General features: G+C 40.3%; 7 protein-coding genes across 17 annotated transcripts; 2 read left to right on the top strand and 5 right to left on the bottom strand.

The window, feature by feature from the left end:
- Positions 1 to 108,580: 108,580 nt before the first annotated feature.
- CARTPT (CART prepropeptide) lies at positions 108,581 to 110,033 on the bottom strand. Its single transcript, XM_072859546.1, is given in 4 exon segments — positions 108,581 to 109,583; positions 109,696 to 109,779; positions 109,861 to 109,920; positions 109,923 to 110,033. Coding segments are annotated over 4 exon segments (363 nt in total). The 3' UTR covers positions 108,581 to 109,475.
- A 6,577-nt stretch (positions 110,034 to 116,610) lies between these two features.
- MCCC2 (methylcrotonyl-CoA carboxylase subunit 2) lies at positions 116,611 to 156,078 on the bottom strand. 2 transcript variants are annotated; one of them, XM_072860508.1, is made up of 17 exons: positions 155,888 to 156,078; positions 151,224 to 151,290; positions 148,101 to 148,185; positions 147,729 to 147,830; positions 147,017 to 147,144; positions 144,344 to 144,456; positions 139,496 to 139,609; positions 132,808 to 132,872; positions 131,773 to 131,872; positions 130,739 to 130,834; positions 129,400 to 129,472; positions 129,115 to 129,191; positions 126,984 to 127,050; positions 126,555 to 126,711; positions 125,484 to 125,598; positions 124,144 to 124,229; positions 116,611 to 117,045 (listed from the first exon to the last, which is right to left on the bottom strand). In XM_072860508.1, exons 1-17 carry the CDS (start codon positions 156,026 to 156,028, stop codon positions 116,928 to 116,930), a joined length of 1,704 nt encoding a protein of 567 aa, XP_072716609.1. In that variant the 5' UTR covers positions 156,029 to 156,078; the 3' UTR covers positions 116,611 to 116,927. The 2 variants fall into 2 exon arrangements, with proteins under 2 accessions (XP_072716609.1, XP_072716610.1); XM_072860509.1 differs by lacking the exon at positions 155,888 to 156,078 and adding an exon at positions 155,391 to 155,860.
- A 616-nt stretch (positions 156,079 to 156,694) lies between these two features.
- Positions 156,695 to 217,292, bottom strand: BDP1 (BDP1 general transcription factor IIIB subunit). 4 transcript variants are annotated; one of them, XM_072860500.1, is made up of 43 exons: positions 217,009 to 217,292; positions 210,524 to 211,538; positions 205,042 to 205,603; positions 204,285 to 204,388; positions 203,185 to 203,244; positions 202,687 to 202,830; positions 201,655 to 201,788; positions 200,554 to 200,648; positions 199,893 to 199,947; positions 199,062 to 199,205; positions 197,129 to 197,413; positions 196,627 to 196,804; positions 195,460 to 195,619; positions 192,704 to 192,780; positions 191,113 to 191,257; positions 190,869 to 190,945; positions 190,116 to 190,275; positions 189,603 to 189,685; positions 188,224 to 188,455; positions 187,559 to 187,746; positions 186,614 to 186,830; positions 185,933 to 186,120; positions 185,162 to 185,372; positions 183,513 to 183,628; positions 182,594 to 182,813; positions 181,869 to 182,056; positions 179,231 to 179,447; positions 177,967 to 178,184; positions 176,581 to 176,977; positions 173,966 to 174,064; positions 173,622 to 173,658; positions 171,713 to 171,796; positions 170,835 to 171,066; positions 169,687 to 169,844; positions 168,880 to 169,021; positions 168,116 to 168,296; positions 166,848 to 166,908; positions 165,100 to 165,289; positions 163,430 to 163,646; positions 162,495 to 162,537; positions 161,315 to 161,609; positions 159,755 to 159,995; positions 156,696 to 159,368 (listed from the first exon to the last, which is right to left on the bottom strand). In XM_072860500.1, the coding sequence occupies exons 3-43, from the start codon at positions 205,546 to 205,548 to the stop codon at positions 159,240 to 159,242; spliced, it is 6,909 nt and encodes a 2,302-aa protein (XP_072716601.1). In that variant the 5' UTR covers positions 205,549 to 205,603; positions 210,524 to 211,538; positions 217,009 to 217,292; the 3' UTR covers positions 156,696 to 159,239. The 4 variants fall into 4 exon arrangements, with proteins under 4 accessions (XP_072716599.1, XP_072716601.1, XP_072716600.1 ...); XM_072860498.1 differs by lacking the exons at positions 210,524 to 211,538; positions 217,009 to 217,292 and adding an exon at positions 209,770 to 210,079 and having other exon boundaries at positions 156,695 to 159,368; positions 196,627 to 196,801; XM_072860499.1 differs by lacking the exon at positions 217,009 to 217,292 and having other exon boundaries at positions 210,524 to 211,606.
- LOC140651251 (small EDRK-rich factor 1-like) lies at positions 211,042 to 216,435 on the top strand. Of its 6 annotated transcripts, none has more exons than XM_072860506.1 (6): positions 211,162 to 211,179; positions 212,619 to 212,728; positions 212,839 to 212,960; positions 213,324 to 213,628; positions 215,283 to 215,391; positions 215,919 to 216,435. In XM_072860506.1, the coding sequence occupies exons 4-6, from the start codon at positions 213,556 to 213,558 to the stop codon at positions 215,989 to 215,991; spliced, it is 255 nt and encodes an 84-aa protein (XP_072716607.1). In that variant the 5' UTR covers positions 211,162 to 211,179; positions 212,619 to 212,728; positions 212,839 to 212,960; positions 213,324 to 213,555; the 3' UTR covers positions 215,992 to 216,435. The 6 variants fall into 6 exon arrangements, with proteins under 6 accessions (XP_072716606.1, XP_072716604.1, XP_072716602.1 ...); XM_072860504.1 differs by having other exon boundaries at positions 212,839 to 213,020; XM_072860505.1 differs by lacking the exon at positions 212,619 to 212,728 and having other exon boundaries at positions 211,042 to 211,179.
- A 59-nt stretch (positions 217,293 to 217,351) lies between the features above and the next one.
- Positions 217,352 to 222,896, top strand: SMN1 (survival of motor neuron 1, telomeric). Of its 2 annotated transcripts, none has more exons than XM_072860492.1 (9): positions 217,352 to 217,450; positions 217,554 to 217,625; positions 217,713 to 217,850; positions 218,120 to 218,293; positions 218,720 to 218,863; positions 219,876 to 219,947; positions 220,485 to 220,595; positions 221,507 to 221,592; positions 222,319 to 222,896. In XM_072860492.1, the coding sequence occupies exons 1-8, from the start codon at positions 217,412 to 217,414 to the stop codon at positions 221,561 to 221,563; spliced, it is 807 nt and encodes a 268-aa protein (XP_072716593.1). In that variant the 5' UTR covers positions 217,352 to 217,411; the 3' UTR covers positions 221,564 to 221,592; positions 222,319 to 222,896. The 2 variants fall into 2 exon arrangements, with proteins under 2 accessions (XP_072716593.1, XP_072716595.1); XM_072860494.1 differs by having other exon boundaries at positions 217,713 to 217,838; positions 222,319 to 222,894.
- Positions 222,897 to 231,909: 9,013 nt separating this feature from the next.
- On the bottom strand, positions 231,910 to 243,791 carry GTF2H2 (general transcription factor IIH subunit 2). Its single transcript, XM_072860489.1, has 15 exons — positions 243,469 to 243,791; positions 243,303 to 243,380; positions 242,563 to 242,599; positions 241,857 to 241,943; positions 240,957 to 241,007; positions 240,430 to 240,484; positions 239,500 to 239,605; positions 238,332 to 238,422; positions 238,079 to 238,166; positions 237,414 to 237,521; positions 236,149 to 236,212; positions 235,166 to 235,269; positions 233,104 to 233,206; positions 232,761 to 232,800; positions 231,910 to 232,337 (listed from the first exon to the last, which is right to left on the bottom strand). The coding sequence occupies exons 1-15, from the start codon at positions 243,522 to 243,524 to the stop codon at positions 232,218 to 232,220; spliced, it is 1,188 nt and encodes a 395-aa protein (XP_072716590.1). The 5' UTR covers positions 243,525 to 243,791; the 3' UTR covers positions 231,910 to 232,217.
- A 5,858-nt stretch (positions 243,792 to 249,649) lies between these two features.
- MARVELD2 (MARVEL domain containing 2) lies at positions 249,650 to 257,888 on the bottom strand. The gene is made up of 6 exons (XM_072860488.1): positions 256,318 to 257,888; positions 254,711 to 254,740; positions 253,431 to 253,567; positions 252,388 to 252,559; positions 251,919 to 251,969; positions 249,650 to 250,957 (listed from the first exon to the last, which is right to left on the bottom strand). The coding sequence occupies exons 1-6, from the start codon at positions 257,434 to 257,436 to the stop codon at positions 250,841 to 250,843; spliced, it is 1,626 nt and encodes a 541-aa protein (XP_072716589.1). The 5' UTR covers positions 257,437 to 257,888; the 3' UTR covers positions 249,650 to 250,840.
- Between the last annotated feature and the right edge of the window lie 30,470 nt (positions 257,889 to 288,358).

Here is a 288,358-nt window from a genome sequence, read left to right as displayed (position 1 = left end):
AACTTCTCTCCAGACTAGAGAAATAGGGTTAATAACCCTGGCCTAACGTAGTTGTGATGGGTAGGTGCTGAATGTCTCTGAGTTGTGGGGCAGGGTGTGAAAATAAACACAGCACCCAAACAGCTGAAAGGCTGAGGATCTGTCAGCCTTGAACCCCTGCAGCCCATAGCAGTATTGCCTCTGAAAAACTCTTCTGAAAACTGGAAAATCTGCAGAAACCCCCTCACACAGAATTGAAATCCCACTGCTGGGAAAAGGTTAACTCACTAAAGTCTCCATGGAAAAGGTGGGCTCTTAAGCATTTCAAGCACTTACTCTAGACCTTGTTTGTTTGGTTTTTAATTCAGATTACATAATACCCCATAAAAAAGAAGCCAACGTTTCTTCACAAGTATTTATAAAAATAAAGACTGCTCATTGAGGAGCATGCTACCAACGGGAAGCTAAATAAATACAACTGAATTGCTAGTCACATTTCTAGGGATGTGTTAAACTCAAATTGTGGCTACCTAGGCAATTTCTGAAAACCCAGAGTGTACAAGGAGTTGATCACAAATCAGACAAAGGAACTACAAAGACAAAGCACTAAAGCAAAGAGAAAGTTTCTGGGAAAGTACAGAAACTGTATAGTCTCTGTGCCACTTGTTCTTAGCTTTTCCGTTTGCTAACTGGGAAACAGGATGGTAGGAACCAACAGACAGCAAACTGGTTTGCATTTGGACATGTAAAAAATTTCTGTAATAAAAATTCAACTTTAGTTCAAATGTGAGCCCCATCATTGTTTTTTTTCCTCTTCTCATTAATACCCCAGTGGTGTCACATAAGATCTGTCAGAATTATTTATTTTCTGTAATGATAATAATGCTAGAAACCTGCAAAAAATTGCAACAGTCAAACAGAAAAACAGTGAATTATACCTGGGACACATACTTTTTAAGCAAGAAATCCAGCTCTGTTCTTAAGTAAACTAGAAAGCCTGAGAGAAACCCCTTAAAAACTGTTCTAAAAATAGGATTATGGTTTTTTTACAAGAATGTATGTTTCCAGTTTATCATTTTCCTTATTATTAAAAATTATGTGCTGCACTCAGCCTAATTTGCAGCCTTGAATACTTTAGAAGGAGTTTTGATATTGGTTCTTATCATGTGGTCATACCTCACATGGAAATCAGTATACTACCTGGAAAATCAGGACAATGCTGGAAGGTGATTTAAAATCTAACATTGTCCAAAGAAAATTCTATATTTGTAACTGAAAAGATATTTAATATATTCAGCATTTTTTAACCTATCAAGTTATCATCTAACCTTTTGATGATGGAGCTTCTCAAAGATAGACAGCAGCCACCTCCATTCACACCAGCACCCAATATGAAATAATATTTCATTCTTGACATGGTTGCAGAAATTATCTACATCAGGAAGGAACAAGGAAGAAGTCTATGTATGCTGAGTTTTTGCTAATTTTTAAGGCATTAATTTTGCACCTAGAAACAAGGAGGGAAGGAGAGGAAAACAAAGAAAAAATTAGTTGTGCAAAATTACAGAAATACGTCCTTCAAGTAGAATATGTGCTTCTTTCCTTTGATGAACAAGGACAGAAATAAGGGTGCACTTAAGTGCTTTGCCATACTTTACCTAAAGACCAGCTTGCTCCTGAGAGATGCTCGCAAATGCACAACTTCAAGCACACCCAATTTAAATATATTCCAAATTCAAAGCCTTTCTTGGTTTTAGTCCATTTCTTTTTAAGACTGTAAAGAAAAAGATGTTATCAACATCCTAACTGAAAAGATAGTTTAAAAAAGTAATAAAAAGAAAGTACATTCTCAATTCTCATGGAAATTTCCATGATTTCTTAGAGAAGAGCACAACACTAAGCAATTAAGTGCCTGAAACATTGATTCAGATCTCATGATTTAATTAGCAAATTACATCTTTGTAGAACTTTTCACAGAATGATAGAGGAAAAGAAAGTAGGTCTTTAATTAGTCATTCTAAATTATCTCCATATCAGAATTGTTATTTAATTAACACCTCTGATTAAGTTTGTTTCATTAAATTATGAGATCTGAATCATACTATGAGACCTGTATAGACTTATGAATTTTAAGGGTGAAGGAAGTTAGTCCAATATGTGTCAGCCTGACGCCTAAATTATTCATCTTTTTGCTAATGTGCTTATGAGTTGTTAATTTTTTTGTTTTAATAATAACCATACCATTGTATGGCTGCACTCCTGTGGTCTTTGTCTTTAGCCTGGCTTTATGAAATAACAATTAATACATAGGACCCTAATTTTTAATCCCTTAGATGTATTAACAATACTAACAACCCTTAAGACCAAGGGATTTTCACAAAAAAGGGTTTGAAATATTTTCTTTGTTTTGGTCCACATGGTGGTTTTTTGCTGATTGTATCCGTTTTGATTAAAGCTGCAAGTTATAGAAAAACTGAAAAATAAATTTAAATATTTACACAGTAAGAATCTTTACTGTGGTGAAAATCATAATGAGATAAGATGGGTTTTGCCTTTCATTAGCAGAGGAGCTGTGGCCATCTAAGCACCTTTATCTCAGTGGAATTCCGATTACAGTCATATTGCTTTATCTTTTCCATTAAGTGTTTAGACACCTTAGAAGTTCTTTAAAGATCACCATTAGGCCATTTATGTCCCACGAATGAAATGAGAAATGTTGCCGCACAGAAAATTCAGGATCTATTGCATAGCACTGTAAGGCTAAAGATTAGAGTTGTGAAGCTGAGGCATTCATAATAAAAATGCACCTTGAAAAGCAATAAAAAAAAGGGCCTTGATTCATTACATCCTGGTAATTTTTCCTTTATTCATGCTGAGTAACAGTTTTCAATCTGCTTTCCATTCAGGAACTTCCATAGTAATGCATGTACAAAATAAGTAAGGGTGAAGGAAGGAGTTCTTACTGATGAAGTTATTCAGGGAAATAAATAGGTTTTGCTTTTTCTTTCTTGGAAAGATTTAAAATTTAGCTTAGATTTAGATTTAGATTTAAATTTAAATTTAGCTTTAAATTTAGCTCCGACTGCAATAGACATTTCTTAGAATTACTAGAATTTACACCATTGTGTCATTAGAGTTACTAGAATAACTAGGATTTACTAGAATTCCTAGAATTTACAGCATTGTCACTAAAATATGCTCCAATGAGAGGATAAGGAATCTCTTCATTTACAAAATAAAACGCCTACAGTATTCCAAGTTCGTTTCAAGAAGTGCAAGCTTGGAAAAAACTGCGAACATTAGAAAAAACTTCCTGAATTTCACTTCTTTAATTTAAAAATAATTTTCCTACCCATACAAAAATATATCCCTAAACACAAGCGAATCAGATGATTCTCCATTCATAACAACACACCGAATAGGTTTGTTCATAAGGCGAGTTTATTGTCAGTGTCGTCACTGTCAGCTACTGCCAGAACAATATCCCAAATTTTCTGTCAAGTTTGGTCCTGTATGGGTAATTAGACTTGTGTTCTAAATGCCTTTGAGTCACTCTCATGCAACATTTAATAGGGCCAGCTTTAAGCATAGACAAAGAAGTTACAGTGACAAAGAAGCAATTTCTTAAACCCAAGTTACCAGAGAAAACTGCTTCCTGTTTAAATTATTAGCTTAATTCATGTTGTGTTTTATAGAGAAATTTTAATGGGCAGAAAGGTGAAGTGTCTCCTATCCCCCCTTGAAAATAGTCTGGTTCTGGTCTAAATTGTATTCATAAAAGGTTTCCTGACATATTGTGTATTATATAAGCCGTTTGGATTTGCTATTCACTGTTCACAGCGGTTGCATGTTTTCGCCTCTTCCTGAACATTTTGGTTTAAAAGAAAAAAAAGGACTTAATGTCTAGTTCTAGACAAAATTAATAATAAAGTCAATAGGGAAATATTCAAGTTTAATATCTATTCTATTAAAGAGTAATCCATAAGAAGATTACAATTTTATAACAGAAAAACTGAAACAAAAAATTTCTTCAGGATTGTATTGCCCCACGCACATGGTTTACTAGAGCTCACTGTATCTCCCAATACACAAAGTCCATAGTTTGCAGCAGCGACCTGCTACACCAAACACTCAGCACTGGTTTTATCCTTTGATTAAGCAGCAATGTAAGAGGAATTAGCTGCAGTGCTGCAGCACCTCAACACCTCAGTAGCAATCAAACTCCCTGCTTCCAGGCACAGCCCTGGTATGCTGGAGAGGGCACCACGCCAGCCTCTGCAGATCAGGCTCATGCAACCCACTGCAAGCTGGAGCGGCAAAAAAGCAGTTTCATTATCCTGGTTTACATATAAGAAACCAAAGATCCAGGAAAATAAGGAAAATTATATGTGGGGTCTTTGGCAGAGAGAGGATCTGAACTGGGATCACCCAAATTTGGCTAGCATTGGGATACAACTGTCCATGCCTCCCTTTTATTACGGAACAAAAGTAACTACCTTGTTATGACAGTGAACAACTGTCATTTGTACTGGACTGTAGGGCAGCCCCAGGTCCAAATATGAGCTGCCACAATCCAACGTGCAGTCAAAGTTTTCCTTCTGCTAATCTGAAATTTAAAACTTCTGGGTAATGCCTCCCAAACTACACAGCACGGGGTTATAATGGAAATTTCCCCCAGTTTTCACTATGGAGTTATTATTGTAGCTCCACAACATGGAGCTAAATGACCCAAAGGTGTGTTAATGCTGCCATAGGACACATTAAAGTAATACAACAGCATTTTCCCTGAGTGGGTGTATTCAGCTCATTTAATAAAGATTGTGAGTGACTGCACCCCTTTTTTGGCTATGACACAACTCAAGGATAGAGAAGTTTAATAGCATATTAGTCATCTGCCCAGAGGTGAAGTATTTCATAATGAACTGAAAAGCCAGAAAATTGTGTATATGTGTGTGTTTTAATATTACTCTGTTCCTACTAATGAAATTTATGCAAAGCACCACAAAAACTGATGAGTATACATCCATAATGTGACTGAAAGACGTTGCAGGTTGTGTTAGGGTGAGGTGTTAAATTATTTATTACATGTCAAGTTTGGTTTTTTTCTTTTAATTGCTTTCCTGGTATTTTGAAATTATTCCTGCCGGTTAGTATGAAGCTATTAGCATAAAGGTCAAGAAAAAGGTCACACGTTTTTGTTTCTGCTGTACTGTGTGCCTTGCCCAATGAAGAGGGCAAAGGCAGGGTTATACAAGGAATATCCCAAAACATCTGTAGGCAGCAAACTTTGATTTTTTTTTTAATCTTTTAAAAAACATCATGCAAGCTAGGTGTGCGTACAAGTGAGGGGGAAGCAGGGAAGGACATGGTGATTCAGAAGACTGGCAGTGGAATAAACAATACATGGAAAATGAGTTTTGCTTTCAGGCGTAAGGATGAGCGATGGCAAGGCTGTATTGCCTGCTCACCTGTTGAGCGCTGCCTGATACACCCGCTGCCCTGCGGTTTGCTCCACGTACCTCTCGGGTGTTTGGCTTGGCTGTGGGTGATACAGGGGCACCATGACCACTGCTGACCCTGCCCCTGACTGTACACCTTGTGCACGGACCACCAAGGTGACATTGCTGGCGAGCACCAGAAAGCTGGTTTTCCCACCATCTTGGACTTAGCATAGCTGTCTACACTTCTCTGCTGCTGACCTGATGCTGAGGAGAAATGGGAACATGCCTTTTACACCCAGCTGGGACTTGAAATCAGCTCAGCATCCAGCAAGCCAAGAGGGGCCAGCAGACCCGCAGTCCTGGTTCCTTCACCCAAGAGAAATTCCTCCCATCCTACCTAAGTGTATGTGGTACCACTGCTCCTCAAAAACCTTCAGAAGAACCAGTCTCAAGAGCCCCATGTGCCTGGTGAGCCCCTAATTCTTCCCATGGAAACTCATTTTGGGTTTGCTTGGGGCCCGAGGGACGAGAGACGGCTCCCTTCAGCTGGAATGCGTCCCCCACCAGAGGATTACTCACAGAGCCCCGGTGCCAGCCAGGAGCTGGATGGCAGGGTGCTGCCTTGCAGGTCTAGCGCTCCTCCTGCAAGTACGGATCTGCGAAAGCTGGCATATTCCCTGCTGCTACAAACAGCAACCCCCAAGTTGGGTTGCCAAGCATGCTGGAGACCAAAAATGTCTACCGCTTCACCTGGCCATCAGCTGAAGGCATCTGATGCACAGCCAGGGACAGGCTCACATGATGTCTCTTGTGGCCATCAGTTCCCTGTGACCAGGGAGAGAGAAAAAGAGGGAAAAGAAAAAAAGAGTCTTCCATTTTTGGCTAAAAGTTTTTTAAAACTCATTGTGAGCACCTTGGGCACTAGACACTAAAGTGATGTCTTTAGATTTCATTTGTCTGGATTTCTATTTAATAGTTTTTAATAGGATTTTTACCAGTAGGTGTATTGTTACCTGAGAACCTAGTGACTATTGAGCATTTTAAAACCTACAGTGATTACCAGGTTTTCCTCCAACCATCTTCATGGCAAACTTTGTTCTTGTGGGCAGTGTGCAAATAAGAAGAGGGTAAGACTTAGCCTGGAGTAGCCTCTTGTCTGCATTAGCGCACAATGCTTTGTGATAAGCAGCTACAAATTGTTTTAAGGAAAGAACAGTAAAAGCTACAGATCCAACCAAATGTGCAAGTTTGTACTGCATGCAGCTCTGCACATGCTAAGAGCAAGGATGTGCTTAAATGCATTACTGGACTGAGATATGATGGTACAAATTATCTCCCTACTACCAAATCTGAGATTGTTAAATCAGCTTAAGTCATATGTTTGATGTCTTAAGCACAATACTATCGTAATTTATCAAAATGGGTCATACACAAACAAAAAATACTCTCGCTTTCAATCACCCCCACAGTATATATGTCTATTTTTTAATTGTCCAGAATGCACATTTTGGCAGAACCAGGCTTGGTAAATAAGAAAACCTTTTTTAGGTGATTCTGAAATTTTTCAAAACCAGCTCTCCCCATCTTTATATGCTTTTGAGTCATGCTTAACGCTAATGATCTTGGAAGGTTGAATGCAAACTTTTTGCTTTTTTCAGGTTTTGAGGTTTACATAAAACCTCTTTGCAAAAATGATACTCTTGGTCCTGGAAATGTCTCATGCATAAAATTTCAGAGTACTTGAAGTTTTGTTGTCCCTAGTGAGGGCAAAGCAACTTCACTCATGAAGAAGAAAATATTATTTGGCTTGTTGAAAATCACCTTTCTGAATGCATGCCTGGGCAGATGTATGCTATAAATTGCTTTTTGCAGAAACCAGTGGAAAAATCTGTAACAGTATAAGAAGAAATTATTTCTTTTTCATGTTAGCATGATATTTACGGAATTCTAACCCACCTGTTGCTGTTTTAGAACAAGTATATACAGTACATTTTACCTAACTGGAGGGAAGTTTGCTATTCTGAATTTTAATTATTGTTATGTAGAAACAGTCTCAAAGACAAACCTGTGCAGCATCAAAGCTCCATGCTACAAAGGGCCTGATCCTGTTATGTATTGACTAACATCAGAGATAAATCTTACTGACTTCAAGCAGGATTGATATTAGCCTGTGCTTCTCTAACTAGTGCTTACTAATAAAGCATTGTTTATACATTATGCACTCCTACTTACATAAACCACTTTCACTTCTTGTTATTGATTCTTTCGCAAATCTCTCAGCTGAAGCCAACAGGGAAGTTGGCTGGCAGGATACTATTAGGAAGCTCAGAGGTGAAGTACAAGCCTCTAAATGTTTTTCTTCAGAAATTAAAGAGTTATTTCCCTTACATTCCCTAAAACAAAAGTGTGGTTCCTGGGGCTTACACTTTGCATGTCAAAACTCAGCTTTCTGTAACATTCCTCCTGATTTATACTTTTAGGACTGATTCAGATATATTTTTTTTTTTTTTCAAGCAGACATACAAGTATGTGGTTAACAATTTTTTCAATCTTGTATTTTTTAATTTGTATCATGTTGTTTTTATTCTGTCCCAAAATAGGTCATAATCACAAGGCAGTCAAAATGCCCTCCTTCCTTTTTTAAAAAATTATTTCAATGCCTAAGAAAAAATGTAATCACTGAGAAAGAAGAACTAATCCATTGGCATAGAAGTCTTCAAAAGCCACACAAGATAACAATCATACATGACAAAAACAATTTATTAAAGAAAGCATATTGCAATTTCAAACTTCCATAGAATTCCAGTGAAAAATTAAGTAAAATGGTGATGTCATGGGGGCTATATAAACACCATGATGTGTGCAGGGCATGTTATATTCACGCACACAGAGTAATGGGAAAGTGTGAACAAGCTCCCCAAGAAAGGCCAAAGATTTTGCAGGAACTTTTGCATCTTATCCCACCAACAATTTATAAACAGGAGGGAAGAAAAAGACCTAAGCAAGTTGTGTAACCCAGATCTATGACAGTCCCAGACATTACATACCATGACTTCTTTCATAAAGGATCCCACAGCAACTTAAGTTACTTCTGAAATTTCTGTTAATATTGCTTAAAATTTAAGTTAAATTTCATGTCAGGTTTTTTAAGCATTAGTAAGCTCTCGTGAGTCATTCTTACTCATCCAAGCAACCTGTTTTTAGTGTAAAAGGGTGGTAGACTCATGCACTGCAATTGTACCTATTTTGATTTTTTTTAAAATGAAATTACTAGCTCACTTACCATGTACCTACTTGTTAGGTGAGAGGGAATATGCCTTAAAATGTTATAAATTAGAGCAGGAATATGAAGTTCAATCACAGTATTGCATAGCCTTATGGACAATTATGGGAGATCTATCAAACCAAACAATATCCAGTGATTGCTCAGCAGACCACCTTTACTCCTACACAGGAACACTCTCTTTCATTACAACAAAGGATGTAAAATAATAAATGCTATACTTCCTATGATATCAGAAAATAGGGAAATAAGGGAGACCTAGTGTGCAAATGAAAAAACATGCTAAATATGTCAGGAAAGAAGAAGATGCAATTATTTTTGCAAAGCCTTTGACCTCCCCTATAAGTGCATTCACACGTTTGCATTGCTGTGTGTAAGTGTAAGTCTGAATAACCTATACAGACAAAGAAAGCAGTAAATAAAGAAAAAAATCCAACAAAACCACCATCTAAACAAAGTTCTTCCAGGATCCAGTGTCCTGAACTCGGGATAAGAAGTGGGAAGAACAGAATCATCTGCTTCAAATGTATCAAATTTATAAGGACACTGGCATACATGGAAGAAGCAAAAGAGGATCAGCTGTGACACTTCAGAGAAAACACAGCCAACAAATTCACACCACAACCTATTATTGGGCAAACAACACAGGCTCCATCCTACAGGTCTTTGGGACACAAAATGTGGACCAGAATCAGGAAAAAGTCTGGGAGCAGAACTAGACTTCCAAAGACTGGCAGGAACAATTTAATCTTGGATACCACTCCTCTAAACCCGACAGCCTGTGGTGGCTCTGAGGCATGCCGAGCTGTAACTTTACACACACAGCTGCAGGCTACGTGTACAAGCTGGGAACGGTCATTTCTGTACCAGACACCAGCGAGGAGGGTCCGATGGAGCCACAGCCTGTCCCTGAAGAACAGCCTACACCACTCTGCTCACACTGTGGTTCCCTTTGCCACTCCAAACTCTATCCGTTTGAAGCTTTATATACTGCATTTTCCTTTGCAAAGTGCCTCTGAGCACTGCATAAGACCAGAGAAGAAATGGGAAGGAAAAGAAGTGAAATGAATCTTTCAAAGCTTCAGACAGTACTACATGGGAGGAATCCAAAATGACAGAAAGTTGTTTTGCAGCCCACAAAGTCCATTAAGTCTGTCTCACTTCAAGGAAAAGACACACTTGTTTTTCATAGTCATCAAAATTTTATTGAGCTTTATAGGCCAGCCTTCACTTTTGCTATTTTATGTATGCTTATATATAAATTTATATATTTGCATGTACATATTTCTGTGTTTGGTACATACACAGAAGCACAGAAACATATAGGCTCCTCCTCTTTCCCTATTCACACAAATGCTGATATAATAGCTTATAAAGAAGCCTCTTATCATAAGTCTATTTTTAGTGCTTTTATTTAAATTGGTATCTAGAAATAAGGTGGACAGCCAGTACTATATATGCATCCTGAGAAACCTCTGCAGGGACCTCTGGCCTAAAATCAATTCAGTTCCCTCTAAAAATGGCCAAATACAAAGGAGCAGAGACTGCAGTGACAAATACACTGAAATCAAGAAAATTTGTATGAAATTTTTATCCGTGTGAAACAGGCTCTCAGCATTACTTCAGCATTGAATTAGCATGCTAGTTTCTTAGTTTTTAAATGCTCATTGAGCCCAGGGAATGTGTGAGACTTTTAATGTTAGGGAAATCTTCAAGCCTGGTTTTGCTACATTTATGCTTGAGGGGCTGTGTTAATCAGGTAAAACCCTATGTAATGTTAAGTAGGCAATTCTAGAGTTCAGACTGTGGTTGCACAAATGTTTCTGTCCCAGCTTTATGGTCTCTCCCTGCCATATCTGAATTTTGTGTAATGTCAATATATAATTTATACATATATATACATACACGTGCATGCATGTGTGCATGTGCTTATATAAAGGAGAGAGAACATTGTCATCCTCATGATTCCCTGCTCAAGAGGATATTAAACCTAGGAACAATGGTCAGCACATGCGCTCTACTTATTTCCAAAACATTAATATCTGTTTTGGTGACTTACATGAGTCTTAGATGATCACATATTTTTACTGCACTTCTGTCCACCATAACCAACAAGCAAAGTGAAAATTCTTGTGATTAGTTGTGACACTGCACATGTGCAAGACCTAGTTTTCAGCACTGGGTACCTCTGTCAGTTCACATCCTCCCAATTTCCTTCTCAATGTAGACAGGATGTGCAATGATGCCTGCTTTCAAAATGACCTTTTCAGACCAATGCCCGTTCTTTTAAAAGCAACAGGAGTTTTGCCTTTGACAATGTAATATGCTTCAAATTGATCTCTGACATTAAAAAGAACATGAAAAGTACAGCTATTTTCCCACCACACCAAGCAATTAATATAACCAAATGGTCTGTTTCAAGTCATACAAAAAAAAAAAAAATTCTATTGCTCTTCAACTGATTTCTTGCCTTCCAGTATTTAGGGAAAAGCTTTAATTTTCTACAACACAGCTAATAAAAAAACAAATAAACATTCTGTTATAATTCCAAAATTAAGCCATGAATAGAACAGCTGTGCACCTTTTGTCTACTCTGGCATATTTTATAAGCACTGTAAATGCAAATATTGCAGCTGTATACAGCATTTGCACATGCTAATATTTACAGTTGGAATTCGTCATATTTATCTTACTACAGTTTCTCTGAATTATGAGTACAGCATCAGATTGGTAAGAGTGGAAAAGGAAGAAGAGTATAGGTAGCAAGAATCAGCAGTTAATTCGTATCAAGCCTAAACAACTAAACAGTGATATTATTGCAATAGTTGACTTTTGTCTACTTCATAGTCTTTTTTGCTGTTAAACTTGAATTATCCCTACTCTTTTGGAAGTATCGAGTTCTGCAGGCCGAAATTCTCTATCCAAACAACATGTTCCTCCCAGGCAACAGAATAAAACTTCTTTCACCAGCATGCCAAGTGCACGGGTAACCTTGGAGTTAAAGGGGATCATTGTAACAGTAGTGAGAATATCGTCAGTCTCTTTCCCTGCTCAGTTTGTTCCACTCCTCAGAGCAACAGGAGTCTCGTCAGACTGACCTAATCTATTCATATTAGAGAAGAGTTTTTATACAGTAAACATAGCTTTTGGGCTGAGTAAGGAATGGTGTATGTTAAATATTTCAGTACGAACTTTGTAAAAGCACAGTCAAAGTAAATTCAGGCTGCTGAAAGAATGTCTGGGCATCCCCCAGGAATAAGTACGGTGGAGTGAGGGTATAGGAAGACAATTTTTTGCAATATTTTTCTTTTCTGTCCTATAGTGTACAGTAACTAACACTTCCCAGCAAGTGCATCTAAATGCTGCATTTCAGTAACTCATGTAATTCCCCCAAACGTTTTTTTTCTTTTGAGAGTATATTATTTGAATTGCAAATTGCACTTAGGAAGAGGACATAAAACACCAGGCAGCACAGTAGTATAATTGAAGGAAATCATATAGGAATTACAGTGGATGACAATCTGAAAATTAGCCAGGAGGTCAAAGCTTTTGACAACGAACAAACAAACCCACCAATCAACCAACCCACAAGCAAAACAAATGAAAACAAACAAAAATCCCCTCCAAATCTCTCAATAGTGGAACTAATGAAATGTGAAATTGCATTTATTCTTTTCTAAACCAACAGCTGCAGCTACTCCCTCCCGAGTTGCATCTCCTCCCCAAAACACTTGCAGTACACTCCCACATTTTTCAAATCCCCCTCTTTATGCTCCCTTTTCTGCCTCGCATGCCTAGGCAATAGGAAGCCAGATGTGAATTGTGACAGAGTGGACAGGACATACATGCCAACCCTCCAACCAGTCAGGTATCTCTAGGAGGGTAGCTGAGCTCTCTGTTACCTGCCCAGCCATTGATTTTCACAAAACTAATAAGAACTATGGATCCTCATGCATTCATCCGTCAAATTTGGTTGAAATAGACCAATATATTAAGCATTTGTTCAGGAAAACTGGCCAATATAGAATGAGATAGGGCACAGCATAAGCTCCTTAGAAAGAATCAGGAAAAGGAACTTATCCTGGGATGTTATTCAGAGGAGTGGTATATAGCAGATTTGGGAGCTAATTATTCTTACATTCATTACAGTTTAAGTGCTGTATCCTTTCTTGGATCTGATTTTTTAAGACAGATAATTGCAAAGCACTCAGAAAACAAGAATGATAACAGTCTGGGGAAACACAATCTATAGAGTCCGAAGTGAGATGAGTGGATATGTTTAACTTGGATATAAAAAGACAGAGATGGGAGGTTATGTAAAAAAGATTTTAATGAAGTGATCAATTGCTCTTCATGCCCAGGAAAGAAGAGATTGACTTAATTAGCAGCAAAAAAATCTGGATGAAACATAATTTTAAAAAAAAATGTGCTGGTAGAAACAACAGGCCTTCCAAGGCAGTGCACAATCACCTACCATAGAGGTTTTTAACAGCAATTTACACAAGCAGAATCTCTTATAGGGACTTTACACTTCTGTCATTGCATCTTAATCTTTTTTCTTTGGGAAGATTCTGGGGACGCGCTGAGGACCACTGCAGTTACAGCAGCACAACCTGGGCTCCATTTGCATAATTTGCTAGATTTCTACAATGCAAATCTGTGCTCCAGTGATAAATCTGAGAAAAATCCAGTCAAGAAAATGTGAATCTTGCCATAGGCTTCAGTTAATTTAAGCGCAGAATATGAATGCATGAAGACAGTATACTTGTGCATTTTAGCATCTAACAGGGAGAAGTGCTCTTTGTTCATGCTCTTTGTTTTACCAAACCAGTGAAACAAAATCAATTCAAACAAAGTAAAAAGGAAATATTTCTAAAGCTTTCCCCTTCTGAGGATTCCAGTCTAAGGATTAAAGCAATGAAAATTAAGCTGTGGGTCCAAAGTTATGTAATAATTTCCCAGTAAAGATTAATAAACAGCTTTGTTTTGTGGTTATTTCTGTCTTCACCCTCTCCCAAAATACTTTTTTTAAAACTAGTTAATGACTGTAGAGACACCTCTTCATTTACGGAGAAGTTATTTTAGCCAGTCCTTCCATATAGGGAAAACTGGTCTCAGTTTTGTTTTGTTTTTCAACTGAGACACAGTAAAGTTTCAGTCCTACAATCTGTACATCTGTGGACAATCCTCAGTCACCTAAGGGCTTACTAATTTCAAGTGGGACTTCTGCATGAGACCCATGAACAAACATTTTCAAAGATCAGGACCTAGAACTACATTCTGAATATAAGAATTGAAAGGCAGATTCTTTCTTGCTTGTTATACCACAAGGGATTTTACTACAAAGAACTTTATAATATTTTAAAAATGCAGAAGCTGGAATACAGATGATATTATTCTAAAAAATTGGATTGCAATAAAAGTCATGTATAATTAGTTTATAAATACTGTATTTCATTCATGCTAATTCATCCATTCATTTTAATACATAAATGTCCATGAAATTTGTTTTTTAAGTTTTTGGAAAAAAAACCTACCAGAATTATGCCGCCTCTTACATATACACTTCATATCTAAATAACACATCATTTTCTTGTCCTTAATACATTAGGTCTGACAATAAGTAATTTATGACTACAGTCCTGCAAACCAAGCTACTAAATGAGCAATCTTTCCAAACTTTGACACATGAGGAACTCAAAATTGCCGGATATATGGGACAAAGACATATGCACTTGCTGAAACAGCAAAGGAATAGATAGGAGATTTCACACATTTGTACTCAGCATAAATTTTATTTAACATGGCAATTGAAAGGTGGATCAAAGGATCAACCAGAATGCATAATATCCCAATTGTCTGGTGAAGTCTGCCCACATTATTCTCTTAATACTCTGTTTAATTTTCAGGGAAGAAATGTCTCTAAATCCAGTGCTTTGAAAATCACAACTAATGGTACATCAGTCACATTGCTTGGCAGCTTTCAAGTTGTTCTAATTGTTAATGTAATGTAGCTATCTTAGGATGAGGATTTCAGGTCTCAGGGACTCAAAGCCCTTACCACATGCATTTTTCTAAGCATGTGAGTAGTCCAATGGGAGCAAAATACAGTAACTCCCATGCAAAATGTGTGGCTGGATCTGGGGCCAAGAATTACATTTATAAGAGAGGAAAGAGAGGAAATTCCACAATAATGACTGGAGCACAGTCAGAAGAAGGATAGAGGTGCCAAGGCAGCAGCCACTTCCTGAACCACAGCCCTGAGATGCACCATTTAAAGTTATCATGTTTGGTCCCAAGTCCATTACATGTAGGATGAAGGGCTGAAGAAAAACACCTCCAAGACAGTGCCCAATTTGCACCATCACAGCAAGCCAAGGCTATGTTTGGCTCCAAAAATTAATGCATTGCTTGCATGTTCAAAAGATTTCAAAATCAGCGAATGTCTCTGCTAAAAATTCCAGTGCCAGAAGCGATACGATTGACTCAAAGCAAAAAGCATTTCAAGTGACTCACACGTCCAGGCAAGCCCAAACAGGACACTGTTAAGTATCAATTGGCCATCATAATGGTTATCTCTCTTTAGGAACTTCAGTGTCAACAAAACCCCTGGCAAACACAGACCAATCTCACATGCCAGGCCCAGACCTGTACTCTTTCCCGTGGTAAAATTCCCACAGGTAGCAGTGGAAATTCTACCTTAAGATCTGCACAGCTCTGCCATTTGAGTGAAGGTCAGAGCTGAGTCTTCTATAGAGAACAAATAGCCACACATATCTTCATACTGCTCTGCGTTGTGTCCTAGCTAGAGAGCCTCCAATGGAGTATCTGGGGAACAGAGGGTGAAGGAAGAGGAAAAACATGGTCTCCCTCCCCTGACGCAGTTTATGCATCAGCTTATCGACGTTCCTTCCTAACCACCCCTCTACACCCATGGTCAAGTCACTCAACAGAAGTTTTGTACAATGCTCAACATTTATTTTCTGTCATTCTTAAATGCAAGTGGGTAATTTACAAAAATACATCAGGAATAATGCACTGCTCAGCTCTTAGAGTTGGAGACGATGGTTCTATGGCCAACACAGTGAGGATGAGCTCTCTGATCTACAATAAGCCAAAACTGACAGACAGCTTGGGCTAGTGCTCCTATAGCTAAGCATCAGCAATTCAGGCTTATGGGAATGTATCAGATGGCCATCCCTCTCCAGTTATTAACTAAAACTCTATCCAATTCTCCAATGAGGCAGGCTGTTCCACTAAATTCAGCCATAGGCTCCCTTCAAATGGAAGTCAGCTGATGATGAGGTGGTTTCAGGAGCAATACTAGAAAAACTTAACTGGTAACTGTGGTGTGGAAAACATCTAAAGTTAGCTGAAACTGAGGAGGAGGAATTTTATCTGTTTGAATGTTTTTTCTGTAGTTCCAACCACTGGGTTTCTAATATCATATTCAATCCAGAAAGCTAGGTAGCCTCCACCTGCAGGATTGTCATGCTACTTCAACCAGAACTGAGATATTTCTCTTCTAACTCTGTTTAACTGCCCACTTGGAGGCAGCTGTCCTCACTGAAGGCAGGTGTCTATGGTGGGACAATGCTTTGTACATTTGCTATAAACTGCATAGCATGAATTATAAGACTTACCCATAAAAACTTCAGAGATCATCAGGTGGCATATAAAAGCAAAATCTTGCTTACAAGTAATCATTAAAAGCCTTGCAGCTTTTCTTCCAAAGAGGAGGTGTCTCTCTTATTTCATTGGCCCAACTGTCCTGCATTTATTGTCAACTGAAAACATTGCTTTGTACTCCTCCTAAAAATTACCACACGATTGCTTTGGTGCCAAAAACCTCCCATTTTCCACCCCACAGAGAGTTGCAGCAGATAGATGTAGCAATGGCAAAATGCTGCCTTACTTCTATGAAATTATGTGGATAATGGGATTGTTTTCCATGAAGCTCTTTGGGACATTCATTGCAGAAGCTGCTGTCAAAAATCAACAGAAGGAACTCAGACTATTAATGAAAGTGGTCCAATTTAATCAGTGCATAACCTCTATTTTAATATTTATTAACATTTAAATTCAGTCATAAAATAAAAATAAAATGCATGTTAGCATTTTAAATTAAGAAATAATCAATAACTAAAACACAAGATCTTCCATGGCATGGAAAGTAGAGTTTTAGGATTGTCGTGGTTTAGCCCCAGCTGGCAACTAAGCACCATGCAGCCGCTCGCTCACTCCCCCCTGGTGGGATGGGGGAGAGAATCGGAAGAGCAAAAGTAAGAAAACTCAAGGGTTGAGATAAAAACAGTTTAATAGGTAAAGCAAAAGCCGCGCATGCAAGCAAAGCAAAGCAAGGAATTCCTTCACTACTTCCCATGGGCAGGCAGGTGTTCAGCCATCTCCAGGAAAGCAGGGCTCCATCACGCGTAGTGGGTACTTGGGAAGACAAAATGCCATCACTCCGAACATCCCCCCCTTCCGTCTTCTTCCCCAGCTTTATATGCTGAGCATGACATCATATGGTATGGAATAGCCTTTTGGTCAGTTTGGGTCAGCTGTCCCAGCCGTGTCCCCTCCCAACTTCTTGTGCACCTGGCAGAGCATGGGAAGCTGAAAAGTCCTTGACCAGTGCAGCATCAACTAAAACATCTCTGTATTATCAACACTGTTTTCAGCACAAATCCAAAACATAGCCCCATACCAGCTACTATAAAGAAAATTAACTCTATCTCAGCTGAAACCAGGACAAGGATGAAATAGCCATTGCACCACAAGCATGAACAAAGCCAAGCCCAGTCATGGTGGGTCATCAAACTATCAGAAGAACTCTCTTGCTATGATCAAGTAATGATCAGGTTTCATCTTGGGCTTCAGTGATTAGCCAATATGCTGGCTTTTGTAGAGTTACTTCATTTAGGAAGGTAAGCTGACAATATGAATAATTTTCAGTTTTCTGGATATTTTTTAAAAGAAAAATATAGATATATACAAGGTTGGTTTTCCTGGAATCTAACAGAAATTGACAACAGCAGTAAATTTCAGTCAACAGTGTGCTCAGAGGGCTCTGCATTTGAGAGGACCATACCCACAATTGCTTCTTTTGCTGGCTTAGTTGACAAACATTTCCCCCCTCCCTGTGTTTTTGCAGCTAGCACCAGTTAAATCCCTGAAACTACACAATTTATCCCTGCCGTAACTTTCCAGCCACTGCTACTCAAGGCTGCATTTAATTAGTCCTTCCACTCAGCCTGGCAGAAAGGATGCCAAACATAGCTATTGGCCCAAACCAAGTCTCCAGCTGTCTCTAGTTCACCTTCTGATGGCTGGCAGGCATTGACACTCTCCAGAGTAACAATTCCATCCCTACAACTGCCTTTTCTTCCACTGAATCTGGCAAAACATCACTAGGTCTAACACTAGAAGTGTAGACATTCAAAACAGGTTCAGGCAGCTACATTTTATAGACTGGGATGAAAAGGAAAACAATCAGAAGGTATGATATAATTACAGGGTAATAAAACTATAAACATTGTTAATACATTAATTTAATATTTGGCTTTCTCATCTGGGTGTACAAATCCACAGATGTCCAATTATTTCCATTTTAGGTTGGAAAAAAGTAATTTTTTGACTGATGCCCATCAGTAGATACATAATTTTTTCATCAGCAACACAGAATAAAAGGTATCAGAAATATTACCAAAAGAAGCTCACTTCCCCACAAAATAAGCAAAAGTATAAAATAAAAACTCCCATCATATTATAAAGATTTAATTTGTCTGGGTGTCAAAAAACCTCTACTGGAGGAAAAATGTTTATATAAAAGTAGGGAGGGCAAAATGTTACTGCCATAAAAATGTTGCTACCATTAAAAATGTCCCCAACATTCAACTTTGTGGCTCCTTTCTGAACATCTGTGCTGAAATTCTGGAACCCTTGGAAAATACATTGTTTTCGACGAGGCCCATAAAAGCATGATTGTCACAATTGTCCTGGATAAAACCTTCTCATGCCGAAAGCAAGGTCTCCATAGACAACAGAGGGAAGATCATTCTAGCCTTAATTTCCAGAGGAGCAAGAAAGTCGGCTAATGACAATGTGGCTAGTGAGCAGAGATTTGCTTTTGTCCCTCCTGAAGAGTTGATGCTTGCAGGAAGGGACAGCGTGACACAGAAGATCTGTAACTCATGGCAGGAAGAGTTGGGTGGGAGGGAACAGAGTTGAAGGGAGAGGAGTGGGTGGGATACAGGATTTGTTCCAGGGAAGGACTGAAGATGAGGACAAGAGGGAGACTGCAGGAAGCAAGGATGGTTATGTAATTTGCAGAGGCATCAGATGATCATTCACCAAATTCAGAGCTGGACCAAACCTTACTGCCAACAGAAAACTTGCAGACATTTGCCAGTTGCTGGTTTAAATAAAGTGAGCAAACATAATCCTCTGAGAATACCAGCCATTTTTATATCCAGCCTGTGAAACGTGTTTTGATTTGCTTAATTTAAGCCACCTCTCCAAAGAAGAAGCTCTGAGACTCCTTGGGAACTGGACACTCTATTGTTCTTAATTTACTTTTTTTTGTACTTGAAAAAGTAGAAGAAAAAAATGCTTTGGGTGAAGAAAGAAACACCAATAGCATTTAAACAGTTGATCTTGGGAGTCAAAGAGAGAGCTTATGTGCCTTTTTCTTGTTACAACAAATGCAAAGCTGCCACAAAGCACTCCACCCCTTATTTAAAGTGAGAGTTTCTGAATATGAAAATCACCAGACCAAATGCTGTTTATGCTGCCTACAGAAGACTGAGATGTTCCAAGTATGCTCCATATCACTTATCAACAATAATATGCCTGCAATTAACTCATGGTTCTGCTGAAGTCTGAAAAGTCTGTTGCAGTTTTTCGGAAAAAAAACCTAACCAACAAACCTCCTGCAAAATGATATTAAAACAATTGCATACATAGACAGTACTGTAGGGAATTCTGCATATGCCTATTACAAATAATTCTGAATCACTGATAGGTAGGGCAGAAGCCTCTGAATGACAACAAGTAAGATAAAAGGAAGTAAGTTAAAAAAAGGTAGCCATTAGAGCAGTGATGTTTAGGGATTACCCTGTGAGGTTTAGGGAGGTAATCCCATTTTGTCCATGTGGGATGGAATGAATGTGCCCTACTGTGGATCTCATTGTGTCCTCCAAAGTCTTTGTGTTACTTTTCTGCATAATTGCTGGTGTTGTACAAGTTGAGAACAAAGCACTATATTTTTCAGATGATCATATGTCCCTTTGCAGATTATCACTTTGAAAACTCATTATTTAAGAACAGGTCTGATCAGAGGACACGTCCTAAATCCCTTCAATGCAGGCAGCAATCTTCTCACAAGCTGTTTTACCCCAGATTTCCTTTGAAGAGGACACAGTGCTTGCTTAATTTTCTAACAAGAGTATAATGTCAGCTTTGGGCAATATTTGAAAAGAATATGAAAAACTGGAAAAAAATGAAACTGTTGAAAAATTGCAATTTCTTAGGTAATGGCTATAAAATTCTATCTTGTCAGCTATGCACTTCCACATGTTACTATGAACAGGATCACAGTGCCCTTTGCTAAAATGAATTACCTGAAAAAAGATTGTCACAGTCACTTATAAGGATCACAATACTTTTGTACCATCCCACCTTAAAAGAAAAAGTAAACTAATTTTTAAAAATTCTACAGAGAACTCAAGTCAACAGCATATTTTTATAGAAATTTCTCTGGATAGATATAAAAAATATATATACACATAGAGATATAAATTTATATATATAAAAAATAAACCCCAGCCTTACCTACAGTGAAAATCTTGGAGTCATGCAAGAATGAGGTGAGATGAAGCCCTTACTCATAATGAGAATCAGATCATAAGAGGAAAGAAGGTGAAATCTGGAAACTAGTTCCTACTCGAAAAACCACGGCAGTGAGGAAGGCTGTAAGTTTCTCTATGAATCAGCCAAACATCTGATCTCTGGGGATAATTAACTGCCTGAAAATAAATGCATATGGAATCTTTTTGTGGAATAGGAGGTGAGAAAAAAATAGAAGCAACATAAATAACAAAGCTCAGGAGCTTTTGGTAGATAATTGTGGTAAACGATTTCACAATTCCTTGGTAAAAATCAGTGACTATTGAACACAAAGCAAAGAAAGTAAAAATTTCAGCAGCAGACAGTACTTTCTGATGCACACAAGTAAAGGAAAAAGAAATTGCAGAATTACTGAAATAGCGGTATCACATTTTTTAAAATGGAAATGCTGCAAATTAAAAAGTTTATATGCTTTTTTAGCACAGGCATAATGACCAGGTGGAGTGCAGGCTTCCTGCAATACATAGATAACACGGATGTTTCTTCACAAACTGACAAACAACAGGAAATACAAATCAAAGCCGAGACACCATTTCTAACTTGCACAAATGCAGCAAAAATATAAAGCCCAGTCAAATTTCCCTAGGCAAATTTGGTGGTCTTGTTCTCCATGTGCTCTGTAAATACAGTCTAAATTATGATGACTGTGACACTTATATGCAAAAGCAATAGGAAATATAGTCTGAATGAGATGTTTACTTGCCCTGCTATATATACTGTAATACGTGTTTATGTATTATAGCTTTATCTTCTATAGAGTATTTAAAATTGCTGCAATTAACTCAAAATATGAGAAATACTTGTAGATGTTTAGATATTTTAACATCTTTCTGATACACCTTGCAGGCAGAGGTTAAAAGTACCCATAGAAGGAAATAGTCCTTTTATTTCAAGTTATTTAATTACTTCAAACTAAATGTAAGGGCCAGAGCTGCACCATCCCAATGATGCATTTTCCTCTAAAATCAAAAGCTTGCAGAACCGGGCTGTTTTATTTGCCCACTCCAGTCTACAATGCGGATATTCAAATGCTGCTCTCAAACTGGGATGACATTTGCATCCTTTAGAAAAATCAGATTCCTGGCTGTGAAGTGGCTATTCTTTGACTTTGGAACATTCACTGCTGTCTTAAGATACAAAAACCAACTGATACCTGCAATTGCCATATTCTTATTTTTCCTTTAATCAGCAAGTCCCTTCAAAAAGCATTAAAGAAATACAAAAAAGGATTACAAGGTACTGAATTGTAAACAGTACTTTATATGATTCTATAAAAAGAAAATTAAAATCAGTTCTGACCTGCTGAGAATGTGAATGCTATGTTCTGGGGTTTGCTCCTACTGCTAATAGATTTTAAGGAAAAGGCAGTGCCAAACACGGAGCAGCTACATGTCCTTATCATAGAAACATATTACAGCAGACAGCAATCACACAGAAACAGAGCATAAACAAAGATGTCACAGTTTCCGAAAAAACATTACAACAGATGAATCTAAGAAGAAAGAATGCAAAAAGTACTATGCAGAGGGTAAAAGTACACATGAAGAAAATCAGACTCTTCCAAGAGGAGATCATGAACCTTTGTCCGGGTGGTAACATAACAACATTTGTTTCTCATCTCCTCCACCTTTGCATCTCCCACTGGTTTCAGCCCTGATGAATGCATGGATGGACGTAAACCCCTAGTTGTGTGCATGGCATTACACAAAGACTTTCCTTGGGGTGCAGGTGAACTTTAAACCATTTTCAATTCCCAGCCATAGGACATCAGTAGAAGAAGCTCTGCAGGAGGACGTTTTGCTACGGCACCCCTGAGCACTGGAAGTCTCTCTGAAGTAGACTGAGTGCAGAGTAGTTATGGGATGCTACAATGGGTTGCTACAACTCAGGGGTGCCTGAACCACCATCAGGACAGAGGTTTGAGGTTAGCGTGTCCTGTGGGACAAGGAGGGTTAAGTTTCACAACCTAGCACCTCCACAACAGCATGGAAGGAGGAGAAGGCAGCACAGAGCTCTGCAGTGGGAGAAAATTATTTCAACAGGAAGAGGGTGAAAGCTAGTGCAAAGGTTTTAGTGCACCAAAAAAGTGATGAAATTTAACCTGAGAAAGCAAACCTGAGGGAAACATGCTAAGCTTGCAGCCAGGCTAAAATAAATTTATTTGGCATTTTTCTCTTGTGCAGCAAAGCTGGAGACTGGTCCCACTCCGAGAACAGCTGGCCTTGGGCAGTGGTGTGGGGTGGTAGGGGGATTATAGATTTGTGTGCAGACAAGGCAGTCATGGCTCCTTTCCTGGCCTCCTTATGGGCAGTGCCACCTCCTGAATGTGGTCCTGCCCTTGAGGCATAATCCAGTCCACTTTTCATTCATGAAAAATTGATTTTCTTTCAGCTCTTATTTAGATCTTTCTTAGATCAAGTAGATGCTTGTTCTCTCCTACTGTAATACTTCAATCTACAGCTGAGATCCATTGATGTCTCTGACATTTTGATTACTAGCCTATTAGCTAGATTATAGGACCAGTAGAGTTGTCTGTTAAGATATGAAATAAAACCTTCCAATCAACATCTCCTACTGCAGGACTTCAGTCTGAACACGCAGAGACCCAGGCTCAACTGGATGCAAATGAACTCAGAGTATAACATACCTTCGCACACAGAGTCCTCAGGCAGAGCCATCAGTTGGAGGGGGCAATCCTTAAGGGATGGGAGTGGGGAATAAGCCTTCCCTGCTACAAATGATTAAAATTAAGGCCGTCCATCAGAGCAGGGCTGCCAACCATAGACCTTTCCATTCAAACGTACAGAGCAGAAGTGCTGGTTATCGGGGAACATCTTCCTGTGTTTCAGTCCCTCAGCAGCACACAACTTGAGAAAAGCCTCCCTTGGCCCCTCTACTGCATACTCTGAGCAGCCTACCTGTTCCTCAGGTACCCCTCGTGTCACTGCAGCTCAGTGCTCTGCTGACTGTTACAGGTCCTGCATTGGTGAGGAGGTTTGCTCTAACCACACCCTATTTCAATTACAGCTATATTGTGTTTTTATTCCTCATCAAAATGATGATATGTAGGTGGATTTTGAAAGGCCCTGGGTTCCTTTCTGCTTTGAACAAACTCTACTGCTGTACACCGGTGCTCAGAGGTTCTCCTGATGGCAAAGCCAAAGCCAGTGCACAGCGATGGGACCCTCTACACATGTTCCTGGCAGAAGAGCTGGGTTTTATTTGTGCTTTATCAATAACTCCTTGCACATCTCCTCCCCCCTCCCTTTTTGACCGTTTATGTCTTCTATGGGCTGGGATTCCTTTCTACGTCTGCATAGACCCTGGGAAAACCAACTGGGGCTTCCACGTATTTCTACAAAAGAGAGTAATATACACTTTTCTGCTGGATTTTTTAGAGCTAACTTACCACTTTTGTACTTACTGTCTCCTAATTTACATGCCATCACATCTATTTGCTTATACAGATGCAAATATCACTGGCAGCAGGAAGTCTGCATGTGGACCATCATTTCATCTAATTTATGAATTTTCTCTCTTATGGTCTCTTCAGTCCTTAGTACCATGATGATTTCCTTTCCTTCCTTTACAAAGTTTTTATTGATGAGGAGACAAAAATGTTATCATTCTTGTGGCAGGGAAAACCAGACATCTGTTCCATTGGGCCTCCTCTTTTAATTTCCCTTAAAATTGCACTGTCTTTGCTGCCTCATATTATCTCCACCCTTTTTTTGCCATAAGGCCCAGCCATTACTAAATAATGGCAGTGAGCCAAGTCTGAATATGCTTTATATTAATTTTTATTCCCCTCATCTCATTAGCAGCCATTCTAGGAAGAAAGCAAGGAGGAAATTTTGCACATGCTGTAATTTTCAGAAGTGTATTTACTGTATGTAATGACTTTTGGAGATTTCTGATTTAACCGAAGACAGAATTATCTCCTTACATCCAGGGGTACTGGAAATACTGCGTCTCTGATAATCTGCTTTTTAAAAAGAAGTACATGTTATATATATCAATATATACACACACAAAACCACAGATGGGATAGATTCCACTCCAAAAGACTCATGATTCAACCCAAAGAACACCATGGCATGTATCCATCATTCTGGAGGTGCTCCCACGTACCTGAAGCCACATCTCATGTAAAGAGACAAGCCAGTGCACAGAGCTGACATTAGGTGTTTCATAGGGTCAGAGTCTCAGGGATTCCTTATGTCACCAAGACTCCCCAGCCTATTCTTTCTGAGTCATAAGTACCAAAATCAACCATGTGTAGCTCCCCAGCTGCGAAGGAGCAGCACAAATGCTAATTTGGACCTTGTGAATATGTATGGCCTGTCTCCTCAAGAGTGCTCCAAGGCTACTCCTTGGAGGCCCAGATCAGCTACCTATGCAGACAGCAAACCTGTCACTGCAGCCCCAAATCCAGCCAAGAACTGCTTTCCTTGAGTATGTCTGGTACGTGACAGATAGTCTTGTGCTGTCTGGAGGCCATCAGGTTCACTTAGGTAGGCTGTCCACAAGTTGCCTTCAAAACCGCTATGTGGGGAGGAAGATCTGAAAGACTTGCTTGTCCCCAGGCCTCTCTGAGTCACCTGAGCGTACCATAATGGCAAAAACTCGTATTTGGCTGCTCCATCTCTCTTGTAGCAAATATTCTGGATGCTCCTTGTTCTCAGGCAGGAAAGTCAGAAAACTCTATTTGTAAAAAGCCTAGCAAGCCAGAAATAGGCCCTTGACATCCCTTAAATATCTCTGTCAACAGCCGTTAGCAAACAACATTGAGTAGATGCTGGGGCTTTCTATAAGATTACTTCTGTTATTCTCGGCTTTCTCTTCAATACTTTCTGGCTGTCACATGACTTCTTCATTGTAAAATGAGACTGTTCTGCTCTTCCTACCACATCCCAGTACAACTCCACTGATAACTAAATGCTAGCTAGAGACAGAAATGTTCCTGACATGACTCATTTTTCAATGGCACGGAGTTAACAAACCCATTACCTTTCCACCACTGATATGCAACTGATGGGGCAGTTATTGACTGACAACATGCAACATATCAACTGCTCCAGTGCAATTGTCTGTGTCCTCTGACAGTCTCAGAAGAGAGAATTTATATAAAAAGAAGAAACAACCCCCTCTCAACTGTGATTACTAGGAATAAATAAATGAGTTTGTCCAAGATGAGAGGATCAGCATGATTACCAGTCTGTAATCTAAATCCAAAGAGCTGGATGTGCTTCAAGCCTTCTCATTCTGTCCCAGGCCACGTACTCATTGCTGATAAGTCACAGACCCAGTAACGGCAAGGTTTTCTGGTGACTCATACCCATGAAAATTCCTGGCATGCAACATCTAATGAGTAAATCCTCAAATGAGCTTGGTTATGGTGTCACCAAGGGCGAGAGCTGAGTCCTGCAGAACTGTGCGTAAGAGACAAGAAGGTCATAGGTAGCAGCATGTGGACATGGGAAAGTAGGTGAGATTTTACTCTATTCCTTCCATAGGACATAGGAAAAGCTATATCTTTTCTTGATTTTGTTAGCTAGACCAGCTGTGTGAGGAAAAGCAGTCTAGTGGGAAGCCAGAATCCTGCTGGAGGGTGGGTAGGAAAATCAGCACCTTTACAAAAGAGGGGAAGGCTCATAGAAATGGTCCAGGTATGATAAGCAGCAGACTTATAAGGTGTTATGGGATGATATCATGATATCTCCAGGGGAGAGGTGTCACGATATGGATGCAATAGCTAGATGGCTATTGACTGCAGGAAGGGGAATCTGGAGTTCCAGGCGATTAAAGAATGGCTTCAAAAAACATACACCTTACACATATTTGTAAAGCAGGTTGATCAGGAAGGGACCAAGCTGGGAATTTTTCAAGATGCTGTTTTTTTCATCAGAAAATGACAGTTCATTGAAAACATATATTTGCCAGGAAAAGGGCAAGTTTGAGGACTGTCTGTTCACACAATTTTCACTCAGCTTTCCAAAACATTTGGTTTAAAAGGTTGTAAGTAAAAATATTTTATTTAACTTGGAGAAAAACCTATATTGTAAGTAAAACTAAACTGAATTTCTTTAAATTTAATTTATTTAAATTTAAAAATCTTTTATGTGTAAGTGGTCAAAACCTATATGAAGAGTTTCAGTGCTATCAAAACATCTCAAATGATACAAACCATTATTGATTTTCAATGTTTATTAGTAAAATAAATCTATATGTTTAATTTTTGGGAGGAATTAAGTGCTATTTAGCTCATTTGCCAGCTGTACTCCTGATGCTCTGGTTAGAAAATGTTACAGGGGGAAGGTAGGTCTGTCTCTTAAAGGACAAAGACACAATATAACTTTTGTATTATTGCAAGTGACACTACCAGGTTGAAGATCTTCTAAAAGAGAAGCCAGGCCCAAGTCATTTAATATCATCACTGCATGTCCACCCCACTTGACAGCCAATATGCCTTTAGACCAATATGCTCAGCAAAAAATAAATAAAAAATAAAGAACAAGCTCATGTAGATTTTGTGGATGAAGTGGAGTTTGAAATGGCCCAATGCAGGTAATTAGGGCTTGCTAAAGAAATAAAAATATGGAGCACAACTTTTTTTGAAGAGATGGAGGGGGGAGGAGGAGAAAAAGCCTAACTTTAAGAAGCATTATCTGAGTCATCATGTAATTAAAGTCTGTGGGCTGAGTTTGGGTCTGTTCCACCTGCTTTGTATCAGTTCCAGTGGTGTTATACAGTTCCAAACCTACCTCAGCTGCCCATCAAATGATGCCTTTGGTGTAAGGAAATCCCCAGGAGTCAATGTTGAAACATTCCCTCCTGGGCTTTTGTGTAAGGGGCAGGGCCAGTGAAAGGGAATGTGATTTGGGACATCCACAGGGTCCAGCTAGTCTTTTGCTTCTGGGGTGGTCCCTTGGGGCCATAGGCAGTGGGCATTAAATTCACTACCCATGGCTACTTTAATTTACACTGGCAACTGTTACCAGGTAGCACCAAAATATGGCACATAAATATTATGAACCAGAGACCAAACACAGGAAGAAAGCAAGCTGCACTTTGTGCCTGCAGGTAAGATAAGTTCACTGTTTATGAATGCAAAACTAATAGACCGATTCTTTTAAAACAAGTCTCTTCCTTAGATTGCAAGGAGATATACAAAAGGAGCTGACTTTTGACTGAATCCACTTAACTCATGCCCAGTTACGCAAGAGCAACCCTCGGGGAAGGGATGTGAAAGACCAGAGGAGACAGAAAACAAAAAGGACGAGGTTGATTCAACACAATCTTTCTTAAAAATAAAGTGATGCTATGCAAAGGCTGGGATGGGTCTTGTTTCTGCAAAAAGTTCGCAACAGCATGAGTGAGCAATAAAAGGAAAAGAAACAAGCAGGCAGTTCTGCCTGGCCACCTTGAGGGCTTTCTTGCAAACCCAGATTAGCATCCTATCAAAAGCCTTGAAAGATGTGTCAGAAGCTGCACAATAGCATACGGTATTGTGAAGGTACCACAAAAACCTGAAGTCCATAGGACATCTTAGAAAGATTGCCAGTAAGCCAGAACACTCCCTTAAGCCCAAATTTTGCCTAGAGAAAGACCTTCCATTGCTCTCCCCCGCCCACCAACAGGTACAGCACAATACAGAGTGCAAAAATTCCCAAAGCCCCACACTCCACTGACAGCAACTACTGAGCCGTGCCTTTTAGAAGGGAAACAAAGGACCTTGCTCCTAGTATTGAAGGTTTTATCCAAATAATAACTAAGAAATATTATCTGAAAAAAAAAGAAGTTCTATAATGAAAGCTGTTATTCCAGTTTGCAGCTTTTGAGGTAGTATAATACATAGGAGCCTGCAATTTAACGATCATGCCTGCAATCAGTCAATTTTGCCCATTTCTCACCAGATATCCCGATTAATTGATAATTCCTCGTTCTAAAATGTTAGTCACCACATAAACTGTTTGACACATATCAGTAATCACTCTGAAACTGCATGCTTTTTTCAACTGCTCAATTTACCCTGTTGGTGGTGTGAATATCTGCACCAGTTAGCTTAGGCAAGTAAATACTAAAAATCTTAACTTATTGGTAGGATAAATGTGTGTGCATGTGTATATATAATATTTTAATGTATATATTCGTACATGCACAGACACATACCTGAAAATACTTCACTGAAGTGTAGTGAGTTTTGAAGAGAACTTGGCACTACTGAAAGATTCATATAAACAAACCTGAAAACTGGTTGTCATACAATGCAAACCAAGGCAAAGAACACCATATACTATATTAAATACTTTGAGCTTACTGGGTTGCCTGCTTGGACTTGCAGGAGAAACCTGAAAACTGAGATATATAGTCAGTATGAAACAGCACTTAGGAGTATGTGCTTTGCCTCCTACTCCTGCATATTTTATCATTTATGTTAATTACGACTTTTAATGATGGGTAATCTTCAAAGAGGTATAGGAAGATCTCTGAGAGAGAGACCGAATACAAGGAATAGACTGGCTACAGTCACAAATCAAGGGGTGGAGTGAGGAAATAACCTTGGATCTGTGGGACAAACACTCAACGGCATGAGGGGGCTAAACATGGCAGTGAGTCAGAGACAAGGCAGATTTTCTCCTAGGGGAAAGGGAGGGGAAGATCAAGGACTCTGGTGCAGGGAGGCAATCTGGAAAGAAGAGTTTGTCTGACATGGAGAAGAAGAAAGACTTAGGAGATCTGTGGGTGGCAGAGCAGGGATGTAAAGCCGTTGTTGAATGACTGAAAATTCAGATTTTGAACCTGGAAGGCTAAGTCATCCTCTGGAGGCTTGCATCCCTCACTGTTGACTGTAGGTAGTGTCTTAGCCAACGCCTACTTCAAAGTTTCAGTTAGGACCCCAGAGACAACTTGAAAAAACTGAGTTTCCAGCAAATCAACATATAAAACATATCGAGGAAAAATGGAAAAATCCTCCTGGACTTCATTGGTACAGTGTGTTCTAGGCCCAACCACTACTGTCTTAAAAGAAAGGAAAAGAAAAATGCCATCACAAGTCATTACACAAAGACAAGGCCCTGATGTTTTATAAACTTATACTCTCAGTAAGTAGTATAAGAACTGTCCTCTCCTAGTTTCCAATAAACAGGTGAGAATGAACTGGAGAAGTAATAAAGATCTTGTAATCAAAAGGAAAAAACATTGGCTGTTTACATCCATTTATAGTTTGGTTAAAGAGCAGAACAACACTAGATCCTCTTAAAGGACAGATTGCAACTGGCCGTATGTCGAAATACAAGAGACTGCAAAGCAAACTCCTTGTCTGAACATGTATCAGTCTTCCGAAATTATCACAGTGTGTGACGATTATGGCACAGCCCCGCTGCATTAGCTGATGAAGTTGCACTGCAACAGAAGGAGGACAGAGAAAGAAACCTGAGCCCCTGCATCTCCTTTGCTCTTAGAAGTGCTGCTTATAGCCTGAGCATGTGGGAGTTCTTGTTAGGTATCACCTCCTGCTTCTCCTGCTAAATGTATGAATACTAAGGAGGTGGATGTGAACCAGAAACACTAGACGAATTCCTTTCTCACACTTTGGAATCACAATCTGAGATAACCCCAACTTGCTTTAAAGAACCTAACTCAGAGATGAATTTTATTGAATACTTGGGTTTGAATATTCTTCATCTGTTAAAATGAGGTATATTACTGTTTTTAATTTATGTATTCAAGCACTATTAGATTACTCATTTGATGAATAATAGCATCAAATAGTTCACTTAAGCTTTAGTTCTTCCTGACTTCCAATGCTCTTATTGTTTTCCATCAATATCAGAAAACCTTCTATCATGTGGAAATGCTATCTTTCTATATCCAGGAAATTTGGGGTTCAGAGTGAGAGACACAATAAACCATCACTGCTGTGATTCATCTTATTTAGTATAATCAAGAACCCACTCCTGCAAGTTCCTAAGCAAAGGAGTCCTGGGGGTTTTCCATGGGAAGGACACCACACCCATGAGGCTTCCCTGTGAAGAACACTGGACAACCATCATGTCCCTGCTTTGAACTGGCACCACCCCTCAGTTGATTCCTGAGGTTTCTAAAATTAATTACTGATGATTTGGAGTAGCTAGGGCAACCTCTGAAACTAAGTCCTTTGAACTGGTACATTCCAAAGTGCAGAAAATAGTACAGTTGTGCAACAGTCTGGATTATCATGTGAATACATTTAGAGGTAACCACTTTCTGTTAAATACAACCCTGAAAAAAGGAAGAATCTCCACTTTGCTTCTTGAAGAACAGGCACAGAAAAAAAGAAATTGCACATTAACAGCCCTTGAAGTTCCTTCATACTCTCATTTACCTCATGGAAATGTATTAATCCTGTTATGACTAAAATAAAATGGCTGAGGAGGACTAGGGAATTGAAGTCAAATGCATAGAACCATAGCTTTCCTTGAGCAGTTTATGTGGCATTTGGGAACTGGGATCTCTATTATGATAAGGAATGCTACTACTACATTTACTTGGCAAGAACATGCAGCAAAATAGCATAGAAAAAATTTCTGTCTGGTCACAAAAAAATTGGCTTTAGACAAAAGAAGAAATAATTCTGCTGAAGAAAGAGAAGAATTGAGATAGGGCTCAGTGAAAGTGACCACTTCAACCCATTTGAAGTTAAGAAGTCTTTTAATTGCACATTCAATTCTGAGCTGTTGTGTTTTCTTGGCACAAATATTCAAGAAAAGCAAATATTAAACTCCAGTGCTGGAATATAACTATGAGTAAAATACAAGCCTGAGCAGGGTCCCGCATTTCATTTATGCAATATTTGCACTTCCACATATACCTTCAACAAGCAGAATAACATATTAAGTAGGCCTGCTCTGCACAAGGGCAAACTTCAAAGAAAATACTTAATTCTGTAGTCCATATGAATATTGTTACCTCAAGGTCCAACTCTCTCCTTCCTTTTGCAATTTGCACAACAGCAGTTTACCACGTAAGTCTTTGAGTCAGCAAGGAGAAATAACATCACAGCAAGACGGTGCCCGTTCTGCTTGCAGGCTGCTTGTATGGAAAAAAAATATTCTTGACTATGTTTTAGTAAAGAACACAAATGTTCTGCAAACCAAATAAGCAAATCACCTCAGTAGGAGATAATAGTCTGCATAGCACAAGCAGCTCGTGTTAGATGTTGCACTGACTAGTTTCTATTTAAGTCTTAGCTTAGCATGGGATGAATACAAACGGCTTTCAAGCAATGGATATCTGCCTTGGCACTAGGTGCCAGGTGCCTATTTTTATGGGAAGAGAACAGTCACAAGATGGCTTTATCGTTGTCAAGTTATTAACACTATTAGGCATGGATAAGTAGCACTAAACAACAAAATCACAAGTAAAACCAATCTTACTTGTATTTTTTGAAAGCACTGCACAACACACATATTAAAGCTTCATAGGTCAGCCTAAGTTTAAACATAAAGGAGATACCATTAAGATTGTTTTACAACATTATTTTCAGTGAGATTTGTCATGTGCTTAAAGGAAGGGGATATATCAATCTGCAGGTTCTCTGTGACAACCTACTAATTTTTCACTCCAGAGAGTAATTCCGACAATGGTTCCCTACGTTGGTGAAGCCCAGAGTCCAGTGAACCCAGCAGCAGTTTTGTCCTTGACTTTGGTGAGGTCATAGTTTCTCACATATGCTCAAAATTTAGAGCAAGAATATGAAAACATATAGTGGCTTTCACCATAAAAGTATATTTGTACCTCATGAATTATGTTCACAAATTCTACCAACTTATCCTTTTTATATGTATTTCACATGCATTTCAGTAGAAATTTCTCCCTTCTAATTTGTTAAAAATTATTTTTTCTTACATTCTTGTGGTTTTCTTCCTTCGAGATAGCAAAAAAAAAAAAACAAAAAAAAAACCCCAAACCAACATGCTCTGTTTCTGTGATCCTTGAACTAGGACAATTGGTTAAGATTTTGTATAAAACTGACAGCTAATATACACAAATTTCACAATGCCTAAGACAAGTAAAAATCTGTTTGTGGTTTAAAGCAGAATCTGATTTAAAAGCAAATATTCTCTCAGAGCATTTACAATTCAAATATTGCCACAAATGCATAAAAAACAATGAAGTCAGTAATCTAGAAACTGTAGATAAAAGTTTAGGCTGGGGTCTAGGTAGTTAAATATCCAAGCTGAGAGAAGCAGAAAGTAAGGAATTAACTAGAAGCAGCTCTATTATTTGTAATAGTTAGAAAGGAATATTTCTAACAAAAGGGAGGAGAAACCCAAACCTAGGAACAGAAATGCTCATAAAAAAGGATTAATAAAAAAAGAAAGACAAATCACTCAGGTCTAAGGCTGCTACAGCATACTTGTGTATTCAAGGATGGGGAAGAGATTTCTATATTCATGCTAAGAAATAACATTTTATTTCTACTTTGTGTGAAAAGAGAACATGTGTAAGAAGGAAGAAAAAATGTAGACTGCCATCTAGAAAAGAGTACTGCCTACTCCAAAAAGTTCATGCCTGTGGTGTGGCTTATTTAACATAATCATAGTAGAGCTATTTTTCATACACAGTGCTATCAACATTAGTAGGCTGAGAGCTGAAAGAACTGAAAATTATTCTAAAATTAGGCTCTGATCCAGCAAAGCACTTAAATGTCTGCATGACTCTAGGGACAACAGCAGTCCAATTCACCACAGCAGCAATATGCAGAGTTATGGACATGCTTAAGGGCTCTGCTGGACACATTTCAGTTGCACACTGAAAAACTCACACCAACAAAGAAAATGACTATGCCATTTATTTCTTTATACAATCCCCCTATGCAGAGACTCTTTGTCAAGAAAAAAAGTAACAATTACAAATAGAAACCAAATCAACCCCTATTTAAAAAGTCAGTAGGGACCATTTTTAAACCCCAAAGCACTGTGACTTGTGGAGGGAACAGGATACTACTACCTTTTTGCTTTCTCCCAGCCAAGCACTATGTTTATACACTGTCCTGAAAACTCTGCTCATTTTTGAGGTGGTCAGTCCTCAGTGAGGTCCTGCTGCTGCACTGCCAAGGCTGCTGGCAGCAGGACCTGCTTCAAAGAAATACCTGCCAGGAAGGAAGAACAAGGAAGAACAGCAATCCCAGTTAGTGCATGATATGGCTCTTCATTTGGTCAGAAAGATCTGAGAAGAGTTAGTCTGATTTCATCTAGAACAGTATCTACCAGATGCTTCTACAGTTACTGCCAGCTTGGGTCACATGTCAACCAGTGATCCAGCATGGACACTATTCCAGTCCAGTGAATGCTCCCAGGCCTTCCTCACCTGCTTCTTTCCAACATGTTAAGATAGGTCACAAATACAAATCAAAGTACAGTGATGGGATTTTGCTTTAAAAAAAATCACTAAGTGGAGCATGTTGTTTCTTTTGATCTCAACAAAGAAGTATAAGGAAAACACAAAGGTACACCATGTGGGTAAAAATGTGTTTTAGAGCACACACACATATTGCTTTTGGCACTAAGCATAATGTATAAAATTAAGACAAATGTTTACAATTTAAATATGAGTTTAATTTATGCTATTTGCTTTCTTTTGGATGTCATCTTCAACAGTAAAATTATATCAGTCACGTAAGTTGTCATCTTTTTAATGCTAACATGTATTTAGTTTTCATTTGATAACAATGAACAGGAGTTCTAAAGTATTTACATTTCACTGGTATGAAAACATATATTAATATTACAGTCATAAATGAAAACCTACATGGCTATTTCACAGACATTCCTTTTCTCTCTCTCTTTCCCAGCAGAGCACCATAGTTCTGCTAAATATAGTCAGATGAGAAATTTTGGTTACAAAAACAATGTCAAAGATATCCATTAATAAATAAAGTTTATGTTTAAAAGCACAACTACAACTCAAATGAAGACAACCAACCAGAAAAAGCAACCACTCTACAAAACTTCGGCATTGTATCTCTTCAGCGTTGTACCTTTCAAAGGTTTGAGCTTCAGTAAATGACTTGTACTGTATATAAAACTAAAATAAACCATAAGGACACAGACCATACTATAAGTATAATGAAGTCTATTTTTAATGCTTTACTGCCTTGATCTTTCAAACTTTAATTTACCAATGCAGTTCTGCAAGTTTTTTTAACTCCTCACACATACAGACATTTCACAGAAGCCAATGAAATTGCTGCCAGGAGGGCGACTCAGATAATCACAGACTGCAGAACTTGCTTATGTGTTAGGATTTACAAAACTGCGTACATATCACCACATACGCACAATCCTGTGTATATACTGCATTGAGCTTCTGCTGTTCTCTTCATTATAGTTTTGTAACTAACGCAACCTGTTACTAAATGTCCAAACTTTGCATTTTAAGGAGATGTAGAATTTCTGTTTTGTAGAGAAGTAAAGAAGAAAAAAGGAGAAGTAGGCAGTTTTTCTTAACAGGTATCTTGATCTCCTTTATCATGATGGCCCAGTGCCAGCATCTAACAGATCATACACCAGGACAAAGAGAAGTTAATTACTGTGTGTAAACCTAGTTCTTTTTATGACTCATTTGTTCTCAGTGAGGTCTTCCTTATGCCAACTGTTAAAACAGTACAGTCATTGCATTTTTTACAATTAATACAAATTCCAGAGCTCTGCTGCCATCAAAAATGACAACACCCGTCTAATGTTAAAACTTGAATACTTTTTTCCAGTTGTCAGAAGATACAGTTACAGTACATTCGGTGCTTGATCCTGCAGTCTTTATGCATACGAGTGTTTTATCTGATTAACGATTTTGACACAGATGCCCTTGAGTCAAAACTGTTGCAATGTAATTGCTTTCTTCAGGGTGACAGGGAGCAGGGATTCCCAAGCACGACCCGCACAACTTTTGCACGCAGCTCGGAAAGGTACTTTATAAATCTTCACCATCCCAAGTCACACAGCAGATACATTTTGCTGCCTACTTCCTAGCGTGATGTCCCATTCCCTACCTGGCCCTCCCTGAATACAGTTTTGAAACCTCTGCTTTAGGATTGTCCCTGTAATATGAGGAAGACATTCTGAACATTGTAAACCCTTCATACAAAAGCTACGCAGTGAAACGAGGTAACATGTGAAGGACAGAAAGGAACCATTGTGCTCTCACTATATCCAGTGGCAATCTCCCAAATCCCACCCCCAAAAACAAACCCAAGGACAACAGCGCCTACAGAAAACCCATATACCCTGGGATGGTTGGACTTTTTTTACAAAGAAACAGATCTGCGGTTTTCCAGCAGGGAGAGTTCCTATTTCATTTTGCCGTGGCACTATCTGCTATGGGTGTCTCAGAGGAGATATCACACAGGTATCACTTGTCAGAGACTCTCTGGCGCTTCTGATAGAGGAAATGTGGCATCCATTGCCAACTTTGTCTGTTTTCCCTTCATGACACTAATTTTCTGTTTACTTCTCTTTTTTTTCTGCTCTCACGCCATTTGCACTGAAAATATTTAAAGGTTTGAAGACGTGGAGGAGGAATCATGAAAGTAACTGGAAATAATTTATTTCTCACAACTATTTATTTAGTATAAGATGACCAGCTTGCATACCTTTACATATCCCATTACTTTACTCCTGTCCTTAAGTTATTATTAAGTGCTTCAAGGACTATAATTTACATAATTTCCATGTTGCATTTTCTCTAGCTCTGGTGAAAGACCACGAGGAAGGGAGCAAAGACAATGAGTTTATGAGATCCCGTATTTGTAAGATTTTATGCTATTACTGTAAAATTGTAAGATTTGTAAGGTTTTCTACTACTTTTGATAGTCTAGACAGCAGCCTGTAAAGCATCTACAGATGTAACTTGTTATTTTGTGTATTAAGTAACTATACATGGAGAATAAGCAATCATCAAAATAACATACAAATAATTAAAGTATTTTTCCAGAGAAGGTCAGGACACTGTAACTGTCCCAGAAATTAAAGGGACTAAAAAATTCATACACAACAAGCCTAGAGTCATACCAAGAAGAAAACAAAGAAACAAAAAATGGTAGTGGAGCTATCTTATGGCTTAGAAAACACACTTTACCACCAAGGAATCCCTCTATGATGCAGGGCAAGTCACTCATCAAGAACACGTTACAGACTGAGTTGCCAAGGTTGCCGTTGCATGTTTTAGAAGACTATTTGCAACCCAGTTCATTTCACTCACTGGCATAGAGCACACTACTCACAAGTTACTGAGGGTGGTAATCTGATGAAAAACTTTAAACCAGATTTATCACCAAGAAACCATAGTGTGGAATCTCACCCTAATGTGCAGTGCTAATGCAGCCTTTTAAGAAATGTTGCTGGACAAAAATTTGAAAACATTCCCTTGCTTTTCATTTACAAAGATCTCAGGTAGGGTTAATGAACATGAATGATGATCTCATGATCCTTCATGATGAAGGAAAACCATTTCTCTCATTTTCCAAACATGAAGGATGGATACAAAGAGAGATTAAAAGCATTGCACCCGTTTTCAGTGCAGTCTGTGGTAAAACTAGAGCACTAAGAAAACCAGGAGGAAGTTGAATATTGGAAGAGGGCCAAAGGGCTGAACGGGTCTGACTCCCCTGACAAACTACACTTGAATCAGTGGGCCAAATTAAACCAAATGGGACAGAAGAACAGAGGCCTCAGAAATACTACATTCCCACAGTTTTCATAATAGGCAGCCAAGGACAGGAGAAAAAAAATCTATTTGTGCCTTTCCGGGCTGGAGCTTAATCTTTAAAAGACTCAAGTTTGTACCTTGAGGTACAAACTCACGAGAAAACAGGATTCCTGATTTCTGCTGTTCCCACAACTGTCTGATTATTCTGTGGCCACGGCACATTTTGGCAGGGAACTCCCAAAAATCTTTATGCTTTGAAAGGACATGATCTACAGCTGAACTTGTCAGATCCAGGTCTTCCCACATCATGAGTAGCAATGGTGATGTCAGGCTCTGAGGATCACTGTATTTAGTGTTGAGCACTCATCTCGTTGAGGATGTATTATATCTCTGCTGGTCCTGACTCCCCAGATCTCACATGCCCTATTGAAAATAACCTTTCAGGACCATGATTTCGCTAGGACCAGAACATTGCTGCAGAAACAACAGTGTCCCAAATGGTCTTTTTATTGATGAATACAAGGAGAACATGACCCAAATGTAAAATCAGTTCTATAATACCTGCAATAATAAATATGGACTCTTTCAAAATGAGAAAAAAAATATTTGTAGAATGAAAGCAAAAATACCCCAATACAATATGGAAGCTGACTGAAAAGTATCAATGCTTCTTCAAAAGTTAGAATTGCAATTGTCCCACTAATCCATAGTGAATGAGCACAGACAGCCTCTTCCAGAGCGCAATTCAGATACCTTACAAGGAGTTTCTTACAAGGAGTCAGTCACCCTCACTGACTACATACAAATATTCTCCACACAGCAGTCCATGAATGAAAACTCATCTGCAAGTCACGGCCATGTAACACACTGTCTGAGAGTAGAAATAAAGAGGTTCATTAAGACATTGAACCCAAAAGGCAAGCAGTTCTTCCATGGGAGGAAACAGACCCCAATTGCATGTCAGCCCTCACATGGATAATGCAACTCTATTTCCACCCTGGTTGCTGAGAGACATCATCCCTCACTGAATAACTAATTCCTGAATTCCAATTCTACCTTAACCCAAAGAGCCTTTAATCCAGGCAGAGCTGAGTTTTAAGCCTTGTCTTTAACTGCTCCTTTCAGATCTAGCACTAGCACAACTGGCACACACTTGTCAGGCAAGACCTCTGCTGAGGGCAATACCTCCTGAGCACAGCTCACCTGCACTCACAGCGGGACATCTGACTAAGGGGTGATTAACACCCTCAGAAAGTGATAGGCTTCCACTTGAATGTAGCAGGGCTTTAAGGCAAACACTTAAGGGCAGTGACAATATCAGAGTAACCACCTGTATTAATGCATGTTAACTAGTATATTTCACAACGCTAAATCACAGGAGATAACACTTTCCCCAGGAACTGCTGACTAAATGAGGTGTAAAGGGGTGGGAAATTAATTTCAATTAATTACCTCGAGAGGAGAAGACAAATGTTCAGTATACAAAGTGAATCCATGCCTTTCTGGCTTTGCACCACTTCCTTTGGCAGCATTCTTGCTCATTTCATACACCTTGATATGGAGTAACTCTGATTCACACTCAACTTTCCAACTCAACTTTCCTAGGAAAATTCCAACTCAACTTTCCTAGGAAATCCAGTGCATTTCTATTTGTTGCACATCTCAGTCAGTTTCCAGGCCTGTCTTTCCAGATCCAGTTTGAACCCTATAATCATCAAATAAGAAAAAGTGTCAAGATTGTCAGAAACAGAGCCATGCAAATTATCCCACGGTAAAAAGGACAAGTAGATTGGATGACTCTCTTATGATATGGTCATCCTTTTGGTTGGCTCTGAGGACACTGACGTGCCCTATGCATAAGACTGTGACTGAGGAAGCAAAGTCTAATTTCTCTGTTATTCTTTCCCTATTGTTAGATATACCATTTAGAACCTTAATTTTTGCAGAAAAATGTATGGTATCTCAGGCTTTGCTTCACCATTTTCTCATCTGCTCTGAAGCAGTTAAAACGTCATAATTTCACTATAAGTTTCTACGCTTGAAGCTATTTGCTTCTCAGGTCACTACATGTTTTCCATCTGGCAACACCAAGAACAAATCCATCCTTTTACCTTGGCTTGCAAGGTTAGATGTATGGCTTTCTTTGTAAAGGTGTAAATAAAGGTATAAGTAATAAAGCAGCAGAAATATTTACAGTCAGAAGTCTCGTTGTGTCCCTTACATGAGACTACAGTTTTCTATTTTTGTATACAGCTATATTTAATAATATATTTATATTTATTTATAAAATCATTTCAGAGGGATGAACAACTCAGCCTCAACTTCTTTTAGACAGGAAAAGCTGTAGAGAGTCTGTGAGGACAGCTTAAAAGATAAAGTTTTGAGCATCTACCGAAGAAAAAAAGTTCAAAATGGAAGGGCTCGGAATGATGTCTTCTTCAGTCCCGGTATTGTATTTTCCTGTTTCCCCCCTCCTGCCTCCTAGACTGAAGTCCAACATCCTCATACAAGCTATGTCATTCAACTCCCTCCCTTCATTCACTCCTGGTTTCACAATGGTGCCCACACATACACCACCACCACATTATCTACCGGGCTTGGGAATATAGTGTTCAAAGCCACATTCAATAATCACTGATTTTTAGACAGAATCTTCAATCTACCTCTCACTGAACGGATTCTTAGTGGCCCAAAGAAGTTGAATATCATACTATTGAAGCCACTGCCTGCAGGTGCTTTTCTACCCAGGCAAAGGCCAAAATGGTAACAAATTTTACTTTAAGAAAATTTGTTCTTGCTGTGTTGGTTTTGGGAAGACAGACACCTTGCTCATATTACTCTGCATTTGGAATATGCAAAATAGCATACAATCATATAAGGCACACCAGCAGTTCTCAGGGTCCTTCAAAGAGCTGAAAAACAGAAAAGGCTTTTCTTATGCAGAAAATGCTCTTCAGCTTTAAGGAGAGTAGATCTACTTCTCTGAGATACTGCAACCCATAAAACGTTTCTTCTTGATAGAAACTAAATGTTAAAAAATGGCTTCTTCTCCTTGCCCAGTTAGAATACTACCTTTAAAAACCACAGCTTTTGCTAATTTCTTTCCATTTATATCTTGCAAAATGAGAAACTTTATAAAGGAGTTATAAATACAGGAAATTACATAAAACCTTCACAGGATGCAAAAGAGCTTTTGTAAGCAGTGTAGTAAGTCTGTAAAGCATAAAGACTGTGGAGGTGGACTCACTGTAAGAACTATGATAAACTACGTACCTAGGGTTTCTCCTGCCACATGAAAAACACTGTAGCCACATGTGGCAAAGTGCTGATCTAGTATATAAGTCATTTTGCTGGTTCAAATTAGTTCAGAAAATTTTGAAGCTTTAATTTTGTATGAAAGGCTGCAGTAAAGATCAAGTGGAGTCAATCTGCACAATTCTAATTTTATATGGGGTCAAGTATCATCAAATCATGCATAAAGCTGCTGTACTCACTGTATGCCACAGAAATGCAGTTGTGTGCCCAAGAATATTTGGATCAGCTCTAGAATGATTATAGGACTACATCCAAAGACCTTGGAACAGGGAGAAAGGCTCATGAGTACTTACAAAGGCATCGGGCTTGTTTCTGTTTGATTGTGTTTCAACTGGACCTAATGACACATTGACATGAAAACACCTCTGCTTCCTTGACAGTAGGTTCAGAATTTGTCATTCTTAAGATCAGATTTAGATGTAGGTGTAAAAAAATACAACAGTGAGGTGTGCCTGGCAAACCCAGGATATGAGTCATTTTAGCTGATATTTGCAATATTTTCTTCCTACGTAGTAATTACATGAAAGAGAGGAAAAAAAGAAAGGGTAACAGAAAAGGGTGGAAATATATTCCCTTAAGGTTGGGTTTTCCCTTTGTCCATAAACACTCAGCCTAATATCCCTCATCAATTAATTAGAGGAATCACAAAAAGGATTAGTGAGAAAGATCACAGTAAATCAATCACCAGTGAGAGGACAATTTGTTGACTAAGAATTACGTGTCTCCAAAGACCATGGCTCAAAAGTTCTCCCTGTGGATGGCAGGACTCATTCTGCTCAATTTCAAGCCTACCTGAACAGATCTATCTGTGATTCGTATTTGTCTGGTCAGCCAAAATGTGAGCACGAAAGAGAAACAAAGCTGAGGAATGTGTGTATTGCATGTTTTAGGGACTACCAGCGTTAATAATGCCATCATCTTGAAAGACATTCAGATGCCAGGCACTAGAAGGTAAGGGCAACATTTCAGTGAATTTTTTTCTTTTTTTTTCCCAGCTGGAGCACTGATGGGCATTCTGTGCAACTTTAAAATATTGCTATTGATATCATATGTATTTGCATGTGGGCATTACTGTTGTCTTTATGAAAGTATGTTTGTTGATTAAAAGATTCAGAGATTACAGCCATGTTAGGACAAACTGGTTTTTACTTGAGCAAAATTTGATATACATCATGGTATCGCTTTCAAATCTTCTATGTCATGGGAAAACACATATACTTTGAATTAATTTCTAATTATCCATTCATTTGTCTACCCTTCCAAGCCTTTTGTGGTGGGTTTTTCTAAAACAGTACTATAGGCCAGTCCACTCTCACTTTATCCTCCTGTAACATCCTAGGTTACTGGCCAATGGGTCCTTATAAACTTCAGACAGGTCAACTAAACAGCAGAGATTTAAAAAAATAACAACAGGTTGATGTGAAAATTGGTATCACTTGAGCAGACAGCAAATACTCTTGGTCCTGAATATTTTTTAAAGGATGATAGCAACTTCCTCCCCTTCCCCATCCATGCCAACTACGGGATGTAAGATCTATCGCCTTTACCTCTTAAACCAGGTTTACATCCAGAGGCCAGGATGCCACCCAGAAAACATCAGATTTGTAAACACATTCAGAATGATTAAATATATTTTTTCACCTGTCATTTCACCCCCTCCCTTTATTTAGGCAGGATATTAGCTTTTGTGATGTGGTCCAATTATACAGTTAACTTGTAATCTCACTTCTAACACAAGGCCCCCCAGATGTAGAAAACTTCGTCAGGGATACTCCGTGTTTCGGATATAATGCGATTCTGGTTACAAATTAAGATAGATGCTCTTAAGGCACTGTTTACTACTGTTGGCCACCTAGGATAAATCCTACTGAATTTAACAATACAAATGATTCACTTGGGCAAATAAATGCCTGTGTGTCTTGTGACGTATACTTCATGCTCGTTCAGCTCCAGCTCCGTTTGCCTTCGTATCACTGACTGTGACTCTGTATATGCACCAGCAGAGACTTTTACAATTTTACTGCTGGCTTTGGAAATTACTCTGGCATTTACCTTTGAAGTAACGCCAATTTGTACATTTAAGCCCACTATGGATCCTTTGAATCCTTTTTCTGAAAAGAATTAAGTGCTTTACATTAAGCATGAACATTGTTCCATGGCAGCTGGAGTATTCACATGTATGAAGTTAACACTTGCAGAAGTCCTTCCGTGGTCAAAGCCTGCTTAATAAAAGGGGAAAACTCCCCTTGTTTTTAAATGAAACTTCAAAATAAACGAACATTAAGAGTCCAGGATAAACTATCTGTAACACCTGAAGAATGAAAAATTTACTCCAAAAAAGCGACACTCTTTTCTCTGCATTGAGCAACACATGCAGTACAAAAGTTTTCAATCCAGCAGTTGATTCCTTTTCTGGATAAAAAAGAATATGAAAAGAAAAACTGCACAACTGCTCATGTGTTGCATTTTTATAAATTTTTACCTTTAAGTTTGTAACAGACTCTTTAGTACACAAGGAAATAAATGTTGCAGTATACCACATGTTCTGAAAATTATAACTTCACACCAGTCTTTAGAAAAGCTACTAACACTCTAAGTATATGAAAGATTGCATTTTTTTCTACCAAAATAACACAGAAATAATAATACAAAATAATGCAAACATTTTAAGAAGTTGCAAAGCTGTTTTAAAACTTCAGTAAGTAAAATAGCAAAATTTATTTATCTGCTAATGCAGTGCTTTTACTTGAGCTAAGTTACACCCCAATTCATCAGTTTAGCAAATGGTATTTTTCAAAATACTCCAGAAAACTTGACAAATATTCTTATTCAACATTTTAGATGTAAGTAACCTAATTATAGTAAGTGGTAGTACTGTAGACCTCTGCTTTACCTTTGAATTTCAGGACACTATCACCTTCTTCTATTAAGCCTGAGTTTATACAATTGCTCATACAGCATCTGCACAGTATATCTAGGAGTATAATGCAAGCTTTTATTTTCTTTTTGTAATGGATGCACAAACATGCCACCTGATCTCTTCTGTCAGGCTTTACCAGTGAAACAGCAGATAGGTTGGGTCACTGTCATTATGCTCCACATAGTAATAATGAGAAAATCAGCAGAGATGTAATAAAAGATATACTTAGTGACTCTACATGGCCTATAGTCACCTCCAGTCTTAAGGGGACTTTTCTTATGACAGTCATGTAGATAATAACATCAAGTCAATGCAATAAGTCTTAAGTCAGTTGGAACAGGGGCACCTCACTATTCTTCATGCCTTTAAAAACACCCTGCAGCTGCCTTGCTTGCCTTGATAAATTTAGTCTTACAGAATGGGCAGATATTGGAAGTAGGTGACAGCTGAATCGATTACAATCAATTTTACAAGAAATGTAGAAATCACAGCAGATATCTGCAACAGAAAGCTGCAACAAGTAGCTGTTCAAAGCAGGCTTAAAACTGGAACTGAGCAATGTATGTTAACTACAGTATTCAGATTTTAAAAATAGATAAATAGGCCAATCTAGTATGCATCTATCAGCAGAAGATTTTTTAGGACATTTTTTTTTAGCAGTCCAGGTGCTCAACCCTAGGGTAACTCACCGTGGTAATTGCTATTCCAGCATGTGTGTCAATCATTCTGCAGCTGAAGCTGGGAGAAAACCCCTGTCGTCTTGTACAGCCCCACCAAGAACGTGGTACTTTCCAAATTGCCTCCAAAAGCAGAATCTTAAAATATTAATAGTAAGAAAAATCTACCTTGAGGACACCACTGGCTCTAAAGTGCTTTAGAGAGCTTTTCTGCTGCTGCAGGGTGAAAGGAGAAGCATCCATACCATAAAGATTATTGCCTATCTAGCACAGAGGGACTTATCAAAGGGAAATGAATAAAATACAAAAGAAAGAAAAGCAGGAGGAGTTGACATCTGCCTTGCAGCAATAGAGTTAAAGCCAGATGGGACTTTCATCAGAAGTATTTTGAGAAAGTGTACTGGTAAATTTAGAGAGCAGGCTACACCAGAAACCTTGCTTCCTCCACCGCTAAAGCAAGAAAATGTTAATCAGATTACTTGCAGGCAATATATAGCTTAATCCAGTGCTTGCTGCTGAGAATAACAAGAAACAAAGCAGATCCTCATATAACAGTACAAACAGCTAAAAATTTCAAAAATATTCAAGTTAGTATCACATTTGTGCAACAGGCACTACAAAGGGCAGTTTATTCATTGATTTTAACTCTGCTCTACTGAGTAAACTCAGGCATAGCCTGTGATCAGACTGGAAGCAGTAGAAGGAACCAGAAGAGAAGGGCACTTCAGCACCCATTTAGGATGAGGATTCTCACTGGTCAGCAGTGTCTTCACTGATGTGTTTTAATAGAAGCGTATCACTCACTGATCAGTCTCAGTAGCTCCACGGATGCCCAAATGCTTTTTATCAGATTGCTGACATGAGAAGTAATGTTTTTAAAATATTTGGCCACTCAAGTCACTTTCTGAAATACATTTATATGGTAAAATAGTACTTTTGTTCTCTTAGCCATTTAGAACAAAGCAACACTGTGTTTTGGGAGGGCAGAGGAATGACAAATGTTAGTCATTGTCTAGTCTCTTAAATAATGAGACTAGAGACTAACATTGAGAGTCAATGTTTAGTCTCTTAAACATACTTGCAGTCAGAGGTTCATAAAAGCAAGCCTTCTGTACAGAAAAGTGCACTTCCGATGGCACAGAAATACTTGCAAACTCAGCCAGGGTTCCCATGGGATAGGTGACTTTCCACGCTTTTACTCCAAGTGGACAAGACCCATTTAGGAGCTTGATTTTGAGAAAATCACTGGACTTTTTCCTCAAACAAAAGTGAGCATTTCTCAGAGGGAGCCTCTCTGCAGAAGTGTGGATGGTCCAAGTATCTCATCTAGGCTTTACAAGGAAAAAAAAAATAAAGAAATTTTTGGTCAACTACTTCTCCATGCTCAAAATGGTGAAAAATTTCTGGAGGACAGATTAATCATTAGTTAATGTCTTGGAGCAAATATTTCTCTTCAGAAGGACTGTAAAAGCACTGACAGCCCTTTATTCCCTATGTTGTTTCCTCTGAAGCTTTTAAGTCCTCCATTTGACTACAAAGTTTTCTCCGACATCTCAGAGTTCACTCACGTTTCCCCATGGTTTTTTAAGCTTTCCACGCTTTCCACACTTTTTTAAGCTGACCACGCTTTCCCCAGCTTTTTTAAGCAGAGAATTTCTTCATTCATATCTCCCAAGTCCTGAGCAGTGCCGTGTAGAAGTCTAACAAGTTGAGGCACTTAAATTACAAAATTAATATCACTATTAAAATATCAGATTTGACCAACCATTTATTTGACAGCAAAGCACAAAACATGCCCAAAAGACTTGGGAAAAGGTCTTTGTACACAAGAACTCTCAGGTATAATCATGAAGACCTCTATAAATCCAATCCTGCTTTATGCATCATCTATAAATCCAATTCTGCTTTATGCATTATGCTTTGCAGTTAAAGGGAGTTTTCACAACATTCATTTGCTGTTATTTTAAGGTCCTGTTCTGTGTACAGAGAGGTGAAAAGGAATTTTGTTATAAACAGAACAAAATCCACATCTAACTTAAACTAAGGACTAAATAAAAAAAAACTTGATGCCAAAAAATTAATCAAATTTAATATGATTTTCAGGGCAATCTAGGGGATTTAGATGCACTACCCTTAATTAAAAAACACACTGAATTACTTCATTATTTCCAGTGCAAAAGTGTGTCTAGATAGCTTTGAAAATCTCTCTGTCTAGTGTAATCTGAAAATCACTATTAAACCATTTTGTTAGGTGTTGCATAAAGGAATTTACTGCTCAGAATTATAGTAGAGAGGAAAAGCTAAACCAAAGAGCAAAAGTAGCCTTATTATCGATCCATTAACCTCCGTTTCCAATGCAAGGCTTGTATCTTTTCTACAGGACTCTCAAATTATATGGCACTGACTGTGTATAACTCAAAACATTTATTGACATGCAGGGTAAATTCTAGCCACAAGTAAAAGAAACGAGTAAGGCAGGAACCACTGATCTCAATTTATACTGGCATAAAGTTGACTTGTTTGTCATCCTTGGGTTTGTTAAATAAAGAGAGACCAAAATGTGACCAAGAGATACTGCATGTGTAGGTGGGTTTATGTAAGGCATTTCTTTTATTTTAAGTTCATTCATTCTGACCTTGTAAAATATTAAGCATGTCCTCTTGGCCCTAAGCCTTCTTTTGTCCTGCAAAAATTGTTAAGGATTGAAGGTGTTCAACATCCAGCCAAAAAGAAGCTATTATCTTTCAGCATTGGACACCATTTCATGGATTGTGTGATAAAGTATTTCACAGGTGTACATAATATGCTGTTAATAAGTAAGAGATGGTGATGAGGACCGCATCTCTGCAGAGTATATTTTCATTTCAACTGGTGGTTAAACTTTATGCATTTCCACAAAGACCCACAAATGCCAGCTCATAACAAAAATATTTGGAAATAACAGACCAATTTTATTAAACTGTGGGCCTGATCCTAATTTTGAAATCTGTTGGATTTCATTAAACTTGCACTCATTAACTTTCATTCACTGCAAATAAAGGCTGCTGTATCGAAGTGCCCCAAGACAAAGACTTTGGTTGGATAACATGCTTACACAGCTGAATCAAGTGCTCCATAAGAAGCCATCCAGGCTGAACCAGGTCTTTCAGAGAAAGAAACAAATCTAGGGATTAAAATAGCATCAAGAATAAGTCCTTTCTTGTATCATTCATATTAGTAAGAAAATGCATTACTGTTGCACGGGTGGGAACAAAATAATCCACTTTCTTCAAGTAATTTAAATCACTTAGAAATGGTATCTACAACACTTAAACTATATAGATCCTAATTCTGCAGTCTTTATGAGAATATTCCTTATCAGGCATTGACAGCTCTAGACACTCTATAAATAAGTACTTACAGGGGAAGATATGCAGGACTTGATCTGCTTCTCCAGTGCAGAAATCTTTCAAACACTACTGATACCATCCTTAGGAATATTTCCTATGGGATATGATATTAACAGTAACCTTAAATCTCAGATAAACTTACCTCTAGAGAAAGCAGGAAGGAAAAAGAAAACCCTAAATTGAAAGTTCCTCTGATAACAAGTTATCAAATATATGATGTTTATTATTATGAAGGGCAAACACACCAACAGAAGTGCAGATAAATCTTCTCCAGAAGATTCTAAGCATAAACTTGATATATTAAAATAATCATGTTTAAACAAGCCTTTTCTCACAGCTACCATAAATGAAAGAGTGATTATGTCCTTCAACAGTATTTAAACAACTTGGAACCATATTTGTTACTCTAAAAAGCAACAAAATCTGCGTCATAAAGGAAAAATGGCAGCAAGTTAGGGTAAAGCAAGAACTACACCATGCTTTCTGTAATAAGAAAGAGTGTGCTGTAACCCATATATAATACAAAACTGAGAAGATAAATATATCTATCACTCACTTTATATAATACAGAAGTGAGGACTTAAATAAGGTAGAAGAGAGAATCCGGTCTTCCTACTAATTGCCATGTTTTATAGAAGATGAGAATCAAACTGAGAGTGGGGACAACTGATACTTGAATAAGTTGTAAATATGTATTTAAAATATTCTACAGGAAAACCTATCCCCCTGGAAGCACAGAAGACTTTGTTTATTACCTCTAATTGTGTCTGATATTTCAGTATCACCAACAGAAAAAGACAGTGAACTTTTTTATTAGTTACTGTCAGAAAGGGCTAACTAGAAAGAGCAAAAAATTGTAAATGAGAACTCCATTCCTCCATACAGAGGAGTGTGAGTGCAAAGCCACACTGTTAAGAGCATGAACCATGCACACTGCCACCAACTGAAGTCACCCGAGAGGGCTTGTCTGTGTGTGCTGTTTGGAAGTGCAAGTAACAACTTGCCTACATGGGGAACCTATTACAAAATAAAGTAGGGTGCACTCTGCACGCATCGAATTGTTTCCCTACCAATTTACTCTGGAACGGGTCTCAGTAAGGTTTATCTCAGCCCACCATTATGGTGGGTTTACAATAGGAAATTGATGGGTGCCCTTGTGGGCAGCTAGCAGGGAAAGACTATTCCATAGAAGAAGGTCAAAACTAGACCCCCCAACCCCATTTCCTTTAATTTGCAGTCTCCAAGGAAAGGATTGAAGAAGCTGGCTGCCTTTCTCACACGCAATGTGTCTGCTGCTAAATGCAAGAGTCCTCGTCAGCTCCAGGCTGCCCCACTTCACTCCTTTCTCTTGCTTTCTGGCTTTGCACTCCAAAACTTGTTCAAACTTCTTTATACACCTTTACAATTGCATAAGGAGAAAAGCTTTAAGGGTTTTTCTCCCTGGTTTTGAAGGAAATAGTTTCTGTTATTTTCCCTCTGCTCACAGGGGTTTGTAGGCAGACAACAGACACGGTGCAAAAAAGCCATAGTGAGAGGAACCACAGGAATGCCTGCTGTGGTCTTTCAGGATCACTCTTAATGAGAACGATTACAGACAATTGGTTTCACCACTTCTTCCCCACTTCCATCACTGACTCTCTTGAAGTTGCAGGAATGCCTAGAAAGCACAAAGAGAGGACCCAGAGTAGCATTGCTCAGGTCTGTAAATCTCCAAAACTACAAAAATCTAATTTTCGTGTTACATTCTGCTTTTTATAGGAAGCTGCAAGCCTAGAAATACATTAAGAAATAAATAATCAAAATTCAATAGCAGACATCAGCAATTTATTGCAACCCCTGATCTCGCTCACAAATGCATCCAGCAACTGCTTATCACAGCAAGTTGTTAATATATTACAATAAATTGTGAATGAATTCTTTCTTTTAATTTGTTTTCCTTAATCTGCAACTCATTACACCTTAAGTGCTATTGATAGTCAAAACTGTGTTTACTTTTCATTTTTATGTCTAATAATGGGAGATCATGGGACACTTTGAAGATAAAACTGAACAAATCAACATGCGGTTAGAAATTTCCAGTGGGGCTTTAAAATAAGAAGAAGCCAGGTGGAAGGAGGTATATGTGGATATTTAGTCATTCCAACCAAAATGAGATCATAGGGATCATGGATAAAGAAGAAAAGATTATTTATGATTAGTATCAGAGCTAGTGGTTGGTTAAAAAGGCAAGAAAACGAGGTAAGACAGAAAAATCAGGTAACCTGGAAACAGAGAACGTCACATGAACCATAAGAAATTACTAGGATAATGTTATGTGCATGTTTCTGTATCAATATTGACTTTCATGCTTTCAGATAATACTTCTGGCTCCTTTTCTTTGAAATAATTTAATCTACATTTTACAGGCATTCTTATTAAACAAATTGACGTGCTGTTTCACACAGGCTTTTCTCTGTTTATTAACACAAAAGAAACCCTGAGTTTGATTTGTCATCAGAACTATGTTACAGTTAAACAATGGTCATGATGGATCACTGTACCTCTAATTGCCCCTGAATACCCACTAAAGCAAGAATGGCAAATAAAGCTACAATAATTCTCCAAATAAAAACCTCGCTACTTTAGTTCTGCTTATCTAAGAGAAATCTGAGACTTGGCATGGACTCCTTTCATCAGTATTTAAATTAAAGCAGGTCAATGGCAACAAATATACAGGATGCAGTCAGACTCCAATGTTTTCTAGAAGGTTCACACAGATTTACTTCAACTAGAAAAACCATGAGCATCTTAATCAAGGGTTCTTTGGTTCCTAAAGGTATGATACATTGTGGAAAGATCAAGCCACCAGATGCCCCCATCCATCTTCCAAGATGTACAAATTAAAAAAAATCATAAAGGAAAAGGGTATGTTCACTGCAAGGTATGTTCACTGCAATTATCTTGCATTTATATATAGCATATTCCAATGATCTCTCAAAATGATCTGAAGTCCAGCTACTCAATTCTCATAGCTACTATGAAACGAAGGTAAAACAAAATATTTTCTAGCTTACAAAATGTGCCTATCTGAGTGTCTACAACATAAGTGTATTTGAGATACATCTTGACTACTATTGAATTAGTTTCTTTGTTGTATTCTTAGAATGTCACCCTCTTTCATGTCAGACCTGGGCCACTATTTGAAACTGTCCTGAAAGCAAGCTGGCTGATGTTTGTGCACCAGACCTTCATCCAGCATGTGCCTTTGTAAATGGACTCCACAGTGAACATGTATTTTTTATTTCTTCCATACCACAGCTGAGAATCCAAAGCTGTATAATAACAACACAGAATACAGAAAAAAGGATGTCTAAAAAGAGTATTTCAGAATAAAGTGATACCTCAATCAGTTGAAACAGATCTCAGATTTCATGAGGACTATTGATAAAGAAAGTGGAAACACTCTACCTGAGTAGCAGCGATGCAGGGGCAATCCCGCTATGAGAAGCAGTTCTGCTCTCCTTACACCTCTACAACGCTTTAAAAACAAACCCAAAACCATTCAAAGAATAAGAGGTGCATATGTGGCACACTAATAATTATTTCTACCACCAGACTTTGGAATGGTTACAATCCTAGAGATGTAATCTCTCCATTCAGTGATATAAGTTCTGTGAGTGTTTATTTTGGTGCTCACCTGTGGAAGCCACAATGATAATGAAAAATCGAATTACTTGCTCCCACAATGGGTGGGGACATCATGGGATCAGTAGATGCCTGTTAAAAGAGATTTCAAAATACTGTTGTCTGTCTTCTACAGTCATGTTGAAGACTATGAGAAAGTGGTAGAAATTTTGATCAATTTTACTGTAAAATTTAAATCTGGTAGGTTTCTTTATGATTGAAATTCTGCTTGACAGATGTTACCACTACAGACAAGTAGCCACTTTCAAAAATTATAAAGGCAGCATTTTCAGGAGCACCTAGGTAGTTTGTGGCTATCCTACATAAAATCATACAGCAGCCTGTCACAGGAAGCAAGCTAACCAGTCAGCTCAATAGTGTAATTAGTCCTTGAGATCAGGCACTAACTCAGGTCTCAGAAGCCTTTTGTAAAGGTAAATTTACAGGTAAACAAAGGTAATTATTCCATTTACCATTGTTACATCCAGTTAATTGATCTCATCTCTCAGAGTAATTTTCAGAAGTGCTGTGCCCCACAGAAGTAGCTCTATGCCTTACGGGTTCTGAAACTTGCTCATTCAGTGCCATGTGGAGGATCTTTGAGACTCATTTTAATGCACCATTTCAGCATCTCCACAGCCTCCAAAGGAAAGCAAGAACAGTTGTGTTGGACAACATTTGTGCATCGCATCCCTTAAGACATTTGCATACCAGTGGCAGGAGTAGCATGAAACTCAGCAGACTGCAAATCCTGCTCTCCAACAGCTGTGAAATATTCATGTAGTGGCCTGCACTGCACTCTGTGCTGCAACGGTGACTTTGCCAGCAGCATCCAGTTAGGAAGCTTAACTCAGGTGTGTCCCGAGTTAACTTCTAAGTAGGAGCTGCAGCGACTGCAGTGTAAACACACCCACTAGCCCTTCTAAAAATTCCACTTTCACTGAACTAATTGACAAGCTCAATCTGAAGCAAACGGAATTGCATGCTGAAGCATACGACAACTGTGTTTGTTATAAGCTAGGCAGCTCTCTTAAGCTGGTTGCAGCTGCTTTCTGCATGCATATGCACACAACATTCAGGCCCTGCTTTTTTCTTCTAGACTTTTAAAAACAGAGATACTGTTTATTAAGGCAATATCCTCGAAAATGCCATTGACAGTTTTCCAAACATCTGCTTCCTTTAAAGACTTTACAGAATAATCTAAATAGATACGGCACCCATATTGCCTTATAAATGGAGTCCTCCTTTCCCAACCAAGTTATCTAATTGAAATAAAAAACCTTCCTTCACATAAAATGGCAAAAGCTCCCCCCCCTAATAAAAAAAAATCTTGTTCTGGTCATTCTTATTACCTTATTGTAAAGTTTTCTTAAAGGCTCTAATCCAGAAAATACATATGCATAAGGCTAGCTACATGTATGTGTGTAGTCCAATTAAATTGTGTGCTTAGACAATACAATTTTGAAATACAGAATCCATAAAAAGAGCCCTAGAATAGCACAAATAGACACTGCAGCACTAGTTCTGTTCTTGACCATCCAGATACAGGATATTATCAAGGCATCAAATAAAAAAAATATCAGTTTATATAAACTAGATCCTTTCCTGTCTAACCTCTATTATTAGCAATTTATTATAGTCATACTGTCCAATCTCATGCCGTCCTATAATTCAAAAACCTTTCTGTACCAGACAACTCTGTCCCTTACAGTGTAAAGTTATGAAGAGACTCTGGACTGATATTCTGTGCCTTTTTGCATTAAAATCTCTCATTTAAAGTCCCATATTAGAATTTAAATGTATAAGTGAACCGCTGTAGAGTAATAAACACTACAGTCTTTGGCAAAATCCTAACTCTCTGAAGAGAGAGAGTAAATGCATAGAAATAAATGTATTGGACCTAGTAAAGGTCTGCTGCCCCAGATGCCAAACAAAGATTTTAGGACAAGAACCACAAGCATACATAGAGGGAAAACAAAGAAGAGGGAAATAATCTGTTTTCTATTTCATGAAAATAAATTACAAAATCTGAACTTGCTTTCTAATTTCTTGCTTTTTAAAGCATCATACTTTTGATACCTTACTCCTATTGAAGTTACTAAAGATTAGAGAGTGAAACCAAGATTAAATAACCCTCCTGACTCACTGCCTTTGTAGGCCTTTCAGCAAGTGCCTCCTCATTTCGGTGCCAGTTCTCCGACTCTCCAAGCAGCAACATCTCCGAGCAGGGTCTCATCCAGTGTTTGTCCTGTTATGCACACCAAATTTTAATAAGTATGCTATGAGGAAGTCTAGGAGTAACACAAGCAACTAATGAAGCTGATCCAACATCACCACGGCTTAAGTCTGTGGGGTTACGGCAGGGGTAAATATGGTTGCAGGGCTGATTCTGGTAGCTCAGACTGCCGCATCTGCACAACAAACTGCTACGTGAGCTTCTTCAGCCTCTGCAAGAAGTCTCAGGTTTGCCTGCACAGATGTTAAGCTGTTTCCAGCCATGGCCTCCTCCCCTTTCTGTACAAACAGAGAATACTTTAAATTGGCAGGGATGCTTTGAGACATCTGCTATGACACCCTGCTCAAAGCAGGGCCACCTGAGATCAGGTCATTCATGGCCAGGAAGCATGAACAAATCTGAGGAACTCCTCAGGACCAATAATAAAATTTGAACCCCACAGTGCCAATTGTCTAAATTAAAAACCAGTCTGTGAGACCTGAAATCTTATCTCAGTCAGCAGCACTCCCAAGTTTTTATTCAGCTCTGACTTAATTCAGTACCCTTACCAAAAATATATGATATAAAGTAGGAACCAATCACTTATAAATTCACAGCTATAAGAAGAAAACTTTAAAGGGGGTAAAGAAAAGAAAGGGAAAACCTAGCTCAAGCATGCAATCCTAACTGCCCTGTCTTGTCTTTTCTTTTAATACTGGTTGGCTACAATAATAATACAACAGGCCAAGAGTACTCTAAATGAGGTGAGACAATCTGAGCTCTCAAACACCAGCAACACCCTGGAGAGAAAGTAAAAGGATAATTCTAAAGCAGTGCAAATGAGGTAAAGTGATCTGACACAACACTACCTGCCTGACTAAAAAGATTCTGCCATATTCTACAGTGTGAGCATTTTATTCCTTGTAGCAAGAGCTTTTCCTCCATGATCCTTTGCAATGTTGCTAAATCAAACAATAAAAAGGTATGTATGTACTTCATACATATTTTATATATACTTTACATATGGTCTTATATAATTTACAGATATATGGAGATGCTGTTGAGAATAATCCTGTTGATTCATGGACACCTAATTTTAACAGTGACAAAAAGGATCTGCTTTAGATGTCACAGTGCAGGGCTCTCAGACTATTTTTCTTTTATTCATTCTTACAGACAAGCCTCTCAATAGTTTGAAGTGAATATAATTTTCCCAACCAAACAAGTTCTTTATCCTTTTCATGTTTCTTTATTCAATGCTCAGAATATGCAAGATAAGAAGTTGTTTCAAAATAAAAACTATTTCTGTTTTGAAGAACTATCCAGGAAAATCTAATACAAACATATAGAAAGTTTTCTCCCTTTCATTTCTATCTGATAGAGCCTGCCCAAGAACTGATGTCTAGGGACTGAACAGTTAATTATTGACAATAGGCCTGGGATCTCACAGAGCTGCTGTGCTTTCTTTGTCTAGGGCCAAGAGAAGATGCCTCAGCTATTTGGAAATGAATAATTCCTATCAACAGCAATAAAAAATTTTTGGGGAAAAGGGGAGCTTAACATTAATTGAAATGATGAATTGGCTAGTAAATGGTCATGAAGTGCTTCCAGAAAGCCTAATCCATATTCAGTTAAATTCAAATGGTGCTTTTGTACTGGCTTCACATGATGACAATAGAGTACAGTAAAATACCCTACTCTTACTCCTCTCCCCAGCACCTAGAAGTATTGTGTATTGAAGACTCTTTCTAACTATTTTTAACTGATTTGCCTCTTACAGGATGTTGTTCTCCAAAAAGTGTGTTTTAACTATTCCTCAGATGCATCTAATTAGAAACTTTATGTATCTCAACATGTTTTATCTGATGCAATACCTGTATTAAACAGACAGATACAATTTAGACTGAGTTTTCAAAAACAAGCCTTATAAATTGAATGTGCAAATGTATAACAAATTTAGAAGACAGATAACAAATGTAGCACATTCCAACTGCATGCAAAATGAGGATTTTGTTTATTATAGTAGCTGGTCTTCAAATGCCACTCTCTGTACAAATTTATTTCAGTCATATAAAGTAAATAGCAATTTCTAAATGCATTTTCATTGAATGCTTGCAGTTTACACAACCTTTCCATGCCACAGTAAAACACCTCTGCTTCACTAGGAATGGCTAATACCTGACTAGATAGAGAAAATCCTCATCAAAAGATGAGAGTTACCTCGATGTCTTAAAGCAAGGGTTCCAAGGAAACAGATCTAAGCATAAAACAATTAGGTAGAAATATACAAGACACTCACGCTGAAAGTTTAGGGATTAAAAAATTGCCACTTTGATCTACCAGAGATAGCTAGAGAAGGAAAATTAACTTATTTTTAATTAGCTTTCATGCTCTTAATTTAAATCACACATCCTTTTCACCTCATACTGAAAAAGGAGAGCTCTAGAAGCACACAACAGTTATTCAAACATGGCAGAAAAGCCGCCAAAATTCCCCTCCAATGCTGCAAAGTATCTCACCTGCTTCTCTGCAACCCACAAAACACAGAAGTAAATGCAGCCCTGTGTGTTACTTCTCATAGATGTCCCCTCTCATTGCTGCTTTGAGGAAAGAGTTGAGAGGGAAGGGATAAACACTGCCAGCTGTACAAACCCTAGGGATGCCTAGAAGGAAGCACCCCTGCATCCATAGGCAACCATTTGCCAGACCCAATAGCCATGCCATCATTCTGCCCCCTTCTTTCTACAACGTGTGTATCCCATATAAGACAAGCTGCCATTGCATAGCTCCATCACCCCAGCAGATCAGTAGCAGCTGTGGTGTAAAGCCTGGGTCTCTTCATTCCTTTCCGACCTTGCTGCTTCCTGTAACACCATCTGCATAAAGGCCCCAAGGACAGTCAGCCATGAGATGCAAAGAAAGATGGACAACTTTTAGCCTGTCAGACACTCACTGCATAGGTCTGGAGGGAAAAGGGAGACCAGTAAAGCATGGATACTATGCTCAGACCTTTAAAACCAGACAAAGCCTAACATAAGCAGAGATGGTAATTTTGCTCTGTAACTGATTTGGTTGAGGAAACAGGAGAATCTTGCATGATATCCTTCTAGGAAGTATTTTCCTGATCAGGCATGAACAAGTCTTCCCCAATCAGTGCTGCTGACAGCCTGATGAAGCCCATGCAGTTAAACCAAGTGATTTGGCTCAAAAACTAGCATTGTCTTTTTTGCTCAAATCAGAAGAATTCCATAAACATCTCCTGTATTACAGTTTGCAGTAGAGGCCTCCTAAAACTGCCTCTGTGTGTGTAACCCACATAACAATGTTGCTCAAGTAAGGGACGTCTTTTCTAAACCTCAGTTTCACTTTCAAACAATATGAAAAATCACTGACCTATCAGTCTTATTCAGTCGTCATTCTTATCCTGTTGCTCATCTTCAGTGGTCATCAAATGCAGATACAAGTTCACAGCAGCTGTGAAAATCACACTATTCACAGCAGGGTCAAACATGACTCACCCCACCCCAAAACTTATGTCCCTTAAGAAAGCAAGACTAGGATCTCTGTTTTAATGTGGAAAATAGAGAAGACCTTTTTATGACACTGTATGTCCTTACCTGAATTAGCTGTGTTCTCTGACCCTAAGCTTCCTCATCAGTAAAATGAGGCCATAATACCTACCTACTTAATGACACTTATCAAGCACTTTGTGAGTGCAAAGTACTAAGACCAGTCAGTAATACAGGTGAAAGAAAAGCGCTGTGGCTTCTGATTCCTACCTTTACACTCTGGGCACTGGAACTTATAGCAGCTTAATTTTCCAAAACTGCAGAAAACTGGTATCAGACTTTTACAAAGACCCGGGTAATGAAAACTTACATAGATGGAGCTGTTTGATTACCAGTCCAGTACTTCAATAACTATTCATATCAAGCCCGTATGAACAGATATTTACAAACACATACATGTACATACACACATATCTTTCTTTCATGAGATACTGTGCTGTAACTTATATATCTATTTTACATGCAACATACCAAGAATTTAACAAACTGTGGTCTGAAAAAACGAGCAAGCAGAGAGCTGGGGCTCTTCTACTGAAGAAAGCCTGTGGAAATGGTAATCCACAAGTTCCTCACTGAAGTGTGTGAGGAAGCTAATACATATTCTAGTCTTGCTTTGCGGGAGAATTTCCTTTTTTAGCGGTCAGCCTCATACACACTGTTATTATATTTGACACATCTGCAGTCTTTCGTAATGCTTCTGCAGGGGTACAATGAAATATGTATTTATGAGGGTTTTAAACTGTTAATGAAGAACTAGCTGGTAGCTGTGAAGGAAAAACACCTGCCACTATTAATATGAATAATAGCACAGCTTGTTTTGACCTCATGAAAGTCCTTCACCTTTTAATATAAAGCAGGGTAAAACAACTGAATGCTAAACACTGCAACCCTTAGAGGAGGCAAAACACCTAAGAGAGGGCATTAATCAATATACGTATTACCAGAGTAATATCTATAGGATTTCATCTTGACTTGAAAAGACACAGGATCTTCAGCTCCCCTCTGAACACAGAAGCAGGGGTGAAAAGAGCAGGCAAGCAGCCAGCCTGCCTGCCGGCCTTGTGTCCTGCTCCCCAAGATGACCAATACTGCCATTCCTCCCACAAAGCCCAACTGGAAAACGGTTATTTTTTGACCTCACAGAGGTCAAAAGTGCCAGACCAGGTGCTTCTCTCCTCCTTTGTGTCAGCCAGCAGTGCCTGCCAGCAGCACTGGAGACAGAACTGCTACCCACTAAGGAAGTGCGTGTTTCTCTTTGGCCTTCTCTACAAAGGCAGAGCTGGCAGCTGTTCCACCCGGTGGTCTGCTCACCCTGGGGAAAGCACTGATACCTATTCAGGGCAGCTTAGTCACCCACTTGAGACACCAGATAAGTCCATATGAGCCATAGCCTGGGCTGGAATCTGTCCTCTGTTTCAAGCAAGTACTCATTCAAAGCAAACACAGCATTCATTGATGCTTCTGCAAAGACCTTAAATTCCAGAATCCACAGGTTGCTAATTAAGTTTAGAGAGCTTTTTTGAGGAATTTATTTCCTACATGAAGGAAATATTTTCATTTTAGGAACTCCTGTTCTTTTATCCATATGGCTTTCTAGGTCTTGTGATATTTTAGAGCACTAGAAATTTTCTCTATTTCAGGTATCCACTAAAAAAGAAGGAAAAAGCTTCACTGGATGTCTTCTGCCATGCAAAATTTAGTAGTCTGACTGTTAACGGTACTTAGCTGTTGGCAAGAGAACTGCCTTACACACATTTAAAGAGGGGGGAAAAAGCAGCAGCAACCTGCTCTGTGTTTAGTAAGTTCAACACGAAGCTGTTCAGTTGCATTTTGTATTTAAAAGAAATAAGCAGAATCTACTTTGAGCTTGGAAAGAACAGTGGAAGTGCTGTTCCATGCTAAACCTATGTGAAATAGTATGTGCAACGTAATGAATTGCTTGCATGTTAAAGAGACACTGTGGAAAATTGGTTCAATTAGCTGTTCCTCAGGTAAGAAGCTCTTCAGTTTTATTGAAAAGCAACCTTTAAGAAATCACCCGCCACTCTGCAGGCTGGCAGCACATTCAATTCAAGTTTTCGTTGTTTTGATATTGTTACTGTGATAATTAACCTGCTGGAACATTGGTCATTGAGAGGTAGCTGGTATGTGCTATTCATGCCTTTATCTTACAGGTAAATGAATTAATTTCACAAATAATGTATCTTTTACCCAGAAAGGAAGGACAAAAGAGTATCAAAGAGCCACAGCCAAACAAATATTTTACCAATACAGGCCATACAGGGTTGATTAGCTCTTTCATGCTCTCTGTGCCTCTGTGTGCATCTTCTAGATTTCCTGACGAAGGTCAGGAGTTTGAAAGTTGCTGACTTTCTCTTGAACTCTCTTCTCCTTTTTGGCATGTCTGCAGCCTCAGTGGTGTGTCTGAAGGTAGTGAAGAAGGGAGGTGAGTTGGGGCAAAGGAATAGGGCGGGTAACCTGGCAGACAGGATGCTTCATGCTGTTTCTTATCACTCAAAAACACCTACTATTGCCTCAAATGGGACCAGCATTTCCATAGAACTCAGGGTTTCTGATATAGATTTGAGACTCTCTGCATCTGCTTAATGTCCTGTCTATACTATGCTTTTTATCACTTACTACTCTTCCCAATAAATAGAAAAAAAGTGAAATTTAAGAAAAAAGTTAATTTTCATGAACCAAGAATTCTAAATATACAATCTCCTACACCTTTTTGCTAACCCAAGGCCTTCAAAAATCCTAAGTCAGTTTTCCCCCTCCAAATCATGGGGTTAGGTTAAAAGAGCTCATACAAGATTAAAGAAACACTGTATTTTCATTCTGAAGAAAAGTTCACAGTAATTTTTAGGTCTCAGACATTAGTGCTTTAAAAGACTTCTAATATAGGAGCACAGTTGGCTAGAAAAATAGTAGAATTTTCAGGTCAAAAGAAGGAGAAAGACACTCTTTAAAAAAATAAATTAAAACTCTAAACTAATAGGAATTTTTGACTCTGATAAATCTAATCAAAGTTAGATTAGCTGTTGTTCCAGAAAAACAGGTAATTTTAATGAAAAACATAATTAAATCACATACTGAATTTTCTATCAAATTTTAAGGGGAAGCCAGCCCTGACCAGAGGGGATAAAACTGGGAGAGATGGCAGTGTCATGGAGCTGCTAAACTTTTTATAAGCTTTCTGTACCATTCTGGGCTGCCTTCTTTCTTTCAAGGGACTGCATAAAATAAAGTCAGAGGAAAAGTTCACTTTGTGTAATATGGTGGGAAAATAACTATTTACAAACTGCCAGAAAATCAACTGGAGAAATTTTCCCACCTCCTCTATGTTTGCCTTGCGCACGGGACAATAACTAGAATTTATGAATTCCGAGTGAGATCCTTACCTGTAATCTCACATTGCACTCTTGATGGGAAGGGGCAGAACTGTGTAAAACTCCCAGTTTTGCTTGAGAAGACAAGATAGATATGGCTGACCATGTAAGTGGCTTCCCCCGGACTATCTCAGATCTTGATGCAGAGGAGATGGCATGCAGTAGAGAATCCAGGCAACCAGGGAGAGAGCTGTAATTTAAGGTACCATCCCCTCTGCTGACCTCACCACCCAGAGGTTTCCAAATTCTACCAAATAACTTTTCTGTTTTTGAAGGAGGTCAGCATACAGAGAACACAGCTGGCTGAGCTGAGCTGTCCTGCTCTCCCGGGCTGCTCTGCTTTGCTACTGACAAGTAAGGACAATCTTTTTTTTGGAGTTCCTTGCCCAGCTGCACCCCTGACTTGTTACACGGCTTCAGCTAGCTCCCTGAGCCCTGTTTCCTACCTGCAAAACATAGGTAATGGCTGACATTTCAAAGAACTGTTTGCTTCAATGGTTATGTCCTTGAGTAAAAACAATTATATGGGTGTGAAAAAGTTTTATTAATACACGCTCACCAAACCTGGAGACTGGAATTTAAGTTTCAGAGCTTTAACATTCAACAGACACACGCAGAAGGAACTATGTGCAGTATTTCAAGCCACGCAATGCATATCAAGATAAAAGTTTCTGTCAGTGGATTTGTAGGTGCTTCTAAAAATAAAATGCTTTGGACAGTTATGGTTTTAAACATTAGGTGGACATACATGGCGTTCAGTTTATTGATGTTTGTTAAAAATCAAATGCAGGTTTTCAGCATAAAAATACAGTTATCCTTTTAGTATACTCCTTTTGTTCTCTCTCATTTCATCTACAATTTTAAGTAGTCTGAAAGCTTTCAGGTTTTGCCAGATGGGGAGAAAAACATACAGAACTGAAAGTAGTTTTAGTTTGGGGTTTCATTTAAGATACATCTTTAAAACATTTGAAAGGTGAGAAAGCTGTACTGTCATGAGCTTCTGAAACAAATCCAGAACAAAAAAACGCACTCCTGCTCAATAGAAATGTCAGAATAACTATTTAAAAAAATATTTAGCTTATGTCTGGAGAGCACTTTATAATCTGTAACACATCATCATATCCTGTGAATCAACAAGCACATATAGCTCCAATTTTACTACAGAATAAAGAGTAAGTTTGACTGGACTAGACATTAGTATCACAGTATGCATGGAAAATATAAAGTGTTTTAACAAACAGCAGCAAAATTAATGCACATGCTACTTTGTAAACCCATGGAATCTGCAGTCAGTTCCTATTGTATCCCAATTCACTAAGCATAAACAAAACCGTGGGAAAGGATAAGATCAACTTGATACACACCATTTTTCAGCCTTGTGTGGTTGTCGTTGCTTTTCTCTTTTGAATAATCCTACTGATATCTAAAAGGTATGACTACAATTTAATCATTAAAATAATTACAATGCCACTCCTGCTAGGGGCCTGACTCCGCAATAAGCTGAGTACACTCAACCGTCTTCGCAGAAACTAACTACCCTTAAGGTTAGAAGACTGTTTGGCATCAGTAAGCACTGCAGAACAGTGCTTGGTAGTCAGCAGAGAGCTGGCAAGAAGACGGGTCTGGTTTGGTGGTCCCTTTCTCCAGCTGTTCTCTTCCGTTGTTCCTACTCTTAATTATAAAAAAAAAAAAAGAAAAATATTTTGCTGAAAGACACCATAGTTGCAGCCCTACATCCACTACCAGGGTATTTATAGAATACTCCTTTAATGTTACTTTTAAAGCAAGCAATTGCTGTGTTTCTCACAAAGTTACACTGCATTAATCATGACTGGAAGCAGAGGAAGCCTGCTCAATACATGTGAATATTACCCATGCCATGCAAAACACCTGAGCAAGAGCTCCCACAGCCAGAAATATCAGCGGTAGTCTCAAACGACACTGAACCCAGTTGTAATGCACTGACACAGGTAAAAAGGGATTTTGCATGTGCTGGGCAGTCAATCCAAGCCTTGCTTGGTCATGGAGTAAATTGGTGAGGGACTGCTTGTATAGCATGTATTGCTTCCCTCCCTCACCAAGCAGAAGGTGATTAAACCTTGTAACTGTAACTTTACAGTTGGTAAAAAGTCTACAGCCAGTTGTTTTGCAAGGCAAAAAGCAGGGAACTAATGGCTATCCTGAGTCAGCAAATTTTCTTCTGGAAGACCATTGAGTGATCTCTTACAGGGGGCATTAAGAAAAAGCAGTCCACATGTGGCATAACTGAAAATCCTCTTACCAAAGCACCTGAAGATTTTATCTCATTAGCTGCTCTGTCAGTTTCGTGGGTTTACAATTGCCTTCTTTTAATTTCAAAAGAATGTTTCAAATTGCTGTGAGAACACTGTACAAAAGAGCATGGCACTATGCAATTAACTGAGCATAGAAGGAAATATTGAAAATTACTATATACAAAGATTTGATAAGAGTACAAACCAGAACTGGAATAAAGAGAAATATATTTGCCTAATCACTGCTTTATAATAGCATGTATTGGAAGTAAATGTAGTTACATTTAGAAATTAGCACTATTTTTAATTAGCAGCATGCTTCTCGATGGTGTATGCCTGTGTACTTCTTGGAATGAAAGCTCAGAGTTGACTATCTCATATGGAAGTGTTACTTTGAAGGTCACACTTCAAATTTTTTTTTAGCTTTTCTGTGTTACAGCTTCTAGCCCAAACTTTCCAACTCAGACTGCAAGTAAAACACCAACAGAGAGAAATCATGGGGGTTCCCTTTCCATGAGTAATAGGATACAAAACCCCCCTATCTCCCTGCTCCTCTCCACAGGTGTTCACTATCTTTATTCTCAAGCAGCCCAAAGGAATACTTAAACAATTGTATCTAACCTTTTCTTTATTTTTAACCTTGCATTTTGCTGCTTCTTTTCACGTATGACAAGGAACTCGGTCCAAAAACTTGTCTGCGTTTCCCAACTGTACTGGCAGGTTGTGCTGGGTTTGGCTGGGATAGAGTTAATTTTCCTCAGAGTAGCTAGTATGGGGCTATGTGCAAGGGCAGCAGTGATCTGACCTGACCTGGCTTTGGTGCCAAGTAACTCCACACAACACACCACCTCTCCTGTCCTGAGTGACCACCATAGCAGATGGAGCCCAAAGTCATGGACTAAATGAACTCAATGGACATTTTCTGGACATTTTACAGAGGTGGTCCATAGACTAAGGGAATGATTTCTGTGTATTGTATCAAAGGATGGGAACAGGGGTGGTGGTTAATGAGGATGTATTGGATAGTGTGGGACCTGAGCATGATGTAAATGGTATGGAATAAGCGGTGGAGAATGTGCTGGTTTTGGCTGGGATAGTGTTCATTTTCTCCATAGTAGCTAGTATGGGGCTATGTTTTGGATTTGTGCTGGAAACAGTGTTGATAATACAGGGATGTTTTAGTTCCTGCTGAGCAGTACTTACACAGAGTCCAGGCCTTTTCTGCTCCTCACCCCACCCCACCAGCGAGTGGGCTGGGGGTGCACAAGAAGTTGGGAGGGGACACGGCTGGGACAGCTGACCCCAGCTGACCAAAGGGCTATTCCATACCGTATGACGTCATGCCCAGCATATAAAGCTGGGGAAGAAGGAAGGGGGGATGTTCGGAGTGATGGCATTTGTCTTCCCAAGTGACCATTACACGTGATGGAGCCCTGCTTTCCTGGAGATGGCTGAACACCTGCCTGCCCATGGGAAGGAGTGAAGGAATTCCTTGTTTTGCTTTGCTTGTGTGCGCGGCTTTTGCTTTCCCTATTAAACTGTCTTTATCTCAACCCACGAGTTTTCTCACTTTTACCCTTCCGATTCTCTCCCCCATCCCACCAGGGGGAAGTGAGCGAGCGGCTGTGCAGGTCTTAGTTGCCAGCTGGGGCATGACACAAGTCTGATGAGCAACAATTTTTTCTACACATACAACTAAGATAGTTTAAAAAAAAAATTAAAATAATTAAGATGTGGTTGCCTTTACTACCCTAAGAACTGCAGAAAGGAGTAGTGGTGTTGATATTCTACGCAGGCTGCAATATCTTGCTGGTTGCCCTAAAATAAACCGAAAGTGGCAAAAGCTGAAGAACCCTCAATGCGGGAACGATCACGTTTGAGACGTGTATTTGAAATTGTACATATAGTTCACAGTGTACATATTCTGGTACACGTGCATGCGTATACCGCCTATATGAACAGTCTGTAAGCTTACACCAGGAAATCTGCTCTCCCTGTTGTCAGCTGCTGTCGCGACAGGGTGCAACACCTGTCGCCAGCGCAACCCCCGAAGCCCGAGCCCCTGTTGTGGTGGCGTTCGCACACGCCCGCGGTCCCGAGTGACCCGCAGGCAGGGCCGCTCCTGCTGTGCCCCCCCGGGAACCTGTCGGCAGGTTTGGGAGCCAGGGACAGGTCTGCGGCCGGGACCTGCGGGAGGAAACTGGCTGCCGGTCGGGAGCCGGGTGGGCACGGACGCCGGATCTCGGAACGGTGCTTTCAGGGCGAGTCTCCTCCGCGGGCCCCGTTTTAGCTCTACGGGAACTTGGCACCGCGCGCGAGAAACAGCACCTGGGAGGCAGCGCGGCTTACGAGGAAAAAGCAAACGCGCCGGCAAGAGGGACCGGGCGGGGGAGGCAGGACACGGGGGAGAGCGGGGGGAGACGAAGGGGAGGAGGCCAAGGGGACCCTCGGCGGCCCCTCGCCGCCGGGGCGCAACCCCCGGCCCAGCGCCTGCCGAGCTGCCCGCCGCGCCCCCGCCCCTTCCCGCCTGACGGCGGCGCCCGCCCCAGCAGGGCGAGGCGTGTCCCCCCGCGGGCGCGGGCAGCGAGCGGGGCCGGTGCCGGCCGCTCCTGCGCGGCGGCAGCGGCAGGTGTGAGGCGGCGGAGACAGCTGCCCGCCGCGCCGCGGCTGGCCCAGCTCTCCCGCCCGCCGCTGCAGGTACGGACGGGGCCGCGCCGTGGGGCCGGGGCGGGCGGCGCTGTCCACGCGGGGCGACCGTTGGGGTCCCTTGAGGGGGCCGGGGCCGCGCGGAGCCCGCAGCCGTGGCGGGCGGGACCGGCCTCGCTTTCCGCGGCCGCAGGCGAGCCGTGGCCGGCAGCCCTCCCGTCGGGCTGCCCGGCCGGGAACCGCTTTGGTTTGGCGGGCGAGGAGCGCGGCCTCCCCCGGAGGAGGACCGGCCCCGGCGGGCCGGTGACGACCGAAACCCGAGCGCCCCTTGTCAACACCTGTGGCCGGGGGTAACGCGGAGCGAGGTCTCCCTGTCCGGCAGCCTCTTCGGTGGGCGCGGGGAGGTCGCTGGCTCGGTAACCGGCTTCTCCGGCGGGGTGGAGGTGCGTGGGGAAGGACGCGGGTCTCCCCGGGCCTGCCGGCGGCAGCGGCAGTCGGCTCCCTCCCGCCGGGGTCCCCGGCCGCGAGGGTGATTCCCCTCATCGGCCGGAGAGTCGAAGTACTAAAAGTCACTTTCCTGATAAAGAGTAATTGCGCTAACGTGAAACGGGTATCGGGTAGCTGGAACGTGCTTAAGGAGTGAACGGTAAGGATTAAAGAATAAGTTTCTCTTACCCGAGTAATGGGGAAAGGGATGAAGCCACAGCCAGACCCTCCCGTGGTCCTCAGGTGTGGTTTAAGGTAAATGCTTTCATAGGCCAACTACCGCGTTTTACGGCTAGCTACTCGTAAGACGTACTGTTTCATCTCACACTTACTTATGTTTAGCCCTGTGTGGATCTCTGAAGTATCCCTTCCTATAGATACTGTCAAATCTACTGCTTTTTACTCACACGAGGGCTCCTCGATCATATTTAACCGGATCCTTTCATTCTCATGACTGGAGTTGAGGCCATACTACAATAAATTTCTGAAGGCTGTGCTCTTACTGAGCAAAAACTTATGAATGCTACAAAATGTTGTGCTTCCCTGCTGTTCTTTCTCTGCCTATACATTTCTTGTCTATTACTTTAGTAATATTATTTCAATGTGCTTTTTTTTTGCAAGCCAGTAATTATTCTGTGCTAGTGTATTTGAGACATTTCTGATACAGACTGCCACTGACATCCTCATTAGATGAGATCTCTAGTACAGCAAAATGGTGGCAGAGACCACGGACCTGCAGCCCGTGGTTTGCTGAAGTCTCTGATTTTTATTTTTTGTATTAAGAAGGAACCCCTGAAGGCTATTGCAGTGTAACCTCATCGTCCATCTTCCCTTTGGCAGTACATCAATTTAAGTCCACTTAGCTTAGTTTTTCAGAAAACTTCCTAAAATTAAACAGTAGCAGTAAGACTTGTTTGCCCTGCACGTGTACTTAGGGACACATAGTTTTAAGAGGGGATTTATTTACAGATTATTTCAAGTTAGAACTTGTACTAGTGATGAATAAAATACCTTCTCAATACATTTCTAAAAATAAAAGATTTCCGTAACTTTTAATGCTGAGGAGAATCTGAGCCCATGTGCAGCAGGATTAGGTACAAACAGGAGGAAAAAAATCATACTTCTACACCACCTGTCTAGCTGAAGTCTATTCTGAGCAGGCGTAATCTTTAATTCTTCAGTATTTGACATCTTGACTCTAAACCAGTTATCATGGTTGTGTGTAGCCATGGATTTTTTTTTTTAATGCTTCCTGCATCTGTTCTGGGGAGGTGTAAAGAAAAGTTAGATAGGCAATTATAATTAGCCCAGCTTATGATTGAATGCTTGATTAAATAAAACTTTGCTTCATAGGGAATGAGTTTTACACCTTTAAAGTCAAGAGTAGATTTTCACTATCGAGTGAAACAAGGTTAAGTGCTGTTTTCAAGGCAGTACTCCGCTCCTCCTGGGCAATAGCGTAACAGTATGTAGAAACAGAGAAATCTTTAAGTATCTTTGTAGCTTAAGGTTGGATACAACCTTAAAGTTAAAAGGAAGTGCATTAGCACAAGGATTGACCTCAGATTTTGGACTTTGTGCAAGTAGTTGCGGCAGGGGTTTTGCGCTTTTTTTTTTAACTTTGGATAGCAAACAGGCTGCTTTAAATATTTGCAGCACACTCTGCAGCTACAGAAGAGTTTCTAGCCTGGGAATAGAATCAGGATTTTTGCTTGAAGGTGGTGTATGTCAGTCTGTTGGGATGCTTGGCTACGCAACAAAGAACGAGCCAGTGTTGTCCTGAGCTACACGAAGCAGCCCTGTCCCTGCTTAGGTTTGAGCAGTCCCTTGTCTTGAAGTTTCTCTTTCTTTGTGTTTGACCAAAATTATTCCAAGAAATGAAGCAAGCTGTCCTCTTTTTGGACGCTTCTTACAACTCTCAAATCTCATACACAGGAATGACGTTTGTTCTAGTATGTGAAATTTTATTTTTTTATTTCTTAGTGCAAGAGTATTGCATGAAGGAGCTGTGAACGGAAGGAGAAAGCACAGGGCTGGAATAAGTGAAAGAAATTATGAGTAAAAAGGAAATCCTTGTGTAAATCCTAATTGGTGTCTTAGGGGTACCTTTTCTTGTGTTATTTCCATTTATCTCAGCAATCCATGTGGCTATCGTTGTGTCTCCTCAGGAAATAACTTGTTAAGCAGTACTACTTTTCCTTAAAAATCAGTAGGGAGGAAAGTCCAGTTCTGGCCAGAACAACAAGGCACTGCATCCCCTCCCATGATGTAAGAAGTAACATGTCTGGAGCGTGGAAGAGTTACAGGATGGGCAGAATTAAGGAATTTAAGCAAAGTTTTATTCTTGGCAACTCAAAACCCACAATAAAAGTACAGTTCAGTGAAGAGTAATACTGTGGGTTTCGTTGTTCTTTGAGGGGGTTGAGGGAAGAAGGCAAGGGAATTTGCCTTTGCAATACAGGTGAATTTAATGTCAGGCTCAGCTCAGAATAGCTCTGGCTGTCTCTTCTGCGTCTTGGTCTTCCCTTACTTGTTAGTGATGCTGCGCAGTTGTCAGATGAACAGATGCTGTGAGAACTTTCCATCAGAGGGAAGGTTAGTGGTAGGAGGAATGTCTTTACGGCAAGGAGCTATGAAAAGTTTGAGAATAGGGCAGATGAATGAGTTCTTAAAGTTTGCCCTTTGTTTTTAAGAGAGACATGATGCTAAAAGATAGGATAGTGCTGTCTTACTGTACAGTCAGTAAATCTTCCTTCTCTGGATTTTTTCTTTTCCTGCCTTTTTCAGTGTTAGTAGATGTGTTGATACAAGTTTTAAAATAATGTAAGTCAGATGCCATTCTCTTATAGAAGAAATTACATCTCTCTGTTGTGACAAAAAAAAAAAAAAAAAAAGGAAATTTACGACTTGCAAAGGCAAGAACTCTTGTTAAGAAATACTAGCATTGGTGGCACAGGCACACTCATTTTCTTCCTGCCCTGGATCTGTGTACATGCATTATAAGCCTGTATATCTGTTGGCAAGCTTGACATTGCTACAATGGACTTTTTTTTTTTTCTCCTATTAGAGTCCCACCTTCATTTGGTGAAATAATTATTCTCTACTTTTTTTTATATCCCTCACCTGATTTATTTAATCAGGTCCTGGATTTATTTAATTTTATCCATTGTGCACCAAAGACCATTTTAAAATTTTTTCCTAAATGTGCATTTAGTACAAGCATTGTGTGTGATTTCTGAGTGTCTTGTAACAAATTAATTAAATTTCACAAGACCTGCAAGTCTTGGGTAGATACTAGGGCAAATTCGGTCAGATGCCAGCTAGTTCTGGGTATCCTAGCTGGGTTTGAAATCCTTTCAGTGACTGTTTTTGCAGTAAAGCAGAAAGCTTCTCCTCACTCTGTTGGTCTGTCTCTGTGTATTTCATCCTGGCTATTCAGAAAACAAAGTGCTAACAATTAGTAGGCATTTGTGAAAACTTTGAAAGAAGTCAAGTCCCAGCTTTGCATAGGAAATGTAGACTTGAGAAGGAATTCAGTTTGCCAAGAGGGCTTTCAGTGTCTGTACAGCAAGATCACTCTTTTCCTTTCCCGCTGTTATACTTAATTCACATACACCCTGCGAATTCTGCAACAAGCAGAGCAAAGTCTGTCCTTTCATGTACCATGCTTACTGATTTCCCAGAACATAGTCTTTTGAATGGACTGTACACGGTAGAAAACTTTTGAAAAGATATTATATGAGCATATAGCTGGGAACTGTTGTTAATACAAATGCAAATTTCTTTCTGAAAGTCAGTGAATTAAAAAACTAATGTTTGACAGTAAATAATTATCTGTTGAGATCCGATCTGGTGAAGTACTACACACCAGTCATTTCCACAGACTTGGTTATCAAAGTGAGCCCTGACGTTCAGAGGAATTGAGCCCATACTTCATGTAGTAAAACAGAAGAAACAGTTGTTCTTACAAATAGTATTCACAAATTTTCAAAATAACTAGGAGATGAAAATTACAGAGGGTAAAATATGTAAGATCAGATTTTTAAAATGGAGCAAATGAGCAGTGAAATGTTACTCTCTCAATGCATTTTAAAACTTCTTTGCACAAGCCAACAAACATACATTGGCACTTAAAATTAGTAAAAAAGAGTAAAAAAGAAAAGAATCAAACCCGTAAGACCAGAGTCTAATGACAATATTTATACTATTTTAAATAGATGCAGCATTGATGGTTAATAGTAAGATGCCTTTTTTCCTTGAGTGCATGACTACAACACAAAAGGGGTGTTTAGAAATATATCTGTTGGTGGAGATCTTAGGACCACCAAATCCTGGTTGAATTAACTACTATGATTTAGGAAAAAAAGCTATTTCTTCCCATGACTGTGTACATACATATAACTCACTTCAATACATTATAAAATTAATGAGAAAATTTCAATCCATTGTAGGGTTTTTTTGTAATATAAAATATATGCCAAAAATGACTCTCTTGTAGGTTTCATTGTTTTAGAATTAAAAAATTTAGATAATGGTAACTTCCTTAATTTCTGAAGAACCGAACAAGGACTAAGTCAATGTGTTTTCTGTAGATTTACTCAAGCAGACCTAAAAAGAGAAGGTAGCTCCATATAAGCAATAGAATGCCATGGGATTATTTTCAAAATCCACTTAGAGGTTAACATTCCCTTTCAGTAGCTATGTGGACTTTCTCCAGTGGGATACTGTTTTAGACAAATCTTTCTGTTACTGGGTGCAACAAATAAAGCAATTAATTAACTGCACAGGCTTTATGCTAAAACATTATTCTGGCAAAATCAGTCATGCTCAGGTATCTTGAAAACACTTATTGAGCATAAAAATATTGTCATGTTTCTGAACGGGACAGGAAAAAAAATCAGTTTTTTTCCGTTACTGTGTTGGTCTTGACATCACCCGCCTCTCAGAGACCAGTTCAGCGGGTCTTCTCCAGCAATGACTGCTGAAGGAATCCTCCAGCAGAAACGATCGTTCGCTCTGGAAATTCTTCAGTAGTGATGCCTGTGCATCACAGATAGGACTCGGTGTATATACCCACCAGCCGCGCTACTTGTGTTCCCCAGAAACATATTCTTTAGAGGCTGCTGGGTTTAACCAGTTGTACAGAGGGATTGGTTCCTTAACCTATTCTGCATGAAGACGAGTAATTCCTATGTGCTATCTAAACAATTTTTATTGGCTAATCATGGTAAACCTTTCCTTTTCACTACAATTGTGCTTCAGAATTGCCAAGTTATTAAACTGTATCTATTTCCTTTAAAAAACCCACATTAAAGAAACAGAAAATACAAGAAAATGCACAATTCCTGCAACAATTTCTGTGTCCCCAGAATATCGTCAGTGATTCACCTAAAATTCCAATAACCAGTCCTATCTTTACTGGCAGTGTCTGAAACGTAGGTCAGGGGATGACCGGGGAGAAAGGCAGTGCTGCAGTAGACGTTGGACAGCTTTCTGTGAGTGAACTGAAAAGGTCTCAGCCCAAATTGAAAAACAAAACTTCCATGGGTTGGCCTGGAGCAGGACTAAACCACACTTAAAAATCAGAAATCCAGATCAACCCCAGTTAATTTGCAAATTTCTTTCCAATAAAGATGTTCCTGACACAGTAGGGAGCTTTACTTAATCAGTGTTTCTTAGACCTACTTAGGAACATGCTGCCCACAGCAAGCTATTTTCAGAACATTTTAAATTGCAAGAACACATTTGCAAGACACCTGCCCCTGTAAGAAGTTACCCAGGAATAGTAATTAACACCTTTCTTTAAAGTGCAACAGGGAATTTCAGATAGATGGGGTCAGGAATAGTAAAACAGAACAGCAAAGAACACAGAATAATTTATTTCATAACTAGATTAATTAAAAAAAAATGTTGGTTGCAAAATAACTAATGAATAATGATGTGTTTTCCAATCTCCAACTCCTTATAAGACAGAGACGTCTGTACCATCTTTGCATTCATTTCTAACAGGGTGCAGTTCTGGAAGTCCCAGTCTGTGAACTAGAAAAGCTGATAACAGTCATCTATATGGTGGGTAATACAAATATGTTTCAATGTTACAAATGTTATGGCTAATATGAACCAATCATAATGCAAGGGTAACTTGATGCATATTATATACCTGCCTGAGGCCTACACTGCAGTAACTTTCCTGACAATGTCAGTGCTTTCCTATGTTCAGGAATCAGTTCCTGGTTTCTACACTGAGTGGAAAAAATGGGCTGAATAATTTGGACAACTGACAGCCTGTGAGTTGCAGAACAATTTGTATCTCGTGTTGATGGACCTGATTTATATTTCCAGACTTAGTGGTTCATTCGTTAAACGGGTCAATAACTAATGCCACTATATGCATGCAACTCTTTTATAAATGCCTTACGGTACACTGCAAGTGAAACCCACAAGGTAGAAATAACAAAAGGCTTAGGCACTCTTAACAAATCACTGTGTTCTGCTTCTTGGTTCTATACATCTTTTGTTAGTTATCATAATCTACTGATGAGAGGGTGGTTTTGTTACACGTTTGATTTATTGTTCAGACCCAGCTGAGCCCTTAGTTCAGCAGTGATACACCATGGTGCAGTTAAATATAATTTTACACACCAAAGCCATTGTCAAGTATCTTACCATATCCCATGGCCATTCAGCATATGCATCCTACACCATCACATATGAAGTGGGGATTTCCATTTTAGGACAGCAGTAGTAACAAAGTTGTTTGGATGAACAGGACAACATGGGTAACACTTCCCTGTTGCTACAGCACATTTGAAATTTTCCATTGTGCCTTGAGAACTGCTCCATATTAGTCTATTTGAACAAATAGAGGAAGTAGCCAAGGCTTTTTTCTTTGCCTATAGAGAATATACAAGTATATAGTTGGCTGATGTTTTCACAAAACAGCATTTACCCTTGTTGCTCTCCTTAAGAGTGTTATCTGTCATTCATATCAAACTTTGTTCCGAGCTGAAAGGAAAGATGATTATCTTGTCAAGCAACAGGTCGAGAAGCTATCCAGTAGATCCCCTTCACTGTGGAAGTATATACTAGCAGTATACAACATACTCCTGAAAAAAAATCACACCCATTATTTTCATTATTAAATTACTATTAAAATGAGTCTTCCAGGGACAAAGCTAATTTTAATATGAGCTTATAGAATGCCCCATTCCTGTTTAAAGATTGCGGAATTTCCCATAATCACTGACCTCAATTCTAGCAATTTATTTAAGATATGTTTTATTGCATCTGGCTACACATTAGCTAACTGATTTAATCAGTTCTCGTTGGAGAAAGACAAATATTCAGAGAATCTGAGCTACTTCATGTTTCTTTTTTTTTTTTTTTGTGGCAACCTATTATTTCCCATGACATACTAATGCCTCACAGAGCGTGCTGGAAGGACAGAATTCATACAGGGGAGTGGAATACTGTTACCTGATTCTGGTTTCATTCACAGTCTGACTTCCAAACATAAGCATTAGTCTGTCCATGCTTCCACCCAGTCAGTGGCAAAGTCCCATTTACCCAGAAGGCTGAGTTGTCAGCTGCTAAATTGGATGTTTGGAGTTTTCACATCCAGTAAGGAGGAGAGACGTTCATGTAACACTGATTTGGAATTCAAATATAGGGTTGAGAAATCCTAAGGACCCTGTATTCCAAAATTCTTCCTACTGTATCAATTTTTTAATCTTACAGACAGGTAAGAAGTTTAACATAATTGTGATAAACATGTTTACCAGGTTTACTGATGGCGGTCGTTACTATGTTTGATCTTAAAAAATTACTGATTTACTTTTTTAGAAAAATATTTTTATGCCTACTTTCCTGCTTAGTCATGTGACTTACTTTACTGGTATCTCCTATAAGTTTGTAGTTCAACTTTGGATAACAGGTATGATGACTTTCTAGCTAAACAAAACTAAATATCTGAAAGTGTAGTATCACTTCTAATTTTTAAAAGTTGGCATAATTAATGGACTTTATAGATAGGTCGAAAAGTTATTTGAGGAGCTGCATCCATGACCTGCAGTGAAGTTTCAAACCCACAGCTTTAGTCCAAGTATTTTTTAATGCAAGGGCTGACATTAAAATCACAGGGATTTATTTTATAAATAAGGACTACAGGAGTATTGGTGTGTCTGTAGCATTGGATATTTTCACTAGCTATATGTGACATTATCCAGTTCCAGCTGATTCCATCGAAATGGTTTTTCTTTCCATCTAACTCATAAGCAGTGTGGTTCAAAGTTGTTAGTCATGTTGCAGACTTTACCATTGGAACATGCCAAGTGTATTGCTTAATTCAAATATTGATAAAATGTGTATTTTATTTATATCTGCATGAATATGAAGGTGATTGAAGTTAAGCTGAAGTTACGCTGTCTTTAAAAAAACTCACAGGTCAGTATTTTTTGAAAGTGAATAGTTAGAATTGGACACCTGAGTTAAGGGTCAGCTTACTCCTTATCAGGTGAAGTCAGGGGTACTAGCCTGTCAAAGCTCAGTGCCGCGTAGTTAAATGCTCAGACAAACCCATCCAACTCGCACACCTGTTTGTCAGTTCTGGGGCCACCTTTAAGATTGCTGATTCTCCCAGACGCTTAGACTTCAGCAAAATCTGAGAAACCAGGCCTCCATGGGATGCTTCAGTCTGGGATCTTCTGCATAATCTCTCATTTTGAAACTACACATTTTTCAGTATCCAGAGAAAGCCAGATAACACAACATTTCTCAAAAGACATAGTCTGTACTATGTATCTCTGTTATTCCCACAGCCACCTGCAAAAAGTTAGGTATTTTTAAGGACAACAATTACAATCTAGAAAAGATTAGTTCAGCTCTTGAAATAATGTCCATTGCAAAGATCAAAGGCACTCAGGCTAAATTTTTTAAAGTAATTTTAATTTTCTTTAGCTTGAGCTAAAAAATTATCAGAGGGATGGATATATTAATTTGTGGGGGAAGATGAGAATCAGTCATACCTCAGCCAACTTCAACATGGAGATGTAAAGATCCACAAAAATTTGCACAAATTTTTTTTTATTATTTCATAGATGCAAAATCGATATACCTTAAAAAAACCCAGGATGCACATGTAGACCTAATAGGCTCAATTTAAACCCCACAGAAATTAACTGGAATAATTTAATCAGACTTTGTAATCTGGTGCATTGTTTGAGACTGTGCAGGAAAATGATGTGGATTAGGCTCTGGAGTAATCCCATAGGTGTTGGGAGCAGGGGAGAGAAAACGGATTTTTTCATTTAGCCTGAAGAATACCCATGGAAAACCTTCCTGCAATTGCAGGAAGAGGACAGTTCTAGTCAGTCAAATCCAATTAGAACTAATAATGTTTTATACTGCAATAAGTGAATAAATATTTCCAGATGAACCCTTTATAAAATTCTCTATGGCCAAGTAATTTGGTGTGAGGAAGGAATATGTGTGAATCTTTTTTAAAGAAATATGACAACACTCAACTTTTTCCTCAACGAGTATTTCAATCAGCTGTTCGGTTTTTCTGTTTCCAGCCGCTGCGTTTTTATTGTTGATGCATTCCCAGCTGAAAACTTTTCATGTGAACTGTGATTGCAGGATCTGCTAGAAAGTGGTTGCCTGCTCATTCCTTTCATCTTCTTCCTGGTGCAGAATGTTTTCAGATTTTCAGAAATCTACTGAGCATTCTTTGGGAACCCAGTCCACAGGAGAGCTGCCATGTCTTTGGCCTTGGTCTCCCTACAATTTGGAGCACCTCCTGATTGTTCACCAGTCCTGTAGGATTAAGAGTGTGACTCCTCAATAGTGTTGTGTGTGCGTATGTTAGGTTGGTCTCCTTGAAGTAAGCTATTTCTTTCCTTCAAAAATGTGCTTATTCTGCATTTAATGGGAAAAAATACTTTAGCCAGTGCAATAAATGAAAATTAATTAAAATGCAATTAAGTCAATTTACGACAGACTCTTATCTTTAGAAATTTCAGGCTATTATTCTGAGGAAATTAGGCATAGTCTCTCTATAATTAGCGAGAAAATATACTGAAATGGATAATGCATGTCAGAGGCTGCCAAAATACTTGTTTTTAAAACAAAGATCCTCCAGGGAATGTCCCAAACTCCTAGTTTTGTGAAGCTTCAGAATTTGTTTGCAGACCTTTACATTACCAGGCCTGCATAATTATAGGGATTAAACTGTGCCCGTAAGGCTGCCTGCTTTCTCCTGATGCTTTCCCTCACATACACACTGCAAATGCCAGTGCAGCTACTGGTACTGATAGTGGGAGCCCTATCACAGAAGAAGCTCCAGGCAGCTGCCAGCACTTTAAATATTGGTTGTCTAAACCTGCTCAGAGCAGGTCTATACACAATAAGCAGGTGATGCTGGGTCTTGGAAGGCATCTTTATGCTCTCTACTGCAAGGTTCCCAGTGAATCAGTATCAACAATGGTTATTTCTCCCTTCTTTGTCCCCTCCCAAAAGCTTAGCCTGCAACGTTCATGTGGAGTTTTTCCTTTGTTTCAAGATCGTTTTATACCTACGGCTTTGCTTCTGTGAGGTGCTGATTCTTCATCTGATTCAACCACTTTTGCTGTCTCTCTTCCCTGCTCCCCTGTTGCAGCATGTTTGAAAACTGTGAAGAGCAGTCTGAGAGTGGGAGAGGCTTTAATGCATCAAATGAAGTCAGCTTGTAGCCTGTTTGCTTTCCCTCTCACATTCTTATCTGGCCATACTGAAGACAAGTTGTGTACTGCTACTGAACTTTTTAACAGAGAGAACAGATGAAGTTGGCAAGTCATTAAGAAAAATGCACTGTCTGCATTCCCCCATCCCACCTCTCTTTTTATCAGCTACAATTAAATTTTCTACTTAATCAGAAAATGGTTCTTTCAACAGCTGGTTTGCTTTGTGCATTTGGTAGCATTTGATGTATTGCCAGGTAGTTAACCTGTTTGGCTTGTTAGCTAGTAGGGTCTGTGGAAAAATCTACAAAAAACATTAACTATATTAGATTATTTACAGCTTCCTTTATTCTTTCACGATAATCTTTGTCTAAAATGAGCTGTGGCAGCAATGGTTCTTTATCAGCAGATTGTCAGAATTGCCCTGTCCTGCCAGCTACTCCTGGTAGTTCTGCAAGCTTTACACAGCTCTGCTTTCAGTTTCAGGGATGGATTTTTCAAATGGGATGTTAACTTCCAGAGGCAGGCTGTTATGCTGCAAAACATAGCCTTGCCGGTAGTTTGAACTGATGAGATTTTCGGTTGTCACAGCATGCCAAATCCAGACTCTTTGGGTTAGTGGTACAGCTAGGGTATGCAGCTTTGAAATAATACCTCCCTTGGCCTAAGTCCAGACTAAGCTGCAGTTCATACACTGCCCTCCAAAACAACAGGCTTTGTTAGGACAGAAGTGATTGTATGAGACATCAGGCTGGCAGGTCAGAGAACATCAATGTTAACACACCCTGATCTTGTCTGCTGACACTGCTGTTTAGTTTAATTCTTGTTTATCTAGTTTAATTCTTGTTTATCTAGTTTAATTCTTGTTATTAATTATTGTATGTCATGTCAGTATAAAAACCCTCTACTGATCTGACTACACTTAAATGCAAACATTCTGCAGAATCAGATCCCAAATATAGGCAGTTTTCAATTTAAAAGAAGTCTTGGAAAAGTTGGCTTAGGCAAATGCAGAGATACTGCAAAAGTGTTAACATAACCATACTGTCCTGTTTTTGGCTGGGATAGAGGGAATTTTCTTCCTACTAGCTGGTATAGTGGTGTGTTTTGGATTTTAGTATGAGAATAATAGTGATAACACGCTGATGTTTTGGCTGTTGCTAAGTTGTGCTTACACTGGTCAAGGACTTTTCAGCTTCCCATGCTCTGCCAGGTGCAGAAGAAGCTGGGAGGGGGCACAGCCAGGATAGTTGATCCAAACTGCCCAAAGGGCTATTCCATACCCTATGGCATCATGCTCAGTATAGAAACGGGGGAGTTGGCCGGGGGGCAGCGATCGCTGCTCGGGGACAGGCTGGGCGTTGGTCGGCGGGTGGTGAGCGGTTGTATCACTGGTTTTTTTCCCCTTGGGTTTTGTTCCTCTCTTGCTTGCTTGTTGTTTTCCTTCTCATTACAATTTATTATTAAATTTTTTTTGTTCCAATTATTAAACTGCTCTTATTTTAACCCACGAGTTTTCTTACTTTTGCTCTTCTGATTCTCTCCCCCATCCGACCGGGGCGGGGGGGGAGGGTGAGCAAGCGGCTGGGTGCTGCTTAATTGCCGACTGGGGCTAAACCACAACAGTCCTTTTTAAGGTCGGCGGGGTCGGCGGAGACCACCCGCCGACCGACGCCCAGCCAGTCCCCGAGCAGCGACCGCTACCCCCCGGCCAACTCCCCCGTTTATATACCGAGCATGATGCCATAGGGTATGGAATAGCCCTTTGGGCAGTTTGGATCAACTATCCTGACTGTGCCCCCTCCCAGCTTCTTCTGCACCTGGCAGAGCATGGGAAGCTGGAAAGTCCTTGACCAGTGTAAGCACAACTTAGCAACAGCCAAAACATCAGCGTGTTATCAATATTATTCTCATACTAAAATCCAAAACACGGCACTATACCAGCTACTAGGAAGAAAATTAACTCTATCCCAGCCGAAACCAGGACACATACTCGTTTATAAGAGATCTGTAAGTTAATGATACAGAAAAGTGGTATATGAACATACCTGCTTGAAATATATTTATAACCTAAATTCTAAAGGCCGAAAGGCTTAGCAAACACAAAATAGCCAAGTAAACATGTTTTTTCTGTATATCCACAATTTTTATGAAATGAGCATTTTGAACTTACAAATTACTTCCCATTTTGAAGAATTAAAACTTTTTCCCGTCCTGAGATACAGTAACCTGAATGGAAAATTCTAATGGAATTCACTGATAATATTTCCAAATGGTAGGTTTAAGACCTTTTCCTTAAACTGGATTTTAAAATAATTCGGAAGGGATTCTTTAAAATGTAGCCTCATTCACATGTCTTCAACTTTGCACCGTTTTCTTACAACAGAATAACTGGTGGAAAAGCAGCCTTTCAATTGTGTAAGACAACGACAGCTTGCATGCTAATTGTAATGTTAATTAAAGACACAAGTGTTAACAAGGACAACAAAAGGTGCTCTCTTGTGGTATTTTGAAATGTGATAAAGTGCTTAGTTCCATAATGGTTTCTATTCTACTTATGTAATCTGGAAAAGTGTGCCTTCCTGTCTTCACTCCTCTTTTTGGACAGTTCTGGGTTGTATATTGTTAAGTGATTTGATCATTGATAGCACAGTAACACCTGAAGAAGGCTACATTGTGCAACAACCACAGCTTTCAAAGGGCTTACCCGGACACAGCAAAGATTACTTACAAAATGTTGTGCTACCAGGGTGTCTGGTGACCATGAATACACTTGTCTTTTGTTAAAGATGTTGTAGCCAATGTAAATAAATAACTTTTAATTTGCTTTTCTCCTCATCCCCAAAAATCCAGTACTAATCTGAAAAAAAAAAAAGCCCCAATGCTGATATAACATTAAGGTGTCAGGTTTGAATACAGAATTTGGAAATGAAAATTAAAGGTACAGTTGACAATTCCCACAGTTGACAACGTCATCTGTTCAGTAACGCATATGTTTGGTGCTGCGAATGACTGACCTAGTCCATGTGTTCTAGATACAGTTATCAAATGTCCTTAAGCTTATTAGACTCTTACGTTTCAGCCTTGCTGTTTTGGCTACTGTACAGCACCAGGTACACAGTAACAGAAACATATTCAAATATCCCTCCCCCCCCCCTTTTGTTTAACATAAAAAAACCCAAACAAACCAACCACCAAACAGCAGAAGTGTGGCACTGTGGGCAAAGTAAATTGCATGAGACTGCCTCCGGCTTTGTAACAACTACCCCTTTCCTCCTGAAAATCTGTCTCCTTGGCAAACCTGCTGCCCAAAAAAACCCCTCTGCAAATATCTGTGCAAATGGAAATAGATGACAAGAAGGTTGCAGTGTGATTTCTAAGTATGAATGAAGCTGCCGATACATTTTTATAACAGCAAATGTTTGTGTTTGTTTTAAATCTCTTCCTTTGGCATCACTTTTTTGTTTAGGTGAACCTAGGACAAAGAGACTGACCAAATCCAGAAAACGAGTATTTAAAATAAAGTCACTTGAGAATATGCTTCTACTACAGTTTATAGGATACATCTCTAGATCAACCATCCTCCCTCTTGGATTTTGTTGATGCATTGGTAAGGAAAGTCCTGAACACATTATTGCTTTATGAAAAATAGTTAAGCAAACACTGTCTCTGCTCTGCAACTGTTATAGGCACAGAATTAAAAACTGGGCCCTTTGTCAGGGCTTTTTTTTCGATCTCATAGCCTAAGGGGTAAAAACCAACTCCCATTAGAGTTACTGTACACTGTACTGTGAGGTTGATATTCAGATGTTTTACGTAACAGTGTGAAGCTTCTACCTAAATTTTGGTTTTCTATTTCAGATCAGACAAATCACAGTAAAAGATTAAACAATTCCTACAGATGCCTTTCCAGGAAGTTCACTTATGCAGAGCTGGAGGGGAGGCAAGATGTTGGCATAGCTGTTGACCTGAAAACCTGCTATGCCAACATATTGTCATCTTTCCTGTCTGTTTGCGGCAGAGAAACGTTCTACATTGTAAGGGGCATTTGGAACAGCTTTAGTCTTTATAGACAATTTGAAATGCCATTTCTCTGGCCCTGCTTTTGAGTCAATGTGGCAAGTGTTTATTAGTTGCATAACTACCAAAGGAAGGACAGAATTTGAAAGATTTTTTTGTTACTCAAGCGACAAACAGCTTAACTTGCTCTGAAAAAGGTAGTGTAGAGATGGAGTAAGAAAGGCACTGGGGAGGCTTGGAGAGGCCGTCGGGACAGGACAAGGATTGAATGTTTCACTGCCTGACCTGTACAGCTTTGCAGAGAGGTTATGAGTTGTCTGTTAGCAGCCTGCATAGCAGTAATTCCATTTACATATTTTTTTTCCTAATTCTGATTATATACTCCTTCCCTATGTACTTTTAATGTTTGTATTTGCTGTTAAGAGCCACCTAGTAAAGGGTTTTGAGCAATGAGAATACAGTGGTAGTCAAAAAATGAATGAGCACCCACTAAAGAAATGTCATAGCTGCATTTCACTGATCTGTTTCCAATACTTTAATGAGAATAAAAAAACAGTAGAACTTGATCTTGAAGAAGGTCTCATGATTGCTGTAGAGGGAACCTCAAGAAAAATGTAAATTACATGAATGATGAAATTGCTACATGTACTTATTCTACATAAGATGTTACTTCACAAAATTAGAGTTTTGCTTAGAGCATCTCAAAGTCTTGATCAGGAGTAGTAGTGCTACTTAAAAAAACCGTAATGAAGCAGAACTTGATTCCAGGTAGCATACATTTGCAGTAGTCCTTTTACACTCACAACTCTTCCTGTCACTTAACTATTGAGTTTGACCTGTATATGAAAAAAAAAAGATAAATCTGTTATGACTAGGCTGTCTTATTTCCAAACCTAACTTTGGGCTAGTATCTGCACCCACCATAATGAAAGGATTACAAGTTAAATGTTCCTGGCACTTTCAGCTATCCAGTATTCAATTTTATTTAATCTCTACACTTAAGCCATGTACCTGCAGTGGGAGGTCACGCAGGTAATCTATGAAGTTCTCATTTTAGTATTCTAATGCACTCATGATCACAAACATAGAGCAGCGCACTAAATATAGTTGTAGAAAATTCCATCATTCTTGCAAACATACAGAATTCTCCTCTCCTGACCACGCTGAAATTAATCTGGTATATAAATAACGAGGTCTGAAGGCCAAAACACATTACATTACATTACTTTTGTTATTAAAGCAGGATGCAGACACAACTAAAACTTCAGCTCCCCTCCTGCCCCAAGCCTACCATGGGTCCACAGAGCAGCTGTCATCTCTCTTGTGGCAAGATGACTTCTTGCTCTCTAACAAGTAGCATCCCATTATTTGAGTGCCTAGCCTGTTGTTACTGGACCTTTTATCAGTGCTACTGTTCTAATAATAGAGTAAATCCTACTTGGTCTTCTGAAAGGAAAAAATGGTGGGAGGCTATCTAACCTCCAAATGGAGAAAGGTGTTTGATATAGGAAAACAATGACAATGATCCGGTCTTCATTTTAGTGGCAATCAAGTCTTCAAGTAACTGCTGTAGAACCAGTGTTCTCTCTAGCACCTTACAAGCAGAGATGACAAAATACTTGTTTCTGCAACATAACAACTCTTCTTTCTCAAACCTTAAAAGAGAACTCAGGCCTCTGTATTACTGACTTTTCAATACTGTGTTTTGGCTGGAGCTTAGTGAAATCTGCTAGAGTACCACTGTTCATTACTTTCAAGGGAACAAGTTTAAAGCATGTGTACACAATATTCCAATCCTAAGCAAATTATATCACTAGTGTGATAACTGGATGCTAGCAATGGAAGTGGTTCTGCATTTCTCTTTCATTGCCTCAGGATCATCTTAACTCTGAAAATAACAGAATGGATCATACTTTGTACTTACTGATGCAAGTTTTACTTGCTTATCCAATATCACAGACCTGCTGTCTGCATGTTGTCCTACTTTTTACAGAAATTCTTTCAAGCTCAGGTAAAATATACCCATTTGAAGATTCCATTATCCTAAATGTAAAAGAGGTTATTAAACAGACAGTGGACATTTTGAACTTAGTAAAATTGCACTCCTGCTGTCTTCAATAGATTCAGTAGAATTTAGGCTTGGTATTTTATCATCAAAAACAAAAATTCTGATCCTTTTGGTAGTTTTGCTAATGTTTAAAAGCTTAAGCTTTTTAAATTTAAAGCATAAATTCATTTTTGCAGTATTCTTGAAAAACAAATGCTTCTCTCTTTACAAAACACTTTTTCTGTGCTTTCCACAACAGCTATGGCTTAGAAGAGTAGCATACTAACCCAGCATAGTGCCGTTGAGTCTTGTCTTAAGCCAGGGTATGACTATCTGTGTGTTTTGCAATTGCAGATTTGCAGGGAATGTACTTCCTTGCTCATGAGTTTCTAGGCAATACCTTTTAGTTTTTGTTCCTAATAAGTAGTGGATATAGAATGCAATACAAGTGCCAGAAAAGCCCAGTTTTTGAGCAGTCATCTAAATAACAGGCCCTGGATCTTGCAAAGTAAAAGTTTGTGTCTAAAGGATAGTTTGCAAATCTTAAGACAGTTTTGGTCACAGTTCTTAAGTGTGACATACACTCACAATATTTTTCCTTTCCATCCTCTCCTCTAAACTCGCAAGATTTTCAAAAGCTAGTTGTATTTTTTTCAACTTATGTTCACTAAACATGTGACACTGGAATGGTTTCTGTATTTTTTATCTCAATTTAGGTGCAGATAAAAGTCTTTAAAACTCATAGCACTATTTAAGAAAGTAGGTGCTTTTTTTCTCTTCCTTTGTGTTTATTAAGAAGTTATTTTACATTTGCATACTAATATTTCATAGACGTTTCATGGCAGCTCTTTCATTTTGAGCTCTGTTTATGATTATGTTGCTAAATTGTATAGTCTGTATTATGATAGAGCGAGTGGTGACCCTCAGAATAGTCTTGCAGTTGTAGGCAGGCAGCCTTCCTTCTTCCCAAAACTGCTTCAGAGCCTTAAGTCTGTTGTGTGTCACCTCAGGAACCAACTAAATTAGAATAGGTCTCAAAAAAACCCAACCAAACCCAAACCCCCAGAAAACTGCAACTCCAAATTTAACAGGAAAAAATTAATGTAGTTCCGCTTAAGCCTCCTCAAGTGTTTAGTAACAGACCAAAGTAAGAGAGGTGAGCTTTTTCTTTTCAAATTTGGAGTTGCATTTTTAAAAATAAACACTCCATGAGTCAAATATTCTTTGTCTGACCCTCCTCCCAAATAAATGTCACTGTCATAATGCAAACATGTTACTCTACCTGATAACTTCAGGATGTTAAAAAAGATTATTCCAGGTAAAACAACCTGAGCAAGACATACTTGGATCTGTACTGACATGCAGACTATAGTTTTCTTATACCCTTCACTCTGAAAAATAAGGCATTTCAACAGCAGATCATGAAGATGTTTTGGTGTGGATATTGACTGAACTGACTAAAGCCGTAACCAGTTAACTAGATGGCATGTAGCAGCATTCGTTACAAAAGACAGGATGTTATAGGATGCTATTGATGACAATCTGACATTACATAATATTATAAATTCCCAGAGTTTATCAGAAGATGCAACTGCCTAGGTATTTGTTTTAGTGTGTTAGGTATTTCCTTTTGTCTGCTGCTTTAAATGGGATTTCATTCAAGTAAGAATGGATTGGAAACCAAAAGTCGCATCTTGTGAAGCATTCAGAATTTTCTGAGGTTTGCTGGACTGGGCCAAGAAGTTAAAATTTTTTAAACATTCTGAAAACTTTTGACTTGGCATTTCTGAAAAACTGCATTTCAGCTGCACTGAAACTTTTTGTTTCAGCTCCAACTTTACCCAATGCAATGTTTTAGTAATATACCTGTAGAGCCTAAACAATACTGAGCCTTATCCTCAACAAACTACAGAGAAATCAGCATATTCTGTGAAGAGAGATGAATTATGGCAAAATCTTATTATTTCTGTAGGAAACACCTGCGCTGTAGAAACAGTATGTCTACTATACTATAGATACTGTAAATCATATCTACTCTATCATAAGAAACATATTCCCAATAAGTGCACTTCAAGAAAAGGATAACTGGTTTACTTGTTTTGTGCGTGTATAATTTAAAATTTATGTTAAAGGTGGCCCGATATGTTCAGAAGAATGATAAACGGTGCAGAAACGAGCTGAACAAGAACAAAAGAATATGATCCATATCTTTCTTGCCAAATACAAGACTGGGCAGAATTACAAGGAAGGGGAAAGCAAGAGCCTGGGGTGAGATTCTGACCTTGCTGGTGTCAGCATAACTACTGTTCCATCCTTGTTTAGGATGAAGATACAGCTGTGGAATTAAATCTGCTGTTAACAAGGTCTGTTTTATAACTTCTCTTTTATGAACTATCATCCTTAAAAATGCTCAGGTGCTGTGCTTCACTTATCATCCTAACAGATGTTCCTTGTTACTAGTGCTTATATACTCTGCTCCCCCTTTGACACAGCAGTAAAGGGAACTTGGAGGCCTCTCTGTGTTGCCAGAGAAGGAGAGAATTCATCTAGGAGGGAGCTGGGGAATGCAACACATAAGCATTCCACCAGGCAGACCAGTGGGTGACCTTCATTAGTCAGCAAGATTCAACAGCAGTTGGCAAGCTTGGCTCCTGTGATCATGGAAATGTACTGTAAATATAGCACAAAGGTTGTCCAAAATGGGAAAATAGCACTGGGGGAAAGGAAGAGGTAAGTGAAAATTAGGAACACAAACTATCTTCAGAAACAAGTGGAAGAGGAAGCAAAGAGACTGTATCTCCAGTGATCCCATTATCCTCTGGCTTTGGCGCTTAGAATCTCTATCCAATTTCACGTGACTACATGTTGTATATGGCATTGATTTCACTCTCCCCTGCTACTTGGTAATTGCTACCACAACTGAGATATGCAGTAAGGCAAGAAAAGGCACAGAACAAAGGTTTCTGTTCTTTCATACTTTTGTGATCATGGCACAAATAAAAACAAATTGCTTGTTTCAGTCTGTTGATTTGTCTGAAGAGTAGCTGTCAAAATTGTTCTGGAAGACAAAGGCCTTAACTCACCCAGATCAATTGCAAAACTTCTTTTCTGGAGGGAGATTATATCTTATCTCATAGCACACACAGACCTACTGCATAAGTAAAAACAAGAAATGCTCCTCAAATGAAGCACTGTATTGGAAGCCATTTGTCAACCATTGTTTGCTTACCTTGTACATTTGTTCAGTAAATGGCAAAGATTTTGCTGGCCTGCTATAATGACTGCAACTGGAAGTATAGAACATGACAAGGTGAAGTTACACCTCAACTAGATAAACCAATTTGAATCTAGGTTGGCTGTTGGTAAGTTTCTTAAAATATTCTCCTTCATAACCAAGTCATTTCTTAGATTGTTTCCAAGAGCATACACATGCTAGTACTTGAAGAATACTCAGTTTTCGATAGCTCCATTGACAAATGTTCCCTAGCATTAAGTATTTTGGATGTACTTTGAAGCAGTTTCATTCACGGCTTCTGCCAGCTCTGTAGAACATGTCTGATCTTTAATTATTCAGGGATAAATTGCATTATTTCTGATAGATGGTTTCTACACTATTAACATTATTAAGATCAGTTACCTATTTAAGTTGTGGGAGCTCACTTTTTATATTCACTGCTGCATTTATGTTCTTTTAGAGCTGAAAAGTTCTCCAGTGCTGAAATACATGCCTAACTGGAGAGTAAGGAAAAGGAAAATGGACATAATTGAGTAGGAAATGGAATGAAACTGTCTACATATTGCCACTCGAGGAAAAAGTAGGCTTACTTGGGAAAGACAAGGTTAATAATGGTACTAAGGAAAGTAGTTCTGTTTGCTTGAGAACAAGAAGGAACTGGAGGAAAGTTGGCATGTGCAGAAGGAAAACTATTTCAAAGCTCTTCCCTCCTTTTCCATCACCTGATGAAACTTGCTTATATCTGCTGCTGACCTGTGTGCATGTGTGTATACAAAAAGGTTCACTGATTGATTCATAGGTAGGCAAGTATGTGTGTGTGTGCACAGTAGCAATTCTAGAATATCCTGGTAAGGGTCTACATAATGTACTTTAAAATTAACACAGCACCAAGTCATTCTTTAGTTCACTTTTCCACCTCAAAATCAGTCTTTCTTGAACCACAATAAACACAAAAAAGCACAAACACAAAGAAACATCTCTTTCTTTCCCTTACACAGCACAAAAAGGAGTAGCTACAATTTCTGTGAATAAAGTCAACATTTCTTACACCCGTGGTTTACAGTCAGAAAGCTGGTAAATAAATTCATATGATTCATAAGAAATTATCATTAAGAGCACAAGAAATTGCTCATGTCTATCTCTAAATGCCTATTGTTTTTCTTGAAGTGTGCATCTGGACCACTTTTAATTAAGGTGGTACCTCTTCAGGCAACGTACTGGATTTACTGAAGCAACCATCAGCTGGATGGTTGCCAACCTGGGTTCCTGGCTACTCACTTATGCACATATCCCATTTTCAGGCATAATATACATAATGCAGGAAATTGATGCGATCATTACTCTACCAGTTGCTAAACTATTCTCCAACAATATCCCAACAAACACTATGCACACTCCAGTGCTTCCACCTTCTGCTGAGTTTATAGAATAGGATGCAAGAATTCATCTGTATATATATATTTAACAGTGCTTGGATGAGCATATTCTCATAATGAGGTCATAAAGCAGGTCAAAAGGGAGTAGAAAAGCTCATCCAGAATTTGGGTGGCATGAAAAGTCTCCAGTGCCATGTTACTTCTGAGCAGGGGTGACTTTGCAAAAGCCTCATCTGGGAGAGCTCTACAGCTGCTTTATCCAAATGTCCAGACCTGGTGTAATGCTATAAGATTTCATCCTTTTTTAATACTGCTTTCACTTCAGACATGGTAAAGAAAGGATGACAAAGGATGCAAACAGTAAAGACATCCGTAACTTCAGTACTGTTAAGGAAGCTTATTTGAGTAACTGTGATTTCATGTGTACTGCTTACCTTAATCATGTTTCTTCAGTTCCTGGCATATAGCTCTTCGGGGCAGCATACTTCCCTCTAGCTTCTCCATTCAAAAACTAGGACAAAGTTATTTCCAAAAGCAAAAGTCTCCACAGAGTAACCAGCACCCTCTTCTGTTCATGGTGCGCCAAACCCTGCGCCAGTAACTGGATAACTCTGGAACTTCATTCACTGCTCAGTGCACCTTCCCCTGCCCCAAATCTGACGTGACAGCAGGAACCTGAAGGCTCACACATGTTTCTCCAATAGCTGGCTATTGCCCAGACAGGAAAGCAGTAATTAGCACAGCTATATGCACATGTTAATTTGCACAAACACCATCAGAAATCTTTGATCAGAACAACTTTTGCCCCCATATTCTTTGGAGCTACCACTGCCTTTCCAGGAAGCATTGAAGTTTCTTAGAAAAGAGTTTTCACCATGTCTTCAACAGCAGGCAGAAAGTCCTCAATGGGCTCTTCAAATCTCCAATGCTTTGTAAATTGCACAAGAAGTAGTGCAATAGCAATGAAATGACATAAGTAGATCCAAAGCAGAATACACAGTCTGGCTAGGGTACAGCACTAGCATCTGAATAAAAGCACAACTGATGCAACTACCAGTGGATCAATTCTCTTATTTAAAAAATGAAAAGGACTGCCAGCCCCTAAATTGGCCATAACTTAAAGATTTTTTTCTGTTCAATTACTTTGTACAGAAAATCAGAATTGCATAGTCTGCAAACAGTTCTCTCTAGAAACTATACAACAGCTGTAGAGTTTAATAGAGTTTGCAGCTTTTCAAAATCCTCCTGCAGAATTATGTAGTGTATACTGTTCTTATTGCACAACAGTGATTCTCCAAGAATCCTCCAGTATGCTCACCATTTTCTGTTTAATTCTATGGGTTTCTCAATGAAAGAAGAAGTCAGTCCAAGTTTTTGCACATGAATATAACCATATTTTATCAGGTTTGTATTAATGCTAGTGTATGTAGATTTTTATAATCTTTCCTAACTGAGTCTTGAATAACTTTTCCACATAAGTATATTAGTAAAACTAGGTAAATTTGAATCCAATTTAAATTCACAAGGTGCCAGATATAAAAAGATATATAAGAGTTTGTAGTAGGTGAGTTGAATACATATAAAATATATTCTGAAGAATATGAGAAGCAACAATAGTGCTGAATGCACTCCTGAAGATATATTTAAAGAAAAAAATTCTTCTGGCCACAATAATTAATTCAGCACCAGGGAAAAGACTTCAATGAAATTTCTGAGCCTGGCACTGTCTCACAATTACCATCAAAAGTAACTAAAGCATCTCAAAAAACCAGCTTTGTCTCCTGAACCACAGTGTTCCTTATGCATATAATGAGGGTGAAATACTACATACTAAAACCTGCTAGATCAGCTCAAATGAGGGCGTGACATATTCCAAATTTCTGTCATCTAATGTGTATCAGGAATACAACAATGTATGGGTATGAAGGGATGAGCAGCTGACAGTCTGCTCTTGCAGCCTAGGTGGGCCACAGTGCAGCCAACTTCAGTGGTGTGCCTTCACATCCGCTAGCCTCCATTGGTGCATTATGGAGCACCACCTGTACCACTAGTGTTTACCACTGTCAGGAAAAAAAAGTCCCACTTTTTTTTGGTGTCATACCTATTGCTACAAATAAATGAGCTAATCCATCTTTGATTCTGCACTTTAAGACTTCAAATCGCCATCTTTTGCCTACAAAAAGTAGCTTGAATAACGCAACACCCAGACTGTATTGGTCCGTTCTTCAGGTGAGTTTAGTAATGCAGTTTAAAAAAAAAAAAAAAAATCTGTGCTCAAATGCAGAAAAATATCCCCCCCTGCTGGACTTCGTAAAGATGACTGTTAATTTCATGAATACAAATGAGAGGTGAGGTTATAATAAAATTACAGCTTGTACAGCATCCTCCATGGATATGGCGCACAAAAACTTATAATCTCTCATTTGTCTTTATGCTTTTCATTATACTCTTAATTTTAGTTGCATTTGGTTTAATACATCAGCCCATTGTGATCATTAGTCTCATGTCGGTGATCTCTATTTGGCAAGGATGTGCACATTGGTCTGAAGTGTAACCTATTTTATGGATAAATGCAAGCAGACAACTGCCAATGTTATCTCCCAAATTCACAACCAGAGTTCAATTATACTTTAAACAACTCTGTAGATTAAAGAAGGCTTTATCTTGGCCTGGAAGATACTGAAGCAGACCTTTTAATGCTTGGTTATTGCATTTCTCAATTGACTCTGTGGGGTGGTTTCTTTAGTTCCTTATAGATGTTATGAAAAGGCCATAAAAAAAGTGGCAAACCTGTGAAGGACAGTTATAAAATCTTGCTGCAAATATTTCTAAAGTCACTAACTGTTCTGAAGGTTAAAAAAAAAGCTGAACAAGTGCATAATTGCTCTACAGATCTTTTTGCAAAAAGCAGATAAATTTCTAGCTGATACAACACAGAAGAGCGTACCTGAAAATTGTGTGCCATTAATTAACTCTAAATACTCTGGAAATTCAGTCAGGGGAAATGTACTTTGACCAGAGCAGTGCAAACAGTCATGCCAGAATTCCAGCTCCAGAAGGGGGAAAATCAGCTCATCAAGTGTGACCTCTAGTGTAAGACTGTGGTGAAGAATGGTAGGGTATAATGTATTTTCATAGAATCTATCATTTGTATTGGAAGGGGCCTTTAAAGGTCATCTAGTCCAACCCCCCTGCAATGAGCAGGTACATCTTCAACTACATCAGGTTGCTCAGAGCCCCATCCAGCCTGACCTTGAATGTTTCCAGGGATGGGGCACCTACCACCTCTCTGGCCAACCTGTTCCAGTGTTTCACCACCCTCATCGTAAAAAATGTCTTCCTTATATCTAGTCTGAATCTACCCTCTTTCAGTATAAAACCATTACCCCTTGTCCTAGTGCAACAGGTCCTACTAAAAAAGTCTGTCCCCATTTTCCTTATATGCCCCCTTTAAGTACTGGAAGGCTGCAATAAGGTCTCCCCAGAGCCTTCTCTTCTCCAGGCTGAACAACCCCAATTCTTTCAGCCTTTCCTCATAGGAGAGGTGCTCCATCCCTCTGATCATTTTTGTGGCCCTCCTCTGGACCCGCTCTGACAGGTCCATGTCTTTCCTGTGCTGAGGGGCCCAGAGCTGGACGCAGTACTCCAGGTGGGGTCCCACCAGAGTGGAGCAGAGGGGCAGAATCACCTCCCTCAACCTGCTGGCCACCCTTCTTTTGATGCAGCCCAGGATATGGTTGGCTTTCTGGGCTGTGAGCGCACATTGCCGGCTCATGTCCAGCTTTTCATCTACCAGTACCCCCAAGTCCTTCTCTGCCGGGCTGCTCTCAATCCCTTCATCCTCCAGCCTGTACTGATACTGGGGGTTGCCCTGACCCAGGTGCAGGACCTTGCACTTGGCCTTGTTGAACCTCATGAGGTTCACATGGTCCCACTCCTTAATCCTGTCAAGATCCCTCTGGATGGCATCCCATTCCCCAGGCATGTCAACCACACCACTCAGCTTGGTGTCATCTGCAAACTTGCTGAGGGTACACTCGATCCCACTGTCTATGTCATTGATGAAGATATTAAACAGTACTGGTCCCAGTATGAACCCCTGAGGGACACCACTCATCACTGATCTCCATCCAGACATTGAGCCATTGACCACTACCCTCTGGATGCAACCAGTTCCTTATCCACCGAACAGTCCATCCATCAAATCCGTCTCTCTCAAAGTTAGAGAGAAGGATGTTGTGGGGGACCGTGTCAAAGGCCTTAGAGAAGTCCAGATAATGACATCCATAGCTCTTCTGTTGTCCACTGATGTAGTCACTCCACCATAGAAGGCCACAAGGTTGGTCAGGCAGGACTTGCCCTTGGTGAAGCCATGCTGGCTGTCTCAAATCACCTCCCTGTCCTCCATGTGCCTTAGCATAGCTTCTAGGAGGATCTGTTCCACTATCCTCCTACAGGTCAGTAGTTCCCAGGGGGCTCCTTTCTACCCTTTTTAAAAACAGGTGCAATGTTTCCATTTTTTCAGTCACGAGGGACTTCACCTGAGTGCCATGACTTTTCAAATATCATGGAGAGTGGCTTGGCAACTACATCAGCCAATTCCCTCAGGACTCTGGGATGCATCTCCTCAGGTCCCATTTTACTAGACCACAGGTTCATTTGTCTACTTCAGACATTCTTGAAGTGTGGTTTACTTTCTTAATTTGGAGATCAAGACTACTGATGACAGTTCAAGAAAAAAATGTTCCTCAAAGCTGCTAAATACCATTTTTTGCCATTAAACCAAGCCATGGCCAAAAAACAAACCAAAGAACCTTTATAGAATCTAAGCCAACATAAACCTGGAGGATCTAAGTTGATCTCTAACAAATTTGCAACATCTAGGATTTTTTCCCACAGAAGTTGTTAGCTCTGATTTATATAGCTAAAAGCAAGTTTTGTGTGTCACATCTAAGTACCACAGTCTCTTATTTAAAGGCAGTGATACATTTTTTTTTTTTTTTACTGACATGGAAAATATATGCTTGGCTATATTAACTACATCTGAAAAAAACACCTTCTTCGCTCCTTCACGTTAACCTGTAATTAGGAGATGACTTCCAAAGTACCTACTTTGTGCCCCAGTCCTCTATTACTTAGCATAATAATTTTTGCTTTCATATGTCAAAAAGCAGTACAGAAAAAAACCACGGTATATGTTAATCTAAACTGACTAATCAAAAGATACATTCACAATGCTGTATCTTTAGAAAGGTAGTCTAAAGAACCAAAGGAAAGAAAATAACTTTTGAGGGCAAGAGGTGCGATCTAACAAGAAGTGCTCTTTGCCCGGAAGCTTGCAAAGGGATGTCTGTCAACAGCTGGCTCTGCCCAGACTCAGGAGGCCAGGATTCACAGAAATTGGCATGAGAAGAAACTGCTCCTCTTCCTTGGCAAATCCCTCACCCAGAGGGAAACAGTCCCTGTATATACATACAGGAGGCCCTATTGTGCCCTGAAGTACAGCGGCAGAAATCTAGAGCCCCCAAGCTTTTAGAGCATTCAGGCCAAATGCACAGTTGGTGTCTGAGAGCAGGCTGGCCCACAGTGCTCGTACGGCTGCGTGGGCGGTTTTTCCTGGCTGAAACAGAGATGCTGCTTAAGAGGAAGCCCCGCTTCTACTTCTCCTGCCCAGCTCAGATGGGTGGGAGATGGCACTGGCCTTCCAGCCATTAGTACTTGGCTCAGGCTGTCTCTGAAACACACCCCCACAGCGGGGTATTTACAAGTGTCATCCCCCCCCCAGCACAGTGGTGATGTCCTGTGCCTTGGTTCATACCCTGGCAGACCACGAGCCTGGCGTGCACCTGGCCTAAGTGTTCCTCTGCATGCTCTCAGCATCCTTGTGCACAGAGCATGAAGTCCCTGTCCAAGAGGGACAGGGTCAACTGGCAATTACAAGCAAATGCTGGGGAGACTGTGCAAGCTGGCTGCTGATACGGTGAGTGCTATGGCCTGCATGCATGTTTTGCAGCAAGGGGTGCAAAGCTTCCACCCGCCCTCGCAGCAGCAGCAGGGGTGAGTAGGCACCTGGCAAAAGGCATTGGGTTTCACTCTCCTGCTGCAGAGCCTTAGCTTCTGGAAACACTGGATGCTGCTGCAGGTGGGAACGCAAAGCATATGGGAGTGAGGGAAGAGCAGGATGTCTCTGGTCCTATTCACTCTCTTTCCTTTGATCTCAGAAGCACACTTTGACTTGCCCACCTCTAAGTCCTGGTTATTGCTTTTGCAGTGATTTCTCCTAAGAAGTTAGGCAGGGGTTAGGAGGGAAACCATGTAATAACAGCAAAACTATAATAGCAATATGCGTGCATATGGTGATCAGCCCAACATAAAAAAAACTGCATAACCAATAAAATGAACTTTTAAGACCACAATGGGCTTGGGCTGGCTTCAGCCCACATATTCCTACCTCGTGACTGAGGATGCTTATCTCTAGCCCTCACTGTCTTGATGACCTCCTGTGAAATCCCTCCAGTTTGTCAATGTCTTTCCTGTATGGAGGGCCCAAAGTGGACACGGTACCGAAGTGAGGTCTGACACACACTGAGCAGAGGGGGATAATCCCTCCTCTTGCTCTCTGGACTGAGCCCTATTGACACTGCCCCGGGTGCTCCTGGCCTTTGTTGCTGCCTTTGGGCTCAAGGCCGTTCCCTGCTCAGCTCGCGGCTCACCAGGGCCCATGGCTCCATCCATGGCATAGTCCCATCACAGTCACGTTCGGACCTGCCAGGGAGAGGCAGAACAGTTACCCAGGGTCTGGGTAACTGCTCACATCCATGTTCCCCACCTCTCTGAGGCTTGGTACTGTGTCTGCAGTGGGGGGGTTACTTCTCAGCATTGAAATTAGTAGCTGAAAGAAGGAGAACCACTGCTCACAGAAAAGCAAGCACCTGCCTTCATTTCACAGTTAACCTCACAGTAGAGACTGGAGATTCATTCTCTCCTTCTTGTGAGAAGATGACCTTACACATTTTTGCCTCCGTTTTGCATCAGGACACTCCTTCATACATGACACACTTCACTGCAGTGTTTGTGGACCTGACATACCTGTCCTTTTTCCATTTCCATGACCATATTTGCCTCTGAGTCTGGGAGGAGTAAGAGCAGAGAGCGTGGTCTATTCAGAAATGCATCTGTCGGACACTGTATCTGCCTCTATTTTGTGGTCACTACACCCTTCTGAACACAGCTCTAGAAAGCAAAAGCACGTGCAGCCAAGTGACTTCTCAGAAGTATTAAAACCAGAAGCAAAACCCACCTTAAACTCTATACCAGTTTTCTTCTAGGCCCTGTTCTGATGCCCTGTTCTCTGTAATGTCTGCTGCACTCACTGGAAATGCTGTAGAAAATGACATCTCAAGTCAGCATATTTCAGAAGTCAGAGCCTAGACCATCAGATTTCAGCTCACCTTGAAGAGTAAACAGTTCTGGATAGAACTAACTGTGGTAACACAAGTGCAAAACAGGACACTGACAGCATTACCACTATCAGGTGTTACCAAAAAGCATTTTTCTTCATTGCATGTTTGTCCTGAGAGGCCACGGAGAAACACAGACTGCAGGATAGGCTGGGTTGAGTGAGCAATGTTCTGTTTCCATCCCCACCAGAAATGCCCTTGAGCTAAAAGCACTGCTCTCAGAGCCTGTGCGTAATGTGCATGTAAGGGGCAGATGGTTAACAGATGCTGTCAATTTTATTTTGTGAATTTTGTCACCGAACTTTTAGGAAGTCTTCCAGTAGGAAAACAGTACTGTGGTATCTTGAGCACTCAGAAACTCTTTGGCTTTTCACAGATGCAGTAACACATTAAGATAAAAGGATCAGCAGCCCCAGCCTGTGATGATCCTCTGTTCATCTCCATACCCATGGAGCTATGGGCACTGGTGACTCCTCAACTAAGGGATTTAGAAGGCAAGCGATCTCCTTTCCAAATACGTCCATGCAGTTGTTCATAAGGAACTCCACCAGCACTTTCACCTGCACACATAAACCCACTGATTTCAATTCAAGGGGCAGAAAATACATCAAACAGCCTTTCTGACTCCTGACGCTTTCCTATGTGCAGAAAGCTGCAGCCATGTTGCTGCTGTTATGAAAAGCTCCTCCACAAGCATTCAAGAGAGGAGACAGCAACGTATCTCTCAACAGGAATGCTCTGGTTGGCCCAGATTAGTGTAGCTGGTTGGTAATTCAGCATATCTTTTCTTTCATTTCCATCAGCACCTCCAGCATGAACAGGTTCTCCTCGCTCAAAACGTTTGGTCCAATGCAGATGGCAAGATTGCTGGAGTCCATCCTGCTTGTTGATGAGTTTTGCCTGATCTGGTGTAGCAGAGACAGCAACCGCTTAAGGATGATGAGATTGGCTCTAGGCAATTTGTCAGCCACCCTAAGGGAACACAAACATTATAATGTAACACCACTTCGGTGGCTGCTACTTCTTTAAAAGTGTGTATTTCATTAATCTTGTAGAAATGACATGTCTTCTAAAGAGAAGAAAGCATGTGCTTTTTCCATGACTTAGCAGCACTACCATTCAAAAATCACCAACAGCAGCTCAGTAGTGGGTTAACTGTAAGATCTGCACTGACATGCTAGCATTACTGAAGCCCATGTCTTTGAGGAGATCAACATTAATAAATCATATGTCATTAATAAATAATATTCAAGAGAAATCACTGCAGGCTTTCATCTGCCTTAAGAAAGCCTGCAGTGGTGTTGTGTAGCTTTCAAGGTACTCTAAGCCAGCTTTCAAATCTATGTTTCAGGAAGGAAGCAGGATGGTGTTTGCCAGCTCCTGGTTTCACTCAAGCCCCCTCAAAGGAAGACTTGCTGTCCATGCCTGCTTGACAGCAGAGGGACTACCTTCACTAAGACACCTGCTGGCCACTTGTTATGGGAGTCATTTTGTGGAGCCATCTCAAGTGCCTTAAGGAAGTGTTCTGACTAAAGAAATGCTTTCTGTGCCTCTTTCCCGCTAAATCCCACTCCACAGCAGCAGTAAACAGCTGTCAGAACCAACATGATTTTACAGCAAACTGTCAATTTGCAGGCAAGCCCCAGGCCTCTACCAACTCCTCCATACCAGTGGCACTACTTGCAAAACTTACTGCTTCAGTTCTTCCAATCTCTCCTCCTTGCTCAGCTTCTCCAAGGGTCACACCCAGTCCTTGATAGAGGTCAGCCAGCAAGTTTCAAGGGGATGTTTCAGAGTAAGTCCTACAATGCCAAGAATTTCAGATAAGGCTTTGAATGCTCCCTCTGATATCACAGGGAACATCCCAGTGACCTGGGCTTGGAGGAGGCAGGTTGGTTTCTGTGACCTTCTCTCAGAGCTACCCATCAACGCTGACAGAGCAGGCAGCTGCTGGGGTATGGGCCGAGCAAATTTGCACTAGCCTGCTAATAGAACTCCAAGCTCTTCTCTGCCCTCTGCTCTCCCCTAAATCTCAGTGTGCCTCCTGGAGAAGAACACTCAGGAAGAGCATTAAGTTTCCCATGGGCATGCCAGAAACCAGGGGCAGAATGAGAGGAACAGAAAAGGAGACACAGAAGAAAAACACCAAACTTGGAACTGTAAGTGTGAGGAACAGAGTTTGGCTACACTGTGGGCTCCCAGCTAGGTCAAAGCCAGTCACTGAAGTGGGACCTGCAGTGTAGCAGAGAATTCTTGCAGCCTGAAATCAAAAGAATTCACCTTTGCAATCACTGCCATCAGGTGCAGAGTTTGGCTTTCCCAGTCAACATTCCCTCCTGTGTCTAGGGCCTCCTTCAGCTCCTGGTGTGCTTTCTTGCTGGCAGCTGGTTCGAATAACCCCTCAGCTGATGGGCCCTTTCACATACAATATATCCAGGAGTTCCTGTAGGAAACATGGGCCAGAGTGGGAGAATAGGGACTTTGATGAAGATAGGCCCTGGGGCATGTAAACCTCTCTTAGACAGAAGCAAGTTTGGACGGGGATGTGCACTCCGCTTTCACTGGGATGGGATCTAGGTGTTGCTCCAGGGAGATCACGGTGGGAGAAGCCTCATCTTCTGCCAGCACAGAAGTTGTTTTGTGCTGGTGAACTCCCCTCACTGCCATGAAGACAGTCCTGCTTTCTTGCTAGTGGCAAACAGGGCACAGGTCAAGCCTTCACAGCCAAATCTCTCCCTGTCCCTTCCCACTCAACCAAGCCAGGATGTGTCCCCCGCAGAGACTGCTTAAAAGGGGAAAAAAGCTTGTCTTTTGGAAAAACTCCCCATGGGGAAACTGTCCAAGAACCTTGTTAGTCCAAAGACAGTGTCTGGATATGGTCAGTGCTAGTTCATTGCCAAGGACTTTTTCTTCTGGAAACACAGAAATCCCTGAAGGTTTCTGATGCTGAGAAGAGTTCTTTGAAGGATTTCTGTGAGATCACAAAGATTCATGCAAAAGACCAGATCTACTTCACTTATTCACAGCTCTGGGTTTTCTCCCCTGGAGCTTTCTTCCAACAGAAGCGGCCTGGGCAGACCAACCCCCAGATGTGGCTCCTGCCATGTTTACGCTATGACCGAACCTGCAGGCCATGGCTGTCAGAAGTGTGTGCTGGGAGGAAAACACCCAAATCACCCATCTCCTGAGGTCCATGGTATCTCTCCTAGGAATGCTGCCTCTCAGAAGAAGCCCAAGGGATGGGTAGTCCATCGCCAAGCTTGCTTGCCTGGATCAGCTGGGACAACGTGCCATCTTCTCTACAGCCACCAGAGGCTGGACAAAGGAGACCGTTCTGCAGCCAGATCCCAACTGCCCTGGCACATCTGCAGCAGTAGAGGTCTGTCACAGAGTAAAGAGACAGGGTAGCACCTTCCTTCTCTTTGTGGTTTCACCTGCTGCAAATGAAAACAAAAATCAGTTTAAGAAAAACAGGTGAGTGCTCTCCTACCGTCCCCTGTGTGCCATGCAGTCCTAAGCACTGCAGAAGGCAAAACAGGGAGCAAAGAGGTAAAACTGCAGCTCAGACTCAACAGCATCTGTGGCTCCTGAAAGGGAGTGTGCCATGACAGACTGTCCCAGATCTCACCCTGCCCTGCTGACACTCTTCTCCAGGGTGTTGACAGTAGCAGAGGCTCTGTGTGCTCAGAGAAACAAGTTCTGCCACTGCTGCCAAGAAGGTTTCCTTTCTCTTGCAGGAAATGTCCTCGCTTGGGGTGCCAGACCTCTGTTTCAACAGTCCTGGGAGAAGTAAGTGTAGCTCCTTCTGCTGAGGAATGTGGACCCACCTGGTGCTGCAGCCCAGAGTTGAGGGAGATACCATCTGTAGCTGCCAGCACTGTCCTCCCTGCCACAGAGTGCAAGGGAGAGAGGTTGTTTGGGTGTGAGAGACCCTCGGAGGGCTCAGCTCTCTCACTTTGCCATGTGCTGAGGGCTGTGACTTGCTCTGCACGAACGGCAGCAGGCAGCATGAGTTCAGCTGAAGGGGAGGAAAGATGGCCATTCCTCAGGTTCTTTTTTAACCTCTCCTGGCAGAAACCATCCTCACTGCCAGAGGGGACCAGCAGAGGACATTGCATGGTGTCAGCCTGCAAGAAGCACGTGATGGTTACAGAGCAGCCCCTCAGCAGAAAGGGCCACCAGCCAGCTGCCTTGCCCACGCAGGAACTGGCCAGCAGGAGGGAGAGAGCGCAGAAGCTTCCTATGGCCAGCCAGAAGTCCCGCCCCTTCGGTCACGTGTTCTGTTGTGATTGGCTGCCAGGACCAGCCTCCCCTTCCAGTTTACCCAGTGGTACATCAGAACAGGAAGTCCCTCCCCTCTATGCACAGGGAGCCTCCATTTTGTTTCAGCCACCATTTTATGGCAGGGAGCTGCCACTATCTTGCCCTGCGATTGGCTGGTTGCTGTTCTACCCACGTGTCCGTGGATCTCCCTCTGATTGGCTCCCTTCTTCCTTTGGACCAGGAAATGCTCAGATATGGAAATACGTATATTCATTTACAATCCTTGCAAGATAGAAGTAGATACATGAAGGAGTGTACAAATATGTATAAGTATATATTTTATTTATTTATACATAGATACACTAGTTTATATATATATACGTCTACGTTTATATACTTATGTATTGGTATATGTATGTATATGCATTTATAAAGATATGGAAATTAAATACATATATATATGTAAAAGCATAGGTATGAAGTAGAAAAAACATCTTTTACTAACAGCTAACGGGATGAATAATAAAGTTTTAATGTGAATTAAAAGTAATTAAATAGAAGGCAGGTTTGCCCTCCTCCCACACACACACTGTGTGGCTGCAGAAGAAGCATCAACGCGTCAGGGGACAGCAGGAGAGGGAGCATGGACCACTCCCAGGGGCCGTCCAGGGGGGACTTGTGGATCAGTACGAGCACTGGGGTGTTGCAGAGCTTTTCAGCTCAGACCATGATTATTTTGGGGCACAGAGGAGCTGCAGGTGGGACGGTGGTGATAATGGAGCTGGTGGGGCTTTTACTTCCGGGGCCTTGGCTTACAAGACAGCAAAACAGGAAAAACTGTTGCAACGAAGTGCTAATTAGGAAAGCTAAATGAGTTTTACATCGCTTCAAGCGTCTTGTTGGCAAGGGGTTACAAGGACAGAAGGGCCCTTAACTACAGACTGGCCCGCATGGTGGGCCAGTGAATGTCTCACATGGGGGCAGAAGGTGACCTCAGGAGTTAATATATGCATCACCCTCCTATCCAAGGGGAAGAGGGTTGGGGAATCTTTAAGCCAAACAACAGTCTTAGATACGCCAAGAGCAGTTTCCTCCTTTTACACAACGAATGTTATTATGGTGTTAAGGATGTCAGGAAGGTATTTAGGGTAAGAAATCTTTGTGGCCTTTGTCATACACTGTGTAACTATGGCCATAGCTGTAAATATTATTTACAGCTCTGTTACCACACAACTGTGCAGTTAACTTGGGAACAAGGATAAGGTGCTCCAGCTGCAGGCTGCTGTGCAGGTCTGGGGAGTTTTTACAGAGGCACAAAGCCCTGTCTGCTAAAAAACAAACTGATTGTTTGGCTATGATTTTCTGTGAGACGTGTAAGGTTTGTAAAAAAACATCATGAATGTAAAGGCTGGAACTGTACAATGAGCTACGAACAGATCTGTAAAGTAAACAAGCACCAGTGATCAAAAATCATGCCCATGATCAAAAATCCAGGAGCAGGGCAGGGTTATATTGTCTATGGCATGGAACATATGCAGGAAACTGGGACACATTTCTCAAACTACATTTTTACTTGGAGATAGCCCTGGATGACCCTTCAGCTGAAAAAGGGGCAGAAAAGAAAACTGAGAGAAAATGGGAGTTTAAAGGGGACACATCTCATGCACTTTATTCAGTTGTTTATTGACACAGAGTTTGAGGCACAGTGCCAAAGGCTTTGTGGCTACTTTATTGTTAGTAAGTTCCTGAAGGAAAAAATGAATACACAATTAATCACCCAAGGTGGTAAACTCATGTGTATACATGTACCCAGCCTGCATATATGTTTCATAGAGTCTTTAAATTTTTTACCCACAAAATCGAACGCTCTCCCCCACACTTTCGGTATTGAGAGCTGCAAAGGTTATTTACCCCATTTTTTCAAAACTGCTGAAGAGGACCCACCTAAAGAGAACGTATTTTAATATATCTATGGGCACATGAGTGGGTCACTATGACAAAATGAGCTGGGGAGCTTGCAGAGTGCTTAGCCAGGACCAAACTGCCTACACTGTTGATGCCCAGAGATGTGCTTTTTGGCAGCAGCCTAAATGCCATTTGTCTGTATTACAAAGCAGCCCCAATGAAAAGCTCTATTGCTGTCATTTTACTATCCTCTATACCTGCATCAACAAAACAAAACAATACCCTCTTGGGCACCCCAAAGTTATTTTTGAGAATTTTGACACAAGCTGCAGAATATACCTCCAACACCCACACTGTACACCACAGGGACACCTTGGAAATCAGGGAGACCACTGCCAGCCTGGAGTTTATAATAATCTGTGTACATGGATGGGTTAAAACCTTTCTCAGATCTTTCTTTTGTTCTAGATACCCTGATGTGGTCTCCCTTTTCAAGCAGAGGCACAGATTCTTTAATTATTTTAAACACACCCCCATATAGGGTTTTCCAAACCCTCACAGGTTTTGAAGGGTTTGCGTCCACCTGTTGGGCTTTGATCACTCTGCAGAAGTTATGACTGTCATTCTTTATAAATGCCAACAACACATCAGCACCGCAAAAAGTGTTGTGTGCTGTAAAATATCTCCACCTCTTGGTTTTGAGCTCCCTGTTAAAATGCTCTGTGACAGAGGCTTTTACTTCATTATTTGCCAAAAAAATTGTAAACATTACACTGATTTAACAGCTTATGGGTTTAAAAATTCTCATGTTGTGTTGATCTGTAATTTCTGAGGTTAGCTCTCCCTGATAAAAATTGTTGTAAAAGCTCCGGCTATTTCAGAACCTGTTTTGCCTTGTAGACCAATGACCCAGGCATGCTTGGATAATATGTCTGTCACCATTAAGTTTTGCTGCTGTTGTGTTTGGAAGATTGTTGCATGTCCACCAAGTCTGTCTGCCACTGTGCATCCACCTCTGCCACAATCACCTTAATTCTTTTAAAGTGTTTTCTTGCTGCCTTGTGTAAGCTGTAAGAGTCCTGGTTTGCAAGCCAGGCTTCTCTTCAAATGAGCAGTTCACCTTTTAGCAGCTTCAAAAAGGGCATTTATAGCCCCACAGCTTCACACCTCCTCAGAAGCATCATAAATGTCTTTTAACAGAAGTGGTGGTGTAGACACATCTACTGACATGCCGCTACTAGACAGATGTACAAAATATAACACTGGACTGTAACTTTAACACAAATACAGAGAAAGTTTATTAACAGGGTGTGAGGAGAGTTAGTTGCCAGTCAGGTTCTCCAGTCTTTTTCCTTTTTTGCCATTGAACGCTACTGTCACTTCCATACCCATTCCTTTTCTTTGGCTGCTGCTGGCTTGGACAGGAACACCAGCAGGTCACAACATGCTTCTGACTGCTCTATGCTCAGACTGCCAGCCAGAGGTTTTTGAAATGCTCAGTAGGGTCATCAACCTTACAGACCTTATAGGAAGCACATATAACACTAGCCTGCACCCTGTCATAGTCTTACAGGTTGCTGGAAGATCCGCCAGACCCACCAGCAAAGGGAGCTCCCCGCCACCGTCTGCCCTTTCTGTGTCACACCTTGAAATGTAATTTGTGGTTCACAGACCCACCAGCTTGTTCTTTGGGTTGGCGTGGTCTTTTTTGGGAATCCCGTAGGGTCCTACCAGCCAATCACAGTGGACCAGAAGAGGGGAGGGAGTTCTGGGACAAAGTCTGGCTGCGGCATGGTCCTTCTGTTGGTCCCAGTAGTGCCTGCAGGGGAGAAGGCACACACACCACCACCCCCCCACACCCCCCCCCCAGCAAAACAGGCAGGATCTCCAACCTCCCATCCAGTCAATTACTGCATATGAAACAGTATTTGCCATTTACTAGGGAGGTACTAAAGGGGCAATACTTGAACGCTTAATCAGTATTTATGTTTTCATTTCCAGTCTGGTTACAGCTGCCACTGCAGACAGGCCATGTGGAAGGGCTCCACGCAGGACCCACACCCCTTCTGCACAATCTTGCCAAAACCATGGGTACAGCCACTGGCTGCAAGAGGAAGGGCACAAATGAGCATCTCCTCCAAATGAGCATCTCCTCCATCTGGGTATCCAGGGCTGCCAGGTGTGAGAAGCACCGAGTTCCCTTGGGCATGCCTGACCTCATCTTTTAGCTCCTCAACAAATGGCCACCCCCACCAGCTGTGGCAGAGCAGGGACCCCAAGCCCCTGCTTGCCATGGCACAGGGGCAGCTTGTTGCTTACTCAGGAGCAAACAGGAGTGAGACTTGGGGCTGAGCAGCCTTAAGCCTTCCATGGCTGCAGGACCACTTTTTCATTTGCGCATAAGTGTGTGCCCAAACATCATCGCAGCAAGGGCTGTCTGCTCCCCAAGGGAAGGTGAAGTGGGAGTCAAGGTGGACCCCTACAGGGACAGTGACCTTACCAACAGGGCACTGCTGGGTGCTAGTAACAGGGTCCCTCATCAGTCCCAGAGAGGGCAAGTGATGAACTAGGTCCAGAATCCATCTGGGGAGTGCAGTCAGAGGAGATGGGGCTGGAGATGGGACTGGAAACAAGCCACAACATCCAGACGAGGGGTCTATGCAGGAGACAAGATGCCTACAGCATAGGTCTGAGCTGCCTCCATGAGACAGGGCTGGGGACTGAAGGCCCATGCCTGAGGTGAAATGGGGCTCACACAGGTGGGGTGAGGGATGGGGGGATTGTGAAGGCCCCAGGTATGGCTGCTCAGGTCCCTGAATCCCTTTTTGTGCAGCCTTGCTTCCCAGCAAGGGGTGTCATCACCCTTGCAGAGATCTAGGTTTAAAGGTGACTTGCTGGGCATTGTAAGGGGTCACAGATCCTCTAGCCAGGCAACGTATAGCTGTGTGGTCCAACTTTATTAAAAAAAAAATCCAATCCCCAAAATTGAATAATCCAGCCTCCCATTCATCACAGTTAAGCTAACACACTCATTTAGACGAGAGACAGGTGCTTGCTGAGAATTTTATTCTGTTACAACACTGCCACCTCTTGTTCATCTGCAGATTTTATTTTGCCCAGCTCCAGCCTGGGTGGATGCACCACCAGCACAAAGGCATAAAGCCCCCACTACTTCTGTTAAACTGAAGCCATACAAAGAATAGCAACTGAGTGGATGCAACATCATGTACTTCCATACAAGTTACAAACAGGTAGAAAACCTGAAAACATCCGCAGATGCGTTATATCAGTGTTGACTGGTACATGGACTGTTTTCTCTGGTAACTCAAAGAATGAGTACCAAAAGAAAGTGGGGGGGAACAACCCGGAACGCAAGCAGCAGCAAAACCCACCCCAGCAGAAAATGTCATGGGATTTTTCCAGGGAGTGTGAAATGTACTGTGTCCATGCAACGTTATCTCCAAATGAGACTTCTCCTGATGTGAATCTCAATTGTCCTCTCAGTACTTGCTCCATCTTCTACCCTAGAGGCTGCCACCCAAAGGCACAAATTTTCCTGATGCTGGTTAATGAAGAGCAGCACCTAATTCTGTCTCCACTAGGGACACCAAGTCTGTGACTTGTGTGGAAACCTCCTGGAGAAGACTTGGATGCAGGTGAGCAATGTAAGTTGATCATCTTTGTCTTTGAGTTTCTGACTAGGTGGTTGCTGGGAAGAGGTTCAGCATGCCCTAGAAGAAGGTGGACCAGAAGAAGGTGGATCATACTCTGTGCTAGCAGGTGCAACATGGGGAAAGCCCACAGAAAGCGGGGAGAAGAGACAAACAGCACAATCCAGCTGGGCCACTTTGTCCTGCTGCTTGCCATTCAACTACCTCATTTGACTGGGATTAGGCTAGTGACAGAGATGGGGTTTCTGCATGAGTTCCTTGATTTCTACACCATATTTCATTTTTATTTCCTCCAGGTGTATTTAGAGATCAGTAATAAATAACACCACCTTGAATTAACACTTTTTTGCTATGCTTTTTCATGATGTCTCTTTGTGTTTGTACAGTAGTTGAGAAGTAGTTTGCACAGTAGTTGAGAAGGGTTGTAATGCATTTGTCCAGACCCAGGTACCTGGGAGCTGCCAGAAGCCCTAGAAGCTGATGAAGAGCCCAGGCCCACAGCAGTGACCCCTGGGCAGTGGGGCCAGCAGAAGGTGCCGGTCAGCCTGCCACGCAGAAAGAAGGGACCTGCTAGCCAGTCTGTCAGGAGTAGTTTTCTCTTCACATCTCTTTCCAGCTGGAAGATCCAATCAAAAAGAAAATTATGATCTTGAAATGGAGTTGCCAGCAGGCAAGCAGATTTACTATGTTTGAGTCCTAATGGGCTGAAGCTTGATGCAGCTTGTTATTTTTACTTTATACTCAATAAACACATTATTTCTGAACCATAGGATTGAGCCCAAACTTTCTTACAGCCCTCTGTGCTGTCTAAACCCAAGATGAACCCTCAAAAGCTGTGGTGCTTCTTTTGGGCACTCAGCTAAGTGGTGTGTAGGGCCCACCTTGGAAGTGTTAGTATGTTCCCTGGCCCCCTCACTGATGTTGACTAAGACAGCCTCGCTTTCTGTTCTCATAGGTGCCCCAATCCAGCCACAGGGCTCCATTAGCTTTTCTCCAGACGCTAGAGTCAGCAGAGGCACAAGATACTCCAAGAAGGGTTTATTCCTGAATAGCCTTTCCATGACATGTCAGAACCATGGCAATAGGCATTTGGTCTCTCTACAAGCTGCTCTGGGAGGCTGTCCCCATTTCTGCTGTCTGCAGAACTGTCCTCCTGTTTCAGCAATCTGTTGAGGAATGTGTCCTTGATGTTGATCTCATCACTGACCTTGTACTCTGGATCAATGCCCACAGAGAACTGGGTAGGAGCTGCTCTGCCCCCTCTCTCTTTCTTTTTGGTGGGTAAAAATGTGATAACCTGCAGAACACTTTGTTCTGCAAGATGTGGAGCTGAGACTGCTACGAGGCCATGTTAAGTTCCTGTTGAGCTGCATTGTCCTCAGGACCCCACTCTCCCACGTGGGCCAAGAGAGCCTGTCCTGGTGCGTGGGGCTATTCCCAGGGCATTTCCCTGTGTTGAACTGCATGGTTCACTTTGGACGATCATCCAGGTCATTAATTACGATGTTAAATGGTATTGACACCAGTGTTGCCCCTGTGGTACACCACTGACAACTGGCCTCCCGCTGTCTGTCTCCCACGGCACCTGTGGGTGCATCAGTCAGACGCTGGGGTGCATCCCCGGGGCTGCTGGGGGCTGGGACCATTAAGGGCTGCCCCCAGGGTGGCTGGGCAGAGCCTCACAGCCAGACCCATCCCACCCCCCAGAGAGGGAGCAGGGCAGGCCAGGGGGCATCAGGCACATCCCCAGGGATGGGGATGGGCCAAGGCCAGGCTGGCATTCAGCCCACGGGGCCCGTGGCTGAGCAGGACAGGGCTGTGGGGAGCTGAAGACCAGCACCCTATGGCATCAGTGGGGCATGGGCTGAGGGCCCCAGGCAGGGCTGAAATGGGGTCCTGGGCAATGGGCAGGGTGGGGAGAAGTGCTGGTGGGGGCAGGAATGGCCCTTTAGGCCCATGGTTGCCCTCGTGGACATTACAATCTCCTGTTCGAAGGACACTGGAGACCCCCAGAGGTATAGGCACTCCCCTGCTTCTAAAACACCATGACAGAGTGTGTCCAAACCCCTCAAAAGGAAAGGTGAGATCAGGAGATCTTTTAAATGAAAAACAGTGTCATCTCATGTCATTGATTTTAGGAGTGAAAAAATATGCAAATGCCAACTCTATCCTGAATGTTACAGCACAGATTTTCCTCCTCACCTGCTTTTTTCAATCTGTACAATAGAAATAACTCTAATGTAATGTAAGTGGTCATGAGCATAATCAAAGTGATAAGAGCCCTCAGGCTGGTGCACACACTCGTGCAGAGAGTATTCTCATAATGACAGCATCATGCAAGTGAACCATAAATCCCAGTTTCCTTAAGTTTAGATTTATAATTTTGATCTTTATTTAAACCACATTTATAATTTTGAGCACTCTGATCAGGCAAAACAAGAACTATAAAATTAACACACAAGCTGAATCATTCTTGATATATTTTAGTCCAGTATTTCATGTTTCAGTCCAATTTTGTGTAAATAAACCTTCAGTAAAAATGTTACATGTTGAGGTGATCTACACTGGACCCGGTTCATTGAGATGGCTGTGGTACCTGGGGCTGGACTCAGTGTTGAGGGGACCACCAAAGATCCAGCCTATGTGCTCCATGCCTGAAAGCATCCAGCACCTAAATATAAGTCCTTTTTATTGTAGGGGCAGGGGGGAACCAAACCCAGATGCCACAAAAGTTATTTCATTATTCCATAAGAAATCAAGAGTGAATGCCTCTGCAGTGTCTCTGGGAAATACCATAAAGACATCCAGAAGCACAGTTACCAATCTACAAAACCGAACACGTGCCTGCAGCCTGGCGAATGCACTATCACACCTCTCCCCCGCAGGCCAGCACCCACCCACGGGCTCAAAAACTGCAGTCACAGCTGGTCGCCACCTCTGCCTGGAAAATCCCACTGCTCCATCCCTGCTCACTTCATATCCCTTTCTCTTTGTAAAGTCCTCCCTGAATAGTGCTCCCACCATTTGCACCATAGCTCCTGCCCTACTTTAACACTCCCCTCCTTCCCACCCCACCATACACAGCCCCCAAATCAGTACTACCTTGCCTGTGCACGGCATCACCCAGCCCTGCGACCCCATCCACTCCACCAGCCTTCATACTCTCCCCGGATTTTTCCAGCTGCCATTTATTTTCTCTTTCTCTGGACTAAGAAGAGCTCATCCCTGTCCTGGAAAATAATAATAATAATAGTAACAACAACAACAGCAGCAATAATAATAATAGTAATAATGACAATAAAACAAACAGTGGCATGTCTCTTTTTGCAGTCAGGTTTTTTGTGCCTGTTTCAGCCAGGCTTGCTCATGTGCTCTTACTCTTCAGGAGTAAATCAAGTGCCTTACAGAAACCTCTTTTTTTCTCACATGCCTTTGGGTTTCTCACCTAAATTTCTGCTCTCTTCAGCATCAGATATGAAGCCTGTTTGGAGAATTGCTTTTCCCCTCCGTCTGCCTTGGCCCATGTGGCCCCTCATCTCCCTGCTGGTAGAAATATGAGCTGATTCTGGCACAGACACGCACAGATGAATTGTGACCCAGGGAGATGCAAGAGGTTCCTTCAGTGGTCCCTTTTTTTATGGGAATAAAACGCAAAGCAGCAAAGATGATGCAGCCCAGTGTGGTTGCTCTCCCTGCATCGCCTCCCAGCCCGGTCCCTGCAGCTGGGATGAACCCTGCCCTCTCCCAAGGGAAAACCCGAGCTCCGAAGTGTCTGCGCTTGTCACAGTCCCTCTGGGCGGCCGTGGGGCAGGGAGCAGCCATCGGCCAAGCCAGCGCCAGAAGACATGCACCTCAGTTTCCAGCCCTGTCCTGACCTGGATGACAGCCTGGATAAAGCATGCAGTAATGCAGGTGGTTGCAGTAATTTTGGAGTAACCCTCAGACTTTCTCTCTGAGTGCTAGGGATACCCGTGCGTGAAAATAAAACTTCTTCCAAAACACTGTCATCAGAACAGTGACTTTATTAACAGACACAAAGAAAGGATTAAAACACGCTATGAGTTTGCTGAAACACACAGTGTACCTGTGGAGGACACACATATTTATATACATCAGTTCATTGTAGAAACGTGAGCAATTTGGTCTAGATGATTAGGATATCCCCTGGTAGTTTGCAACGGATCCAGACAGCTTTCTCTCCGTGGTGGCTCCGGTAAAGCAACCGATTTCCCCCAGCCCCACCCCAGCCAGGCTAGTGCCGGACCCCTGAACGCCACCGGTATCTCATGCGGGACTTTCTCCAGTGCAGGGTGAGCACGGTTGGACTCGGCCTGAAACCGGCGGTGAAAGCGGGTGGAACCCCGCCGCCGGCTGCGCGCCGCTCCCTCTGGGGCGTGCCGGGTTGGGCCCTCTCAGCTGCGGGGCAAGAAAACGGGGGTCAGGGTGTTCGAGCACATCCGCCCCCCCCCCGCCCCCCGCCCCCGCCAGGGGATCCCCTTGCCCCGGCCCCTCCGGCCGGCAGCGGGTGGATGTTCCCCGCCTCGGCAAGGAGCCGGGCACCCCGGGGCACGGCACGGGATCATCCCCGCTCCCGTGGCACGGCTCGGCACGACTCGGCTCTGCACTGGCACGACACTGCAACTCCCGGTACCGGCACCTCTACTCGGCAAGGCACGGGCTGGGTTTTTCCTGGACGGACAAAGTCAAACGGGGAAGGAGGGGAGGGAGGGGGAGGTGGGGGGGAGGAAGGGAAGAAAACAGCTCCACGGATGTCGGATGTCACGGACGGCGTTACACGGGCGACGCGGGGGGCTTCTCGCTGCGTTTCTCGGGCGGACGAGCCGCGAGAAGTCGCCGCCGCCGCCCCGGGCCGGCACGTCGGGTAGCGGGGAGACGTCGGTGCCTGCGCTCCCGGTGGCTTGTCCCGGGGCGCCCCCGCTTACAGGCACTTGAGGAGGAAGGAATTGCACGAAGTCCCCCGGGGGCAGTCGCAGAGCTTCCCGATGCGGGCCCCCTTTCTCACGGCGCACTGCTCCCCGGCGTCGCACTGCGGGCAGCAGCAGGCGGTGAGGGGGAAGCCGCCGCCGGCCGCCCCGCCCCGCCCCCTCCCGTCCCGTCCCGTCCCGTCCCGTCGCGTCCCGCCCCGCCGCGGCACTCACCATGGGCACCTGCCCGAACTTCTTCTCGTAGAGCGGGACCCGCTTGCTCTTCAGCTTCTCCAGCACCTCCTGCAGCGCCTCGATCTGCCGAGAGACCCCCACAGCCCCCGTCAGGCCGCGCCCGCCCGGGCCGCGCCCCCGCCCCGGCCCCGGCCCCCGCCCCACCAGCTCCTTCTCTCGGGACGCGCCGCCGCCGCCGCCGCCGCCGCCGCCGCCGCCGCCGCCGCCGGGGGCCCCAGGTCGCGGGCGCGGCGCGGCGGGGCCGGCCCCTGCCCGCGGGCGCCCAGCAGCAGCGCGGCCGCCACGGCGCAGAGCGCCAGCGCCCGGCAGCTCTCCATGGTGCTGGCGCCCCGCCGCCGCCCCGCCGCCGCCGCCTTTATAGCGCCGCGCCCGCCCCGCCGTGCGTCAGCGCCCCCGCCGCCGCGCCGCGCCTCGGCTCCGCACGGCACCGCTCGGCTCGGCTCCCCCCACCTCCCGGCCACCCGAGTCTTTGCCTCAAAGCCAGCTGCTCCGGCAGAAGTTGTCCCCCGGCACGGCTCGCCCTCTGCCCAGCCAGGCTCGGCACAAACAGCGGAGCCGTCTCTGAGAGAGAACGAGCGGGAAGCGGCCTGCCCGCCCGCCTGCCCGCACAGCCTGTGAGTCGTCCGCGGCGAAGGGCCGGGTCACCCCTCTGTTGTGCGAGAAGGGTGGGAGGCTCTTTCCTCGCCCGTGGGGGTCGGGAAGCAGGAGGGAGAAGGAGGCCGGTGGACACCCGGAGAAGCGCGTGGAGGTTGGGCCATCACGGAGACCAGGCTTGGAAATCAATGTAGGGATCTGAGAAGAGGGAGAGTTAGTAGCCCGTGGGCTAAGGAAGAGCATGGTGTGATGGGAGGAAGAGCCAGGATGGGAGGATTAACCTGAAGGAGTCGGGGAGGGGGGGAAGATAAAGATGGTGAGCAACCAGCTGATGAGGATGGGATGCTTGAATGAGGACAAGTGAGACTGTCAACAGGGTGGGAAGGCTCAGAGCCACCGAGAGCAAGGTAAGAAGTAGCATCAAAAGGCCCAGGATAAAAGCAATTGCTGGTACTTGGAGCAGAACTGTGAAAAGGTGCTTGGGGCCAAATATCGTATTACTGAGCAGGTGCTCAGTGAGCATCATCCATCCTGTGTGTGTGAAATGAGGCCACCTCCTTTTGGGGAGGGAAAAAGCATGGTTGCCAAAAGGACACCTAGCATCAGTACACTCATTTCCACTCAGACCTTCCTATTGATGCTTGGCTCTGCAAGCTCGGTGGCCTCATGTTCATCAACACCCTGGCCGAAAAGCTCCCTGGCAGGCCCAAACCTGCCCAAGCCTCATGGTCATGGTGGGGGCAGGAGGAAGACAGGAGCAGCTTCCCCCCCTAAGAAGAGCAGTGGCATGCCAAGGAGAGCATGCAAGATGAGCAGCAGTGCTCAGCCCTCTCCAGGCTCATGCTTCCAGGCCAAGGCTGGGGCAAAACAAGGGGGAGCTGAGCAGCAGCTTTGCTGGCATGAGACATTGGCCCTCTGGCATGATGGTTGTGGGGACAAGGAGGCAGCGAGCAGGGTCTGCTTGCAAAGAGGCTCCACTCCCAGGTCCCAGCTCTGCAGTGGCAGAGGGATGTTCCTGCCCTCCAGCCAGCGGCAGCAGGAGCTGGGCTGGGTCTCTCTAGGTGGAGGGAGGGTCCTCTGGAGAAGGAGGAATTTGGAAAGCCTTGTTAACAAAACTCTCCTAGCTGGTCATTTGTAGAGGAGCTAGGAACAGCCTGAAAAGGCAAAGCAACATGAGGGGAAAAAAAAAAAGTTGTTTAAAGAAAATTAAACAGGCCCAGGGACATACTTTTCCAAACAGGAAGGCAGTGTTTACAGGGACCAAGAGGAGTGTGGCTTAACAAGTAATTTTCAACAGCACCATTTTGTTTGAGGCAATAAAAAGACTCCAGTCTCTCCGACTATCATGTTGCTTGCCTCCAGAGCTGCGTGTTCACCTCTTGCGGTTACCTCCTCCCACACGCTCCTATTGATCATCACATCCAGCAAAGGTCTCATTTGTAATTGCTGTTCAGAGTAGAGATCCTCTGCGTGTTTGCACGAATCCTCCAGTCTCCTCTTGCTGCAGGGAAGGCTAAGATGTCAGACATCAGGCTGGTGGTGAACCACTCATAGTGAATCCCACATCCCAGGCTGGAGCAGGAATGCAGCTACGTGAAGTATGGGAAATGATGGGCTTGCCGAAGCAAAGCTTCTTAGAGCAGAGAAATAACACAGGTTAAGAAAAATGCAGCGCTTCATATGGAAAGACAGATATATGGCCTATTCAAGTTTGAAAGCAGCGTCTGTGAAGCCTGAGCAAAAACTCAAGCCATGTTTTATAGTATGAGGATTACTCATGCAGTGTTGAAAACACCACAGAGATGCTCAGAAAACATCACTGTTTTCTTTCCAACTTGCACTTCCACTAAAAAACTGAATTTGTCAGTTCCCCCAGTAAAATTATTGTTGAATGTGGAGGCAATGACAAATTTCTATTTCCAAAAGTCATTGTACCTGTCTGGCTACAGACACCCACAGAATTGTACATTTCTGTGCCTGTTACTGTCTGTATCACACTGTCTCTGCAAACGTTACTGTACCCTGCTCCCTATTCAGCCATTCTTGTAGACTTTGTCTCCAGCACTAGGAGGTAAAAAAAGAGGTAGGACGCAGGATAGCTGAATATTAAATAAGGGTGTCAGAAGCTACTATATCAAGGAGCAGAACAGGGTCAAGGTATAAAAATGCAAAATCACTGTTTACGGCCACAAAAAGGCAGGTACTTCTTGACAGCATCAGTAGCCATTCATAAGACAACTGGCTATGAAATTAGGGGAGTCTGTGGCACTACAGAGCTCAGCTCCAGATAATCTACACGAAATGCCATCAGACCTCAGAGACGGACACCTCTCTTGTAGCTATGCATTAATTCAAGCTTCTCAAAGTTAACTTACTTTCTCCATATGAATGTTATTGCAGATGAGCTACCAACAGGACACAGCCAACGTGCATTAATATCTGTATATGAAATGGGTAATTTTGTAAGTTGTACATGGTATATGCTTTTCATAATCACACTCTTCCATCGTGATCAATTAATCGAATGTACTTCTAAAAGCAGGAAAATAATAGAGGTTGCTGTTGATGCTGGTGTCAAAATAATGGAGTATCCATTGAGCAGTTCTGATGCATTTATGTGTTCTAGTTTTGGCTTGACGTAGACACAGAGTTGGATGGATTTTGTGACTGCTAGACTGTAGAGATTAGTGTGAAGCACTTGTTCAAGTGCTCTGCTGAATCAGAGCCATGAAAGTGGACATCTGGCTTTAAGTGGGTGCTTTAAGGCTTTGCTGAAAAGCAGCGGGCTTTTATAAGTGCTTTGTTGAATTGCCTTAATTTATAAATCTCAGTTTTAAAAAAAAAGTTAATATAATATACCATCGTTGGTTTTCTGAATCAAGACATTTCTTTGGCTGAAATCTGGAACAGCGAGGAAGATCTAAGATAAATTAGGGTTCTGCCACATTTAAAGCAATAATAGAGTCCAGAGGCGTACTTGAAAGATAACATCTGTTTCAGCAGGAGATACCAATTCATCTTGATGAGTAAGAGGTTGCAAAATGCCATCTAAATAAAAGATGGGTTCTCACAAGAACAGCACATACACAAATGCCAACACAAACACGGAGGCTACAAACTCCCCATTAAACTAACCCCAAAATGAGTGGAAGAGGGGTGGGAACAGGCACCCAGTGGCTTCTCAGAAATTACATTTATAGCCTCTCAATTTCTGCAGGCAGAGCTATCACAGAGACTGTGCACTAGCCATGTCTCATTTCAGCCTTGGAAGCAGGCACGCAAGCCTCACAATGGTTGTGCACCAGAGGCTCTGCCCTTGACGTTTGTTATACAAACTGCCACCAGCTTTGGTTGGTGACCACACTGTAGCTCCCAGTGGTTCCCAGCACCTTTCTAGTTGCCATGAGAACAAAAAAGAAGTGGCAATGGGTAGGTTTTTATGATCCATCCTGAATTCACCACTCAGCCCAGGTAATTTGGGAAGCACCCTTGGTTACTGCAACAGTCCCTAGGGACATGACGAGCAGCTTAGCCCATCTCATTCATAGCTTTCCACTTCCTTCTGCAGAGGCATTTGAAAACACCCTCAAGGTCACTGTATTGGCCCTTTTAAACTCCTTGCACTCAAATGTTGACCTCTCTTAAACAGGCTGTGTCCAGCTATCAAAGACAGCTGGAACTAGGTAACCTCTTGGGCTTGCCACTGCTCTGCAGCAGGAGGGAGGCATACAGCTGAGAGGAGCAATCCCCAAGGCGAGAGCAGATGGGAGCAGAAACAGGGACCCCATTACATAGTTATTCTCACTTCCCATTGCCATTGCTTTACTGGTAGGATCTCTTTTGGATGTTTAATGAAAGGAAATGTTAAACCAACCTAAATAAAAGGTAGCTGCCACTGCAAGGGCCTAAGATTCCTTATGGCAGAGGCAATGTAAGAGCTGCGGGTGACTATTTTGAGACAGCATAAATTTATCTACCAACATCACCAAATGTGGTACAAGCATGGGGTCCAACTCCTCGCTCCTGGTGGGTCTACAGAGAACAAGGTTTTTCAGCAAACCTCTGGGTGGCAAGAGGCCATCTCTGCCATCAGAGTGCCATCACACACAACGTGCATTGCGTACAGTCAGTGCCTACATATGAAGCACAGCACATTAACCTGCAAAAGCTTTTCCAAAATAGCCTGCTATGCAGTGGGGCAGTGATAATCACCCGTGATTCCTTGAATCGTTTGTCTGCAGTGAAGGTCCCGCTCTGTAACCTCCCCTAACCAGACATGCTGATAGGATGCTAAGCCCGTGCTGATGAATTTCATGTGTTCAGCAAGTTTCCAAAGGTAAATATTATTGAGGCAGAACATACTTATTTATTCAGAGACATGTTTTGACTTGGCTTCCACATGTGTTTCGAGGAAGAAGTTTTGATAACCGTAAATAACTGTCCTTTCAGACATAACAAGCTAGAGGGAGTTATATTCTCAGAAGCATGAATCCTCCCAAACATATCTACTTCCATTACCTCTATCCCAGGATCATGTTACTGTCTCCAACTCAGAATTATTTCATTACCAGTCTCATTGAAAGAATACATTCAAAGCAAAAATATTATTCCGAAGTGATCGATTTTCTTAGCAGAAAAAGGCAGTACTCCTTATGGCTTTGGGAGTAACAGACTGGGGAAAGTGACCCCCATAATTTAGACCAGAAAGACAACAGGTGCCTGAACTGATTACTCAGCCATAGTAGGAGAAAATATCAAGTGTTTCTTTTTATTGGAAGCCATTAATAGCCATCACTTCAGGGTCTGAAACCTTTGTTCTCCCTGGCTATATTTTAGATATACATATTTAAAAGTAGGGTATTTTTAAAGGCATTTCAGAAGTCCAGCAACCATAAATAATATCACTGTACTTTTAGGACAAAAAAATCCCTGGGCCATGCCAAACATGTTTACAAATTTGTGTAGTGAGACAAGAACAAAAATCAGTGGCACAACAGCACAGCTCTGTGCCTAGTTGCCATTTACTGCAGTATTTTAAACTATTACTCTCTGCTAAATACATATTTAATATACTAAGACCATGCATGTGAGCATGACAGTGAGATTACATGTGTGCAGACCTACAGAAGTAATCTTTCTAGTGGTGCAGAACACACCAGGTTTTGGATAGATTTCTTCTCAGTAAAATGAGAGAGAAAACTGGTCTTTTAGTGCAATGTAGATGTGTACCAGAGACCTCACAGCTCAACATGTGCTGGGCTGTCTGTATTCTGCATTGAAAATCCCCATTCCAAAGAATTATTTTCACTTTTGCATCTGTCTGAGACACAACTGAGAGGGCTAGTAGCTAGCAGACCTTCCTTCCCCCGCCTGAGTCCAAGGGGAACTCCTCTGCCACACAAGTCCAGGAAGGTTACAGCTAGCACGTTATCCAGGATGATTAGCCCTATTAGCAATCTTTCTTCTCTCCACAGGCCAGCACAGGACAGGACCTCCATCCATATACATTAACTCTTCTTGGATTTGATTCTCAGTCCAGAATATTTCTGCCAATGGTTATCTGGGAACCTGTAGGGCAAAGCTAGATAAAATCACCTTCATAGTCCCAGCTAGCACAGTATCTGCCTCCTTATTCTAGGTACACTGCATGCCAAGCATTTAGTTTCCACAAGGTGCAGTATTTCTAAAGAGAACAAATGAAATTACAGACACTGAATTCTTGAAAAACATTACACTGCAACAAACAACAATAAATAAGATTAACCAAAGCACTCCAGAATCTCAATAGCCCTAAAGTCACTGGGATTCAGGCGTGTGCCCTGGGTGAAGCGCTGATCCATGTTGGGAGAATGCTCTGTCTTCGTGAAACTAAAATTACCAGGAGGATCACACAGCAAGATGTTGAAACACCTTCACAGCCAACCCCTGTCCTCAGAAGCACTCTCAGCAACTTGCAGGTCCCACAGATATCAGCATACGCTCCCCAGCTCTTCCAGAAAACACTATGCATCCATCAGGTTCTCTTGTTGTTTTGACTTCAGGGAACCGTACAGAAGAGCAATGTTTTTTGGATGAAAGCCAGAGAAAGGCCAAAATGCCAAAAGCTGCATGAAATCTATAATTCCATGCTGTGTTGAATTCCCTGGCTGCCCCTATAGCACTTCTCTTTTGCAAAAAATTATTTACTAGCAAGCATGGAGTTTTTTTTTTTTGTTGGATCGCAAAAATATTTTGCATTTATAGGAGACATACAAAGAGGAATTAAAAGAAATAAAGGAGCTGATAAGCACCAAATATGTAGCTTATTTTGCAAATTTATTTATATAAGAGATAGTATCCATGGTTTCTTGTCAAACATTAAACATAACACTAGAATTGCAGTTTAGTCATGTAATGCAGTGTCACACAAGCACGCTAAGTGACTGATCTCAAATCACTATCAAAACACTGAAGCATTGTATGACGATTATTCAGTGAAAATAAATAATTACTACATTTTCATTAAAAATAGCATTGTACAAATCTTTATTTTTTAATCACCTCAACATTGTAGTTAGTATGCTCTCCAGCCACAAATAAAATATACAGAGGTAATTCTGATGACCATACGTTTAAGTTTACATCCTAAACACCCCAAATTCTGTCTTCTTTGTAGGTGCATTTAATGCTGCGCTGAGACTGAGGCCCAAAACCAGTCTTGTGTCAGCTGGATCGATAATTCCATCATCCCATAATCTGGGGGGGGGGAGATATGGATCAAACAATAATAATTAAAGGAAATTAACATATACAGCAGGTAGATTTTCAAGCACATGAAACTGGAAATAGTTATACTAAAGAGAGTGAACTAAAGAGCTAACTTATACCTGAAGCCATAGAGTTAATTCACCTTAACCATCAATGCAATAGACTGGTGTGTATTACTCTGTGGAATTTTTCTTCTAGAACAAAGTATAAATTTTTGATAAATTAAGAACGTCAGGTCTACATATTTTAAATGAGATTCTTCATACTTATTTTTAGTATGAAGTCATCACCTTAGAGAAAAGAGACCCTTTTTGTTTTTTAATATTCACATGGAAAATGACCTTTTGTCAATGACCTATCTTCTTCTATTAAGAATGCTTAATAGACTAAGTCACATCATTATTTACGTTATTCAGGTTAGTTCAGCTGCCAGATGAGGATGATACAAGTGTTTATTCTTTCATCACTAGAAGAGCCAGAGTAAATGTCAAGTATTTCCAGTATTTCTCATATTTATTTTTTCTGAAGTCCATTTCTAAACAACTGTAAGATAATACCCTCCTTAACCCAGCCCTGAAGGCAATTAAATTACGAATGAGCAAAAATTCCCAAGTCCCCAAAACCACAAACAATTGTAAATAGTCTCTTTGATATTATCCAAAAATTAAAGTACTTGTGGCATCAGTTCTCAATGACACCTCCATCCTACCCAAAATAAAATCCATGTCAAGACCCCCATCAGGCCACAAAACTGTAAGTTTTGTGTAACTACTACCTCCCCAGCAAGATATTTAAACAAGATACCATACTGCTCATTGTAACCCAGTCTTGCTTAAATAAGCATGCGTTTTAATCAGGGTCTGCAAAACATATGCACAGTATCTTTGGTTAAGACACTGATGCTCCTCCTTCATCCCATCTTTCCCTAGAGAGACTTATTTTGCATTCTTTTTTGAACTTACTTCAATGTTAGCTAATGTTTAATTCTCTGCCTGTGGAAAATTAAAAAATACAAGATAGGGTCATGAATAGGGAGCTAAGACTGACTCTACCAAGAGAAAGCATAGCCATTCCTTTCTGATGGAAGTTTCCAGCTGCAAATTTCCTATTATTTGAAGATTAATTGAAAAAAATCTTTTAGACAGGAAACGATACATTTTGTGCTCTTCTCTCAATACTAAATGTGCCAGCCTCACCCCCAAAAGAAAGAGGACTGCAAAATGTACATAAATACATGCTGATAAGCTCAGGTCAGCAGCAGACACTTCTGAGTGTTTTCCATCTTTGCTTTATTTCGCCATTTGCTGTGAAAGTAATATTCATCAAAACAGATACAAATATGTAAGAGACTGACAATGTATGCTTTTTATTTTACAACAAATACATGTATCTATCCTAGGATGCACAAAGTGGAACTGTAATAAAGGACACCTGTATCCAGATGAGGCAAGAGCGTTCAGACTTAGCTTAGGAGCCTGTTCTCCAACTAGCAGAGAGAGACAAAAAAAGATACCCAACTCAGAAAGAATGTTCTACTATAAATATATCTTATCGTGGTGCAGCTCCCCAAGCAGAGGAGACTGTTACCCTAAACGGGGCACAAGAGCAAAGCTGAAGTACAAAAGGAGAAAGGGGTCTGGAGAAGGGAAGACTTTGTTGTTAATTGGGCAAAATTACGCTGTTTCTTTTTTGGGACTGAAAACAAAAGCTTGATTAAAGAAATTTTACACCACAGTAGCTGTGGCACTCACTGAAGTGGCACCAGCATAGAAAGAAGTCTGGAAAAAAAAAAGAACTTCTTTCAAGGGGGAAAAAAAAAATGCTATAAATCCAAATTACAAATATAAGGAAAAGGTAGCTCTATCTAACCTGTTCTCATTTTAGGATTCTCAGTGAGTATCTCCTTTCTAGTGGGCTAGTAAGCTGTGCATTGGAATATTCTAACAGCCACGCTTGTGTCTCCACGGAAGTGGCACTAACAGCAAATTCTGCTGCAGAAGACACACAAGAATTGTCTATATCATATTCTGGATAAAGTGCATGGTATAACCTCTTGCAGCCTGGTTCCTGTGAATAACTCCTTTCCTAACTGTAGCTTTAAATTGTAAGTAATAACTCATTAAAATACTTCGGCATATTTTAACAATACTCCATTGAAAAGAGACTCAGAGTAAGTGCTTCTTACCATACAACAAAAACAATTGGAAGCTTTTTTGTTCAAAATAAGCACAGGACCAAGTATAACTTGGTTTTACTGAGACTTACTTAAGAGTTGTTTGAATTCTTTTGTTTTTCCCCAATATAGAGGTTATACCTGTTCATATAATCTAGCATGACAGAATGGCCAAGATAGAATATTTCCTATACTTTCAACATCACGAAGTATGCATTACCAATGTTTAATGCATATGCTTTTCTTTCCTTCTTCTTATACTTTAGATCTTGATTTAGTTTTGATGAATATAGTCAGATTAATCCACTGAAGGGATGGAGAAGGTCCCTATTAATAGTGAAAAGCAAAGTAGTTTTGTGAGGTCAGATCAACCACAATCCCTTTGTTTTCTTAGGACTGTGAAAAAAACAACTGTAAGAACAATCTCAAATATAGTAATTTCTATTTTTAAGCAAATTTGGGGGTTTTGACTGTTACGGGTTTGTTTGCTCTGCATATCAACTTTTTTCAATGAACACTTGCAATTAACTTTTTTATTTATGAAACACATTGAAACTGAATGAAGGAATTCATACTTCTTAAAAGTATTCAATAAATCTGCTAAGGGCCTGGGGAGGGCAGGGATGAACTGAATCAAAAAGAATCACCAACTTAATGGGTACCTTCCAAGCTGCAACTTCATAGTGACTACCACTGTAATAAACACTTCCAAACATGAAGCACATTTCAATGGCAGATTTGGGTTTTTTTTGTAACAACACAATTAACTTACACTGACAACCACAAAGATTTTATGTTGCATGGAAGTCAAGCTGCTTTCATATGGTCACCCCTGGCTTCTGCTTCTCTTTGTTTAAATAAAACTACATCTCTACTGGGATGTAACATTAATAATTAAACTATCTATTAAAAACCCAATGCTAGAACATGAGTCACAACTACACTCATAGAATATTTGTAACCGACACACTGTGAGAAAAGAAATGGAAGTCCCCAAAAGTAAAATGCTCATGTAATTTGTTAAGATGCAAACCGCTGAAATCCTTTTAGAAAACTGTAAGCAGATTAATATAACTCATTAAAAAGGGTGCTGCCTAATGAATCCCGTTAATTAAGACTGCTCACTGTGAAAGGTTCTAATCAAATAATTGATTAAAGTTTGGTTAGAAAATACAACTGCAGGGAACAGCATTGAGACATCCTGTACATATAATGAGTTATAATTTATAAGCAAAATTATGTAAGCAGAATAAATAGGGAAATTTGTTTGTATTTTAAGATCATTAGGGCATTGTCCTTCCCTCTCATTATTACTGCTAAAAGCTTGATTCAAAGTCTAATGAAGTCAACTGGAAGGGTCACATAAATCTCAATGGACATTATGGGTGAGGCAGACTGGTCCCCATATCTTAGCAAAAGGACAGTGTGAGGTAGCCTCCAAACTGGCTGCATCTGAGAAGCAATACAGACAGCAGTTTTTCTGCCCATCTATCATTCTTTCCTCTCAGTAACTCAAAGCTGTTTGTTGGAATTGTCTTGCTGGTCTTTTTGGTGGAGGGATCTAGTTAGCATCTGACAAAACCAAGGCTGTCCAGATTCAGTTTCAATACAGCACCCTGATATCTGGTTGTCAGCCAACTGTTTTTTTTACCATGCTTGGGACCAGACTAAAGGAAGCATCCTTTAGAGCAAAGGTAACAGGTTACTTCTCCCCAGCCTACAGCAAATGCTTGCTTAATAAGCAGCTGCTGATGTTGGCTGACAAATAGGTTGGCTCCAAGGTACCAGGTGGCTAAATCCCTCCCTCAGGTACATTACTTGCTGCAAAAACTGTAATCCTACTTCATCTCATTGTTTCTGCTTGGGCAGCCTACTGCACAGTAATGAAATCTTTTGCGCTATCAGTCTGAGATCTTGCTTAGGAATTAGCAATAAATGAGGGAACAAGGCATACACGATAATATTGGCAGGAAGGCATGAAATCAGGGCAGAAAACATAAGAATATCTACCGATATGCCCAATTATCTCTACAAGACAGCAGAGAGCAATTAAGAGCTCCTAGACAATGCAGACTGTACCTACATGGATTGTAAAGAGAGAGAAAACAGCCTGGACTGTCTTGACCTGAGCCAGTCATACACTGTTCTCACAAGCACTCCCCAGTGAAAAGGGGCATTTCACTTTCATTGCTTTTAGCCAGACGAACCTCAGGTGGGATTTCAGCTCTGACATTTGACTTCATGTCTCAGCTGGGTTTATTAGCTTGAGTGCAGCATCACAGGAACCCAACCACATGTGACCCAGTCCCACGCTAGTTCTCAGCCAGCTCACATCTGTGCACGTTAAGTTTCCCTTCCAAGCTACAGGCACAATAAGTATGCAACTACTGTGCTTTTTTAAATGAAAGCCAGGACACCTAGCATTAAGAGCACTTCCTAACCCCTAGGCTAGGCAAACTTAAGCTATTTACTGAGGTGCCTTCTGGATTTGCAATGTAACTTCAGAAAATGGCCAGATATTCTGGAAACATAAACTGGTAAAAGCAGAGACCACAAAGCTGGTGTTAAATACTCATGTTTCATGTCTAAAAATCACTGGACATTATTAAAAGTTTACAGTCTGACTTTTTTTAATGCTAACCTTAATCTTACATGTAAAGCTACTTTCTTGCAGATCAGTAACTTACTGTTGTAAATAGAACTGACAATGGTCTGTTGGTTTTTGGGAGAGGACAAGTTTTTATATTGCTAATATACTGAATATATAAAATGTTAAATAAATCCTATTATTTTCAGTCACGAGTACAAAGAGACTATGACTGTGTTTCCAGTGAACATATTAAAAAAAGCAAATGTAAAAAAAAAAAAAAATCAAACCATTCATCTTCTCCTCCATGGTAGGGATTAATTTTAAATACACACAGTTTGACTCATTTTTTAAAATGTTATTATATCAGAGGAAAATTGTTCTCCTTAAAATCCAGTTATAAAAGGTGACAATATGTGTTTTCATTTTTCCTTCCTGCCTCAGGGCACAAGGTTTTGTGACACAGGTACTAGTCTTGATCTTTAAGGGGTACTAAAAGAGATGGCACAAAAGTTTTTAACAGCTGACACCATCTCTCAATATGGGGAAAACCCCATGAAATTTAAATCGATTAAAAAGATTAAAAAAAAAAAAATCAAAACCAGTGTGCCACCAGAAAATCCATGTCAATAACCATTCAGGATTTCAGAAAAGTATTCTCATTGATTATATGTAAAAACCCCAATAAACTGTAAATTAGTAGCAGTGGGAGTTGTACACATGCACAAAACCTCAAGAAGTTGAGAATACCTGTGACTCTCTGCAACACTACCACATAGGCCTCTGCCAGAAGCAGAGACCAAACAGTGACGAGACTAAAACCCTCCCTAAGTCCATGACCCACACGCTATACGACTGCACCACTGAAATCTGCCTAGATAACACCACAAACCCTGTGCTACATATCCTACTGAGAATACTTATCCCATCACAGCACCATCCAGGGCAAAATGGCAAGAACTTCTATTTGATGAAGGCACTCATTTGATTAAACATTAAAATGAATATGGATCCCCCAGGTATGATTATTTCAGTTAAGTTCATTCCACTATCTCAACAGAAAACAAAGTAAAAGCTACCATTAATTTTATATCTTCCTTCAGATCATGATAAACACTTCATAAAGGAGCTCACTGATGCTATGCTGCTGCTGCATCTATTTGTCATACATGAGACTAAGCAGGTATCAAGTTAGACAACGAGGCCACCAAACTCCTCCTTTTATTGGCATCTCTATGACATTGACAGAGTATCTTGTACCCACCCGTTCACATAATTTTTGCTCGTGATGCCCACATCAAAATTTATCATATCCCAACCACTCTGTACTTAGTTTGTTTCCAGACTTCCCAGTTTGCAGGTAAGAAAACCATCAGTAGTTCTAATTCAGCTACACAAAAACATACATACAGCAGACTCCACAGTTGTATGAGACTAATATTCTTTGTGCAAAATGAGGAACCATAGAGGCACAGTAAAGCCCCGTTGTTATTATAAGCTACCCCCTACTATCATTAGCAACTGAGAGCCTGTGGAGAATTAGCTTTGGATACCACAAGCAGAAAAATGTGCAGGAGGATTAGTACAGACAGGATGAAACTAATGTAGAGTAACAATGTGAGGCCAAGAAAGTCTCCATGCCAGTTTCCAGAGGTAACAGCATTTACCTTTCCAGGATTCCACCTTGCTTCATTAGCCTAACTAGTTCCTGGGCATTTTTACTAAATATTCCATTAACCTGAGCACAAAATGCTGCAAAGGACTTCTCAACAAACATGAATATGCTGCACCCATAAGCTAATGCCCTATCCAAACTGCCATCATCCAACACAGTCTCCTACCAAGATCATGACCTGAGATTTGCAAATGGCTTCAAGTCTTCCTGAAACTTCTCCTTTACCACTGGCCTCTTCTACTTGCAGAATCCCACTAAAATGAATTCTTCCTAACACACATGCAGCCACTTATTACACTGTTCAATGGGCTTTAGAAAGGTGACCAGATACCACACTGTGGAGAACGATATAAAACTTATCCAGAATAAAATACATAGAATATAAACTCCATGCTACCATATCATTACTTACAGAACCAGCAGAATGATTCCTGCAAGTGCATGCCGCCTTCTGAAGCAGTACATACTACAAAGACTTAGAGACACGACAGACAAAACTTTGATTTGAAGCTTGTTGTGTTGTACTCCTCCACATCAAACACAATCTTTGTTCCAGATTGCTCTGTTCTGCTGTTCTTCAACACTAAGATTTAGATGTTATTGTTATGTCCTGTGATTACAATTAAGTTTTGGAAAAGTCATTTATATTACCTTGCACTGGAATAATAAGGGTTTCCTTCCTCCTCAAACCTCCTAATGATTGGCTCCTTCAAAGCTGCTTCATCTGCCTCAGATAACTAAAAAACCAGGCAAATAAACAAACACAGGTAAGATATTCTTTAATATTTTCTTCCACAATGACAGCAGAGCTTTATATGCAGCATCAAACTTGAAGAAACTGCCTAAATGATCTCCTCAAAGTTTTCCCCCCTTTTACACACAACTATCAATTTAGCATATTTGACAATGAAATTAAAATACCACTTTTCAAAACGGGTGGGTGAAAAAAGGAGAGTAAAAATATACTTAACTGAGTATAAGAATAATTGGGGATTAGCATCTGAAAAATTACTGAAGCTACTGTACTGAATAAACCCTGTTCTGAGTTGCCTTTGGCAAGATTTTTTATTAAAACAAGTCTGTGCTATTCTAACACTGGGTTTTCTTTAAAATCCAGAGTGGTCACCACTGTAATTCAGAAAATTTGCAAGTTTCTAACACATTCTACTGATATTAACTACAATTATGTTTCTCAAACTTCTTTCTGGGTATCATCCTGTCCATCTTGGGGATTTGGGAAATTAAGACAGAGAGAGATGAGGGTGAATATATTCTATCCACAGAAAGCCCAAGTTAAGTGTAGAAAAAAGAACTGTTGAGATAACATGTACATACCGCTTCATTATTTTGAATAACTACTCATGATAAATACAAGCAATTTTAAGACATCACGATAAAATCACTTCATATGGGACCAAGGTACTAGTATAAACATAAACCACGTCATTTAAAAAACACAGCAGAAAAGGCTGTTAAACAAAATACCACTAATTTTCAATTAAAATGTTGAAATTAGTCAAAACCTTTTCCAAACCTCTACAGACTTCTACTGTTATAAGTTTCATAACTCTCAGTCACTGATTAATTTGGAGGATCAGCTTTCTATAGAACTGCCTACTTCATAAATAATTGGAAAGACACTTTGTTCTCACATATTCCTCCTCATACTCCCAAACCAGGGAGGATTGCTGGCTGCTCATCTTGGGCAGAACTAATAATCTGGTACACAAAGTACAAAATGATGATTATATGAGAAATACTTCTCTTTTTAAACAACGACAAGAAATGTCATGAATGATCTTCACATTTAGATCATAAACTATAACATTTCACAAATACGTCATGTTTGTTAATGCACTAGCTGGCACTGGGAGAATGATCTTTCATTTGTGTCTCACTCTGTAACATCCCTTCCTAGCTCATAAAGTAAGCAACTCAGTGAAAGAGTAAATGATAATGACATTACTGCAAATGAAAGAAGAAAGATGTACCTGTTTTCCCTCCCTTGCTTTTTGGTCCTTAGCTATTGTAGCTAGAACAGTTGCAGCTTGTTCCCCTCCCATCACCGATATGCGAGCATTTGGCCACACATAAAGAAATCTTGGACTGAAAAAATACATATTAAATATTAAAATAAGACATTGCCTTATTTCCTAGTAAAGAACTAATTCTCACTCAGCTAAGAATTCATTTTTATGCATGACAATCTTACAATGTATTGGTTTTTAAAGAATGCAAATTAACGTACTTCAATGCTTGCAGCATTATGTTTGAAAATGTGAAAATTCTGCTCATTTCCTATATTCAAGCACCTTAAAAAATTATTTGTCTCTTTCTTTAGTCTCTCATCTCACATTCCCCCCCCAGGAATTTTTCTCTTTAAAAATATCACCAACAACTTCAAAAGTATCAGGGACCTTGAAAAATGAAAACAACATTTATGAGTCATGTCCAAAGGGTCAAAAAAAAAAAAATCCTTAGGGGTTCTGCAAACATTACTCATAAAAACAGGCTCATTAAAGTGAATAAGGATTTTTTACACAAGCTGGTACTCTTCATATGAATGCAGAATAAAGGACCAGCCCATAATGCCTAATGATTGTTAATCACAGAATCGTATAGGTTGGAAAAGACCTTTAAGATCATCGAGTCCAACTGTAAACCTAACACTACCAAGACCACCACTACACCATGTCCCTAAGCACCTCATCCAAATGTCTTTTAAATACTTTCAGGGATGGCGACTCAACCACTTTCCTGAGCAGCCTGTTTAGGACTGTACAATTTTTCCTCCAAGAGCTAAAATGGCAGAAAAGCATGTCAGCAGGTTTACATGTCAGAAGATCTCCTCCGTCACCTAATTCAAGGTTAATCATGAGCCTGTCAACCTCTACAGGTTTGTCAGGTTGTTATTTACTTAGGACCATATTCACTGAGAACTGGTTTGTTTTCCAAATAGCACAACTTCTGCAAGAGTTTAGACAGTTTTTCAGAATGGTACTTCAAGGTTATGTTCTCTTAACTTAGTCTTATCTCCTGTTGTAACTTGAATTAACACTTACCTATATGCTCTTCCACACATCCCATAGTTTCCAGCTCCATAAGAACCACCGATAATCACTGTTATTTTAGGTACATTGGCACAAGCTACAGCAGTTACCATCTTGGCACCATCTTTTGCTATCCCTCCCGCTTCATATTCTCTACCAACCATGAAACCTAAAGAATTACAACATGAAGAAAAAGCTCACTAACTTTATATTATTATACTATGCTACATGTCATACTATGTGCTTTATAGCACATGCAGAAGAAACTGAAGAACAAATCATAAGGCAAGGCCTTCACCAGCTGCTGACAGGCTGATTTCAGAACAGGCTGGAGGTGTAGGTGCAACAAAGCACACAAGATGCTGTCTAAAAGCCATAGGCTCAACAGTTAACAGTGAAGTGTACAACACAGTGAAACTTCAAAATATTGAGCTTATTCACCTGTAATATTCTGCAAAAACACAATGGGAATATTTCTCTGGCAACACAACTGGATAAAATGTGTACCCTGCGGAAAGGAAAGAACAAACAAACAAAAAAAGCAAGCCATTAAAAGTTGGATCAGTGATACTATCACTACCAGCACTCTGAAGTCTGTGACAAGTCTCCTTCCACTGAAATCCATGGGAGTATTTGCATCATGAAGTGCTGTACTACTTGGGCTTCATCCAAAGTCAACTACAAAACATGTATTCACTCTAGCAGAAGCAGGAAAATTCCAAAAATGTGTGAGTCCAAGGGTGAAGCAGAAATAATATCCTTTAAAAGCATTACTGCTGATAAAGCTCAACTGTTTTGACTCAGCCAATATGTAGTTAAACCACAGACAGCTTCACAGTGTGGCATCTGACATTCGAGTTTTATAAGACTGTGTCATGGAAATTAGGGACAGCCAGTCAGAAAAAAAATACCTCCCCATTTCCTGTACAAAAGAAAATTATTCTCTGAAATTGGGAAAGGCCCACATACACTATTTGCTCATGGCCCTGCCAATTGCTGTAACACTCTTTCCTTTTTCTCAGGGCAGATGTCCTCTCCCCATTTTCTAGGAAAAGACCATTTTCCTAGCAAAGATACAAATAGTAGATTCCAAGCTCCTGTTTCAACTAGAAATAATCTAAGTCAATACAGTTCCTCAGGTTATTTACACACCGCTGGTTAAAAAAAAAAAAAGGTATGTAGCACAGCAACTGAACAAATCTCTAGACCCTTCACAATACAAAACCAGCAAAATTTAGGAAAAGAAAACAAAAAAGAGAGAAAAATCATAAAGCATAATCTTTATCTAGCTTTTTCAGAGACGCACTCGCAAAGCATAGTGATAACCATGGGAAAAAGGTGTGTCAAACCTCCTTAAAAAATTGGAAAAGAAAAAAAAGGAATATTGTTAGATCATGATGCTTACAGAAGCAACATCAATCAACAAAGGTCTCTCTAGAAATGAAACAAGTGAAACTAGATCATCTCCTCTTACAGTACTGATATGCCAGGAAAAGTCAGCAGAGGAAGATTCCTTACATTTTTTTCATTGGTAGGAAAAAAGTTGCAGCACTACATTATCAGAAAAATACTGAAAGAGTTATTTTCAAATTGGAAATAGCTGTGTTAAAACAAATGCTAGCTGAAAACAATGTCACCTACTGTAGTGCTCCAAGTTGAAACTATTCCTTCAGTACATGAAACTAAATTTTGTGTATTATTTTATTACAGCAATAAATCAAGCAAAATTACTTCCTTTCTCCAAATCTCTCATCAAGGCTTCCTTTTTCCTACAGATTTTCAATACTGATTTTCTCAACATTAATTTGAGGAGCCTACTAGAACAAAACTACCATATATAATTGCTATTACAAAAAGATTCAACTGACAGTAGTTTCTTGAAAAAATAAAGAACTAAACCAAACAATATAGAACAAGGTAAGTAACTGCTCTGCCATACCCAGAAACTCTATCACCACCAATCCCCGAAGCCCAATCTGTTAACCATAAGACAATCACAATATTCCATCAAAGATGCCCTTTAATTCACAAAACGGGTATTTTAGTTCATAGATTTTATGAGACTGCACATGTTTTCACTCATTAGTCTAAGCCAGGAGCTGCTGCAGCAAAGTATGAAAATTAAATCTCTGGTAAACCAATGAACTGAGTACTGGAATCTAGGTTTGAAATTTTCCAGTTATTACAAGAACAAAGATGTGATTTATTGTAGACATTAGGAATTATAGCTAATAGGGTATTTTATGCAATCAGCATGCACTTTTCTTGTAATAGCTGTTAAGTTTCAGGATACACTATTTCAGCTGTGCTGTAGTCACACAAATTCAAAGGCTGTTTTTCTAACTATATTTTCCTATTGACCTATCTACTTCATATCAGAAAAATCTGCAGAACACCGCTTCTAAAATATGGTAAATTATTTTTACAGCTTATTAAGCTAATTCATGTTTATACTAAAAAAGTTAAGCCAGTCCACTTCCATTATTTAAAAAAGTTCTTCATGTCAAGAGCAAGTTGTCCACCAGAAGTTTTGTTTCCCAATGGCAAAGAAGCTAGTAATCTATTTATTTACCTTTTTTGCTGACTCTGAGAATAGAACTCCATTGTTTCCAATAATTCCTACTGGATAACCAAATATTCTTGCAAATCCTGAAGCAGAAAGATAGATTTTTAATTTTTCACATATATTTATTTTACCATAGCATATAAAGGTAACACTTTCTCTTGGTAACAGAAACTGCTATTCTTTTGAAGAAAAACATTATTAAAAATATCAATGGATGAGCCAAACAGAATGACTCCAACTATAAAACCAGTGGGAACATACACAAAATCATTATAATGTATTTCTAAATACCTGTAATTAAAGTATCCCCATACAAGGCTTTGAATTCATCAAATTTACTTCCGTCTACAATTCTGGCAACAACCTTAAGAAAAAAATAGAAAAATAAAATGAAATTCCTAATCCTTCATAGTTTTTAATTTGTTTAGAAAGAAAGATCATGCTAACATATAACTTAAAACAAATGCTTTCCATTTAGAGAACATCAAGCAGCCCACCATATAAATAGTCTGGATGGCAGGCAAAGCCCATTTACTTTTAAAGTGTGATTTATCTACATGTTTATAAAAAAGGAATTTAAAGATTAAGAATATTCTAATTGAACAGTTTAAATTATACAGGCACAAAGTTTTCCTGATTAGTTAAATTTCAAAGAAAAACTGCTACCTCTGGTTACATTAAACATTAATCAATACACTCACATTTATAAAGAGAAAAACATATATAGCCACGAGTCACTTTCTTAGAAGTAAGTTTATTTTCAGCTTTGCTTAAGTTTGTGATATACAAAAATAATGAAGATCTGTTCTGAGGTTTCTCTGAGATGCAAAGGAGACATTTTCTATAAATATAGATCCACTGCTAGCAAGACATTTGCCAGAATATATTTCTTTCAACTTTATAAGAACATAAATCCAAGCTATTACAAGAGTGTCTTGGAAGTGAGACTCAGTAAGTGTGTTCATCTTTTTTTCCCTTAATGCAAAGCAAATTCTAGTAATTTCTGACAAACTATTTTAAGAAAGGTACATACTAAGACTCTTCCTAAAATAAATACTTGGTTGGTAGTGAAAAAGGCTCTGCATAATGGGATCTAGGCAAAATATGAGAAAGTATGTGGTCTTGGATGAAGGTACCAAGGCAAATAATTACACTAGACCTGCAGTAGAGTACAATAATCTCCATATGTGTTTGGGAGAGCACTGAATTGTTTGGGGTACCTATACTCCATAAAGTTAAAATACTTGGATCTTTAATTTCACAGGATTAACAGAAAAAGAAAGCTATCACATCACTCAGCAAGTCTATAGAACGCTTTGCCAACACAAAGTTCCCTATTTTCTGGCAGCTTTTTCAGAATGTTATCAGTCTCTTGTCCTTGCTCATCCTTCTTAAAAGTATAACCAAAAAGCATTGTATTTTCAACAAGTCATTGCCATTGCAATGGATCCGCTGGACAAAAATATATTTAAAAAAAAAATGGTAAAAGATTTTATGAAATTTAAATATTCAATATATACCACAAATCAGATTTCTGTAGACAAACTATGATGATATAAAGAGTGATTTCCTGCAAGAAAACTAAGTGCATGCATGTATGGGCACACAGATCTTGCATTTATATTCATACCTCTTTGACATCAAAGTTTCTTTTTAGCTGGTCGCCAACTATTCCATATATTTCATCAGCAGGAAATAAAGGCTCTTCTGATGGTTCTATAGTCACCTGTAGCAATGTAACAAACAATTTACACAACAAAGGAATTATCAGTTCACATTATGACTTAAAAAAACAAGCAAGAATTAATTTGCCAATACCTTTGAGCACAGTCTTCTCTTCACCAACCCCATCAAAATGCCTGTACTGGCTTGTCCTCACTTTGCATAAAGATCAAATTTCTTAAACTGAAGGTTGGTAACACTTTCTCACTTACTGTTACCTTTGTTTCTACTCCTGTGTATACCTCCATGCATGCTCCACTTCTTCCATGTTATCAAAAATCAAGCAGGTCCTCCCATTTGCTTACTTTTCCCCCTGTGCCCTATTAGGCAGGTAGTATTCTGAAAAAGCAGTGAAGATTTTTGCCATGCAACTGAATACAACATCTGGCCTTCCTTCAGCTGCTGAGCTTTAATCTTCAATTCACCCTCTCGCGCCTCCTGCCAAAATAAGTTAAGGCAATTCCTCCCCCATGCTACCCATCCTGTTTTCTACAAGGAATTTTTAAATCAATACAATACAATGACATGATTTAGGTCTATCCCCTCAGTTTTATACCTTTCATTAATAATCATAGATAATGTGTATTCAAAAAGATGCTTTAGCAGGTATCTAATTTTAAGTCCATGGGAATGATCACATGGGCTTAAAATTAAATTAAGCACCTTGCACAACTGGGTTAATCTTAAAGCGCAATTCTATGATTCTGAAGCACTGTTCTAGTTGCTTCACTCTTGCATGTAATCCCAGTGATTTTGTTGGGAATAATGCAGCACGAATGTAACTGTAGAACTGAAACATTAGAGAAATCTTTAAGAACAAGAACCATAAACTGCCTTTTCAAAGTGTCTAAAGTCAGAGACAAAAAATGTGTTGTATAAATCAGGCAAAGAAAAGCATTCCTAATTTAAACAATACAGTGTTTTCAGATTCTATACACTTACATCTACTTTCTTTCGGAGATTTAAACTTCTTACAGCTTTCCTTGCTAGATGAAGTGCATGATTGTCATCCAAAGCATAATGATCTGTTACACCAGATCTTCTGTATATAAATAACAATAGCAATATGAAGACTTAAAAACAAAAAATATCTGACAATGAAAATTTGAGGTTTTAAAAACTTTTAAGACTTTAAAAGTTTTATATTTATCTTTAAAATATAGATGCTAGAATACAGCTCTTCATGTTTTGTTATGAAATTATTTTCAATATAAAACCCATAACTGAACTTTTCTTTGAAACAGTACATTCAAGTTATCAGACATGACATAAAATAGCAACTCTAGGAAGTAAAAAATTTAAACGATAATATAAAAGATGACAAACATTGCTCAAATGGAAATTAAAATTAATTCAAAATTATAAATAAAACCTATGTTGACAGAAATGTTATGAACTGCCCTTAAAAATAATTATTTATTCACTTCAGTAAACTGAAGTAAAAACTAAGCATTTATCGTACAGTAATACTTAACTTACTGTACAGTAATACCTAACTTTGCTATTCTTTTCATTTTAGAACTAGAAAGTGCATAGAATTCTTTGTTTTGACAAGTATTCTCTTAAAAAACCACAAGCTATTTTCACCTTGTTTGTAGTAAGTTCTGACAATAAGACAGACACAATCTGCAAAATATATTATCTTTCTCAATGTGTATTATTTTATTAACACTCAGTATTAAACAGTATAGAAAAGTCCTCCATATTTTGTGTGATGCTGCAGTACATTAAACATGTAAGTATTTTAAAGTAGTAAATGAAGGAAACAAGATCCTAACTAGAGTAACATAAGGTAACTATGCTACTCTATCAGTAAATGATTAATCAGCACCAGATAACGACACAGAAAATCTTAATTTTCAAAATCTAAATATAATTTTAAGAAGATCTAAATATAAATAAAAAATAAAATAAAATACACCCTACTAAAGTCTAAAGGATGGAAGAAATTAACTCTGGGAAAATATTTCTTTAAACCTGCAGTGAAGATCTGCCCCTCCAAGATCCTCTGCTGATACCTCTTCACCTGTTGCTGCTTTAACCTACCGCAAGAAATAGAAAATGAGCTTTAGAGTCGACACTTGTCTTGCATTAATATTTATACTGGCTTAGTTATAGCAATAAAAGAGATCTTTGCAAAATGCTTCTTCATTAATAATATTTCCGCAGTTACTCTCCCTCAGAGCATTTAAAATATGACAACACAGAATCTAGTCAAAATTACTTAATTTCTCTGACCTTGTATCCTTATTCCAGCATTAATATGTAGTTTGAGAAAGATTCTCCACTTACTGTTTTATTTATTGCTGTGTCCATTATTACTGTGAGTATACTTACAGACCCTTTAGATTTATGAACATGCATTTTCACAAAGAGTTTTTTAGCACTTAAAAAGCAATTTCAAATGTCATACTTTCGTCCATTGTTTCAAACAAAAAATACCTCAGTTGAAACTCAGCATTCTTTGACTTTGCTTTCTCTATACAAACTCTTCTTCTGTGGATTTTAACTTAAATATTAACCATAAAACAACAATTGGCAGTTTTTATTTTCTAAATCTCCCATTAAATACACAATAATTTAGTAATAATAATTTTCTTTAAAAAGCATATTAATGGCATAAAACTGTTTGGCTCAAGTATGATGTCTCCATAAAAATACCTAAAAATCTAAATCCTAGATCTGTCAAATCTTAGGCCCAACAGGGTAATTCAAGAGTGAGTGAAATCCTTTTTAAAAGCAGTATCATTTAATGCATGGTAAAAAAAAAACTTCTTGATGCATTTCCACTCTACCATAACTGCTTTGAAAAGGATTGCTTGCAAGCTGATGAAACCATTATTCATAACACACAGAGAGTACAGAGGTAGCGCAAGAGACAAGGGAAGAGAAAACTATCATCACTTCCAAAACAGATTTCAGTTTCCAAGTTTTGTCCTAAAACCGAAACATACTAAATATATATATACATATACACACACACTTCCAAACTGTCATGTTTGTAAAATTAAGTATAGATATTTCTTCACTAGTAGGATTTTTGCTTTTAAATTTGAATGGCTACCCATGTAATATGAAGGTGTGGCATTAGGATACTAATTAATGAAAAGTTTCTGTCAGAGACATAATTAACTTGAATCTTCATTAAACAACAAAACAGAAGAACATGCTTTTAAGAGAAATTAGGAAAAATTTCTTCACCAAAAGGGTTATCAAGCACTGAAACAGGCTGCCCAGGGAAGTGGTTGTCACCATCCCTGGAGGTATTTAAAAGACGTGTAGATGTGGTGCTTAGGGACATGGTTTATTGGTGGACTTGGCAGTGTTAGGTTTACAGTTGGACTTGATGATCTTAAGGGTCTATTCCAACCTAAATGATTCTATGATTCTAATCTATGATTCTATGAAATAATTCTATACATCTCTCTCTACGCACCTGACACACTATGCAGTTAGAACATTGTGATTCTGTGACTACTGCAGAACTTTGAACAAATCTGAATAGAGCACTGATTTCTATTAGCACAGAAATCTAGACATTAATTTTAATAAACTGTATAAAAATGGCTTTTTTCCTCTTCCACAGAGGTGAAGTTTTCCTTCTCCAAATCATCGAATTTGAGCTGTGGAGTCTCTCAGCCACCCTGGGAGATTGTCTAGTTTACCTCCCCTGCTCAAAGCACGGTCAACCAGAGGAGGTTGCTCATGACCATGTACAGTCGAGATCTGAATTATCTCCAAGGATGGAGACTCCACAACCTCTCTGGACAGCCTGGTTCAGCATGACCACCCTTGCACTAAAAAGAGTGTCTTCTTACATCTAAATAGAATTTCCTGTATTTCAGTTTGTGCCCTGTAGCTTTCTGACCTGTCACTGGGCACCAATGAGAAATCTGGCTCTACTATCTTTACTTCCCCCTGCATGGTATTCATACATATGGATAGATTCCCCCCGAGCCATCTCTTCACTGGGCTGATAAAGTCTCAGCTCGCTCAGCCTCTCCTCATATCACAGATGCTTCAGTCCTTTCATGACTCACCCAAGTATGTCCATGTCTTTCTTGGTCTGGAGAGCCCAGAGCTGGACCTAGTACCCGAAATGTGTTTTATGAGGGCTGAGTAGATGGGAAGGATCACCACCCTTGACTTGCTGGAAACACTCTCCCTAATGCATGCCCCACATGTTGCTGGCTGCCTTTGCTCCAAGGGCACATTGCTGGCTCATGTTCAACTTGGTATCCACCGGGACCTACAGTGCCTTTTCTGCCAAGCATCTTCCCTACTGGTTGGTCCCCAGCCTGTTCTGATGCCCAGGATTATTCCTTCCAAGGAGCATTTGCCTGCTGTGTCTAACTTCAAAAGGTTCCGTTCAGCCCCTTTCTCCAGCCTGTTGAGGGCCCTCTGAAAGGCAGCACAATCATCTGCTCTATTAACCACTCCTCACAGGTTTTTATCATCTGCAAATTTGCAGATGGTGAACTGTGGACCATTGCCCAGCTCATCAATGAAGATGTTAAACAGTATTGGTCCCAGTACCGACCTCTAGGGTACACCACTCACGACTGACCTCCAACTTGAGCCCAGCAGTTCAGCCAGTTCTCAGACCACCTCACTGCCCATTTACCCAGTCTGTACTTCATCAGTTTGTTGAGGATGTTACAGAAGACAGTGTCAAAAGCCTTGTCAACGTCAACATAAACAACATCCACTGCTCTCTCTTCTTCCACTGAGCCAGTCATCTCAGCATAGAGGGCTATCAGTTTGGTCAGACCTGATTTCCCCATTGTAAAACCATGCTGACTACTCGCAGTCACCTTCTTGTCTGTAGTGTTTCTGGAAATAGCTTCCAGGATTATTTGCTCCATCACCTTCCGAGGTACTGCAGTGCAATAGAGCATTCTACAAACCATAGTTTAAATAGCACTAGCTTTCTTAAAAGTTCATTAAATTCTAACAGACTGCAAATACAGCCTTGGCAAGACACATGGGGATTTTCAAACAAATCCCTGTTCAAGCTACTTCGGCTAGCAATCATCAGGAGAAATGAACACAAACTTTAGATAAAATGTGCATTTCCCACAATACATCAGGCTGATGTGTAGTAGAGTCCCTAGCACATAAATATACACAAATTTGACAAACTTATTCTTTTTTTCACCAGACTTTCCTTCACTGCTGAGCACAGAAAGTAGTGAATTTTCCCTGGGGAAGGAAGAATCAGAAGTTTCTGGAATGGGATGGAGAAGCCTACAGGTCAACATGGCATCCTGAGCTCCCAAGCAGTATTGCCAAGGGTGAGGATACAGATTCCTCACCTTGGGGGAGTGCAGAAGAATGACCCTAGATATTACTACTACTGCAACGCTTCTCTTACTATCGAGATCTGTCTGTTCATTAAGTCGTTACTTCTCACCTTTCTGAAAAGGCAGCCAAGGAAACTTGCACTTTAGACTTTGGACTGTACCTGCAATTCATGTTTTTTGTAGCATACACATCCCAAGACTAACTATAACTAACATCAGGGATTTTCTTTCGCTTCCTTAGGATGTTTTGTCTTAGGCAGGTAAGCGATAAAATCGACTCCAATTTTCTTCAGATACGAAAGGCTTTTGGGGAACAGAGCATACACAATGATGGCTACAATCTCTGCTACAACATGGCACGGAATTTTCTGTGGGAGTGTGAAGTAATTTTGATGCTTAGAGAAAGGCAAACAAAATATTTTCAGTGAGAATATGAAAAGCTCTACCAAACAGAAAAGCTGACAGGTAGTGATATTAAAGTTTGATCTATACGCACAAAGATAAGGATCATTACATCTGCAGGTTGCTAAGGAACAAATGAAGTTGGGGGATAGTTGTGAAATCTTGCTCTGGAAGTGGTGAAAAGTTTTCGGTCTTTCTAACTTCACAACATCTTTGCAGTCACTGACTTGCCTAGCCAAGTCTTCCCTTTGAGACCTGACTCAGGCCACCCTTTTTCAGCTGCCTATCCTGGCAAAAGTCTCCTGCACTACATCTCAGTGATAATGGCTTAAATTCTCTTGCAATGTTAAACAATTACCAGCCTCTTAGAACGAGACAGTCTGGTTCTCTTTTTTCCAGCTTCCTAGCCAGCTTCTTGGTTAGTACTGGGTATTAGCTGTCTTATTTTGCACCTGCTTAATGCTGGAGCTTGAAATAAAATGGCTTTGAGTAAGCTCTCCAGGACACATTACTCAGTGCACCCAAGGGGTCTCTCAGGGTCTGATGAACCTTTCCAGCTCTAACAAAGCTCCAAGCAGAATCACTGAAGGTGCACAGCACTCCCCAGCACTCTTGCCAATGGAAATGCCATGTCAGAAGAGCTGAGCTTGTTCAAGTCTTTCACATTTACTAGCTGAGCTTCTGCAACAAATTCCTCTGAACCTGAGCAAGCCCCAAAGGCAGTACTGCCACTTTATATGCCACTAGCTCTAAGCTAATGAACCGTGCTGGACCTAGAAAAGGTTTGTACTTAGACAGCTCAGGTGTTCTTGCAATCTGAGGTTATTTGTAACACAATAACCAAGCTAATAACAGTCTGATGTAAAAGTTCATTTCTTTCATCATACTAATTTCCTTATCTCAATAAAAGATGTATGAATCACCTAACGTTACTCACTGAACTACTATCTTCATTCATATTTATGCCACTTTTCACCAAGAAACTCCTAGTATCTAAATTACAGTGATAAATTTACAGAGAAAGGCTTAATTTTGAGGGAAGATTTGTCTTTGTTTACCTATAAACAACAAGCTGAAAGAGACTACTACAAGATGAAAAGGAACAGAGACTTAGGTAAGACATTTCAAACAATTACTGCCAAAGAAATTCCAACAAAGAAATTCTAGAATTCTAAATTCTAATGAGCAGTAAATAAATTAGTGTTAAATGACAGAGTTGCTATTAATTACTTCATCTGCTTTTGCTGATTACTTTGTTCTTCTTGTCAATGTGGAAAGCCTCCACTGAAAAAATAAAATACTTCAAGCTAAATGCGATATTTTATTATGGTAGACAACAAAGTATCCTTGTACTTATAGGTGTGTGTCCCCCGTCCTGCTGCTTTTGATATGCCAGTTACATTCTGAATTTATTTTAAGATGTTCTGGAACAGTAATTAGCATTTACCAGCCATAGAAAAGTATGTCTGCATAAACGATAAGACTTTTTTTTTTTTTTAAGCTGCACAGGAATTTAAAATCCATCTATACATTGAACTTTGGAAGGAAAAAAGGGTATAAAATGCTAAATCCACTTTTATCATCAAGGTGACACAGTGGGGAAAATAACATGCTAAAGTAAAGGAAAAGAATGAAATGAAAAAACATACTGTGGAAATGAGAGCAATTTACTTGCTATACAAGTAAACACTAAATGACATCACAGGTAAGTTCTTCTTCATACTTTTAAGGAAATTAATACAATCATACCTTAGGAACTGGTCAACAAAAAAATCTGTCAGTGGTTGTCTTCTCATAGTTTATGGGACCTGTTACATTTTCCCCAGTATCTTAAGTGGTGGAAAGAAGTGACTTCCAGCAGACTCCCCCTCCTCTCTTACTACAGGAATTGGGTGGAGCAGTATCTTCATTAATAATGCTGTTACTAAGTGATTTCTCCATTTAGGGCTGCTCAAATTGGAAGGACTTTTGTGAGACATTTGATTTGCACTTGGCTTTGTCACAGGAAGCATGCCTAAAAAGTTCCCAAAAGACTATAACCATAACAGAGCCAATGTGCAGCCTCAGACTAGTTTGTTCAATGAGACAAATACTTGACTATTTCAAAAAAGCAAGTTTATCCAGTCAGACTTCATTGACACTAGAATAGTTGTGCTGGGTGCTGCCCTACCTGTTAGCTCTAGCACTAACGTAACATTTACTACTGGAAATTCCTTTCTTCTTATAAAGACTGTGTTAAGTAAAATAATCTTTGTTAGCAAAGATTATTATTTGCATTGGTATAAAACTGAGCCTACACTAGAACATACACTGGTACAGCTGTTTTTAAAAAAAGAAACCCCACTCAAGCACTCCCTTTCCTGTTGGAGCCAAGCTACTATAATTTTAAAGCTGTCTTATGCTGCAATATTTTGCACAGTCACAAATTCCACTATGAGTTCCACAATAAAGCAAGTTTTAATTCACAGGAGTTCTTCAGGTCAGTTTCTTAGAAACAATTTCCTTACTAAGAAAGTAAGGAAATGACAAACTCCATCATAAGTGCATCTCCCTTGTCTATAAACTGACATAAAATATAGCAGATCAGTCCTGCTTCTGAAGTTCTCTGATCTTGACTCTGAGATATAATTTACATGCTTGTAATTTTTTTTTATTTCAAGTCAAACCTAGAGACTACATAATTGAATATAGAAAGCATTTTTATCATTTAAAACGTGCATGGCAATCTAAAAGCAGTACTGTAAAAACACCTTAACAAAGTCTTATTTATATATACACCTCTAACAAATAAAAAGATTTAATTTAGGATATAAACATTCAGATATACTAAACAAATGCAAACTAAACTACAGAATATCTGGAAATATGTCACCAAGAAAGGTCTCAATAGTTTAAGCTGTAGATTTGTCTGCAGCACAAATTTTTTGGGGCTATGTTACTGGAAACTTCTGTATCCTTACCAGTGGTGGCCCTCCCAAGAATATTGTTCCCTGTTTGCCAACAATAATACTTTCATCAGCCATCGCAGGTACGTATGCTCCTCCTGCTGTACAGGATCCCATTACTACTGCTATCTATTGGGAAAACAAAAACCACAAGTTAGTGAATTGTGCAACCCTTAAAAATAGCAAATGCACATGCTACTATTATATATTGTACTGCTTTTAATACAGGCTCTGGGACAGCACTGCAAGATTATTTTTGCCTGACTGAGCAAACTTTTTGTTTACATTTTAGGTTTTCTTCAAAAAAATAGGGAACCTCTTAGTTTTCAACAGTCTCTTAAACTATGATCTTCAGGCCACCCTGCAGGAAAATTCATATATGAAGTACCATGAACTACATATGTGAAATGTCTGAAGAGGTGCACATTCTACCATGAAATTTGTTTTTACCAATGAGTGGTAAAAGGTTGAAACCTAGAGGTTGCTCCTGGTATTTATGCTTAAGTCAGAGCTTATTGGCATAATTTCACCAACATTACTAACATCCTTTGAAGAAAATTCTTCACATCTACTCGTGTGTAACTTCAGTTCTTCAATGGATCAACTAACAAACTCTGCCCCTTCCTTGAAGTGTGGAGTATCTGGTTATAGGCTTTAGCACGAATAACCTCTGCTTCATCCTTATGCCTAATTTTGAGATGAACATCTACCCAATAAACATTTTCCACCAGTAATATTTTGGTGACACTTTTACAAAACTGACTTGACCCCAGACATGATGAATACTGTAGTAGCATATGATCATGAAAGTGAAGTTTCTCACTTAACTTCTCCTTCAGGGGAGCTCCTCCAAAGGGCCTTTCAAAACAGCTTGGAAAGCAGAAGAAATGGAATGCTTACATGGGAAAGGCAAACAATAAGAAAGTAATTGCCTAATCTAACGCTTTCTTTCACAACCACACACACAAAATTAAACCACAAAGTAATGTTATTTTGTGCTAACTCTGTTTGGAAATATTTCTAAAGAGACTTCAAGTAGTGTTCTGTGTTAAATGATAATTTAATATTTCCTCTTAAAAGAAAACAGTACACAGAAATAAAACTTCCAAATCACACTACCTGTATCTAAAGCAGGAGTAGATGGACTGTGTCAACCTGCTATCATCAAATCAAGCAGCTTTTTCAGCAAATGGTTTTCAGTACCTTAAACTATGTCCAGAGTCACATGATTAACCTGCAGTATTTCTGTTGTGCATTTAATAAATACCTCCAGGTAAATACAAAGATAACATAAGCCTCTAGAAATGGAAGAAACTTGGGGAAAAAGCTAATTTGACTTTTTCCCAAGATTGCAGTTTTTTCCTACTCTTAATTTTACCATGCTTATGCTGAAAAATGTGCCTGCATTTAAACTTTAACTGAGGTGTTACTTTTTCCAATACATAAATTGGAATATCTACACATTGGAAAAAACAAAATCTCCTTGTCAAATAGCACAACCTCAAATTCCCAACTAATGCGCTACTTCCTCACTTCATTCTTTGAATTACTGCATAGGAAATTACTTACTGCAATAAAAATCAACAGTTCTGAATGCACATACAGTATTTCATAACCACTCATCAGCTCCCTACTGTATCCATGCAGCATATGAGGATGAGAGAGCTTAGGAAGCAGCTAATGAGAAGCTAATGACAGCTTTCTGATTCACAGACATACAGACATCAACGCAATTTAAAGCTGCAGTAGGAGTATAATAAATTAGTCAGAGGTAAAAGTGGAGGGGGAAATTAAAAGCACCACAGGCAACTGGGAAAAAAAAAGGAAAAAAAAAGCAAGCACTTTAAGGGCAAAATTGAGAAGGGGCGATGAACTGATGAAATAGACCTTCAGGCAGGCCACAACAAAGAACAGCACGTACAAAACTAACAACATCCAGACTCCCATGTCTGAAGAATTCACCAGAATGGAAATCAGAGGGAACATAATTTCCCAACACCACTTCCTATTGAAACATCTGCTCAGAAAGGGAAGATGATTGTAGCTACCACAGTCTGTTAGCACAGAATCAATAGTAGATTTACAAATGTTAGTAGTGACTTTTTGAAATAAAACAAAGGATAGAAACATCTCCCAAACAAAATACACCTGTATTACATCCTTTAAGTGAAGGAAGCACTGCAGTTAAAACATTTTTCCCAGTGTGCTATAAATATTCTAAGTTAAACTTTCATCAGTGTCATACCAAACACAAATGTGTTTTACTAAAAGAAAATCTTTCCTACACTTAGTTTTTATTGTATAGGAGTACAATGCTACTTTTAATGCAACACTGTATGGTAATAGAAATAAAAACAAATTCAACTTTATAAGGAACTTTACAAATATGTTAAAGTTGTTTCAAGATATTCAGGAAACCATCAGCATGACTTTAGGGCCAGGCATTTCTAGAAAGGTCCTGCCTAATGTCAGTAGTTTCAGCCTTGCAAACTGGGTTTACATATTCATCTTTGACGTAACATCTAAAAATCACTACTCCCATACCAGATAACAATTGGAGTCTCTAGCAATAAAAGGTTTACCAAAACTCCTCCTATAAAGATAATATAGCAAAATAGCCCTGTGACTGTCTCCTTTGACACTTGCTGTTCCACAAAAATGCTGGGGCCAATTTTATTCACACGTATAAACCTAAAGTACAACCTAGACCTATCAGTGGCTCCGCAGGATGGCCAGCTTGTGAACTGTCTTTTTTCCTAAGTATTTTTGTTCTAACTAAACAGTGCTTTTCCCCTGGAGACCTAGCTAATCACTACAATTGCTTCACTTTTATTGTTGGAAGGAAAAGAACTGCAGAAATTACATTATGTCAGACTTTCTAAAGAGATTTAGTGTATTGTTGGAATCTTCAGCCTTGGATTTCTCTGGGGGCAATGGATTTCAGGATTCTTCAGTAGAGGTGGTCGAAGGATTCGGTAGATGGTTGAAGATTTGAAGTCTGACTTGCTTCCAAAATGTGCCAAAAAGGTATCAAGGTAACAAATGTAGTTTCCTCAGAAATCATGCAAAGCCGCTGTCTGCCATGTAAGGAGGAGTCAGACCAAATACTGTATCCTTGACTGGTGCATCTGCTTCACAATGAAAGGAAGTATTAGCTTCTACTTCCTCCTTTCAGACTAGGAGATTCAAACAAGCACAGCTTCTCACAGAGAATAAATAAAAATGGTTCCAGCCCGACCATACCTCTCAATGACAGATGTTGGTAAGAATGAAGAAAATGAAGTCCTATTTCCACTTTACATTAATGATGAGTTCAATAGTCAAGTATATCAAAACAATATGGTGGTGAAATACTTCCATGACAGTACTCAGATGAAATAGCAAGTTAGCTAAACTTTAGCTGCATACTCTGCTTGAGGTTCCAACACCTATTTCTAACCCTAAAGTTCTAAAACAATTTTTCTTCTCAGGTGGAATAACCTGAAAATTTCCTTCACCTTCTTTCATCCAGCCAGTATAAAGTGATAGGCATTGAACTGACAACTACACCTCAGAGGAGGCTCTGGAGATTATGATAATTCAGTGAAAACACCAGCTCACTGCTCAGCAGTCAAAAAAATCAAAGATGTTAGGAACTACTGGCAAAGGAATAGAAAAGAGAATAGTGTATATCATTATGTTATTTATATATATATATATATATATATATATATATCATTAGTTGAGATATTGAGTAGTGCAGCCTGGCTCCTTCATCTCAAAAAACATATAATGAGACCTGGGAAAAGGTTTACAGAAGATAAACTAGGACCATCAAAGGTATGAAACACTTTCTGCATTAAGAACAGCTAAGTAAGCTTGAATTCTTTGGCCTGCAAAGGGGAGTAAGAGGCAGGTATATGAGAGGGGTATACAACCATATGAAGAGGTTGGGAGTTGACTGACTAGACAGCAACTCTGTAGGAATGACCTGGTCATCTGCTTTCCTGGAGTGTTCCTTTATTTGGAGGAGGTCATCTCCTCTGCCCTCCCTGGCAGCCTCTCACAGGTCCCTGCTGACAATTCTCTTAACAAGCCCAAGACTACTCTCCTGATGCCCAGGGTTGTCTTTATCCTGCTACCTGCCTTCCTCACCTCCATCGGGACCTTATACTCTGCCCCCCACTTTCATTGCAGCCAAGGCTGCCATCAGCAATCACATCCTCAAGCAGTTCTACATTCTTCATGAGTAACAGATCCAGAAGTGCATCTCCCCTAGCACACCACCTGCGTCAAAAACCTGACCCAAATGCCCTCCTGAAATACCCGTGACACAAAACCACTTCTAAATCCAGGAACTGTGACTAACAGTAATTCTATGTATCATTAATACATTAGAAAATAACCTAATCGTTAGGGCAGTTTTATCATACAGTACATCAGTGTATAAAATGGACATATAAATATACACATACCCCCGTCAATAGAAAGTACGTCTCGTTTACTAGCCATCATCAAAGGGGTCCTCACCTTTACAGTGTTGATGCAGAATAATCAGCTGTTCCAAGAGATTTCCTAGTGCTTCCTCACATGGCCCTACATACCATGTTGTCAAGTCCCTTTTTCTCCCACTCCAAGACAAAAGCAGGTAGGTCATGTCATTAACACTAAGACCAAGAAAGAAGACAGCTTCTTCAAAACTATAACGACTTTTTGTGGACAGTTACTGTGTTTACAGTGCCTCCAATCCCCAGACTGGGCCATCAGGTCAGCACAACACAGTGCTGTCAAAAACAAAGCATAGGTACAAGCCTTGAAACCAGATAAAGGCAGCAAGCATAACAACTAATTAGTACATTTCATTCTTAAGTATAAACAAATTACCTGTGGAATTCCTTGTGAGGACATGACTGCTTGATTATAGAAAATACGGCCAAAATGATCTCGATCCGGAAATACTTCTGCTTGCCGAGGTAAATTTGCTCCTCCCGAATCAACTAGAGTGAATGAAAATATGTTAACAAGTCTTTGAACAGTGTTATATACTTAAGTTGTTGGTAAACTATCTGCACGTTTCTTAAAATATACAGCAATTACTACTACTAACCTATATGTACATCCATGAATCTAGGTATATTAGGATATTCTTCTTGAAAAAAAAAAGAAAAATAGTAAACCCCTCCCAATAACATCCATTCCAATCATTCTAATGGAAAATAAATTCAGATGTGCTTAGAGATGCAATTGTACCTCCCTATACAAACTTGTAAACTCATCTTACTGCAAAACATTTAAACTAAGAACACTTTCAATATACAACTTTAACTCAATTATTCTATTGCAATTCTGTCACAAGTTCCAGAAACGGGTGAGACTAACCACCCCTCAGTTCAAGAGGTATAGCATGTGTACTTTCATACCCTGACTATACAGACACACAGAAGGCCTTATACTATCTTTAGGAACCTTCATTTATCATGTGTCCTTGCCTCATGATGTGCTTACAGGTCTCCAACTGCAGCTACCTCTCCATGCCCAAATAATGAAAATACATCATGTCGTAAGGCTCCAAAGAAGGATAGAAGACTAGAAGGAAATGCACAGGGAGACCAAGCATCTCTGAGAATTGTGGTTCCTGGTAATTAATTTTTACCTATGAGCAACAGTCCACATGCACATTCTCATGTTACATGACTGCAGCCAGTAATGCCCTACATTCAGCTTTACTGTGAAGCAGGGATTTTATTCTTTCCCCTGCCCTTGCAGAACCACTCTCCCAAACCAGCATCAACTCCAGCAACCAGACAAACTCCAACCTGGTCAACATACCAGTGTTGTGAAATGGGCCATCCCCAAACACAAAAGAAAATGCCCACACCAGTGACTGACTCAGTGACAAATGGCATCAGGTGTCCACATCAGAGAATTAACACCGAGGCGGCTACCACTGAGGGAAAAGGCAGTTCAAATGGCATGAAAATTACATGGTCAGCAAAGTGCTGACTGACTACAAAGCACTCCCTCTTGATCGCACAACTGAAATGAACTGAAACAAGCCCAGGTACAGAAATTGCCAAGGTAAAATAATTCACCAGGTTTGAGTGATGAGCAGTATATATACAGGGACTATGTACCTCAAAGGTGGATTAAAAAAATTAAACTTTTGTTTCAAAGGCATATCTATGTCCCACAGTTCCTCATTCCGTAAGATCTTAAAACAGTAAAATCACACGTAATTGCTCACTGATAACTCACCAAAAAGAGTTGTCTGAACAGACAGAATTTTCTGATAATTCAGACTAAAAAATCATAGTTGTTTTGCAAACAGCAAAGTTAAGTTTCTTCTGGTTTTTATGACTAAGATAAAATTTAGCCCTCCCCTTGCCTCCAAGACTCTTTCCATTGCAGTATGACAATCCCACAGAGTCCCCACCCACACTGTCCCTGTATCCACCTCACCAATACTTTCAAGTTCACATTTCTCCTAATCCTTCTCTCAGTATTCTTTGCATGTTTGGCCTACCAGGAGCGCAAGAAATTACAAATGCTTATGCTGGCCAGGACCTACATTTATGTTGACTGTTTAACTAGTACTAAGCACCCCGACTGGCAAGCCAATTAACGGCTCTCAGCTGCTCTGTAAGCTGCTAAGCCAAGCAGAACAGACAAGGACTAACCCACCCTATGTTTTAAATGGAGACAGTAGAAGGGTCTTTCTCCTCTGATGCTGACTTACACAAAATCCACAGGAATACACACTTTCTTAAATCTGTCAAATTTGGCTGAAATTGGCTAATGGGTTCTAAAGTTATTAGATTGGGAATTGTGACTGAAAGACAGACACTGGCAGAAAGCTCTTGTATTTGTACAAAACCAGGCGAAGAAAATACTACCTGTAATATACTAAAGACATTTGGCACTCTGATCTTAATCTTTAATAAAAGTACACATAAGTAAAACTTACATGAAGGTTTGGCTAAATTCTGATTTAACAGACTAAACTCAAAATGCAAAATAATACACAATGAAATTTCTGCTTCAGTAAAATTCATTCCAAATTGTAAAAATCTGTTGATCCAAATTATTATCGACGCTTTTGGCACTGAGACTTTTTTTATTTCTTTGGTATGTTGTCTCATACAGCTACATGTTCCAGCAAAAGGTATAGTAACTTTTTTTTTTTTTAAACTGTAATTTGAATTAAGACTGGGTAAGACCATAGGATGGATTGCTCAAGCATGACAGAAGGGAATGGAATAAGAAAGAAGTGATACAGTGGCATAGTTGTATCTGTATCTTACGAACCCAGCCCTACAGCAGTGCAGAAGACAGTGCTGAGAAGCTATGGGTACCCTCCGGTTCAGATTTGCCACCAATCTGTAGAGGTAACAGTATTGATGAAAATACATTTGAATATGTGCGTTTACAATATGTACGTCGCTAGTCAAATCTGGGGACACATCACTCTCAACAACATTTATTTAAAGCAGTGTCTTATCTAGAGATCCTGAGCTGCTCTTAACAAAGGACATTTGCTATTTCTGCAATGGGACTTACCCAAATATAGGCAAGGGAGATGATTTTGCATTGCAATTTCTTGAGCACGTAAATGTTTCTTAACAGTGATGGGATAATAGGTACCACCTTTGACAGTTGCATCATTAGCAACAATCAAGCATTCAACCCTAAAAATAAAACAAGTTTATGAGAGAGAAAAATATTTCTAATGATTAAATATGTTTGTTGGTTAAGAACTGCAACATGTCAAGGACCCTCGAAGCCCTGAGGCTCAAAAAGAGCCGTCCTCACCTGCACTCCCTCAAATGCACATTGTAAGAGCAGTCAGGGCACTATGATGTCCTGTTTCACAGTCCCTTAACTCCCTAAAATAATGCTGCATAGCATCGTATTTCATTTCAACAGTAGTTTTAGAGGTACTTTTAGTGAGCAAACCCAATTCTTAGCCTAGAATACTGCCCTGTTTTTTGAAAATTGCCTCACTGAGGCACTAATCTCTTTCCTTCATCAGGCACCAGAAACTCTATGTGTGTTCTGCTTTAATATGGGATACCCTAACTAAAAAAAAAAAAAAAATAAAATCACTCCCTTTTAGCTAAGACTGAACAAATTAAGATACCAACTTTGTTGATTTTTTGGGTGTCAGAAATGAAACACTAAAAATGCTAATAGCTTAATACTGGAAACTAAACAAAATTATACCTCCTTCCTTTTCATATCATCAATAATGTAGATCACTGGTATCTCTCACCCAGATACTCGTCCAATGCCTGTGATAATACCTCCTGCCGGTACCTCTTCATTACCATACAACTGGTAACCTGCAAACTGTGAGAACTCCAAGAACGGAGACCTGAATAATGACAAATATAACACAATTTTAAATAGGAATTGGCCATATTTGCCACTGAATTTCACTTAAAAGGTTAAATTTTAAAAATTAGATTTTTTTTTTTTTAAAGAGATGAGTATTTCAAAGAACACTTCTGTAAAATTTCAACTGTGTTATTTTCCAGTGTTTATGGAAACTAAAGAGAAAACAAGCCTGCAAATACTAAAACAAGTTGCAGTACTTACCTGCAAAAGAGAACCTGAAGTGTTTTTGAAAAAATAAAGTACCTACCCGGGATCAATAAGCCTGTCAATTCTCTCTCTGGGTAACAGCTTTCCTCTTGATGTGTGAAGCTTACGAGCTTTTTCTCCACCTCCTGTGATACAATAGTAAATTGTTAGATTTACCATGGACACAGATAGATAAATCACCACTTACATTAAAACTTGGAATGGAAGTGCTGATGAGTTCCCAGTTTTTGAAGTATGGACCTTAATAATGAATTTAATAAATAATGGTTTTCACTTCAAACAGATTTAAGGTATTGATAAAAATGCTTGCTTTTCAGAATCTACTCTATTTTCCCCCCTCAGTTTTTTATAGTTAGTCTTGAGGTAAAGTTTCAGTTGTCTGAAAGTTTCAGTTGTTTGAAACTTTCCCCCACTGCTTGGCAATGAACAGAAGGGTTGAAAACACAGACACACAGACAAAAGCACAGTGGTAAGAATTACAAAAAGTACTAATCCCCAAAATTGGTTCAAAATAGCTATGCTGAATCCAACCTTGAAAGACCCAACACAATCTCGATTCGTTTCCTTAGATCACTCCAAAACTGTAAGCAGAGTTCAGACACAAGGTATTTAATATAAAGTTTATCTTTGCTTCATTTCAACCCTTTACCCGAGGTCATCCTAAATCATATATTTTGCTCTGTAGAGCTTTATGTCATTCAATACTTAAGATTTGTTGACACACCTCAGCCGCTTTATAACAACAGCTTATACAAACATTGTCTGTGTAGACAGATCACTGATCCACCTCATCACTCTAAAATTGTCTCCCCCGTCCAAAATAAAGAAGGTGCTATTTTGCTAACATTTCTCCTGAGACTTCAAGATTTCTCTGTCTGCTAAGCATCACTGAAACAGAGCTTTTAAGCCTACCTTTCAAGCCCTTTCTCCAACCTCCTTCCTTGATCACTATGCACATAATTTCCTACTTGTTAGGCATGCCAGAAAGCCCACAATTTATTTCTGAGCCTGTTCGTTAGGTCTGTATATCCAGCCTAAGTCTAAATCCTGTAAATTCTTTCTGTATAAGTTTCTTAAGATACAACCTCTCACATCAACCTACAGAGCTAATACTCTCATCCATGTTCTCAACATCCCACATCATGCTAACTACATTTTCTCTGACCTCCATCTTGCCTTTCTCATTTACACCCAGAGTGATGTTGCAAAAATAGTTTTCCATCCTGTGATTTTTGTCATCTCTGTGCACTCGCCCTCTTCACACACTAATCGTAAATGCTTGTCCTCCGGGCCCTGTATCCATTCGACTGAGCTTTTCTCTTCCAAGACCAAGACGTTTGCTCTACCCTATGCTAGCCTCCATTCTGTAGACTGGGAGAAGCAGCGTCCATGACAATGAAACAAACTTGGAGGTATTTAATTTGAAATCCCTTCTTTAACTTCTCCTTTACAGTAATGTCTATAAAACTTCACCGTGACTGCTGATGTGCTATGATTACTGCCAGTCATGGAGACTAAAAGTATCTCAGTTGCTTCTTGTGCTTGTCGTCAGAAATCCGTCTGTTGTAACTTATCATAGCCTGTAAATTCTTTGGGGGAGGGACCATCTTCCTGTTGCAGTGCTGGGGATTACTCAGTAGAATGGGATATGGGTTCACAAAAGCCCTACCCATGGAAGTAACAGATAAAGAATGAAGCATTCATTATAAAGACATCAAGCAAGAGCTTATCCTCTGAAAGGCAGCTCTTACAAAGAAAAAGATGTTGCACTTATCCTTCAAAAGTATTCAACATAAGTACCTAATTCTTCTGATATACTTAAATGACAGGCAAAGCAATCTCAATTGATGTCACTCAAAACGGTCTATTAACATCCTGGTAGAGCTCCCTGAGATGCAGAAAACATGAGGGCCATGTTCTTGTCCTGTTATTAGGTAACGGGCAAGAACAGGAAAACGTGCAGCAGTGAAGAAGGCCATGGTCATTAGTTCAGGAGCCACACTGGGAATTGCTGAACAGTCTCTACACCCATAAAAGACAGAGGTAGTCCACGGGTTTCAGCATCTCCTCAGGAAATCCTGGAGCTTTGTTTCACAGCAAGCAAGAAAAACTACTAAGCACAAAATCTTAACTGTGCTCCGTTCCAAAGCTGTAAAAGAAACTGTGTTATACAAGAAACAGTACATGAAGAGACAGTATCATGATGGATACAAGAAGGGGAGAATTAAAGCTGCATGCTCAACCTCTGGCAGCACAGTTAAGCATTTATAAACCATTTTCATTTTATTGTCCCCATTAATTACAGTCAACTGTAATTAATTCAGGTAGTCTTACAAGTCAAGAAGATGAAACACAGATTTCAATCTTTTAAACTATTACAGACTTGCTTTTGTTTGCCAGCACAACGACAGCTAGGGTCTTTGAAAATCCTCTTTGCACATGAAGAGACTAACATGCAACTTGAACAGAAGCACATTTGCCAAACCAATTTGTTATAAAAGCAGGCAGCAGTGGATGAAGCAAGGAAGCAGGTGAAGTGGAAAGTATATTAATAAACGGCTTTTACTGATAATCCTACCTATTTAAAAAAATATGCCATTAGAAATGTACATTCCATTGATTACTAAGATCTTAACTGATTAAAACTTAACCAACTCTAAATATTCAGTTTTCACTATCTACTTGCTTACTTTTTGCCTCTCTGGCAATTAAATTAATCTTCTGTTTGGCTAAATCAGCCTTGCTTTCATTTATGTCTGCTTCCTGTAATTTATGGATTTGCTTGCATTAGCATATTGCTCCGATATTCAACTGGCAAACAAAAAAATGTGTTAACACACTAGATACTGTGGTAAACAAAGAAGTGCTAATGGTGTGGACATCTTCCTTAGCTGGCCTGAGTTACTTAAAAAAACCCCTAAATTTTGAACCAAGTTAGCTTGGACATAAACCTTTTAAGATTTTCAACTGACAGAAAGTGGTAAATCTAGATTTAAACAGATGAGCTAAAATTTCAGGACAACTACTATAATCCAGCAAATATGTCGTATCTGAATGAAGCGATTAATGAATGTACAGCCATAGGGGAAAAAAATCCTAAGAACAAAACTGGGTTTTGGACCAAATTAAACAAGTGCTCCAAAATCTGGACTATCATACTTACCTAATCTGATTTTTTCTGCTTGTTCTTGGAGTTCAGTTACCAGTGCTTTCATTCGTTCATAGTTTTCCTAAGTGGGGAACAAAACAGCATTTTAAGTTTAACCAAGAGTGACAGTATTATTTTTTAATAAACAAACACAGAAAGTACAAGATTTATTTCTCTTCCAAATTTCATTTTATCTTATTAAATAATGACTCTGTATTGTCTTTAAAGTAATAACATTTCTACCTATGTATTGGCTTTCCTCAAGCATCCCAAAGCATTTAATAAACATGCTTCACAAAAACTCTCGAACACATTAGGATTGTAAAAGACTAGTTCCAAATTTAATAAACAAAAATAGAATTAGTCACTACAGAGTTGAAGTGCTGTTTTTCAGGTTTTGTTAATTTTTTGCTACAGGTTTGTTTGCATTTTTAATCTAATTTTGTAAAAAACATCACGAGGATTCAAATTAAGTGCTGCTATGCATGACTTAGACCAAACAGAATTTGGTAAACACCTTTTACATTCCTGATGTTTAGGCAGAACGTAAAGATAAAACAAAGCTTTTGAAAAACAAAAAGTCTGGTCTTCTTGCCAATATCCCTCTCAGAAAAACAAAGACTCTTAGTTTTGAATATGAGTGATCCAGTACTAAGCTCATCATATCTATCAGAATTATCCAAAACTCTGTGTGCTCATTACAGCAGTTTCTTACCATTTCTTAGGAATTAAAAGGTATTAGCCAAGCTTAATTTGTTTTTTTTCAGACATATTAAGAGCTACGTTACCTCTCTGAAAAGTGTAACTGCAATAAAAGAATATCATAACTGCTGCATAAAAAAATCATACTATCCTGTCTAATTCTCATGTAGAAGATACTAGAGTCTACTTTGACAGAAAAAACAATCTGGTGACTCTGTATTCGGACTTGAACACTCAGAATTGGGGTTTACCCTAGAAGCAACAAGTGTTGCAGTGAAGTTTGTTCAGCTCTTAGTCACTGAAAGGCACCAAGATGCAAAGCAGGAAGAAAATAAACGCGTGCACAGGCACCTCGCATTCAAACTGGTTTAGCTGCATAGTAAGACTTTCAAAAGAACACATTTCTCCCCCTTTGTAATTGCTACAAATAGATTAAAAATACTCTATTGAAAGGAAAAAAAATCACGTGAAAACAGGTCTTGGCAATTTTATCAGCTCGTATACACAGTTAATATGTAAGGTCAGCATTTAGAGGTCGTCCAACAAGATCAAGGTGACATACTGAGACACTATGGCCAACTCTCATGCTTCTGTTGGCTCTTGCCAAGGATTCCCCATGTTCTAATGAAGTGCCATCTACGATATGGCTCACCGCCTGCACTTGTATGAATTTTGTACCACCCAATTGCTAGCCAACACCTAACACATCTCAAGATACTAACCTCAGTTAACAAAATCTCTCTGACATGTGGTGCCACCCTGCAGTTCCTTGACTACTGAGGACATGGGAGGCCACCAGACTTCTGCATCTCCTCCCTCCCTTGTAAGGCTGTATCAGTATGCCCACTGCATTATTCCCCTTTCAGTCTATTTCTGTGGATACTTTAATTCTCCCTCTCCCCGCCCCACCCACAGCACAGCTCCAACACCTACCTCTACAACTGTTTTTCTTCCTCCTAACCCATGAAATCACACTGCAATGACTTAGTGGCAGTTTTACCACTGTCACAGCACCCCAAAAACCAAGAACAAAACAAGCCACGTCTTGTTAATTTGACTCTGCCGCTCCTAGGAGAGACTATGCAGCCAGTATAGGAGAGACTATGCAGCAGTAACTGCAGCCACACAACCACATGCAGCACGGAAGAAAACAAAACCTGCTTTTAAGCCTTTCTAAAAGACTCTGTTTAAAGGTTACCTTTTTTCCCCTGTGAAAAATCTGTAACACAGCCATTGTAATTCCATACTTTTAAAACTCTGCAGTTGTCACAACACCCAGTTTTACTGTATGTGGGAGTGTTCAGCTTGTCCAGCTGGCTCATTTTGCAGTATTACACATAAAAGTATCTTCCCCATTTCTCCTTGTTCAGTCAGCCTGTTTTCTCTACATACATTCACCTTTTGCACACAGTACTAAGCTTAAAAACTCACCCTTAACATAGGAAAAAAAAGCAGCTAAAAATGGCAGAGGAAATTAAAAGGGGCACAGCAATCACAATCATAGGCTTTTTTATTAGATCCTGAATTAACAACTCACTGTAGCTACTTTAGCTACTCTACGTGAAAGATCATGAAAGGACTTTTTAGATAATCTATAAAAAATACTGTACTCAAATATTTTGAGTTGCTTAAATTCACTTAATTTCTATCCTTACCTTTCATGCCTTTAACCAGAACAGAACATCTTTATACTTTACAAAGGAAAAGTAAAGATGCCTTGAAATCTTAATGTAGGTTTTGAGCACACACAGAAAAGGCTCCTCTCAGAACCAAACATGCTTACCATATGTTTGTGTGCTCTTCATTAATTAATGACAAAAAGGTCAGTGCAGTGATGCAAGTTCTTTTTGGAAACCAGCCCTCGCACGAGTCAGTTCTATAAAATTCTGCTGTTAATGTGAGGGCTTCTACGGACTTTAAAGCAGAATCGAGAGGCAAAACATACAGACTAATCCTGCAGTTATTGCACGAGCTAACTGAATTACTGCTACACAAGCAAAGCGTCTGCAAGAGCTAATCCTTGGAATCTTTACATAGATTTTCCTTTATTTTCCAGAATTTAGACTTACTCATTTTTAAATTACATTTTTACCTGTCTGGTTTGAAAGACAGTTTACATTACGAAGGCCAGCCTGTCTAGCTGAATTCACAGCCAGAAAGGCAAACATTAGCTAAAGAAGGCAAGACCTTCATCACGTTATCATTATGCCTTCTTGTGTTTGCACTGCTATTCCCTGTATTACTTTTATTTCAGATAGTTAAGTGCCTCACAGCAGGGACCTCAGCTCTTCGTGTCTGTAACGCACTACATGCATTTACAGTGCTCTATAAATTATTTCTACCAAATACTAACACTATTAGCTATTTTACTGCCTGAATGACGTACCAGATGTATCCAAGTAAGTGGACTTGTCTAGCACAGCTAGGAAAACTTTTCCTGTCTTGACATCCCATTGGAAACTGCTGCCAAAATACATGAACATTAAAGTAAAAAATGTGTTCTACAAAAGTTACCAAGCCTTGCTTTTCTTTTGAGATCAAAAGGTACACACACACAAATGCAAATCCAGTGACAGCTTAGCTGAATAAACACATTTATTAAAATATTACTTTTTTTGGTATGCAAAATATGAATATACACACATAAATATGCACATTTCATATACACAAGCTTTGTATGTGTGCATATATATACGCATACTGAAATTTCACAGATGTTTCAGTCACCTAACTTCTCTCCCAAAATTTAGTTTCTGCAAAACCAAACGCAGAACCAAAGGAAGTATTTCAGTAAGAATACATGTTGTTGCTTCATGTGCTGTTTGATATTTTACTTGGAACAAATCTGAAAACAAATGCATGCCTCCTACCAGTTTTGATGCACACCCAAAACTATGTTTTTCTCAGACTAAGTGTAAACATGATTTTTATCTTGAATATGATGTTAATAATGCTGCATTAAAAATAGAACGACTCACACCAGATTCAAGTACTGTTCTCTTTGTAAAGACAACTGGAATTGCACCTATCCCTTCTCCTCAAAAGTGATTCTTTCTGCTGGTATCGTGTTTTCTGGAGGCACACCCATGACTTTGTAAAACTATTACACCTGTCTTCAACTCAGGAATCCATTTGCAAACACAAGAAAATCTGCGACTTTGAAATCATCACACACCACCTTCAAATGCCTACAAACTCCCTTGTCTCTGCTTCATTAGTATGATATTGACCAGCACTTCAACACCGAAAATGCAGTAAAAGCTGGAATTCTGATTAAAAAAAGTGTAAAAGAAATCCATACTGAGGCAGGCAATGGTACAAACCCACGTTTTTTTTATACAGTACTTTTACACACAGCTTGAATGAAATAAACAGAACGTGGCATTTAAGAACTATGGAGGGGGGAGCAGCACTGCAGAACTTGGCTTGCCTGCAGGGTGACCTCGGGCTGATTCACAGAGGCGCGTGTTTACCGCGTACCCGTGTATTAAATGGCCGCTATAATACCGGCTCTTCCACGGCCACTGCTGTACTTCCACTCAGAGTCCGCGTTCCCCCGCTTTGTTTCTGCTCTCCCGCGGACGGTTCCGGGCAGCGCACGCCCGGCCCACGGCACACACGCACCCCGAGCCGCCGCAGCCCCGGGGCGCCGCTCGCAGGCCGCGCCTCACGGGTGGGGGCTTCCCTCAATAACCGAGGCGTGGAAGCGGAGGGCGGCCGAGCCGCGGGCGGGGGCAGGCCGGGAGGGTCGGCGCTGGCCGCGCCCCGGCCGGCTCCCAGCCCAGCCGCCGGCGGGCAGGGGTGGGCAAGGCCCCGGCGCTGCCTGGCTGCGGGAAGGCCAGCCGCCGGCTCCCGCGGCTCCCCGGAGCTCGGCACCGCTGCCCTCCCCAGCCCCCGCCGCACGGGGAGGCGGCCCCCACCCGCCGCAGCCTCCATCCGCGGCCTGCGGCCCATGGGTCGGAGGGGGCCGGGCCTACCTGGTAGAGCGCGGAGCCCGCGTCGGGGCGCGAGCCCACCGCCGCCACCGCCTCGCCGCGGTAGGCGCGGGCGGGCGGGGCGGCGGCCGCGCAGCGCAGCAGCCGCCATGGGCCCAGCACCCGCCGCGGGCCCAGCAGCATGGCGGCCGAGCCGAGCCGAGCCGAGCCGGCCGTCCCAGGCCCGCCGCCACCGCCACTCCCCCCGCCGCAGCCAATGGGCAGAACGGGGCCCTGAGGCGGCCCCGGGCGGCGAGGCAGGGCCGGGCCGGGCCGCGCCGCGCCGCTGCCCGCGACTAGGGGTGCCCGTCAGGGAATAGGTGCGGCGCCCCCCGCCCCGCCAGCCCCACGGCCGAGCCCTGGCCCCCGCCCGGTCCGTCCGGCCGCGCGAGGGGTGGCTGTTACTTTGAGAATTAAGCTCGATCAAAAGCCTCTCCCATCGGCGTCGGTACACCACAACTGCGTGCTCCATTCAGTGCCCGTAGCCCTACGTGCAAGATAACGCTCAAGAACTCCCTTCGAAAGAATTTCGCTTGCACACTTCACTTTTCAGACAGGATTGCATACTTGTGCAACCCAGAAAAGCCCTTGCCATTCTTAGAAACACGGGCGTTTTGTCATTCACTGCAGAACTGCGGAGGTGCTACAGTAAGAGTGGCGGATTTTTTTTTAAATCGTAACCTCTTCCCTGGAGTTGCTTCCTCATTTGAAAGCTTTGCTGTTTTCCAGCATTCCAGTTTTATTTTGTTTTTAAACAAGGCTGCAATGTTTACAGAGAGATACAGTTACAGATCCCAGTTACACTGGGAAGTCAGATACCAAGTAAATTAAGCTCTATTCTAAACCAAAACCACACAAACAATAACAATGCCCCTGTTGAAGTGTATTCAGTGTTACCACCATACAAGCAGGCCTGTATGCATACCAGTGTTGCAGCCAGAACTTCAGCCATTCATTTAGCCCATACTGTTGTTAGCTTACTATACCTATGAGCATTTAAAAACTGCAACCAATATTCTAAGAAATGGAAACAGAGGTAATATAAAATAATTTATTCACATAATTTACATACAGAATATGACTACTTTCTTTGAAACAGAAAGCTTATATGCAATCATATGGGGTGTCAGACAACTCTAAGCAAAGCAGTCTTATGCCACATCTTTGTAAAAATGCTAAACTAATAGGCATTGAGATTTCACCGATCTTTTCCTACATCCTTCACCATTATAAAACTTTCATACACAAAACAGAACACAAAGTTGTCTTACCTCTACTCAAATTAAATTTGTTCTTTAAAAAAAAAAATCCTATAACAAAGTGCATGTGATTTACTGCAGGGGAAAAAAATGTGTAGCCCCAATTAACAAGGTAGATAAGGCACCTTAAATCTTAGTAATGAAGTAGTTGTTGGTTTTTTTTTTTCCTTGTAATATGAATGCAAGCTAAAATGCATGCAAATAAATGTAGAATGGTTATCACCTCAGAAAGTACTTAGGGCAATTATTTTATAGCCACTCCCCACAAATCTATTTTTAGGCTCTATCAGTGCAAGTGATTTAAACATGCCACATGTATCAGGAAATAAACACTTGCATACATAAAATAATGTCTACAAGATATACAATACATGGAGCTTTATGTATAGATTAATCTATTTCATGTTTACAGTACAACAATATTTAGATAAACACTTCAAGTTAAACGGATTAGGCAGAGCACACAGTACTGTCTAAACAGAGACTGTTGGTGGTAGGGTTTGGGGGTTTTTTTTGGGGGGAGGGGTTGACAGTATGCTTTCAAGTCAGTCACTTTACACTTCAACTTAGTCCCTTTTCCATCACCTCAAGAAGATACTGCTGCTAGCAACATCTGATTGACAGAGGCCTGATAATGTAGCAATTTGCAGTAACAGTAGCTTTTCTGTGTATTTTTCCTTATTGGCAGAATTTTAAAGGCTCCATCAGAAGCCTTGCCAATAACTGCTGAAAAGGCAAACATTGTCAAACTTCATCAAGCGTTTCAAAATTAACTAGATACTTACATGAAAATATTTGCCAGTAAATGATTATCCAGTCCAAAGCTGAAGATAGGTTTCTTGAGAGCATACAATACCATTTAACATCAGTTTCACTTTCATAATAAATCATTTGTTTTACAAAACTACCTGTTGGTATTAAGTAACAGGAGAAAAATTTAGACTCCTTAAATCTACACACTCATTTCTGTGTAATAAGGAGTTTCAGAATAAATACAGAATCTTTCAGTGACCACCTGACTTTGAGACTGCATGAACCTTGTTACCCCATCAAGACAATCTTCTCGATGAGGCAAGTAAAAAATTAAGACTAAAATCTAAAGCTACACCAGCATTTTATAGTGAGTTATAGTACAAGTAGACATGCAACATGAGGAAAACCATTCAAATTCAACTGCTTCAAAGTAGCAAAGCCTCAAAGCATCCATGTTGTATAGTCATGGTTTAAATCCAGTCTCTTTGTGATACTTTGCACAAGGGAAACCAAGGAAGTCAGCAGAGATACAAACACCTACACGTAAAACTAAGGAAAATAAATGGTATCTATCCCCTTGTTTTCAAATTTAGAAGGAAATTAGCAGTTATATAGTAAATATTAACCTCTTCCTCCCACTCCAATAAGACAGTTGCAAAGATTAACATTGTCTAGCATCTTCTAGTAAATTGTGTTTTTCTGGTTATTCCTAATACATTTTTAAGGAACCAAAACCATTTGGCTTTTTTCAGGTTAGGATCTTTTAATTTATGTAATTAAAAACTCCTAAAAAAATACGTCATTTGGAGATGCTAATAAAAATACCTGCAGTGCTGAACTAATCTATGTATTTACTACACTACTTCCAGTATTTGCATCCTGATCTACAGAGATTACACTATACATAAAAGGCTCATTCCTCCTTCTAACACACTAACATAACATACTTCACAAAAAGAAGTAAAGAACTTGTATAACCAGTACCACAAGCTTTAGCATTAAAATTCAAAGGGATACTTGTCACAAGATTAAGCATTTTTTCATTGCACTTTTCTGGAAGATCGTCATGCACCCATTATCAGTGTCTAAATACGTGAAATTATAAGCCAGCAGCTGCTGGTCTGGTCCAATGACATCAATGTAGTGGTTCAGATGTCAACATTTTAAAAGTATCCAGGTCGCTTCAGAAGGAATCCATTTCATCTTTATGGAATTTATTAATAACAGCTTGGCTGACAGTAAGTGTGGCATAATAAACATGAGAATAAATCAGAACTTTTTAAAAATACTCTTTTCTTGTTGCATTATACTCTCAGATCCCAGGTTTTTATAAAGCAAATTTGCTATTCTGAATCATCCACTTCCATAAAGATGTCACTGAAAAAATACTCAGAGATTCTGGTTGGCTCTTCTTCCTTCTCTTGATCTTTAGCACAAAGGGGTGGCTTTTCAGATGGCTCGTTACTTGGAACCTAATAGAAAAAGAAAAGGCTGCTCTTAACAGTCTTAATCTGTTTGTGTGAGTGTGTGCGCATATGTATGCATATATACATAAGTATATTTATGTATGCATATATGCGTGTGTGTGTGTATATATATATGCATGCATTTGATCTTCCAATTTAGATAAGAAGTTTAGGCAAAAAATTCAGAGTTTACTGAAAATGGGAAACAAGTAGATATACGTGCAGAGAAAAAACAACTTAGTTCCCTTGTAAGCACAAGTCAGGATTTATTCACTGGAGTAGATTTCTCTCAAAACATAAACACTACATACCCACCTACCCACTCCCGAAACAACTAATTCACTGTTCTTCACATCTCAAAAATGCAAGGGCATTCAAAAATAAACACATACCGTAACTGCAGCATCAGCAGCTACATTCTCATACTCCACAGATGATGATGTGCTTGTAGAGGGAAGGGAACAAGATTCTCTATCATCCTTAGTGGACGGAGTGGGTTTTTTTAGACTTCGTTTTGGAGTCACAATCCGAGGTTTTTGGATCTTCCCTCTATTCCCTTTGGTATCTTCTGCAGATTCAGAACTACTTTTTTTGCAAATTAAAGATAAAAATCCCAATGGTTTTCGTCCACCCCTGTTCAAAACAAATACAGTCATGGTGTCATAGGATTGCTCCATGAAAGGAAGATGTAAATAGTATTACAGGAGTCCAGTTCATTACACAGGAAACAAACACACACCTCCAAGATCTATGAAAATTCAAAGGAAAAAAAACCAAGAAGTAATTCTGAGAAAGGCTTTTGTATTAGTGAATATTCTGGCACAAGAGTTTTTCAAAGAGTTACAGAGACTCTTGACAATCTCCAACCCTGAGAACAGGCAGTTTGCTACTAAACCAGAGCCTGTAACAGGCTACCAGATCTTCGGAAAGAGATTTCAAGAGGAACGGAGACATACTCCTAAAGAATAAACTGAAAAGAGCATCCTTCATGTAATCAACGGAAAAAGAAACCTGATTCCCAAGGATGGGGCCACAGCAGACTGTCTTAATCACCAGAAAGAAGACTATCTGCTGCAGGGTTTCAGCCTATTAACTAAGCATCATACCTAGTACCAGTGAACTTACAGAAGTCACAGTGACGAGGGAGGTACAGAGTATCAACTTTTCATGTTAAGAGTTCACAACTTAGAAAGTAAGCTTTAAGGCAAAGATTCTGATGTTAATGCATCATGACCCAATTGCTGTGGAGGTCCCAGGTACAAATAACCAGTTTTGGTACTCATACAAGCATAATGAAAGAATAAATGACAGGATCAGAAGAGACCAGTGGAGCACCACAATCAAAATCAATGAGTGCAAGAGCAATAGAGAGCAGGAACTCAAACACTTAAACATTATAGAAAGGTATATGAAAAAAATCCACAGTCAGATGGGTAGATAAGAGGAATATCCTCTGAGCTGTCAAGATGGAAACTCCTTTGGGGATATGACACATCTTAAGTTAGTCCTAAAAATCCAGTGTGCTGAGTACTATACCAGTAACAAATCTTATTGGCCGAAGGACAAAAATCAAAACAAGCGGATGAGTGTATATATCACAACGTTAGACTGAACTAAGGAAAACAGCAATTATCCTAAATCTGTATCATAGCCAACGGATGTCTGCCTCACAAGAGGCATCTGCCAGTGTCTAAATAGACATACCATACGTCAGTATTGTCCCTTGGTCAATCTGCTCATTTAATGCACAAAATAATTCAAATTTCAAAGCAGACAGTTTGATCCTTTCTAATTTGCTGAAAAGGATAGATACTGTAACTCTTAGCCATGTAGGTCACAAACAATGGTACTGCCTTTCTTGTAACTTAGGTGGAAAAAGGATATAAAAACCTCAATATGGAAACAAGGTCTTTTTTACAGAAAAGGCTGACAAAACATTATTGTATAAATACCTGAGTAATGGAGTTTTTGAAGATGATGCTAGGCTTCCAGTATGTTCCAACTGTCCAGATTCATGCACATCCCCCTGCTTTCCTTGTCCGCTTTTTTCTGCTTTTCTGTTAGAGGTTAATCTGGACATCACCTCCTCTTCCTGTTTGGATGCTGAATTCTCAAGTGGTGCTTTCCCTGAGTTCTCCGAAGTCTCAGGCTGGCTTCTCTCAGCCAGTGGTGGCATAGACTCAGACACCAACACAGAGGTAAGTACTTTTTCCTTTGCTGAAGCCTTTGTTTTTTGAAAAGGATTCCCTGTAAAAGGAGTTGAGAGTCATTCAAGGACTTCAGTTACTTAACTTCAGGGATAACACAACAGCCCCAAAAATGCGCATGATGTTAAGATGACTTGCACCATTACAAGAGAAGAGCTGAATTTTTGTTCAGTTTTTTTGTAATTTTATTTTTTGAAGTCACCACTAAGAATTAAAAGTTCATGGTCTACTTTTAAAGTCTGTAAGATCTTACAGACGTTATGGGGGAAAGTTGGTAGAAGCGTGGTTTTACAGCACAACCCCCCTCATTCTTTACAGCACACCATAGAACTTAGTCAAGCCATCTAGCTGTTTAAGCTTCCACAATTTCCCTTTAAAGTCTTTTTCAGGGCCAAAAAGTAGTTCTCCAAACGCTTCACAGGCTCAGATCACTGAGGATTGCATTGTGAGCAATTCTGCTTTCCCTCTCATTCTTCAGAGGCAGATTAAGCTTTCCAACAATTACATTGTAAATATATTTTTTTAAAAGACAAATACAAAATAAAATAAAAATAAATTATTTTGGCATAGTATGGTTAAAATACCAGTTAATACCTTTGGTTATTAGTGCTCTCCAACAGGTGGAAATACTTGCTTCAGAGAAGGTATCAAGGTCCAAAAAACCTCCCAGATTCCACAGACTAGCTACAGCAATGTTTTTAGAACGACTATTAAATTAACACCCAGTTATGTAATCCAACACATCTAGTTTATAGCAGAAAACATGTAATGGTGGTATTAGGGCACTACCAGGAAAATTTGTTTCTACTTTTATGTTAGATAGCCTCAGACAGGACATTTAGCACAATGACAACCAGTAGTAAACTGTGATGTATTATACATTTACACTCATTATACTTTGTTTTACAAGTTTAAGTTTACCTACCAGAAGCTATCATTGGAGCATTTGTGGATATAATTGAATAACCCTGTATTTAAAAAAGAAAAAAGTTATTTCTCTCAATATAGAAGAAACAATTAAAGTTGATAAAGTCATATCACGCATGTACAGTTCTAAGAAAGGAGTGATACAGAAGACTACATCTTCAGTACAGTATAATTCATCGCTTAACTCATTTCCTGAGCAGGCTTTTCAAGGAGTTCTCATGATAAATGACTCAAGACAACGATGTCAAGATGAGAGATCAAAGAAGGAAGAGGATTGTTATCCAGTCCTTCCTAGAAAAGCTCTTCAAATCATGCGGGGAATTATCACGCGTTCCCTCACCCAGACACACTACACAGTCTTAGCCTACTCACAAAAACAAATGGTAGTCACTGCCACAAGCTTGGTCATATTCTAAAAGCACAGAGGGAAGCTGGAAACATGCTGGCCAGTTTTTATTTGCAGCTTGTTCTTTTAAACTAATACCTGCTATGTTAAAAAATGGTAGGAACATATCTAACAACTTCTTCATGTAACAGACACTATGAGGAATCATAACGCCGTCCAGTGAACCTGGACAGTCTGCCAGTCATCCAACATACATCCAGAGTTTCCCCTCCTGCAATGTCATTGTCGGAAAGGCTGTGGTGAATGAACCAAATAAGACATATTACCAGTCTGTCTACTAGGAAGCCTAATAAAAAAACCTGAGAGCCTACAGATTCTCAAAATAATTAATACTATATCAGCAGCCCAAAAACTGTTGTAGAGTTCAAAATAAAAAGCAATCTATGGGTGTTGATCTTCCTTTTAAGTTGTACAGGCAGTACGTTTTTAAGTGGCACCGTTAAACAATAAACATAACTAAAACGCTCTATTATGTGTTATGCCTCTACACTATGCATAAAGACTCACTTACCAAATTACCATCTCACCTTATAAGTGGTTTCCAAGTTACCTTCCACTACAAGAGTAGACAGAGTTTTCTTGGCAGGAGGAAAATCATTCTCTTCAAGCTCAGCAGCTGACCTTTTCTGAGTTGTCTGCAAATTTGGAACAGGCTCTACTGATGCACTCTCTAGTTGTTTGGTTTCCATACTGCTGTTTGAAGGTGGAGCAAATTCATCAGCAGCAGTTGTCAAGGATCCAATGCTGTTTATATATAAAGTCATTGTTGTGACTGTACAAGAAGCCAAAATTTAACCTGTATAACATTTCTGTATGGAAATTACACATGGATCTACGGTGATACTCTTTCTTGCTTAATGTCAATATTAACTTCAAATGTACTCTTTCCTACCAAGAAACATTTTGCTGCACTATCTTGAGTTAAAGAATTGAGTTTTTCTAGTCATAATTGAATCTAGTTACTTTAGAAGCTGTTCTATTTGAACTTCACTTGATACTTTCATAAAATGTAAAAATATGACAACTGATTAACTGCCCTAGAAAATCCTAAAATACAGTATTATTTATATGCACAGTTGAATCTTCATCCTCACACCCCCACACCCTTCCACCCCCCCGCCAGTATGATCTCAAAAGACAGGAAGACATCTAAGGAAGCAGCAGAGACTAGGGAAATAGGGTAAAGCAGTAAGGGACAGTGAGACAGAAGATGTACCCTAACTCTGCCTGTCAGCAATTCTGTCTATCATCAGTAGTTCCACAGTAGTTACAATTCTTATGTTGTGTAGCCAAAATTCATTGTGTAGCCAAAATTCACTCAGAAACCTATCCTTTAAATAACTAAGGGAATGACATTAACATCTGATGTCACAGGGCAAGGTCCTCCACAATGATGTGAAATTGCATCACACCTTTGGTTATGATCTGAGGACTTACATTAATATAGTAATAGGTTTTTTTACAACTTTGCAACACTTCCTATTCTTCAGAATGTCTTTCTCCTCTGATGTTGGGTTTTTTCCTCCCAAGCTGACCAGAAGATTTAGTTCAACTGTAATGTTGAAATAACAATTTTGTTACATTGCACTGAGGAGTACTCGTTGTAAAAGAAACTCAAACCCTTTGTATCACAGTACTGCAAACCAGCTATTATTCTGTTGAGTAATTCGTTTGCTTTTTCAGCTCTTCTGCCTTTTGAACATGGCACAAACTCAAGAGAATGATATCTGAATTTATGTCCACTGTTTATAATGTTCTCCAGAAGGCCATCTACACTAAAACTTTTGAAAAGCAATTAATAAACAGTTGCTTCACAAAACTGTTAAAGTACTGTAAAAATGAAAACATGCTTAGATTTTTCATTTCAATTACTTTTCATTCTAAGTATCCATGGCAGAATAGACTCAGGCTGGACAAATGACTTCTACTTAAAAGGAAGACTTGTTCTAAAGGATAAATCAGAATTAAGGTTGACACCAAAATCCCAGCTAACTAAAACACTACCTTTAAACCCCTGATGAGATCTTTATCAAATCTGACTAGAGCCCTTTTCACTTTCTTAATTCTCTGAGCAGTCTGGCAAAATTATTTCCTCTTGCATTTTTTCTTTTGAGAAGTTTTAATCTGTAATGCACATTCAGGGAACAATCAAGGTTCACAAAACGTGTTTCACTTTGCTCAAAAATAAAGCATTTACCTCTCCACTTCCATCATGCTTGTTTCACTTGCATTTATTGAGCTGATAAGTATTGGGGCTGGTAGTAATGGTTCTGAAGTTTGTTCCAGCAAAGCAGATGCATCAAACTCTTTTGAGTCAGCTGGGATTTCGACCAACGTTAAAATGAATGTCTGTTCCTCCTCTGGACATCTATGATCATCGTTCACTACTATAATTTTTTCAGTGAAATAAAGAAATAACAAAAATCTGTTATTCAAGTTTGAAATTACACTGTTCTCTTCATGCCCTCCCTACCCTGAGTAATTAAATTTTAGGCACTCATTTCTCCATGAAAAAAGGCACTGGGGATATTCTTGAGACAACATGCTTCCTTCCTTCTTAGATGAGATAATGCATCATCACCCCCTGGAGCCTATTCATTGCAGTGGAGTCCTGATTACCATTCAGAACGAAGAATATTAAAAACGCCTAGCAGGGATGGAGCTTTTTAAATGGGTGTTCTAGCATCAAAGAACAATTTGCAGTTTAATTAAACTTGTGTAACAGTGGTCAAATGGCCTTCTGTCTTTAATTGCAACTGTCAGGTATTAAGAGTTACTTCTTTAAATGGCAGGAGTCTGCTGTTTTGATGGTAAAGACCAGGATTTTTCCCCTCACTGCAGACTTGCAGAAGAGTACCTGAGAAGTATAGTCTTGAATTTAATAAATAAAAAATATAAATAATTTAGTCAACAGATGGACATTAACAGATAACTGCCAACTGCCATTCGTTAGAATGAATTTAAGGAGAGAACATTTGTAAAGTTTTCAAAAGATGGAAAACAACAGTGCTGCTCCATTACATAAGACAGCTCTCATTCTTGATGATGTAAAGCTGCTGTTATTCCAGCCTCAACTCACTTTGGTTCTTTATAAAATTAAAGATGATTTAAGATGCTCCATCCCAAGATCCTTGCAACAACAGAGCGTAACAACAGACGTCTAAGAAGAAGTATCAGCCCTATCTTTTGCATATGCTCAGGAGTTACAACTTTGGACTGCAGTTTCCATGTAAAGTATTCTGGGCTTCTGACACAGTGATTTTCCCATACCTTAGACAAGTATTGGTTCCAAACCAGCTCCATTTCAATTTGGTTTAGGGAAAAGCAGCCATCACCTTCATACCTTTCATCACATCTAATCAGTTAGAGTTAATCTGCTGACTCACTACAGCTAAAGAGGGAAGTCTGGTTTTTTCTTCCTTTTTCTTCCCCTCTTCTCCTTTCTCCCCTGCTCCACACTTGCACAGTCCAGCACTCCTACACAACTCTGACACTGGCATTTACTCGACAACTTCATGAGCCACTATAGCTCACTAAGCCAGAGGAAAACTACACGGGTTCTCTCCCTCTGTCATGTTCAATTTTTGATGGATAAGTGACTCAGAGGCTCATAAAGGGCTCTAACAACTGCTAAACCTAGCACCAGGTAAGCAGCAGGAGCTCACAGCAGGGAGGAGAGAGCAAGAAGTTTCCCTTCCACTGATACTTAAACTTAATGAAGTGCCATTCAAAAAGTTCCCAAGTCTATTTTGTGTTAATCAAAATGTAATGATAAGAGGCTAGGGAGGGGAATGGCACTGTGCTGTGGGTCATTAATTTTGTTAATGAAATAGACTGATTAATCATGTCAATGAAAAAATTTTATATTTTTTTAATTCATCTTTGCTTAACCACAAGATACACAAGTGTGGGCTTTTGCTAACTTAGAATATTAGCACATTATACCTGAAGTCTCTTCTGTGCTGCTTAGGCATTGTTGTTGAGAATCCTGAGCACAAGCTTCCTTCTAGAAATAACATATTTGAAATAAAACAAGTTAATCAATCTGAGAAATAACTCTAGAAAACAGGAAAGAAACAAAGCATGTCAAATGCTGAAGAGCCAGAAAACCCTAATGACATCATCATAATAGCATTTTGTCAGCTTTTACTTCTAGCTTTTCTAGGTTGAAGGATATTAGCCTGACAAGGACAAGAAACACTTGGGCAATATAAAATTTATACGCAGCTCATTGTCTGTATTGATGGTTTGTCAAAATAAAATTTATACTTCCTACAGCACAACTCTGTCAGAAATGATTCACATAATAAATTACTCAGTGGCACTAAGAACACAAATTCTCCCAACCATTACGAAACCACTGAGTGCCAAAGAAAAACACCAACCTCTGCAACTCATCTATCCATTCCCTTTTATGGCACGTATCTTTGCTAAAAACAGGAATACTCCACTGCAAGTTGCCTCTTCTCTCACTCTCTGCCAGTCCTGTAAGAGCCAAATCATTCTTGCACCTTGCTCTAACATGAGATCAGCCTTGACACATCAACAGGTTGCACTGGGGAAACAAGCTACTACCCATCAGCTGTTCCACGGTAACTGCATGTACATTGACCTCAGGCAACACTAGAAAACCTGAAGGTACTGAGAATGAGCCTTTCTCTCATGAAGAAATAAGATACTTCTTATTTATACTAGAACAGGGGTACACAAATCACTGCAAAGAAATGGATGTGAAAGACATACTGTTTGTCCATGATAATATGCATGTAAAACTCTGCATTGGGTTTTGAAATGGGAAAGAGTATAGCAAAGGATGAAGTTTGTTTTAAACAAAGCAAATGAAGGTGACAATGAAAATGCTGCACCTGACAGCGACATTTTAACTTAATTTTAATTTAAACTTATATAACAGTAAGAGGTCAGACTGAATTAATACATCAAGCCTAGGTAACTTCTTCCATCAAAACTCTTTAAAAAATTGCTCAGAATTTTGCTATCACTTATTGCTGAAATGCTATAAACTGAGGCTTGCAAAGATTAAGTTTGTCTGAAAGATGAAGTTTGGTTATGCCTTTGCAAAAAAGAAAGTTTCATTCACCAGCTGAAGTACCAGGTCTTTAAAATGGGTGAGTATGTTTGCACTGAAAACCTCTTCCTTTACAGAATTTCAGAAACTGGGCACTTCTAGACTGTAATTAAATTAAGTTCTTTACCTGAGTAAAGTTGATTGTGCATATATTGTGCTCAGGAGGACAAGGATTTTGGTCAGGAAGTCCATCCATAGAACTTTGATTTGGATAATCCTCTAGTCCAAGGGGAGATTTTTCAGGGTTTGGTGATGCAGTTACAGGTCTTAAATCTCCTGAATTTCCACAAGCAACTCTCATCTCTGTTCTGAAAGGTATATAACTAGTTAATTTGAAACCAATTGAAGATACCCTGTACATAGGGTAAATTCTGTATAATTATTTATTTAATATGAAGCTTATGTAGTTACAGAGAAACAGGGCACCTGTTTAAAAACTACATCATTCTACTAAACAAAATGCATAATCTTTGAACAAGTCTATAAAAACTATTTCATGAAAAAGCCTCCGTAACACCACTAATTGAGACTTTACTACTAAAAGCATGACCAAGCAGGAAGCCTTACAAGCTCATTAACATTTCCAAATTGATCAACTCCTTAACATTTCCTTTCAGACACAGTTTCATGGGAGACAACTAAGCAGCAAGGTGATTACTAAGCTCTGAAACAGCAAACATAAGTTAATGTATTACCTCCAAAAAATGTAGGACAACATGCAAGAGAAAAACCTTAAAAATAAAAGTCTAAACTGTACACTTATGTGCATAACACACACAATACCTGTAAGCACACTGCTTCCATCACAGATGCATACTACATATGTGCTTCAGCTGCATATTTTAAGAGCCTTTAGGAATAAAGTCAATATTAACTGATGATTCTTCCTACCTCTCAGTTTTGTCTACTTGATTGTTAAGTTCCATACTTCTAGTTGCAAAATCATGAAGAACTGCAGAATCACCTGCAGCTGGTCTGACCTGTTCTAGTTCCACCTTCTGCATTTCTGCAGTACCTCTCAGGGTTGTAGACTCTAAGATATAAAAGAATAAAAATTAAAATAATTTTTTGTGTGTATGCATAAGTGGATATATATGCATATTATTTTTACACATAAGTTTTTGTATATTAAAATGTATATATACGTAGATGTGTATATATAAACACACTACAAAATTTCTAACAATTTTGCTGTATACGTACACATGTCTTATATAGATGAGACATATACACACATCTCATCTTGCCTTTGGTACGTTGTGCATTTTGCCAATGATATGAAGATAATTAAGAGTCTGAAACCACTTTTTTTTGTAACTGCTTTAAGAATACCGAAACAGTTCTGTATATATCCCCTTCTGGTTTTAATAGAAGGGAAAGACAGTAACACTAGAAAAAAGTACACTGTATTGCACTGTATTTCTGTAACCAGCAGTCCAGTAATTTAAGGGCTTTCCAGGTAATTTAAGACCTGCACAGAAAAATTGCTATTCAGATTTCATTTAATTTTATACTGAAACGTATACTTATGTATAAAACTATACCATAAATGGATGCCTTACATTACAGTGGTGATGCATCATCTGTGAACATGAACAGAAAGTGAAGACTGCTTTCAGCTTAGTTTCATTTCATAAAGAGATGTGAATCCATCAGAAGAAACCATTTTCAGAACGCTAGGATAAGAAACAGGCTTACCACTTTGTACTTGCTCTAGTTGTTCCACAACTATATTTGTATCAAGTGACTTCTGACTTATGTTTTCACTGGACCTCAATACTCCAAAGTCTGGCTCAGGCTTCAAGAGTCTGCCTCTTGTCAGTCTCATACTATTCACCATAGGCAAAGAGCTATCACTGCAAGTAAAAAGGAAAAATGGCATCAATACAGTTTTTGATTTTTGACAGTTAGTTGCGAGATGAAATTAGTATTTCCAGCAAAGATCACTGGGCAGAGAAGAGCTAAGAGAGATGGAGTAGATGAGACAATGAAGAGCTGAAATAGAGGCTGCAGCTGGCAAAGGAGACAGAAGACTCTTTGGCAGAACAAAAAATAAAGATCATCTGGGGATTGGAACAGGCAGTTATACTGCAAACTAGGATGTTCCCTACCTACAGAAAAAAATGAATAACTGAAATATTTAAAAAACATGAGAAGATCAAAATTTAACACTAATCACATGGTAGTAAGCTCTGGTTAATAATATAATAAAAGAACCACTGGACTCAAAGTAAAACATCTTTGATTGTAATTTTTCAGAGGAGTATAATCTCATAGTTTGTTCAAGCAATCAACAAGTTAAATAGCCTTTCAAATAATACAGATTTTTTCTGAAAAGGTGTTCCATCAGGCTGTTTCAACACTTACAAATGCCTGAACAAAATTAAAAAATATAAAGCATTAAAAAACATAATGATAGAAGATCAACTGGTTCCTTGACATCCATTTGCTCTAAAGCTTTCATCTACATCCCACAGCAGCAGTGACACTTAAAACAATTTGCCTTGGCCTGATTAACTGTAACATACTTTGGGAAAATGAGCTTGGTAATTAACAGTGATCCATACCAACTAAGTTCAAACATTCTTTTCTCCCCCACCAGGGTAAACTTAACTTCAGGAGTGAAGAACAAATTCTACATCCCCAAAATTATATACCAACATCTCATAAAAGTTGTAAGAAAGAGACAAGAGGAGTTTTCCAGATTACATACCAAATTACATAGACTGAGAAACCTTTGTTAAACCAATTACTTGCAATTCAATAAAAATGCCAGAAAGCACCTAGCAAAAGTAAGCCGTGTCAGAGGATCTCTCTCCATAAAGAAAGTGAAGTAGTAATTTAACCTGGTATCCGTAGCATTTTTCTCAAAATATTCTTCGACACCTATTCTTGTGCCAGTGCTTTGATTCTCTACATTAATGTTGCTTCCATCCTCAGAAGGGACCATTTCCTTGGTAGAAGCGTCTGAAGAAAGTAAATACTGACTAGGAGTTCTATTTTCTTTGGAGTAGGCGTGGGTTACAAGGCCATTGGCCATGTCCAACTCATCTTGAGTGGGTAACATGTGTGTCCATTCTGTTTAAAACAATAGACAGATACAAAGGCATAATATAAAAGACTCAGGTTTGGCATGTACATAAACCTATTTTACAGATGTTCAGCTTCAAACCTCATTTAACAAAGTCTGCATTCTCCAAAGATACAAATTCAAATCCCAGGTAAATGCAGTCTTATGATCACACTTTTGATAGTAAGACTGCAGAAACTAACATTCAACCAATGAAAGCAGATAATAAATTCTGAATAAAAGTCTATCAAAAAGTACACTAAAACCAGGTAATTTCAGGTTGTAGCTAGTTAAGCAGAAAAAGCTATGCTTCGGGTTAAAGGCATGAAAAGACCACTGACATTTATGGTCATTTAAGCCTGATTCCTTTCTTTTGTCCAATTCAACATGTCCTTCCTAAAACAGGTTGCAGAAACATCTTTCTCGGACAGTGATGCAGTTGGCAGTATCCAGTAAGGTACCTTACTTTTTCCAGCCAACCTGCATTGCCTGGTGTCACTATGCATTACAATTCAGCAGGACTAAAAGCATAAAAGATTCTTGACCTCCTGCTATGTAGCAGCATGTGGAAGAGCTTTGCAGCCACTGCTCCATCCCTCCTTAGATGGTCCCAGAAAGTAGAAGCAAGGCTTTGCCCCATAAATTAGATCATACCTTCAGTGCTTGTTTTTAACTGGAACATTGGATCACCCATTGCAAGTAAAGTCATGGCAGCTTCAGTGCTTCCATCGTTAATTCCTGCAAAGTTGTTCACACACATTAAAAGTCACAAGCACATTAACCAGAAATCCACTTATCCATATTCAAAAAGCAGTTGACGCTAGCATCAATATAGTCTAAATTGTTGCCATTCATGGATCAAGATGCTTGTAGACAGATAGCCATTCTCATCCACTAAATTCAAACTACTGTAAAAACACTATTCCCTTTATGCAACATTATTCCCTTTAATGGTGTACTGGGTACAGGTGGCAAGGTGCTGGCAGCAGGGGGGCTGCCCTGGACACAGCCAGTTCCAACTGACCCCCGCAGGACACAGCTAAGCCTGACAGCCAAGATGGTGGCATCTTTGGGAAGCATATTTAAGAAAGGGGAAAATGTTGCACAGCACTGAAGAGTAAGGGAAAAAGTGTCAGAAACAACCCTGCAAACACCAAGGTCAGTAAGGCAGGAGGGGGAGGAGGTGCTCCATTTGTGGGAGGAGACCTGTGGAGGAGACCTTGGTGGAGCAGGTCGATATTCCCTGAAGAAATTGCACCCTGTAGAGGACCCATGGTGGAGCAGACTTATTCTGATGGACTGTACCACATATGAAGGACCCCACACTGGAGCAGTTTGTGAAGGACTGTATCCCATTGAAGGACCCCACACTGGAGCAGGGGAAGAACATGAGGAGCAAGAAGAAGCAGAGATGAAGTGTTAGGAACTGACTGCAACCCGTATTTCCCGTCCACCTGCGCTGCTTGCAGGGAGGAGGCAAAAGAGTGGGAAATAGTGGTGTGAAGCTGAGCCTAAGAAGGTAGGGAGGGGAAGGTGTTTTAATTTTTGTCTTTGTTTCTCACCATCCTACTCTTTTATTTGGCAATAGATTAAATTAGTTTTCCCCAAGTTGAGTCTGGTTTGGTATACAATCTCCTTGTCTTTATCTCAGCCCAGGAGCTTTTCCATTTTATTTTCTCCCCTCATCCTGTTGCGGAGGAGGAGGAGAGGGAAAGGAGCTGGGTGGGCATCTCACAGCTGGCCAAGGTCAATCCATGACAAATGGAAAGGAAAGAGGTACGGTTTAATGACAGGAATCCATAACCTATAGTGTTGTTCCACATCCCAGTTTAGACTCCTGATTCCTAATCTCTACTCAGAATACATCCCTTTGCTTATCACTCACTGGTCATATCAGACAAAATATTACCATCCTCCAAAGCTACTGTACTGAAATAAATTTAAAGAACAAAGTAGGCTTCCCCTCCTTCAACTAAGACAGTAGCCCACTCAATTTCCAGTGCTTCCTAGGAAGATGTATTGAGAATGTATTTAAATTTAAAAGTGAAAGCTATTCTAAAAATGAATAGATCCATATGAGTTTGTAACTTATCTCACATGGAAAGAATATTTGCTTCTGGGAGACTGTAATCACAGCCTATCACACATGCTATTTTACCAGTTTAGGATATTAAAGTCAGAAACCACAGAGATGATAAAGCTACGAATCTGCCCACTCTTTGTGTCACTCAGTCACACATCAAGCAAGCTGCAAGTAAGGACTTGCAAAGTTTCTTCTTCTCCTGGTACAACTAACCACAGCATGGGAAAGTGACAGACGATACACACAAAGGGCACATTCTGACCCTGGGAAACAGAACCTTGCAATACTTGGTCCCCCTACTTTATCGATAGAGAACAGTAAGAAAGAAAATGGTTTAAATCTCCTCCAAAACATAAAAGTATCCAGTATCTCATGAGCAGGTTTTTTTATAAGATATATAAAACCTCCAAACTTCCAGCAAGAATAGCTACATATTGGTAGCACGTTAATGGGAAAGACACGAACAAGATTGTTTCATACCTTTGTGCACCTCTGGATTTTCATGTACAGTTGCTTCCTTTAAAAAGAAAAACAATATCAAAGTTCTATAAAATGCGTCCACAATTTTAATTTAATGCTTACGGATAAATTCTCTGCCCAAAGGTTACCCTGGCTTTGAAAGGATATTTTAAAGGCTGACAATATTTACTTACATAGTTTTCCCATAGCTGTGTCCCTTGTATCTGTGTGGGACAGGTAAGAGCCTATTAAGCTATACTGTTACAAGCAGACATGGCAACCAAACACTGTCCATGTAGCTTTGTATGTGCTGGGGGGGGGGGGCAGGGCGGAAAGGACATTCTTACAGTTGTTGAGGGGCTTACTTTTTCCTCCTTCTGTACCACTGGCTGGACAGACGCATGGGAGAGACTTTCAACATCAGTGGCCACCTGCACATCTGGTATATTCACAGATATTTCCAGCTGTAAAAATAAAATTTTTGCAAATTTTTATACGCCACATATACTTACCAGATCTTGAACATTTAGTGGGATCCCTCCCAAAAATCAAGTCTTACACTACATACCTTCTGATTTAAGAAGGCAGCAGTTGTATGAACTGGAGGCAGAACTAACCGGAAGCATCAGACAACTCAAGACTATGTTTCTAATTGCTTATCACTCCACCAAACTAAGTTATGCAGCTGAGATCTTTCATGGTGGCTGTTTACCTTAAATGCATTTTGTTGTTTTTTCACATTTTTTCTGCTTTTTAAGTCTTCAGGAAAGAAAGAGTTCAGCCTTTTTCCACAGTAAGACTAGAGAATACACCCTCCACACACACCTCCCCACCATTGTACCTATAACTTTTTTTTCTTCTTCTTTAACACTGTCTTTTCACTGAGAACTTCAGATATTTGACACTTTCAGAAATGAGGACTTGAAATTTGGCAGGAAGGTTACAATATTTCCAGTGAGGTTCTTATGAAAAGCACTGCTCAATCTGGGTAGCTTTCAAAGGCTTGCACTTTTACAGATACTTTACACTGATCTATTTAAATTTTATAACAGCTGAGTCCTCAGGTGCCTAACCATATCCCTTACTAGTATTCATGGCTCCTGTGTGTTAAACCAGGAAACTTTATCATTATCAGCACACATAATATATTCCACATCTTTGAAATGAAGGGATTCAGCAAAACTTTCCATGCAACAACTTATCGTTCATTATCATTCTACAGTCTCCCTTGGTGTTTTGACTGAGCTTTAAATTCTCTTGCTGTTTCACGCAGAGAAAGAAACAGTGTGATTAATTCAGGAGACAAAAAAGCAGGATTTCAATGGGAGAAGAGAGGAAGATGACTAGTAGTAGTAAGCAAAAAGAATTGGAGTGAATGGAAAGAAGTAGTGATGAGCATCTGAGGCATGAATGGAACAGGTTGCTAAACAGATTTGGAATGAAGTGAAAAGAAAAAAAAAAAAGAGCTGTGAAGATACATCACTGCGATAAGACGGGCTAGAAGGGACAAAAAAAGCAAAGAAGTCATGCTGAATGATAGGGAAAAAAAGAGAAAAATGTCTAAACCTTTGAGCACAATTCCTTTCAAGGCCTTGAACAGAGTCCACTGTTCTCAAACCTCAACAGTTCCCTGACGATAATTTCCTCTCTAGTGACTGGTCTTAGTAGATATGATACCAATTCTTGCTACAGTCTTACAGTCTTGAGTTTTAGTCTAGTCTAAGAGTACAATTAAAACATAGGCCTGTACTCTAGGCTTAAAGTTTCCAACTCTACAAATTATCTATGGAACAGTCAAAACACACAGCTGTTGAAAAAAATTGGACTAAATATGGACATTTGACAGACATTTTAAGGGGGTGGCCCAAAGACCAAGGGAATTATATCCATGTATACATATCAAAGGACAAGAAGATAAGTTGTGGTTAATACGGATGCATTGGATAGTGTAGGACCTGAGCATGACACAAAAGGTATGAAATAAAGGGTGAAGATTGTACTGGGTATGGCTGGGATGAAGTTAAATTTTCTTCATAGCAGCCCACATGGTGCTGGGCTTTGGATTTATGACTACAACAGTGTTGATAACACACCAGTGTTTTTGCTATGGCTGAACAGTGCTTGCACAATGTCAAAGCTTTTGTCTTCCTACTCTTTGCCCCAGCAAGTAGACTGGGGTGGGCAAGAGGTCAGGAAAGAACACAGCTGGGACAGCTGATCCAAACCGAACAAAGGGATATTCCATATCATATGATGTCATGCTCAGCAATAAAAGCTCAGGGAAAGGAGGCAGAAGAGGAGGGCATTTGTGGTTACGGTGTTTGTCTTCCAGAGTAACTCTTACGCAGGCTGAGGCCCTGATTTCCAGGAAGTGTCCTGCCAATGGAAAGTAGTGAATAAATTCCTTATTTTGCTTTGCTTTCACATGCAGCTTTTGCTTCACCTATTGAACTGTCTTTACGTCAATCCATAAATCTTCTTACCTTCCTTCTATTTTCTCTTTGTCCCATAGGAGAGGGGGTGAGCAAGCAGCTGTGTGTGTCCCTGGCTGCTGGTCAGGGTCAGGCCACCACACAATTGAAGTTTCTTGTTGAGGGAGACACCACATAAAGAAACATCTCCCTCATTCCCTCATTTTCTAACATTCAAATGTAACATTGAAATGGTCCATTTGTTCCATCTTGGGCCTCAAAACATATAATAAGCACGGTAATCTGTGCCTACATTCAATCCAAATAAACAAACTGGTGAGCACCCTGCAGATCTATATACAGTTCATAAACATAACTGGTCTTTAGACTGATGTAGTATTTTGTTCAAAACCAAGTCCATGTGCCAAGTAACATCCCTGCTACTCTCAACGCCATTCTTAAAGAATTAAACTAAATTGCGATAAAACCCAAGTATTCAGAGATGCAACTAGAATAAAAGCTGTTTAAAGAAAACAAAAGTACATATGCAGAACCCAGGTACATGATACCTCTGCCATGGTTTCCTCTATCTGAACAGGAATAGGTTTTGGAGATCGAAGACCTATAGGAACAAACACTGGAGCTTTGTTTACTTCCTCTGGTGCAAAGCATTCATCTTCATCATCAGGCTCAAAGTCATCTGCTTCCTCCTCCTCCTGCTCCTCCTCTTGAGAAGCCCGGAGGGTCACCAAGGTTATCTTTGAACTTCTGTGCTCCTTCCCACATTTCTTTCTATGTGTAGTTTTCAAGCTTTTGCCTCTAGTAACACTCAGTTTAACTTCTTGCCTTTGATTCCCCTTCTCACTGCAACCAGCCTCACATTCAGAGGCAGAAGAAGCAGCAGTTCTTAGCTCCGAGACATGTTTTGGCAGCGCTATGCGTTTTGATGGCCTTCTGGACTGCCTTCTAAAGTACAGAACAAACACATGTTTAAAAAACAATGAAGTCCAAGACATTCCAAAAAAAGGGGTACCACAAATCAAAACAAAATCAATGAATAAAAAAGGATCATTGTGACCAATAATACAATCTATTTACTTCCTAATGTATAGTAACAAAAATGCATCCACATACCATTTAATCAGAAATCCTAATTTCTTCATGTATGCACAAAATACTTATTGTAAATGTGCGTTAAGCAGTTTCAGAGTGTTGGAAAGCTGCACAGTTAAATTTACAAGATACAGAATTCTTTGATTAGAAAAGGATGAATTAATTTTCATTTTGAGGGACATGGAAGTCACATGCTTTTTATGTCATGGGAACATTTCCAGTTGTCTTTTGCTAAAGCTATACTAGAAGCCCCGAACTGTGATACTTTAATTGATCAGACTAATGACTAGAAACTAGAACTGTTAGATGATAACTGATTATCTGCTCCGGTTTCTCAGATAGCAATCTCTTCAATAATCCGCTGCTTCCTGTTTCCCTCCTCAAAATCATGGGCATGACCACTTTGTGTACCAAAAGTAATTCCAAACTTCCCCCTAAAAAACATCCTCCTTGGTAAACTAGTGGGGAGGGGAAACAAAGAGCAGCAGAGGACACTTCCAGCGTGGAGTTTCTGTTTAGGTTAATCCCACAATCCCTGTGCCCCCAATATGGGTACTTCAAAGTCCTCTCTTTTAAAATCAGGAATTCCTGTCGAAACCAAAGATGGACCCTGGGATGGGTTGGTGGGAGTGCTGGCTGTGTTCATCTTATGAGAGCACAGGCAGGGTAAGAGACATAGGGATATCTGCATGCATCTGGTAGAGTTCAGATGGAAGACACAAGGACTGACATCCTGCATGTGCTCGCATAACACACTGCAGAACTATGGCTAATAATTACATTTTTAACACAAAAGCCAAAAGCAATCTGTTGAGCTTACAAGCCAAAATTAGTTGGTTTACCTTGTGAGGTTGTTTGAATTTTTTTCCTGAGAGGTAGAAAGCTGAGAATCATCTTCTTGATCTAATTGACTCTCACTCTCTGACGATATCTCTGGAGACTGGAGTCTGCTGTCCTGCCTGATTCTTTTACAAGATGTTTCTTCAACAGAGTCTGTAAAATTGTGTTTTCCTGTAGCCTCTGAGAAGGATGCAGCTTCCACTATGTTACTGGAGTTTTGCTGAACAGAGGAGACAATTACTACCATATTAAGCGCCAAACATTTTAACTGGTTTTGGTGACAAAAAGATTTAAACAACTAAGTTTGAAGTTCTTGAAAACATGTCCAGCTGTCATCTGATAGCTTAGGACATTTTTTCGCATTTTCTTTAATTTCGGGCTCTACAGCAGAAGTGTCATTATATGGTTTTATCTCTGGTGACTGAGTTCCCAGTGCTGCTGCTAGTTAACAGACCAAGGCCATGCTCAACTTAAGAGCAGCAACTCTTCAGAAGCTGGAAAGATGAATCATTTTCTAAAACTACCTATTAATTTAAAGAACAATTTGAGGGAAGGAAAAATTATTTTTTTCTGCCCTGGGAACAAACTAGGAAGAAAAAACTACCATAGTTTACAGAACAGCATTTAAATATTATTCAAAACACACACACAGAAACGTATCCGGGAACATAAAAACATCAGTAAGCATAGTTCTGTCAACTATGAATGCTTGGCTAAAATAATACATTAACTGAAAGATTTTAGTGATCCATCTAGAAAATAAGCAACACCAGATAAAATCGATTCAGGTACCACAACTTTAGACAGAAAAGTTACTAGTTTGGGCTAGGTTAGGCCTGTTGAGTGAATTTAAGCAGAAGAAGGTCTGAACTTTGTTCACATACATTTCAACTTATAAGTATATTTATATGGATTTTAGGTAGTATCTGCTGTTAGACAGCTGCCTTAATTTCCCTTGTTCAATGAATAACAGACATTAAATTAATTGGTAACAATGTTAGCATGTATTTACAATAATGCAGTCTTCTGACTGTATACACTGTAAAACTTAAGACAACAGTGTACATTAAATATTTCCACAGTTTTTAGATTCTAAATGCATTTATTCAGCATCATTTCCAATAGTGAATTAAAAAAAAAAAGAAAGAAAGAATCACATTAACCTTTCACAGCCATATATTGGATTTCTGTGCCATCTATGGTTCTAAGAACTTAAACACAAGAACTGAGGTATAAATTGGCTCAAAACACACGATCGGCACTTACCACCGATACACCTGCTTTTTCTAATACCAAACACACTTCTGCATTTCTGTTCTCAGTGTTGTCCTCTTCTCTGTTTCCAACTTCTTCAGGATAATCTCTTTTTCTAGTAACTCTCGTTAGGTTTCGCCTTGGGTTCCAGATGGGTTCCCTCGCTTGATGCAAATGTTTTGTATCACTCTGTTTACTTTCTTCTCCAGAACTTAATTTATTGTTGGACCTACGAAAATATTTTTCAACTGTTACTTCTCAGGAAGTACAAAATACACTCTACAAGCTTGGTTTACTATCAAATATTTAGTACTTCCAGCTAGAAATGAACTTAAGTGTTCTGGATTTTTATTTAGTTAGTGGGTGAAGTTTAAAAAAAATAAGGGAAGGAAAAAAAACAATGTGAAAAGGAGATAATTGGCTTTTCTGCAGTAGTGGACCTTTCTAATTACTTTTGGAAAAATCTTTCGGAAGGAAAACAACATCAAGAAGTCAGGTAGAGCAGAAAGTTTCAGCTATACCACCATAGGTCCCCAAAATTAAGCAACCATAGGAATATTATATTCATTAATTCCAGTGCTCAAGGTACTACTGCTTTTAAACAGGATGAAATTCTCACATCTGTTCAAGCACATTCAGATCAGTAAGACAAAAATCTTGGGCTTTTAAACTCATGTCTCAGGAAAGGGCAAGAAGGAGGATCCAGGGAACTACAGGCCAGTCAGCCTCACCTCAGTCCCTGGGAAAGTGATGGAACAACTAATCCTGGAAACCACTTCCAGACACGTGAAAAACAAGGTGACTTGGACTAGTCAGCATGGATTCATAATGGGGAAGTCATGCTTAATCAACTTGATAACCTTTTACGATGAAAAGACTGGCTAGATAGATGAAGGGAAAGCAGTAGATAGTGTCTACCTTGACTTCAGTAAGGCTTCTAACACTATCTTCCCTAACATTCTCATAGAGGAGCTGATGAAGTATGGGCTGGATGAGCAGACAAGGAGGTGCACTGAAAACTGGTGGAATGGCCAGGCTCAGAGTTTGGTGATCAGTGGCACAAAGTCAGAGTTGGAGGCCAGTAACTAGCCTCATGAAGTTCCAGAAGGGGAAGTGCACCTCCTGCACCTGGGGAGGAACAACCCAGGAGGCACCAGTACATGCTGGGGGCCACCTAGATGGAAAGCAGCTTTGCAGAAAAGGACGTGGGTGTCCTGGTGGACACAACGATGAACATGAGCCAGCAATGTGCCCTTGCAGCAAAGAAAGCTAACAGTATCCTGGGCTGCATTAGGAGAAGGGTTGCCAGCAGGTTGAGGGAGGTGATCCTTTCCCCCTGTTCAGCGCTGGTGAGGCCACACCTGGAGTACTGCACTGGATCATCCAGAACCGGTCAGAAGAGAGACACGGACATACTGGATAGAGTCCAGCAAAGGGCTATCAAAGGTGAAGGGACAGAAGCATCTCTCCTATGATCAAAGGCTGAAAAGAGCAGGAACAGTTCAGCCTGGAGAAAGAGAAGGCTTGGTGGGACTGGGTGGGGAAATCTCAGCAATGTATATAAATACCTGAAGGGATGGTGTAAAGATAGACAGAGCCAGGCTCTTTCTGGTGGTGCCCAGTGACAGGACAAGAGACAATGGGCACAAAATGAAACACAGGAAGTTCCTTTGGAACATCAGGAAATATTTTTTCACTGTGAGGGTGACCAAGCACTGGCACAGGTTACCCAGAGAGACTGTGGAGTCTCCATCCTTGGCAATATTCAAAAGCTGTCTGGGTGTGGTATTGGACAACCAGCTCTAGGTGGCCCTGCTTGAGCGGGGGCGTTGGATCAGATGACCTCCAGAGGACCCTTCCAACCTCAACCATTCTGTGATTCTGTGAAACTCTGCCATCACACGAAGCCAAGAAGACTGTAAAGTAAGGCCTTCATCTTGTTAGTACAAAAACTCTGGGACATGATTTCAGCGTAAGTTAGGGAAGAGATTTTAAGCAGAGGCTCAGAGACAGACAGGAAAGAGAAGCTAATTTTAGAAAACAGCAAAAGTAAATTGATTTGAGGCTGCTCTGTATCAATTAAGATTGAACAAACGGTAGCTTATAAGATAACCCAGAACTGTTACATGTAAATGGCACTATTTTCCTCATCATGCATATACATAAAAAGCATTCCCTCCACCAAAGAACCAGGACACAGCACATTGTTGCATGAACTTCTTCTTGAAAGAAGTGAAGAGACTCAGAATACATCTCAGATAGCAAGCTCATTTTATGTTACTCTACCTACCATTTCTCAATTATAAGTAAATGCAAATGGCACTGCTCAGTCTTCTTTTCAGTGGTCCACATAGTGCACTGTACCCTAAGAATGTATTACTGAGAAATTCAGACAGCTAAACTCCGATTACTTGCTTCTACTCTCAGTTGCAAAATACCTTCTAAAAAGGAAAATAGCCTTGAGAAAAATTTGGTTAAAAACTCTTGTATTACCTAAGGATGCCACCTAGTGACCTTCACAGCATGTAGCATATAACAACTACTACAGCTCAGAGCCTACACTTCAAAAAGCAAGTGCTGTATGAAAACATCTGGAGAAATACACAAAGTTTTTAAAGAGCTTTTTTACTTTGTCAACAGGGAACTTTACCTTTCTATGGTATCCTGAATGCTTCCAATAGCATCTGTAGATAGGCATTCTTCTTGTTCTCCCTTGCTGTGGCAGTTGGATGATTTTTTAGAGGAACACAGTGTTTCTGACTTCCTACTTTTTGCATTTATGTCTAGATTGTCATTCTTGGCCAAATTCCCCACAAACAACATTACTTCAAAGTCATCCTTAGATTTCAGAAGAAAAAAACAATATTAACACAAATTACATCACCTGTAAAACAAAGCATTGCAAGCTATGATCAAGATGCTAACCTGAGACAAAACTTTGCTTAAAAACTTTCAAGTAGTTTATGGCATTCATCACTGTTCCTTGTTCCTTTAGAGAAGATATTTATCTAATAAAAACAGGTACTATAACCAATACAGTCTTTCATGAGCAACCACCAAGGAGTTCAGAAGAAATCCAGCAGCAGAAATATGGGATGCAGGTAACTATACATGTATCATGAGCATGACTAAATTTTCAAAGTTTAAGTGAAGACTTTAGGTTTGTTAACAGAGGTCTATATATTATCAATGTGTCATTAACAGAATTTTAGAAGACCTCATATTAGGGTGCAAATATTAAAACAAGAATGTAATTCTTACTAGTCCAAAATTATTTTATGCATTTAAAACAGCTTATTTAGATGTCTTAAAAACAGCTGGTGTGGAACCAAGCATCAGAAAGTATAGTCCAAAATATCTGAACAGAATTCTCACTTTTGAGGAAAGAGGTTCCTCAGATTCTTCTGCCACAGGAAGATTCTCTTCTTTATTTGCTTCTTCCTCAACTGGAGCAGCAAGTTTCTGTGCCACTGGAGATGCTTTTTTCCTATATGCTCTTTCTAGGTTTGGTCTAGTTGGCTGAGACTCATTCCTTATGAATCGTCCTGGTTTCAGATCACCCAGCTTGCCTTCTTGGGAAGTGGATTTTTCAGCACTAGTGAATTTAATGCAAACAAACAAAAACAAACAAACAAAATTATGTCACTTTGGTTGGGAGGGGAAAAAAGCAATTCTGCATTCATTAAGTTTTGAATCAACACTCATACAAGAGGGTTAGAGACTGATAACTGCTTTGTTTAAAATAATGAAAATTATCTTTTCAAATATATATTTCTCATTTTGGGCATTTATGGTTAACATGTGAGAAGGAATAACAGGATTTCTTTATCAAGGCATTTTTAACATCAAGGAAAAAGTTGTGTTGCTAACCGTGCTAACATCAAAGTATGTGCAATCTAATACATGCTTAAGATGTTATTTTAACAATAGCAGTAAAACAGAAGAGTACACTGGGATCAATGAAAGACAGATCACTGGCATATTGCAAAGTTTATATCTGTAACATGTATGTTCGCTGTATATGCGAATACAAACCCAATAAAAGAAAAGGTTGGTCAAAAAGAGCTATGAGCTCATGTAGGTCAAGTATGTACCAGATAAACAATGACAAGTAGTTCAGCTCAACTAAAAATGTACTCTGAAAACATGGGAGGAAGCTGCCTGTAGGCATTGAAAATGAAACATTAGGGAAAGACAGGTAACAAGGAACAAAAGAATTGACACTTGCAAAGGTGTCTCATTATGCACCAGATGAAAGCATTTCAAATGCAATTTTGCTAAACTCTAACCTCACCTGCTTTGTTCACACAATATGTTTTCAGAAACATAGGGCACCTGAGGCGCCTCTTGCTGTTCCTGTTCCTCATTGCTCAATACATCTGCTTGACACAATACAGCTTCATTTTCACCCTTTAATTTGCAATTAAAAAAAAAAAGGCATGAAGAAAAAGAGAATCAAGCAAGTTTTAAAAATAGAAGTGTATTTTATTAAAAAAATATAAACTACAGATCTCTGTGCTATTTTCTCAATCTGAGTCAAGAAAAGAATCACATTATATTTGTTAAGAGTAATCTGCCTAAGGACATAATTCAATTTATAGGCAAGCAGGAAAATAAGTCTTTTTAGTCCTGGGCTACCTAGAGTTAGGCTCTTAAATACACCCAAGCATTATTGTGCACTCTTAAATGCACCCAAGCATTATGGGTAACACTCTTCTATTTAGCAATCAACTCTCTATTACATGGAGCACTACAGAAACAAAATACTTTGGCAAATAGAAAAACCTTTGAAAACTGGACACTGCAGAGCACAGACACACCCAAGCCACTACAACATAACCTCAGATTCAGAAGGGCTTATGAATTTTATTTCTGTATTTGCCACACTGGTTCCACAAAGAAACCACTCAAACACATCCCTCAGCACTCCAGGTCTGTGACAGCTTTATCAGTACAGAGGAGCATCAGGCCTGCTGTGGTTCTACAGATTTGCACAGCACAGAGCAGATGACTGTGCATGGTCCACAGGCCACAGGTCTAGAACATCCAAAGCTGAACTGCAAGCAACTATCTCAGCTAGGGGTGATCTAACACTAGGGCACTGCGAGGGAGATTACAGAAGCAGTGCACGCACACTCCTCTCTGGCAATGCAGCACACAAGTACCTCAAGCTAGCTCTACACAGGTTCAAGAACAAAACTATCTATAACCACTCAAAAAAATGAGTCATCCTTACAAAACTTAGCTATGTTTGAGATCTAAGGCAAGTCTATGCAGAGACAATTCATGCCCACATCCATGACATGATTCATGAGCAACCGACAAAATGGTTACAGAGAGTTCATTATACTATAATGGCTTTCGAGGATTTCAATACCTTTTACAGTGCCTAGTAAAGTGTCTGTGGGGATACACAGTCTAGATGAATGACTAAATTTACCTATATAAAGTAGAGGAACGTCAAGCACTGCAGTGACACCAGTCAAAGCTTACCAAATTAATAAGACCTTATTTTTTTACAGAAAAATAGCTATCCTCTGCCTTCTCTTGATACTCTATACTAGATTTCTCCACACAGACTTGATTCAGCCAAACAGGGAAGATAAAATGGGCAAAAAAGGTAGTTTTTATGTATTGCAATATAAAACACATTTTTATTCTAGAGTTTACCTTAAATGCGCATAATCCTTTTTTCTGTCATGCAATCAAATCAAAATCAGATCCTCATTTTCCAGAAGACATTAATAGTACAAGTTGTAGACTTCACTGATTTCATACCTGCAATACCTCAACATACCAGGGTTTTGCAGATTTTTTTCATCTAGTATGGTGTCTCTGCTTCAGGGAATGCAACTTAAATGTTCTAATTTAACTTCATAAAATAGAACTTGCAACTTGGAACCATACTTTTGAAGGCAAAACACTTATTCTTATTAGACTTACCATGACAGTATTGGCAGACTCATCTTTTTGCAATACCAACTGCTCTGCTTCAGGTTTTTTCTCCCTCTCATTTTCTGATATTTGTAATTCCTTCTTTCCAACAGCTCTTCCCAAGTTTGGCTTGTACCTCTGGAATCTGCTCCGCAGTAACTGGACAGGTTGAAGAGGTGTTTGTTTACTTTCTTCTTCAGTGGTATTTTTGCTATCAGTGCTAAGTCAGACAAAAAAAAAAAATCTGAAACTTAATACAAAAGCATGTCATTAACAAACACAGGTTCATTATATTTACACATAAAAACCAGCTGAGTTTTTAAAAGAAAGCATGTAAACACAAAGTTCTGCTGAGTTTAAGTTACAAACACAAAACTTTGTTTCAGCAAAAATTTCAAAGCATTGGTCTCCTAACTATTTCCACAACAGAATTAACTAACTCACTGGAGACATTAATTTACGATCTGCTTATTACTATAAAAACAAAGCAATTTTCACATGGTTTCACCAATAAGCAAACTAGTATTCCTCTGCTTACATGAAATGAATCTAATGTTTCAGACGACAAAACAGTTGTAAAATGAATGCTCATTAATTTCATGCGTAGCATAGAAGTAACTGGAATTTTAGTACAACTAGTGTTAAAACCATGAGAACTGAGATTTTTTTCAGTATTTTTATTAGATTTTCTTTGCCAGTTAGCAATCCATTGGCACAATGATTTCCTTTCAAAATACCTTCATTGTTACAGTCAAGAAACAAAAGTAGCTAAGCCCTTACCCTGCATTAGTAGTTAAGGTGTCATCTTGGTTAATTTCAGGTAGACAAAACTTGAGTTCACCATCCTCTGATCTTGAAAGTGTCTTTGGGGACTTACAACTTGGCCCCTCAGAAACCTCCTGAGAGCCAAATGCCTTTTCCTTTCCTAAGGATTCCAATGGTTGCAGGACTTCATATTTTCCTGCTTTCTGAAAAATGTAAACACCAGAACCAGAAAAAGTCATGATACTAAACCAAAAGGAGACATCATGATGTCCATGAAGTTTGGTACTAATCACTCTCTGAAGTGTTTCTTGCAAAAACCCCTCTGTAACTTCTCACTAATAATTTCCCAGTCTTTCCAGGACAAACACACATTTGTTTCTTTTAAATAAAATAGCTTGAAATCTAGATTTCTACTTTGCCGTCTTCTATTAATACTTTCTGTCTTCACTGTCTACTCTACAAGGCCACCTCAGGTCAGAAAGACATCTAGACACATAACAAGAGATACAGAATGCATGTAATCTTTTTCTCCTCACATACAACCAAGTGGAAAGCACTGCAGTTTTCATGTAGAAAATTCTAGCTTTTGAAAAAATTGTTTTAAAAAAGATTAACTTGTATTTTTTAAATCATCAGTATTTCATTTCACAAACTCAAAAGCTCAAATATAACTAAAGAAAAAAAAAAAAGCCTTACATCTGTATCAGGAAGGATGCTACATTCACTGTCACACTGTGTCAAACTTTCTTCCTTGTTGGTAACTTTCTGTGATACACCTTTACTATTTACATCCAGCACTTCCTTTCTACTAGTTGTCGTCCTTAAATTTGGCTTTGGTCTCTGGAATCGACTCCTCAGTAGCCGAGCTGATGATACAACAGTTTTCTCCTCTTCCTTCCGAGGACCAGATTCCCTACAAAACCAAACAAAAGAATAATCGAAGGCATGGGACAACAGTGGTTCTCCAAGTCATGTATGACATACTTGTATGTAGCTCTCTCCAATACAGTAGCCAAGGATAAAAATCCTTAGCTTTCTTAGAGCAATAACAAAGTTAGTGACATTGTGAAAAAAGACCCAATGAAAGCACACTGAACATCACCAAAACCTGTGTATCTTATAAATCAGTGAGCAAAGATAAGTTAAAAGAATATGCCATTTCAGAACAACTGCAACTTCCAGTCACACTTTGAGAGGAATATAAACATTTACAAATGCCTTTCTTTGTCTGATCATGTTTAAAACTACCCAGTAGATTTACAGCACAGTTTTTATTTTTAAAGGACATTTTAATAGGAAACCAAACCCTATACTCAAGGAGTTACATAAGCACATAGGGATGCACTGTTAGGACCAACATAGAGAAGATAACCACAAGAACTGAGCATTAGAAAAACATATTTCTTTGAAAACTGGGCTCACAGTCTAAAGATCAAATTAACATCCAACAGCATATAAATTTAGTGCTTTCAAACTCTTGGGGTTTTGTTTGTTTGTTTAAGTCTAGTGTTGTCTTGATTAAATATCTCATTATACATATAAAACTTGTTTTTAATGCTGGAGTTGAATGTAAAAGTGTAGAATATCTAGAGATATTGATGGTTTTGAACTATCCCTTCTCCATTTAAGAAATAACCTTACCCTGTATTGAAATCTGAAACCTGTTTCAAGACATCTGACAGTCCCTTTTCACTTTCATAGCTTTCTGCTTCTGAGGACTTTCCGTGGGAACACTGCCTCATATGTATTGAGTTCATCTCAGAATCTGTAGAAACATCCCCTTCTAACATCACATTGCATGGCTGAGCGTCTTCATGAACCGTCACATCCTAAAAGGAATAAGAGTTTCACTCTATTAAGATGAAATATTTGCTCGACCTCTCTTTTAGAAGAGCAGAGGGAAAAGAAAAAGTTTAATTTAGGCTCTCTTACAAAAACACTCAAAAAGATCTCTCTTGCTTCCTGTGCATCCAACTAGTATCAGTAGATACTTTAAAAGTAAAAATTTGTTATTTTTCTATATACTTTCTATCTGAAGTGGTCTCTTTTCCAAGAGACCTTTTTTCTCTGTACTTCTCTTTTCAGATCTGGTATCACAAATAACACAACAAAGTGAGATATAATCTATCTATCCATGGAAAACAGAACCCAAGTACAAGCATGAGGAAGTTCTATGACAATTCAGTTTATTCTGAAAGAATAAACAAAGCATGCAAAGGCTATGCTTACAAATTATGTGGTATGTACCTAGATCTTTTTTACTACAGGCAAAACAGTGTGCCTAAGCAACTGCTCAAGAAACTTACATTTTTGAGCCATGGATCATTGTTTTCATCCCTATGGTGTATCACACCTTTTTCTACTTCTCCACCTTCAGTTTTCTCCTCTTCAGGATCTTTCTCATCTGTCAGGTCTTTTTGCCTTGCAACAGTTCTTCCTAGATTTGGTTTTGGTCTCTGCACTCTGCCTCTCTTTAGAGGTGTTGGTTTCAGCACACTCTGTTTGCTGTCTTCTTGTAAACCAGCTGTTTCATTAGACCTGGACAAATACGTAAGATATGTAAGTACATACCACATCTGAAAGTGGGAGGAGTCTTGGAGAAGTGATATTTTTTTCTTTTCTTTTTTTTTTTAACAGTTATTAACATACACTTATCTAAAATGGAGCTATGCATTATTAACTTCATGAAACAATAAAGTCAGAAGTTTATCTGCTAAAGACTGAAAAAGTACCTGACAAGTTTAAACTTATGTTTGCCCTGTTCTTTTTCTTTTCCCACTGGAGACAGGATACCACACTAGACAGACCTTTTTCTGACCCATAATGGCTCTTCTTGTATTCCTATCTGGTCTAGAGGCAGATGGACCTAATTTAATGAAGGGTTAAAAATCATAAACGTTCAGAAAACACATAAATAACTTAATAATCTTACTAACTTAAAAAGATCAGATGCACATTATTACAACTGTCAGATACGTCTATGCCTTTTTACCCTGAGCACCAAGTTATATAGCATGTTAATGAAAGAAATAACTGCTAAATTTGGGGGGGGGTTTGTTGCTGTTGTAGCTTCGTTTTTGTGGGTTGTGGTTTGTTTTTTTTTTTTTTGGGGGGGGGGGGGGGCTTTTTTGTTGTTTTGTGTGCTTTTTCTTTTGTTTTTTCTTTTTTTCATAATCTCTCCTCCAAAACATATTCTTCTTCTTACACTACAGCTACCATTTCTCCACTGAAGCAAAATAGAAGAAACAATTCTTAATTAACACGTGCATTAAATTGCCCACATGTTGCAATAATTGCCCTAATACCAGACACCTAACACTTAACTACTCTTTAAGAACACTTATTCCTATTGTTTAAATACTTAACACTTTCCACCACTGAAACAGATGCATTTCAGTATTAAAGCTAGTGGAGAAGGTTTGTTTGATTTTTCAAAGGACTAACTTTTCCAGGTTTTTTGCATTTTCATGACTGACATCTCATTTAAAAGCACTGCTTTAAAAAAAAAGTTTAATCTATTTGTTTCATTCACTAAAAAGAGTCCTATTCTTCACTCAATTTCTGTCTCATTGCAGAAGTTTCTTCAGAAACTTCTGTAATTACCACACCACGTAATACAGCCAGAAAGGAGAGGGATGGCAAATTGCTGGAGAGGAGCACATCTTCTTATTTTTCCCATACTTACTGAGACACTGTCTCCAGGACTTTATCATCTTTTTCCGCAGCTTCTTCACTGGTAGCATCAGACCTATTACTTTGGTCAGTATTCTACATAGAAATTGAACATTAAGACATTAAGCCTCTTACATTTATAAAGCACAGCATTACCTAACAGACCAGGTAACTGTCCATAACAGGATACAAAATGGATTGCTTATGACAGACACAGGAAGTTACAGGGTGCATTTCACACAGTCAGAAAGGTGCAGTAAAATCTAGATCAAACAACTGAAGCTGTATTCGCTGCAGGACATGAAAGATTACTGGCATCTACTGTTTGTGTGACAAGCTCCCAGCTTAGCTGAGGCCTCTAAGCAATATCACACTGTCACTGCAGGTTAAGGCTGACTCCTGGTCACACTCAGGGGGAAAAAAGAAAAGAAAAAAAAAAAAAGAAAAGACAAAGATAACATTGCTGTTGCATCCAGCAGCTTTTTAGTGAACACGTTATCTCCAGTTACCTTACTCTATTAAATACCTTTTCGGTTTCCCGCTTAGGCTGTGGATGGGACATTTTATCATTTCCTGCATCTTTTCCAGGCTCTTCTTTCCTTCCAGACGCTCTTGTAACATTAGGCTTAAATCTCTGTCGACATCCTCTAACTATTGCCTTTGCAATTACAGTTTTTTCAGGTTCTCTGCACAAAGTATTCACAACAGTGACATTTACTCCATAATATTCAAGCCTATGTAATATTCAGTGACTTGCACAGCTTTCTTTACTGGAATTGGGTTGTCTTCAGAAGGATTTGCACACTTATGCAAGTTTCTTCACATGAGAACCAAACTTTGCTTAGTCTTACAGAATGTGGAAACTCAATTTATCTACTATCTGTTAAAAAGATATGACGTTATCACATAGGGGAGGAGCCTAACTAGACTGCATACCATAGCTGCTTCTGCAAGTGTCAGAAGCAGAGCCATTAGCTGGCAACTGAGGGTGGGAAGAAGGCAAAGCCATAGTTATCACTTCCCTCCCTTCCCCCTCCCAAATTCCAAGCATAGATGGTACTTCGTAAAGTAATGCTTTCCTCAGCTTCCTGGAAAATAAGTACATACCTTCTACCACAGTAGCACTTGCTATTATCCAAGAAAAAGCCAAAGTCAAATTTAAGATTTATATTAAAACTTCACAATTACTGTTGTCTTTTTATAACAGCACTACATAGAATAAATTAACAATTATAGTCAGTTAATTCCAGGAGACCAGAAAAGCGATCTCAATACTCACTCAGATTTAGTATCCAAATCCATGTTCTCTGCTTCTGTGGCTTCATTTCTGTTTCTTCTACTGTCTTCCTCAGAGCACTGGAATTGAGGCAATGAATATTACTCTTGGACAAATGTACAGATACCTCAGAGATAGTTCTTAGAATACTACTTATTAGACTGTAGCTGGTCCACAGTATCAGCATTGGTCAAAACAGATACAGCATCAAGAGCATAGCATAGTAAGCAACGTTCCTCCTTCTGACCTTTTCATCTGTATTCACAAGGTTTGGAGAGGAAGTCTCAGCCTCCATTTTCTCTTGGGTTGCTGCTTCTCTCCTTCCAGATGATCTCACTAAATTGGGTTTAGGTCTTCGCAAGTGCCCTCTGTCTGCTGGCTTTTCAGTTTTCCTTGAGATATAAAAAGAGGTGGTATATATTATAAGCAAAGAGAAACTTCGGTTTCTCTTTGTCTTATAAGTCTTATATGGTCCAAAATGTACTTCAAGTGTACCACAGACTGCATGAGTAATGCAGCAAGACAATAAACTGAAAAGAATTGTGTTACATCTTTCTGGTATTAGAAGATATGCTACTACTTAATGCAAAGAATGTCAAATAAACCTTAACAACTTTGCTGGCTTTCAGTGGATCCTAATTAAAAATATCTGAAGGAAGTGTTTTCTTGCTGTTAAATAACTAGAAGTACCTCTTCTCCTAGGGATTCACAACTGATGTCAGTGTGAACAGGCTTACTAATTTCAACAGAAACAACAGAAATCTGCTCCAAAGTAGAGCAGATTTACTTTATATACAAAATTTTGCATTTGCCTCTCCTGTGCCTTCATCCCCTTTCAAAGCTATCCCACTCACAGAACTATTAACTGCTGTTTTCAAACACCTTGTCCAACTGCCAACATACCTACATTATTGAAGAACGGGGTACTTACATCAGTCTCTGTGTCCTTAACCATTGCAATAGAGTGTCCTGGGATTCACACACTGTTTGACAGAGCCCTACAGCTTATCAATAATCTTCAGATTGGGAACTACTACCTTTTCTTATATTCTTCCTAGGACAGGGCAAATAAAGCTTTGACAGCCTTTACCATAAGAGTGAGCTGCCCTTCAATAAAGGAGAGACAAAAGCATGAAAAACAATCTAGCATTAACTAGAAGCCCATCCCTAAATCATCTTTAAAAAATTATATCATGGAACAGGAAGCTGCTGATCACATAAAAATGGAAACTTCAGGCACAGACTTGTTTAAACACCACTGCTCAGTTACAGCAATAAGTGTAAGAAATAGTCACAAAGATTAACTTCATAAAGGAGTGCAGGTAAGACAGATACAGCTTGGAGTATCTTCTAGAAGGTGTGTCTCAACTTAGACTCTTACACTGAGTTTCAGAGAGCAACAGTTTCCAATTAGGAAGGCATGAATACACCATATGCATGATGTGTGCAGCTAATAAGCTCTGATGGACAACTGCAAATTTAAAAGAATACAGTGAGCCCTTTTATAAGAAAAATCAACTTTCACAGCCAAGGTTCATCCACAAAATGGCAGAACTTCTTCAGAGAAATCTCTTGTTCTTGCTGATTGCAGAGGGCCTAGCTTTTTTCTAAGCTTAGTTAAGTCTTCCACCTTGTTCCCACGTCACATTTTAAATCTTAGTCAGAGCATTGCTCCTCAGTGATCAAAATTTCTATCAAAAAACTTCACTGAATATGGAAAAAAGTTATCATGATCTACCGTCTAGTCCAACCTACTATGGTCAATCAGAATTGTATCCAAGTTAAGTAAATGCAGGTTTAGCTCAAGTACCACTGCAAGGTAAAATAATTCTACTTACGTGATTTCAGACTGAGAATCACATTCTGATGCACTCTGCTTTTCATCTGGCTTGTGTAAGTCATGTATGTCTTTGTTCTGAGTAAGGAAAAAAAATAATGTTGTAGCAACGAAATGACAAATGCAGAAGAACACCTTCCTGTAATGCAAAGAAAAGCAGAAACAAGAACAAGTTTCACAGAAAGGTTGAGTCTGGAAGGGACCTCCGGGAGGTCGTCTCATCCAATCCCCCTGCTCAAGCAGGGCCACCTAGAGCTGGTTGTCCAATACCACACCCAGACAGCTTTTGAATATTGCCAAGGATGGAGACTCCACAGTCTCTCTGGGTAACCTGTGCCAGTGCTCGGTCACCCTCACAGTGAAAAAATATTTCCTGATGTTCCAAAGGAACTTCCTGTATTTCATTTTGCACCCATTGCTTCTTCTCCTGTCACTGGGCACCACCAGAAAGAGCTTGGCTCTGTCCTCTTTGCACCCTCCCTTTAGGTTTTTATATAGATATTGAAGAGATACCCGTGAGCCTTCTCTTCCCCAGGCTGAACTGCCTCTGCTCTTTCAGCCTTTCATCACAGGAGAGATCCTTCACCATCTTCACAGCCCTTTGACAGGCTATCTCCAGCATGTCCAGGTCTCTCATACCAGGGAGTGCAGAACTAGTCACAGTACTCCAGGTGTAGCCTCACCAGTGCTGAACGGGACGAAGGATCACCTCCCTCAACGTGCTGGCACAGCTTCTCCTAATGCAGCCCAGGATACCATTAGCCTTTTTTGCAGCCAGTGCACATTGCTGGCCCATGTTCAACTTGGTGTCCACCAGGACATACAGGTTCTTTTCTGCAAAGCTGCTTGCCATCTAGGTGGTCCCCAGCATGTACTGGTGCCTCCTGGGTTGTTCCTCCCCAGGTGCAGGACTTTGCACTTTCCCTTCTGGAACTTCACGAGGTTCCTGTCAGTTCATTTCTTTAATTGGATGAAGCTGATAACAGACTCCTTAGGCAGTATCAGCTATCATTACTTTCCAGGTCTAGTATTTAAGTCATTTTCCTAGACAGCAGTGACCATCACTCTGAAAATTAAAAAAAAACTTGACCACATAGCAAACTAATCACAACTACAGCAAAGATTTTATGGAGCCTATTTAGTGAATTAAGGTAAAAGCCTACTGCATAAAACCATTATTTCTTTATTCTATCTACCTCTTTAATAATATTAATAGAATCGTGTTTCACATCACTGGTTTGCTGAGTATTTCTACTTTTAGGTCAGTGATTATGTTCATGTACTTTTAAAGTAAATTAACTACAGCAGGCCAAGAGAATTAGAACTGATATGAAAGGTCTTTTGAAATTATCAGTTTTAGAGATTATTATGTCTTTTTCTCATGTCAAACAGCCGTAATTTATCAGCCAGAGAGCTTAGCTACTCAGGCTACTGACGCCACTATAATAGGCTGGTGTATATAGCACATTGCCCTGTTCAGTTCGTTCATTTTTCTAAATATTATTCCAACTAATATCAGGAGATTGTATTGTTATAACATTTCCAACTACAGGCATTTAGTATTTGCGAAGATCCTAAGTAGCTGATTTTCTATTAAGATGAAGACATTATTTCAGGTAACAGAATCTAAAATAAGGGCCAAAGGACAAATAATTTGCCCGTCACATTAGGGAAACACTAACACTTAGAATTTCCTAATCTCTCACCACAAACTGTAGCCGTAAGATCATTCGTCACCTTAGAGAGCACAAGAGAAAGTAATTCATTCCCCCTCAGCACAAACATTTAAACAGTGTGATATTTAGTTCCAAAAACGACAATGATGCAAGGACAGAAGGATTATCAGAGGAATGGAACTTTCTCTATATGAGGAGAAATGTAAGATTAGGACTCTTCAGCTTGAAAACAATATTGTTGAAAAGAGGAAAAAGTGGCATTATAAACAAGAATAGCTTGGAGAAAATGAACAGGAACACCAGAAAGATGAACAGGAACATAACAATGGAAGTACAGTGCATATTAAACTACCAGGCACCAGGCTTAAAACAATCCAAAGAATACACTTTTTTTTAATTAAGTGAATAATTAAAGGAATTAACTCTCAGCTGTACTATGCAATTCATGATAAAGATATAGATAGATACAAAAAAGCAGCTAGACAAACTCATGAGTAAGAAGTGCATCAAGGGCTTCAAAAGAAGCGAGACACAATCTCAGCAAGTTTCTAAACTGCTGGACCTGATTAGAAGGTACCCAAAGAAAAATCATTCAATCTTGGTCCAGTTTCTTTCATCTTTCCTGAAACACCTCATGGCAGCCAGTACCAGTGGACAAGAGTTTACACAGGTTTCCATTCTGAGGCAGCACAAACAACCCAATGCTCATCCTGCTCAAATCAGTTTCTAACATTGCACTAGAAAGTGTACGCCAGCAAAATCTTGCTCTGAGGTTTTACTGTTGGTATTGTACTGCTTCACTTCTGAATAATTAAACTGTTCATCTGTTTAAATTCTCTATGAGGTAAGCCAGGCATGTACAGTATACTCTCTGAATAAACTCAGTATAACAGACAACCCATTAAAGCCAGCCATATCGATAGTATTTAAGTTTTGGTGATGTGAGGCTTGTTGCCTTTTTTCCACCTAGTGGTAAAAACATCACAAAAACAACCAAAAAATGGCTTTGATTTACAAAAATGGTTTTAATGGTAAAGAGGAAGATCTTAAGAAGTAAGAATTACCTAAAAAATAAAAATACCTTTGTTTCTCTAGTTTCTTCAGATTGTCTTTCTTTGCTTCTAATCTTTGAAAGCGGTAACTCTGAAATCTGGCTTTCCTGTGATGTATCATCTCTAATATCTAGGGTTCTCAGTTTAGCAGATTCCATTTCTAGTATAACATCATTGCTATCTTCAAAGCTGAAATCAACAAAAGCACACAAAAACATTATATTAGAGTATTTTAATTAAAAAGCTATTATTGTTTACAGATAGATCCAAGTTGCACAGAAAAATTATGCAATTTTGACTTTAAATAACTACACGGGTTTCAGAGAATCTGACAAGTTTTAGTGATATTTGCAGGATATGAGTTTAAAACAACTTTTGTACTTTTGCAATGCTATTACACGATGTTAAAATCCCATCTGAATATCCTAGACTAGATAGTTTTTTAAAACAGACTTTACTAATATAAACAATGTATGCAGAAGCTTTTTTTCCCTGATTTTCTGTAACAATCTATGTTGAGTTCAAAGACAAATACTGTTCATTCATATGCTTCCAACGAGGTATTAAAGCACACAGAAGTTCTGGGAATCTGTATGAAATAACAAACAATTACAATACAGCTAAATACAATAATTAACATGCAAAATTCTGAACAGCTTCATAATGACTTTTTAGATTTACCACTTTCTTGTACAAGTTTAATAAAACAAACATAGACTTTCTTTCTAGTAAAAAAATGCCCAAAATTGAAACCAAAATCTTGCCTCCCACCTAGGTTCCACACAAATAAAGTTCAAGCAACTTTCCTTTCCCACAAGAACCATCTTCTTAAAAACCGATATAAATTCCAAATGTATAGCAACAGTACTTAGCAACATTACCAAGCAGTGCTTTGAATATTAGGAGTTAGGTTAAGCCAATAGCCTTCATGAACACCCTAAAAAAAAGTGAAAACAGTTTTGGATGGGATTTTAGTATTACTGTAAATTAACTTTGCAAGGGCAGCCCATCAGGGCAGAGAATATATTGAGAGTGTAAATTAAAAACAGCTTACTAAAAGCCAGGACAGTTCTCAGAAACCAAAAACCTGCCCATTCTGTGCCAGTTAACATCATGGTAAGCATGAATAAATAAAACCAATGTTAAAACTTTAAAATATTTTTTATTTTGCCTAAGCTTTCCATTGTAAACATTACCTGTATAAATTGACATCGCTTTCTCTCTCCATTATGTCATCCACTGATAAACAGGACTCTGATCTCTCTTGCTCTGTAACAGCAGTCTCATCTTGTTTTCCTTCAGTAACACTATCCAGTTCTTCTCTACAGGTAGTATGACCATCATTGTTTGCATCACATACCATTTTTTTTTCTGCTAATGAATAAGAATTAAATCAATTTGGACATTCTGGGCAACACCTTAGAATTCCAATTCTCACAGCCTAGCTGCAGTGAAGCAAGAGTTAATTTAAAACAAAAAAATCCCAGTAGAAAATGCCTAAGTATTAAGATTTAAGAGAACTGTTCTCAGCAAAAATAAAATGTTTAGATTCATCATGAAAGCTGATTTTGAAAGGCATTGTTTCACAACCTCCCAAGGTAGGTCAGTGATATAAATCAAAACCCAAGTTCTCATTTTTAAATTTGTAATATAAAATTTATATTTGAACATTTGAAAGTGAGCACTTTTGCCTCTTACTTTTCTTAGAGGATTTCCCTTCTTCAGCAATTTTTGAAGGGACAGCCATTTCTTCTGGAAGATTCTCCACTTCCTGTTCAAGATCATCTTTTCTCTTCTTCTTTCTCTTCTTTTTTGCTAATGCTGGCTCTAATACAACCTGTTCTTCTGCCTGTTCAGAAATGCTCAAAGATTCCTCATTTTCTTTCTCAGCTGTCACAGCATCTGCTTCTGTTTCTGCATCAGAAATTCTGGCTTCCTGAAGATCATCTTGATCATTAGCAGCTTCTGTGCTGGAAGCTTTTGCTATTGAGACAATTTGGTTCCTGGTTAATAGTCTGCTGGAGTATTAGGAGCCATAAACCACAAAGATATTTCCACTAGTACCATCTTGCAAATTCATACATCACTGTCAATATACTGCCAAGGCATATGAACAGGACCATGAGAAGTCAGTCACTGACTTAACAGAAAAGCTTCAGCATAGATTAACTTCAACACTAAATGCAAAACACATTCCGTACATGGGACAACACTTCACCAGGGTAAAGTCAATATAAGATGTAAAGCCAGTTTAGTAAATGCTCTTGTTCCTATGCTTTTTAGGAGGTTACACAGTCACTTTTGGATCCAGGAAAAATCGGCACTGCTATTCCTGAAAAGAATTATCATATCTTTGCAGAAAGAGGTGATGATGGTTGCAGAAAATATGCCATGAAAGAGTAATTTTGACCAATGTATGTAATGTAGTTAATCACTCTTATTTACATAAGAAAGCTGAATTATTATCTAGCTAATAATTCACAAGTTATTTTCTGGGTTTAACGAGTTTCTAAAATTCTCTCTCCTCTTTTCAGGACATTTTACCTTGATCTTGTATTTATGCAGAACATCAACCACCAAGAACCTTTCTCTGTCCTTTTTACTATTCTTATACGAATCTGTTGCCTGTAATTAAGAAACCCAAAATGCAAGAGAAGTAGAAAAGCATACTCACATTGCTTTACGCAAAAAGTGCCTTTAATCTACCATTAAAGTCTATGAAAAGAATTTCTACATGTAGCTGTAAGTCCAAATAGGTGGGACATTTTACTTAATCAAATCTGAAATCGAGGCTATAGAAAAGCAGCAGCTATGTCAATTTTAACAATTAAACAGCGATGTTGCTTCCTAGATAGCACCCCCTTTAAAAACGTTGTTCACTTGTTTGTTCCACTATACCACTCAGAAGAAAGTGGGGTTCTTGTGGAACAAACAAGTGAACAACCCAACAGAATTAGCAGGGAATTCATGAGATGGTGTCAGTATAACTGTTTTCAATTTAAGCACATCTATGAAAAGTCCTTTCACAGGTACTGAGGTAATAAGACACTATATGGTGATCAATAGTAATTAAACATAATCTTTATCCTTTATTTTGAACAGACCGGAAAACTAAAACAACTTTTACAAGATTCCCTGAAAAGAATCACAACCTTCAGATTTAGGGAGTCAAACTATAATTAAAGAAAAAACAGAACCATTAAAAGAAAAGGGTTTAAAATGTAAGAAAAATGTAAATTAATAAGTCACAGAAGAGCTTGCCAAAAATATGGGTTTGGCCCAAGGATTCTAAAAGTGAATTTGTTAGCAACTCATGGAGGTACTTATCAACTGTTTAAATAGTCTATCCCATTCAGAATATCAGTGCTTCAGACTGTGGGAGAGCACTAATCTTAGTGTGATCTCACATTCCTGCCCAGAGAAAACACACCTCAGGAAACTGGTTGCTACCAATTATTACCATGCCACACATCAGTAAACTACATCTGAAAAAGTTACACTATGAAGCCAGGATCCTTTTGCCCTGTCCGGAACAGGGAAGGAAAAGATTCCATACGTGATTTTTCCTCTGCTAGCAACACATTACTGACCACTGCTCTGTAATGATACCTCAAGCATTCTTTTGAAGTACCTTTTGGCTTCTTCCGAGGCCTTGATGGCTTCTTTTCCTTCGGCTTCTGGCTTTTAACAGTCTTTTGCTTCCTCTTTTCCTCATCTGCTAAGACCTTCTCAAGCAGCTGGGCAAAGAATTCAAAATCAAAGGGCCGCTTTTCTTCTATCAGATTAAAGCAAAGAAATAGAAAAGATTTCAAAGTTGATAATTTTCCCAAGTTTCTGCTTTGTAAAATAATCAGTGGTACCTGTTATGATATCAAAAAGCAAAGGTTATATAAATTTAAACAGAGAATTGGTTTTGAAAATACTTTCTGTATCGCTTCAACAGGGACTAGAGTTGACATATATATGGATTATGGTAGCTTGGCTTTAAAAAACAAATAGTAAAAAGGTTACAGTACTTAGTAGTTTAGAAAATTCAAGAAGTGACAAATACACGAATTGTATTATAGTATCAAATAATGTATTAATGTGCTGCTCTAGGACTTACGTAGCTCATTCAAATCACAAACAAAGCCTTTAAGGATTCTCAAAGCCATTTACAATAAGTAAATGTCCTATAAATTCCCATGAATCAGAATAATCTTCAACTGAATATATATAGGAAAGTTTATATTAATCTCATTTATCAGACACATAGAAAAGCCAGAAATTAAACGTAAAGATCTTTACTGTGAACCACGCTTGTTACAAAAACCTAAGATTCCCCAGCTTCTGAACTCACCTATGAGCAAAACCTTTTTTCTTATAATTAATTCAAGCAAGGCAAAGCACAAAAATTACCATGAAAACAGATGACTACCATTTAATGACTCATTGTAGGGTGGGGTACATTTACTTTACTTACTGAAAGCTTTGTCTATCCTCCATCCATTAGCTTTTTCCTCACGTTTGAACTTGTTCTAAAAGCAAAGGTACATTTGTCTTTTTCAGTAAACAAGAAATGCAACAATACATTGTACAAAATGACAGACCAAGATAAACCTTCTTCAATGCAACAAAGTCTTCTACCAACTAAAGTCATTAAAACTTAAAAGCACACTCGCAGAACACAAGTTTGTAATTAATTTTTAAATATAAAATCTGTTACCAACAGATATCACCAGTCATAATTTTTTATTATTTTCAACATCTTTGTCCTTACTTCCAATCTAAGCAGGGTTTGAGATATCAAAGATTTTCCCAGCTGGAAACCACGAAAGAGGCAACACAGAAGATCCTCACCAAACATGCACTTATGCTTAGCAGCATTCTTCAATTAAAATAAAATTGAGAAAAACTGTGTCTAGATATGCTAGATGTACTAGATATGTTGATTGGAATTCAACCCAGCATATTAATATTTCAGATACTTACTACCTCTTCAAAACATATTAAAAAAGCATTGCTACAGAGACAGTTAGCATCAAAATTATCAATACTAATAGAGGAAGCATAGGAATAGCAAATGAGAAACAGAAAACTGGAAAGAGATGTTTAATTGCTTTATTGAGTGCTTTAATTTTTACCTTAATTTCTGCTCTGGCTCTATGAGGAAACAGCCGTCCAATCAAGGAGAAGTCTGTTCCTACCATACTGATAGCCAAAAAGAACATGTCTGTTTCTGGAGGGAGGATGGGGAGAGGAGAAAAAAGGTACACACACTTAAGTATATAGTTAACCGTTCTTCTGGCTATCTAAAATAAAAACAGCTTTCAAACTTAATGCAATGAGAAAGATAACTTTAAGGTTATCTGCTGTGGCTGCAAGTTCAGCTGGGCTGGAGTATATATGTTATTTTACCTAAGTACCTCTAATAACATTTGCTGAATGAACTATAATCAATTAGACAGTTCTTTCTGTTAATAAAACTGCAGAATGTGAAATATGTTTTGTAAAGCTAGTAAATCAAAGCTAACCAACTCCAAATTGCCAATGTTCATTTTTATTATGAACACAACCACAAACAGAAATCAGAAAAAAATGTGTAAAAATACCATCTCCATTATTATTTGTTAACAGGAAAAGAATGTATTCCAAAAGCAGCACAGTGAATTCTGAAGCTAATTTTTCCATCTACAGTTCTAAAAAACCATTTCCATTTGTAAGAAGTCTTGCACAGTGTTGTCAGCCTAGAGATAATAATCAATTCACAGCAGGCATCACAAAAAACCCCCACCCACTCAAAAACACAGCTGTCCATGTGCAGTGAAATCAGCTGACACAGAGATGGCTTACAGAATTTATTCCTATCCATGCTGGAAGAACTAAGTAAAGAAGCTGTTAAGAAGTGCTAACTGTGTCATATAGAGCTCAAACATCCAGAAACCAGAATCCAAAATTACGCTTTTGATAAGGCAGACTAGCATTTCCACAGCATCTAAACATCCACGACAGAAAAAATTCACAGGTAGCTTGCATATCATAAGGCACTGGATTTTTTAAACATGCCAATTTTCACAGTAAACATCAGAGCTCTGCTTGTTGTAAGAGTTCGGAGGGTTGAGACTATGTCACACATAAGTAGATCCATTTACTCCACTGGAAATAAAAATTGTTGAGTACAAAGCATAGATGGAAAACTAAGATTTTTCTGCAGCCTCAAAACTTGACACCAAAAATATACTCACCCTTATTTGACCATGGTTTTGTGTAAAAACTTTTCCTGAAGCTGGAATAAGTAGTTGTAGAGCCACGCTCAAAAATGGGATCATTTTCTTCTACAACACATGGGCCTTTTGTTCTAAGAACTTCTACAGTTAAACTGGAAAAGCAAACACACAAAGAGACTCATCTGAAAATATTGCTAACAAGACACATAGTAGAAGTTTATAAGCCAGCTATTCAGACTTTTCCTGCCATAAGTCAGAGTTTGTATTGTAATGAGGTTTAATAATTACATTCATATGTATTTTAATGGGAAAATGCTGCAAGAAATCATTAACCTACACAGTCTGTGCAAGTAAACTTGCTTTTCCCTTTTTATAAGATATAGTACAGGCAGACATAATTAAATATCTTTTTTAAAAAATTGTCTTTTTAACATTCAAGAAAATTAATTTGCAAAACCACAAGAGCTTTTCCACATCCTTTTAGAATACTTTCAAATTCCTTTACCAGGACTGCTCTAGCCTTACACCTTGGCCTTAATCTCATGCTAATAATACATTTGGGGAACTCAATAATTTGGTAATCTAATACTTCAAAAAAAGTCGTATTCTAAGCAAAGTTACTGAAAACACTGACAGCTGAATAAAGCAGCAACACGCAAGATGCAAAGCTGGAGCAAATCATACTGACAACGAAATAACATTAAGCAGACACATGCAACTGTGAGGAACAAAGAAGTTAACTAAATAGAAGACATTTGGAAGTTTGACAAATATTCAACATTCATTCACTGTAATAAAATACGGCATCTTATCTTCCTCTCTCCTTCTCCGAAAACATTTCTCATGGAGAAAGTTTGCCACTACTGAGATACAGATAACTGCTGCTCATATTTTGCCACATATTTGCACTGTTGCCTAAGTTAGGACAGGTCAACACTCAACAGATAAATACACTCACGTTTGTCCCTGTCCAAAGTAACTGTTCTCTATTCACAAACTAAGCAGCAATGTAGTATATGTTGTCCTTGAGTCAGGCACAGAATTTTTTACCTTTCTTCATCCAGAATAATCGAACCATCTTCTGCTACTTTCACACGAGGAACTAGAAGTGGTCCATCCTGACTCTCCTCCCCATTCTCTGCTTCCTCCTCCTCATCTTCCTCTTCATGATCAGGAGTACTTTTCTCTTCTTGGCTACAATTTTAAGAGACCAAGCAAAAAATATTACTTTTGTTAGTGTTTTGAATTCCTGCTCTGTATGCCAGACATTCAACAATTTAATGAACCACCCAGCAATGCAACTCACGAGCAAGTTAGTCAATACATAAACTCGGGAATCTGCTTTTCATTCTATTGTAAAATGGACAAATCCAAAAATATAATATTGAAAACAAAATGCTCTTTAAACGCCCTCCCCTCCCAAATTACAATTTGTTATAAATAAGGGCTGTGATATTGAAACAGTAAAAAAACCTACCACAGAAACATGGGTTTTTTGCAACACCAGAAAACTTTTTGACTATAAGTTCTTTCATCACCAAGACTTACTCTTTCATTTGACCCAGTGCAGAATTTTTTTCTGTTCTCTTTTCTTCTGCCAATGAAGACCTAGAATTTTATAAAAAGCTAGAGATGAACTTTTGTACAGATGCATTTCTGCTTCATTCCACAAAACCGGCTTTTAGTGGATAACGGACAAAGAAACACAAAGCTTTTTGCCAATTCTTTGTACCACATCTAGACTTCAGTCTAACTGAACAACCACCACTGCTTAATGAATTTTGCTTTTTTTTCTATAAGCAAGGACAAAAAAAGAGATATTTCAAGCAATAATCCACTGTAAGGGTACAGGGAATGTGAGACCATCTGGTTCATTACCTGCTTAAAAGGACTACTCACTGTGAAAGAAAAAAAATAACAAGGAAAGTGATAAAAAAAACACACAAGCACACAAACATTAACAAGCAGGTGATAATAGACAAGAACAGAAAATTCATCTGCTGTTGAGAGGAAGAACAGGACTTGGATAGCTGTACTTATGTTTATTTGATTGGTTTTGGTAGTTGCAGGAAAAAGAGCCTGCTCTGTCTGTGGTAGTCTGTGCAGCCAGCTGCGTTAGTGTTCCCTGTATGTGCACCTCCGGGATGCTCACTCAGGCTTGCTACTGTAAGGGAAACCTGTAAAGGGAACAGTAGCAGCTACATCCATCTAGCCGGAATGGAGAGACCTCCTGGGTCTTGCGGTGCATTTTGTACTTCAGCACCTAGGAAGGAGAAAAGCTTAGCTTCCTGTAGTCCACTAGATTTTGCAGGCAGTCGTAACATTCCTAGCAGCCATAACTAAAAATTTAACTGCAGCAAGTAAAAGAAAAAAAATTAAATTCTATTATTCTGCATTTGTACAGAGATAAATCAACACTAGGGATGCATTCATATTCTTAGATTTCAACAAGGACACTAATCTTCATTCTCATTTCTGTATGAAGATTGAGTAGATATGAAAATGTCTAGAAGCTTTTGTTACCATTGCAACAATACTGCATCTGTACTAATACTCCAGATTTAAGAATTCTCCTTTTCACAATTATTAAATTGGTAGAAAAAGAAAAATCATTTAACCTAAGAAGAGAGAAAAAGAGTCATACTTACTTCATAGGATTGTTTTCTGGCAGATAGTATATCAAGTCCCTCATGGTCATTTTAGAACGATCTGGTGGAGAACGTCCTTCAATTATTGGAGGCCTGTGTTTCAACTGTTTCCATATAAAAATAATAATAAAAAACCCTTAAATTCACCCTGAAAGTACTTTATATTTCACAAATGAATATTTTTCTTTGTTGATGAAGTATCACATTGGGGAGTTTTGTTGTGTGTGTCCCGCCCCAACAACTGAAGTAAGTTTATCTTAAAAGTGTCCCTTTGTCAGAGAGGACGCCACAGACCCTTAAGTGACTTACACTCTCAGAGAAATTCAATACTTGGCACAAGTAAAAGTGAAAAGTTATTCAAAATTACAGCACTCAGTCAATGACCAAGTGGAAAAGAGATGAGAAACTCAAAATCCCAAGCTTCTTACAGCACACTTCCCCATTGTATTACCAACTGTGAAACTTTTAAAATTGGAACATTGACTAGAATATAATAGCAGGTCTCATGTCAAAAAGGCTTGTGGGTCTAATCAAAAAAGATATACAATTTCTAGGGAATTCTGTATTATGAGGGAGCACAGTGCTACTACTGCTTATAAACAGACTAAACCCATACAGAGTTATGAGATATCACAGACTATTAGCAGTAAGCAGCTGATGATCATCAGAAACCACTACTGCAAAGAGATAACGTAGGTTAGGGGAATCACATGTCTTTGCCCTTCACAGATCAGCACCGCTCAACACAGAGGCCTACCATGCGCTCTTTCTTCAGCTCTTCTTTAAGCATTTCTCTTAACTTCCGGGCTTTGAGGATCCTTTCACGGTCGGAACACATTCGTTTCTCTTTTACGGGAACAGGTTTCATAGATAGCTTTTCCTCTTGTGTTCCTGATCTTTCTGATCTTTCCTGTGTTGGTCTCTCCTTGAGTGGGGAGGGTACATTCTTCTGCAAGGTATCATCATTTTTTTGAGCAGCTACACCTACAGTTTGCTCTTTGTTCACCGATTTTTTTAGTGGGGAAAACTGTGGCACTTGTGGCACAGGTGTTTTCTTTTCGGGCAGCATGGGAGACTTTAAGGAGCTCTCAACATTACTCTTTTCTGACGGAGACAAATCCTTCTGAAGTGAAGCACTGCCATCAGGAGCCTGTGATGCTCGCCTCTGCGGTTTTGATGTAGAACACTGAGCAGGTGAAGGTCCAGGTCTGGGTTTGACAAGATTGGGCATGGTGGAGATCCGTTTTCTTCTCTGCGTAGGCATCTCCACAGGTTTAGTAGCTTCTCCAGCATCATTGGAGCCATCAGCCTTGTCATCGCTGGAAAATTTAAAAGAGTATTCTGAAATACTTTACAGTGACAGATTTGTAACTCTTACTTTCAAGGTATGTTTAGGCACCAATCAGTATAAACGTTGTGCTACAGAAAAATACAGTTATATACAAGAAGCCACACTAGAACCAACCTGTAGCTGGTACTTCCTCATAAACTAATCCACTCTAAGAACTGGTATATTATTTTCTAATATTAACTACTATTAATTAATGTTACTGTTACAAGGTAGTTGACCAATAATGCTAAGCTCACATATTCTTTCCCCAGCCCCCCTTTTTTTGGAAGGCTCTCTACTTTCAGCTGAGAATACCAAACATCATAATATGATAAAGCTTTATAAAAAATAGCCCACATAACATACGTGACATATTAAAAAAATTTTAATAAAGCTATATGCCACAAGTAGTTTGATGATTTTTATTATGATCAACCTGAACATTCCTCTTATACGTTTGCAAGTAGATGATATGTAAACTGTGAATTCCAAAAAAACCTCAGCAGCTAAACTGGCTGCTGTTATTCTATTACTCACACTTAACACATCAACAGTAGCCTCTTAGAGGCAACAACTTTTAGCTTCCCTGGAAAGCTTTCTGTTTAAGTATTTTTTCCATCCCTTACGCAGAAATCATTTCCAAAGTGCAAGCAAAATTGCCAACCGTTATGATCTTCCTAGATCTGCAGAATCCTCCAGTGTTTGGCTCCTTGGCTGTTGCTCACAGTAAGACTGCAGCAGAATTACAACTGAGTCATAAAGAGTTTTTTTAATTTTACATAGGAACTATGCCTTGTTTCCGTACATAAGGACAACCACACCCATCGTTCACTTAGCCATCTTCAAAAACAGTCAGAAGCAAATGCCTTTGAAGGGATATAAGAAAAGCATAAACATACAGTGAAACTTTTCCAAATCCTCTCCAGCTACTATCTGCAACTCAGGAAAATGCTGCAGATGATGTTTCTGTATTTAACAGACCCAGCAGACTTTTCTGAATCAATTTGTCCCACACTGTGTGTTCATATACATTTTTAGTACACAGAACATCCCTCAGCAAGGAGTTCAGCAGCCTTACTACATGGTGCCTGTCTGTGTGTTTTGAATGAGATCCTTGCAAGTCCCATTCAAGATCCTCTGGTTTTTGTACAACAAGAGACAGTGGAAAGTAATTCTTCGTTCACCTTCTCTGTACCACCTGTGTTTTGTGGAGTTTTTAATCAGTGCCACACCAGATTTCTGAACAGTTAAATACAATTTAGCAGAAACTATATTTAAAAAAACCACAATCTTATGCTCAGAGAATTTTCACTTCCCTGATAATCAACAAAACTCATTCAGCATTTAGAAAACAAAACAAAGGAAAGTAACTGACACTGTAGATACAGGTTTGAGCAGCTATGAAGGAATGCCTTAGGTTGGAAGGATAAATATGCAAGATATTTTCACATTTGCCTTTACTTTTCTTGCAGACCACACAACAAACACATTGTCCTGCATGTTCCCAATCACTGCACTCAGGAAATCAAATTGTACAACTTCCCTCAGATCCACTCTTCCTGAATCGATGGTGGCCAATCTTTAAAATGCATCGTCTAGAGCGACAGCTCTCCAAGAAGCTAATACTGCCTACACTGCAATAAATCCCTAGGCCTGCTCTCTCCTATTTGGTTGCTACACTTCTTCAAAAACAACCAAAAACTTTAAGAACCACCTATTCAGTGGAATTTAGGGTGACCAAATGGGGTCAAGAAGGGATCAGCTCTCACCTGTGCCTTCTCTACTTGCTCCGAGGACTAAAACTTCCCCTGAGATTCTCCCAGCAGTTTTATGTTGGATACTACCTTCTCCCTCCAGATGAGCTGTGGAACCCACCAGAGCACTCCAGCGGTCCATGTATCTCTTCTAATAAGTGCATCATTTTTCCAAACCTGTACATCTCCAGAGAAGCTCTTTCCTAGCCACATCCCACATATTTCACTGCGTTAGCAAACTGCAGTGAAAATGCAGTTTGTATGCGACATCATGTCATCATGTATGCGACATCAAAATCATGCGACATCATGCGACATCAAAATCATCATGTATGCGACACTCAGTGTGAAGAACTTCCATCACAAAGAGTCTTAAATTTCTTACAACTGCTCTACTTTTTCTTTAAAACAGCAGGATGTGGTTTTGTGGATTTGTTCACTTGGATATTTTCCGCATTTATTGAGGAAAATATTTTATGAGCCTGTTACTTAAACAGCAAAGGTCTATGTTTCAAGACTCCTTAGAATATTCTCCCTTTCAGAACAGCATTGGTGTCTGGTTTTGAAACTTACAATTAGATTACAGTGAAGCACCCATCAAATTGCAAACACAAAAATCTTTAATAAATCTGCTGAATCAGCAACAGTACCACATAACTGAAAAATAGCAACTATATCTTCACTTACGAAAAAAGTTCTGGATAACAAAAGATCCAGTAACTTGATCTCTGTAACACATAAATGTTATAAATAAAATTAGAAAGAAAAATATCCTTACAGCACACTGCTAAACAAGTTTAAGTATAAAAGATGGAAGACAGAAGTTGAATAAAAGGCAGCATGGATTTACCAAAGACATGCTATACCAACTAGTCTGATACCTGAATTTCTAGTCACAGGAAAGAGAAGACTGTAAGAAGATCTTGTATTATGTCATAAAGGACAAGTTTCAACTAAAAGAATAGAGGTACTCATGCAAGATGCAAAACCAACGAGTTAAAAGAACTGAGAAGGTTGTTCTGAAGAGCAATTATCAGACTGGGGAAATTTCCGGAAGAACTGGTCTGTACTGCTTTTGGCGGGGACAGAGTTAATATTCTTCACAGTAGCTCATATGGTGCTACGTTTCAGATTTGTGATCAAAACAGAGTAGACAGAACACCCATGTTTTAGCTATTGCTGAGCAGTGCTTACACAGAGTCCAGGCCTTTTTTCATGCTGCCCTGTCAGTGAGCAGGCTGGGGGTGCACAAGAACTGGGGAGGGGACACAGCTGGGACAGCTGATCCCAACTGACCAAAGGGATATTGCATACCATATGATGTCATGCTCAGCATATAAAGCTGGGGGAAGAAGGAAGAAAGGAGGACATTCAAAGTTATTGCGTTTGTCTTTCCAAGTAACCGCTACATGCATGAAGCCCTGCTTTGCTGGAGATGGTGGAACACCTGCCTGCCCATGGGAAGGAGTGAATGAATTCCTGATTTTGCTTTGCTTGCGCAGCTTTTTCTTTACCTATTAAATGGTCTTTGTCTCAACCCACAAGTTGTTGTGCTTTTGCCCTTCCAATTTTCTGCCCCACCCCACTGGGGTGGGGCGCGGGGCAAGGGGGAGCGAGCAAGCAGCTGTGTGGGCCTTAGTGGCCAGCCAGGGTTAACTCACAACAGGGAGGTCCTGAAGAACTGATCCTAGGACCAACCTTGCCATGCATTTCCACTGCGATGAAAAGCACTCAAAAAATTAAACCATCAAAAAGGAAAATTGCAGAAAGTTCTCCCTCGCTAATGCGTGAAGAAGTGAATACAAAATAGGAAGCGCTGTGAGAATGCAAAATCAAAGTCATTCAGTTACAGAGTGCAAAGCATTTTTGCTGTACACAGCAAACCGGAGCTCCCTGCTGCTGCAGTACCAGAAAAACTGAGTATTGGACCACACTTAGCCCCTCCTTTGCAGTCTTAACTTATATATTATTTCAAACACCTGCAGTGCAACCGCAGTACAGAAATGCAGGTTTTGCTTAGGTTGCAAATGCGTCAAACACCCAGAAGTTGTTCTCCAATTACCACATACACAACTGTCACTGGGCACCGACCGGAGTGCAGCGCAGCACCTCTGTTTCTGGACGTCTTCAAGACAACTCCAGACCAAAGCAGGGACACCCAGGAAGTGATAAGTTGTGACAACAAGCGTCACTGGAGAGCCTGCCACCACCTACATCCCCAGGGGCTTCTGAAGGGCGGTGGAGGCGAGTTCCCTCCACCGCCCCAGGCCCGTCCCACTCCTGGGCATCCACGGCAGGGCAACGGCAGCAGCCCAGGCAAGACCCCGCCGGGGGAGCCCCGCGGCACGGCCCACCTCCCTCCCCACACTCTGCGCTACCGCGGGGCCTCAGTAGGACTCACCTCTCGGCCCGCCGCGCGGCCGGCGGGGGCTCGGCCGCCGCTCCCGCTGCAGCCTCTGCTCTGGCAGCCGCCGGGGAGGCCGAGCCCTGAGGATCCGAGTCCGCCGCGCCGCCGGCGCCCCTGCCCGCGGGTCGCACGTTGGGCCGCACATTGAGGCGGGCCCGGCGAAACATGGTGCCGGCGGCTCGCTCCGGGCGCTCGGCAAAGGCGCGCGCGCCCGCCCACCCGCCCGCGAGGTCGGCGTCAGCGGCGCGCGGCCCGGCAACACCGCAAGCTCGGTTGCCTCACGGCATGACACCCGCCGCCGCGCCCGGCGCGCCCCGCAACGTCATCAGCTCGCGGCCGCAGGAAGAGGAGGGGCGAGGGGGGCACCGGCCACCCCGCGCGGGGGGGAGGGAAGGGGGCGGTGATGGCGGGGGGAGGGCGGAGCCTGCGCGGGAAAATCAACAGGCAGCACGAATACGGCAGCGAAACCGTCTTTAATGTCTCAGCAGCTCAAAAGCCATTTTTTCCCCCTAATTCAGGCATCTCGTAAACAGCTGTCCAGGCGTTAGTTTTGCCCACGATGATAAATTTTAAACAAACGAGGGAGGTTCCTGCGGCAGGGGAAGTGTTTTCCTGTGGGAGGGCTTGAGGGGTATCAGAAATAAAGCATCCTCGGATGGGAGAAGGACGCTTCTGCTCCCAGTGCGCCAAGCTGGGAAAGGCCCGAGGAACGCAGCGAAAGGAAGCGCTTCAGCCTTCCCTAACTTGCCTTGGTGATGTTCACCGGCAGCGATCTGTTGTCATCTTCCACTCGATTGTTGGCCAAAACGCAGGGGTGTTTCGAAAACTATTATTTTCCTTCAATCATATAAATACAGCCTCCGTTGAAATCTTCCCCTCCTGACCAGAGCCCAGCCAGCTTGTTGCATTGCCGCCGTTACCCGCTTCGACACCGAGCGTGCCAGGCCTGCGCACGGCGGTGTTCCCGCCTCTCGTCACTTTATGGGACCTTGCTCTCCTAACGCTCCCCATCAGGGACGCCACGCCCGGCAGGCGCAGCGTCTCTCGCATTTACAAGGAAGCACTCGGGGTCGGGGTGACAAGCCCGAGCGCCGCGGCCTGTGACAGCAGCGCGGTGCCCTACCCGGTCTCACGGGGCGGGCGGAAGGCGGCGAGGAGACGCCCTCACCCCTCAACGGCCACCGCCCCTGCCGCCGGCCCCGCCCTCCCAGCCGCGCGGCGGCAGCGCAGCCCGCTGATTGGGTGTACCGCCTCTCGCGCGCCGCAGTGACGTTAGGGACGGTGAGGTTTATAAGGGGCGTCAGCGGCGGGCGCAGAGGCAGAAGGTTCTGGTAGCCGGACGGGGGTGTCGGGCGGTTGGCGGCGGTTGTGGTGCTGCGCGGCCTGAGTGTCTCGCGATGACCCGTGAGTGCCGGCAGGCCTCAGGGGGGCGGAGTGGGCGGTGGGCCTTTGGCCGCTCCGTCGGAACGGTGGCGGGCCGGTCGGCTCTAGGCCAGCGGAGAAGTGCGGCCTGGGCGCGACACCGAGGGCAGCCCGGCGGTCGGTCCGGGGGCGGGGGTCGGCTGCTGTGTGGTGCCGCTGTCGGGTCTTGGTCCTTGTGGACTTGGCGTCCCCGTGGCGAAATCTCGCGGCGAGTGTGTGGGCCGCTGGGGCTGAGGCTTCCCACATCCTGCCGCCGTGCCAGGCTTGGAGCAAAAACCTCCTTGCCCCGTCCCCTGGCGCGGCTGTGTTGGGGGGCGGGGAGGAGGAAGAAGGATGGTGATCTGCTAGGACAACAGTAACGCTCAGTTGCGGTCCTGGCTACTGTCCAGTCTGTAATAAAGGTCTTCTGTGTCACTGCTGAATACTTAATACTACGTTGCTTAAATGATATTTGTTAAGGCTGTTGTTGAAAGGGCAACAGGGTGTGCTAATCATTACCTTATTCAAAAGTAACATTGGTCTACTCTTAAAATGGTGGAGAACTGTGAACCAAACCTAGAATACTCTGGCTCACCTCGTTGGTGGGGTTGCTGTTTTGGCTTCTGTGTATTATACTTAGCAATACAGAAACTGCCTGTGTTTAATTAAGGAGGTGCTTTTACATTCACACTTAAAAATATGTACCTTTTGAAGCCACTGTACTGCTGGAAGTGCAGATGAAGACCTGGATCATAAACAGTTTGTGCACAGATCAGACTGAATGTGAGGAAGAGGCAGGCTTATGGCTCTTGTTGGTATTTTTCCCTGTTCTGCATGATGCTAAAATAAACATAGCTTAAGGTAAAAAAGAGGTACAGCGTCCCACACCTGAGCATAGCAGAATCCTAACATTTCATTTTAGGATGACCTAGTTTAATACAGTACCTGAAATACCAGAGGTGTAGAAGTTGTGGTGTGCTACCCTACAGTCTAGTTGTAGCTTTGGTATATGTTTCCAGAGTACAGCACTTTGTTATCAATCAGACCTGGACTAGACCCTGTGATTTCAAATGGACACATAGTAAAATAGAATAAGAATGGATTGCTTATTAACAACTACTTATTGTGCTTCTGAGCTCATAAGTTCATGGTACTTGTTGCACTGCCAAATTTCAGGGTACCTGAAAACTTAATAAATTTGTGAAGATGGTGGTGACTAGATGAATAGGAGGGTTTTTTGTCACTTGTCTTCCATTATTGGTTTGTGCTTGCATCTAACTGCTCTGTTTACTTTTGCATTCTATTTTTGGGCCATCGTGGCAGGTCCTTTTCTTCTGCTTTGAGTTCTGATGTGATTAGATCCCTTCCTGCTTAGAAAGAACTCCAGGGTTGATGACCTCAGTAGCCAATCCTTACTGCCATTTTCTTTGACATTCTTACAGTAGAGATGATTACTGCTTGTTCCAGTGCTATTCAGAAGTCTTTTGCTTATCTTTCTCTTCAAGAATAGCTGGATCTTCTTGTTGGAAGAGCAGGAACAGATTGAACTAAGGTATATGTCTTGCAGAGGCAGGCAAGGATGGGGATGCTCAAGCATAGGTATAAGCAGGAAGGGTGTACTGGCCTTTATGTGGCAGTTCATGCTTGAATTTCACATTACAGGAAGCTGAGTTGTCTTCTGTCAGGACTGGACCACACTTCATGGAAGATTTAGGTTGATGTTACAGAATGTAGAAAACAGCACCATCTCCCTGGGAGCTAGGGATACTCATTCAGCATCCCAGGTGAAGTACTGGGGCCAAACAGTCCTTGGCAATGTTTACTTGGAAGCAGGGATGGTACAAGTAAGTTTCTTTTCAAATAGCTGTTTGGCTCTATATGCCTTGTGTGCATACTGTATTGCTCTACTTTTCTACCTGCTCTGCTTTGCTGTGCACAAGTGGCAGCCAGGCTTTTCAGTGATGCCATTCAGTTTGGTTCTTGAGTTTACAATCTTACCATGTGTATGAAATCACTCTGCAGACACCCTGCACAATGTTTACTTGGAAAGGAAGTGCATTAGGCTAAGGGTGGAGGATAACTGCTATATGAATTCTGACTATAGCAGTGTGTTTTGATTTCCTGCCTCTTTTTCTTCATGATAAAAGAAGATATTTCACTTTGAGCACCACAGAAGAGCTGTTTCATTGCTGCTAACTTGTTTGTATGAAATTCATGCCTCCTGAGCACCACAACTTCAGAACCATTTATAGCCTGGAATGTATCATCTGCTCATGACTGCTCATGAGTCATCAAGTTTTAATCAACACCAGTACTGCCAGAGATGGATAGCTGTTTGACTTCAGTTTCTGAACGTTTGTTCAGAAGTGGCCCTTCTACATGGACTTTGAGGACAGGATCTCACTGAATGCTAGTGAGGAGGCTGGACCAGGAGTTCTAACTTTTTCAAAAGGTAGTACTTGATGTTCTGTCACAGATGAAGTATATCTTCCAAGGCAGGGGCAGCCCTCAGGAGGCAGCAGTCATAATACACTGTTTTCATTTGGGCTTCTGGCACCTTGCCAGACAGTACACATACTGGTGTGAAGAATAAGGATATGATGGAAGCATGGCCATATCATTAAGATTTCAAATAAAAAAAATCTTTTGATGTCACCTCTTTAATAGTATTTGAGTGTAACTAATAAATGGACTAACAGTCCATCACAAGGAATGTAGGTAGAACAACTATAACTGCCCTTGCTGCCAAGTTAAGGGAAAACCTACATAGAGAAATTCATAAAATGAGGAAGATTGAAAAATACAGATGTTGCTTTACAATGAAATCTAAAAAGCATGCATGGGAAAGAAAGTTATGAACTGAAGCCCAAAATAGTGCATGAAAGGAACCTTCCTGAATGCTTGTTTGCCAGTTCCTTCAATAGCATGAAAATATTCTTGCACATAAACAGCATTAGGGTTGTCCACCCTGTGCAGGGACATATGCACACACCTGTTTTGAGAAAGTGGTAAGTCATTTTATTCTGAACGAGGTGTCTTGATGAGGAACTGGAGTTTTGGTTGTGTGTTAACTTCAGCTTTATCAGTCCCACTTCTTTTGCAAGGGGCTCTGTGGTATATGGTAGGTAAACAAAATCTTGGGCTGAAGCTCCATAGCTGCTGTAGCCTCATACTGCATACATGTCAGCTGCCTTGGAGCAAAAATTAAACCTACATACAGCTTCTTGTGTACTATGCTGCTTTCATGGTTCCCAGAGTAAGGCAACTTTAGCATTTGATAGCACTAGCTGAGCTTGTGGGATATGAGTGCCCAATAACACATTATGAATCCTGTGTTAAGTGGTTTTGGGGACTTTATCCAGTAAAAAGTAAAGCCAGAGTTCCCATATGCATTAACTACACTGGTCATCTTCTAAGTGGCATCTGCAGAAGTGTATTCTTTCTACAGATACATGTAAGGGCCCTAACTGCTATTGCTAAGTATGAGCAAGACTTAAAGTTCATAGTGCTTGACCACAGGATATGACGGATCCGTTGGTGATTTTGTATGATGGTACTCCAGACTGAAAGCAGGTGGATGTTTCTGGATTCCCAATACTTAAAACCATTTTCTCTTTGATTTCTTAAAGGGCCTTGGGAAGAGTTGGAGGAAGCTTATACACTCTCTCAGGCTGCCCTCATTTTAATGCTGTTCTTTTGGTCTAAAATTAATTTGTAAGCTATGTTGGATGCTGGAATCTGAAATAGAGGATGGCTCATCTTTGAGTTACTGTCATAATTTTGCCCAGGCTATTGATGGGATGGTCTGCCTTCAATCTTTTATGGGAACCTGCATTGTATTTCTGGAAGGAATGTTGGAATGGATTTTGGTGATCTCTTGGACATGATCTGTAGAAATATAAATGTGAGAACTAACAGCCTTTCATGCCTCCCACTGTGCACTGGAGGGGGAGACTGTGATGGAAGATACTACCAACGGCAGAAGATACTGCCATACCAACTCTACAGATTGAGCTAAACCTTATGACCTTTATAACAGCCTTCTACATAGGCAAGCTATGTGTAAAAAGTGGTAGTACCTGTATAAACTGTATATTATCTTACAGGTGGGAACCAGCGTGAACTTGCCCGCCAAAAGAACCTGAAGAAGGCTCAGGAGATCCACAAAGGGAAAAGGAAAGAGGATAGCTTGTCTGCTTCTCAGAGAAAACAGAGGTAAGATCTAGTACAGTTAAGTGAAATCGTTGGGCAAAATAGGAGGGGAAAATGGGTCAGAAAGAATCCAGTGTCTTAGCTGAAACAGCATTTAAGTACTTTGCCTTGATTCATGGTCCATTCACATGCCAGAGCATAAACTGTGCATGTAGGTTTTACTGTATCTGCTGTTAAACAGATTTATTTTTGGTAAGACCTGTAAAGCTTTTATTTCTTTTGAGCAGCTTTTTGCCTGGTATGAACAGGAAAAGATTGTGTAACACTTTGCTGAAGATGCTTGATCCATTGTGTCCTTTACTTCTAAAACAATTATACTTGGCTACTAGTCAAGTAACTTGCCTACCTCATGGGGTACTGTATTGAAAAAACAGGATAATAGAAACAGTGTGCTCACGGCTAACTGAGAATTTTTATACTAATCTTTTTCCCTTTTTGCAATGGGGGTTGCTAAAAGGCAAAAACAAGCAGGAGACTCTACTTAGAAAAACAGTGAGCCAGTATCTGAAATCCAACTTTTTTCTTCACAGAGACTCTGAAATTATGCAGCAAAAACAAAAAGCGGCTAATGAAAGGAAGTCTCTGCAGGCAGGAGCAAAATGAGCTGCCTGTATGGAGAAGACAGAGTGCACCAATGAAGAGAAGGGCCTAGAAGATCATTCATGAAAGTGTCTGGCTGTGAAATGATTAACCATCTATTTTGCTAGTTGAACAACTTTGCATTAGTTTAGAGTATTTTCTGGTTAGCATAGGCTTAGTTGTCTGGAGTGCTATTTAAAACCTGACTACACACTTATGCATGTATATGAACACAAGTACCAAGCAATAGCTTTACTTCAGCTTTTGCTGCATTTGTTGGTTTCACTTAATGGTTCCAGTAACAGTGAATTTCTGAATCTACAGTTAGACCAGACTTTCTTGTCTTAATTCTTGAAGTACAACTTCATTCAGAATGGAACACACTTGTAAAATGTGCTTAACCTTATAGAGGTCTGAACTGTAAATCTCATCTTAAATTATTTTTACAATAAAATGTTGCATGAAATACTCTCTAGTCTGAAATGGTTATGCTTGACAATCAGTTGATTTCTAAGAAATTACCAGGAACACAAAGAATAGATAAATTGTGGAGAAATGCAATATAAGTATAAATAAAATTTGTAATATAAGAAATGCATATTATAAGCCATATAATATGCCATGGTAAGTCTGTGCTGTAGAAGATGCCTGTCAAGTTGCAGGCTTCATTGGTGTATGTCACTGACTGTGAATCTACTACTGATGTTAACTTTAGGGAAGCTGCAGGCTTGAAATTAATGAGTTGCAGATGTAAGTGGATCTTGAACTTGCTGGGTCACTAAAATGATTTAAAATTGCTGCTTAAACTAGCCTCAAGAATAAAACTTAGTGTGAGAAAACGCAGCACTGCTTTAGAGACACGCTTGAGCGTGTTGAGTACTGACCGAGGTGAGACTGGTTTAAATCTCTGGAAGGAGAGAACTTTGCAGCCTTTCCCCATACAAGCTCTAATGGATCGAAGTGCATTTATTGTTGGCAGGCCCCTGGCACAGCTTGAGGAGAGTCTGAAGGAAAACGTAGCTGGTTTTGGCGATGTCGTACCTGCAGTTGGTGAGAAATGAAGCAGATTTCTCTGCTTGCTCGTAGCCGGCTCGGCCTTGGTTCCGGCTCTCAAGTTCGCCAGGCTTTCCGAGGCGGGTTTCACGGGGGTGAGCTCGGGGCGCTACGGGGGTTCAGCCAAGCTCTTCCAGGGAGGGGCAGCGCGTCCTGACTGCCGTGGAGCCTTCGACTGAAGTCAGGCCCCTGGCAGCCTTCCGCGCGGCCTCTCGGCGGGGGCGGCGCCGGCCAAGGCGGTGACCAGCACGGCGGCTCGCCCCCCGGCACGGCTCCGGCCGGGCCGGGCCGCCGAGGCCTGACGTCACCCACAAGGGGCGGGGCCGCGGCGCGCCGGAAGTGGCGCTGTGGCGCGTGCGCAGCAGGCGGCCGCGCGGGGCCGGGGCCGGCCATGGCGGACCGGGTGCTGTTCCGGCGCGGGACCGGGCAGGTGGGCGCCGGCCGGGGCCGGGGCCGGGGCTGGGGCGGGGCGGGGCGGGGCGGGGCGGGAGGGGGCTCTGGAGCGGCGGTAAAGCGGTCTGTGGCGTCCGCAGAGCGACGACTCGGACGTGTGGGACGACACGGCCCTCATCAAGGCGTACGACAAGGCGGTGGCCTCCTTCAAGGTAAGGGGGGCGGCCCGAGCGTGGCTGGACCCTGGGCTAAGGGCGCTGGATTGCCGTTTATTGTTTCCCTCCTTTCTTTTCCCGAAGAACGCTTTAAAGAATGGAGAGTGTTCGGAGCCTTCGGACAAACAGGAGCAGCGCCTGGGGATGAAGAGGAAAAACAACAAAAAGAACAGAAACAGAAAGAAGAGCAACACAGTGCCTTTGAAACAGGTCGCCCCGCCTGTAAATGCTAGTGATGCTCGTACTGCATGTCGTACTTCTCTGTGGTACTCAAAAGTAGCTTTTTCATCACCTTGAGAGTAACGTTCTGGGGTGGGGGGGCGATAACGTTATAAACCTTATTTATAGGTTACGTTGAGCAGTTTCACGAAATGCAAAGGAAAAAATTCCTGGGTGGGAGTCATCTTTCTTGAAAAGTAGTTTAGAAGAAGGTATCTTTCTCTCTGATCATTGGTGTAGGCATTTACTTGCCTCTCTTGCTTCCATTGCAGTGGAAGGTTGGTGACAGCTGTAACGCTGTTTGGTCTGAGGATGGTAATGTGTACCTAGCAACTATTGCCTCCATCAATCAGAAGAGAGGCACGTGTGTTGTTACGTACACGGGATATGGAAATCAGGAGGAGCAGAACCTGTCTGAGCTACTTCCTCCAGCCAGCGATGAAACAGTAAGCGGGATGGGGAATTCTGGGGAAGTGAGGGACACTTTGTCATTCTTCTGAAAAGGAAAGAGAAAGAGGGAGAATCAATTTTTTCAGTATTTCTAGTACCACTGCAGTGTTCAGAGTGAGAATTGATACCTGATTCCATTGTGAATGGACACAAGCTGATGGAGGGAATGAAAGCGTCCCCTTACTTCTTGAACTCAGCATGGAAGAAAAGGAGGGGACAAGAAGAAATTCACGAGTGAAAGATAACATAGCTAAAATGATGAGCAGATGAGATTATGAGCTTATAAGATCTTTCCTGAGTAGGACTGGGATGGCTAGAGAGAGGGGAGGATGTGGATGGGGCTTTCCAAGCTTTTTCACCCTAAAATTGCTTGCTGTAAACTCCTGTTTAGTGCATCTCATAAAAATGTCTTGGTCTTCTAGAATGAGAATGAGACTCCATATTCAACGGATGAAAGTGAAAAATCTTCCCAGTCACCTCGAAACAAAAACAACTGCACGAAAGCAAGATTCTCCCCTCAAAATCTACGTTTTCCCACACCGCCAGCAGCCCCAGGCCTGGGAAGGGTAAGCTCAGCCTTATCTGAAATAAATCATATACCACTGTTAAGCCTGATGTCTAAATTCTGAGACAATAGGATAGTATTTATCATTGTCTAGACACCAAATAACAGCATTTTGAGAATGGATATACAGATATGCATGTTAGAACCTGTTGGTATGTAATTTTGTAATAATCTAGTCACAGTGTAGCCCTTTTGCAGTGCTGCTGTCTAGTGAGGAAAGCCTTCTCCCTAGCTAACACTTGCTTTGCAATTGCTGTGTAACTTAAAAGAGGGATGTTGTTCCCTGGTAGTGCTGTTAATTATAGCACTGTTGATGTTTTAAGATTCCACTTTTTCTAGCCAATTTTACGTTTCACTACACAGGACACTGAAGGCAGCAAAAGTGATGTCCAGATGTCACAGAAGCTCTCAGCTGTAGCTTCTCTATTGAATTATGAGGGCTGGGGTATACTGTTCAGTTTTCCTGTTGGGTAGGAGTCTAAATAATAGTGCAGTTGAACACAGTATTATGTTTTCTAAATATTACTGTTTGTGCAAGATTTCTTTATAAGGTTTTCTTTTATCTTTTTTCTTTCGTATCAGTAGATTTGTATCTAAGCTCATGTTAAAGACATTCACAAGCATAATGGAATTTAGCCAGCATGTGCCCCCTGGCACACGGGAGCAGATAAATTATCTGTTTGCCTGTGGGCAATACTAGATGTGTTTCTTCATGTGAGAGTACAACCACTGACTTCTACTTAGAAAAAACCTTTTAAAATACTTGTATTAACAAGAACCCTGTTTCAGCACTGTTTACCTCAGTGACACATGTAATGTAAGTTTTATGTTTCCAGTCATGGAATGCTCCACAGAAATAGCTACTGTGTGTTGTTACTGCAGTTTCATTAAATTGCTGGGATGTGTTGTCTTTAGTTTATGGTTTGTGAATTGCTTCAAATAATTCTCTTAAATAAAATCCTAATGCCTGAAATTTCTTGTTAATTTACACTATTTAATTTTTTTCAATGTAGCCTGGATCAAAATTCAGGGCACCTCCATCGTTTTTATCTTGCTGGCCCCCACCCTTCCCAGCAGGACCACCGGTAAGTGATAGGAGAATGAGGAAGAAAGTGTCAGAGAGAGATGAGTGTTGGTGATCTCAAGTTTTCTAACTGAATGTGCTCACCGCCCGTGTTTTTAGAACACATTTCTGTGTTACAGTCTCTGGTTTCCAGGTATTTGATAACGCATTCAGTTACAAATATTACAAGAATCTAATGCACAAGGTCGGGTCTGCACTCATTTTTGTGGTAGTGAAGCTGTTGGTAAGAATATCAAGAGAAAAATTATTTGAAGAAACTACATCTTACATTTGATTAACAGCATTTCACTGATGCAGATAAATATTTTCCCCTAACAAAACTTTCTGTGTACGGTCAAGCTACAGGAATCCTATTTCTCCCAGGCTTTGGAAGTTACATGTTTTCAGAACATACCGTCTTACTTGGTTCCTTTTCAGAGAATGCATTGAGGACATGTTCCTATTTTTCAGTTTTATATTTTGATCTTTTAGAATTGGTTCCTGTCTAACCTGGGATATACCCTACTGAAACACAGACATTTCCTTTGTGATTTCTTAGTTGATTCCTCCCCCACCACCTATGAGGCCAGACTCTCCTGAGGACGATGAAGCATTGGGGAGCATGTTGATAGCCTGGTACATGAGTGGTTATCACACTGGGTATTACCTGGTACGTGCCACTTCTGTCTTGAAATGTCTCTGTAATTTTGCTTTTGCGTTGCTGCTGCGGTTCTCAGCAAGAAGTTAGACAGGGAGGGCTGCTTTTTAGATCTCTTTCTAATTCATGATAGCTAAATTTAAGGGTATTTTGTATTCTGTAAGTATTCTTGTCCTTGAGTAGGAGTCACATGAGCCAGCATATACATATAGTCCATGTTGGTTTAGTTCTTTGTTCCACTGGAGGGGTCCTATTAGGTACCTTTATAGCCAGCGTTTTATAGCCATTCTGAAACAACCAGTTCTGTCTTTGTAGGCGGGTGGAGTAAATCTGAACATGTTTATTATTCAGTAATCTTCTACGTATTTTCTTGGAGTATGAATGGTAGTATCACATTTAGGATCAGATTTGGCATTTTTGCAGAGACTGTTCATCAGTAATTGTTTCAGGTGATCGTGAAGGTCCAGCAGGAGCTGTCAGCATAGTTGTGAAAAATCTGTGACATGGAGTATTGATTTCTATTTTCCTTTGTACACTTATCAAAAAAGAAAATTACAGGAGGAATTAAACTTTGCATTGGGGAAGTTGGAAAGGGGGGATTTGGTGCCATAGGGTATCTTCGAAAGACTAGTTTTGGAATTCCTTGCTTCAGATTATATATAATTTGGATTGCTTTAATTTACTTTTAAATGAACAAGAAATATATTTTGAAATTATTCTGTAGAGCCACTGTGTAAAGAAGACATGGAGTTTGTCTTTTGTCCTGTTTAAACCACCCATTCTGATTTCCCCAAAGAGTTAAAAGCTATTCTGGATTTGTAATGGATTAAAAAAAAAATAGTCCAGAAATGTTTTTGTTCTGCAACAAAAGCTTTTATTTCCATGTTAGTGAAACCAAGATTTTACTAAATTGTATCTTGTAGGGTTTAAAACAAAGTCGAATGGAAGCAGCACTGGAGAGAGAAATGCATGCAAAATAACTGAATATCCATCATTGTTTTGAAGGATTGTAAGTATCATAATTTTGTGCTAAATGAAGATACAGTGTTGCTTGACAGATCTGTTTGTTTGAAACTACAGTTCATTTTACAAGCTCTCAACAAGTTTTGAATTCTGTGCAAAAACTGTGAGCTTCAGGACTTCCATCCTCTCTTATGGCTCTCTACAAAGAACACTTCCGCCAGTATTAATCCCTTCTTTGCTTAGCGGCCGTGGAATAGTATTTTCTTGGCTAGAATGAAGGAAAGTATTTTATTGCTCTGATGAGAAGTTTAACTACAGCATCTCTCTACATCAGAATTAATAGCTCAGCTTACTTGAATTGTTAAGAGTTACCTTATTTGTTTATGGGCTATTTTGAGAATAAAAGGTTGTTAAATGAAATGCAATTTTTGCATCTATGTACCCACCTTCAGAAGCAACTGCTTCTTTATACAGATGGGATAGCAGGATGTGTAGCTAAACTTTGTTTTCAGGACAAGATCAACATTTCACTTTCATATTGTTGAGCAATTCTGTTCTCACTACTTCAGTGACTGTGCTTTTATTTGAAATCCTTTGTGTAGAATTCTGCAGTATATTGTTTAGTTCCTTATGGAACAAAACTATATTCTCTTGGGGACTTGTTTTTCTGATTTTCTGTGACAACATGTAATTTCTGTGTAGTTGAGTAATTCTTATTTGTTTGTTTAAAAAGAAAAGCTCTTATGTACTAATTTTTGCTTCTTTTTTAAAGCCAGGTACAAATCTTTCCCACTGAGAGGTGTATATCACTTATGCACTGATGGTTGATGGTGAAGATCAGAATTTTATCAAGACAATTAATCTTAACATTTTCTTAACATTGAGCTGCCCCTGATAACAAGTAAACAAATAACTTGAGACTAGGAATTCTATGTGTGTTGAAATGAGTGATTTCTTAAAGACCTCTAGTCAAATGTATTTAGAAAGCGCTGCAGCAATAAAGTATTTTTTACTTCCCTGAAACAATTTTAAGTCTTTTTACCACATGATAGATTTAAGTCTTTTAGCCCCACGTGATAGATTTCATTTATCTGTCATTTTAACACCTCTTGTATTCCTCAGACTTTTTATCTGAATGACAACACCGGAACTAGCAATTAAGTATATTCCTTTAGGATACAGCTATGGCAGCAATGTACGTTGCAGTGGCCACTGGTGGCAATGGCCTGGAAAACGGTATACCATGATATTAAAAGAGATATCTTATGGGTCTGATTAGAATCCTGAATATGACAGCTGGATTCAGAAAGGCTCCTTTTTTGTTTCAAATGCTTGTTAATAAAGTTCTACTTTTCAAACTTTGAATTTAGGGGTATGGTTTGTTTTGGGGTGGTTTTTATTTTTAGCTTCTGTAGACATCTGTCTGTTGGATGAATGGCTGAAGTACACCAGAAAGTTTTCCTGTGTGGCCTTTTTCTGAGTACCATTACTAAAAGCAAATTAGAAAAAGCAGACTGTGGAAAGGTAATGGTAAGTATGGACTTAGATTTCAGCCCTTACCATCTTAACTCTGGTAGAATAGAGGCTGCAGCCACAGAACTAGACAGTAATTTAATTAATGCCAGTGGTTTGCTTTTCAGGGAAACTAGCCAAATACAGGCCTGAACTTTGCTGCATTCAGTTCCTTTTCCTACTGTAGTCGAATGTCAGAACATCAGTTTTCCCACAAATAATTGAGCAAGAAGAGAAAGACATAATCTTAATGTCCCTAAGCCACTTTGAAGGCTTTTTCTTAATTGTCTAGCTGAAGTAAATTAAGATTGCTTGCAGTGATGCAAAGCTTCTAAATCAGCTGTTCAGCAACTGTTCATTGCTAACAAGGCACAACTGCCATCAATCAGCTAGTCATGTGTTAGTATCTGGCATTACGTTACAAAAAGTGGCCTTTATCCATTTTTAACACTAGTAAAATCTAGTGTCCAATATTATTTTTAGTGCAGTCCTGACCATAAAGGGTTTTATGATTTTTATTTCATAAGTGATTAATGTAATTTATTTCACTGCAAGCAAACAACTTAATAGAAATTATTTTAAATAGGCTTTAAGCAAAATTTTACATTTTTCTTTGGAAGATACCACTTAGGTACAATCTATAACCATATATGCAAAGCAAGTCAGGTTTTTAGAGTTGCATTAATCCTGTCTTCTATTCCATGATCCTTTCACATTAACCTAACCCTGCCGTAGAAGAGACTGGCATGTTTCATCTTGGTGAAAATTTTACAATATATGTTTATTGTCAATGCAGGTGTGTAATTCATAATACAAGAAGGAAGAGAAAAAAAAAACCAAGCCCTAACATTTCAAATTTTCTAGTCTTGAAAAATTGGTGAAAGTGGCAAGACCCATTTGCAAGATAATTTTAAACTCCTGGAGTGGGGATGCTGCTCCTTCGTGATATCAAACGTTTTAAGGTCCTCTGCATCAAGGAGCCAACCCACCATTACTGTTGTCACAAGACCAGGCATCAAGAAACACACTGGACAGAAGCTGTGACTGTTGATGCACTGGCTTTGATCTGGTGTGTGAACATACAGCTAATGTCCAGCTCTTTGAAAGCAGGCATGTTATTAAGTGTTCTAAAGACGTTTCTCCAACCAGTTTCTGTAACGTCGTAATTTACTAACAATGAGAGCTTTTCAAGCAGTTTGCAACCTTTGCTGCAAAAATAAGCAGGCATCAGTAAGGATTTAAAGATGCTCCAAACCCATATGAAACATGAATGAAAATACAGTGAAGCCGAGGTATTGTACATTAAAAATAAAACAGAGTTGTTGCTATTAGGTTGTAAAAAGTAGAACTTTGAACTCAACTCATTTAAGCATTTTAATACCTCAGACTGAGGAGACGGATAAAAAGGAGGATACTTTTGCAGGCATATTAATGCCTAGTAGAATAAGGTACCAGTGTGTTTACAAGTGTTTGAACACCACTCCTACAGAGCAAAGTGAATACAACACTAGCTTATGCAACCACTTGAGGTCAGACACCAGATCAGCATTGCACAGATGCAAGATACTGAGACGCAATCTCTTGCATGCCTATGTAGCATCACATATGCTCTTCAGTCTTGTGTTACGGTCAGCCTACTTACAAGACGGGACTCTTGTCATCAAGTCACTGTGTATAGTAAAATGTATGTCAGAAATAAAGGAACGTGATGTGACAGACTTAGCATTTGCTTACAAAAGAAGACATTTTCCCTAGCCTATATATGAGATGGTAGTTTTAAGACTGTACTAAATAAGTATTAAATTCAATAAATATTTTGGTAATATAGTTTTAACAGCTAGGGCATATAAGCTAATATAACTAGCAACAAAGTTATGAAGCTGTATTTTAAGTCAGTCTTTTTTTCCACTGATTACTTGTAATTTACATTGCTTTGTAGAAGACAAGGGGAACTAAGGAGGCATTTCAAAAGAGGTCTCGGCAAAGTGTAGTCTGAATATAAGCAGTCTGAATACACTTTGATGAGCAAGAAATATTTTGGGCTGTGTATAGAACAAACAGGAAGAAATGATACCCATTAAGAATGACAAATAATTTGCAATTGTTGTAATGTGTACAAACAGAAGATTAATTTATCCTGAAGCAGTATCTCCTCTACTCAGAAATGTTATTTCATGTTTGAAGTTCTCTCCTTTAAACTTACCCATTTCTAATAGACTGTCATCATCCAGACACAGGATAAATGAGAAGCATCTGAGGTGCAGCGGGTGTAGACACTGCTGAACAATCGGTTTGGCTGCAGACTTTATTCCCTTCACTGCAGGAAGGATGAGCTCCTCCAGGTTAAGAACACCTCAATTGTATGCTGCAGAGAGAAGACGACTACCTTTCCTGTTAAGGTTAAACACGTGCACATTTCCTGAATCTTGTAATGCCAATGAGTAACAGCAGCAGAGACAAGTAAAAAAAACATTTAAATTTAGATTCTGAGTAATAGGTTACTATCAGCTTACTTTCCTCAGGTTCACCACTGCCATTCTTGCAAATGTCACTTCACTCTAACTCAATAGCTTGAAAAGATTACTTACAGGATTACCACCACTCTGACAAATCCACTGTAGTTTTCAATATACTTTTCAATTTCCTCACTTGACTTCTTACTTTGAAGGAATTCACACCTATAAAAACCCCAAAACATTATTCCTAAGCATTAATTCCAATTAAAATTCTGGAAGCAGTGTTTCAGTTATTAAGGGGTGCATACTTAGGATTTTTCACAACAGAAAGACAATGAAACAAAGGCAAACTTTTTGCTGCCGCCAGCATTGTTCATGCAGCCTAGTGACTATCTGGGAGAATAATCAGCTGGCTTTTGCTCAATGAAAAGCCCATGGGAGACTCTAGAAAGTATGTAAAACAATATATATAGAATAATTATAAGGTTAGGGATAGTGGACTTATACTGTTCAGATCTCAGAAATAAAGATCTGCTGAAATCAGTTGTCTGAATATAACAACCTTGAGGACAACAAAAGATATAACAAAAAAAAAAATCAATCTTTTTGTACATATAGAAATATTTCTAGGACAGTCAGTCAACTTACTCAGGAAACCATTTAGCATGTTCTCTCCAAGGATCATCACCGTCTTCCCAATTTCCTGGCCATCCACCTCAAGCAAAACAGTCTGGAATTTCAGGCCTCTATTGGAATAATACAGTTCTTGGTCCATATTACCAGCCAACCAACCAGGATGACAAAACTGAGTATGTAATGCTCAAAGAAATGAGAAGCACTGTGGGCAAGAAACAGAATTGCTCCCAGTGACTCCAGTTATCCCCCAAGTGGACTGCACAGATACCACCTTGAGATACAAAGCAGAAATTACTTTTTTTTTAGAGGCTATCAGGCATAATCTCATGGGGCAGCTGGTTAGCAAATCTACAAGATTATGTGACTTTGTATTGAGAAATGCACTTGGAATAGCTCATAGTGGAAGTGTCACTGTGTAATCATGATTGCAATTCACTTAGATGCAACATCCCCCCCAGAAACAGGGAACCTACTAAGGCTGTATTAAACTTCAAAAACAGGAACTATATAAAGGTAAGGAAGCTTAAATGGCTGACTAAATAAAACCAACCAACCAAAAAAAACCACCCAAACCAAAACCACCCAACGACTCTCCTACAGGCATTTGAGAGTTTCCTGAAATGTTTTACTGGAAGTGCAACACCAGCATGTGCTATTCATTAGAAAAGACTTATAAAAAGTTACAGGAAAGGAGTATGGCTGATTGATAGGAAAATAAATCAGATTACAAGAACTAAGAAGGTATCATTCAAAAAGCTGAAGCTTTTGACCAAAGAAAACAGAAGGCTTAAAAGCTCTGACAGATGAAGCGTGAAAATAAAATCAGGCAGTCTGGAAAAAAAAAAAAGTCCAAGAGTAACAAGCTAAAGGAATCTAAACCTTCTTCCAGATGGCAGGAACAAAAAGCCAGTGAAGAGAGCTGGTAGAGCCAACTGCTAACCAGGCTGTAAAAGAACCATTCAAAGGGGACAATGCAACTGCAGAGGACTTGAAGTGACATTCTCTGCAATATTTACATTAATGTTCACTGCAGAAGAATTCAGGGAGATTCCCATTGTCTAAACCAGGGGGGCCATACAGCAGAAGGTGGATCCAAAATCAAAGCAATTATGCAACAGATTATGGCTGAGTGGGGAAAACATAATGCCAATCTTTAAAAAGCAGTCTGTGACTTTGGGGGAGAGGAAGAGACATCAGATCTGTAAGCCTGGCATCTGTTACAGACAAATAAGCACAAAAAGTGTAATTATGCCACTATACAAACCCACGATTAATCCACATCTTAGTGCATGTGATTGAGGTCCCCTCAACTCAAAAAATACTGTATTAGAACAGGAAAAGGTGCAGGGAACAGCAGCAAGGATGATAAAAAATGTGGAACACCTTCTGCCTAAGGAACGGTTGAGTTGCCTATGTTCTTCAGCCTGGGAAAGAAAGCGTTTATGAGGGATACAATACATCGCAAAATGATGAGCAGCACGAAAAAAAAAACTGATACCCATTCAAGTATTGTAAGTAGACTCACACCGTTTTATAAATCAAACCAGAAATCCCTCTAAGGATTGCTTCCAATTACCTGTAAAGAAAAACCCAGCTCTGGCAAGCAAATTGGGCTTTGTTCCTCTGCCATAGAATGGCCACCCGTCAAAGGACTGCAGCCTCATGTTCTCCATGCTGTACCTGTAGGTGTGCTCTGCTGGGTTCTTCTCCAACTTCTGAACACGTATGTTGTACTTTGAAATATTGCCCACCTCTTTGCCCAGGACAAATTCACAAGTGGGACAAAATTTCTTGTGCTGTTCTTACGAGGTACATCTAACCTTCATGGTAAATAAAACTAATCCACGGCAAAAACACTGCACACTGGATTTAACAAGCATGTGATAAAACCCAGCAGCTGCCATTTCTGTCAAAGGCGATGATGAATGGGATGTATAGGACAAGAAGGACTTTAATGTATTGTGTTCATTTCTCATGGTAGGGTTGTAACTGTTCTGCAGCTGTTCATTGACTTATTGGAATTCTGCCTCCACGTCTTTGGAAAACTTGTGAAAATCAAAGGATACACATGGGAAACAAGCTTGCACAATGTGGAAGGATTCAGCTCGTGTGTTTCATTGTCATTTGTCTCCACTGTAGGGTCCTCTTTGGCAGACATTTTCTGAAAAAACAAGGAAGACTACCAAATTATATTACCCACATCTTTTAGATAACATTCAGTCATCACCTCTGTTACCTTAATAACATGGTTTCTACAGGTTATAACCATTTGATTTCACCTTACTAAGAAGAGATAAGGTAACTCTACAGTTGGTATATGCAGGTGTATTATTAAATCTGACTAGCCAAATTGAGACTTCCGTGAACTCTGATTGACCACTGCTCTTACAAAACAATAGCAAGTATCCTGAAGCCATTATAACCAAAATGGAGGGAAAGAAGAGACTAACAGGTGAGATTTGAGCAAGATGACACAGGGGATTGGCACATCCTAAGAGCTTTATCCTGTAGCTTAAAAACCTAGAATGGCCTCAGTAAACCAACATGCCTCTATCATCTCAATTCTTCCATCTCAAGGCCATAACTGAGTGTTGCTAGCACATTTTGAATTTATCCTTAAAGTAGGAAAAAAACAGGTGGCAAAACATACAATACCAAATGGAAGATGGGAAGTAGAAGTGGGAAACAGAGAAAAAAAAATCAAAGCAAGCAACTGTTTTATTGCAGTATTTTTAAATGTCATCTGTTTTCAGTATAAGTAGTGACTAGTAGGAATTGTGTAATCCTTCATGAAAAGGAACTGGGATTGCATCATCACCAAATGAAATTAATTTGGCAATGAGATGTATTGCCAAACTCATACTTGTCAATACTTCTCTCCAATAAAGTGGTTTTATTAAATGTTTGGCATTTACACTGATCTTCTCAAACAGAGCTTATCTTGTAGAAGTAATAACTTTTTATTGGTTGTTATTAGTACTGTGGTAAGACAACCGTAGGAAATACTGTGCTATGTGATGGCTCAGAACACAGCAAACATGCCTACAGTTCAGCTCCATATAGTCAAATTCTGCTCCCTCCACCTCCAAAGAACTTTATTTTCTCAAATAATTGAGGGATCTTAAGAGATTTACAACATTTACCAAACAAATTCATCTGTAAGAAAGTGATTCTAAATCCAGAATCTCCAACCTGTTGCTTTTACTCTTTTTCACTGGTTATAAAAATGACATTCTCCTCTCATAGGAAAATGCGTGCTAAACAATTTAAATGCTTTCAAATCTCAAGGCAAAAAGTGCTGCAAAATTTGTAAAAGTCTTCAAGTTCTATTATATTTTGAAAAATGACTTTAATGAATTGCACTATGGCACCACATTTATTTTTCCTAAACATGATTCTCATTCAAATGTGATGACTTTTAAAATCAGCTTCATCTACTCTCCTTCCTTCAGCCAGGAGTCTACAGAATCCAGTAATGCTTCAGTTAGTACTTTATGGCATTTTTTCATCCATAAGCTACATCACAATCTAGAATTAAAACTGTTCCTCATACTGCACGAGATAGACCAGGATGCCATCCAAGTTCTTCAGGAGCTGCGGTTGTTATGCAAAACTACAACCAGACATGTATTTTACTCATATTTTAATTAATATATTTTCAGCACTTCCAGTCTTGGAAATTAGTTATGACCATTTATACAGATGGTAACTTTTATTCCTGCAAGGAAAGTATAAAGTGGACAATAAAACGAGGGCACTCACCTTTCCAAAATCCCCTTCACTCCACATGGCAGTGCATGCTCTAGTCTCACTGTGCCTTTCAGCCTCAAACTTCTTGCCACGGTTGTGTCCTCAATCTCACGACAGGATGTTTTTGTCTTTTTGTCTCTTCCCTCAACATTTTACGTCCAAACCATATTATGCAACATCTTCAGGAAGTATAACAATTTCTCACAGCCCTGCTAATAACCTCACTGATTGACTAATCTTGTGGCAGATGCAGTAAATAAGAAAATACAAGAACAAGAATGAAGCAGGTTGTAGCTTCCCACAAGCAAAGGAAACTTGAGATCCAGTGAATCCCAGGCAAAGAGTATAGATGAAGGAAGCATTTCCTCCATGCAGCTTTAAATACAAAGGCCACAGCTGAAATTATTTACACATCAAAGGAATGTTGTCCTGATAGCAATTTTTCAGGACCTAGTTTGAACTGCTCTTCCTATCCAATGAGAAGGGTGGAAAAGTACAAGCCAAATTATTACTTGGGCCACAAGCAGATAATGGAGTACATGGCCACAGCTTCTACTTCCAAGTATGTTATTTTGCTATGTAGCAAGAGTAAAAGCTAGGACAGATTTAAAGTGTTCTGACAAAACTTTTTTTTCCATTAGGAAATGCTGATTGTGAAGATGAAAGTATTATCAGAAAACATTGTATCAAGATGCTGTCACCAGTATCAGAGTATCTAAAAGCCAGATGCTTAGAGCACTCCTCTGGCTTGGGATGGCCTACTAGACCACACCAAAACCCATGAATATGTTATTTTTCTGCAAGTTTTTAGGATACCCTTACTGTAACAGGCACTGCAATCACCTGATAGCACAAAGGGTTTACAGGGATTGTTTGACTCAGCAGAAAATGAAACACAGATGCCAAACCAGTCATTTTTCTGCCAACACAGCAGAATTACTGCATTCTAGCCAGCCTGCAGGCATAAATAGTAGAAAAAGCACAGGAGCTATGTTAACAATTGAGAATTTGCATATTTAAGACTTGAAATGAAAACTGCCTGTGAAAAGTAACATGTATTTGTATGTGGTGAGCATGAAAAACAGGGAACTAACTTAAGACAGGGGTTTGCTTTTTTCGTTTGTTTGCACTTTTAAGATTCAGTGGTTAGGTTAGACTACTGCTGTTCCTTATCTGACAACAAAGCTCACAATTTTAAAAATTAAGTCAGATACATCCAAGACAAACTCAACCGCTGACGTATTACAAATGTCACAAGATGACTTCAGAAAACCAGATGTGACGTACTGCTTTAGACATTGTACCATGACAACCTCCTCTTACTGAAGTGGAGCATGTTACGTTCTCACAAGTTCAAACTGCAATCACACTTTGAGCAGACACTGTAAAATGTCAGCATGTCTTGCATTTGTCTGAATTTCCATTCTTCAATGTTCACATAAGGACACACGCTTCCCCTTCTCTTCCCACTTCACTGTCTGTTGCTCTGGGGGTTTAGCGAAGGAAAGAAGACGACTTGCAGTTCTGGCAATTCATTCTAGCCTCAGAATCAAAATCGCATCACTGCCTGCAACCATCAAACAATAGCTTGTATGAACTCAGGTCTTATGCTTTTGCAAATTCATTGCCTTTCAGTAACCTTACACTCCTACAAGAAAGTGAAACTTAAACCACACAACTACAGACACAGCAGTAATAGAATTCAGTTAGTTTTGAGCTGTACCATTAAAACCTAAAACGTGTTTTCAGCACATTTGTAACAGCTGTATTTGAGTTGCCTTACTCAAGGCCAAGGTGAATAGCCACAATACTTGGAATTAAGATTTGAAGTGTTCCCCAGCTAATTGCTCAAAAACATCTTTGTTAAATTCTTACCAAAAAATGTTTTGATCTATAGAACTCCACCATCCACCAAAACCAAGAGCTTATAACAACTGATATATGAAATACATTTTCAAGGCTTCTTTTTTGAACAAATAACGAAACAAAGATGAATCATTATCATACAAACCAGTTTTATAACTTTCACATTTACAAATATACATGTTACTCACAATAACATTCAGAAAAAGCCAGAGCTCTTCAGACAAGAACAAAGAAAATAAATCAGATACAGATAATTCAAATATATTAACAGTAACAAACTCATTAATACATTAGGTAAAAATTAAAGTTTGCTCCCAAGCCAGTGTTCATCCTTCTGTAATCATCTAGGTCCTTCTTGTTTTGAGGTGCCTCAGTGAAAACTATGGCTGAATAAACAAAACAGATTTATGCAAGAATGACAGAGATAGACAATTTCTAAAAAGAGATGACATCATACAGATATGGGAGCAGGGTGCTCGTGAATACAGCCAGGACAGCAGTGCAGAGAATCATGAACAAACAAATCGCACTCCACGCAAAATGCATTGTGACACACTTTACATATGTAAACCTGTGTGGAAAAACCATAAAAAAAAGTCAAATTAGAAAATAATTATCACCATCATAGCACTACAGTATGGCAAAAACTGTGTCATCAAGACAGTGTAAATAGACTATATTGCTAACACCACAGAAACCCAGTTGAATTAAAGTTTCTAACAGCAAGTATATCCAAAGGTCTGAGCTTGAGTCACTGTAGATGCTTCCAAATGGCTAAGAGAGGAAGCTTATTTATGCAACTCTTCAGGAAATCCCTTCCCACATTTTTATAGACTTTGCAGTCTAAAAAGAGTGACTCTATAACAGAGAACTCTAGTTAACCATGAGATAAACTTCCACAAGTATTCTTCTGGTCTTTAGAAGACTATACTAAAGGATCATCTCTACTTCTCTCACCCTCAATGCAAATTCCAATGCAGTTCGACATACTTACATTTTGATCTTTCATTTCTCCCTGGCAGCCTTGACAATACCTAAAAGCAAAATTGTACATCTTAACTAAAAAAGAAAGTCAAGATTGTGTAAAATGGTGTTTAAAAAACATCTCATACATAGTAACAATTTATGGCAATTATTTCAGCTATTCAACTGAACACACAGGATAACTGTTAATGGGAACTACAAGTATTTCTTACTGCCAGAGGTGCCCAAAAATGCCCAAACATTCAACAGTGTCTCCAGCAGCAAAGAAGCTGCTGCCAGCTAGTCTCACTTCTGTGACAAAAAAATTACAGAGTCCACAAGTACACTCATTATCACAAATATCATTTGCATACCGTTCCCCCTGATATTCTTCCAGGGGAACTTCCTGAAAGGCATCCAAAGGAAATAAGTGATGGTAAGACCGAGCCAGGTGAGGTGCAGACACTAACGTAAGACCTGCAAATAAAGAGACATCAAAATTATTTTAAGAGAGGACTTACTGAAAAGCTTTTCTGTACTAAACAAAGGAAAAAGTAATCACTCAGTGATTCAGAGCTTTTAAGAATTAAAACCCATAACATTATTTGTTCGATAGCTTCCATAATCCAAACATTTCCAGAATTAAATCCAGATATAAATTAAAGAACAAGCAAATTGCCCAAATTTCTAATTAAAATGTTTAACTCAGTCCTTAGAAGACATTTGCAATGCACAGTTGTAAAGTTAGCTAGTTTTTCGTCCTCATGCCATAACCAAAATGCACCAATAGAAGAGTCTTCTGATTAAATCTAAATGCACAACTCCTCCTTGGCAACAATGGTTCTGCTGTTTCACATCACCAGTTAAAATGGTGCCCAACTACAAAGCTCTATTGCAGCCCGCTGTAATACCACCAAAGCTACACCATAGCCTTGTTTCGGCTAACACAGGTCTGCTGGTTTTGGCTGGGATAGAGTAGTATCAGCAGTAGTTGAAGTAGTTTCTTCATAGTAGCTAACATGGGATTTGTGCTGAAAAAAGTGTTGATAACACAGGGATGTTTTAGTTACTGCTGAGCAGTGCTTACACAGTGTCAAGGCCTTTTCTGCTCCTCACACCACCCCACCAGCAAGTAGGTTGGGGGTGCACAAGAAGCTGGGAAGGGACACAGCTCGGACAGCTGACCCAACTGACCAAAGGGCTATTCCATACCATATGATGTCATGCACAGCATATAAAGCTGGGGGAACAAGGTGGAAGGGGGAGTACATGTGGAGTTATGGCATCTGTCTCCTCAAGTAACCGTTATGCATGATGGAGCCCTGCTTTCCTGGAGATGGCTGCTGATGGGAAGTAGTGAATTAATTCCTTACTTTGCTTGGTGTGCGCACATGGCTTTTGCTTTCCCTATTAAACTGTCTTTATCTCAACCCACGAGTTTTGTCACTTTTACTCTTCCAATTCTCTCCCCCATCCCACTGCGGGGGGGGGGGGCAAGTGAGTGGCTCTATGGGGCTTAGTTGCCGGCTGGGGTTAAACCATGACAACGGGCTACTGTTAGCTGGGGCATGGGCTGGCACAAACTTCTTCACTGCTCACTCACATGCAGAGTAAAATTCCAAGCTCTTGTCCTGCTGACAGCTGCAGGTGTCGAGAATCTGTTGCTGATAATGGATTTTCTCCAGTTACACTATTACCTTGCTGAAACAAAACTCATGCTAATACGAAAATCTTGACATAAAACTAGGATAAGGTGACCCAAACCTAGAATTATTTCATACTCTTGCCAAATACAAGCATCTTGATAATACCTAACATGTTTTAGTCATACGCCTGTAGAAGCTAACAGGACAGCTGTCGCTCACACAATATTAATACTACAAAAAATGCTAATCCTCCCTCCCGCCCTCATGGGGGGGGGGGAGCACACTATTGGTTGCACAGGCCATTAACATTTGCAAGACTGAAGGGCTTCCATTTACAACTCTATAGCCTTTCATGTGTCACTGTGCAGCCTGCCCTTGGGTTCAACTTTGAAACTTTTCATCCACGTACTCAGGAGGTGAGGGGGTACTTCTGTCCTTTTACTCCAAAGCACTCTATCTTCATAGCCTTGCACTTGAGGAGTCTGAAACATTGGTCGTTCTGTTAAATCAGGATTCTTTAGGAAATTATTACCATTCATATGTGAATCACCCTTCTTCCCCCCTTTGCTTTAAGGCTTTTAGTTTATAACATACTAGGGAATATGATACAGCTTTACTGTTACAGGTATAGTCCTGAAAGTCCCTTGCACGAAGCTGACATCCCAGGATACAGGAAGGCTCCTTAAAACAGAGCTGGCTTTTAAGTCGTAAGTATAGTTGAATTTTTCTACTGCTTAACTCTCTTACCACTAACTCATAACTCATCTGCTCATGTCTTCTTGCTACTCACCACAGATTTTGCATTCCACAGGAAGTTCACAGTATTTGGCTCTGCACTGGGGACAGAAATATCCACCCAATGTCAGACCTGGCTCACTGTTGTTTTCCAATTGCCTAGAGCAGAGAGAGACAATTTAATACCTCAGGGATAACACCATAATACTATGTACTACAAATACTACATAGTTCTCACAATAGTTTAAAAAGTTTTAGTAGCTTCCATGCAACAGTTCCATGTGTATGTCAGAAAGCAATTGACAGGGTGAGATATCAGTAATTACATTTTCCCAAAGAAACAGAACAAAGACCAAAGTTTCCCACATAAAGGAGCCAATATATCTTTAAAAAATAAAGTTATGAAAGATAACAGCATTAGTACTTCCACTTACACACACACAAATATTCTGTATTGACTTTAAGATGCATGTTAGTACTTATTCTTTCAAACAGCAGACACTATTTCCTTCTGAAAATTCAGACTGCCCTATCATCCCTGAAAACTATGATTCCTTTCATTGAGAAGAGCACTGGTACACTAAGCAAATGAGGCCTCTATTTTAAACTTCCCTTTAAAGTCACATTAGTAAATAGATAAAAAATACTTTATTCCAGATAATACCCTTCATCCTCATCATTATCTTTATAGTGATAAAAACACTTGAATCAAGAAATTCAAGTAAAATTCGTAGTAATTACTTTAATACATTGTAGCACCCTTGTGTTCTAACCACTGCACAACACAACTAAAAGCCATTTACTACCTTCAAAAAATTTTAAATGTAAATTTTAAAAAGCATATTCAACAGAGGTAACTATGGCCACAAACTGGATGTGCAAATGGAAATAAAATTTCTGCTGAGGAGTCACAAGACATCGCTTACTTTTTTTTCATGTTATTTTGCAGTATTTTCACTGACAAGCAGATGTTTCTAAGTATGATTAATTATTATTGAATTCTAATCAGCTCATTGAATTCTAACCAACTCTACTTACGCCATGCTAAAGGATGGCTTTGCATCTTGATCAGATAGAGAAGCAATAGTATGCTGAGGAAAACCTGAAGAGAAAAACATCCCATATTACCCATTTTAAACATGCAAGTAATCTTTCAGTTTCTTACTTCAATTGAGAAGTTCAAAGATTATTCTAAACATTAAGGCCTATCTCTTTTTATTGTTTGTTTGTTATTACAGGAGAAGTAATACACTCTTACTAGGTATCAAATTCTTCCTAAAGGTCTCTACCTACATCCACCAACAAATCCCTCATTGTACTTCCCCCAACTGAAAAAGATCTTTTCATAGACTTCATATTGAAAGAAGCTCACTGGAACCCCATTTTTGAAGAACAGCTAAAAAGAAAATTACGTGCAATGGTAGCAAAGCAAAAAGAGCACTACATGAATGTTCACTTGAACAATGGTTTCTAATTAAGGGGGAAATATTTTTATATGCAGACACCGAGTGCACCTTCCAAGTGCAGTATATAACAGATGAGACTATAGCACTTTACGGAGGCTGTAACAGATACTATCCTTTCTACCACTTATTTTTTTACAGCTCATGTCAAGTGGGCAGTTAATTTTTCCAAGTGCTGCTTAGGCTTCACCTATAACAAGTAAATCTCTTCAGTATTTAAATCTACACATAAAAATACATACATTCTTATCTGTGAAAATGGGTGGATGAAAGTGAGAAATCAATGCTCTAATTCGTGGCATTAGAGTTCCTATTCTGGTTTAACTCCAGGCTTAAATTTATTGAGAAATACATCAGGAGAAAAGGTACCTAATCCATTTGTTGAAAAGAACACCACAACCGTGCTCCTAACAGACATGTACTACATGGCCAAACAGATGGCCCTTACAGTCAGTTAAGCTTACAATAGTTGCCTTCTGCAGGGAAAAAAACAGAGGGAGAAAGAAAATAGTTTTTCATCCTTCATTCCTAAGTATTACATTTATACCCATTACTGTACAAGCAGTATCATTCCACTTTATTGTTTCCAAATGCAGTTGAGTAATCCGACTTTTTGTTTTAATTCTAACTTTATTTAAAAGCTGATTACTTCTCAGGAGCAATGTCAAGAAAATGGATATCTATTTAGCAAAATAAAAGTTAAAATAAAAAAAGAACAATTGTGCAATGTCTTTATTATGCTTCTAACTATTTGTATGGCTTTAACACAGGAGGTGCAAAGAAAGAAAAAGACAAGATTCGCAAATCTTGTGCTAGGACTTTAACAAAACCATATCCTACCCATTCGAATAAGGGAGCACTCAGAACTTGAACTGGCAGGTGGAGGACTAACATGATGCATCAGCAGTTCCTTATAATGACTTTCATCTAAAATAACGTGGTATGTTCCTGTCACGAAGAAAGAAATGCCTTAGTCTCAGATTATGAGTAGATAAGAATAGAAATGTATTCTCCAAATGACAGAAAAGAACTTAAGTAAAAAAAAAATAATTTAGCCAACCCTGTTCCTAAAAAAGTCCTGTTAATGCTACTGAAAATGACAAGTTTTAAATTAATAACACCAGAATGTTTAATTAGATGTGAAGGCCCACAGCTTTTTCTCCAACGTTACACTGTAGTAATGATATTGTAAGAGTTACCACTGTAGTAATTGATATTAACATATTACATTAAGTTCCACATCACATAGCTTTATATGTGGAACACTAGGTTTTAAAATATATATATTTCTTCCCTCTACAGATGCAGCTACCAGCTGATGATAATTTCACTAAATACTGTGTATTTTGTAGATTTGGGAAACTCTTAAATTTTCTGCCAACACAACAGAATATTCATCCTTAAATATCAAAATGCATTAATGAATATATGACAGACAAATTATTTACTTCACTTCGATTTTATACTTCTATTAGTAGTATAACGACTGAACTTCAGATACATACCACCAGTTTCTCGGGCAAGTACTGTACAAACTCGAACTTCAGCACTTAGGCCGATGACTGATACTCTGATCTTAACTGCTTTTAAACACTTCAAATGGAAAAAGAAAGCATACTCAAATTCATATGCAGAACAGAAAACAGTAAAAACCTTCAAAGTTTTAAAGGAAAATTAACTGCTGATGACACTGCAACTGTCTGGTTTTAGTCTAATAGCTTGGATGTTCAATGTAGTAGTCAAACTTCACTTCTGTACCTTAATTAGATCATAGATGTTGGCTGGATCACATGTTGTCAGACTGCTGAAGACTACCAAAACCTCTCTGCTTGTATGTCCTGGCATGTGCCTAAAGAAAGTATATAGTTAATTCACTTCTGTACACTAAGCTACTTGTATGCTAAAGTTTCCAAGGACTTTAACGTACTAAAGTCAGAAGACATGATATGACGTCCCCTACAAATTATAGAAGACTGGTAAAACCTTTCACCTTCCAAAAGCCAAACCTTCCCAGTATCTAAAATACAGTATTTGATTGTGTAGTTGTTACCTGATTGTTTGCTCTAACGCTTAAGTTATTCCTGTACCTTACCTGTACTCTCACAGGTAAAATTCACCTTCAAACTAGCAACACTGCAGTAAGTCTTCCTGACTTCTTAAAATAAAAATCTCTAATCAGTTTATGTTCTAATCAGTTAATAAAAATCTCTAATCAGTTTAAATCTCTAATCAGTGTAAATCCATTACTTTTAACTACTGTCTTTTAGTTCTTAATGGAAAACTCTCTTCCAACTAGTCATTCAAATAATTTTTTATGACATTTATGACATTTATTTATTTATGACTACTAGGTTTGTTCTGTCAGTGTTTCTAGCTATAATTATTTGTTAAAACAGACTTCCACAAATGTTTATCCCATCTCAGTACCTCACATAGCAAAAAAGTTTCTTAAATCTATTCTACCTGAAAATTCACCTTTCTAAAGTATGCCAAAACTCCCACTATATTATTGTGATTCAATGCTGTTTCTCTTCCTGTTCTCTTATCATTACTAACCCCTAACTCTGCCCTCTCTCATACCTTAGGCCTCTAGTAAAAAATAACTGCAGGGTCTTTCATCACCATATTCATACACACCATAAAATAATCTACTTTGTTTTAAAATATTGTTGCTTTTTATAAGCAGCACATCTCTAAATAGAAGCATCTTGTGTCAGAAAATTAACTTCTGCACTACTAGCATATTTAACTTCTTAACAGTTTGTATTGTAGGAGGACATAAAGCTGCTGTTTAAAGACTCAGCTCAGCATGATGGAAAATGCTGCTTGTAAAAAATACTGTCTCTGCCCCTCCAAAAATTCACAATCAGCATTATACAGATTATGGAAAACAAAGAAAACAGAAAAACTCCAGGTATATACTAACTTTAAAGTCTGCATGGCCAAATTTAGGGAATTATACAGAGATGGCTCTCCACTGCAGTTCATATCCACTGCTTTCTTCAGAGCAGTTATGTGCTTTTTTGAGTTACCTGTAAGTGAAAAAAACAATTCACCTGAAATAACAAGTTAAAAGAATTGAAATATTTAAACTATATATTTAATGAAGTGTACTTGTACAACAACAGTTTTCAAACCGCTACTTGTACCTCTATTGTTCCTCCTCAGAAACTGACCTCTTGATCAGAATATAGAAAACAATAAAACAATATATTAACAAAGACATTTGCTCTACAGGCACTCAATTGTTCGAAATTTTACGAAGTCAAAAAGAATAAAATCACTGTTGCGTATCATTAAGCGCTTAACATGAGTGTAAAGTGTCTCACAAACTGTTTCAGCACAGAGTTTAGTTTCCTTCGTTACACTCAAAGTACTGTTCAAGGATTGATTGATCCTCAAATTCCTCAATAAAGTTGCTCCTGTTTTACAGGTGAATAAAGAGGAAAATTTAAGACTACATCTCTGAAGCCACACGGATTGCTAGTGACAGAAGGCAGGAACCAAAGAAACCTTGCTTCTTAACATCTGGTCAGATCTCACAGAACACACAGACATCATGAGATACAAAATTAACAAACAGGGTGAGAAATTAACTATAGGCGAAACAAAACATATTTTAGTTGCAATCTGGATAAGACTTGATCATGAACAAGAACATGATGACAATTCTAGATCAAAACAGATCAAAATAAAGACTCTGGTTTCAGATAACTTGCAATAATGTCTATTTTAAATTAAAAATATTATGTTAACACTACTTCACTTTCAGCAGTGTCATCCAGGTAGAACGTGTAACATCAATGCAAGAGGTGAAAACATCTCCAATTTAAAAAGAGATATACTACCTCCCTACCTGAAAGTTCCGTCATTTTTTCAGCTCTTTTACTCTTGGTTACAATTAAGCCAATCTGCAGAAGGGGAAAAAAAAAAAAGTTAAAACATTTCTTAGCAAGTTTAAAAATAAGTTGATTTACATTTTTTGCTATATTTTGCCTAATACTTCTTTACGGTCAGAATTACTTAACTATACAAGTTTTCTTGTAAGTGTAACAACAGCAGCACAACCCTATGCATCAGTTAACATACTTTCCTGTATTTCCGGTACTTTTGCCCCAGGGTACAAAAAGAAATCTTCTAAAATTCTAAATGCCTGAAAAAAATATAATCAAGTCTTCTGTGTTAGAATTTATGTTCAGGAAGAAGGGACCAGATGGGTTCTTATTTTCATTAGTTCAGGCAGAAACAAGAACTGCACCAGACTGATGAGGAAGGGGTGGGAAGGAACACATCAACTGAAAACATTTTACTAAATAGTGTTAAAACTAAAACTAACTTTAAAAATAGTTTTCAGTTACTTGTTTCTTGCATGGTTGTACATACCTGACTAATAGGATTTTGGTCAAAGTACTCTTCAACAAAATATTCCAATAACTACAAAGAAAAGTGAAGACTGTTAAAAACTAAATAGAGTTTTATTCCACATGCATTAAGTAGGTGGTACTTACAAAACATCCAGTATCATTTAAAAAAAAAAAAAATTGGGGAAAAAAAAGGGGGGAATGAGCCCTTCCTTTCTATTCTCCTTTCACCCTAGTCCTTCCATCCTTCTCCCTCCTTCCATGTTACCAATGCAACATTAATTTCAGAAACTAGCCACCTCTTATTTTATTCACTTCATATGTTAAAGTTCTAGATTACTGTTGGTTCAAATGGAGGTTTATGATACACCAAAAAGCACTAATTCCGTACACAATCATCAAAACCCAGGATTTCAGTGCTTAGTGTTGTTAGAGAAGACCACATAGTACAAGATGTACAGTTCAAGTCCTCCACAGTCTGAAGCAGCAATCCAATTCAACCCCTGTCTAGCACCCATTCAAACCAGAATTCATCAAAACATAATTGTAAGAAAAAAAAATTCTAGATGTGTAATGAAAGCATGTTTGTTCCTCTTTCATCCCTTATTACGGGCAACACTTCAGGTTAATTTCCACATACTTTTCATAACGTGTCTTTCCATAATATGTCCTTACAAAGTTTTTACTGTACAGAAGTACTTGTGCAAGGCAAACTAATGTCACACAGACTTTACTATTCAAAAAAACAGGAAAATTACAGACTAGCAACAGAAACAAGGCAAAAAAAGTAGGGGTGAGAGGAGAGATGAGGCTATGCATGTAATCTAGTCACAGGAGACTGCCATTCTTTTACATGCAAAATGGAACTGGTTTACAGAGAAACAGTGGATTAATAAGAGAAAACTTTTGAGTACAGAAATACCTTCAAAGTGCAAGTAAGTCTGTTCGGTTTTAAATCTTGGTCCTCCATAGTTCTTGATCCATCAACAACCACGTAAAGGTGACGCATCTGCATTTTCACCAGAAGTGATAATCACTCACAGAACAGATATTTAAATGAACTGTTCATTATTCCATTTACTTAAAAAAGCAACTACTTTCTCCCTCAAACAGGGTAAATTCAGTATACTGTGCTATGCAATCAACAGCAACTGAAAAAGTAACGCATTTTTTCCACTTTTCCTTCAAAATGAAAAAAAAGACTATGTTGAAAAACACACTGTTCTTTTCCTCTCACGATAAGCTACAAAATATGCATAGTTTGCACCTTCACCTCTTCATCCGAAGAGCTCAGCATTGTCTAAATATTATTTACAACTCATTTAAATGATGCCCATTTTTCACATGAAGAAAAATCGACAGTGCAAGTGTGTGTGATCTGACTGCTGTTGCAAAACACACCCTGATACAGTGAATACGCCAAACCTCCACTTCTGAATATCATGCTTCACATCCCACACTGCCAATGAACAAAGAATGTTAAAAAAAAAAAGAAAAAGTTTGGTGGAAAATGCAAGCTTTGGTCTCAAGCACATTAAATCAGCAAACGTGTATTTCAGATTAGGCATACTACCTCTATTCAAGTAGTTTTGGACTCAGGACAGACAAGGGTTAAGACATTAACATACCATTCCAAGTCGAACTTGTCCATGGTGTTCATAGAGTCTAATAAAACGCAAAAGGATTTAAGTAAGATGCAAATGAATTAATGGTTCCTAAAACAAAAGTCTGGAACAAATCCCATACTAGACTTCTGGCAAATATGAAGCGCTAACAAACCACAGACACTTATTTACAGTGAAAAAAAGCCAATTCAATTACAAACAGATTTCATGCCTGTCAGAAGACAAACAAACAAAAACTATTTCTTACTACCAGGTTTAATGGAACTTTAAAATTTTATCCAAATTTGAGTATTTTAACATAATCTGAAATAAAACAAATCTAGATTTTATCTAGCAATTTTTCTGACAATTTGAAAGACAAATCTGGTGCCATGGTACCAAAACCCAGCTTGAAGTATGATTTGTATATTAAAAAAATGTTTCTCTAAGCAGTGTAAACTGCAATTGCAGTGCTTTGCACAGTGTTTCATCAGATCAAGACCTCATCTCTTTAGCTAGCACACATCTGGGGTATCTAGCCTGTATACATTCAGTCTTAAGATTAAAGATAAAAAAAAAATTACTATTTTTTCTGGCACAATTAATAAGCAGCAGGCAAGAGCTCTGAAGGGGTAAGGACACAAAAATATACTGCAGGCGTGCCGATATGCTTACTCAACCTAGAGGACCCAGTTTCAGAATGATTAGATCCTTATAACTGACCAAACCAGTATTATTAGCAGGCTCGTGGCAACACAGAATACCTTTTCCTCTTTGCCTTGAAAAGAATGTCCTCGATGGTCGCTTTCAGCGATCCGGATTCATCTTCTTTCAGAATTTCCCTACGCAAAACAGATCGTTATTGAGCAAGAGGAAGACTTTCCTCGTTTTTCACCAACAAGATGGTGAAGAAGGAAAAGGAAAGCCTACCATGTTCTTTCGTAGCCTCCTTCCCAGCGCTTGGTCCGTTCGGGTTCGTCATCCATCCCCGCGGCTTCGCCCTGCCGCTGCAGAGAGCAACGACGGCCGCGCTCCTGACTACGGCGAAAGCCGCTGGCCCCGGCCTGGGATGCACAACTCCCGCCTGAAGGGAAGCCCCGTTACGGTGCCGCACGGGAGGTGAAGGGGCTTGAGGAGGAACCGGCCCCAGGCGGACCGCCGGCGACCGGGTGGGCTGAGGGGAACCGGACCCGCGCTCTGCCCGCGCCTGCCCTCAGGCCCAGCCGTCCCACGGCGCCGACCCGGAAACACCAGCACCCGCCCTCTTCCGCCTCGGTGCGCCGCCAACACCTCCCGGCCGTCGCCCGGGCCGCGGAGCGATCGTTCCGGAGAGGAGGGGCGGCACTCGCCGGCAGGCCGGGGCCTGACGTCCCCTCGCAGGAGGGAGCGAAGCGAACCCCGGTAGCTGTCACCGGTAATGCCGGTTTTACCTTGCCCCGAGCTTCAAAATGCTCTGACGCTGCACTTTCCCACCCCAGTCTCAGCGCCAGGCGGGAAAGGAACCCTCGGGGGAAGCAGGAGCGAAGCTGTCCGACATCTTAGCGGCTCCTATGAACGGGCGACCTTCGGCATCTCAAACTGAGGAAAATACTGCTGCCGCTACAATTAAATACTGGATATTTTTTCACCACAACATCATAATACTCCAGTTAAATTATTAAAAGGATGGTAGCCTAGCGAAAACGCGTTGTGGATAGATCACTAGCGTGGGCACGGAGCCCGCGGTAAGTTTCTGTCAGGTCAAGCTGGCCGTCGGTCACCTCTCAGGGACCAGTTGACAGGATTAAGGCACTACCTGGGTTTACATGATATTTCTGTAATTAGCTGAAGTAATTTCAGTAATTAACAGAAGAATCCAGGAGCCTGGAAAAAGACCATTGTTTACATATACTGTAGCTTTGAATTTTAATGCATAATTACACTCATCAGTTACTTAATGAAAGTAACTGCCTGGTATTCCAGTAGCAAAAGCACTGCTTTAACTCTGTTCTAAAATACAGAACTTGGAATTCATTCATTGCTGCAAAGTTTAAGGTATATCTTCTGTGATTTTAATGTGCTTACGGGAGCAAACTGGGTAGTGGAGTAATACAAGTATTTGCAAAAGTGCAGAGTAATCTCACCGTATTCAGAATCACCCCTTTCAGGCTGGGCTCTTGTTTTGCTGTGATAGCTTTATTTCGGGATTTCTTTTAATAAACTATCGCTACAAAGCTGTGAACAGTTAACTGGCAATTGCATATAAAATGTGGTTTGGGATGCTTTGTGTTCTATTGAGTGAGTGACCAAAAGAAATGGAGTTTCTTTTGGAGAAATGGAGAATTTCTGCTCTGACCAAAAGAAATGTAGTTTTTCACTAAATGTTGTGTACATTCCATTTTTCAGATATCTTCAAATTTACTGTTTGTCTCCTTTGCAAGCATACAATTTATTTTTAAAGGTGGCCAGAAAGATATAAGAAGGACTCTAGTTCATATCCAGCAGCTCTTGGCATTACAGATTACAGCAGAGAGATTTTGAAACATTGACTAGTGTAGTAGAGCGGTGCCTGGTGAAGATACTGTGCTGGATGAGTTCTACCTATACATGCCAATGCAACTTAGAAGAAGTTTATTTCTGGTCTATAAAATAGCACAAGTCTAGACTAGAAGATGTTGTAATGTAGGGATTTCTTAGACATGTAAACTTCTGAAGCTACAGCTTTTCCTTTTCACTTGCTTTTCAAAATAGGGCAACAGGCTATTTTGTTTGCACACACAAAACTCTGACTAGACACTAAAAGAAAGCATCAAGAAGAGAATCAGTCACAGTTTTAATGCCCAGTAGAAATACTGGGTTTTCGTCTGGTACAGAGGTCCGGAAGGGGCTTTTATTGTTCTCTCCAAAGAGGAAATCCAAAGCACTTGTAGTAGTGATTATCTTCATATGCAGGCAGAAAACAGGTTGTGCATCTCACACTGAAAATGCACTGTTATATTTATAGATGTTAACTAAACACCTTTCACAACTACTGTAGTAAAGATTATAAAACTATGCTTAACTGTGTAACAGTAACTTTCTTCTATTACCCTTACTTTGCTATGCCCAGAAATTGGCAAACAATTCTGCAGTAATATCATACCAGTTGATACCAAATGAAGCACAACATGGTCCCTACATTCAGGAGTTCACAACAGCAATTAGTTCACTTTGTTAAACATAGAGGATTATTTGTTTAAATACAAGAAAAGCATTTTCAGTTGTATGGATTAATGTCAGAGTACTTGAGAAGATGACATGGTGACAAAATGTTGCCATAGGATGGATTGGCCTTTGTGAGAATGACGCAGCAGGGAAAAACCACAAATACAAGAGTACAAGGGAACAGAGGGACAGATTTGTTAGCACAACAAACTCGCTAATAGAAAAACAGGATCAGAACTGAAACATTCAAGACTACCAAGATCTGAAATCTGCTGTGAAAAAAATTATTTACATATTATTTACACATGCCTATATATAATTTGTATGTATCTCCAGAACAAAATACTACACACAGTGGTAGAAAAGAAAAATTACTGTAACTACTCAATTATAGGTAGAGAGAAAGAAACCCAATGACATCTACAGAGTGCACATATTTTAGGAACAGTAGGGAATAATCAGTCTTTCAGGATGAAAGAATACATCATGGCCATTTTACATGTTCTGGTAATTCCACAAGGTCTTTATGTATATTTAAACAGGATTACAGTGCAGGTTCTAGAACTGTACGAATGTCTATTTTGTTAGAGTGAAAATGACAAGTAGTTTTAAAAGCTTGCAAATATTTGCTTTCCCACAATGCAAGCAAAAAGAAAATGCAGTTACGCAAAAGTGTACTCTTTCATGTGCAGAAAGAGTTTGAGATCTTTTTAGAGTAACTGAAATTTTCCTCTTTTGCATTTCAAAATGCAAAAAGAGGAAACAAATTAGTTTCAGGTATTTTGATGTTACGCGATTATGTCTTGCTCCTACCTAAAGTAATTCCGAGCAGCACTGATCCATCTCATGTCACCAAGAGCTTCCATTTCATAAGCATCACAGTGAGGATTAGCTCAATAAAGCTAGAGATAGTTTTAGCCGATTTCTCTGCAGAGCAATCATAACTTTACTGGATACAGTGGAACTGTGCCAAGTCTGGGTTTGACCTCTTGAATTACAGGAAAGTTGCCCAGCATCCGTTTCTAAGGGGTGTCACTCTGCATCCACATAAGACAATAAATGAGGAAGAAAACATTTAAACAGTAGTAACATTTCCTTAAATAGGAGTGGGGAAAACTTACTGCATCCTTCAGCCTGTTGCATTTTTCAGGAGCAATTTATAAATATAGGGGAAACAGAGGAGTAATGAATTAGCTTTAAATTAAACCATACCTGGGAAAAATCCAAGATATTTTGAAGGAAAGCAATGAAAACTGCTGAAGATGGAAAAAGGGGAATTCTTCGGTTTAAGAAGTCAAGATTTGCTTCTAGGAACTGAAATAAAGTTGTAGTTTGATCTACTCCCATTAGATCACATGCCATCCTTTCTTAAGAAGGAAAAAGTCCAATTTATAAAATGTCAAAATGGAAAAATGGCTGCAAGCTGACAATTTTAATAGAGAAGAGAGAAATGGGCCTTCTTTCAGAAAAGGGTTATTTTTTATTGGCAAAGCCAAGAATTTCAATGTTGGACAGGAATGCAGGATACACATTCATTTTGTAGATTATGATTTTCCAAATGCTTCAAATCCCGACACAATTTTGAGATTAATAAACTCCATACTGGCTGCTTCTACAATTTCAAATCAATTAGGTTTTTCATTGCCACGAGTATTTTTAGTTGATACGCTGTCATGAAAGCTAATCCACCCTACTAGGTGATACAAACTTTTGGTTATATTTGTTAAGTGCTGCTTTATCTGCCCTGCCAAAATGTACAGATTAGAAAAGAGTATGCAGATGTTGCCACAGTTATCTTGATCAAGGATACCCAGCTGTTTATCAAGACAAAAAAAAAATCACCACCTTTTATTATTTATTCAAGTTCAGTTTGAAAATTATTATATTCCTGAAACTGTAAGTCTCTTGGACATTTCCCTTTGTAGATCTGTGGAGCCAGGCAGGCATTTTCTAAGAGGAAGACCAAAGGATAAAACTGCTTGTTATATACATTCAGTGTCTGAGGACAGGCTGTAATTGAAAGTGGACACTGCATGCCCATTGATGTAGGGCAAGATTACTTGGTAAGATTCAAATAAATGTTTACTACCTTCTGCAAAAACCCAGCCACATGAGTAAGACCACACAGCAGACTGTTTACACGTACGTGCAACAATGTAGATTCACAGAGTTGAGACTAGAGACACTGCATAAAAAGACTGAGGTGATAATAATCTCATAACTTTAGTTTTGTCTGAAGTATACCTTCTATTCTTTAAGGATATGAAGAGACCACTTTCCCTGATAGTTCTGATGGTCACTGATTCTCACTCAATTTCCTCCTAATTTCTGTCTGGCATTTGACTGGCTTCAACTCCCAGCCATTAATTCTTATCTCATTAATCTAAATTTCTCTGAAAGATAAAAATGTTTCTTAGACTAATATTTTTCCTTTGGCACGTTCAAAGCACTGTTGACAAGACCCTTTTCAGTCCTCCATTAATAGGCTAGAGCAAAACCAGCTCACCAATTGTATGCACCAAAAGTGCCTGCTTAGCAGCATGGAGGTCCATAACAGACCCAGGACTGAGCGAGTAATTTACTGTAATGGTGGCAATGTGTTGCCCTGCTGGACTTCCTAAGCTGCAAAGGTAAATGCCTTCTCCTGGGGCTCCACGCGCAGCATGCCCCACTGCCATGCACTGCGCTAATCCTGTTTGAAACACAAAAGGCTGGCAGAAGGGAGTATTCCTGCATATCTTCTCTCCCCAGCTTTTGGAAAATCCACTCAGCCACACCTGTGGCACCTTGCTGGGAAACATGGAGTGATCCACAAACAGCTGTCTCTGCTTGGTTTACTTCCTTGTTCCAGCCACAGGCATGGTGTCCCTTTTTCCAACTGATTTGTTGGAAACTTTGCAGGAAAGGAGAAGCATGATGGTTCTGCAGAGGCTATGCAGGCACTGTCTGAGGTTTCAGGAGCCAGTGTCTCGGAGACTGAAACTCAGGCCACTGTCAAAGGGAGCCTGGAGCTGGGTCTCTCTGTCCTACAGGAGGAAGACCTATTAAAGGTGCAGACTGTGAATCTTCCAAAGAAAACATCAGAGTCAGCTTCTTTTTAGCACTTCATAAACATCAGTTGATGCTTAAACTTGGATTACTCTTCTTCTCTTGGTACTAATGCAATGCCCAGAACTCCCACTGAGAAAAAATGAGAAACCTGGGTGTACAGTGAGAGGTCATTTAGATTGCAGGGATTTGGACAAGGACCTCTCCTAGAAAGAAAATTTTAACAATTATACAGCACAATAGGTATAAAACACTTGGCCCAGCTCCTTCATAAGGCAGAGAGGTTTCCTCTTCTTTGAGAAGAATAGCAACCTGAACCAGAGAGAGAAGCACCTGGAAGAGAGGGAGAACAAGGGATAGCACTGACTGACATCTGATTTCAGACTGATGAAAATACTGAGACACCTTCCAGGTAGACGAGACTGAAGGCTTTCAAATGAAGAGGTGCCAAGTTTTCAAATTCTCTCAGTGTTCCCACGTTATTTACTTCATCCACTAAAACTCTTGGAATTAAGTGGCTGATAAAATTGGAATGTTAACTTTATAAATACGAAAGTGGGCTTGTAGCCATCAGGATTGCAATGTGAATGATAAGGGCTCAAAAATCAGAAGGGATGTAACTGCCAGAGCAAGGTATCTTAATGCATTTCCAGTACTGATGAACACAGGTGGTACTAACATCACTGTTCTAAACTGGAAACAGCTTTCCTGATGTCTTGTGTTTAAATTAAGGCAAAAGTTGAACACTTTCTGTTAAAGAAAAAAATATTGCTAATGGAAATTTGAAATAACCTTATTCAGAGCACCTTTTTCTAACAAAATGCCTTCATAAGCAACAGAATAACGTGGCTATACTGGTGCGGGTTTATTGCAAGTTAAAATATATTTCAGAACATACAAATTGCAGTTGTAGAAAACTGTACAAAGAAACTATCAATGCTTCTAGCAATTTTAGTACGTAAAAAAGTAAACAAAGATGTGAAAAAGGATACAAAGAGAAAATTTACTGGCTTATAAAAACATTTGCATATACAAAGCTATCCCCAAGATAAAATATAAAAATGTATATTGAATTTATGCAGATATGCTCTGGAAAGCATGTCCATTAAAACATTTTACCCAGCCTTATAAAGGATACTAATAATTTATACTTCGAATGAGAATTAATTTTGCTGTCCTCACTCTCTGAATGCCAAGTTCACAAACAGCTGCTGCCTAGGCAAAGCGTCTGGTACTTGCTGATAAAGAATAAAGTGTTTTGCCTTTAAACCCATGGATTGCTACTAAGATGACCCAGAAAACATATGCAGAACATACTAGCCTATAGCAACACTAATGGAACACTAACATGAGTCTCATCCTGTACCTCTATTCCTTTAAGGCCATGTATAAATTTGTCGCATCACCTCTAAAGAGGGGAATAAAAAACTCCCCAAACCAAACAACAAAACCCTAACATAACCTGCCCCTTGCCTTGGTTGCTTAAATAGGAAGTTTATTTTGCATCTCTTGTTGGGTGAAATTCCAGATAATTTCTGACATACAGCAGAGCATTTGGAAATACAATACAAAAAGTTTTATTAAACTAATTTTTGACTTGCTAAAATTATTCAGTATGATTAAGCACTTCACCAAACCCCATCCAGAAAGAACAGTTCAACTCTTTCTGATATCATTAAGCTGTCACCTGCAAATAAAATCTGAAATTGTTAACAGCATTTCTGTGCAAACTTTTGACATGGTATTTAAAACTGCTTTCTCTGGTGGGCTTTGCAAGTTTGCAAATACAGTATTTTCAAATAAAGTATTCATATTTAAGAGGCCGGGCTGTATACTGTCTCATAAAAGCAGAATGTTAGCACAGGTTTTCTAAACTTATCTGATAACTTCATTACATTGATTTAAAATTGGATCTGCATACAAAACCTACCAGTAATGTGCAACATCTAAATAAGTGACAAAGTGATTAAGCAATCCCCATAGGTGTACTGTTCTGAGAGTAAATAAATAGTTTAAAATATGCATATTGATTTAAAAAATGGAAAATAGTATCCACAAAGTGAAGGCATAGCTAAGTTTCTACATTCCAATTCATAACTTTATCATAGTCCTGAATTCGTTGTTTTATGTGAGAAAGCTTATTCTTTAGGTATTCACAACGCTCCTTTTTCTCCAGAAATGCAGGATCCTGCCAAAAATACAAAAACCTTTACATTAATATATCACACTTTCAGACTCTTGCAAGAGTAGTCTATTATCAATTATGTTCTTGATTAAGGACAGCATATAAATATTCTCCAAAATGACACTCTTTTTCGCTGGCCACAATTTCTTATTTCCTACTTTCCCTTCCTTCATGAAGGGCTGGAAAAAGAGGTTCTGCTTCTATATGCTATAGTTACTTAATAAACAGAGCAGTTTTTAAACAGAAATCTGCAAATATAAATTACATCCTACTACATAATTTAGATTTTATAGGTGTGTTGTGGTTACGTCTAATAAATCCCTCCCCCAAGAAAGCAATGAGGTTTAACCAACATGGACACAAAATTTGAATTCCACTTTAAAAAAAAGGTATTTGTAATGTATTATGTTTTTAGTGGACACAGGTACGCATTTACTGCCTGCATTTAAAAATGACAAAGTGAAACCTTTTGGCTTACACTGAAAATTACTTTCTGACAATCCTGGAGACAAGACAGATGGAACTTTAAAAAGTTCCATGCCACAAAGAAAATACAAAACTTCTTTTTAAGGGTAAGACTATGTTTTCTGTTGTTCACGTATCTGTTGGCTGTGTCAGTCAATGAATATAAATGAAATGGATCCCAAAAAATAACCAGTCTTCTGAATGCAGAATGCTAAGACATGAGACATACTCTCAGAAGATGAAAATGCTTAACTGTTGGGTTTTTTTTTTTCCCCTGCATCTGGCTAATGGAATCATTCTCAAAACAGGTTGTTGGCATGAGTGGAGTGACTTGTGTCCTAACTTTGCCAAAGTTTTAAAAGACAAAATAGACAAAGCCCTGTAGTAGCTACAGATACCCTGAGCTAGTGAATTGTACCTAATGTCAGACCTGTTGGCTATTTACACTCTCTTCGCTATTCATTAGATTCACTAGCAATGTAAAGCTGAAAACACTCACGTTTTTCTTCTTCTTGTATTCTTGCAGAACTTTTGATATCCTTTCCTGTTCCTAATGAAAGAGACCACACGTTTTTAAACGCTTTGAATGCGCTACACATCTTCATGTAAATTCTTACAAAATACTTGTCAGAAGTAAAATTCTCATTTGATCAATTCATTCTAGTTGTAACATTTTAGTTGTAAATTTTGTACTTGAGAAATAGTGAAAGTACATAAACTGTAACTCACTCAAACTTGAAAGCTACTAACACACACACACAAAAAACACAATAGAAAAACGTGTATACAACTTAATTGCAACTTGGTATCCGTGACTGATGACCAAGCAAGAAATAACATACTTGGGGAAACTGTCTCTTCCTCCTAGTCACTGCCAGCATTACAGGACATTATGCCCTAGGTAAAGACAGTCAGAAACTGCCTAATACCACATCTGTATTCCATGAGCCCATTTCACAGGTACTTACATATATGCTTTCAGGATGGTGAGGAAGCTGTCTCATCAATCCATCCAGCTCATCGAACTTTTTTAATACAGCATGAACTTCCACAGACAATTCTTTATACTCAGCAAACTGATCATTGAATACTGCTTTGTACCGGTCTCGCATTTCATCTGTTTGAATTGCTGGGTATTTCCTTTACATTAATAAATAAATAAATAAATAAATTTCAAGGACAAGTTTTAGAGATAGGACTTCAACAAACACACAGACCCTTCACCTTGACAGTGTATTTCTGTATTGTTTGCTAATCTCATAACCTGCTGAAATTTGCATGTATGTAAAGCACTGAAATCACAGAATGACAGAATGGTTGAGGTTGGAAGGGACATCCGGAGGTCATCTGGTCCAAACCCCCTGCTCAAGCAGGGCCGCCTAGACCAGACTGCCCAGGACTGTGTCCAGATAGCTTTTGAATATCTCCAAAGATGGAGACTCCATAATCTCTCTGGGCAACGGGTGCTAAGCCTCACAGTGAAAAAGATTTTCCTAATATGCAGGTGGAACCTCCTGTGTTTCAGTTTGTGCCCTAGTCTATGGCAAATAGTATAAAAATTAATTTATGATCTCATACTTCACCATGGAAAGGCCTACCCTTTAAAAGGGAGCATGTTATAGATTCAGCACTTAGAAAGTACAAGAGTAGTCAAATCTCAGGGGCTAAAAAGACAAGTAATTTCCCATGTATTTTATTTTTTTCTAAATTATCTGTGTGGTGGTCTTCTGTTCCTTTGGCAGTTATTGTACTTGCTAGATTATAACATTCTGCTTTAACATTTGAGGTTTGGGTGGGTTTTTAAAAATTTATTTATTTATATTACTGGTTCTATGCCATTGATAGCAGCTCCCATCCTCTCTGTTTTTAACATTAACTTAATAAAGAATTATGAGTTCCCATACCACATGCATGGCAGAGAAACCATGAGTGTATATATCAGATATGCTGAGTGAAAAACATAATTCAAGTATTTTCCATTAAGTTTGTTCATCAAAGTCAAGTCACTTACGCTAAGTAGTCTGGCATGACTATAGGTTTAGGAATGTGGCCTGCAGGTATATGACCATTAAGTAGTTCTGGTTTTCTTTCCACTGATTTAAGCTGCCTGTAAGTGACCTCTTCTCTTGGTCTGTCATCACTTTCATACTGTTTTAAAAGAAAAAAAATAGTTCTTAATGAAGTCGGTTTTACTTCAAATGCAATATACATAAATGACAAAATACCCAACTCACTTGAAGACAGAGATATCTCAAGTATTGAGAAGCAGTAGAAGCAAATAGTAGATATTTCTTACAACCCTTATTGTAACTAGAAAATTAGTAAAGAGTTACAGTAACATTTCTCACACAGTATCCATCTTCAGTTTGTCCTAACAGCGGTACCAGTGACAGATAAATATTTCTTGGGGCTTGGAAAGATTTGTCTCGTATGTCTTTAAAAAAATTTAAGGAAGTTTCCTTGGATATCCATCTAATTTGTGAATGAACAGGAATCACTCAGTTCTCTGGAGTTCCCTTTTCCCCTGGTTTCCTATTGCACAATTTATCCCTTGATCCAGAAATAAAAGCACGTGAAGTCTTGTTGGAACACATAAAAAAGGATCCTGATCCAGTACGGAAGCAACAGAGAAAACAGTGGTAGGAAATTCACAGTACCTAACAGGAGACATTTAAGACTGAAATAAATACACCATAAATTCTCTGGGAATCATCAACATCTGCTGTTAAGATCCTATACAATCTTTGTAGTGTATGCAACCACATCTTTGTGTGGCAGAAGCACTAGAATTGCTGATACTTCAAAATCAGCAAGGAGGTCTTTGGAGCAATCTCAGAGACAGAGTAACAAGCTCAACTCACAGAGCACCTACCACTGTGCTTCCACTGGCTCTCCTCCAAATTAAGCAGACAGCCAGGAGGAAAGAGGGTCTCTAAAACCTGCAGCGCATCAGATGACCTGCTGTTCTAGCCATGTCTGCCAAACTCTGCTACAGATGCTACAGAACTTGTCACTTCATAAAACAGGGTAAGAGCACATACAGAGGCAGCCATCAGATTTGCTATTTACAGTAAATTTTATAACCTAGCCTAACTAGTAGTAACTTCTTTACAAGCTTCTTCCGAATCTTCTAGGTAGGAGAATGTTGTCCGGACTACAGTTAAGAATTAAACCTAATCTCTTCCAAGCCAAATAAGTAAATAAATAGACAGGTCAATCAAAATAGTCACAAGAAAAAGAACAACCATTTGGAAATACCAGTAAACAGAAAAATAAATTCCTATTTCCTACCTTTTCTGGAAAAGAGGAGTGTGTTTTCATCTATCAAAAAATGGAAAGAACATTAAGTTTTATTTGCAGCAAAAGTAGTATGCAAAAGCACAGACTCTTAAAATCTAAACTTTTTCAAAATCATGCTGTACAGAGAATTACATTTATATTTAGGTATGAAGAAATTTAGCATAAGGAATATTTTCAGACCAATTGATTTAAAGACTGTTTAAGAATGGTGGAATGAAAACAACCACCCAAAGCCCAGAACGACGGCAGGATCTCCCAGAGCATAGCTAGCTGTAAGGAACAGCTTGCAGGAAATACTCCATCCACTTCCCAGTCTCCTTTATTATTTCACATTCCAGCCCGTATTAACTCACTGACACTCTGCAGCCTAATTCATTGCCTAGAAAACACCACAGCGTGCTAACCAGTAGCTCAACCAGCAGCTGTTTTGCACAGCACTTTCCACAGCCTAACCTGTATTATACTTATTTCTAAAAGGAATACTGTAAGCAACTGAAATAAAAGAACATGGATAGTAACAGGAAAGAGTGACTAAACACCTTCTGTGTAATTCCAGCAATCACCTCATTCTTGCAGGACATATTAAAAGTTGGTTAAAAGACTTCTATCAAAGAGCTGCAATGTACTTTTCAAAAGGGGAGCCTCAGTTTTATGCAAGATGGTGGAATGGAAACCAGTGTTAAATTGGAATGCTGCAAATCAGTCGCCAGTCACAGAGCAGAGGAAATGCAACTTTAAACTTCCTCTCTCCTACTAAAATCACTTAAATGCTGACCCCTCCTTAAGTTAGGCTTAGGTAGGCTTCACATACATTAATTTTTATGCTATATTAAATTTTATTAATTCTTTAAAGGGTTTTTTTGTGATGTTTTCACATGAAAGAGGTTTTACACCAATTACTTTTAATTCTCTAGTTGATAGTGGTAAGTCTGTACTGTTACAGTTTTTCATTAACCAGGTGAGTATTGAACGCTTCTAGTAAGGGCAAGGTCAGCAGCAATGCAAAATACCTGATGTGAAAAAGATGAAGTTGATTAAAATCTCGGCAGCTCTGTTATTGCTATTATTTTCTGATAGCTATTGTAAGGAAAACTGAAAAGACACAAAGAAGTAGCTTGGACTTTTGCTTGCAAAGTAAAAATAAGTATTTCATGTTCTTATGGTCATCCACGCTAGCACTTAATGTGCTGAAAGCACAGTCCTCAAATAAATGCTAGGTGGCTTTAAGCCTCACCCTACTGAACAGCTGAACAAGCACACTGTTCATTTCTTCCTTTGTTTGGAAAATACACACCAGGAAGTAGTTCATCAGCTGACGCAGGAAGAGAGCTGAGTATTACAAAGAGAACAGAGCCAGCTCCCTACCAAAGTGAATGGGGAAAAAAAAAAGTCCAAGAATTTGGATCAGACATCTTAAAAACACCTTTCATTTGGTGATCTCAAGGACTGTTAAGACTGGTGAAATTTCACGCTCAAAGACTATGGACCTGCTGCAGAGAAGACACCTGATACGACTCCGTCTGCAGCATGGAAAGATCTTACAACTGCTCCCCATCACTCCATACTCAGTAGATACAAAATGATAACTAATGGCTTACCTCTCGCTCCATTAACTCCCGGTGCCTCCTAGCTCCTTCGTGCCTCCACAACTTCAGAGAAACCACCGCACTAATTAGATAGATGATTACCGTGACAAACAAGAAGATGATTGCTGCTGTCTGACCTCCCTCTACACGGCAAAAAGATGCATTTATCGGCGTCTTAAACAACTGGTAATAGCAGAGCCCACCTCGGTTGGTATCGTTTACATACACTATGGCAGCCGACATGTACAGAAAGAACAAGGCCACGTTAATTCCGAACTCGGTCAGAGGCCACCAGTTGGAATCGAGGAGGATAGTCCGGTAGTACATTGACATGCCCAGCACCAACAGCACTATTGTGACTATCCATGCCATTCCCGCCACCACCAGGATGAAAGGCGTTTTGGGTCCGCTGTAGGAGTAGCCTCCGTAGGCGCTGCCGGCCCCGTAGCCGTAGGGCTGCGAGTACCCGAACATGTTGTACCATTCGTTATCCTTGTGCACGTAAGCCGTGACACAGGCGAAGACGGCGGCGCCCAGCAGCAGCTCCGCCACGCAGAGGATCCGGAGCAGGCCGGCCCAGGACTTCATGTAGGCGTACCGCTGGTTGTAGGCCTCCACCCGCTCGCTGTACGTCTGGCAGGTGGCAGCGCGGTGCTCCAGCGACCCGAAGGGGTCCCCGGGCAGCATGGCTTCGGCCTCCTTCCGCGAGTTGTAGCTTCCGCCCGATCCTCCGTAAGGATCCTTGTAGGAGCCGGGCACCGACTTGGGCTCCGGCTGCAGAGGGGCCGGAGAGGACGGCGGCGAGCATTCGACCCCGTCCGAGACGTACCTGATGTCGGAGGCCGTGCTGTCCCAGCTGGAGCCGTTGTTGCGTCTCCCTTTGAAGAAGTTCTTCCACGAGTCCGGGATGAACCGCCGGACCGGCTTCAGCTCGGCCGGCCCGCTCGGGCCGGGGCTGCCCTCCCCGGGATAGGCGTCGGGGCCGAAGGGGGGCTGCAGGGGGAGCGGAGGCGGCAAGGGGGAGGCGGCCCCCGGCTCCGCGTCCCGGGGCTGCGGGGAGCCCGCGCCGGCCCCGCGGGGCAGGAGGGACCTGCCGGGCCGCCCGCCCTCCGAGCCGGCGCTCCTCGACATGGCTGGCGCTCGGCCCGGCGTCAGGCGCTCCCCGGCCCCGCTCGCCCGACCCCTCTCATTCACCCGACGGGAGGAAGCTGCCGCGGAGTCCGAAGGGCGGCCGGCGCCGGGCGGAGGAAAAGGGACGATCCCGCCGGAGAGTGCGTGGGGGGCCCGGCCGGGAGCACCCGCCGCTCCGCTCCGCGCCCGGCCCCGCTCGCCGCCCTGGGCACCCGCACCTGCGCCGCCCCGCCCAGGCGGCCTCACCTGCGGCGGCCGAGCGGCCTTCGCCCGGGGAGGCGGGAGCTTCCGGCCGGCGGGCCCGGGCGGACCCCGGCGGGCCTTCCCGAGGCGGGCGCGGCTGAGCCCGGCCGGCACCGGGGAGCGGCCGCTTTCCCGCCCGCTGCACCGCGGCGGCGGGTCGGCGGGGGCGCGGCCCCGCGGTATCGGTAAGCACGGTGACTCGTGAGAGGGACTGGCCTGGAGCCATCCCGGTTGCAGCGAAACTCTGAAGTGTTGAACACGCTGTTCGGACAAATGAAAACCACTTTCCTCCTGTCAGCGCTCAAAGACGGGATTATTCATTCCCCCAGCACAACTGCGGTTTAAGGAGAAAACCGGCATGCAACTTCTACGGAACGCAAAGGACGCGAGGACCTCTGCTTGATCGTTAAATTTTCTCCCTGATAAATCGTGGAAGTGTTTTCAAAAATGGAGTGCATAATAATCTGTCCTACAACACGAATACAATTTATATTTTTTAATATTTTATTTGTGTTTTATTTGTATTTTGTGTTCACATAAAATCTGTGGCAGAGTACAAAACAGCATTAATACAGTAGGAGTTTTATTTGTATCATCAGTATGGGATATCAAACTTTTTACATACACACTACAGTCTCTTCTTTCAGAAGGTTCAAACTTCCAAACAGCAGTTTTTTTGAAGGTATAAATTTTAATAAAACCTTCAAATGCTGTCAACTTATCACATGTAGACTCCAGAAACATGCTGTACAAATGCAAAGTACATAAAAATGTGTTAAATATAAAAATTATAGAAGAAGATCTCGAGTTAGAAGGCACCCATTAAAGATCATCGAGTCCAACTCCCTGGACTGCCTAACACTAAACCAAACATCAGCACACTCCCTGCCATCCTCAGGCTCAGGGGCTTCAGGCTACAGCTGCCAGTTTGTACTGGGAGGGGGCCAAGGGGATCCAGTTTGTACTGGGAGGCAACCAAGGGGATCCAGTTTGTACTGGGACAGGCCCAGTCTGTACTGGGAGGGGGCCAAGGGGATACAGTTTGTACAAGAGTGACACTACGTAGCTACGGTCTCTTTCTAACTCTATTAGTCTTAATTTATTGGGGTTTTAAAATAAATATGGATTTATAAATATGTTGTTTATCCATATGGATAACTCTCATGGCTCAGAACAGGCAGGGAGTGGCTTGTGATTCAGTATTCAGCTCAGGTCTGATCCTGCAAAGCTAAGGGGAAGCTGAGGAAACTTGTCTTGATGCTGACTTGGCCTTCTAGCCCACCTACATAGCTAAAGGAGTACTTCTGTGCAGACTATGCTCTCTTTAGCAAAGGTCTTTGTAGCATATGAATCTATTCTGGTGAGTTAGTGGTTGATATTTTGTTATATTCAGTCACTATCCTATTCCTCTGTTTTTAATTAATCTTCCTCCATGATTGCTTGTGCTGCGGCAGGCAGAGGCTGACTGCAAGGCAGTTCATTTCCACTGCATTGGCTGGAAGTAAGAAGGAATCCATCCCATTTGTTCTCATTCACTCTGCTTTTCTGCATCTGTACAGCCATCTCCGTAGCATTCACATCAGCAGGGTCCCCCTCGTAACTAACAAGTAATTCTGGCATGCCGCAATCTTTATCAGTAAGTGTTTCAAACTTTAACCTGTAAAATTACCATACCAAGGGTAAGTTACCGCAGAAAAAAATGTTTCCTGCTCTCTCAGCACAGAAACTGCAGTATAAAGGACTGCCCACACACTGTACAAGTCTCTGCCCTTCACTGATGCTCAACTTTTCTGTCAGTAATAACCTCTTTCAAATAAGAGGTTATGGCTTTGTGCACATCTTCCAGTTACAGGTATTTGTGCCCAGAACTCAACACTACATAACTTACATGAGAACCCACAGAACATATTGCAGTTCCTCTCAGATAAAGCTTGAAATGGTACACCCTCAAGTTATTAACGCAGATACAAAAGGTTTACCAGTATTTAAATGTATGCTGCAGACAAAATTAATGGCATAAGGAAGTCTATAATTAATTTGTAAAGTTATAAACATTTTGGCTTAGACTAGGGAGATTGCAAGGAAACACACCAGTTTGGGATACCTTCCTTTCTTCCTGACTAGCAACCAAAACGGCGTTTAATACATCTACTGGCGAACAGAGTGGTTCTTGGGTAATACAGCCTTAATCTTACAGGCTGGTATTTCATAGTTAAACTCAGACGGCAATCATACAGTGATAAATATGAAACACTTTGTGAGATGCCCTGACAAACTCTGTCTCTTGGCTAAGAAAAGGAAAAGTTAGTCTCATTTCAGTTAACTGTGATCACGATCCTTTATTAGAAAAGACCATCACAATTAAGTCTCTTTTTTGATTTCAGAGATATCAAGGTTATAGAAATGTAACTGAGGCTCTACCAGTATAAATGATCCCTATGGTTCAGAAGGCTCACTACAGCCACAGTATAGCATGTCATGCCGTGTCACCCCATTAGTGCTATACAGTCTGCAAGTAGAGCACTACAGCCTCACAACTGAACAAAATCAGTATTTTTTCAGCATTCTAACATCTAAGACAGAGGCACTTCAGTAGCCCTAGTTTTATAAAAAACTTAATTCTAAACAAAGTTGTACTCTAAGTAGTCTGACAGGCAAAAGTTCCACAAAATAAAAATCAGTGCTGCTATCTAATTTGCAAAGAAGCACTTGTTAAAATATTTTTGTAGTTCCACAGGTGTACAACTGCTTCAAAGGAAAGAATAATAATTCCCTATGATACCTTCTTTATTACACCTCTCACTAACACTACATGTAAATAGAGAATGTTTTATCCCAGTTCCAGATGAATGTTTTGTGTGATGATAAACAACGGGCAAAGCGCACCACACCCTTTGTATCAGTTCAATTTTATTCTCACTTAAATCTTTTTGTTTGCAAACCCGAAGATTTTATCCAGATCATGCACTGGACAAACAGACGTATGCCTAGGTCAGAGAACTAATATGTGATACGATGGAAGAGAAAGCTAAACGAGGATTAAACACAAGACTGTAGTTAAAATGTTGCTACTAACATTGTAACTCTAAGTACATTTGAACTAAAAAAAGTTTTAAGAGCCAAAATATAAAATTATAAGGCTGCAAGTGAGGGAAAATGTCACATTACAGATGTACACTAAAGATGTTTCTGCATGAAAGGCTTCTTTTCCTTAATTTATTAAGAAATAAGGTGTTCTTAAAGAAAGTACATGTCAAGTTTACCTCCCCAAATGTCTCTTCAGTGGTAGCTTCCCACTGAAGCAATGTGAGCTGAGAAAAATAATCACCAGCATCATATTGGGTAGATCACAATGCACATAGAATTAAAGACACTGGAAAATAAATAATTCATATGTTTAGTTAAGTGGTCCTGTATATATTTGTATTATTTTGGATACCAAAACAGTTTATATATATTTGAAGTGTTTATCACATTACCATAACATATTTACAGATTGCCTCCACAGAAAAATAAATCCTTACTGCCGGTCAACCGTGTATTTATTATGTAGAGTTATTATTACATAGCCTGCAAAATTAATTAATCTGGATGGTAAACCCTTATTTAAATCATAGAATCATAGAATGAATCTTCTAGGTAAGTCATAATGCCTCTTATTAGAAGTAATTAACATAGCATAGGTGACCCAGCTGTCTGAACAGTGATTTTTGGATTCCATACCATACACAGTAACCCCCTGCTACTGGATTGCTTCATGTTACACAATTTTTTTAAATGCACTGCAAACTTTGGTTTTGTTTACTTTATCTGGGAAAGGCTTTTTAAAGCCTTTTGAGTCTGTTGATGTTACTTTAAATGGATCAGTAAGCGATGAAGATCTAGGTAATACAGTCTATGGGATTTCCAAAAGGCTTCTCACCAAGTCCCCTGAAAGCTTTTAAAAGAAACCTTAAGCCTTAAAAGAAGCCTTAAGCCTAAAAGAATGACTTAATAGTAAAGTCTGATAAATAACAGATAGGAAATGGGGGAGGGGAGTATGAGTTAATAGTTAACTCCTGCAATGGAGGAAAGTTGCCAATACAGTTCTGCAGAGACCAGTGCTAGGACCTGGGCTATCCAGTACATTCCTAAATCTAACCCAGTGAAAAAAGGGGGTGAAGAGTGACACTAGCACCTTTGCTGATGATACTAAGTTAGTCAGGCTAGTAAGGATGTGGGCTGTCAGAAGAACTGTGCCAGGGCTTTATGAGACTGAATGACAGGGCAATAACATGACGAAATTCAACGTACTCAGATACCTGAAATCCATGCAGTAAAAAAAGGGAAGAAGGATTTAAAATACTGCAACGTGAGGACCCTGACTTACATACTTATAAAGCATCACATATGCCTCACTTCTGGCAAGACAGATACTTGTTTAATTCTTTCAGTTAAATAAGTTTTAAAGATGTTGTTGCTGTTTCAAATTGGTTGGTGTTTAAAGACCTTGGTGTTGTTTCAGACCTACAGGAGAGCTTGAATCTTGGCTATGTGACTAGAAGCATATTCGTGTACCAGCTATACACATATACCATATATGGTTTTTTTAGTTAGGCAAAAGGATAGATAGTATTGACATTTTGGGTTACAAAAATGTATCATTATGCTTACTGATAAAAAAAAATCTAAGCGCAAGAGTTACACTGATCTCACCTTGGTTTCTCATTGGGTTTGCTAAGATAGCAAGATAAGGCTCCATCTGAGGACACTGGTGGTAAACAGAAGCTTGAAAAGAGATTTTGCAGCGAGACAGTTTTCTTGATACTGTAAGAGTTGGGGGGGACACACACAAAACACGAGTGAAAAACCTGCAAAACCGTAATTAATGTATATATTCTGTACCATAAAAAGCAGCATGATGACTTTAATGATAACTACACACAAGCTGCTGAAGAATAAGTCCAGAAAAGAGATAAAAAGTTGGAGTTAACATATACAAATCATAAAAATGGTGAATTCCTTCATTTTTGCCTTCACTGGATATTAAAGTTTCCTGACAATTTTTATCCTTCGATTACAGATTTCACCACCAATGCAGGCTGACTTTTTTTTTTGCTAGACTCTGCAAGAGTATTGATTCAAATGTAAAAAATTGCCAAGAGCTTTGCTATCTCATGAAGGAACTATTTCTGATAAACACATAAAACACAACAGCAGTAATTTGTTAAACTTACATGACAGTTTAAAGCGGTTTAAACTGCACAAACTTAAACTTACTTTTAGGAATACTTTGCAGTATTTCACCACTAATTTTGTCTCCTTGAATGTGGGATTAAGACTCTCCCAGAAGTATGGAGAGAGACTAACACAGAGAACACCGAGAGCAGATTTTGTCAGAGGCCCCCAGTTTATTTTTCCATTAAAGGATCAATACCAACATACCTCTTCAAGCAAGTATGTTTTTAGAGGTAGCTTAGAGTAAAATAAGGTATTTGACAAGGTTAGCATTGCATGCAAATCTCATCTGTACTAGTCATTTCTCTAAGAAATCTAAGTGTAATACCTTCCTCAAAACATCAAGCATTTAACTTTTAATTGATGAGGAACGCCTGGGGCTCATATAAAGGCCAGAACCCCGTTTCTCCTTGTCAGTGGGCAAAGGCCCTGCATGTGTTTGAACGTATCGCCCCTTGGGTAGCCACAGATACACGATATTTTTCTGTGCCAAGTTGTGACTAAGATAGAAATCACGCATTATATGAACTCAAGGTCTCTGTACAGCATGTCTCTTTTGAGGTAAACCACACGCTATAACTGCAGTGACACTATGGGCCCAGAAGATATTCCCGTTACTGCTGAAAGCAACTGAATGAAAAAGCTAGCTCAAGTGCTTTAGGAAAAAGTCATATGGCCTCCAATATGTTTTTAGCATTTAGCATTAGTATTTTAAAAATACTTTGTGGAATATTTTACAAACACTATGAGCCGCTATAGTGAAATGTTGACAGAAGTTGAAAAAAATCTGTACATAAATGGCCTGCATCTCTCTTACTTTTGAGGTAGTTTAGCGTTCATTAACAATTCACTGTCACCTATACAATATTGCATGTTTGAAGTGATACAGCTTGTTAGAAAATAATTGCCTTCTGCCATTCATGAACACTTAGAGAAAAACCTAGGAGTTCAACTTCAGAGTATAAAAAAATGTATATATATGTATAAAAAAAATTACATTTGCATTCCTGTGTGCCATTCCTACAAAGGACATCAGCAGTGCTGCAATATTCATTGGCTTTCACAATATCATCTATATCAGCAAAAAAATCTATATAGTTCTGGTATAGATTAAACATGCTTGCAGACTTATGTGATTTTTCCACAATACCCTATCTAAAAAAAACCCAAAACCAACCCAAAGAAATAAATTTTAAAAAAATCAGTTCCAGTTTTACACATTGTAAAAGGAAAGACATTATATAAAAGTTAGGATACGTTTAGATGGTTAGGGAGCTGGCACTCATGACCTGCAAAGTGATGCTCATAAACAAAAGAGAAAATTTATTAGGAAGGCAACCTAGTCACCTAAACTAGCATGCTTCATTCCACTTTTGTACCTTAAGCCAAAGCTGAAGTGCCAAGTATTCTCTGAATAATAAATACCTGTTCTAGAAGAGAAGCTGGCATTCTTACTTACCCGTTCTAGCTCTGATGTGTGCACAGACTGCCTTTCTTATAAATTTCTTCTTTGTAAATAAAGTACAAGTGCAAATATATATATAAATAATATTTCAGTTACATTTTGTTCAATTATCAGTTTCTCATCTATTTGCATGACCTGCATAATGTCCCCACTGAAGTATAAGAAGGCAAAGAAAACCTTTCATTTAGGTGATTCTTCCAACAGCCTACTATTCCCACAATGATCTGAGCTCCAAGGAATAAACCCCTTCTTTTACTCTAATTTAATACTCAAACTTTAAACCCACAATTTGATTTAGTGGCAGGTGAATATTCTTTATCAAACTAAGGGAACTTATCCTGTAAGCAGTTAGATCTGTCTCTTCTCCCATTATTACCATGGATCCATTTTATCCATTAATATTGCCAAAATGAATATATCACTTATGTTACACACACACACACAAAGAAAGAAATTAATCATAGAATCATAGAATAGTTTGGGTTGGAAGGGACCTTTAAAGGTCATCTAGTCCTACCCCCCCTGCAATAAGCAGAGACATCTTCAACTACATCAGGTTGCTCAGAGCAACAGCCTGCTCCAGCCTGACCTTGAATGTTTCCAGGGATGGGGCATCTACCACCTCTGGGCAACCTGTTCCAGTGTTTCACCACCCTCATCGTAAAAAATTTCTTCCTTATGTGTAGTCTGAATCTACCCTCTTTTAGTTTAAAACCATAACCCCTTGTCTTATCGCAACAGGCCCCAGTAAAAGTCTGTCCCCATCTTTCTTACAAGCCCCCTTTAAGTACTGAAAGGCTGCAATAAGGTCTCCCCAGAGCCTTCTCTTCTCCAGGCTGAACAACCCCAACTCTTTCAGCCTTTCCTCATAGGAGAGGTGTTCCATCACTCAGATCATTTTTGTGGCCCTCTTCTGGAACCGCTCCAACAGGTCCATGTCTTTCCTGTGCTGAGGACTCCAGAGCTGGACGCAGTACTCCAGGTGAGGTCTCACCAGAGTGGAGTAGAGGGGCAGAATCACCTCAACCTGCTGGCCACCCTTCTTTTGATGCAGCCCAGGATATGGTTGGCCTTCTGGGCTGCAAGCGCACATTGCCGGCTCATGTCCAGCTTTTCATCCACCATTACCCCCAGGTCCGTCTAGCAGGGCTGCTCTCAATCCGTTCATCCCCCAGTCTGTACTGATACTGGGGGCTGCCCTGACCCAGGTGCAGGACCTTGCACTTGGCCTTGCTGAATTTCATGAGGTTCACATGGGCCCAATTCTCAAGCTTGTCCAGGTTCTTCTGGATGGCATACTGCCCCTCAGGTGTGTCAACCACACCACTCAGCTTGATGTCACCTGCAAAATTCCTGAGGGTACACTCGATCCCACTGTCTATGTCATTGAAGATACTAAACAGTACTGGTCCCAATATGGACCCCTGAGGGACACCACTCATCACTGATCTCCACCCGGACATTGAGCCGTTGACCAATACCCTCTGGATCCAACCAATTCCTTATCCACCAAACAGTCCACCCATAAAATCCATCTCTGTCCAGTTTAGAGAGAAGGATGTTGTGGGGGACCACATCAAAGGCCTTACAGAACTCTGGATAGCCAAGATCCATAGATCTTCCTTTGTCCACTGATGTAGTCACTCCACCATAGAAGGCCACAAGGTTGATCAGGCAGGACTTGCCCTTGGTGAAGCCATGCTGGCTGTCTCGAATCACCTCCCTGTCCTCCACGTGCCTTAGCATAGCTTCTAGGAGGATCTGTTCCATGATCTTCCCAGGCGCAGAGGTGAGGCTGACAGGTTGGTAGTTCCCAGGGTGCTCCTTTCTACCCTTTTTAAAAACGGGTGCAATGTTTCCATTTTTTCAGTCACGAGGGACTTCACCTGAGTGCCATGACTTTTCAAATATCATGGAGAGTGGCTTGGCAACTACATCAGCCAATTCCCTCAGGACTCTGGGATGCATCTCCTCAGGTCCCATATTAAATATATGTAAATTAGATATATGTAAAAACTAATACTACATTCTGATGGCACTCAGCAGATCAGCATCAAGGTGAGGTCTCTCCAAAGTTTACAAAATATCACTGACTACCCATCTGTTATCTAACTGAAACATCTGAACAGCTGAACAACTTCTATTCGACATGGTCACCTCTTCTCATTAATCTCTGTTAAACAAAATGTGAGATGGGAGAGTTTGGTGCAGTATGATTTGAGTATCTGATTCTGAGATGTCATGTGTAGAAGCTGTCACACTGTTGCCTCTGTTTTCTCCCAGGTTCTCTTTGTAACTCTCATGTTTTTACAGTTCAAGGTAGTTTGTTTAAAATTTACATTCTTTTAAGACTATTTAGATTTTCTACAGTATGTATGAGCTCTTTCCCATCTACTAGTGAGCTACAGTGAACTTTTCATGGGTATTCCCAACTGTTTACCCACTTAATGGCATTAACATCAAAATGCTTTTACTGAGGGGAACTTCGTATTTTTTTTCCAATGCACACAAAACAATGCAAACGTAATATGCTAGAAGACACCACCAGAAAAAATTTGTTTCCATGTTTACAAGTTAAACCTAGAAACATGACTCTCTCCCCCATGAAATACAACAAACACAGCTAATATATCCCAAGTATAATCCCAGCTCTTCAATTTGGCAGCAGCTGTGGCCACTCCAAAGCAAAACCAGTAATTTCAAGTGCCGTACACAAAGTCAGTGGGCTATTTCAGAAATGCTGCAAGTATAGAGATAAGGACATAGAGAAGTATAAAGAACTGAGCAATGAAAATATCTCCTCCAAATTAAGGTTACATCATAAAAGCTTTCATAAGTAAAGACATACTGATAACAAAGCTATCAAGCATAGAGGGCATTGCATTAAATTACATTAACACTTACATAACAGATATCTAATATTGGATTGGTATTACCTAGTTTTGAGATTATATATAACAGACATAACCCCTCTACCTATTCACCTTCAAAAAATATTATTCCTCCTCCAGGGCAATACATCAAAAATGGTTTTGCACAGCTCACTTCAGTGAGCTTCGACAGTGAACAGAACACCTTTACAGCAGAACTGGTCAAAATGTCATTTAACTTTCAACAAAACCATGGGCATTTTCCTTCCATAGAAGAAAATTGCAGACTGTTTATTACACTTCATATATCACCTGAAAAACCTTGCAAATCACCTCCAGAGAGGTTCTTTCAGGAGTATAATTCTTTATTCTACAAGGAAAAGCAATAGTTTACAACATCCAAAGTAATAAGGAGAAGTAGGAAAAGGAGAATTTGAAAATTATTCTGCACTTTAATCACAGAATGATAGAATGGTTGAGAGAGTACTGGAGGTCACCTGGTCCAACCCCCCTCCTCAAGCAGGGCCACGTAGAGCTGCTTGCCCAGGACCATGTCCAGATGGCTTTTGAACATCCCCAAGGATGGAGACTCCACAACCTCTCTGGGCAACCTGTGCCAGTGCTCGGTCACCCTCACAGTAAAAAAGTGTTTCCTGATGTTCAGAGGGAACCTCCTGTGTTCAGTTTGTGCCCATTGCATCTGATCCTGTCACTGGGCACCACTGGACAGAGCCTGGCTCTGTCTTCTGTACACCCTCCCTTCAGGTGTAGGGAAGATCTCCCCAAGCCTTCTCTTCTCCAGGCTGAACAGCCCCAGCTCTCCCAGCCTTTCCTCATGTGTGAGATGCTCCAGTCCCTTCAACATCTTCATGGCCCTTTGTTGGACTCTCTCCAGTATGTCTGTGTGTCACGGAGGTGCACAAAGTCAAATTAGGCAGGTGATAAACTCAAAATAAATTTTTTTGAATAATAGACCAGTAACAAATTGGTTAGATATTGATGATTAGAGATATTATGTAAATGCAACACAATAACATTCTGATGAAAACCAAGCAGCTCCAATAACTAATCTGTTTAAGTGTGGAGAAACCCGACTAGGAACAAACTTCTCTAAATGTATCGATCACGGCTATGACCAGAGTTCTACGCGTTCGCTATTCATCGCATAGGAGTTTATCTTCAGTGAATGACAAAAGCTGCATGGACTACTTGGTGAGCATCTCTCTTGTATTTGGCCATACCTGCCGTAGGATAGTGTTCGTAGATGATTCACTAATTTAATATTCACTTTATGGCATATTTACAACCTGTATGTCACAAGGAGTAGTGACTGACAGCAGACAGACACGCATGAGCTTTGCAGACAGCACTCAACCAGGGAAAAGTTTCTGACCTCCAACAAATTAACTACAACCACGACTGTTGTTTAAAACAAAGGAAAGATAGCGTGTTCACACATAACCTTGACTAAGAACGTGTGTGCTGTTTTGGCTGGGGTAGAGTGAATTTTCTCCATAGTAGCTAGTATGGGGCTATGTTTTGGATTTGTGATGAAAACAGTGTTGATAATACAGGGATATTTTAGTTCCTGCTGAGCAGTGCTTACACAGAGTCCAGGCCTTTTCTGCTCCTCACACCACCCCACCAGCGAGTGGGCTGGGGGTGCACAAGAAGTTGGGAGGGGACACGGCTGGGACAGCTGACCCCAGCTGACCAAAGGGCTATTCCATACCATATGATGTCATGCCCAGCATATAAACTAGGGGAAAAGCTGGCTGGGGGTGTCTTGCTGCTTGGGAAGTGGCTGGGCATCAGTCAGTTGGTGGTGAGCAATTGTTTTCATTTGCATCACTTGTCTTTCTTGGGTTTTGTTTCTCTCTCTTTCTTATTTTCCTTTTCATTTATTATTATTATTATTATTATTATTATTATTATTATTATTATTATTATTATTATTATTATTATTAAATTATTAAACTGTTCTTATCTCAGCCCACAAATTTTCTCACTTTTACCCTTCCAATTCTCTTCCCCCCATCCTGGGGGCAGGGTGGGGGGAAGCGAGGGAGCAGCTGTGCTTAGTTGCCAGCTGGGGTTAAACCACGACAGCGTGCTTCTGGGAACTGCCTTTTACACTTTAGCACTGGAGTACTTGATACAGATACAATAATTTATTTGAAATGTGCCTTTATTTTCCTTTGTGCTGCATTGCAGCTAGATATCTCAGCCAAAAAATAGGCCTTCACACAGTGAGACCTTGCAGCCCCAAAAGCTTTAAACTCATCTACAGAAATAGGCCTAAGGAAGAGAAATGGTCACAGAGAATAGCAGTTACTTGAGCTGAGGGACTGAGCAAATAAGCGCAACAATCCCAAAGGCAAAAAGAGGAGTGCACCAGAGCTCCTGTTTCCTGGCAAAGGGCTCCAAGGGTCAGGCACTTTTCCTAAATAGGAGAACCCCATTTCTTCCCATATTTTCGAAGAAAAGGGTCCACCTCACTTGTATTTTTTCTCAGGAATGGGTAAGGCAGTCTTCTTCAAGAAGAGATTTTGAGCAGTAAAACCTGATGTGATAAAGCTCAGGCTCCAAGAAAAGAACCTGTAAGCTCAGAGGGACTGGGACGGGACAACAGCTTTTCTCTAGTCATCACCTTCAGCACAGAGCTGCCTCTACCACAGGTGCCATTCAGGGGCTTCTCCTCTTCTAAGAGCCCAGAGGGACCAGCCGCAGAGCAAACACGAACTCTTCCTACGGGCAGAGGCTGTAAGGCAGGCTGGGGAAAGCGACACACAACTGAAGTTTTGTTCCTTATTGGAACAGCAGGGACAAATTCTAAAATTCAAATACCACTGCGGGACAGGAGAAATATGCCAAATGACATTAAGTACTCATCGGATACAACTGGCACATTTACCGTGCTGGCCTAGAGCTGTCGTTGCCCACGGGCACCTGAGTATTTCACAGATTGCCATTTCATTTGCAATTACGTAGCTGTCTGAATGTCTTCGCTTGGTCTTAGCTCTTCCGTTTTCCCTGTCCAAAGCGTTCAATATATGCATTTCTGCATGATTTATGCAGCACTGGATGAGCAGTGCTCTTGCTCAGAGGATGAATCCTCGGCAGCTGGGGGCAGCGGTTGGTGCTGAACTTTGCAAAATTACACCCTTTCTTGAGCTGCTACTTTGACAGCCCTGTGCTACCAACTGCAGGCAAGTTAAACCTTGGGACATGGGGACATCTTAAATGAATATTTAACAAGACTCTGCTATTGCAAAGTGCAGTCACTCTATGCCTGTCGCCTTGTCACTGACTACAGGCTTGAGTGTCTAATGATCAGGCTGAAAAACATGACCTTAAATGCACATCTCACAGCATGATCTGTGAGCTGAAGGAGTGTGGCAGGGAGATTTATTTGGAGCAATTCCCTTCCTTTTTTTTCCCCTATACACTCATGATTCTGCTTTATAAAATGCATCTATAGGATAATAGGCATGGAGCTCCCTTGGCAGCTGAATCCTCAAGAAAGCACTCTTGAGAAACCTCCTGGTTTATGCTTTCTGCATAGGAAAAACTAGAGGAACAATTGAAAGGAAGAAATTCTCCTTTTAATTAACTGGCTAACCTCCAATGCTTTATGTGTGAATGAACAATTCTTCTTTTAAGCTTGGTAATTTCAATAAATTCACATTCTTAATGGGAAAAGACTCAGTTTCCCACCTTTTCTTTGTACTTGGTATTTATGAACTCTATGAACTTGAGTATTTCTGGAGGCAGCTAATCTGTCTAAGATGTGCTAACACATGGTTCCCTGATGGATTTGTTTTCCCATGGTAGAATTCAGTAAGGCTGAATTCTTTGTATGGCTGATTATTGTGAAAAGAAAAATGTTTTTTAGAAATACAGATTTGTCATAAACAAGGCTCGGAGTTTACATCCTCTTTTTTTCCAGTAGAAAATCCAAATGGAAAAGCTAGGACTATTTTCGTCAATAAGGAGCATCTCTCTCTGTTACTAAGGCTTGAGGAATAGAGTAATTGCTTAGGGAAGCTGGAGTGCCTGGATGTTTGTTTTGTACCAAACTTCATCTCTCTCTAGCAGTTTCCACATTTCAAAGTTCAAAACATTGTTTGTTGTCACAAAACACATACAAAAACATTTTATATGCCAGGGTGTGAGAATATGCCTTGTTCCTGCATATTGAGATTGCAGGAATTGTTTCTTTTTTCCTTTTTCCTTCCCCTCCTCCTTCATCCTTTCCTTTGCCCTCTCCTTTTCCTTCTTTCTCTCTTCTTTTTCCTTTGTGGTTTTTTTTTAAATTTTTTTATTCTATAGACAAAAGAGGGAAGTCACGTGTGATATCAAACTGCATTGCAAGCTCTGCATCACCTTTGCAACTGCTGGAAGTTGTCTCTGGGTCTAAGAATCCCAGGAGAGAGCTCACATTGTTCCCAACTGCATCCTGACATACTTGGCCTTTGAAACCTTAGGTATCAAACCAGCAGTTCTTACTGATTTAGTGATCTAAAGGTGGATTTTGGACACCTGCGTCCAGAAATGACGTAATAGTCGAGAGCTCTGAAGCGGGGAGGACAGTGTCGCTGTGCTCCCACTCCTGCTGGGAAGGCAGGTGGGGGAGACATCAGGCCTTTGGGGGACGGCGCAAGGGACGGACCAGGCGATGGCACGGTTCAACGTCCATTGCTTTTGTCAACTGTGCAGTTTTTCCGCTGTCAGGTCAGAACAAGCCCCCAAGCGTTGTCACTTCTGGCTGCAGGCATTGGTTCTGAAAACCGAGATGGAAACAAACAGCAGGTGTCTCCCCAGAGAAGGCCACACACACACTTGCAAAGAGCGGGGAGATGAGAAGACAGCGCGGACCGATTGCAGTCCCTGTGGGTTCCCACGTGTTTGGAACCTCTTGCCAGATCCTGGCTAGCAATGCTCTCTCTTCCTGCATCGCAAGGGGCATCCACACCAGGGCTCCACACAGAGGCTCAGCCCCGAGCGCGGTGCACAGTGGGTTCCTGAACCGGCAGAACCTCAGGGGAGCAAGAGACCCGACAGGAGCCGGCAGCCGGAGCGACAGCGGCTGAGGAGACTGGGGCAGGGCCAGGAGCAACGGTGGCCAAGCCGACAGCCCCTTCCCCCTAAAAGAAGCCCCTGAACAAACAAGTGCTCAGGTGCCTCTCGCAAAATGTATTTTGGAATTGTCGTGACGTGATATTATCCTGCTGACAGCAGTGTGCATTGCTTTCCTACTGGCAAGAAAACCCCAAATAACTGGAAAAATTCCAGGCTTGTTTCATGTTTGTCTCTAAATTTACAGTTGACAACAGTATACACGTACATGCTCTCCCTCCCAACCATGAAGAACAAACTTTCCCTGAGGGATGAGGCAAGCCCATGATACTTGTAGTTGTAGGCTGTGCCTATCAATCAGAAAGGAACCCTCAGAATTTGACACGTAAAACTACGTTTTCACTCTTTTCTTCATGAGAGTGTTAAGGACAGGACCACTCATTTAAAGTCAAACCATGAGATCTGAGTTAGTGGATTCATGGCTGCAGACAAATAACTAGGCTGCAGACTGGTCCATTGCCGACCATCAGAAATTGCTGCACATGGTGGTGCAAGGAGCCAGTCAAAGTTTCAGACAGCACTGTGAGAAATGGCTGGGTTTCCCAACTGGTGAAGGAGAGTTGCCCGAGAGATGGCCAGAAGGCACAGATAAACTGGAGGAGAGCACTAGAGACACGCTGGGAAGTGGAGTCTTGCAAGGAGAAGAGCACCAGCCTAACAGCATCTGTAACATCAATTAAGTTGGACATTGCCTAAATAATGCTGTCCAAAATACCAAATCTGGGACCAGCTGTAGCCAAGCTGGGACCAGTGGGGAAAAAAGTAGTTAGGGCTGCGTTGTTTATTTTGGTAGGAGGCTGGACTGGAGAAAGTGAAGTACAAGGGCATCTGAGGGGGCTGAAGAGATCTCACAGCCAAGGCCTTGGTGACTGGCATGAAACACTGATGGCGAGCAGAAGACACCGGTGAGGAGAGAGTGGAAAGTGGTGCTGCAGTAGCCCCAGATGTGTGAGCAGAGGCGGCAGTGCCACGGGGGTGGAGGGTGGAGTCACCTACCGTGTGGTGGAGGGTGACGTCAGCTGGTGGTGGACTGTGACGTCAACGAGCGATGGATTGTGACCTCGCGTCCCTCGCTGCTTTAATTCAGGCGCTGGCAGAGCCTGGCCCAGCCTGGCTCGTGCCTGGACTCCTGCCAAGCGTGCCTGCGAGGTCTGGAGAGTCGAGCGAGGCTTCTCCTGGTGCTGGGTGGTGCTTTGGGGGCTGCTGTCGGCAGCTCTTGGTGCCTGTCCCGGAGCCATCGTCTGTGTTTCCCCGGCCCTGCCTGGTTCAGGCAGCCGGGCACCACGGGGTGTGCTTGCAGCAGCGGAGGTGAGCTGTGCGGGGAAACGTCCCCCCCGGGGCAGCCGTGGGGCAGGTGATGGGGCTCGGGGAGCTGGGAGGGTGTCCTTCTCGAGGGACCTGGGCTTTTCTTCCTCCCCTCCCCGGGAAAGTGAGTGACCATGGCCTCTCTCCATTTTGCAGAGCGCAACACCCTTTTGGCAGCGCCAGTGCCAGCAAGGGGGAGCAGCTCCTCATCCTCAGCTCTCCCCAACCTGTCGCAGAGCACAAACATGGCCACGGAGACAGGGTGGAGTTGCCCCATCTGCCGCAACACTCAAGATGACGTCACTTATGAGATGCCCTGTGGCCACGAGTTCTGCCTGGGCTGCGTCGTGCATTGGATAGGCGTGAAACCAGAGTGCCCACTCTGCAGAACACAGAGAGCGCACGTCAGGTTTTCTATGCGGGGAGAAGAAGACTATCTACAGCGTGTCATTAGATTCCCCGAAGCGTTGCCAGATGTCAGCAGCCAGGTGGGAAGAGCTCCTGGCCGCCTGGCCGACAACAGGACCCATCGCCCCGTGGCATCCCCTCCGTCCGCTCCTCAGGGGATGCTGTCCCCAGAGGAGCAGGGGGCTGCAGGGCCAGAGGCCGTGGGTGGCCTCCTGCCCAAGGTCTGGGCAGAACTCTTCCAAAGAGAAGAGGATCTCCTCAATCCCGTGCTGCCCTGGCTGCGCCAGAAGCTGGAGGCAATATACGGGGCACAGTGGTGGCAGGCAAAGAGCGCAGAGAGCAGCATCCTGCACGCCCTGTGTGTCTACGGTCCAAATGGGGACGTCATGGTCCAGGTGCTGCAGGACTGCCTCGGGGAACACACAGCACCGCTGGTCCATGGCGTCATCAATATCATCGTGTGCCAGTGCAGCGAGGAGGCCCGGAGGCTTCTGCGCTGCCATGCTGCTAGGCAGGAGGACAACAGCCCTGTGGCCAGCTCCAGCAGCTCCAGCTCCAGCAGCTGCCAGGGGGGGACTCCCGCCCCACACCTGGCCTCCTCCAGCAGCCCTGCAGGCTCCAACATGGAGGAACAACCCCGCACGTTGGAGGCCACCCTCCGCAGGCAGGAGCAGCCCCAGGAGGAGCCGTGGGAGGTGGCGGTGGCAGGTCCCTCTGCCCAGGGCTGCAGCTGCAGCCCCTCTGCTCCAGGCCGGGGCAGGGACCGCTCGTCCAGGGCACGCCGGCACCCCCCAGAGAGGAGGGCCCCACCCCCCTGGACTCTCCCCAGCCCTGCAAGAGACCATGCCCTCTGGCGGTACTAGCGAGCCTCCAGTTTCCATTAACTGAAAAAAAAAGGAAATAAATTCCTATTTCCCTGACAGTCTCTGGGTGCTGCTTTCTCCCCCTTCTCCTGGTGCCTTTCTCTCTCCCCTGTGCCCCACCGTCAGCCAAGGGCCCCCTCTCCTGGCAGAGGAGCAGGGGCCCAGGGAGGCTGTGAGATCTCTGTCCTGGGAGGCTTTCAAGGCATGACTGGATTGCCCGATCCTGAGGCCTTAGTCTGAATTCAGCGCTGACAGAGGTGGCCGCTCAAGCACATTCGAATTCGTAGGAATCTGTGACGTATTTTCTGAAACAATACATTTAGGGAAGGGGGTGTTTCAGAGAGGAGGGGCTTCAAGATGCCAAAGGCACTTTTGAAAATGTTTGTCGCAGTTTGTGCTGTACTTTGCACCTGTGTGGTGGGATCCAGCTACAATGTCTCGCTGCTTCTGGCCGACCTGCGTACAGGCTGGGATGCCGCCAGACTCCTCACCCGTCCTGTCATGCCCTTTGGCAGACATGCTCTCTGGAGAGGTGGTGTGACAGCTGCGGGGGGCTGGCTGGTTGGCTGGCTGGTGAATTTGCTCTTTTTCTATCCCCCACGTAAGCGCAGAGCTGCGAGAAGCTGCCCTTTACCTCCGCCTCTGCCCTCCCCTCACACCTGGCGGTTTCTGGCTTTTTCCTGTGGTGCCAATGCCTGTGTGGTGTGGCCAGGGGGGAGCTCTGGGGGAGGAGGCCGGGCGCTGCCCCAGGCCAGCCACGGCTGGTTCCAGGCACTTCCAGCCAGTTCCAGGTGCTTCCAGATGCTTCCCGCCACTCCAAGGACCAACAGCTGAGCACAGCCCAGCCCCTCAGCCAAGGGTGTGGCTGCCAAAACGTATGGAAGAAAGGGCAAAATCCCCGGCCGAGCAGAGGAGTGAGGAAAAAGGAGCGAGGAGCAGGAGGGGGAAGAGCAAGGAGGGGCAGGCGGTGGTGAGCAGTGCCCGGGGTGGGAGCAGATCTGTCCTGCCATCTGCGGAGAGCCCACGCCGGGGCAGGGGAGAGCGTGAGGGGGAAGGAGCGGCTGGAGAAACCGGTAAGTGCTGAGTGTAGCCTGTCCCCTGCAGTGCTCTGGGTGCAGGGGCTGGAGGGAGGGGGGAAGCTGGGCCTTGGGGAGGTCCCGGGAGGGGAAGGTGCTGGTTTGGGGTCTGTCTTTGTTTCTTACTACCCGAATCGATTTTAACTGCCAGTAAATGGCATCGATTTTCACCAAGTCGAGTTGACTTGTCTGCAACAGCAACTGGCAAGCAATCTCCCTGCCTTTATCTGGACCCACAGGCTTTGTCATCCTCTTCGTCTCCCATCTTGCTGAGGAGTGACTGGTGGGGCTGGATGGGAGTTTGGCCTTTCACCAAGGTGAACCCTCCACAGTCTTAAATTTGCTATCAGCCATTGATAGAGCCTAGTTTGTAGAAGATGTCCTGTGAGACCTTCTGCACTGTTACCTGTTATTTAAAAGAACTGAAATTGGTGGCCCAAGTAAGTGCCCTTCACTCGGGTCTTCCTCGTGGTTTGGGACGTGACAATGTTTGAATACCTTGTATCAGGAGCAAGTCCCTTCTTGGTACGTTACCTGCCTATTAGCTGTTTTTCTAGTTAACCTTGGCATCGCTCAGATTCAAGAGAGGGAGTATGAAGGTAGGGTCAGAATTTAGCTCTGATTTTCCATGAGGAGGAGAGATGAAATAACAGACTGCAAACCCTACAGCTGCCTCTGCAGGGAGGGGCTGACAGCAATGGTATCTGTGACAGAATAGCTGTTGTTGCAACCTCATTAGGCAGCTGGATTTTATATCAGCCTATAAATTAAAGCATTTCCAGAAAGTGATGCTAGATACTTCATAAATACTTCATCAATTAAAGGCACCTTTTGATGCCTGGAAGCCCAAATATTCTATTTCACATCATAAAAATCCTTATTTATGACCTTTGCAACAGAGAAGTCAAAATATCCTCATTCAACAGATGGATTTTATCTTTATATCATTATATGTAAAATTACTGTGGGAAGACGTTTGCTCTGAGTCGTTCGAAGGTGTGCACAGTTACAAGACCAAGAGCTTGCAGCAGCTTGGACAAGAAGCAACTCTTGCGTGTCCTTTATTTTCAGGAAGTGAGTGCAGTCTCTGCACAGGACAGGGTTTCATATGCAGAGCTGTCACACAGCTGGAAAAGAGGAGGAATGAAATCACGTTTCAATATTGCCTGTGTTTGCAATATTGTGCTCACAGAGTGCTTACAAAGAACAGGTCTGGATCGCTTAAGCTATCCAAAAGGCTACTCAGCTCTGTTACTGGCATAATAAAGGCTCAGTGGCTATGAGAAAAAAGAGAATTCTGTGGCTCAAGTCTAAACAAAGTAGCAGCAGAGCAGCACTTCTGATGAAGTAATGAAGAATAAAAGGGTGAGAGGGAAATCTTTCTTGCTAGGAGCAAAGGAGGGTCAAGGTAGTTTTGAGAATGTCAGCTGTAGCAATGACTTTAAGCAAAAGAAGGCTGCAGTATAATTACTTTGCACCATACAGAGGCTTGTAGTTTTTACTTTACATCTGAAGAGTAGGTGTTACGGGAGTTATTTGCCTTTAATGATGCTCCAATTTGTCATTCGAAGCTGACTGAAGTCAGGCTACCATGACTCTGCTTTACAATAGTTCCCTTTTATGTACATGTCATGGACATGAGTTAGTGTCAAAGGCACCATCAGATGTCACAAAAATTAAATATCTATCTCCTGTAGCAATGCATCTCTGAACGCTATTTTTACTTGTAGTGCTTTCTATTCAGCACGTACAGGTTAAAAACGGCACTGCAGGTGCATGTTATTTTATTGCAGGAGCTCAGGAATTTATGTTATGTTATCATCTTGCAGAATCTGGAGAAATTAACGTTTCCTCAAACATCACACTTGTGCACTCTGCTTTCTTTAAAACAGCAGCCTGGGGTTTGGGCAGCTCCAGTGTCAAGGAGGACAGGGTTCTTCCTTGCCGTGCTAAATGTGTTACCATGGGTTGCTCACACATCTTGAAGTGAGGTGTCCGACCTCCTCCACACATCATACTGTGGTGTGCTGGAGGACTTCTGCAGGGTTTTCCCGGTCTTTGTCTGAAGTGCTCTTCTGACACCTCGAACACCCATTTTAAGGGGAACAAGAAAGCACTGTTTTCTTTCCCACGTGTCTTCTGCTTAAATAGTTCTCGCCCCTTCTGTCGGAATCTATCCTCTTTTTAATGTTTCCACATCTGGTTTTGGACTAGCACATGTTTTTTTTTTTCCCGAGCCGGCCCTTTTAAAACCAGTTACTTTGACTAAACTCCCTGTGCAGTGACCTGAGCAGCTGAGTTTGTATTTGTTATCTACTGAATGATGAACATTCTACAGCTGGTGAGGAGCAGCCCCACTATAGGACTGTCTTCTTCAAATTCACATTAGGAGCTGGATATGAACTGGCACTGTTCCATGGACTTGATAGATTTGTAGATTTTAGGGCCAGAAGGAGCCATTATTGCCACCAGCACGTCTGGCTCCCCGTGTCAAATAAACCTCAGAATTTCACCAAGTGATTTCTGTGTCAAGTCTGATGACATTTACTGGAACTGGAGCATATGATACGGAAAAACACCTGCTCTTGTTTTTTAAAAGATCAGGCAGTGGGATATTCTCTGTGGTCATTCCACCTAGCTAGTTGTTCTAGCGGTTAATACACTCCTCTGTAAAAAGATGTCCGTGATATGCAATTTAAATTTTCCTCACTTGAAGTGACTGTTTCCCATGTGCTCTTGTCAGCCAGATAAGAGTCCGAAGTTTTCTTATGTTGAAGAACTCGGATTCAGGACTGGAGCCGGGGGCATGCAGTTAAGACAGACAGTGCTAAAGGGGACAAGGCTGGTGGCAGAGGGGAGATTTGTTTCCTGGTGTAACTTTGGAAGGGGCAGATTTACTTGCTGGAGGAAAAGAGAGCCTTGGGGACTGGATAGCTTCACAAAACCTAGAGGAGAGTGAATTCAGCGAGAAACCTGGGGGTTTCCTCGGGCAGCTGACTGGTGGCTCCTTAGGGCTCCAAGGCAGAAGTCGCTCTTTCTGTAAGAAGCTAGAGGGCGTCAGATCCCGGAAAGGAAAAGAATGGAGGGTGGGAGGCTTGAAACTAAGAAGAGCCTGGAGATGAAGGAGTACAGAAGATACGGCTGGAGTTTATGCTAGCTTTTAATTTACTGTTGTATTAAACAAACTTGCAAATGGATTTAGTTTCCAGCCACAGACAGGGATACTGCGGTTGCATTTGTGAAGAGTGCCTTTAGCTGCAGCCCAAAGACCCTGGTTAAATTAGCATATCCTCTTGATAATGAAAGCTGCTTAAGTTTTCACGATCATGTGGATTTTTGGTTTTATTTTGTATTGAATTTGTCAGGAAGTCAAAGGTACACATGGGAAAATTCTGCTCCAGTTGCACGTGGGTAAATCAGGATTAAAGTGGATGATTCAAACTGAGTTAGTGAGGACTTAGCAAACACAAAAATGAAGCCATAATCAGCTTTTTAAAATAACACAAATTGAGGAAATAGTGGAGAAATTATGTGGGACCATGGACTCATGGGAGACTTTCTATGTATTTGGGGTCATGCCATAGCTTCACCTCTTTTCTGAAGTCATTATCTTATTACAGGTGCTAAAGAAGGCCTGACGAATTTTGTGAATATCAATGACAACTGTGAAGGGCAGAAATGGGTTGCAGAGGTAGGACTGGGGGCATATCCCAACTTATGACTCCTTAACTTCTCAAACTGGGAAATGTTCTATCTCACGGGTTGAATATGTGTGTAATTGACTGAACAGTGTGAAGCTGGGTTGGTGCTCTGTGTGTCACCCACTCACTGAAAAATATTTTCTGCAGTCAGCTTCAGTGTTGTACTGGATAAGCTAAAAATGAGTTTGCATGGTCTTACTGATGTTGATGCAAACAGAAGTGTGAACTAGCGGAAGATCAGGCAATGCACACATCTCTTGTGGAAGTGAGGATAGGAGGGGAATTGCATATGTGTGGGTGTGTGGGTTGCTGTCCAGGATGGGAGGAAGAAGAATCTAGTACATGCTGTAAAAAGTTAGATTGCAGAAAAACAAGATCGTTTTAGGTTGTCAAATTACTGCTACGCGCAGGTACTCAGCATCCGTTTAGTGTGTACGTGCTAGTAATGGCAGCTGGTGACTGTGCAGGCCATTAGTTTCTTGTGCATTTATTTCCTCTGAGAATTACCTCCATTGTTAAGACAGGAGGAGGGCTTTTGGGCCAGGCAGACGGCTTCTGTTTGTGCTGTGACACTCCACGTGAGTCTAGCTGGGATGGAAAGTTTTTAATGGGCCTCCTATGTAAGCAAGACTGACACAGAAATAAGCTTAGGGCAGGAACTGGAGTAGTGATCATAATGTACATCTACTGGGGTGTTCCAGAGACCTGTATCTTTTAATAGCGGGACTGAGAGTGATATGGGGGATGTACTCCTTCTCAGGTACAGAGAAGGATTCTTTAGATCTGGGGTATGAACTAAATACCCTGTTTTTCTTCTTTTTCTGGGAGAGCATGGCATGCCGCTGGCATCCTGCTGTGGGTTACTGAGCAGCATCCTTTTGTTATCGGGTGAATTTTACATGCTGCATGCATAATCAGGATTAAACACAAGTAAGTGAAAGATGTGGGGGCTTGTCACTGTCCAATTTTTGTAGTTTTTCTTGGAAAGTGAACAACCCCCTGTCATAAATGGAACCAGCATCCAATAACCTGTGCTGAGAAGGCTCTCTTTTGCTACTAGGTCAAACAGTGAAAAGTTGGAAAACATCAGAATGGCAGTGACTTGTGCCATGTTAATTTGCCTGTCCAATACATGTTATATTAAGATACTGCCATATCATTACATTGTAATGATAGTTCTGGGTTTTTTTAAACACCGCAAAGGAGATAGGTGATACTAGTTCTTCTAGTCCAAAGGCAGCTTAAGGCAATTCCTTGAGTGTATTGTTTATGTAGACTCTGGTTCTTTGTTCATCCAGCAATGGGGCTACGCCTCTCTGGCGGTACGAAAGGGGCCTTCTCTGTACCAGAAGTTGGGACCGTGGCAGTCTGTAACACTGAGTCTCTCACCCCCCAGCTCGATGTGTTTAATACATGACGTTTCATACTTGCTTGTTCCTCAGTTTTGATCAGCTTTGCTCTGGGTTAACAAAACACATTCCATTTTCACCAATGGTAAGGTGTACTTTCCTTCTGCTGAAGGAAAAATATGGTGTAAGAAGACGCAGGTTTGGCACTGAACTGCTGAAATGGTGAAAAGGCCGGCATTAATTGAAATGAATTATGAACTAGTACAAAATCTCTAAACTAATACTGAGTCATTGAATAAGCAGATGAGATAAAACGCAAGTTGCACGGAACACTAAGGAATACTAGAGAAGGACAGAATGAGGTGTCATGTGGCACACCAGGAACCCAAGGGACTGTATGCAGCTGTGGAAGCGTGATGCTTCCTGCAGGGGTAGTCTGCTGACTGGCATGCCAAAAGGACCTGTGCCATGAACATACTTTTCTGTCTTTTCTGTCAGTTCCTATGTCACATGTCCACTAACACTAACAGCTGTTGACCCAGCACTGGGAGGTGACCAAATCTTACGTTCTGGATACTGCGAAAGGAAGAGAAACAGGGATAGTGATTTGTTATTATAATCCTTAGAAACATGAATCTGCCCGTAGAGTGTTTGCTAATTATGGACGGCATCAAGGCTTTTTAAAAGGGTATGTGTTGTCCTTGTTTTCTTTGGAGTTTTCTTTCAATAAGTTTATAGTACCTACATTTCTACATTTGTTTAAAACTTAACCTTGAAGGAAAACTCAGTATAAATAATACAAAATTTCCATTTATTTTGGTATATAAAAATAGATTAAGTTCTCTGTAGAGTCCTTTTAGTGACGCTTTAAAAGGCTTATAAATACTCTTCTTTTTATAAACTAAAATTTTTATAAATTATGTTTCTGAATCCCAAGTATTTGCTCTAATTTCTCCTATTAATTTTTTTCTCATTCAGATGATGTTTTATTCATAAATGAGAATAATTTTCCTCTTTTGCCAGATATGTTGTCTTTGGCACAGTCCTACACACTTTCAGCTGCAGATATTATCTTTCCCATTTCACTGCACTTCTTCACAGCATGCTAAGAGTTTTTCTTTCCAGCCCTTCCTTATTACCTTCTTTGTTAGATTTTGCTTTACTGATGCTCCATGTCATAGTAGAAGCAGTAATCATGTTGTACAGTCATTGTGCACTAATGATGGTCTTTGGTTTAGTGACCATGTGGGTTACAGGAGAGTGACTCAAGGAAGGTAGCACGTTTTGCCAGAAAACCTCCAGACCTTTTTGAAGCAAACTCACCTTTCCCACTTGTTGAATTTATTCTCATTAGCAGACCACACTGATCATTCTTCATCTAACAGTTTTCCATCATCGTGAAAGCAGGGCAAGGTGTTACTGTAATCTTGAAAATTATCACTTTATCTGACCATAGGCGTGTGTGAAGGACAGGGAGCTTAGAGAAGGTCTGCTGTTGAGAACGTGTCCTAACTGTTGGGATGTATAAGCTGGCTCACTTATTTCTTTAGCCTGAAAATACTCACATTTCAATTTAAACTTACGATTTTATCAACAACAGAAAACCTTGCAGTTGCGCCTGGCTGTTTCTGACTAACTTGCTTTAGAAATAATCTAAACCTCTGGATTTACTTCAAATGTGGAACAAACTCATTTCTGAAACGTGGAAGAGTTTTGGAACTTTTTTCTAGAGGGACCTGGTGATTTTTTAGATCCTTTTTAGAAGCTTAAACCCTGCAGATGATGTTATTACACTGGCTGTTACAGTGCAGCATTAGCTGAAGTATTTCCATGCCTTCTTTCAGCATTCGTTCATATGAGAACAGTGGATTTGAAGTAGTAGATTTCCAGTGTTAGACACTTAAGTTGTTACAGAGTCCTAAACTCCATTATCTTACGGTGTGTGTCAAACTGCCAGGCAATGTTCAGAGCTTGTATCTTTGCATTTGTCTTGATAAAAAAGACCAATCATACTTATTAGTTGTTGCATATACAGGTTATTTGCTTTTTCTTAGGTAGTGTATTGCTGGATGTTTTGGCTTTGAATGATCTAAACCCATGTGGCTCAACCCTGTATTGCCAACTTCCCTCTTCTAACAAGATTTCTATCTGCTGTAATGTGTAGTTGGTTATTGATGAACAGTAGTTTATTTTAGCACTGAAGAACTAGGTCTATTAAACATCAGGAGACAATGTAACAGAAAGCAGATGTACAACTTTAAAATACTTAGCTCAACAGCAATGTTTAACACTGTAGACACTTTTTGTAAAATGATAAATTATTCATGTTTTCCCTGAAGTACTTTTTAAAATGTAAATTACTTTTTTTCCTCTTTGGGAACATACAGGATAATTTCCATTTATAGAATCAAATGAAAATGCAAAACAATGTCAAAAAAACTTTCCTGGTCAAAAGCAGACTGCAATTCATATGGGTCAGAGAAATCTATAGAGGAACAGAAGGTACTAGCCTCCCTGTAGGTAGATTCCCTATAGCTGGAGAAAACTACAGTCAAAAATGTTCTGTCACATTTAAGAGAACCCGTTCAGTTGAGCTGGTTTCAGTAGAGGTATTAAAGAGACTCCCCCCCCCCCCCCAACTACCCAGGAATGCTTCCAATTTAATGTTGTCTGAATCTGAATAGTTATCATGCATGAAATGGGAAGCTTTCTTTTAGAAATGGCGATGCGAGATATCACTGGAGCAAATCCTAATTTGTGAGGTGGAGTGTTACAAGATTCTACCCTTGCAATTAAAGATGTGTCCAGTCACAACATATTAAATCCAGTGAGGGGAAAGGGGAAGAAGATCCAGAAAGGGAAGTGTTTGCATCAAATGGCTTTTAGACTTTTAAACTGGAAGCCTAAATTAAGAAGCTAGACTCCTACACAGTTAGCAGAGACAGCAAGCTCCCCTTGGGGCTTTTCCGAGATGGACTCTGGTGCTGGTGTTTTCTAATCCACCGCACAGGAGTCTAATTCTGTCCATGGACAAATGAAGAAGGGTTTGGTATGTGTGACTGGATTAAAAGACAGGGGAAGTCACAGCACCAAAGCCTCCTGCAGGACGGGTTTGAATTTAGGAGTCACAGCTGAAAGCACTAAATGATTTACCCACCTGTCATGCAGGTATGAAACTTCAATAGCTTGTTAAGTACTCGGGCTTTTTTAAAAATTATTTTTATGGCCTTGAAATTTGTGTTTCTCAGCTTCTGTTTTCTGAACTTTCAGATTTCATGAACCAGGGAAGGAAGGAAAGAAGGAAGGAAGGGAGGGAGGGAGAGAGGGAGGAGGGGAAAGGGGTGAGGAAGAGGGGAGGGGAGGGAAAGGTAAGGGAGCGGGAAGAGGGAAGGGAAAAGGGGAGGGCAAGAGAGGAGGGGACAGAAGAGGGAAGAAAAGGGAATGGAAAACAGAAGGAGTTAGTAAAAAGTACAAAATCACCAGCTTTGAGCAGTTCCAGCTGTTGACTTCCTGATAGCACATTTTTTTTCTCAGACTTGGTGTTACGACACCGACCGTCCAAAGAGAGACTGCTGGATGGGCATTTCATAAGCTCCCGAAAGTGGAGCTTCCATTACTGGCCATCCTGCAGTGAACGACACTAGCCGCATGGGGGTGGGTAGAGAAAGCGATAGGTGAAGGAGATGCTTAAAAAGATACGATACAAGTAAAATTACAAGGTTTGAGATTTCCTTCCTGACTCTTGTTCATTCCCCACCGCAGCTGGAAACCAGTGGGACAGCTTCTTGATGACCTCCTGCTCTTTTCTAATGAAGCTGGCTGTCAGCCAGGCTAAGCTTGGCCACCCTGTGTCAGGTGAAATGTCTCAAGTCCTCAGTAGCGATCTGTAGAGCACAGAGACATCCCTGTTTAGCACTGGCAGTTTCTAGATCCCATGACAAATGAGACTCTCTGACTGGGTGTTGAGATCTCTGAGTTTATGAGCACGTTGGGCTAATCAAATTCCAGCTGGAGCTGTGGGGGGAGTGGAGGGAGATGCTGTCTAGCTGTTGTGGCAGCAGTGGTTTAGAGGAGCCTCAGCCAAGCTGAACCTCTTGTTTTACTCATTCATTTCACAGGTGACTTCTAAATTACTCTTACTTTACTGGTAGTCACAGTTTGTTTAATACTGAGGAGTAAATGAAACACTCACTCTGAGTGTTTCATTCAAGTGATGCATTCAAAAATGTCTACTGAAATAGAACTGTAAACTCAAAGGTCACTGTTTATATTGAGCAAAAAGAGTCCTGATGTTGCCAGCATAGATTCCTCATCCAAGATGGATTTTGAGTGTTGCTTAGCACAATGTTTGAGTAAACCTCAAACACTGAGCAAACCCCTTCTCTTCCTAATAAATTACTTCTTGCCTCATGGGCTGCTTCTGCTGTCAGTGGCAAAGTTACAACCTATGAAGTTCCCTTTACTAAAGCACCGAGATAGTATGCATGGAATGGCATAATGCTACATGTAAGCATCTGGTTTAATGGGCTGCTATCCCCTTCTTCTGTTAGTAAACCAATCTTTTGAGAAAAAAAGCGGACACGCTTCAGAGCATCCAGCAGTTTCGGAGAGCTGAAAGAGTCTTTGTCATCCGTATTGGGAACACAAGCAAGCTTGAAATATGTTGTGCAGTGAAAGTTCTAAAATGTAATGATTTCAAGGGGCAAGAAACTCAAAATGGCCTTACCAAAACATTGTTTGCAATGCCTGGTTCAGAACTGTTGTCAGAGCATTCAGAAGGAAATGCTTTGTTGTGATCTGAAATGGGCTGAATGTGCTGGCAAGGTCTGATGAAAATCAGAGCATTCCCAGGGAACAGTCTGATTCTTAGTAAACTAAATTTTCTGATACAGCAGGTTCCGTGAAATTTTTTAGCCAGCTGTGGCAGGAAGGGTGTGAGGACAGTTTGCATTCCTCCTGTTGGTTGAACCCCACTGTATGCTCCTTGGTCAATGTCCCCATTTCTGTTAGCATCAAGGTGTTGTTATGTTGCCTATGAGTTTGCAAAATGCACGTCAGTTCAGAGAGGACCCTCTGTTATGTATCTGGAGCTTCTACCTATGCTTTTAAATAGAATCTGAAAGTAAAATAAAAGTAAAAAATCATTTAATAGCCAAAAGTTTTGTTTTCACTGCAGATCCTATCTTTCAAGGGTATTTAAGCACTTGGTGGGAACACCATAGTTTGAATGCCACAGATGCCAAGTCTCTTTGAAAATACAGCCTTTTCGAGCACACTAACGCTTCTGAACAAACTGCATGTTCAGAGCTGTGAAGCAGCCAGCAGACAGGTGCTCCTTTCTGTGCTGTGGTTCACCCTTCTGGAATTGCTTGCCTGTCTCCACTGATTACACAGCCAAGTGCACTTCCCTTGTCCAAAGCACCTTCATTGAGTGGGCTGCCTGCCAGAATGGCTGGTTTTAGAAGTAGCTCTGTCATGAGCTAATCTGTTTATCTTGAAAAAATTACTGTAGTTATTACTGTCACCCTACTATGAGTTGGAAACACCCCTTTACATATAACCTCTCTTGATGCCAAGCTTTCTAACTCATCTGTCTTTCCTTTTAAGCTATTTGCATTGGTATGTAGAAGCAAAAACTTACCTTTTCTTGCTTTCCTAGATGACTTTCACTTAACCCCACTAGGTTTCTGTGAAATCTAAGTTCTTTTGCAGAACTACTAGTATTCTAAGATTTGAGGCTGTGTATTTTAGTTCCTGGCTGTGTGCATATTAGAGGTACCATTTTTGTTGCTGTGTTGGTCCAACTGTTTGAACACATTAGGAGTGAGCAAGGAACAAAGGAGAGAAAAATATTCACTAATATACCAGTTATGGCTTGAAGGTTTTATTGCCAATAAAATGCCTCTTATAAAAATACCTATTAAAGGTTCTCAATGAGTCTGGCTTGGTAATGGAGTGGAGAGTTGCATTGCTCCCAGACTTGCGTGGCTTCCATTAGGCAGCTGTGAGTCATCCTGTTAAAGTACAACACAACAGTGGGTCCAGAATATTTGTCTGATGTAGATTACTAATATGAGGTAACGTTTGATTGTTTATGGAGAAAATGAACAGAGGTTTTATATGGCTGGCATGTGTTAATGGCACGTGGGGTATTACAGAACTGTGGTCGTATTTGCGTTACAGCTGCTCAGTTTTTGTTGCTGTTGTCAAACCTGAACGTAAGGATTTTAGTCACAATAGTTTCACAGGCAAAACCATCTTATTTGGGGTGTGCACAGAGGTTTACTTGTGTGTATTACTTACTTCTTGCTTCTGTTTCCAATAATAGTAAAGTTTAGAGCTCCCCATTATGAAATAGATACAGACATATAACAGTTTACATAGGGTTAACAAATACAGCATTTGCTGTCAATCGTAAATTAAATTATTTCCTCTATTGTTTAGTCAGATTCAGTGAGTGTGTATTATACTCATTTACCAAGCAGGAAACTGAAGGATGAAAAAGGTTAAGGAAGAATTGTTGTTCCCTCTTACTGAAGTACATAGCTGTTGTGGAGAATTCCTCCTCCCACTCCAGGCTTTGTAGAGAGGACATACTCCCTTAAACTCCAGATTTTCTTAAGAAGGCACTGAAACTTCCCCTCATGGGTTACATACCTGACATGCTATGTATTGTTCTAAGCCAAGACTTTGCTGAAAAAGGAATATGTATTCACTTGGTGTATACTTAGACAGCAAGACTGTGTCAGAATGAGCATTGCTTGCCAAAATACAAAGTGTGCATGCTGAATGCTGAGTAAAATTCATTGATAGAAAAGAATTTCTCTGTTGCAGGTGAGGTGGACGGGAAACTTACTGTAGTTTATAGTTTGACAGTGTGGTTAAGGTAAAGCTATGCCATTCTGCCGCCATTCTGCTGGTGAGGAACAGCCAGTGGTCTGCCTCCAGGTTGGATGGTGGCTGGGGGCTTGGGGCTGCTCAACTGCAAGGGAGGCGGAGAAACAGGCATGACCTGAGCCTCCAAAGAGTTCCCTGTGAAAACACTGGACAATCTAGTTAGGTTAGCTTCCTGGACAATGAGGGACCTTTGGTACAGGTGGTTATTTCTAATGGCATCTGAAATGAGAAAATGTAGAGTTATTGCTTGATTTATGGAGTGGGACATACTGAAATCCTTCTGTTCTGTTTATAACAGCTTCGCTGCCTGCACCTTGTCATTACCAATAGGGCCAAGCCCTAAACTGCAGTAAATCAGCCTGCCAGCTTCAAAGTCTCTGGTCCTCAGT

The sequence above is a fragment of the Ciconia boyciana genome, chromosome 4 (assembly GCF_034638445.1).
Source record: "Ciconia boyciana chromosome 4, ASM3463844v1, whole genome shotgun sequence".
Classification (NCBI taxonomy): domain Eukaryota; kingdom Metazoa; phylum Chordata; class Aves; order Ciconiiformes; family Ciconiidae; genus Ciconia; species Ciconia boyciana.
Note: the sequence above shows the minus strand (reverse complement) of the source record. Positions and strands in the feature narration are given on the sequence as shown.

Coding starts and splice junctions, on each gene's coding strand:
- MCCC2 (XM_072860508.1), bottom strand. CDS start 156,028: ATGCTGCTGGGCCCGCGGCGGGTGCTGGGCCCATGGCGGCTGCTGCGC. Junction 129,473..130,738: donor GAAACTTTGATGTCAAAGAG/GTATGAATATAA, acceptor TTTTTTCTTAAG/GTTGTTGCCAGAATTGTAGA. Junction 124,230..125,483: donor AAGCAAGGGAGGGAAAACAG/GTACATCTTTCT, acceptor CTGGTTTTTTAG/TTATCTGAGGCAGATGAAGC.
- BDP1 (XM_072860497.1), bottom strand. CDS start 209,942: ATGTTTCGCCGGGCCCGCCTCAATGTGCGGCCCAACGTGCGACCCGCG. Junction 189,686..190,115: donor CTAAGCGGGAAACCGAAAAG/GTATTTAATAGA, acceptor ATTTCTATGTAG/AATACTGACCAAAGTAATAG. Junction 185,373..185,932: donor ACCTTAACTACTAATGCAGG/GTAAGGGCTTAG, acceptor TGTCTGACTTAG/CACTGATAGCAAAAATACCA.
- LOC140651251 (XM_072860505.1), top strand. CDS start 213,556: ATGGACTTTGAGGACAGGATCTCACTGAATGCTAGTGAGGAGGCTGGA. Junction 213,629..215,282: donor AGTTCTAACTTTTTCAAAAG/GTAGTACTTGAT, acceptor ATTATCTTACAG/GTGGGAACCAGCGTGAACTT. Junction 215,392..215,918: donor GCTTCTCAGAGAAAACAGAG/GTAAGATCTAGT, acceptor TTTTCTTCACAG/AGACTCTGAAATTATGCAGC.
- SMN1 (XM_072860492.1), top strand. CDS start 217,412: ATGGCGGACCGGGTGCTGTTCCGGCGCGGGACCGGGCAG. Junction 217,626..217,712: donor AGGCGGTGGCCTCCTTCAAG/GTAAGGGGGGCG, acceptor CTTTTCCCGAAG/AACGCTTTAAAGAATGGAGA. Junction 218,294..218,719: donor CTCCAGCCAGCGATGAAACA/GTAAGCGGGATG, acceptor TTGGTCTTCTAG/AATGAGAATGAGACTCCATA.
- GTF2H2 (XM_072860489.1), bottom strand. CDS start 243,524: ATGGATGACGAACCCGAACGGACCAAGCGCTGGGAAGGAGGCTACGAA. Junction 243,381..243,468: donor GGAGGCTACGAAAGAACATG/GTAGGCTTTCCT, acceptor TGTTTTGCGTAG/GGAAATTCTGAAAGAAGATG. Junction 240,485..240,956: donor ACCAAAATCCTATTAGTCAG/GTATGTACAACC, acceptor CCCCTTCTGCAG/ATTGGCTTAATTGTAACCAA.
- MARVELD2 (XM_072860488.1), bottom strand. CDS start 257,436: ATGTCGAGGAGCGCCGGCTCGGAGGGCGGGCGGCCCGGCAGGTCCCTC. Junction 254,741..256,317: donor GGGAGTTAATGGAGCGAGAG/GTAAGCCATTAG, acceptor ATTTTTTGATAG/ATGAAAACACACTCCTCTTT. Junction 253,568..254,710: donor ACTCCTCTTTTCCAGAAAAG/GTAGGAAATAGG, acceptor CTTTTAAAACAG/TATGAAAGTGATGACAGACC.